At 48.9% G+C, this 229,005-nt stretch overlaps 1 long non-coding RNA gene across 2 annotated transcripts; it reads left to right on the top strand.

Annotated features, from left to right (window-relative positions):
• Nucleotides 1–64,848: 64,848 nt before the first annotated feature.
• LOC308566324 lies at nucleotides 64,849–184,580 on the top strand. Of its 2 annotated transcripts, XR_014000142.1 has the most exons (6): nucleotides 64,849–65,246; nucleotides 168,540–168,639; nucleotides 169,945–170,328; nucleotides 177,107–177,229; nucleotides 177,665–177,885; nucleotides 184,275–184,580. It is a non-coding gene; the product is annotated as an uncharacterized lncRNA (long non-coding RNA). The 2 variants fall into 2 exon arrangements; XR_014000143.1 differs by lacking the exon at nucleotides 177,107–177,229 and having other exon boundaries at nucleotides 184,275–184,579.
• The last annotated feature ends 44,425 nt before the right edge of the window (nucleotides 184,581–229,005 follow it).

The following is a 229,005-nucleotide window of genomic DNA, read 5'->3' as shown; positions in this document are numbered from 1 at the left end:
TGACTGTCTCTTGGGTTGTGCTGCATTTGCTGAAGGATATCCTTTAGTGATTCTTCCAGAGAAAGGGCCTGAAGAGTAAACTTGCTGTGTTCCTGTTAATCAGGTGTTGCTGCATTAATGCTACATAAACAATTAATCCATGGTCCTGAGGCTTATAATGGCAAACATTTGTTTTGCTGGCTTGTGGGTCTGTTGGCCGGCTGGCGTTTGGCCGCTCCTGGATAGGCTCAGCAGAGCTTGTCTTCAACTGTAAGTCAGATTTGGATCTGCCCTGTGCACCTCATTCTGGGAGCAGCAGCTCCCAGGACATACTCTTCTCATAGCAAGTCACCAGAGCTTGAGAGGCCAGGCCGGGCCAAACCTTGCAATGACATCTCAGGTTTTTGCTCACATATCATTGGCTAAGCCTAAAACCAATGGGGGGGGGGGGGGTATATTCCTTCTTCTCTGCTAAGGAGGCATTTAAGGTCCCATAGCCTAGGGAGGGAGTGAAAAACGGGAAACAATAATTCAATTTACCATGGCAGAACTGAATTCCGCCTCACAGTTAAATGATAGTTTGGTTGTGTACAGATTATTCTGCTCTGTTCTTTTCTCCCTCCCCCCTTCCTCCTTCCTCCCCTTTCCTCCTCCCTCCCCCTCCTCTCTCCTCCCCTCTCCCTTCGCCCTCTCTCTCCTTCCTCTCCCCTCCCTCTGCCTCTCCCCACCGCTCCCCCCACTCCCTCTCCCTCCCCTCCCCTTCCTTGCTCTTCATAAAGCCTATCCTCACTTATACCTGGAAGATTTTACTTGTGCTCTTTTTAGTACTTTTTACTTAAAATTTTTTAAATTTCTATTTTGATTCTTATAAAATTAATTTTGTTTACTTTTAAGTTCCTTTCCGTTTCCTCTAGAGTCTTTGGACAATTTGTTCTTCCATATAAGAGTTTGGCGCCTCTTCCCTGATGATCGTTTTCTTTAAGTATTCGTCCTTCTGTGGACGTGTCTTTCGGTTGTGTGTTGGAGGTTGTCTAAGTGCGTGTGTCCTTTCCTACAATCTAGTGATGGGGGTGTGGTGGGACAGGACAGCAGTCTCTGGATGTGGCTCTGTATCCATCTCATCTCATCTCTCATGGGGCCTTGTACGCTTCTGGTCCTCTGGGCACGCTTTTCTGGTTATCTGTCCCAGCTAGGGAGTGTTTTATTTTTATAAAACATACTTCTTTGTCATCTTTAGAGATCTGGGATGAGAGCAAAGGAAGGCACGGGTGTGCTGGCTGGTTTCTTCTCAGATCCCTTCCTACAGTCAGTTTGAAAAGGGAAGTGAGAGCCTAAGAACCCCGGAGAGGAGCAGGGAAGGGAGCCAGCTATGAAGATTCTCTCTGTGTGTCCCTTTCTGTATCACAGGCCTGGCTGAGGCTCCGGGGACCGTCACGGGGCAGGGGTGCAGATAGAGCCTGCTCTTCCCCTCCTCTGCCTCTCCTCGCCTCCCGCTCCCTGCGCTAGGGCAGCTTGGGAAGAAGCTAGCCACGGCTCGGGGCCCGCTCCCGGGGCCTTGCTGGCTGTAGGCACCCTCTGCATGGTTGGCACTCACGCGGTGGACCTCTTGGGAGGCACATTCGTGTGTTCCATGGAGGACCCAGCAGGCTCTCCCACTGCACATTTTCCCTGAAGTGGGAGAGCCCCTTGGGCCCAGGCTTTTCTTTTTAATATACCCTTTACTCCAGGAATGCCTTGCCAGCTGAAGATGCATTCATTCAGTTGTCAAACATCTGTTGAGTGCGCTAGGTACTCGGGCGAAAACCAGGTCATGGAAAGATAATTTGCAGAGGTCCTGCCTCGCTAGGGCTTTCCAGCCAATAGAGACCTTTTAGGGAAGGGTGATAGTGCCCTCGGAATATATGACAAATACACTGTCACTTCTGCTTGCTGAGGTGGAAAGGGATAGGCTGGTGGGGAAAAGTTTTATAGAGCATGAGTGTTAAGTGAGTCATGAAAGGTAAGTGGGCATTTTCTGAGCAGTGTAAAGGGGGAGAGGATTGGGGCAAGTGAGACTTGGAGATAGACAGTGGGTCCAGCCCCCCACTCCAGGCAGTGAGGCAGTGAGTCCCCAAGAGGTGAGAACTGGGGAGATGCAGTTGCCCTCATTTTGGGTTTCAAAGACCCATCCAGGTAACGCTGTGCATCAGGGAGAGGGAGCAAGAGAAAGAGGTGGCTGGTCTTTGTTAATAGGAAATCAGCTCGAGTCCAAACAAGAGAGTCTAGAAGTACTTGGCTGTCTGCTATCTTTGTCCTGGGAGGTCACACGTGTCCATTTATCAGCTGGGCCAACTCCAGGGCCTGTGGTGTGGCCTCCCAGGCTTCCTTCTCGGCGCTCCAAGGCCCCTGGCACTGAGCCTCAGAATTAAAATCTGGCTTGGCTAGGAGTGCTCTACGTTTTGGAAGTGGCATTATCCGGTACAGTTAACGCAAATTATAATTGGATTTCATTTCCAACAAGGCTCAGCTGAAAATCATGCTTCGCCTTCATACTGTTGTTCTGTGGAAGAGCTGTGACGAAGTGGCATTGTCGGGTTTTATTCTGGGTTGAAATGTCTCTTGCTGGATTTTGGCACAGAAACAATTGCTTCTGGAGTGCTTTAAAATTTCCTTTCAGCTGTTTTCTTACAATAGAAAAGTAGAAAAAAGTATTTTCCCTTTGCTGTATTTTACCCAACAAGGACTTAATTGGGTTTGTGTCATGAGCTTAAAGCTATTAGGTGTTGGAAGGGGGGGCGGTTTACAAAAGAAGTGAAAAAATGCTTCATTTATTTATAGGCCACTTTTCTAGGAGCCTCAATTATCTGGAACATGGCCAACAATAAGGTTGTAGTAAAAACAGCCACCAACCAAACTGCCAAAATGTTATCAGAAGTTCAAGTAACCAAGCTCTGTCTCATAACACACGTCTGTTCGATGCTCCTTCATAGTCAACTTACTCTGAATTTAGATAAAACAATCTCGGCCATGTGCTTTCCTTGACCCTCAGCAAATTAGAGGGATTGAAATGAGGAGCCTTCTAAAAGTAGGTGCCCGAAATCCAGAGTGACAGCTGGCAGGCTGACGGTAGGGTGGGAGACAGGAGAGCTACAGAAAGCAGGTGGGAGAGAAACCAGCGATTGAGCCTGAACAAGGGCAGGAGATAAAAGCGTAGCAAAGGATGGAGGGCACCCAGAGGACTTCAGACTTTGATCCATTTCATGACTGTGCAGTCCATTTGGAAAACTCCCTATCCTATATGATTAAAATAAAAGCAACTTTGAAATTTTGGATTAAAGGAATATTCACTTTTGTGAAACTCTTATCTTCCCCAAAGGCTACCACTGAGACACCTAGAGCCTGGTCGCGGAGGCAGCCCATCCAGGCAGCGGGCAAAGCCCAGGAGGGTCTGCCTCTGCCTGGTTCTCCGTGGGAGGTGAGCGCAATGCCCCTCATAGAGGAAGCATCAAAAATATATGTTAATTGATTTCTTTTAGTCTGCTTTCTCTCTGTTAGCCAGATACTGTCAGTGATTTTGATCTTTCTGCCTTGTAGCTCACTGATTCTTTTCTCTGTCTCCCCACCCCCTGTTCTGCTGTTGAGTCCATCCACGGAGGTTTTTCTTTCAGCTATTTTACTTTTCAGTTCTAAAATTTCCATTTGGTTCTTTTTAAGAAATCTCCTTTTTTTTTTTTTTTTTTTGCTGAGGCTTTCAATTTATTTGCTGAGAGTTTCTACTTTTTCATTGGTTTCACAGGCATTTATAATGCTTGTTGAAGCATCTTTATGATGTCTGCTTTAAAATCTTTGTCAGATTATTCTAACATCCCTGACGCCTCAGTGTTGGTGTTTACTCATATGCCCCTGCTGAGAAAGATGGGAGTGGCTCATTACTGCTCCTCATGTGGCCTCAGTAGACACCACTTAGGGGTGGGGGAAGCACTGGCCTCATTACTGCTGGGCTCTCCTGAAAATCCGGACTCCTTTGAGACTACCTCAGCAGGAAGGGAGAGGCCTTATCAATGCAGGGTTGGGGTGGAAATCCAGACTTCCCAGGTGGTCTCCAGGGACACGATCTGCGACAGGAAGTGCTTCTTACTGTGAGTGGGGATGGAAGTTCCAGCTCTCTACTCAGCCTTTTCTGATATCACCTTACATTACAGGTGGATGGGGCACCTCCTTACAGGCTGCTAAGTGTAGTAGCAGTCTAGGCTCTCCGTGTTCCCTTTGCTTGTGTAGGTAGGGTATTTTGTATGGTAGTTGGTTAGAGCAGGGTGGTCTAAAAGTTTTCTGTCTTTCTAGTCTGTTCTTTTCCTGTCCTCTGGCTGAACAGGGAAAGCTCATGTTGGGGTTATTTTGGCCTGTGCCCACTGGTGTTTCCAGTTTACTGGCTTCTTCAGCTGCAAGTCTGGGTTACATAAGGCAAAACATTAACTCAGAGAGCCTGGTCGGGTGGCTCAGCTGGTTGGAGCATCATCCTGTACCCCAAAAAAATGGTTGCAGGTTTGATTCCTGGTCAAGGCACATATCTGGGTTATTGGTTCCCTCCTGGGTTGAGGCATGTTCGGCAGGCAACTGATCAATGTTTCTCTTTCACATTGATGTTTCTCTCTCTCTCTAATCAATAAACATATCTTCTGGTGAGGATTAAAAACAATAATTAACTCAGAAAACTCATTGTTTTGTTACTTGGGTTCTGAGTTTCATGCATGTCTGCCTTCTCTCCACCTTTCAGAGCCCCTATCTACCTACCTACCTACCTACCTACCTACCTACCTACCTACCTGTCATCTACATCTATCTATCTATCTATCTATCCATCCATCCATCCATCATCTATCTATCTATCTATCTATCTATCTATCTATCTATCTATCTATCTCTATCTATCTATCTATCTATCTATCTATCTATCTATCTATCTATCATCTATCTATCTGGCTATCATCTATCTATTATACTTTATGCTCAGGGCTTTTAGTTGAACTTAGCAGGAGGAACAGGAAAAGTACATGTACTTTATCTTCCCATGAGCTGAAATTCTGGCGTTACAGTGTTAATTGTAAGAAACTTGCTCATTTTAACTAACTTGTGACAGATTCCAGCCTAGTGGATTGTTGATTTGTAAATGTGACCAAACTCCAAAACAATAAAGACATCACTGGAGAGGCCATGTTCTGTAGACCATGGACCAATTAAACGGTGTTTTATATTATACTGTGACTTGCTTCCGTGAGCAAACTTTGGAACAGAAACCCTCACCGTGGCATTCTTCTTGGAAATCCTTACTGAGAAACGCCCTGAGCTAGTGGGCTTAAGTAAGATTAGCATCTGAACACACTGCTTAACAAAAACTACTATTTCTACACAAACTGTGATTTATATCCGGAAATGTACTTTGACATTTCTTAAAGGAACACAACCAGCTAATTTATGGCAAACACATACTTGGCTGACTTGGTTTTTCAGACACACAAAAAAATCATTCCATGAAAATGGTGGGTCTGCCAGGTGTGAGAAGGATGGCAGTGCTGGAAGACAGAAAGGAAGTGGTCCCTGACCCAAGAATCCACTGTCCAGTGGGAGGGGGACATGCAAAGAAATTATTTCGGGGTGGGGGGTGCAGGTGCTATAACAGAGGGAAGAGAAAGCCCCAGAGGAACCGTGGTGGGAGGAGCTTCCTGGAGGAGAGTGATGGGCACAGATGTTGGAAAGCTGTAACTGAGCAGCCCACTTCTGAGCTGGGAGCCTGGAGGAAAGGATGAGTCAGAGGGAACAGCACATGCCGCAGTCAAGGAGGAGAACCCATTGCCGCTGAGAGAGAAGGCCAACAGAGAGCCATGTCAGGAGACAAGGTTGGAAATATGGGCAGGGACAGATTACAAAAGATCTGGATGCCATGCATTGCATAAAAAATTCTTCTTACAGAAAAACAATAGTTTTGAGGAAATATTGCTCTTCAGTCTTTGACTTGTAGCTTTGCAGTAGTTAAAAATACAGAAGCAAGACTAGAAAGATGAAAAAATGGGAAGCCCTGTTATATGTGGAAGAAATAGAGCTGAGCCAAAACAAGAGGAGAGTGGGCAGGTAGGAGGCGTGTGCACGTGTGATGTGAAAGGTTCAGTGGAAGAAGCATTTTTCTGATGTTGTTGGGTAGCTCTGAGCACAGTCAGACCCATTTCTCTTTGATACAGTGATGTTTTCAGAGCTGTGTACAGATGCCACAGGCTATTCAAGTGTGCAGATGTTATCAATGTTGTCAGCCACCTACTGGGCTAGTGTAGTTGTTTGAAAATTTAGGTACCTAGTGGGTAACTGGATGGGATGACCTCCTGGGTCCCTTTTGCCTCTGAGAGTCTATGGTTCTCTCTGAACCCCAAGTAAGTCTGATGTAGAGCGACATGCATTACTGGTAGGCCAGGTGAAAATCATGCTGGGATGAAAGCATGAAGCACGCTGGTCTATCAGGATCCACTCTGAGGGAAAGAGAAACGAAACGTCACAATTTTTATTACTTATGTTTCCTCCACATGCCTTCCTTCTTAAGCCCCCACCAGACTTCTCAGCCCTTCCAGACCGGTATGGCTCCTTTAGAGCTGCACTGGGAACCTGCTGTGGGTTTCCCTGGGTGAATTCTTCCACATGCACCTAGATTGGACCACATTCCCAGGCCTGCTTCAAAATCACACTCATGCCAAAGTGGGGTTATTCTGACCCAGGGCTATTCTAACCTATTGCAGACTCAGTATCTTCAGAGCTGGGAGGGAGCTTAGGCAGCCATGGGGGAGCTCAGAGGCAAAGACCCACACCTTGTGGGAAATGGTGTGCTCTTCTTCATGGACTGTTTTCACAAATACCAATTCTTCCTCTTCTGCTCTTCCCTTTATCTCCTACCCAGTCCTGGGACTGATTAATAATAAAAATAAAAAGGCATGATAGCCAATGTGTTCAATATTTACAGTGTTGGAAGCAATGTCAGTGTCGGAAGCATATTTAACCTCCTCGGCCACCCTAAAAGTAGGTTTTATTATTATTTCCATTTAAAAGTGGGGAAACTGAGGCCTGGAGTGACTAGGGGACTTGTCTAAGTTGGTAGACCTGGACCTCACTCCTGAGCCCAAGTTCAGAGTCTCTCTTGTGAAGCCTCGTTTGATTTCTTTAAAGTTTCAGTCATTTCACTCGGCAATCTCTTTGCTTTTGCACTTGACTTCCCACCAAGATGTGTGGGAACATTATGAGGCTGTGTCTGAAAAATGCTCCATCACAAGTATGAGGTTGAATGGACAGTCACACCTGTACACACCCATACAACCACCACAGAGATCAGGGCACAAAACATGATCAGCGACCAGCTCTCCCAACACCTTCGTCAGGCCTCAGGACCACTGCTCAGCCTTCCATCACCATAGTTCAGCTCTGCCTGTTCCTGAGCTCCTTATATGGACCAGTGGGCCCTCCTTTATGTCTGGTCACTTCCACTCAGCATCTGTAAGGTCATCTGGTGATGTGCTATTAAATTAGATCTCAAAAAGAAAGAGAGAGAGTGGAAAAAAAAAGAAAAAGAGAAAGGAAAAAAGAAAGGCCCTATTTGTAGTGTTCGCCAATTTCAGTGGCATAAATCCCCACACCATGGCAGATTTCAAGCCATCAATGGTTTAACAATCAGCTTGCAAAATTCGGGAATATTTCACAGTCAGTCCTTATGACCTGGTATGAGCCAGGCTCCTCGCCCCATGCCCCGCACCACTGGATTTATTCATTACATTGTGGTGTATAGTTGTATATCATTCACTCTCTGAATGTATATATGTTGGTTCTTTTTATTGTGGCCTTTTGGTAAAAATCACTGGTTTAAAACAAAACAAAAAAGCCTCTTTGCGGGTTTTTTACATAGCTCATGCTGCCAGGTGGTGAAGACCTGAGCTCCAGTCCTGCCTCTGGGGGAACCTCCCTGCCCCCATACCAGTCTGAGCTCTACTGCACCAGCCCCACAGACTTGTGAGTGCTCTCAGGACTCAAGAAATACTCAGTAAAGGTCCCCTCCACCCCTTCCTTTGTCACCCAGGGAGGCTGACTGTCCCTTGGTGACATCATGTGGCAATGTGGGGTCCTACGTCTGGGGTGTTTGCTCGGCATTCAGAGCACCGCTGGATCTTTTGGCTTATTTCTACTGGGTCTTGGATGAAGAGGAGGAGGAGGAGGAAGAAAATGAAAGGAGGGGAGGGGGAAAGAAATGAGGAGAGGGGCAAGAAGGAGAAGCAGGCCTGTCGGAGTTGTCTCCGGGGCCTGGGCTGTCTGCAAACAGACACCCGATGGGCCGGCTGCGATGGGCCCGGGAAGCCTGGTCACATGAAAATGACATTGCTTTGTTCCAGAGCACGGTCCTGCTTTACACCCAGGTGTCCTCTGGAGAGAGGCCCCATCTCCAGTGGATGTGAAAGGAAGCCCAGGAAAGACTGTCAAAACAATGACACAAATGTGACAGAGGATGTCACAGAGCGGCAGTGTGAACAGAGGTATTTTTTCAGGGTGAAGGGGAAGAGGGGGACTGACTGTGGAGGGGAAGCTGGTGTCAGCAGGGCAGAACTGTCTGGGGGCCTCAGCAGGCAGAGGGGCCGCTGTCACTGAGCTCACGGCCCACCAGGGCCCGTGTCCACCCGATGGTCCTCCTGAGGGAGGGCAGGAAGCCTCTTCCATGTGGTTGGCACAGCGTGCTTTCTGTCTGCCAGCTGTAAACACATGGATGGTGGCCAAGTGAAGCAGTGCCCCTCCCTGCCTGCGAGCTCAGTCCTGTCCCTCCAACAGCCGGCGTGATGTGCACAGCGTCTGTTTCCAAATCCGTCCCTGTTTTCTTTGGATCCCCCTCCGGCAGCCCGATTCCAGGGACTTGGGGCCTCCCAGTGAAAGCTGCTGGTTTCTGTGACCTTTCGAACCAACTTGCTGTGTTCCCAGGGCGAGAAGACCCCTGTTCGGGTCCCCAGCTGGAGCCCCCTGCTTGGCCATCCTCTGTGGTTCAGGCCCCTGGCACTCGGGATTCTGACCCTCGTCCCGAGTGTGGAGGTGGGAGAGCGGCCCGAGTGGGATTTGAACCTGGGGGTCTGGCCCCAAAGTCACCCTCTCCACAACCTGGATGCCACGGGAAGGCACCCTGGGGCGATGGCGTTCCCATTGGCCCCCGTGGGCATGGGTGAGGGGTGCTAGGGAGCCGTCCTGCCCAGAGGAGCACGCACGTGAGGGTCTTCTATTCAGGGCATCACATGTGGATTTAATCTTTGTTTTACAGCTAGTGTCCAGTTGCTTCCCTTTCCTAACGGCCATAGCCAGGGCTGTGCAAACATGTGGGATCCTTGGTGTCCTCCATGTCTTCGCTTCCTCGCGAAGCGTATCTAAAAGCGGGGGTGCTGGGTCACCCGGTACAGCTTTCAGTGTCATACCTGGGCCACGTTGCTCCGGGCGAGGGTTTGGCGGTTCTATTTCCCTCGCTCAGAGCCTTTTCCATTTTCTTCAGAGGCTCTTGCTGAGTTAAGGTCAAGGCTGGTGTTGTTTTGATCTTTGGTTAATGCTAACAGAGTACTCAGTGTGTATGTGTGTGTGTGTGTGTGTGTGTGTGTCTGTGCATGTGCTGGGAGGGAGAAACCATCTTCTATTAAGAAAGAGTCTTCAGAGCCGTCCCTTCTGTCATCCTGATCTGTTGTTTCAGGCCCTTAGCACACAGGCAGTGCACCGAAAATGAACCAACCAGAAGGGAAAAAAGCATATTGTCTGAGAGAGAGAGGCTCTGAGAGGTTTTCGTTTTCTAGTCAAAATGTTTTTACAAAAATGGGAGGGGAGGGGAATCTCCTCCTTAACCAGGGTGTGAGCCCAGCTGCCTTGGATGCCAGGCACCTCGGCATGGACGGTGCCTGTCGGTTCACTTTGAAGTGGGAAAATTCGGAAGAGTGTTCCACTGGGAGACCAAAGCCCAAAGCTGGCCATGTGTCACTTGGCCGGGATGGGGGGTGGGGTGGGGGGTGGCTTCTGCTCCAGCTGTGGGCCTTCGCGCACATGCCTCTCAGCTGTCACGAGTCATGGCGAGGCTGCCCTGAGCCCGCCCTCCCAGATGTGCTGGATTTACCCCAGGGCTCCGGGCCTGCTCCGGGCCTGGCAGACCGTGCAAATGGGTGGGACAGAGCAGCGCAGCCTGGCTGTACAGACAGATGCTGACAGCCAGGTGCTATTACCCAGGGCCCCGGGGAGAGGCGGCAATGGCTTTCACCTGACCACCTTCAGACTCTGCCCTCCCCTTACCCCATCACCCGAGAGGATGCCTACCCTCTTCCTTTCGCTCCTGCCTTCTTGTTTCCCAGGAATGGTGACGTCAGGAGTGCCCTCAGGGGTGCCCTCGGGAGGGTGGTCAGGGACAGAGGGCCAGGGTGAGCCCCCCTGCTGCTGTGGCCTGCGTGCTCTCACGTGTGTTTTATGCACAAAGAGCTTTCATGGTGCCCTGTTTTTTTTTCTTTTAAAATCATTGTTATGGTAACTCATGTTTACTTGGAGGAAGTGAGATAAGAAAAAGAGAAAAGTGTAAAGAGAATGTAACAGTTTTAATCTCTAACTATTAACATCCGTTATGGGCTGAATTGTGTCCCCTACACCCCCAGTTCATATGTTGAAGTCCTAACCCCCAAGTATTGGATCTTACTTGGAGTCAGGTCTTTAAGAGGGGATTAAATTGCCCGGCCTCGTGTGATTCAGCCGTTGAGTGTCGACCTAGGATCTAGGAGGTTGGGGCTCGATTCCAGTCAGGGCACATGCCTGGGTTGCGGGCTCGATCCCCAGTCGGGGGCGTGCAGGAGGCAGCCGATCAATGACTCTCTCATCATTGATGTTTCTGTCTCTCGCTCTCCCTCTCCTTTCCTCTCTCTGAAATCAATAAAGATATATTTTTTTTTTTTTAAAAAGAGGGTATTAAATTAACACGAGGCTGTTAGGGTGGGCCATGATTTAGTCTGACTGGTGTCCTTATAAGAAGAAGGTATCCCCCAAATCACACAAAGAGGGCATGGCACTCACTTTGGGGCACAGGCCCTCCCCAGGACCCTCCAGCCCGCTCAGGAAACCGTTGAGCAGCTGGGGCCAAGGAATTTGCTCTGTGAGGCCACATGTTCCTCCTGGATCCTGGGCTCACCCCCAGGCATCAGCTTCACACTCAGAGGTGAAGGCAGAGACGTCTGTTCCCTCTGCTCTCTGCTAAGTCACCTGAAGCAGGGACAGGGAATGACCCTGTCACATGGCCTGGGAGAGGACACCTCAGAGAGGAAGAGCCTGTTAACAGCTCAGAAAATCTCACCGTATCTACTCAAAGGGAGGCTGAAGATTTTTCTCTTTTAATACAACATAGTAAATTTTAGACTTTGTTGTTGTTTCTAATTTGGGTCCTTTAGATGGCAGAAAATTCCAAAACATATCAGTAAAAATAAACTCGCTTTTCAATGCTTTCGGGGTTTCTTGGAAATGATCAGATGTCAAGAAACTTAGTTACGTTATTTTACTTAAATATTTTTTCAACTTTTACAATTGTCTGCTAGCCTAAGGTTTTCATAACTTTTAGGGTGCATAAACACCTATTTCTGAAACCACTGTATTGTACACTTTCACTTCCCACAGACATCAGCTCGGTGACAAGAAACCGTCTGAACAGTGCGCAAAACTGAGGTTCTCGGAAACACGCCTGGAACCTGCTGTTCTGCGTGTGTCTGCTCCTCTGGTCCTTCTGCAGTCCTGTCCCATGCTGCGCACCCTGCAATATCCTGCCCCCTTTCAAGGACCAGCTCCAGTGTTGTCTCCCCAGCTTCGCCTGGGGCACCCCCACCCTGGGCCGGAGAAGCTGTTCTCTCACCTGCGTTCCTCCCTCCTTGGAGCATCTCTCACTGTGGTGGAGATCGGGTCCCTGCGTGCTTCCCTTCTCTGTGCTGTTGGAATCTAGGGTTTACACAACTCTTAGACTTATTGCCTAAATGGTTAGACCTGCAGAATCTGGAAATCTCCCCTAACCTTACCGGTTCACCTGCTGAAAAGGTGTCAACCCTGTGAACACTGTAGATCCTGTAGGCCTGGGCATCTGGACTTGCGCTGGTCTCCTGTCTGTTCTGACTTGGTCACAACTGAGAACAGTGGCGGATGCAGCCTCAGTTTCCCCACTGGGAGCTGCTTCATTCCCAGGTCCTACTGATTTCTCCACCTCCGGGGCTAATCCAGTGCCAGACACATAATGTTATAGGTTGAATTCTGTTCTTCCCTAATTCCTATGTTGAAGTCTTCACCCCGAGTACCTCAGAATGTGACCTTATTTAGAAGCAATAGTTGCAAATGTCGCTAGTTAAGAAGAGCTCATCCTGGCAGTGGGTTGGGCCCCTAACCCAGTATGACTAGTGTCTTTATAAAAAGGGGACTCAGGCATGTGCACAAGGGGAATGGATGTGAAGATGAAGGCAGACTGTGGAGATGCCCAAACAAGCAAAGGCACTGAAGATGCCAGCAAATCCCCGAAGCAGGCCCGGGACAGACCCTCCCCTTGGCCTCAGCAGGAACCACCCTGCCTCACCTGATCTGGGATTTTCAGCCTCCAGAGCTGGGAGAGCAGAGCTTTTGTCATTTAAGCCATCCGGTTTGTGGAAATTTGTTAGGACAGATTCCTAGTAGCCTCACACAAGAGATGATCTGGAAGTGTTTATCCCAAACAGTGGGTACCTTGGAGGAGGGATGCCCAGTTCACCCTTTCATGTCCACAACCACCTCATATTTGAAGGCACAGTCCTGGGCTGTCCGAGGATTTTTGCAGATGCCCATCCTGTCACTTCTTGAGGCCACACAATGGAGCATTTGTTTTAACAGCAGTCTTTTCTCTTCTGGTTTCTTTCCTTCTGCTTTTGTTTCTTTGCGTGCCCCTTGTTTTTTCCTGGCGAACAGACTGCCTGTTATGATGATGGGAAGCCTGTGCTTTGGTCTGAGCTCCTGGTACCCACTGTCAGGAGGCCTCGCTGTCACCAGGTAGGAGCCATGGAGTGCGCTCGTGGGCCTGCTGTCCCCTCAGAGACGAAAGGGGAGATGTCCTTCTGACCTTATATTTTCAGCTTGCTCTGTGAGGCTGCGTCTCCACCGTAAAGCTCCAGTGACAGGTGGAGGGGAACACAGAGCCAGCCATGGATGTTCTCAACCGGATGAGTGTGTCCCTGCAAAATTTACACACTGCAGCCCTAACCCCCATGTGATGGTATTTGGAGGTGGGGCCACTGGGAGGTGATTAGCTTTAGATGAGGTGTTGGGAGTGGTGCCTCTTATAAGAGGAGGAGACCAGAGCTGGCTCTCTCCACGGTGTGAGATGTCGAGACAGAAGTGTTGCTTTTCTGCTCCAAAGGGCTGGCCTTCCCTGTACGGAGCAGACAGAGCTGCGGATGGCGGGTTTGGAACCTGGCCGCTCAGGATTCGCTCAGAACCAGAGCAGAAACAAGCCAACTGTGCCTGAAAGAGACAGGGTGTTCTCCTGCCTTATCGAATGGGTTTAAAAACCCAAATACATATGAATTCTTATTGGCCCATGGGATCGAGCCTTTGTGGAGCTGTTATATGCAAAGTCTGGAGGCAGCTGCCCGTTGGGTTCACTGGGCTGCTTAGAGCAGAAATGTCACGATGGGTGGAAGATCGGAGGCACACAGACGGGATTCCTCCCTCGTGGACAGACAGGTTTCAACTTTGTCTTCTGGATCCATGTAGCCTACAAGGTAGTTGAGCTTGGAAGTTATGTCACAACCCGTGTTTAAGGAGAGGTCGATGGGCGGGTGGCAGAGTGCACTGAGCCAAGGGTGGGAGAGAGAAAGGGGACAGGTGGGGAACAGAACCCAGGACTCAGGCAGAGGGTGGCTGGACCCACAGACCTGAGGAGCAGAGGGGGAGGGTCCCCACAGAGCATCAGCTTCCACAGGGATCACGTTAGCATCTGTCGAGTCTGATGCCTATGGGTGCGTTTTCTCCCATAGGTGCTGGTGTTTTAAAACCACCTCCTGCTTTTATAGGGAACAGAGGCAGATTCCATGCACCGCGACGGCCATTCTGTTTATACCCGCTTCGTGGAAAACAGCACCGAAGGCATTTTAAAGAAACCAAAAGGTCCCTTCCTACTTTTCAGTAATAACTTTTTCTTTGGAAAACGGAGGTACAATTGAATACTATTTTCTTAAAAGCCCCTGACAAAGCAGAGTTGCTCCCTGACTCCTGATCACTCCCTCCCCCCACCAGCATGGGATCCTCTGTTTGGCAGAGGGATCTGGGCTTTTTATTCCCACGTGCAAAGAGATGTAAATTTGGAGAGTAATCGGCCCTTCCTGAAGTTTCCATGGCCCACAGTTCACCATCTCTTCAAGTGAAATTCCAGTTCTCAGTGATTTGCAAAAGCACTTAAACCATTTATTTGTTCTGATCCTGAAATCAGACTTACTGGGTAAAGTGTCCCAAACCGTGAGAAGCCCAGGCTCAGTGACATGTTTAAAAGTTGCCGTAAATGCTGGCGGCTGGACGTGATGATAAATCTGGGCCGTTTCACATGGCCAGCTGGGTCAGTAATAAAAGACATGAACTTAAATATATGTCCTCTTGCTTTTCATGGCTATAAAGATCAATAAATTTTGTAAAACCTAAAGATAAAATGTGAGGCATTTTGAATTTTATGTGGACGATTTGCGTGGTGACAGGAACACGATGTGGCCCTTGGAGCACGCGGGAATTTCCAGTTGATGGCTTCTTGGCATAATATATACGCATTTGGGGGAAAATACTTCAAGATCAGCCAGCACATGGTTTCTGATAAGATGTGTAAGTCAGGAACTCGAAGTTGTTTTATAGGAAAAAGATGAGCCTGCGTAGTGCAGTTAGGATGCAGGCACGTTGCTTCTCCCTAGGGGGTCACAGGGATGGACGTGGCCCTGATGGGGAGCAATAACGTGCCTGTGGAGCGAGCCCTGGGCCGAGCTCTGTGCCAGAGCCCTGAGATTCAGGGCTCTCTCAGGACCCAGGCGGCTCTGTTTCTGTCTCAGCCTTAACTGCTTCAAGCTGCAGGCAGACAGGCAGCGAGGGGGAGAGGCCCAGTCCCCTGCCTGAAAGGAGGCACTGGGCCGTGTGCTGTCACTATGCCAGCAGGTGCCCCAACCTCCCCCAGGCCTGAAGCCCAGCTCTCTGACCAGGTTTGAGACCAGGGAGACCGATGGAGATATGAATGATAAATCACATCACAAAACGACTATCATTAATTTAAACATTTAAAAAGAGATAATATAGTCACACAGTTTAAGAATCACAACTATATATAAAGGTTTATCTCCCACTCATCCCATCTGCCCCATAACCACCTCCTGAACCAGGTAACTAGGTTTTATTGGTACCAGACTATCCCTCAGAGTTCCCTTATGCAAATGCAAATAAGCAAAAATACCTTCTGTTTTCCCTGTTTACACAAAAAGAAGCCTTCTGTTGTGTGCATTGCTTTTCCACTTACTGTGCCTTGGAGATCTTTTTGTATCACTGTACTAATGCTTCCTCTTCTTTGTCATGGCCGCATAGCTGACCGATGTCAGAGGTGATTGTGTTTGGTTCACCAGCCCCTGAGAAGGCCCTTGGCCTACTGCTGTAGTTTGCTATGACAAACCCTGCTAGGTACCCCGCCTTCCTCCCATTTCATACACACCCAGGCAGAGCTGTAGGACAGATTCTCAGAAGGGAAATTGCTGGGCGTAATTCTCCTAATTTTGGCCCATGTTGCCCAGTTGCCCTCCACGGTGTCCAGTCGGTTCCTGGGGCCTCTCATCCACAGTGAATGAGGTGCCTGCTTCCTCTGGCCTTTCCGACGCTATTGACATTTGGGGTTTCTGCAGTGGTGTGTGTGTGTGCTGATAAGTGTTTAACAACCATCTCTTGCCCTCAAAAGCAAAAAAAACCCAAAACAGCTCTGGTCTGTAGTGTCTGCTGATTTCCATGGTGTAAATACTTCCACTCGGGCTGGCTTGAAGCTACCAACATGATGCCCCTGAGAGTGGAGCTGGGAAGAATTAAGGACGGCACACCTTTGTGTGTGTTTCCAACACACGGACACGGGAGATATAAGCAGCAGGGGCAACGTGTGGCGTAATTAGGAAGTTCTAGGCTTTAGTTCTTTTGTTTTTATTATACTGTATTCACTATAAGTTTATATAATTAAACTTTTAGTAATGGCTGATTTTAACAATGGCTTGCTAAATTCCTGAAAATTTAATCATTGGTTCTTGTGAGCTGGCAAGAACCGACTCCAGCAAACTACTGGAGTGCTGCCAACTCGAAAGGTAGAAAATGCCATCTCTACTGTTTTAACTTGTATTATGGTGGTTTCGTGTTAAGGACCATTGCATTTTCTTTCCTGTGAAACCACTGTTCATGTTCTTTCTCTTATTGATTTCTAGGAGCTACACATTAAGGCGATGATCTCTGGTTACCGTTGTGAATTGCAGTGTTTAATCCTACTTTACTATTCATCATCTGTGCTGGCCCATTGCATTTTTAAATTTTTTTTTTTTTTTGCCATGAAAAAATTGTTGTTATTGCTCTTTTAAAATGTAGTGGAATTTTTTTCCATCTTTTACAGCTTCTGGATTTTGAATAATTAGGAAGTTATTATTCCTAATTATTCCTAGAAGCAACAGGATTATGTAATTAATATGTGTCTAATCCCAATCAAGCCTCACATATGTACATCAGTTTCTTATACTCTTAGCAATTTGTACAACTCCTGTATCCTCTCGGATTTTGTTACATTGGATTTCGCCTTTTTATTTTTTTATTTTTTTAAGTCAGGTCATTGTTTTAAAACCCTTTGCACTCTGTGATATCACAAAGAGGCACGATATGTTACAGATGAGCCTGGCACACTCGGCTGAAAGGAGAGCCCATAGAGATCGTAAATATTTATCAGGTGTCATATCACTAGTTCATGGTGGTTAACCCACTACTTTGCTCTGACTAGCATTATTTCCTACATCGGGGGGGGGGTGCTTCACTTCTACTTGACTTCCCGTGTGGACATGGTGGCTTAGTCCTGCTCTCTCCATCCCACCCAGGGGACCCAGAGCTCCAAGGAGGACGCTGACACATGGTTTGTGTTTGAGAAGTGACTGGCTGCAAAGGTGAGGCCCTCCAGGTGGATCTTCACCTGCATCCCACCATCCCTGACAATACTGTCTGACTTACTCAGAGTCCACACCTTTCCGGGTCCCTTGAGAAGCTGCACGTGTGGTTTATGTGGTGTAGTCTTAGAACTCATCATATGGAAGGCTCTGCCTTAGTGTGTCTCAGAGCCACTGAACTACTCACATGAACTTTTATTTTTAGCATCTCAATTTTGGTCCCAACTTTAGAAATGAGAAAACTGAACCTCAGATATGATGAGTGATTTGTCCAAAATCCCCCGATGGCTACTCTAGCTTCTAGTGGTACATCTAGCAAAGGTTCTGTCTTCAGTAAAAGGAAGAGCACTTGAGATGTATGATTTTCCCAGCTCCATGGATTCCAGGGCCCATGTCACTGTCCAAAGACAGGCATGGCCCACGGGGTGGCTGCTGGTCAGTTTTCCTCCGGAGGCACTTTCCGTGGGATGGTCACAAAGGGCAGCGGCCATTCATGCCAACCCTGTCCCCTGGGTGGGAAGCCTCATTTTTGCAACCTTTGCCGTTAGAAAAGCATGTAATAGCAGCAACAACCCCGTACTGAGGGCGCATGGCATGCCACCAGCTCGTGTGCTGTGTGTAATCCTCACCCGACCCTGTTAGGTGTCAGTGTTGTTGCTGTCATTTTACAGAGAGGTAAACTGAGGCTCGGAGAGGCTACAGAACCAGTCCAAGGCTAGACAAAGGAAACGCTGAGCAGTGGAGAGACAGGTCTTCAGTGACCCCAACACTTTACCCACCGGATTCGGAATTTCCAAACATGCTTTCATTTCACATTCTTCAGACACAGAAATCCTCATTCGATGAGAGGCCACGTTCCTCTATGTTGTAGGACATGCCTTTGAGAATGAACCTCTGCTGAGGGAAGAGCCCTGCACCCTCCTTCTTGCCGGCCCTGTCCTCAGGCTCGCCACCCACTTTTGACCTGGGCGGCCTTGAAGCTGCCCGGGTGCGGGAAGGAAGGCTAGGGAGCCTTGTTCACTCTTGCTGCCATAATTCATTTTATTTAGGAAAGCGTTGTGTCTTTTGAGGGAGAACTGTAAGCTCTAGAAGGAGGGGACCTCAAAGGGAACTCGTGTGTGCTCCAGGCTTCCACCAGGTGACCCCCAGCTTCCTGGCCCAGCAGACTCACAGCCCCTGGGCTCATGGGACGGGACACTGGCTGGAGGCCATGTCTGAGCGGAATGGCCTGGGCTGGATGGCGCTTCTCTCCAGCCAGTGGGGCAGTGAGCCCACTTCTGACACGGTGGCTTGGCTGTGGTTAGACTTTGGCACCCACAGCAGGGAGCTGAGGCTGGAGTCACAGCCAGGCATAGTCTGGGAGGCTGGCTTCACTGCTACCTGCAGCATGTTCTCAGGAGAAAGGGCCCTGCTCAGGAAATGTCCTGTCACCCAAAAGGAAACCTGATGTTTGAAAACTGACATAATTGGGCCCTGGCAGGTGTGGTCCTTGGTGTGGGCGTCGTCCTGTGCACCAAGAGGATACCTGTTCAATTCCCAGTCAGGGCACATGCCCTGGGCTTTGGGCTCAATCCTCAGTAGGGGTCATGCAGGAGGCAGCCAATCGATGTTTCTCTCACCGAGGTCTCTCTCTCTCCCTCTCCTCTCCTCTCCTCTCCTCTCTCCTTAATATCAATAAAAATATACTTTAAAAAATAGTAATAAATGACATAATTGGGAGACAGATAAAAATTAGAAGAGGGGAGGGCCTAACTGAAGAACCATGGTGTTCTCTCTTTGTTTAAAATACCATCTTCCTGCCTCTCTCTGGTTATAATAGATTACATGCTCATCCAAGGAAACTTTGAGAAGGAAATAAAAATCTCCCATCATTATCCCCAGAGGTTTGACTTCTATTTTTTAAGACTATATTCATTTTCTCTTGTAAATCGGGCCTCAGGTGCACAACACGTGTGACCCCTGACTCATGACACACTCGTCAAAAACGCTTCCGTTAGGGTCTTGACCGTGTCGTGTAAAAGCTCGGGGCCCAATCCTTTTTCTCACACAGACAATTCTTCACCCGCGTGGCTTCCTTGCTGGCTCGAGCTCATGCCACCCTCATGCCTTTGCAGCCTCTCGGGGTCTCGGTGGTGGGGTTTCATCACAAGCCCAGGCAGGTGTCCAGTCAGCTCGCCCTGAGGGTCTCCCACAAAGGAAAGGCTCCAGGGTCCACATGGCCTCCGTACATGGCTGGGGTCAAGCGTGCATGTTTCCATTTGAACCACCCCCATTTATGAAATTCATATGGCTTTGAAATTATTGGGTAGAAGCTTAAAAAGCTATTACTCACCCTCGTGGACTTGAACACCCGTCTCCAGAATTCACTTTTCTTTCTCTCTTGCCTCTTGTCATGGGTTTCATCCTTCGGTTGCTCTTCTATGGCCCTTCCTTATATTCCTGAATTTCTCTGAAGTTGCAGACCAGGATTTTGGATGTGTTCCCATCCCAGACTTCACCAGGGAGAGAGCTCAGGATCTCCCAAGAGCCAGTAGAGGTGGCTCATGGATGCGGGAGGAGAGCTTCCCCTTGTTCCCACTGCCCTTCCTCCTGGTTCCTCTGTCAGGTTTCCCAGCTCTCCTCTGCCCCAGGCCCCGGGCCTCTCCTTCCACCCCGAGTGCTTGTAAGGACGTGCTGAGTTGTGGGCAAGTCACAAGCCTTCTCTGGTGAATGTCTTGCCTGATCGATGCCAGAAGACTCATGAGTATATGAATGATTTTTCGATGCTTGCTTGAGATTGATAGATAGCAGGCAAATAGTAAAAGTTTCACAGCATTTCTGCAAATACATGATTAAAAACAAAACAAAATAAAATCAACAAAAGCAAGGAAAATTCTCCAACAAACACCCAAAACACAACCCTTTTCTGCTGTGGCAGCATTTCTGCCGATCTCGCCGGGGCTTTGACCCTCTCCTTTTACTGTAGGTGCACGGGGCTCCATTTGCTTCTCTTCTTTTGTGGATGTGCCATTCTCACCTGAGACCAGACCAGAGCCCCCTTTACAGATGGGGCAGGGGCAGGCCAGGCACTTGGGCAAGAGCTGTGGGGATGGCGTTAATGCGTGGAAGGCAAGTTGTAAACTCAGAAAGTCTTTTGTGAAGGGATGTCCTTTAGGGAATGCATGTTAAAGCATGACAAGGCGTCACTACGCACCCATGGGAACTGCTAGAGTAGGAAACAGTGACATCTCTGAAGCTGGCAAGGATGTGGAGGAACAGGACCACCTCTGAAATGCTGAGTGAAAACAGACAACCCCCAGGGGTTACATTCTGTACAATTCCATGCATATGATCTTCCTGGAATGATGACGTTATAACATGGAGAACAGATTAATGGATACCTGGGTTACCCAGGCTGGGCCTGAGGGAGGTGGGTGTGGATAGAAAATGGCAATATGAGGGTCCTGTGGTCACCGAAATGTCTGTATCTTGACTGTTCTGAAGCCCACAGGCTGGTGGTACCAAAGTGCTACACTTTTGCAAGATGTTATCTCCGGGGAAAACTCGGTAAAGAGTATGTGGGGGCCTCTGCGTTATTTCTTCTAACTGTGTAGGAATCTATAATTACCCCAAATTTAAAAGTTTAATTTAAAAATACTGAAAAAAAAAACAACAAAAAACACAGGCGCCTGCCACAGCATTCCTCACCCCATAAGCCCATTTCATTTATTTTGGTTGGATTTTTTTTTATTGACTTCCTTGTTTTTTATATAATATGTTTTGACTGCTAATTGTCCATTTATTATTGAAGATAATTTTAGGTAGATCTATGCCTATGGATACGTTAGGGTAGTTATACTTTTAATTATTGGGTCAGAATATTAATTTAAAGCAGAACTGCTCTTGTTTGGAATGTTTCCTTCTGTTTCCGTGTTGTTTTCTCTGCATCTCTGGTGCCGTGTGTTTGTTCTGGAGTTTCCCGCACTGAGAGCATTTCCCAGTGTTGGGTAACCCCCGATGCACAATTACGTATAATTTGGGATGGCAAGTTCAATAATGAAAGCCCACCTGTCTGTGGGTGGGGAGAGGGCAGGGCTTACTGACGAGTGGGCTTCACCATAAGGTGAATGGTAGGGCGGTGGCCTTTCATTAGTGGGCCCTGAGTGTCATATGTGAAGGTTCTCCAGCCCGCCAGGGGTGGGGCTGGGGAGGGTGGCAGGGCACCTCTGCCTGCTTTGTGCCAGGTTAGAGTCAGGGGAAAAGGGCATCATTTTCACCTACATGTCTCCCACCTGATCCCCACTGAGCATTTGGTTCATGTGTCTGTTTTTTATCAGGGGTGGGGTGGGGGTGGCTCTGGGGGTAGAGGAAGGCATCTGTAGGGTCTGTAGCTCTATGCACAGACCATGTGCCAGGCCCTTCTTCTATGAGCCCCCCTCTTCCTCAGGGACCTGGAGCCCCTGGCAGAGCCCATGAGGAATCTGCCCCCTTCCTATTGGTGCCCTCTCTCTCTGCAGGCACACGGGCGACAACTTCCTCACTCTCGCTCCAGCAGGGTCCCTCCTCTCCTCTTTGCTATTTGTTTGTATGTTTTTCATCGTTTCATTTTATTTTTTAAATTTTTTAAAAATATGCTTTTTATTTATTTTTTAGAGAGAGAGGAAGGGGGAGGGAGAGAGAAACATCAACGAGAGAAAGAGAAACACTGATAGGCCGCCTCCTGCACCCCCCCCCCCCCACTGAGGACTGAGCTCTCAACCCTGGGGCATGGGCCCTGACGAGGAATCAAACCTCTCTGTGCATGAGAAGAAGCTCAACCACTGAGCCACACCGGCCAGGGCTGTAATTCATCATTTTAGTGGGGATCCAGGAAGCAGAGGTGGTAACTGTGAGCCTACAATTTTCACAGTGCACACCTCTCACATTCCCTGTATTCTCAGATGCCACTGCTCACGTCCTAACGGCATTGTCAGGGCACAGGGACCACCTCGAATGTTTGCATTATTATAAGATTCAGTCTAATGTGAAACAGCAAAACGTCTCTCTTGAGCTGGAGAAGACATTGTAACCCCAGCCCTTTCTCACGTCCAGCCTCCCTTCCTTGCAGGCTGGGGGGGGTTTGGGGGGGGGGAGCGAGCCCAGGAGAGAATTCAAGGAGATGAGATGCAGGGAGCTCTGCCCACGCCACCGTTCCCCTCGAGTTAATCATCCCTTCCTTTTCTCAGAAACAGCAACCACAACACTCTTAGGAATTGATTTCAAGTACAAAGAATTGGGACTGTGAACTGGGCCAAAGGCACATGCGCCGACATCCTAGCGGCAGGGAGAGGCGGGGGCGGGAGGCCTTTCTTGCCTTCAACCCTGGGACCCGGCAGTGTGACCGCACCCAGGGGACCGTGGGCAGCACCGTCTTTGGGTCCACCCGGCACAGTCCTAAGGCGGGATGTTGAACATGTGGAGCGACTGTTCCCATAGAAGCAGTGGAGTGGGGTTGTGGATGCCTTTTTAGGCTTTTGTTGTTGTTTGTTTGTTTTTACGAATTTCCACTTTTCACATGTATGTCATGAAATCCTTTGACCACAAAAGAGTAAGAGATGCAAACAAGACCTTCAAGTCTTGTCTCTCTTGCCCGAGTTTGGCTGTTGGGGCTCAGTTTTCTTGTCTGTGAGGTGGGGAGTAATGACAGTGACACCTAATGCAGGGGCCAGGTGACAGCTGAACACAGGCCGTGACGTGATCTGTGTGCCTGGGGACGTGGAAGGTGGCACTAAGTCCGCGGGACAACTGTATCTCGAAAGCTCTGTCTCACCTTCGAGGGGGGAGTGCGATACATTTCACATCTGCTTCACGAGGGGACAAACAGACCTGTTTCTAGGGTTGCTAGATTTAGTAAAAAACAGACAAATAGGGCACCCTGTTAAATTTGAATATCACATGAACAGTGAGTGATTTCTTGGTATCAGTATGCCCTGTACAATATCTGGCACATGCTCACACCAATCGTCATTATAGTTTGCCTGGAATTCTAATTTACCCGGGCCTCCTGTGTTCTACCTGGACGCCTCCGTTTCTGGGTGCCGGGCATTTGCTTGTCTCCGCCTCGCCATCGCCTTCCCTGCTGGTCACGGCTGTGTGAGGACCTGAGCTTATTCTCTGAAAGGGCCTAGCTGGACCCTCCCGGATCCATGAGTCTCCCGGTGGACCAAGGGCAAGGCCAGGCCAAGGTGGCCCCACCCCATGGGCCCTTTCTCAGACCCAGACACCCCTGTCAGTCTTGCTGTGGGTTCTTTCTTGGTTGCTGTTGGCCTTAGGCCTGGGATGCTTAAAAGGTGGGTTTGCCGAGAGGCGAGAAGACACAGTCTGGTCTTCAAGACAATGGAGGAGCTTGGGGTCTCCTGGGGCACCGTCAGCGCTCCTGCTTCAGAAAGCGGGAAGCCTGCGGCAAAGTCCAGACCCCTGACAAGGGGGAGTCAGGGCCCAGCTCCGGCCACCTCTCTTTCTCATCTCCCTTCCATTCTTCCTGCTCACAGCTGACAGTGCCATCCCGAGTCCCCCCTTCAGGGCAAGGAACGCAGTGGTGGCTCCAGGAGGCAGTGCGGCCAGAGTTACTGCCTCTTTCCAATCTTTCCAGTAGGTTCTGCTGTCCCCCACCCTCTTGGGCTCTGGCTGGTGCCTTTCCAGCATATTCCCACAGTCTGATCCTTTCATGGCCTGTTGCAGCAACATCCCCGAAATTCCCAAGGGGCCCGGCTGGCCAGTGTGTTTCCTTTTCTCAAGTGTACATGGGACTGGGAGCTGCGCATGGGGGCTGGCAGTGAGCGGAATTTCCTAGACGCTCAGCACCCCGTTCCTGGTGGGAGCCCCTCCTGATGAAGCCTGGATGGGGCCGTGCCCTGGGCCCGCCCTGCCCCCCCTCCTCCGAGGCCACTCAGGTGCACAGGGGTGTGGCGCTGCCCAGATTGGCTTGCCAGAGCCGGCTATACGATCTTCTGGAATTTTGTGAGCTGGTTATTAATCACAGTCGTTACTAAACATTACATCAACCTTCAGTGGAATAAATGATACCAAAAGCAAAGGCAAGGAGTGGTAATGAACTCTAAACTCATCGCTTCCTAATTGTTTTAGTGCGGAGCACTGTCCTCTGTGCCCTGCCGGCGACTCACGCCTGCTGATCGGTGGGGACAGTATACTGCACGTGTGGTGGGAATCAAGGCCTGGGTGGTGTCTGCAGGAGCATGGGAATCTCCGGTGCCCCTGAACTCAGGTTCCAGGAGGGCGAGGAGACAGTAAATGAACAATCGTGATATAATTTCAGACACAGTAAGAGATAATTTAAAAACTATATCTGGCAAGGGGCTGCACAGAGCCAGGTGGCCAGGCCAGCCAGGCCTCCCTGTGGTCACTGACTAGTCTTGTGGGTCTCCCACACTGTGTCCAGCACTGTGAGAGGCTGGTCCCTTGTGACTTGCTGTGTTGTCATCGGAGCTCCTCTCCTTGCCCCAGCCCCTCTTGTCTTCCTTCCTCTCCTGCTGGTCCCAGTTCCACATTTCCATCAGCCCTGGCCTGTCTCAAGCAGCTCTGCTCATGGCACTTTCCTGGGCGGGAAGCTCAATGTCCTTGCAGGGTCGCAGGTCCGGGGACTGCAGGTTCTGCAGAGGCGGTTCTGTGTGTGGCAGCTCCTGCAGCCCGCAGTGCCTGCCAGGGAGCATTTCTGGGGACCCTCCCTGGGGCTCAGGATACTCCCATGCTCCTCAGAGAATCACCATAATTTGCAATGGTTTTTTAAAAAGTCCAATAACAGAACTTTTAAAGGAAATACTGATTTATAATATTCCTTTATTCATTGGTGCCCAGAGATCTTAACAATGTTATAAAAAATAACATGTGATACATGGCACTGACAGATAAAAGGACAGTTTTGTGAGTTTACGGGGGAGGCTGCAGCACTCTTTCCCACCCTGTGAGACATTTCCCCCTCAAATGACTGAGGCCGTGGGCAGGATAGGTTTTATCGGGATGATTCTAAAATGCGAACAGGTGCTGTTAAGGACCTAAGTTGTAGTTGCCACGATGAAAGGGACACTTCCCCTGGTAGCCACTGTTTTCTGCATGGGGACAGATCCCGGCTCAGGATGGCTGTGATGGATTGTTTATGGGCCTAACTCAGGCCTGCCAAAGGCCTCCCCGGGACCATATAAATCACCTTACCTGGGCAGTGGCCCTTGGTTGCCAGGTGTCCCCTTCACAGCTGATTCCTGGACACCCTGCTGGCTCTATCTCAAGGTGTTCTCTCAAAAAACCCCACCTCCTCCCTCCCTCATCCCCACTCCCATCCCCCACCCTCTCTTCCCTACCCTCTCTCCCTTCCTTCCCTTCCCTCCTTCACAAACATCACCACCTCCACCCACCCCAGGCTCCTGCATCCCCAGTCAAGCTGCGGGCCTTCTGGTCCCTCTGCACCCCAGAGCTGTCAACAGGTCTTTACTGCAGAGGCGCCTGGGCCCAGCGGAGGCCGTGTGAGCTTCAGGAGGCTCCTGGGATTCATTTACACACATGTGCCACCCTGCCAGCCAGCCTGGTTCCTGGAGCTGGGGAGCTGCCTCCTGTCGTGGTGCCATTCACACCAAAGAGTTTCTCTAATAGTTATTTGCAGAAATTTGGGGGGGAGAGACGACAGATGAAGAAGAAAACATTGAACAAAGAAGAATTAAACCTCAGAGGTCTGTAGCCAAGGGAGGATCAACACTGGAGTTGCTTTTGGGGTGTGAGGGGGAAGGTTCAGGAGAAGGTGACTCAGGCGGGACCCACCCTATAGCTTTTGCCTGGTGGGCACAAGGCTAGGCCTGGGGGAGATCAGGACAACTCTGGGCACTGTTTACTGCCCAGGGTAGTGGAAGGTCTCCTAACCAGATGCCTGGTGTGTCCAAGGCCAAACCTAGCCAGGTGGTAGGTGTAGCCGCAGCAACAAGTAATGCACCCTCCAGAGCACTGGGGAAGGTGGAGGGGCTGGTGGGCCTCCTATTCATGGTCAGGTTCATGGGGCCACCCACTCCAGACTGGAAGCCTTCACAGCTGAGGGCACTTGGGACCAGGGCCTCTCCTCTGCCCACTGCACATTCTTAACAGGGTGGGTCCGAGAGGCAGCAAACTGGAGACTAGTCCACCTGTGGGATGCAGCTCTCAAACTCCCTGGCCCCCTCAGTGAAATCTCATAACTCTGGCTTGAGTGGATTGGGCCTCCGGGTTTGCCTAGACACACCGAGGCCTGGCCGGCCTGGCAGCCTTTTGGAGAGAGAGTGGGGGACTTCAGTGGGGCCCCCCAGCTGTTGTCATTGTGGTTATTGAGGGGCCACACCTCTTGATTTTGGAGATCTTGCAACAACAGAGTGGGGTGCAGCCCCCACCTAACCACTAACCAGTGCAGTCCCCCAGCCCCCACCTAACCAGTGCAGTCAGTTTTATAGAAATTAGAATCGGGGGGATTGGAAACTTTTGGAATAATACAAAGTTCCTCTATTTGAAATCAAAGTTTACACAATTTCGTAGTTCAGGGGGTGGAGGTGGGGTAGGGAGACTCGTGAGTGGACTGTTCCGGGTTCCAGTGACTGGGCAGGTGGACAGAGATGGCATCGTCCTCACTGTCTGGTGGGAACCACGCTGCCCACATGCTTCATAACTCTTGTGCTTTCATTGATTACTGAGCAGTCATTGTAACGTTTGCCATGTAAGAAGCTTTGAGGAAAATGGTATATTGTGAAGCTATGGAAACCAGGCCAATTTAGAAAGCAAGACGTTGCGGTAAAGCATCGTCCCACTGCTAGCTGTCTGGAGCTCCTCAGCCCCTGTCACCTGGGCAGAGGACAGAATGTGCCTCCCTCGCTCTGCTCCAAGTGGCTGAGTGCATGACCCTCCTCCAGGAGCCACACACTCACTCCACGGGGGAAGGGGTGCCTCGGACATCTCAGGCCACTCACGCTGCTCTAACCAAAGCCCCTGGACAGTTTCAACAGGAGGGCATTTATTTCTCACGGTGGTTTGTAGACGCCCACCTTAGTGCTGAGTCCTCACATGACACAGAGAGGGTCACCTCTGATCTCTTCCTTTACTTATGACTTATGAGGGCACTAATCCCATAATGTGGGCTCCATGCCCATGATCTCATCTAAACCTAATTTATTCCCAAAGGCCCCATCTCCCAGTACCACATTGGGGGTTAGAGCTTCAACATCTGAATTGGGGGGACAGATACAACATTCAGTCCTTAACATAGAAAAGGGCTCCTCAGAAAAATCCCCTCCACAGAGGCTGCTCTGGCCTGGGGCCCACCCCACCTGGCTCCCCATGAGACTGTGGGACAGGAAGGCAGTGCCTCCCCCACCCCCGGCATGGGCTCCCCCTGTGCAGCCCCTGGCTGGTGGCCTGCAGAAGTTCAGGGAGAAGAGACAGTCAGGGTCCGCGGGGGAGAGGAGGAGAAGTGTGGGAATGAGGCCCTGGAGGAACCTAAGCAGGCCCCTCAGCACTGGGATTGCCTGGGAAACTCAGGACAGCCCTGGCCATTCAACCACTGCCAGGACAGGGACCATCAGCTGGGAAAGTGGGACTTTTGTGTCCCTGTGGCCAGGGAAGTCTAAGAGCAAGATATGGATATTGAAGTGTTTGCAAAGTGGTGCATTAGTCTCTACCAGGGAGGGGCCCGCAGGCTGCAGACCCTGCTCCATCACTGTGATGGGGACACCATCTCTTGGAAAAAGGAGCTGGGGATGTTCCTGAGGCTACAGAATGCACAAGCACCCCCTTAGATGGGGAGTTAACGCAATTCCAGCACACCCACCCTCAGTCCCCCCTGGAGGCCCCACACCGTCCATAGACACGTGCTCAGCAGCAGCCCTGCCCGGTGCTGCCCTCTAGAGATTCGACTCAGGGCCAGGGGAGGGCTGAGTGTGCCAGCCGGGGACAGAGAGCACTCTGTTTACAGCACTCGGTGACTCCGACCAGTCCTCCCCAGGACGGAGGATGCTGCACACGGCCCAATCACGGCCCAACCTCTTTGAAAGTCATCTTGTAATTTTGCAGCTCAGGGCAATACGGAGAAATGATGCCTCAGCACAGGCCAGCCCCTCCCCAGTCGTGATGAGAGTTCCTGTTGCACGAGCATTTCAGACCAGAATGGGCTCCTGGTAAGTTGCCTTCTGTGTAGATGGTCCACGAAGTTCCCCTCCCTGGACAACAGACATTGCTAAGAGCTGCAATGTAAAAAGGTTACTTGTTGCTTTTTATTTTTTGCAGAAAATACGAAACAAGAGTAAGTCTGCACTAGCATGCTTTTACAGGCTTTAGCTCCGTCTGTGGGCAGTTTGCAAGCATCCCCCCACCTTCCCCTTCATTTATAAAGAAACCTCCTACATGGTGCTATTAAAATACAAACTTACTCATATGCTTAGTCAGTGTAGAGCGGCACTTCTTTCACATGTGCCCGATGAATGAGTTCTGAAGTAACAGGCTAGAAAATGAAACTGCTCAGAAAAAATATGAAAATGATTTGAAAAGGTGCCAGAAGATACTCTGAGTGTGTGGGTTGGGCGGGGGTGGGGATATCAGCTCATGGGAGTTCCAAGACCTCCAGCATGATGCAAATGAATTACCTGGAGAACTGATGTGGGAATAAATGACCCCGGTTTACAATGGGAGACTCACCCAGCAGGGACACCTGGGCTTCTCCTCCTCATGAACAGGCCACATACAAACACATGGACTCATGGCTGCCTTTTGACCATGTGAGTGTCATCAATGCCCTGGCCTTGGGTCCCTGCTCTGCTATTTATTAGCTATGTGACCTGGGACAAGTTGCTTAACCAGTCTGAGCCTCTGTTTCCTTGCCTGTAACATGCAGATAATAACAGCATTTACTCCATGGGGTACCCCACTGCTCATCCCTCAGAGCTCAAAATTTTGATTAATTGGTCTTCTTGCTTTAACAGTCTCCACCTCTGATCTGTGTGTGGCTGTCTTTGTCATTTCTATAGCTGTATAACTAGTTGTTTCAATTGTGTAATGAACACCCATGGATCCACCACTCGAAATGAAAGCTATGACTAGGACAGTAAACTAAATCTCGCCATATGGTCTCCAATATCTCATTCAACCCTCCTCACCACTCTTGAGGTTATCATCACCTTGAGTTCTGTATATTTCTTTATTTGGTTTTATGCTTCTGTATGTATTTCTAGAAAAAAAATTATATATATATATATATATATATATATATATATATATATACACACATTGTAATAATGATACACTACATGTAACTTTTGGGGACTTACTTTTTTCACTTACTGTTATATTGCTAGAATCCATCCAGTGTCACTATAATGCACTTGTTCTAAATGCCACATCACAGAGTTGAATATCCATAGTGAAGGCAGCCTCTGTCTCCCAAGGGGCACTGGGGAAGGGAAGGTCCAGAAGTGTGCCAGCTGGAGCAGGGCTATACAATTATACTCGTGCTTATCTGTGGTTATCCAAGGGTAAGAGTTCCTCTTGGCTGTGAATCTTGAAAGGAAATCATGACAGAGACCATAGGAAAGTACAACTTTAGAAGAAAATGTCAAACCCCTTTCTAAAGAATTTGCACCTATAATGCCATGTGATTCATCCCCTCCAGCACTTAATAGTGTTAGACATTTTGCTTTCTGCTAATCAAGTGGGTGTAAAATGCTGTCTCTTTGTGATCTTGATTTGCATCTTTCTTTGTGAATCTCTTCATAAATTAATTGGGCATATATGTTTCCTCTTCTGTGTAATACTTCTTGGTGTCTTTCCCTCATTATTACCCTGGGTTGTTTGTGCTTTTAAAAAATTGATTTGTAGAGATTTGTGTATATTACTGATACTAAAGCTTTGTGGTTCATGTTACAAATATCTATTCCAGTTTATAGCCTGTCTTTTCACTTTTTAAAGGCATCTCTTGGTGAACAAAAGTTCTTGATTTTGATATAGTTAAATTTATCATTTTACAATCAACTTTATGTGCTTGTCTAAGAAACTCTTTAACTATTAGAAAGTACAAAAGGTAGCCACCTGTATTATTGGTGAATTCTAAAGTTTGTTTCTGATATTTAACACCCTAACAATCTGGGGTTATTTTAGAGATATAGTTTGAAGGAAAAAGCCTTTTTTTCCCACATGGGTAGCTATGTTTTTCCAGCTCTGTTTATTGATCAGTCTTGCTCTCCTTACTGGGCTCCTTTATCTTCTGTGATCTACCAAAATTCTTTCTATGCATGAGTCTTCTTCTGGAACCTCATTCATATTCCGTGGTCAAGTTTTTTGGTCCATAAACCAATACTACAGTGTTTTAATTACTCTAGCTTCACAAAAATCCAGATTTCTGATAAGGTCAGTTCCCCTCACTTCTTTTGTGGAAATAGCCTGGCTAGTTTTGGTCCTTAACTCTTTCAAATAAGTTTAGAATTATCTTTTCAGGTTTTATTAAAGAAACATATTGGGGAAATTGATAGGAATTACACTCACTATATAGCTCGCATACAGTATTAAACCATATTATCCATGAACATGGTATATCTCTCCATTTATTTAGGTTTTCTTTAATATCTCTTAATAAAGTTTGGCACTTTTCCTTTTAGAAGTCTTGGATGCCTATTGATAGATTCATTCTCAGGAAATCTATCAATTCTCTGAAACTGTTAGTGTCTCTTTATACTTCCTAATTCTTGAATTCATATACATTTTATATCTTCACTAAAATTTATAATTTGTAAAAAAACAGCCATATCTTATGCAGATGGTAGCAGTTTTACTTCCTCCATAAGATTATTTTAAAGATGGATTGGAATTATTCAAACAAAGCAAATAACAATGGTTGACAGCTAGTAAGTGTTCAAAAAACATCTATGTTTACTGACATTATTGTTATTACTGATTAATGGAGAAATTTTAGAAATTGTCTTAACCAATTCCCACAAGTTAAGGAAAGAAATAGAATCTCTGAATAGTTTAACAGTTCAACAAGGATCCCACAATTGCTCAGCTCCAGGACTGGGCCAGGAAACCTGGGTCTCTGGGCTACAGTCCAGTGTCCTTCTCTTACTCCATTGCTTTGTGCCAGTGTGGCTCTGTTGGGCACACACCCCTGCAAGTGGGAGTGTTTCCATGAGTGAGCTTCCCAGCACATCCACAACAAACATTTATTAAATCAGCAGCATGAATTAAGCTCCTCCTATGTATTGGGCTTCCCACAATGCACACACTTGTAGCAGAGCAAACATGTCACACTGCCACTCAGATGTGCAGAAAATCATCATTTATTTCATTCTGAGAATTCTCTGTAGGGATCTCACCTTTTCCTGCTGAGGACAGTCAAGATGGAGGTGAACCTTAAACTGGCCTGCTGGAAGCAACGTGAACTCTCTTGGTTTACTTCACTTTCCTCTGGGTAAATACAAATTCAGATTTCCTCTCAAAAAGTCCTCCCATCCCCACGTCTCAGGTTGGCAGCTGAAAAAGCCAGAGAAGTCTGCAGATTCTCACACTGTGTGCTAGGGCCTCTGAACTAGTCCAGTCTTTGGGACATGGTGGGTGTTGATTGGGCTGGGGCAGAGGTGGTCCTGTCTTTAAACACCCGGTACTGCGCACTGCTGGGTCTGGAGTGCCCACTAGACCACCCCAAAGTCAAGAGAGAGGCTCAGTTTACAAAACTTTCTGGAAATGGAAAGGAAATATCTCACGTGTGCACTGGGAGCTCTGGCAGGAGACGTACCATAGCTGTGGAAATTGGGTTATTGCATGTAGCACATGCAGGTCATACAGCATGCCTTCTGTGTGTGTTTCAATTGTGCTCTTGGAAGTGAACACATAGAACTTAGTACATTTTCTTCCTGCCTGAAAACTAATGGCAATGTGATCTGGATTTCTTGAGCTCTAGCTAGATCCCAGGTGCTGTTCTCAGTCCTTTAAATATTTAATCACTTAATCCTCACAGCCATCAGTGAAGGGGGCACTGTTATCATCCCTGTCTTATATATGGGGACATTGGTGCATGGAGAAGTTACATAACTTGCCTGAAGTCACACAGATAACCCCAGAAGTTCTCTTAGATAACTAGCAACAGACTTCCTTTAACCAAATGTCCAACCAGGCGTTCAAGACAATTCTCACAGAATAGAGTTCACTGCATTTCGGAGCAGAGCAGTTGAGCTCAGGGTTCAACAGGCTGGGGCACCTGGCGTGGCCAAGGTCACCTGCACATCCCTTGTTTTTGCATCAAGCCACCCTTCCCCCTCCCCCCACCATTACACTGACCCAACAGATGTTGTCTGGCTTCTGGCAAAGCATCTTGTCTACCTACCAGGCTGTTATAATTGCAATAACTGTTTTAAAGTGACAGAATCCCTTTCCCAGGCAGATGCCTTCCTCCTGTTTCTGGAAAGTTTGATTCTTCAGAATGGTTTGTGTTTTAGTTTTCTTAATTCAGTTAACAGATTTGTATTTTCTTAATTCAGTTAATAGATTCTCTTCTGTCCATTTCTTTTAGGGACCTGCCTTTGACAATGGGAAGGATTCAGTGGGCATTCGAAGGTGCCACAAAGAGCCCGCCTGGTCTGTGTAACTGGCAGGAGTTCAGTTCAGTTTTGCTCACACTGAGGGCACATGCTGTGTTGAGACCCCACCTGTCCTGCCCTTGAGGAGGGAAGGATGGTCCATGTGGGCAGGTGGCAGAAGCAGGAGAGTTCTTTCTGTGTCTCTCAGTAGCACCATGTTTTATTTCTCATTCAAGAATTTGAAAATATTTTGTAGATGGTCAATAGTCAAGCTTTGTGATTGTTTCTTTAAAGGGTGATTTTGAAGGTGGAGGCCTGACAGCTTCATGTCCTCAGGGACCTGCTGAACAGTGGTTTGGGTGTGAGGGTGACATGACTTCAATATTTCTGGAGTATGTCTGCTGAATGGGAGGCACTGTGCCATGTGCCCATCACCTGAAATCCCTAAGGAGAAACAGAGCTGAGAAGAGGGGAGAGGAGGGGAGGGGAGAGGAAGGTGAAGGAGAGGAGAGAAGAGGAGGGGAGAGGAGGGGAGAGGAGGGGAGGGCAGAAGGCTGTAACACTGTGGTTTCCTTTTTGCAAGACAAAAACCTCCTGATTTAGATATCTGCCAACAAATTTAAAAAGTTAGAGGAAGCTGAATCTCAAACTAGATAACTGTCTGATAAGATAGAGGAAGACCTTCATTACCTCTCACAATACTTAATTTTTAACTTTGTATCATAGAAAATCTCAAACATACAAAAATAGAGGGACTACTATAATGAACTCCCATGTCCATCGGCTGGCTTCAACAAAGATCAACTTACAGTCAATTTTGTTACATCAGTAACCCCCTCTTACCACCCTCTGGATTTTAAAAAGAGCAAATCCCGAACATTGTACCATTTTATCTATAAATATTTCAGGATGCATCTCTAAAATAGAAGAACTCTGTTTTTCTTAAACATAATCACAATGATTATGATTTTAAGGAAAATCAACTCAGGAAGTTTAAAAAAGGAACTCCCAGCGTTCACACCTGCCTGTCCCCTTGGTTTGAAACGACTCGCTGTTGTTTACCTGCTTTGCCGTCTCCTGGAAGCTGATCCCGGAGAGTAAGGGGAGCCGTGCGGGGCTGAGCCACTCGGACTTCAGGCCCCGGGATTCTAGGAGTCACACCCACCCTCTGACCCGGAGTTCTGGGCGTGATTCTGTGAAAGCACCTGCCTCTCTCTAGATTTCTGTCCATCTGACTCTCTTTCACATGAACCATCTCTGTTCACGCTGCAGAAAACGCTCAAGAGCGATGAAGGCAGGACTGAGAGCAGAGCCACGGGCAGGGCGCTAACTTGAAGGGCAAGTGTCAGCCACACCAGGTCTTCGAAAGCGGGCACCAAGGGCTCCCAGACCAGCAGATGCGTCTGTCATCAGATCGCGTTAGCGGACTGCTCCCCAAGCAGGGGAGAGCAGTCTACAGCAATGCAGGGGGTAGCCGATATGAATTGCAAATAAGCTGCTATTCGATTAATTTATGACAGTCAGTAATTAGGAAGTTTGTTGTTGTCAGGCTCGAGCTTAGCTTAATAACCGGTTTGATTTTACATAAGGCAGTGCACCCTTCCTTCTAGGACGGCGGCAGTGCCTTAGGGTGGCAGTGCACCCTTCCTTCTAGGATAGTGACAGTGCTCTAGGGTGGCAGTGCACCCTTCCTTCTAGGACGACGGCAGTGCTCTAGGGTGGCAGTGCACCCTTCCTTCTAGGACAGTGACAGTGCTCTAGGGTGGCAGTGCACCCTTCCTTCTAAGACAGTGGCAGTGCTCTAGGGTGGCAGTGCACCCTTCCTTCTAGGACGACGGCAGTGCTCTAGGGTGGCAGTGCACCCTTCCTTCTAGGACAGTGACAGTGCTCTAGGGTGGCAGTGCACCCTTCCTTCTAAGACAGTGGCAGTGCTCTAGGGTGGCAGTGCACCCTTCCTTCTAGGACTGGTGGCAGTGCTCCCTTCCTTGTCCAGTGGTCACGGTGCCATAAACGCTGTGGGTCCTGGTGTGGGTCTTGGTGTGGAAGCGGAGGTGGCTCTTTGCCTACTGGGTCAGATAATTCTGAGTTTCTTCACCAGAGTTTACAGAGACTTTCAAAGCTGAACAAACCATCTCAGATGATCAGAAAGATGTGCTCTCGTAGTGTCACCCGAAGACTCGTCTTCCCTCAGTAGTGACATTAACACTCAAGTTTGCTGCTAGAGCAGGGCTCAGTCCATCATATTTTAATCAATGACATGAATGCTGTGCTCAACTTCAGATGTCTAATAAGAATGATTTTCTTTCCGAGGGCGTGTTACCAGTTTCATGAATACGCGCTCTGTGTTTCATTAGCTTTCTTCTAGCAAAACACGATTCTGACTCATTTCTGAAATATTTGCTCTCGCTTGCAAGTTGTTTCTCAGTTTTTACAAAAATTGTGTTTTCTACTTACCGGCATAAAAGTTTAACACCACACAAATCTAAAATGGGTATGCTGAGAAAACACACGGCACACCTATGGAGTGTGGGTTACAGCAGGGCACTGTTCTCTGGCCCATGGCCTTCATCAAGGTTAATCCAGCTCCAGGTCAAGGTTAGCCCAGCTCCAGGTGGAGGTTAATCCAGCCCAGGTCAAGGTTAATCCAGCTCCAGGTCAAGGTTAGGCCAGCTCCAGGTGGAGATTAATCCAGCTCCAGACCCAGCCCTGGGGGGGAAGGGGCAAGCCGAGGGCTGATGGCCATGTTCCCTAATATGAACATTCATCACCCTGTTCTCTCAGGTTTTAGGCCAATGTGGTTTAGAGAGCTTGCAGAGGACACTGAGGGAAGTGAAATGGGAAATGGGAACCATTCCGGGTAGATCTGCTTTATGAATCACATCAGAGAGCATGGAGCTCGGGCCTCCCAGCAGTTTAAACCTCACTCCCTTGTGCTGAACAGAGCAGCTCCGGCCCAGCCTATCCCACCCCAGGGGCCCAGGGGCATGCATTTTCTGGAATGAACAAGAAAAGATGTTCTCCACCATCCTAGCTATGAATGTCTTTCTTCCAAATGGAAGTATCTAGGTCTCTTGCTCTAATTATGGTAGAAATTGCCCAGCTCACCCTTAGAAGCCACCCCAGAGTCCACTCTGCACTGTGCCCACCATCCCCACACACATGCCCACGGCAGTGAAAACCTGCTGGGTCTCTGTCCAAAGTGATCATGTTTGCTGTAATGGCTTGTTTTTAAAGGAAGCTCAGACAGGCACTGTTCTGTGACTCTGCTCCGCCCAGTGCCACAGGGTGTAGTCGCTCCATGCCCCTGGAGGCCGCCTGCTTTGCAGAGTTCTCATCTTTGAGGTGGAGGCGCCAGACAGATTTCTTCTCCCTCTGCAGGTAGGGCTTTGACAAACCCATTCCAGTGCATGTCCAGAAAAGACCCCCAGGACTTTTGGAACTTTCTGGTCCACGGAGGCCACTTGAACAGGCCCTCTCAGGGTAAACGGAGCTGTTTTCAGTGGCTCTGTCCTCGCCTGCACAAGTTTCTGGTGGAGGCCTGTCTCCGAGGCTCAGACAGGAGGCAGGATCAGAAGGCCGAGTTACTGGATCATCTCCAGTTCCTCTCAGCCCACGAGAGTTATCCTTGTTTTTTCTTGGATCATCGTGAGAAACTGGATGTGACTGCTGGGGAGTGTCACTGGTTGGCCCTCCTGACAGAGTGGCACCTCAAGAGCTCAGAGAGAAGCGCCAAGGCTGGCAGGGCTGAGCACTGAGGACCGTTCGTGCCTTTGCTGAAACCAAGAATGAATTGCAGGTGCGGTGCTACCTTCAGAAGAAGTGCAGGTGCCCCAGAGATGAGCTCAGAAAAGAAAGACATGGACAGGAGCCCTTCCACCCTCTTTGTACCTGCTGGGGTGACAGGGCCCTGACTTGGGGAGTGCAGCCCCTGTCAGCCCACATTTTCAAGGGCGGGGGCTTGGGTTCCTCTTGGACGCAGGAGTCATAGCTAGGGTGAAGGCCACAGCCTAAACCAAGCAGTACAGCAGGGGAGACAGAGGGATGGGGGTGGGGGGGCTGGCTGCAGGAGCAGGATCTGAATTTGTCTCCGGGTCTTTTCAAGTGCACACCTCAGGCCAGTTAGGTGACTGGCTCCTGGCTCTCCATACCCAGGCCTGGAACCTCCCCACTGCCTCTCTGCAGGGCGAGGGCTGCTACAGCATTGAGAGCATCAGTCCTGGCTTTGGGGCCTGAAAGTCACGGCCCAGAAAGTATGAAGAAGCCAAGTTCATGGTCAGGCCATTTCAGTGACACTCCTTTTTAGGACATTTACTGCAGCAGACTTGTGTGCCAGGTGCTATGGTAGACATGATATGACAAATCATAGCTTCCCCTCCCCCAGGGATATAGTTCTAGCAGGAGCCACACATCAGCAGGTCAACTCTCACCAAGGCCAAACCAGATGCAGACCCTCCTGGACTTTTATATATGCCTTTAGAAAAGTGTCCCCTTTACAATAAATGCCCTTGAACAACCTTGGTCATTAATATGCTGGGTCCTGTAATAGGAATGAAATCTATCCTTTTATAAACTGCCTGACAAACCTTCCAGGACCCTGCTGCCTCCAGACCATCGAAGTCCAGTTTCGATGACGTCCTCTGACCCATGTCAGTGCAATGTTTCGAACGGCCTATTGCATTTTGCTTCTATTATTTTATAAAGAGCAGGAAACAGAATGAAAGTATTCTGTGCTTGTGATAAGAATCTTCAACTGTATTCTTTAAATAGAGGAGAGGCAAAGTTGAAAGATCCCTGGAAATACTGGGCTTTCATTCATCCGTGCAGGCGCTCGCTCGGCAAATATCAGCTGAGCACCAGCTGTGTACAAGCACCTCTTCCAGGCACAGATCCATCACAGTCTAGTGATGGAGAAAGAAATAAACATGGCACATAAAATGCAGGGTGTAGACTTGAAAGGGATAAAGGTAAAGCAGGGAAGGGGTGAAGAAGGGAGGTGGGGGTGCTAAAATTCAGAACGAGTGGCCAAGGAAGGCCTCACCCAGAGTAAGGTGACTTGTGAGTAAAACCCGAAGGAAGTGAGAGAAAATGATGTACTGAGATTACTGGGAGGAAGAGAGCTCAGAGCAGAGAGCAGCAGCTGCAAAGGCCCTGGGGCTGGTGCCGATGGTGGGTCGTGGTCTCCCCTGGTGCCTGGTCTGTGGGTCTGAGCCTGTGTTGGTCTAAGGGGAGCAAATGAGCACTTACAGCAGCTACTTGCACAGAAAAGTTGGGAAATGGGCTCCTCCTGCGAAGTGTGGGATGAACTTAACTCAGAGGGAATTCACAGGCCAAATGATCAGCCTGTGAAGGTTGGAAACCAGATGAAATGTGTTCACCAATGTAATGTGACTGAACTTGATTGCTCTCTCTTGGTGTTCTTGCTCACTACTTATTCCCAGGGCCTTGGGTGGTGCTGGGCTCCCACCTATTATTAAATAGAGGTTGCAGGAGCATGTGTGGGCGGCCCGTGTGGCAGTGGTCCTAGGCCTTAGATCAGTGCCTGCACAGTGTCAGTCACCTGGGGAGAGGCTCTGAGAGGACCTGAGCATGGGGACAACAGGGGGCATCACTGGCACAGGCACCCAGCAGATGCAGCCACCCCATCTTGGTAAATGAGTATGTCCAAGGCACTTTAAAAATAATTATTCAACCCTCTATCTCCTGAGCATACCCAGTAACACAAAGCCTGAGTTTCCAAACTTCCCAGGCAAACAGCTCTTCTTATTAGCACGTTAGAGAGAGGACTCGATCCCTTTGCTGCTGAAGTGCCCCGCTTTCAAGTTCAAACCCAACAGTGGTGGCGTGGCTGTTCCTCAAGCTGATCTGCGTGCAGCAACCACAAATGCCAGCCCCAGTGACGGTTTCTAATTGAATGTGACTTTCTTTGTTAATACCCGTCCTTGCCCCCAGCAGCAAACTGACAAGCAGGACTTGACTTTGAGAGCTGAAATGACGTCGCTGATCACCAACAGCTTGTATTAATTTTTCCGGATAATCTCATGGCACTTTTAATGAGATCAGTGGCAAACACGCCATTTCTGGGGCAAATTAATTTGTCCTTGCAAAACAGAGTGTCAGCGATTTTTATTTCCTTCGTTTCTAACGTACCACGGGTTGTGTTTTGAATGGCAGTTGATACAACCTAGTATTTTCAACTGCAGCACAGGAAGGGCAAGGTTTCTCCAAGAGCAATAAAATCAGCACGGCCCCAAGGAAAGGTCAGGTGGTCTATGTTTGGAACAGGGTCAGCTGACATTTCTCCCTTCGTCTCCATGTAGAGATGGGCTGTGACTTAGCAAAAGGCAGGAGAGATAAACAAGGCAGCCAGCTGACCACTCAGGCTGCAGGCCACTGGCCCCGAGAGTCGAGGTGGCACGGGAATGTGACCCTCCCTCCGCACTCAGCAAATAGCTGTCTCTGCACAGGCCCTGCGGCAAACTGCTCTTGGGCCACCTTGCATTGCTAGGGTCACGAAGGTGAAAACTGGAAATATTCTATCTAATGCTTCCATCTTTTCATTTCTAAGCTTTCGTTGCCCTTCCCCACCAAAAAAAAATCAAATCAAAATTTCCATCACAGCTGTAAGGCTTTTGGCCACAGTGTCAGTCACTATGGCAGTTTCCATGTTTCCTGCTGTCCGTTTATGCTCTCATCAAAGCTGAGGCTGAAGTTCAGAAGTGCACAGTTCATGGAATAACACAATTAACCGTCTCTTCCTTTATGCTAGACAGAGAGGAACTGGGTGCTGAATTTACTAACACAATTTTTAAGTTTTAGCACTCCTGATATTTTAAGTGGGGTGGTTCCTGCTGCTTAGGGTCCCTTCACAGAAGACAGAGGGATGCTGGGATCTTCGAGGAGCAGTGGGTGCTGGAGCTTATGAAGGCCTGCAGGGCAGAGTGGGGTCTTTCCACGGACACTGAGGTAAAGAGCAAGTGGGTTGGGAGGATTTCACTCCATTCCCTACTTCATTCCCATCAAGAAGCCAGCCAAAAACAAGAGCTCCTCTGTCCTGTTGGGGGATGACGCCACTGGTGTGGTTGGTGCTGGATTGGGACACACCTGCTAAAAAACAGCAAAGAACAGGGACCTGAAACACTATGTAAAAGGGGCCATGGACCGACTCACCTCCCTTTCTAACTATGGTTGGTAGCCTGGCTCGCCCCCGCCCCCCCGCCCCCAGTGTGACAGCTATGTGGTTAGTTCTAACTTGGAGTTAAAAGAAGCAAATCATATCTGGTAAGTTATTATGAAAAAGAGCTGCTTAGAATCCATCATAATTGAGCAAAAGCTGGGTATTGAGTACGTGTGTTCAGCACGGGGCTCGGACAGTAGAGCTCAATAGAGCTTTGTGGTCCCCAGGTGGGCGTGACTGTTGCCAGAGTCACAGGCTGCCTGTCCCATGCCGACGTCCCCGTGTACTTGGTACAGTCATCAGTCATTCTGGCTCCGCAAAACGTTTTCCAGTTCAAAACTCATCACACTCAAGACCAATGTGCGGGACGGTATTTGGGGTCATGAGTCTTATCCAGGAGCTTTGGTTAAAGTGATTTGGGGGTAAATATGGTTTCTCTCAGATATCCACAGGCCGTGTAGGTATATGTTCATACAATAAGTCTTTTATCTGGGCAGAAGTAAAGACAAACTTTACGAAGTTTCCGAATATCCATCCCGACAGCGCTGTCCGTCTCAGGCAGGCCAGGATTTAGACTCAGCCGGCGCTCAGCCCGACACAGTGGGACACAGCGCTTAGGCCACCTGCACTTGCCTCTGGCCGTGCCCACATCTTCACGATGTGGAAACTGTGGCCCGAGCCCTCCCTCGGGCAGCAGGCTTTTCTGCTTTAATGGGAACCTGCCAGGCTCACCGATGACAGCGTTTACAGCTCGGAATAAAAGTGATTTGTGGTGCCATAAATCGGACAGCATTTAATTTCACTTTTTACCCAAGGCTATCAGGTTACTCCACAATATCATTTCTCTTCATATTCAAAAGAAGGGTACATAAGCTGTTTCTCCTACTTAGTGGCTTGGCCGACCGCAATGCCAGCATCTGAAGTCCGTTCCCAGCGGGAGAATCTGTGCTTTGCCACATCCGTCTGCATCGGTCTCTGTGATGTTCTGTGACGTCCCGGCTCTGACTCGGATGTCACACGGTAAACATCACGGCTACACACACCGTAAACGTCTTTCATACTAGACTAAGGCCACACTTCTCTACTGGTGCACATGGAGTCATATCTGTGACCTAAAAGACACTGCTTTGAGATAATGACAGTGCTTAGAGGCAGAGAGTAAAGCTCGATATTGTACTACGTGACACTATTTAACATGTGCTTGAGTGTCTTCGTGGGCCGGCTAGGCTGAATTCTTTTCAGAATTTCCCCAGTTGCGCCCAAGCCAATCCTGTATCTTCACGCGCATATCAATGTAAATGTATTTAATGTAATAAATAGTGATAAACTTATAGGCATGTACAAATAAATATAACGATTATGAAATAGCTAACAAGTATACATATCTTGTATATTTATTGCAAATGTGAATTCATAATATACATAGTATAATGTTGTTGAATGAATGAATAGATGTCTTAAGTATTCACCATAATTCATCCACCTCACACAAGCATTCTCTCTTGGTATGTAATTAATACTTATGGCAAACTGACTTTTCTTTGGCCTCATAAAATGGCAATGCTGCTTTTTGATATTTTGACTATCTTAAAGTTAAAATAGAACAATATTATAATTTTGTAAATATTATAATTTCTTTTCCACCCAGAAAATTAGTACTGACTAAATTCCTGATTTCTATTTAAAAGTAAACAACAACAAAAACTTACTACCAATACTACCAAATTGATATTCCAATTATACTTAAACACCAAATTAATATTCGTGTTTAATGCTGTTAAAAATCAGTTTGAAACGAATGGCTAATTTAAATGTGAAAGGTAAAACAAGTAAACTTTTAGAAGAAAACAAGAGAATATCTTCATGATCTTGGCAAAGGCAAGGGTTTTTTTTAACGAGGACACCTAAAGCACCATAAAAGACAAAAATGGATAAGATAACATCATTGATGTAATTTTGCATACGGAAATGCATTTCCCTCACCGGGGTGAAAAAGAAGGTTGTGAGAATCACAAATAACTTCGGAGGGGGATATTTCCCTGATCTTGGAAAGACAGGCCTCCGACGAGAATGTCAGTTTGCAAACAGGTGAAAACTATCCGAGGGCAGAAACGTTCAGGAGCAGCAGCAGCAGCATCCACTACGGTGTCCAGGGCTTGTCTTGCGCCGGCCCTTTATGCACGGTGAGCATGCCACTGTGATGGCGACCCAAGGAAGTAGATGTGACGCTGAGCGAGGTCAAGTGACTAGCCCAAGGTCAGGTAGCCAGCAGGTACCTGGGCAATTTGAGCCCACCCCGGGCCATCGGGCGCGGTGCTGCTTCTTCCTGGGTGCAGGCCACACACTGCTCCCGAGCCGGGCCCAGAGCTGCCCAGCTCCGGCCACACGTCCTTCTGGCCCGGGCTCCTGTTTGGCCGCGCATGTTCTGTTCTGTGTCATTCAGAATATGGGGAGCCGTTTGATAGAAAAATCGCAACACTATTTTAAATTGTAAGGAAAGCAGATATTCAAAGAAACGGCGCTCTTGACTTTTCTTACTCCTAGATCAGGCTTTCGGTTTAAAGATCGTACGATGCACTTGGAAGGTAAAGAGCAAGGAGAACAGTTCCAAGGTAACTCAAGGTGGCAGCTGACTGCTGGGGGGCTAGAGAAAGGAGCCTCGGAACCTGCCTCCACTCAGTGTCCTTGACTCCCCTCCTCCGTAGCCTTCGCTGCGTCTCACGTCGCTGGCAGGGAACAGCTGTCAGGTTTACGAAGAGTGAGATAATCACACTCATTTTGGGGTCTCCAGCTCTGACCGCTCGGGTGCCGTCTAGCATGTTAATATCAATTTAAAAAACCCCACATCTGCCTGCGGAGGCCAGTGGTGCGAAAGGACGCGGTTGGCGCCTGTGCCTGGATATCAGAATGCATTTCAGACATTTGCTTTTTAAAAAAGTTACTCCAGTAGCTGAGACTCAAACAGAAACTCCAAGAATCGATGTTCAAACTTCCAGATTGAATGTATTACCCAAGTGATGTCAGGTATGAATAAAAATCTGTAGCATGGTTTTGAATAGATGCCTATGTGAGCTGGAGTGTGTGTGTGTGTGCCTGAACCTTGACAGTCTCAGGGGCCAAAGTAGAGCTCCGTGGCGCCACGGTTTCTCTTCGGACCCAGGTCTCAGATCAGGCACAGTGCCTCCCATTCCTTGCCCCTTTGGTCCCTGAATGGCCTTGGACCCTTGTTACCCAGGGAGTATGTAAAGAAATGCCGACTCCTGGGCTTCCCCTGGGCCTGCAGAATACAAATCTGCATTTCACTGGGATCCTCCTAAGATCTGAATGCCCCTGGGGCTTGAGATGCCGGAGAAGTGCTGTTCTAGGCCACAAATGAGGGTGACACTCTCCTTTTCTCTCTTTAGAGCACATTCCTGCGCGTCTTCAGATCCCTGCCTTGTGATTTTGCACTGAGCAAGGTCAGGGGCTGGGAATTTAAGGCTGATTGGTTTTCTCACGATTGCCTGGCGTCTGGGCTGCAGAGGGGTTCTGTGACCCGATGTGCCCTCTACCATCTTGTTCTCGGTGCCGTTTTCTGGAGACAGGCAGAGCCACAGACAGAACGACCCGTGCAGGTGGAGGGACGTGGGAAGCTTGCGGGTCTGGTGGGAGGCGGTGAGTCCATGCGCTGCAGAGTCCACGTGCTGTCGGAGGGATTCTCCCTGGGACCAGAGTCGCATCAGTCTGCTACGGGACAAGCAGGGTAATTTAGCCGAGTATTTGGAACTGAGGTACCAGCCTGCTTTCAATTCCAGTAGTTAGTTGCCCACCCTTGCAACCACTTTTTTGTTTATAAAAAAATAAAAACCCCAGCCCCCGCCCCTCAAAAAAGATTTAGATAAAAAATATTTTAAATTCCTGTCATGCCACATAGACTTTTAACACAAAATGATTTACGTGGAATTAAAGGTCTGTTTTTAAGGTCATTTACTTTCCTGGATTTATCCCACTAGTCCCAGCTGGTCCCCTTGAGTTTTTGTAAAATCCGATGTTTGTCACCTTTGTGTCAATCATTCTCAGACTCTCTGCCTCTCTCCTCTTCCCTCCCACCAGCCACACTGTTACAGGTGGGAGTGGGGTTCTTGGGGTACCTCTGGAATAAGAATTTCCAGAGGCCCCCAGGGGAGGTTGAGGTATTGTAGAAAGCTTTATCTCCATGGAATTACACCCCTGAGTTTCCAAGCTCCCATTTCCCTTTGCCCACCAAGGAAGGAGAGTAGCTGGGGCTTCCATAGGAATAAAATGAAAGCCAGTGCCCAGAGTTTCTGCTGCACGTCTGGGGTGAACCCATACAGCATCAGTCTGGCTTAATTTTTGTTTCCCACTGTGGCCACCAGCCTGTTGCATGTGAGGTCTGCAGGGCCACATGGCTATGGAAGAAACACGGGGGGATACAAGGAAGCCAAGAAAGCCAAGAGCCAAGAGAGAGAATTTCTTTGATTAGGGGATTATGCATTCCCAAATTGTCGTGGGCTTGCCATGGCCACGCCCATTCTGGCCAGTGATCTCTGTTCCCAGATGAGACTGTCAACACCTTCCTAGTCACTTCCACTTCACTGCACATCTATCATCCTCATAGTCACAACGTGGCTTTTAACTACAGAAACACGAGTTCATATCCCCCAAATGAGAGTGACGCTGAGATTGTAAAATGTGATCACAGTATGGGTCCCTGGGGTTGACACCATGGTCAGGCACCGCAGGCCTAGGAAAATGGTCATTTCTATGCTCAGCGCAGCTCTGTGAAGCTATAAGCATCACATGAAATGCTGTTATCTGGATGCTGGTAGCTTAGGCTGTAAAAACAAGGGGGACAGATATTATGTTTGTTGGGCCTTTTTGGTAGCAAGAATGAGAAACCTGAGGAAAAAAGGGAGGTTGCATGAGGAAGGGGGAGAATTTATAGGAAGATTCGGGAGTGTCGCACGGAATCAGGGAGATTTGAACAGTGAAGCCTGGGAAGGGGTGGGGGCAGGTCAGTCCCCTGCCAGCCCAGGTCCCAGGGGTATAGGGAGACCAGAAGACACACAGCAGATGGGGACACAGTCCTGTGGATGGTGACCGTGGTGGAAGTGTCATTTTCTGGATTTGCAGACATGCTCCAGGGTACCAAATTTCATCAATGCAAACTAAACCAGCGCAGTGGGAGGTGTGGTCACTGTGGGAATGTCTGCCCCTGAAGGACATAATAGGCTAAGTCACAGAAATGTTAGGAGGAGGAAATGGGTAACTGACCGGTGCTCGGCATGAGGAAAGAGACCCAGAGCCTGCCTGGGAGGCCAGCTCCCCCACAGACACTGTGTGCGTCGGGCAGTGTTGGGGACTCCGTGAGGGTTCCAGATCAGGGCAGACTCTGATCTGCTCTGTGTTCACCCTGACCTCACATAAAGTATGAGGTGAGTTCTGGTTGCCATATCACAGTCAACCCCAAAAGAGCTGGAAAGCCTGATGTGAGTGGGCAGGCAGTGGTCAGGATACAGCCAGGGGGACCTCTTGGCTCCCCCACCAGCCACCCAGGCAAGCTGAGCTCAGTTTCCTCACTCAGGAAGTGAGCAGCTGGCCTACATGTCATAAAACTCACAATCCTCTAGTTTTCCAGCAGAACTGAGATTTGACCATCTCAAATTAGTGGTGGGATTGAAACTGTCCTAAGTCATTGACACCACCTTTCCAAGTCATTTCAAGGGACATGTTTTGTACCCCGTTTTCCACGCAGTTCTGGATTTCACCTCACATATTGGAGCCGACACCTTTAGAAACCCATTGTTGAGTGCATTTGGGGTTATGAGTCTGGGGAAGGGTCTGGTGGATGGTGTTCAGACATGGAAGCTGGAAACGCCTGGGAATTCTCCTCCATCAGGCACCAGGACCATCCGGATGCCTTGGTATTGACCTCACCAGAGTGGCTCCGACAGGTGGAATCGGCTTGGAGTTTGGGGCCAACCATGGAGCTGGCTCTGGGTCTGATGTTCTGTGAAGACTCAAAATGTGACCTGATTTTTCTTTTTATCTTTATTTGATTAAAAAAATTTAATTGTGGTAAAATATACACGACATAAAACGTATCCTTATCCTATTAACCGTCTTTAAGAGTACAGTTAGGTGGCATTAAGCACATGCACGCAGTTCTGCAACCACCACCACCATCGTCACCCCCAGCACTTTCTCATCAGCTCAGACAGAAACCCTGTCGCCGTTAAACACCAGCTCCCAGCCCCTCCTCCCAGCCCCCGGCACCACCATCTACTTTTGGTCTCTGTGATTCTGATTCTCTAGGTACCTAAGGGGAATCATACAGTATTTGTCTTTTTGTAGACTGGCCTATTTCACTTAGAATAATGTCCCCCAGGCTCATCCATGTCTTAGCATGTGCCAGAATTTCCTTCCTTTTTAAGGCTGAATAGTACTCCATTGTGTGTATTTACCATTTTTTGTTTATCTGGTCGCTTGTCGCACACACTTGGGTTGCTTCTATCTTTTGACTACTGTAAAGAAAGCTGCTGTGGACGTGGGGTGCAAATATCTGTTTGAGCATCACATTTTCAATCCTTTTGGATAGATACCCAGATGTGGAAATGCTGGATCAGAAAGTTCTATTTTTGATTTTTTGAGGTAACTCTACACAGTTTTTCATAGGGGCTGCCACAGTTTACATTCCCACCAATAGTGCATGAGGATTGCAAAGTCTCCATGTCATCACACTTGCTGTTCTCTCTGCGTGTGTGTGTGTGTGTGTGTGTGTGTGACTTTTTAGCCGCATTGTTTTCTGGCGGTTCTCACAGGCCTCCCCTTGCCTCTCTCTAGCTGTGGGCCTGGCTGTGTTCCCGGGCGCAGCACCTTGGCCTGGGGAAGCGTGAGAACCCATGAGCGCCTTTTGAAGGAGGCCTTTGGCTTCTTCGGAGAGAGAACTTTGGTGCATGGGGAGCGTGGGAAGTTTTCCTTTGCTGGCTGAGGAATGAAGTCATGTAAACGGACCAACAGACCCGAGGAAAACCACAGTCCTGGCCAGTGGGTTCTGGCCATGGGTGAGTCCCAAGCGATGAGGTGGGAAATGTACCAAGATGGGACTCTGCCCATCGGCAGGAACGAGCAGCTATGTGACTGAAGAATTCCTTTTCTCTCACGGGCTATTAAGGCAGTTGGTAGAGAGACACTGGCTGGAGCAAGCCCAGCCTCCGGAGCATTTTGCCTTCCAGCGAACGGCCCATTTAAAAGATTATTTCTCACGCTAACTATTCCCCTCAGTAATGTTGTGAACTTCCCTTCTCCTCTGAGGCCAATAACAGAATCCAGTTATGTTTCTAGGCTGTTGCTACTTGGGATAAAATTCTCCCTAAGAAATACAGGAGATGTTGCCATGTCAAGAAGGGGAGTCCTGTTCTGTAGACCTACAGGGGCCTGTTATGAGGGAGTGAGGAATGCAGGCACCAAGGGCACAAACTGCTACCAGAAAAAATGCCAGAGGAAGTCCCCAGGCCCCATGGTGTAGAATTTCCTCTGAGGCTCTGCAAGGCCCCGGGGGACAACCATTCATTACTCAGTGCATGGAAGCAAATCATACAAAAAGCCTAGAGAGATTGTTCTTTGAATTTAAAACTGGCTTTAGAAAGTAGATTAAGAATATTGTCCTTGCCATATAAATCGCCTTGAAGAAATTGCGTTCCCACTGTATGGAAATGCTGCAATTCTGACCATAAACAGTTAGCGTGTCCCTCTTGCCCTTCCAGAGGTGGGGGGAGGATTAGGTGGAGCATGGAGCCCTCACTCAGCTGCCCTTTCTGCCATTCACCCATCCACTTGCTCACCCCTCCCCCACCCATGGCCACCTCACCAGCCAACCTATTCACTCTCTCTGTTTTGCAAAATCCTTTTGCCTGATCCTTCTAACACAAAAGTAGAATTGGGCCAACAACCACAGGTTGGCACAGGGCTTTTAAACAGACTTGCTTTGGACTAAAGCACCTTGTGAGTTGTACAGTTTGCCTCACCATTCAACTGTCTTCGATAATGAAATGGGCAGACTGACATAACAGTCTTGTCTTCTGAACAGCAAAGGACAATCTGTCACTGCCTCTAAAACAGCTGCAGTCATCGTTTCCACCACCCTTGAAGCCGGTTCTGAAACCAGCTCTTACTTCTGCATCAGCTCGTAAATGACTGGGGAAGTTGGTATGTTTGGGCTTTGGCTGTCACTGCTCATCTGACTTGTAGCTTCTGGCTGAACTCATCATAGTAATGTGTTATTTAGTTGAGCACAGTAATAAATAAAGCTTTTGTTTGATTTTAGAAGCAAAGATAAATGTTGGAAGCTACCACATACTGTTGGAAGCGACCACATACTCTTCTAACTTAATAAGGCCTCCAAGGAGGAATTTGCCTTCAGAAAATCACAGAGCTGAGCCTAGAAGTGCCAACGAAGTGAAATTACTGAGGCTCTAGTCACGGTTGGCTCATCTGATGCACTTGCTTATTTCTCCCTTGTCTTTACCAGTGTGCTTTGTTCAATATTTACTGAGGCCTCAGGTGTAAAATAGCTCAGTGAGGTGCCATTTCTGTCATTCTTTCATTCATTTATCTAGTGAGCACCCATCAGGTGCCACCTCTATGCCAAGCCTTCTACTATTCAGGAGTCAGGATTTCAGTGAGGATGGTGTGGGCTAAGACACACAATGGAACTTTGAGAATGGACACTAACTTGAATATTAACCCAAGAAAATTGTTTTTTGAAGGATGTATTAGTTATCTAAAACAGGTTTAAAACAATAGCTACTGAGGATCACAGTTTCTATGGGTCAAGAATCTGGGCATGGCTTAGCTGGAGATCTTTGCTCAAGCGCTTTCCTGAAACTGGAGTCAAGCTGTTGGCCAGGGCTGCGATCTCATCTGATGACTCAACTGGGGCTGGTGGTGTCTGCTTCCAAGTTTACACATGTAGCTGTTGGCAGGCCTTGGTCCCCTTCACATGGGCTCCCAATAGGGCTGCCTCGTGAGAAGGATGTGAGGACACTCAAGACAAAAGCTACTGTCTTTTTATAACTTAATCTCAAAAGTGACTTTCCTTCACTCTTGCCATTGTCTTGGTTCGAAGAGAGTCAGCAAGTCCAGCTCAGACTGAAGGAGAGGAATTACACAACAGTGTGAATACCAGGAGGTGGCTTCTGGCCTCAACAGTGCATTAATGTGCTGTTTAGTTGACCACAGTGATAAATAGAACTTTTGTTTACTTTTAAACCCAAAGATACTTGCTGGGAAGCTATTACATACTCTTCTCACTTAATAAGGCCTCCCAGGAGAAATGATGAGCCATGATAAGATGGGGGCCATCTCAGAGGCCGCCTTCCATAGGGGTGTTGTCAGTTAGGGACTGGGTTCAGCTACTGGTGACGCATCTGACCTAAGTGGTTGAAACATGTAAGTGCTTGCTTTTTTAACCTAATGAGAAGTCTGGGAGCAGATAGTTGCTAGCCTTTGCTTAGAGTCTGAGGGCTTTATGGTTCTTCTAGCCTTTTGCTTATGGCCCCAAGATAGCTCCTGGAACTCCTGCCATCCTGTCTGCATTCAAAGTGGCAGTAGAGTAAGTGGGGAATGGGGAAAAGAGCACCAGCTCACTGTCTGTCTCCTTCATTCAACAAGCTCAATTCATATTTCCAAGGTGTCCCTAGTCGCTATGGAGACAGGGAGATGTGACCACGTGCACCATTGTCTCAGAGTGCCCACTGCCTCTAGCTTCTTCTCACCTCTCGTGGCCACAGAGAGACCTGACTGCCTTCCTCTCTACCAACACACCTGCCCCTCAAGTCAGTCTTGCACCCCTCAAGGCAATCTTGCCTTTGTTAATTGTTGCTCTTGTGTTTTGTGTTTGTGTGACTGGGCGTGGGGATTTCAATACCCCTGCACCCTGCCCACTCTCAAACCAACAAGGAAGGCAGCCTCAGAGTTTTACTGCTATGAATGGGCCCACAGAAACCACAGGGGCAGGCTCCTAGGGACAGCTCAGGAATCCTAAGTCAAGTATTTGCAACAACTTTGGAAAGTTGAGTGTGTCCACTCAGCAGCTGTCTTCTGAGTGTCTGGAGTGTGCATGGCATTGCCTGGGGACACCGTGGCTCATAAGAAGCGAATACTGGACAACTTTGAGAGACTCAGTCTCACCTGCTTTGCCAGGGTCCTGAAGTCCTTCTGCCTTGCTCTGTCTTCCCTGTAATGACAAATTAGGAGTCCAGGTCCTAAAAAAGACTGTCTTGGTGCAGGTCCCTGCCTTGCCCCTCCTGTGCTGCCTTGGGTGAGTGCTGCACATCTCTGGGCCTCCACTTCCTCATTTATAAAGTGCCTGTCCTGTAAAGCTGTTGGTGGATTGCATGAGAAGAGCATGTGGCTGAGCACAGCTCCAGCAGCACAGGAGGAGCTGAGCACACACCAGCCACATGGATAACAGTGATGGTGATGACAGTGATGATAAAATGATGACAATCGTGATGATAATGATAAGTGTCCATTTTAGAGTTTGGCTAGAATCTCCTTACTTATGGGAATATGCTTATCTATATATATCTATATATATCTATATATCAATATCACTGCCTATTGTCTTTTCTTCCTAGCCATATTCCCAGGTGTGGGAGAGTTCACCACAGTCCTGACTGGCCCAGACTTCCATACAATTCTGCCGACGGGCAGTGCTTAACCTGGGAGCATATATGTGACCCAAAGTATTCTCTTAAAGTCAGACTGTCATTGCATTCCCCATAAATAACATGGTATCACTTGCACACAGGCCTGCCCACTGAAGATCCAGTTAACTCTTAACATGACCGACCTTTAGCATTAACAGGACTAACCTGAGTTCTGGGGCCTTGGAAGTTGGAAGAGCTAAAGAGTAAGACAACGGAAGAAGGGATTTGAAGACACATATGCTGAAGCACAATTTTGAAACCGGAAAGTTTATCTCCGGTCACTTGCACCTCCATTCCTTGGCCTAGTGTCCACCCTCACATGTCTCTTTGTCCTTTGCTGAGCCAAAGTCACCTCACCGTGAAGGGACAGCAAGCTGAGAGGTTGACCGATAGCCTGGGAAAGTGACTGCTTGGCGCGTGTATGTCCCCAGAGAAAATGCTCGTGAACGCAGTTCGAGTGCTAACTGTCAACGCTGAAGGGAGTTTGTAGAAAAAGTTATTTGATAAACTTATCGCATGTGCCAGGCACCCGCTCAGCACTGGGGACACAGGCGTGAACAGGTCCACAGAGCCTGCCCCATGTTGCTGCATTTCTACAGGAAAGATGTCTCACTCCAGAGAAGCCAAATTGCACCCCAGGGTGCTCGGCCGGGGCCCGCTGCAGGCCGATGCCTGTGCCGCTCATGGGCCTGCCCGCCGGCCCCGGTCCAGGCCCACAGGCGTGCTCGCTGCGTGTTCCAGGCAGGGTGTCATCGCTGGGCACCTGTCACCAAGATGTGACTGTGGGTTAGGACGCCTCTCTTCTCTCCTGGAAATTAAACTGAGCGGTCCACTCGCTCAGGATCCTGGGCGTGGTTTCCTTTTTCTTTATGTGTCTGGATTTCCGCCCCCTGGGGCCGCTGCAGCCTGGGCCTGCCCTCCAAGTTCAAAGCCAGTGTGTGAGCAGGAAAGAACTTCTGGATTGTGGGGCTGCTTAGCAGTCAGCACCCTGGCCCCTGGGCACAAGCAGCTGAACAAGGCTGGTCACGTCCTTCCCCCCATGACCGTCTTAGTTCTGTTCCTGGTCAGGAGCCCACAGTTGGGGGAACTCACCTTGGTGCAGTGAAGGCTGGTGTGCTGAGCCCATTGAGGACCATCCAATTTACCATGAACAGGCCTCCATTCTGCGCACTGGGAATTTTAATAACGGAGGAAATGCTTATGTTTTATGTTAAGTGAAATAAAGCAGGGTACAAAGTTATGTATACAGAACAAATACAGCTATGTAAACAGAGACGGGTGGGGAGGAGGGGTGGGGGAGGAAGGAAGGAAACACACTAAAATATTAGCAGTGCTTGGCTTCGAGAGGAGGGATTAATGGTCTCCACTCTCCTGCATTTTTCAGATCATCCCCAGGCAGTATCTGTAACTTTTATAACCATAAAATCATAAACTCTATTTGAAAACATACATGGCTTCAGATCTTCATACTTTCCTCCAGCCTTAAGAACAGCTGATGAAAGAACCCCGCTGCTCTGACCGGCGCTGCTCATTGAGTGACGCGTCTTCTCTCGCCCTTAACCAGGTGAATGTTGAACAGACACTGTCAGTGGGAGAACCGTAGATGGGATCGCCCACGAAATGAAAGCAATACAAAAACAATGTGAGAGCAAAATTAAAATTAAAAGTGAATGTCCCCTTAGGGACAGGTTAAGAAACAGTCATTTAGCAGATGCTCCCCAGCCCCAGCCCCTGGCAACCACTAAGCTGCTCGGCTCTGTGGACCCGCCTGCTCTGGACATTCTGTACCAATGGGCTCATACAACAGTGGTCTTTGTGACTGGCTCCTTTCACTTAGCATAACATTTTCAAGATTCATCCACATTGTAGCATGGATCATACTTCATTCCTTTTTATGGCTGAATAATGTTCCATTGCAAATATCAAATGATTTTTTTAGTTCACAGTTTCTTGGACAATTCAGGTTCAATAGACTCACTCAGCTTCTGGCCCATTGGCTCTAGTCAGTTCCACACCCACATGGCTACAATCATACCCAGAGTTCTTGACAAGACGTTGGTCTCAGACCTGCTTTATCTCTTCTTTTCTCGCCCTTCATCCCCCTCTCTCCTTTGACTGAACTGTAGCTACCTTAAGCCTTCTTGGGACACAGTGTGGGGAAGGCCTGCCTTTCCCTTCATGCCTTTCTGGGCCACTTCAGGCCTTGGTCACTCAAAGATCATCCCAGTCTCATTTCTTTCCATTTAGGATCTCTAAGCCCTTGACTTTTTTGACTTTGCAAGGCCCTGAATTTCTGAATTCTTTCTATTCCTTTCTATAATAACAGTGTCCTTGGCTCTCAAATATCATGGATTATGAAACAGCATAATTTTATACACCGCCAAGTTAAAAACAAAATACCCTCTGCCAATAAAATCATGACACACCATAGTGACAAAGGAGTTATAATGTAAAAAAACACAGTGCCCCTCACAGTCAATGGCATGCAGTGGTAACAGTAATAACCTGAAAGATTGACACTGACAGAGTCCTACTATGTGCCAGAAATTGGGGGTTATCCCTCAAGAGAAATTATTTATTATCTTACATTATTATGATGATTATTATTATCTTACACCATAGACGTGATAGAGGCAAAGGGAGGAGGCCAACCCCAGCAGTCAGACTATAATCCTTGCTCCAAAGACTGTGTATATGCTAAACATTAGTGCACTTGCCAGAGACAAACATTTGTGGTCACCAGTAGAAGTGTGCATGTGGACAGACAAGAATTTCCCTCTAGGACCTTCAGTCTAGGTGAGGGGTGTAGGGTAAAGGATTACCGTACAATCTGAAAGCAAGAAGGAGAGACGTGATGTCAGCTGGCAACCTCACTCTGGTGCACAGCCTGTCCCTTGCTGACAGTATCCTCGGTGTGTGTGACTGTGTCCCCCAGCCCCTGGTCCACAGGGAACACAGACCCTCTCTTTCCCAGTGTCATAGTCCAGATCCTATGGAAAGACATTGACAGCCCAGCCTGGCCCCATCCTATGGCAGATACTGCTAGTTGTCAACTGAGATCACTTCTCCCTCCTTGCTTAATTCAAAAACACATTATATTTCAGGTGGTAATGTGACGAGTGAAAAGGCTATGCTCCAAGACTGGCTTTCAGCTAGGAAAGGCCATGGGACTTAGTTTTGTTAGTGGAACTAGTAAGTAGAACTCTCAGCAAGACTCCATGACGGTGGGCGTGGGGTGGCGTCTTGCACTTTTTGGTCTCCCCTCACTTCCTCCTACCGCCAACACAGAGCATATGGATTTACTGTCTGGAGCCCCAGCAGCCACCTTCGATCATGAGGTCACTGTGAGGTTGGAAGCCATGGCCCAGGATGGTAGATCAGAAGACAGGGGCTCAAGCTTTCAGGGATACTTTGGGGCTGCCACATCAGCCCGTGTGACCTGTGCCACACGGCTTTTCCACGAGAGAGAAACAAAGTCCTAACTTAAGCCATTGTTACTATGCAGCCAGACAGGATCTTAGCTGTTGCACTTGCCCACTGTGTGACAGGTGGTTTAGGGTGGGAGGTCACCAGGATGATAGAACCTCTAGGACCACATAAAGGGGAAGGGGAGGGTCCACCAAGAAAGGGTGCTGTTAGACGGATGACAGCTTATCCACTACAAAGACTGCCATGCCACTTCCTGGGTGCATACGAAGGGCCCACTGACATCGTTATTTAACCCACATCAAAATGCTGGGATGAGACTTTCTTATGACCATAGTTATTTTCAACTTACAAATGAGGGGATGAAGGATCAGGAAGGTCACCTTCCCAAGGACACTCAGTTGGAAGCTGTGTTTCAATCTGGGTCTGTTTGATCAGAGACAAACCCCTAAATCCTACTCAGACCCCCAAAAGCTGTGCAAATGTGAAAGCTGGAGAGTGGCCCAATCTGATCTGTGGCTTTGTCTCATCACAAAAGTGAAAGAAGCGGTTCAGAGAAGGGAGTGGTACAGGGCGGGCAGGAGGTAGGAAGACACAGGCAGACCCTGCAAAGAGTGGCGCTCAATGGGGGAGGCAATGCCTATGAAGTTGAGGTGAGTGACACCGGGACCAGAGTGTGTCATTCATCGGTAACTCCCTCTGAAGACCTTAGTGGGGGTGGTCCCTATTAGAGCAGATATTTTACTCATAAGTTTTCATTAAAGCTGCTAGAGAGAAATGCCCTGCCTAAAGTTCATGTTTGATAACCCAACAGGAGGTGTGCTGGCTTTTTCAATACTGTTAGAGTTTTTAATGATGAGCTTTTCAAAAGGTAAAAACTCAGATGGCTTGGGGTGTTTTTGTTCATGTGAAATAAAGGGAAAATTACGAAGCTAGTACTGCTCATAAAAACATCCCTGGGCTCCAAACCCAGATGGCTTTTCAGGGGAGTAGGTTCTCTCTATCCCTTGGCAGTATGCATCAGACCAAAGAGTTATTTGGACATGACGGGTTTTGTTTGGTTTTGTTTTGCCACTTATCAAGCCTGAGAGCTTCCCAGTTACACGAAATCATGCAAAACAGTGAGGACTGTCTAGGCTGCTGTTTACAATGGAAAGAACCCATTCATGAGGTCTTCCTGTTAGCCAAGAAGGGAGAATTTAACTGCCTTGGATCTTAATAATAATTTTGCTTAATGTTTTTCTTGTTAATGTTTCAAAAGTTAAGTCTGTCTTCACCAAAGCAGAGACAGCTGATTCAAACAATAACCTCAGAACATCCTTAACGTGCTTGCCAGGACTGGAAGTACCGCGTCACATGGAATAAATACTTGCTCAGGATTATGCTCTCTCTACGGCAACCCCCTCACCCCAGGATGTAATGCCTTCATCTCAGTTCTGTTTCTCTTGGTTTTCCTCCAACCTCGCTGCCCAAGGGCACTGGGCTCCCTTCCCATCTTCATATGTTACCCCTCTCTCATTCAGACCAGACTTTTAATTCCATCTTTAGGACATGAACTCTAATACACTCAACCTCTTCACGTGGATGTCTGACAGGCACGTCCAGATTAAAGTGTCTGAAACAGAACCCATGATTTCACTGTGCCCCCAACTGCATCTGTCCTTCCTCAACCTTCCCATCTCAGTTAATGGCACCACTGAGGTGCTCAAACCAAAAATCTAAGGGCTCTATCCCCAACCCCAATTCATTCATCAACTTTACCTCCAAAACATTCCTCTAGTAGGCCCCCATGCCTCCATGTCTGCCACCATCACATTCCCAACAAGACTCACTGCACTTTCTGTTTCCACTTGGTCCCCACACAAGTGCTCTCCACTTAGCAAGAAGAGTTAGTCTTAGAAAATTCAAATCGGACCACGCCATTCTCCTGCTTTAAACCCTCTAGTGCTTACTCTGTACACTTGGCATAAAATCTGAGTTCCTTCCTTGCCACCCTCTCCAACTTTATCCAGTTTTCTCTCCCTGCTTTTTTACCAAGACTTCCATGCTACCCTCTTTCAGGTCCTGCCACATTCCTGGCTCCTTTCTGCCTTGGGGGCCTCAGCATTAGCTGATTCTTTGTCTCCCCTCAAGGCTACTGGCTGGCTCCTGACCATCACTCAGATCTCAGTTTAAATAGTAACCTCTCCGGAATGGCCTTTCTAGATGGCCTACTCAATCTCAAGTAGTTCTCTCTACCCCATGCTAACTTTTTGCACAATTCATATCACTAGTTTGCATTTTTCTTGGACACTTATTTTCTGTCTCATCCAACCAAAGGATAAGCATCCTAAGAATAGGGACCTTTTGTGTCCTTTCTTCTGAGATGTCCCCAGGCACCACATCAAGTGCTTGGCATCCGGCAAACATGCATTAAATATCTGTTGGAGGCTTGAGTTTCAGGCTTGTACTTTCCCCCATATAGTCTGATATCTTCTTTATTCTGCCCTGCTTTGTTAAGTCACATTTTATAATACTGCAGCTCATTCGTAAGCACTGGGGTTTTTAAATGATGCATATTTAGAATGTGATTCGCTCTAGCCTTTTGACTGTATCCTGTGAGTCAGACACTGTATTGGTGGCACAACTTTCAAATAATCAACCACACACATCTGGTATTTCACCAAGTCAAGGGCATTTATGAATAACAGCCTGCACTTAGAGATAGTCCTTGTTCTGGGCACTGTATATATTTGATTTTAATTTTCAAACAACCTTCTGAGATTAGAATTACTGTGGTCTCAATTTTGCAAACGGGCTGAGTGTATTAGTTTTCTAATGCTGTGTAAGAAAAGCCACAAACCAAGTGGCTTCAAACAACTCCCGTTTATCAGCTCACAGTCCTGTTGGTCGGAAGCCTGGGTGGCGTTCACCGAGGTCTCACCACTGAAACCAGGGTGTCGGCTGGGCTGGGCTCGCCTGTGGAGGCCGGGAAGGAAAGGCACTCCAAGCTCATCTGGGTTATCTGCAGAGTCCAGGTCCTGCTGGCTGGAGCTCTGAGGTCCTGTGTCCTTGCTGGCTCTCAGCCCTTGAGGACTGCCCTCCTGTCTGAGTCTCCAACTTCTACTTCCACTTGCATCCAAGGAAAAGCTTCTGCTTTTAAAGGGCTCACCCATGCCCTGGCCACTTTTCTCAGTGGTTAGAGCATCAGCCTGTGGACTGAAGGGTCTCGGGTTTGATTCCTGGTCAAGGGCATGTACCTCTGTTGCAGGTTTGATCCCTGGCCCGGGCCATGACTATTACGGGCGGCAACCAATTGATATGTCTCTCAGGTCATCGTTTCTCTTTCTCTCCCTCCCTTCCACTCTCTTTAAAAATCAATGGAAAAAATATGCTCTGTTGAGAATTGAAAAATAAAAAAAATAAAAGGCTCACTCATGTATTCCCTTCTCTTATGGTCCCTTGGCTTGGCTTCACCCACATCTGCAAAATCCCTTCCCAGGACACAGATTAGTGTTTGAGTAACTAGGAATCCACCTAATTGTCATCTACGCTCACAAGTTATCTTAATTAGAAAAACTTCTAGAGAGCCACACTGAGGGCTTGGTTTTGCTTGTTCTCTTGTTACCACTTGTCAGTGACAGGGATCCCATAGCAGCACAAATGCCAGTTGACATCTAAACCGGTGCTTTCGGGGGGCGGAAAATGAGGCGCCAGGGCTGACCTGGTGCAGCTGGACTGCGCTGCCAGCTGTGCTCTCCTCCGGTGGAGCTGCGGAAGCACATCTTATCCGGCGCAAATGAGTCAGGGGATGAAAATGCGATTTATTTGAGAGGGGGACAGCCAAGTGTCTGCACTTTGCCTTCTTGGGAAGGTCCCGTGCTCCCCAAGATGCAGACCAGGAGTCAGAGCCCAGCGCCCAGGGCCAGAGGAGTTCCTAGCTGGCATCTAGGATCAGCTTTCTGCTCTGCACTTGGAGAGCTGCTGCCTGCAAGGTTACGGGTTGGAGCCATCTGCTGTGACATCTTCAATTCTGAGGCTCCTTCAAGTTTTCATTCACCTGAGGAATAGCTGTAAACTTGAGAATTTGGAATCTTTTTGCACCTACTTCCTAATTTGTCAGATGTCACCATGCACCATGCATGGTGTGTGTCAATGCGAATGGTCAAGTTTCCAGCCAGAGCATTCCTCTGAGGTCATCTGGCCCAGGGATTCCAACCCTGACAAGCATAGGCACCCAAGGAGTCAGCAGTTAGCACAAATGGTCTTTGTGCAGGAAGGACCATTGGCAACTTAAACTGATTGGAGAGCCATCTGTAGCTCTCAACAGCCACTCAAAGGGGTCTTTGCACACCCAGAGCTAAGGACAGCTGATCTAACTTAACCCCTTTAAAATGTAGATATAAGTGCCTCTTTTTTTTTTAATATTCTCCCAAAGATATTTTTTTCCATTGCTTTTTAGAGAGCGTGGAAGGGGGAGAGAGAGAGAAAGACAGAGAGACAGAGAGAGAAACATAGATTGGTTGCCTCCCACACGTGCCCTGACTGGGGCCAGCGATCGAGCCTGCAACTGAGGTACATGCTCTTGACCAAAATTGAACCCGGGGCCCTTCAGTCCGTGGGCTGATGCTTTAACCACTGAGTCAAACCAGCTAAGGCTGTAAGTGCCTCCTTGAGGATCCCGAACAGGTAGCCAGTTAGCTCCTGTATGAAACTCAAGGAATAAGGACTGGGTGGGGGGAGGGTAGCGATAGAGGCGGTGTGGGCCGGAGCCAGCTTTCCTATTCTGAGAGCTGACTTTGTGCATCTCTTCCCATGATATTGTGCTCGTAGCTTGAAACTGGCAGTGGAGGGAGAGTTTACCTCCGAGAAGTCCGTAAGCACCACCAGTTGGGGTTTGTTTTACTCTCTTATATTTGGAGCACCGGTTGATAAACATTTACTGCCACACGGCTAGGTGGATACGTGGAAGGTGGAAGGGCATCAGGAAAGGCAGGGTTGCCAGCTCCCTGCGTGGGAATGTGGACATGCTGGCAGTGCCTGCGGGGGCTCAGAGGGATGGCCACTGATGACCGTGGGTGTCAGCCCCTGCGAATGGCCCTGGGGGCTGGGATGTGGAGTCTCTAAATGAGAGAGCACGGGGAAATCAGGGCTAGCAACCTTGGCTGATAGCCAAGAGGCAATGGGGAGGAGAGACACAGCGGTCAAAGGGCAGGAGGAGGAACATGACATATCATGCAGCTCACTCGAGCAGAATGACGCCTTGAGTGTTCCTTGAAGAAGGGAGTCACCATATGAGCCAGCAGTCCCACTGCCGGGTATCTGCCATGCAGAAATGAAAACCCGTGTCGATGCAAAACCTGCACACAAATGCTGCATCACAGCAGCTTTATTTGTCAAGAATGTCCCTGAGCAGGTGACTGGATAAACACCCTGTGGTACGTCCATACACTGGAACAGCACTTAGAAATGCAAAAGGAAAGCATACACACAACTTGGACGGACTTCAAGAGTGTGTGCGTGTGTGTGTGGTGTTGAAGGTGTTTGGAGCAGAGTGGGACTTCTGCACTCCCAGGCCTATCCCACAGAGAGTGCCAGGACGCTCTGCACCCAGCCATCAGCTGGTGGTCTTTCAGCTGGGTGCAAGGAGCGAGCATCTCACTGAGTCAGTTCAGTCCGTGGGGTCCAGCCCTGGAGGAAGGCACATGCCGTCTCATTGATGTTCTTAAACCAGCCATCCCCCCAGAATCTGGGTTTGACTCACCCTCCAACCTTTGCCACTGTCGAAGCTTCTCTCTCTCAGATTTTTCTCCTTTCTTACTAACACAGGCTTCTCCTTTCCTTCCCCAAATCCTGCCTTCATCATTCCTCTCCTGTGTCCCCATTACTTTGCTGAAAAATGCCACCTCCCCATCAAAGGGGGCTTCAGTTTTAGCTGTGGAGTTTTAAGGTTTTTCATAGGAATATTGTATTTGTGTAACACTTGTCACTGATTTTTTTAGAACCGAGGTTGCTTTTCTTTTATTAGGGGTAATGAGACGTGCAGTTCTCGTGGGTTGGCCCCTCTCCACTTGGCCAGCGTCCTGCACCTGCCGGGGGCTCTTCTCACTGAGGCCAGGCCCCCCCTCAGCAGTGGGCCTGGCCTCTCATCCTAGTTCACCAAGCGCTCTCTGGTCTCTCCTCATCATCAGTTTTTCCCTGGAGGCTAAGTCATTTCCATCAGTAAGTATACAGATGAGCTATCATTTCTCTCATCTTAACAAAAAGGAAATTTCCCTTGGCCCCACTGCCGCCTCCAGTTACAATCCCATTTCTAGAAAGCAGTGGCTCTTCTGTCTTCCTTCTCTCTCCTTTTTGTCTCCTGACTCCCTTCAGACCTTCACACCCCCTCTCCAAAAAGAGGAAGGAAGGAAGGGGGGAGGGAAGAGGGAAGAAAAAGATCCCCCCTTGACAAATCCAGCCCCCCCTCATGCGACCTCTCAGGGGTGACATGCAGGTATCGCTCCATCCTCTGGAGGCACCTCCTTTGCTTGCTTTCCAGGGGCTACACTCTCCTGGCTCTCTCCTCCCAAGGTGCTGGCCCTGCTCCCCAGGACCCCCACCATCCCTTCTCTGCTGGCTCCCCCTCACCCCGACCCCCTGAAGCTGCAGGACCCTGGGACTCCGTGCTCGCTTCCTTCGTCTACGCTCATTCCTCTGGTGACCTCGAGTCTCGTGGCTTCACCGATTATGTTCCACCTGGTGTCAGATGCTCTCAGTTACGAGCGTACCCCTGAATTCAAGCTCCACCAAGGACGAGAAAACACTGCCAGTTAAGCTCTTACTTCCCATCATTCCAGGTGCAAGTGTCCCTTTGTTCTCAGGGCCCCTGACACTCTGGGTGAATGCGGATGCTTCTCTGCCCCAGACTCCCTGGTGACAGAGAGCAGGTTGGTTCTTTGCCCTCTGTTCCTCCCTCCATCCCTTTATGACTCATCCTGTGGGTCCTCGTGTGGCCTTGGGGAGGTCTCACCTGGCACTGTGGCCAGCCCTGCGCACCACGGTCTATGGGAACTTACTCCCTGGGGTTGTGCAGCACAACCTGCACAACCATATATAGTTACCTGACTTCACCCATCCTTCTAAATTCCCTCCCCCCTCCCTCCCTCCTTCCTTCCTTTCTCTCTTTCTTTCTTTTTGCATTTCTATCATCTTTCTAGATCTTTGACGCCTGAAAGCCAGAGAGAGTCTCCTTAGCTCTCTGCCTTCTTCTCTGTCATCCCTGAGGCTAAGGCCCCTGAGCAGCACATCCTGCGGCTGGAAGAGGCCTTGCCCTGACTGCAGTAGGCTTGGGAGCCCACCCTAGAACCTAGGGGCAAGGGGTGGCATTTCCTTGTTTTGCTTTGCTCCATTAAAACTCTCCCTGAGTGTGGGGGTAGAGTCTATCCCAAACAAATGTCCTGGCTGCTCCCAAGGGGGAAGCAGGATGGCACGCATGTAGGGGCACCGTGGGGTCGGCTCCACAGGGCCACAGGTGGGAAGGGTGTTTGCAGGTAGAAGAGACCTGGGCCTGGGCCTAGGCCCATAGACAGAAGGTCAAGCATGTTGGCGGGAAAGGGCCTATATGTGATTAGGAGCAAAATCTTAGATAGAAGTGAGGTGAAAAGAGGGGAGGGGATGGATCTGACATATAGGGATGGACCCCATCCAGGGAGGGTGAGGGGGAGACCTGTTTGTTCCAATGAAGGAGGGACCACTAAGCGTGCTCCCCGATGCCCTCCTGTCCCAGGAGGAGGAGCACTGTCTCTGGGAGCACTGGTGTCTCTTGCAGCCACATGGTACCTTTGGGGACGTGCTAATGGGTAATTCTAATGGACTTTATGAGAATTGTTACCGTCCTAAAGGATAGGTCTCTTTAAGGCTAGAATTTTTATTTATTTCTCAAAGGAATAGAAAGTACCTCCAGGTCTGCAGTTTGGGAGGGCGCATTACAAAGTAAGGGGATGTATGTGCAAAGGTTTCAAAAAGTCCTTTGTGAGAATCCACGTGGCCTGGTGGTTAGGAATGTGGGCTCTCACACCAGGTGGCTTGAGACGCAGGCAGGCTCTGCAGCCTCAGGCAGGCTCCTGGCCCTCTCTGAGCCTCAGTTTCTTTGCTGGAAAGTGGAGATGATGTCACTATGTTCCTCACAAGGCCATTTGGAGGATCAGAGGTTGTAATACCTGTGCATGTTTAGGAGGCTGACTGGTACTTGTAAAACAGACTTAGTGTGACCCATCAGTATTTATAAGAGCCCTGTGGCATGAGAGGATGTGCTGTCTTCAGACTGTGCACTGTCTTTAAGAGTGAAACTTGTTTCTTTTCTTAATTCAATGAAACCTGCATTTTTACAGTGCTTTTTTCAATGGTGAAAAAGCCTGCAGATGTTTAAAAAGTGTTTCCACATTTAAAATGTCATCATTATTTCCTTTCTGGTGCAACATGTAAGAATGAGCCAGCTCAGAGCAGATGCACTCTAGAACATTCCATGTTAAGTCCTGGGGGTATTAACATATTGGGAACGGCCTCCTTCATCTTGTGCTAATGCCCTCGCCCACTTCTTGCCCCACATGAGAAGAGCTCTGGGTAGAGGCCCATCGGGATTCAGACACAGAGTCCGGTACGACACTGGGTAGGGAGGAGCCGGTTCCACTGACCGTCTGGTGCTGGCTCAAATTGCCACTTTGGGAGGAGGCCCAGTTTCATGCCTCAGGCCTTGCCCTGGAATGTTCCTGAAGACTCCTAAGAGCCTTGCTGTGGAGGAAACCACTGATAAAGTGACAACGCCTCTGGCTGGGTGTTTCCAGCAGGAGGTGTGGCTGCCCCTTGTAGCCTACATTTCCCAACTATCTCAAGTTTTCAAAATTCACTCCTAGTGGTTTTTAAAATTAATATCTGTCCAGTTCCTCCAGAGATTAATACATCGGCAATACAAGTCTTCATAAATAAAGGCTGACTTTCCATATACAGGGCTAAAGTAACACAGGTAACCCTCTTCAAGGCCCCTGCAGCGTCCTGGCTCCATGCCTGCCTCTCATGGCACTGCCGGACCCCACTGCCTGACTGTCCTTCAGGGGCTGCCCCACCCCCACTCCCACCCTTCCCTAAAGAAAACACACTGCAATGAATTGCACAACAAAGATATGTCCACATAACAGAAAATAGGCTTTCTACTCTCCTGGAGAAAAAAAAACAAAACAAAACCCAAACTGCAAAAAATAAGACTATTTGGCCTTTGATTGACACTCTACAACTTTCACAGGGAACTCAAAGCACGTGGTATTGTCCTACAGCAAATGCCCTGATGTTCCCTGTACAAGAACTGAGATATAAAACAATAAACAAGTATTTTTCCTGCAATGAGCCCAGCTGTAAGTGGAAATTGGGTCTGCTGACCGCTCTAGGGGAGGGCTGCTGCACACACACGCCACACGCATGTGCCTGGTCTCCTGTCCCCTCCACAATGTAACTTCCTTATCTGCTCTATGTGTTTGAAGGGTGTCAGTGTGGCCCACACAGCAGCAGGCGCTAAGTCCAGAGGTTCTGTGTGTGTCACCCTCCAGAAACCTTGGCTGGCCAGATGCAGCCACAGCTACCTTTCTGGCTTCTCAGAGAATGCTGAGCATCCCATGGATGCTCCTCATAATTTAAAAATGGGAGATGTGGTGGGAGGCTGCCCCACCTAAGATCCTTCCAAAGAAAACTGGGAGGCAGTGGCTACTCTCTGTTTGCACGTAAATACTCATCAACAATGTTTAAAAGTTCAGTTGTTATATCTTTTAATATTCAAATCTGGCATATTCTTGAAGTCGGCAAGATGGATAGAAAATATTTTGTAAGTCGCTTAGTCCTAAAAACAGAGTACCCCGCCCCTAATCAACAGCTGTCAACCCCAAGAAAGAAGATACCTAATAAGAATGCTGCTGGTGGCTAGCTGGGCTCAAATACAGAAGCAGCCTAGCAGCCATTTCTAAACTGGGGCCTCTCCCCCAAGCCACACTTCGGGGGGACGCCTGCACTGAACTGCCTGCCTGCGCTGTGTTTCTGTCCTCTGAGCCAGCTCTTACAAAGGCATCCTTGGAATCCGATTTCAACCAATAGGACTGAGGCTTTCCCCATCCAATTGGATCTGTGCAGTCATAGTCCCATCAGCATCGTCACTGATCAATTAGAGCTGCTATATTTTGACCAATCAGGACAGTGCTTTTTGGACCAATCAAACTTTGAGGCTTTGGGATCCTCATTTGCTCCAGGACAGGCTAATCAGGGACCAGAGGTGGGGACTTTTATCTATATAAGCCTGGTCAGCACCCTTACCGGGCTCACCAAGGGGGAAAGGCTGTGTTTGCCTCTAGTGGACCCAAGCATAGGAGGGCAGCCTGGCCTGAGGGCCACCTCCCCACAGGGCCACCTCACAGCTGTGCTGCTTCAAAATTGAGCTGTAAGGCTCTTGGGCTGTTCCCCAGCTGCGCTGTTTCACAGCTGAGATGTTTGCACCGAATAAACTTCCTTCTTCACTGCACCCCAAATTAAGAATTCCTATTGGTGTTGAATCGGCACCCTCAATCGAAGCAGCTTTGAAGAGATGACTTTTAGATTCCACGATTTATTGTGTCACGATTTATTATATGCAGCAGAAAACAGTAAACCCAACCTCCGTAGGAAGTAAGACACGACCTGACTCCTCTCCTTTCCCTGAGCTGCCTTGAGAACAAGTTTCATCCACGGGCTCTGTGATACGTTATAACGTGTCAGCGTGCGTTTGAAATTCAAATGCACATGAGATGCATGATGTTTGTTTTTTTTCAGTTGTTCTCAACGGTCCCAAATCAAGCCTTTCCCCCGGGGAGACGTGAGGTCATGGGTCCCTCTGGCAGGGCCAGGAAGGCTGTCCTTCCAGGAAGCGCTGCACAGACCCTGGGAACCCGCCAGCCAGCTCAGAAGAATGAAGAGAATGTCGGGAGAGGAAGTGGTGGCTGTGAGTCAGCATGAGTCATCTCGTCCCAATGAGAACGAAGAATGAAGACTGAGGTGTGCGCCTCTCCCCTTTTTTTTTTTTTTTTTGGTCTCTATCGTACGGACATCGTTGGGAAAATGCAGGGAAATAAGTGACTGCATGGTCGTTGCATTTTAAGTTTCAAACCGACAGTCCGGGCAGGCTGCCTGCAGATTGTCGCTGCACTGTTCCCGGGAAGGTGGAGCCCCCAGCTTCTCCCTGGTGAGTATGCTTCTGTCATTTTTTTATGAGCATTTCTGCAGTTTGCCCGGGAGTCTCGGCTGGGTCGGAGCTGTCGTGTTTGGAGTAGACGCTGTGCTTCATTCAGACTTGGAGGAGCCCTGGTTTGAGAGAAGCGGCTGCCTCTGTCCCCACCCCCATAGCTACTGTATTTTAGCCTGGTTGTCTGGGGAAGTTTCTGAGCTGGTGATCGTGCGAATGTAGATGCTTGTCGGGTAGCAGGTCGTCTAGGAAGAGCCGGGGGCGCTGGCCTGGAGGAGAAGCGGTTGGAGATGCCTGCGGGGGCCCGGGTGAAGCGCAGAGGTGGAGGTGGGGACCTGCGCTGGCCCAGGGGCTGAGCTCGGCTTCCGCTCTCAGAGCCGGAGGAAGCGGCCCGAGCGGGTTCGCGCCGCGTGGCCTGAGCCTGAGCCGCCCGCTTTCAGCGCAGGAACTGCACCGCAGAGGCAGAATTTCGGCTGCCATCTCTACAGGAGAATGAATGATTCTGGGGACTCGTATGTCTTTTCCTTTCCCTTCACACCGTACATCACCCGCTGCGGTGGAATCAGAAAGCAAAAACTGCTGGGGGCTGGAGCAGGGGTGAGGGCAGGGTCGCTGAGCCGGGGGCGGGGGGCCTGGGCTGACCTTGACGCGTGTTTCTCAGGCTGTTTCTATTCTGATCAGGCTTTAGCTTGACTGTCGCGTAAATTACGGGAAATGCATGTATTTTTAAACGTCGTTCCAGTTACTGTAAATGAAACGGTTAAAATGTCGTAAAGACTTTATGATAAACATTGTTTGAATTTGCTTAAAAAGCTGCACATCAGTGAGCAGAGTATGACAGAGCTTTTTCAGTACAGTCATTTGAGTGCGTGGGCTTTCTGGGTTAATAATGAGTCAGCACCCAACTTCTAAAATTGGAGCAGCTGAGGGAGGGTTCAGTCAACCCCCCTCCAGCACAGCACACTGACTGGCTGCCCCCTCTAGGACGATTTGTTAAAAAATCAAGTTTGGGCGCCTCCCCTGTTTGGGTGTCTCCCTCCCAGCTTTGGTCCCAGCTCGTCCGTGTGCTGCTGAGAGGCTCCTTTGCTAAAAGGTCCCCATGCCAGGACCAGCTTCTTTAGATGACGGTGCTGATTTTTAGGCTGAGTGTACAGTTTGTTAAATTTTAAAAAATGCAGAGTTTAGGACAGGCTGGGTTGGCTCAGGGCTAAAGCTGCATCTGGTGTCCTGTGATGTCACACTCACTGAGGGACCAAGTGGGAGAGGCGCTCAGGGCTTGAGCTTCAAGCTGGCACTCTGCATGTGCGTGTGGGGTGGGATGATTTTCCACTCGAAATCCAAGAGCAGGATTCCCTTCCTCAAACCTTACTCTTCTTATCTGTAAAGTGTGAGAATTGTTAAGAAAATTTAAAATAAAATAAGAGCCCAGAAGGTGTGGCTCAGCTGGTTGAGTGACGGTCCATATACCAGGAGGTCGCTGGTTGATTCCAGGTCAGGGCACATGCCCGGGGTTGCAAACTCAAACCCCAGTAGAGGGCTTATAGGAGGCAGCCAATTGATATTTCTCTCTCTCATTGATGTTTCTCTCTCTTTCCCCCCTCTCTGAAATCAACAAATAATAAAAATTAAATATAAAATAACTGGGGTTGCAGACAGGCAACTCAAGGACCAAATGCATCTCCCCATTGAGTTCAGTTGGACCCGCCCAGGATTGGGATTTTGTGCTTGGATGGCTGTGGGTTGAGTCCCAAATCCCGCCTGCTTTGGAAGGCTGCAGGGAGGACTCAGAGTATTGGCATCTGCCAAGTGCTTGCCAGGGTCTGGACACAGAAGGGCCCTAGTGATGTTAGCTCTACCAGCTTGTTTGTACCTAGCCTCTGAAGGCCTTGGGTTTTTGGCGCCTGAGTTAGCACCAGGACTTTTCAAGCAGGATCTTGTCATCCCAATGTAGCCAGTGGCTGTGCCAAGGCTGAGTCACAGCCACATCAGTGTCAGCTTGGAGCCTCAGCAAGGCAGACCTCTTGGGTTTCTGAGGTGGGAGACCAGCTGGCCTCTCTCTCGGTAAGTAGTCCTCAAACGTACAGAGAAAGGTCCTTTTCATGCAGAGAAGGGCCTTCCTGAGATGGTGCCTCAGCACTTCCCACATGAACACTTCCTCTTGTCCCCATTTCAGAGATCACTGGGGGTTGGGTGTATGTTGATCCCCAGGTCCTGTATCTTCCAGTTCCTCCAGATAAGTGCTGTTGGGTAGTGGCTGGAGGCGGCTATTTTATCCTAGACACAGAGTGGCTTCTTTCTTGTAGAATTTGGGCAGTTGTATGGAGGCTGGGAGTTGACTCACCTCTTACCCATGAGAAAGAAGCTTATGGTGAACTGATATTATCACTTTTGTAATCAGGAGAAAGAAATTATTCAAAAGGCCAGAGAGAGACCGTGATCATGTCTGGAAATAGAGCACTTATTAGTATAATCTGCTTTGTCATTTTCCAGCTGATTCTGAATGTGGATGGGGCAATGAGGGAAGGGGGAAGCATTCTGTGAGAGAAACTGAGCAGATACTAACAGCACAACTCTGCCAAAAGAAAATGCTGACGGTTCGATGACATTTGGGAGTTTCCCAGGGCCCTGTTGTCAGGTGCCCTCAGCCTGGGGACCGGCTTATGGCTTGCTGAATCTGTCTTCACTCTCCCCTCGCCAGCACCTGACTTCCTGCTGGCAGGTTTCCGTGGTACCGGACAGGTGTCTCCACCACTGGCTTCCAGGTGGTGAGCTCACCCCCATGTTGAGCCAGTTACTTCTTGGTGTGGTGGAATGTGAATGGTGATAGCACCTGCCTCGTGGGTTCCTGTAAAGATCAAGGATGATTGCTTAGCACATGAGTTACAGGGGGCTCAATAACTGAGAGAGTACACATTCACTGACTCAGAAATGTAACACATACCTTTGTACCTCTACCTGGGCTCTGCCGGCATCCATAGGAATTAGTTCTCATGCCCCTGACATGAGAGCCCTTCAGGTTATCAGTTCCATGGTGTGTGTTGTCTTTACAAGCGAGTTATTGATAGGTTAATGGGAAATGCTCCTTGGCTCTCTCCAGGAAAACCTGGGGCTCTAGATGTCAGGGTAGTCATCACCATCACATCATCATCACAGTTACCATCACCTTCACCAGCATCACCACCACCACCACCAGCACCAGCACCATCATCACCATCATTATCATTATTACCACCACCATCATCATCGTCACCACCATCATCATCTCCATCACCATCATTGTCAACATCACCATTATATCATCATCACCACCATCATCATTATTACCACCACCATCATTGCTATCATCACCGTCACCATCATTGCTATCATCACCGTCACCATCATTGCTATCATCACCGTCACCGTTATCATTTTCACCATCACCATTATATCACCATCACCAGCATTATCATTATTACCATCACCATTATCATCAACACCATCACTGTCATCAGCAACATCCTTACAATAAGAACAGCTCTCATTTTATTGGGCCCAACTGCATGATAGTAACTTTCTGTGACTACCTTTACCTCCCAACACACACACACACACACACACACACACACACACACACACACACACACACACACATCCTGGTCGAGAAGAAGGATGGCTGGTTACTCAACTCACTTGAAGTCCAGGACTCCCAGGCAAGTGTATCAGGCAGAGCAACTTCTTCAAAGATGCATCAGTGGTGGGGACGGGAGACTCACCCTCAGCACAAGGAGAGTCAGGAGAAGCAGGGAACCAGGAGAGTTCTGCGTGTGATTCAGTAGACTGAGGCTACAGACCATAAAATCCAGGACCACCAGCCTCAGGATGGCCCCCAGGGTGGAAGCAGTGGATTCTGTACTTACATTTCCTGTCTAAAGCCAGCTACAGTCAACTTCTGGTTATTTGAAAATCATCACAGTTCATGGAGCTGACTCATATTGAAAATCTTAAGTAAGACACACTTAAAACTAAAACCACAGTGCAAATAACATGGCCTTCTCTTGCCTATCCCAAAGACAGTTCATGATCATGCAGTGTCCTGGAGCCAAATCATCACACTCATTCTGCCCAGTTGCCCTCCCTGGTGTTGCCTTGGCAAAGGAAGGCATCCAGTGCTTTATAGACTTTGGGTTTGGAGGACCAAGCCTTGGTTGTATGTGTCAGTCAGTCACTTGTAACTGGTGTTCATATGTGGGGAGTTTTCCCTGTGCCACAATCCAGAGGATTCTCTGCCCACAGCGCTGAGGGTGGGCAGTGGCGTGCTCAGCCCAGGGCTGCGGGTAGGATCCGACTCCTCGTAGTTGCAGGCGAGTTCTGGTTAGACCGCAGAGCTCAGAAAAGGGAAGTCAACCCAGGTCAGAAGGCAGTTGGGTGCCCAGGATGGAGGAGCTGGCAGCAGGCTTGGCTTGTCTCAGAGGATTCCTCTGGTTTCTTTTTTTAATCCTTACTCAAGGATATACTTTTATTGAGTTTTAGAGAAAGAGGAAGGGAGAGAGAAAGAGAAAAAAAGTGAGAGAGAGAGAGAAATATTGATGTGAGAGAGAGATATCAATCGGTTGCCTCCCGTACATGCCCCAACTGGGGATCAAACCCGCAACCTAGGTATGTGACCTGGCCAGGAATCCAACCCGAAACCTTTTGGTGCATGAAAATGACACTTCGACCAACTGAGCTACTGGCCAGGCCTGATTTTTTTTTGTAATGGGTTTTATTACATCTTGTATCATTGGGAAAGTTAATGACTATGGCAATTCTCATCCATTTCCTGTTCTCTATTGCTTTCAGGATTGATCACCCTGCAGGTGAGGGCTTCTGCTACAGACTTCTAGCCCTTTACTCTGCCACTCTATCTTTTAAAAAATTTTTCATACTTAAAATATAGGAATTTTTGCCCTGACCGATGTTGCTTAGTGGTTAGAGCATAGGCCAGTGCACTAAAGGGTCTCAGGTTCAATTCCTGGCCCTGGGCAGGGTGCATGCGGGAGGCAAGCAGTCAATGTATGTGTTTCTCTCTCTCTCTTTCTCCCTCTCTCCCTTCCACTCTCTCTAACTATCAACGGAAAAAATATCCTCAGGTGAAGATTAACAACAACAAAACTAAATATATAAATAAAATATTGGAATTTTTAATGAGGGCAGGAATGTATCATTTTAGCTGTTCTCAGTGGACAGATTACTTATGAGTGTTGAGAGGGATGCAACCATAATTTGGCTAGATATAAATAAAAGCTTTACAAAATAGCAGTGGCTCCAACCAGTCTCTGGCTTACTTTCTTTTAGACCAAAAAAGATACTTTCATTTAGGCAGGCTGTCCAGGGGGAAAGTCAACAGGAGGCCTGTTCATCCATGTTCCTGCTCTGCCATCTTAGCATTGGCTTCCTTCCTCAAAGTTGTCTTATGGTTTCAAGAATGCTGCTGGAGCTCCAGCCATCACCACTGCATTCCATACAAGAGGAAGGAGTGAACAGGGGTCGGGGTAGGGGGGCATTAGAAAGGTTAAGTATTCTAGATGTCAAGGAGCTTTCTTAGAATCCCCAACTAAGTCTTTGAGGCTCCATTTTCATTGACTGCTTTATCTGTAAGGGAGCCTGAGAAATGTCATTTCTTAACTGGGCATATTGCTGCCCCTCACAACACAGAGGTTGTTAACACAGGAAGCAGAGGAAAAGATATAGGATGGGCAACAAGCAGTCCCCATGACAGAGTGCTCCTGAAGACAACTAGATTCTCAACCCTGTTAATGGACCCAGGGACCAGTCACTTGGCCTCTCTGTGATCAGGGTCTACTCTGTGAAATAACCACATGGCTCTTACCAGAAGTGTTAGGAAGGGTGTAGAAACTGTACCCCTGGCTTCAAGGCCTTTGAACAACCTGGAGGAGGGCATTCAAAGGTATAGAAATCATTGTTTGATTTTTGTGTTATGTCTAAATAGGATTTCTTTTCATTCATGCCTTTTGCAAATATTTATCATATGGCCAATAAAGTAATGATTATTCTAACAGCTCTTTATTTATTGAGTGCTTACTTGGTGCCAGACACTGTTCTGGGTGCTATGCAAATATGACCTCACTTAGTGCTCACAGAATTGTGTGTGGCAATTAACACTGTCATTCCCATCATCCGGACACAGAGGGACTAAGGGAGACTCTGAGGGCCACACTGTTAGTAAGTGGAGGAGCTCGGCGTGGAACGCAACATCTGGTTCTTTGCCCCAGGGATGTGGGGGTGGCCTGGCAGACAAGGTCCCTCCTAGCTATGTCTTTCTGGTGAAACAGATGTAAACTCAATACTGTCAGGCTGTTTTAAGAGCCCCAGGAGATGGCCATGGGGAGGTGGGGCTGCTTCACCCCCTCAGCACCTCCAGCCTTGAGGAACCACATTGTAGCATCAAGTCCCAGCCAAGCACTCTCCCCCAGAGGACACACCAGGAATCTCAGCTACGTCCGGGCTCAGGCCTTGCCCCTGCTCGCAGCCAGCTCCCCTAGAGCCCCCTTGCTCAAGTCAGCACCACACCCTTCCAGTCCAGTGCGGCCAGGAAACTGGCCAGGCCTGGCTTCAAAGGCGAGGTGACGGCGCAGCAAAGGGCAGAGTGGCTGAAGTAGAAGGGGCTCGGGTTCAGGGACATGGTTTATTCCTATAATTCAACCTGATCAAAGGCCAGAGAAGGTGAAGTTGCACAACCTCTGCTCTACGCCACCTCATTACCTGGTGGCGCAATTAGGGCCATGAGGATGCATGAGGACAGGATGGGTATGTCTGCTGTTATTCCACGTGGGACTGAGTCCCCTCCTGTGCTTTCCTTGCTCTGTGCCATCTCAGGGCCTTGCTTCCCTCCTCCATCTTCCAGCTCCTTTACAGATAAGGTGGCTAATGGGTAGTTGGGGGTTCTAGGAAAGCTCCTTAAAGGAGTCTGACATCTAAGAGGCATAACCTTTTGCCTCCCGCGTCCCTCCTTCCTCCTGAGTGGAATGCAGAGGTGATGGCTGGAGCTCCAAAAGCCATATTGAAACCATAAGGCGACTTGGAGGAAGGAAGCCAGTGGTAAGGACATCAGAGGGGGAAGGCGGTCACAGGCCAGGGGAGGTCAGGGGTTGGCCTGGACATGTGGCTGTTTTTGGAGTGGGTTTACCTGCATGATGCAGAGGGAGGAGGGGAAAATCACAGCTGAGATTCAGCTTGGAGGTCAATTAAGAGGGCGTGTTGGGGCGTCAGGAGCCTCTGTGTGGAGCTGCCTTTCCGGTCTCAGGGATGCACAGCGACTTCCATGGCCCCTAGGTGCTTTTGCCTTCATGCCTTCGTGGTCCCTTCCTCATGAAAAAACATATTATGATTGTCTTAGTATAAAAAAGAATGTTATCCAGCCCTGGCCGGTGTGGTCCAAGGGTCATGGGTTCAATTCCTGATCAAGGGCACGTACCTGGGTTACTGGTTTGATCCTTGGCCCTAGTTGGGGCTATTGCAGGAGGCAACCAATCGATGTGTCTCTCTCACATCAACGTTTCTCTCTCCACCCCCCCCTCCACTTTCTGAAAAGCAATGGAAAAAATATCCTCTGGTGAGGATTGAAAAAAAGAATGCCATCCAGACCAGATTCACTATTATGTATTCATTTCATTATATTCAGTGTTTTCTTCTGATTTTAAAATAAACCTAAACATTGTATTTTAAGAGTATTATGGGCCCCAGGCATTGTCCCCCTTTGCCCAATGCAGAGGTCAGCCCTGGGAAGGCTAGAGCAACCACAGAAGGGCCTTGTCACAGAAACAGGCTGGTCCCTGGAGGGACAGTCTCTCGCCTGCGGGCCCAGGACTTTGCTCCAGGCCATGCCCCCAGGAGCACTGCTATCTGCTCCAGTTCTGTGGACCAGCCGATGGTGGGAGGCCAGGACAGTGTCCTAGCTATAAAATAGGAACACAGGAGTAATTACCACAGAGGGTTGTTTTGAGGATGAAGGGAGTTACTGTATAAAAAATTCTTAGAAAAGTGTCACACATCATAGGTATTCAATAGTATTAGCAGTTAGTACAGAACTGGTGCCTTTCTGCCATTTACTCCTGACTGCAGTAGACTTTCTCAGGGCTCAGATCTCCACCCCTCAGTGGCCCATTCCTTCCAGCTTTGGCCTCCCAGGAATTCCACTGTCCTGCCTCCAAGGTTCATTTCCTGTAGATCTGGGGCAGTGTTAGCTGTAAAGCCTGGATAGCTGGGAAAAGAGGTTCAGTTGTCCATTCATTCATTCATTCATTCATTCATTCTTCAAATGTTTATGGAGACCTATGGAGGCAGCTAAGAAATGTGATTGTGAGGAAGCTGCTGGAGGAGGGATGCAGACAGTGCCAGGGAGGGGCCTCTCATGACTAGGGTGGGCTCAAGCTTCCTCTGATGAGAAGACATTTGAGTGGAGACCTGACAGGAGCAGGTTTATGCATTTGGTTTGCTCTCCTGGATGGGTAGATAGGACGGCTAGCGTGCAGTCCTGTGTCCCCTCGCTATTTGTGTGTCACAAGTAAGTCACTGAGCCTCTCTGACCCTCTGTGTGTGGGCTAGGCGACCTTTAATGGCAGGTGCCCAACAACCCAGACTGGGTTGGAAGGCACTGCTTTCCACAGCAGTCCCTCTATTTGAGCCCCCAGGGGCTGTCTAATCTACATTTAACCCCTTCTTTCCTTCCAGAGGCAGCACAGCAAAACCCCCGCTGAGATGCTCCATAAATAATCCCGCCTGCTTCCTGGCATTTGCACATGCTGGACCTCACTCTGCTCCCCACAGCTACTTAGTCACAGCCATGATAATTATTGTAGTCATAATTCAACACATCCAGTAACATTCACTGAGCAATTATTCTGTCCCCGACCTCTGAATTACAACACCAGCCTGGGCTTCATCCACAGCGGGGCCCTTCCAACTGTGTGGCGTCACCTCTTGTGTTTATGCTCTGCCATCTTCCCACGGTTCCTGAAAGAGGCAGTGAGGTGACCAACAGCCTTCACCCTGTGGCAACCTCTTTGGCACAAATGGCAGATTTCTGACATCCCCCTACACATGAGCAGTGGCCTCCCTTGTACTAAACACTAGGCTGAGGTTTTGGCCAACACACCCATCTCTGGACCCGCGTTGCACTCCCAGTCCTGCTGATTTCCCTGCCTCTTTGTGTGGGGACATGTGCAAGGCCACATCTCCCTCACTTTACATTGGAGGGGCTGATTTTTTGCTTGTTTTTTATTTTTTTAACCTAGGTAGAGCTTTACATGATTTTTAGTTTCATCTTCTAGATTTGGCCCATGTATTCTCTAACATAACAAGTAAAGTGTCACAACATCTGCAAGTCGGAGAGGTATCCCTTTGACACCTTTACCTAAGACCCGTGGATCAGTGCAGATTGCAAGCAGAGACCTTTGGTCCCCCCCAGCGATCGTCTCCAAGGTTGCCAGCGTCTAACGTGTTGGGACAGCTCCCTATGTCAGAACAGCTCACCTTGCTGCGAGGTTTCCCTGAGGTGGATGAAAGGGCAATGAAACGTGTCATGCAATCAAATGTGTGCTGTGGTCCCCTAGACAAAGGGGGCGGAAAGGAGTCAGACTCAGCCAGACTTCCGATGGGTGGCCATCCTGCCTCTCTCCCTGTCCTCATATTCCGAGAGCTTCTGGCAGACTAGCCCACTGTTGGACAGCTAAGAATTAGGTACTAGCAGCAGGTTACCATAAACATCCAGAGCATCCGAAGGCTCTGCTGTCCACGATTGCTGTTTTAGTTGTTTACACACAGTCACATCCTTGAGTTTGTGGGCTGGGAGCATTTCATTCGCTTCAGATATGCTTTCAAGCTGGTACCACTGAGCTGGCCTGATATACTCGTGGCTGTCTCTGTGCGGCGGTTCCCTTTGAAGTCCCTAGAAGTGCCTGTGAGACGCAGAATGAGTGCAGACTGCCACCCAGCCGCTGAGAGGTGACTGACAACCAGGAGGCTCCCAATCACTGTCTCCCTCTCCAGAGCGAGTGTCACCTTCTCTGTGTTTGCAGTTGAGTCCATCATAGGGGGCACTTGGCAGAACACTCGAGAGGGACCAGTGGCTGCCTCCCCAGTCCTTACGCCACCTCTAAAGTTGTGCAGTCCCCTCTCAGCTTGTCCCTACCTCCACCTGCCCTCTGGTTGCCGAAATTATTAGAATCTTCCAACTCCAACTTTTACTATTCTCTGTGAAAATGGATAGTCATGGGCTTCTTACTAAAATGGAAATTGTCCTCCATATTGCAGACAATGGAGAGTTTCAGAATTATCTGAGAAACCAATTAAAAATGTGATTGCAGTTACTAACGTGATCAACCCAGGTTGCAGATAAGCAGATTGAGGCTCTGGAGAGCTGGAAGGTGCACAGTGTAAGGCAGAGCTAGAATTCCCGCCCTCATCCCAAACACCGCAATCTGCAAGGGAAGGTGGCCCAACTTCCAGCCTCACTGGATTGTATTTTCCAAGACCTCATGTAGAGTAAAGCCTTCAGGATCATCGAGTCTATGGTCTCCAAAGGAAGACAGCCTTTCCTGCAGCCCCTCTGAAGCAGCTCTTCTGTGGCCTTGGAACCTCGCCGGGAGCTCTGTGGCCATGGGCACCTCGAGGTGGTCACCTGGGAGGGGTGCTTGTCTCAGGTGGTGCTGACCTCAGTCAATACTTTTGAGGCAAGCCTCCGGATCGTCTCTTTGAATCTGAAAATATGGTGAATAGGGAATAGAATTTCCAGCTTCCACAGATTTATTTTGAATAAGATTTAAAAATGAAACTATATGCAAAGGTATCCAGTGAGAAGCACGCTCACTGTTGCCATTGCCCACCCAGCTCCCACCGACCACCCTCCAGAGCCCTTCATTTTTTAGGTACCTGCCCAGAGTTTCCTTATGCAAATATAAGCAAGTAGTTAAATGAAGCTTCATCTTTTCTTTCCTGTTTCCCACAAAAAACTATCACAATTGGTTTTGCTGTTCTGGAGGGAACTGACTTGGTTGTTCCAAGCACAGCAGCCCTGCCCTTGGGGCTGCAGACCTCAGGAACCTCAACCGATGGTCGCTGGTGCCACCTCAACGCCAGCAGGAATCCCCAACTTGGGGTGCAGTGAAGAAGGAAATTTTATTTAGGACAAAACAGCTCAGTTGTGATACAGCATGGCTGTGAAAACGGCTTGGCTATGAGGCAGCTGGGGTCCAGGCCCCTCTCTGGCTAGGCAGCTCTGCTCCACGACGGTTGGTTCTGCTCTGCTCTGGTCTGGTCTACTCTGGTCTGTGCCAGTCTGCTCTGGTCTGCGCTGGTCTGTTCCACTCTGTTCGGCATTTCAGCTCATCCAGGGAAATGCAACCTTCGGTCTTTGGTGGAAAGGAGAAGTGCACTCCTCCACCTAGGGGGAGCTGGCTTATATAGGCAGACGGCCCTGCCCCTGGTCCCTGATTGGCCCATCCTCATGCAAATGAGAACACCTGATCCTGAAGTAAGGTTTAAAAGGCTACCTCCTGATTGGTCAGAAATAAGCTGCTATGATTGGTCAGTGAAAAAGCTGATGGATGTAGCTGCATAGCTCCTATTGGATGGAGAAAGCCTCAGTCCTATTGGCTGAAATAGGATTCCAGGAACTCCTTTATAAGAGCTGGCTCACATGTCAGTAATACAGTGCAGGCAGTTAGTTTGGTGCAGGCTTCAAGTGTAGTTTGCCTGAGAGGTTTCTATGTAGAAATGGCTGCTAGGCTCTGTTGTGTGTTTTTTTAAATTTGAGGCTAGTTAACCACTAGGAGCCATTTTTAGTAAGTATCTTCTTTCTCAGGGTCCACAGGGTTCAAGTGGGTCTCCCCTCTCCCACATCCTGGGGAAGGGGATTTGTGCTCATCCACTCATCCAGGGGACAGGTGGACAGGCCCTTGGGTGCAGGGAAAGCACATTGTGGGCTCTCTGCCCCAGTGAAGCCCCAGGGGGCCAGGGCTTAGTTGCTATCACCAGTGTCAGACGATTCTCAGACATGATCCCTAGGGCTGGACTTCATTCCCAGGTGACAATCTGGAAAGCGGCCAAGGGCCAGAAAGGTGAGTGGTGACTTGGACTGCTGTATTTCATGAGGGTCCCGGACCTCCCATGTCAATTTGATGCCAAGTTGTATTTACAGACAGAGTAACGAGGAAATGGAGATTGGATGTTCACAGAATTAATCTCAGAGTTCTTTTAAGTTAAATAGGCCTCACTGGTGCAGGGGGTGCTCTTCTGTGGCAGGAGATGCCACCAGCACCTTCTTTGGGCCTGGCACTCCTCTAAGGGTCTCACAGATTTGAGCTCACCCAACACCCTAAATGAGGGTCCCCATTTTTCAGAAGCAAGCCTGAGGTCACATAGCCAACATGTGGGGATCCAGAGTTCCAGGCCAAACAGTTCCATGGCCACAGCAACTCAGCGGACAGCTGTCCTCACAGCCTGGGCCTGTGAGGCTTCCTGGATTTTATCTCTGAGCCCTGGGGGCTGAGAGGACAGGGGCAGCCTGGTGGCCCAAGGTGGCTGGATACCTCTGCTGAGGCATCCAGCTCCTTTCCCAGGCCAGGTGGCCAGGAGCCTTCCCAATGAGAGTGTTTTCATCAGCAGCAGGTTTTGAGCTGTCTGGAATTCCACACGTTTAACAACCTTTAATTTGACTCTCTCTGGCATAGACATTGACACTGATGGGGAAGGAAGCAAGCAGCCCATGTTTATTAAGAAGGCAACTTATTTCAGGGGAATGAGTTTGCGGGACAGGCCGGCAGAGGAAATGACAGGAGAGTGTGTAGGAGTCCAGACTTTGTGAGTCATCATTTAGGCCTCTGCCTGTGTAATGGGGTGAATTGCATCTCCCCAAAATTTATATGTTGAAGTCCTGCCCCTGCCAACACAGAATGAGACCTTATTTGGAAATAGTGTCATGGTGGATGTAATTAGTTAAGAGGAGGTTGCAGTATGACTGGGGTCCTTCAAGAAGGGGACATTTGGACACAGTCACACAGACACAGGGGAACACCATATGAGGACTAGAGTGAGGCTGCCCCAGCCAAGGAACCACCAGAAGCCAGGGTAGAGGCCGGGAACATTTGTGAGGGTGCCCCCTGCCCCCCCACCTCCCACCCCCAGCCCGGCTCAGCGTAGACTATCCACTCAGCAGACCTCTGCTGCCCACGGAGGAGCGATCAACCTGTATGCAGAAAAGCATTTTTTATTTAAGTGACTAAAGTGCTCTCACTTTAACTTTCCCTGAACTGCAGAAACAAAGAGGTTCAAAACAAAATTTGGTCTTTACATTTGCTTTGGGGAAAGAAAAAAAAAAAAAAAGAAAAGAAAGGGAAATAACCTGCTTGGTCTTTGCTGTGACAGGATCCCGCTCCGCGTGTGGCCCAGTGCAGGCCTTCGGGGCTTACCCTGGGGTGGGTGGCTGAGCCACGGCCCCACGTGGGGAGCGCCATCTAACCTCACCCCGAGAACCTCACGAGGTCAGGACTTTCACCACGGCGCCGTGCTGCTCCCCTCCGCCGGCGGGCGCCCCGTGTGCAGTCACAGAGCCCCGCAGGGGCTCCGCCACGTGGCCAGCGGGTCACATTCTCTGCAGGGACTTTTCGCAGAGTTTCCTAGTTATTGAACAAGGGTGACTTCAAGCCCAACGCACACACAGGGTCAACTAGCACTTGAGAAAAACAGGAACTGTTAATTCACGAGAACTTAGAGAAAAAAGGACTTTAAAGAACTGAGAAGTTGCCACATTATAGTGAAAGAAGGTCAGGTTTGGGAAATGACAAAAACGAGCAATTTTTACCTTGAGAACCGGTGGAGTCAGTGGAGTCGGTTACACAAGATGTAACCACACACAAACACAGGCATTTCTTATAACACGGGCATTTACAGTCAAGAAGCCATTCTCAGAGTATTTCATGGAAAGTTATTTTAGTAACAAGGGTCGCCTTCGGCAGTGACTTCGTCAGAGAGTGAAACCTGACTTCAAAGTCAGGAGAAGAGGAGCCCAGCCTCAGCACAGAGTGACAGCAAGTGGGGCCCAGGGGCTCGGCCTCACATGGGTGCCCGGGTATGGCCAGGACAGAGGACACCCTTGGGGCTGGGCAGGGGACACATCCGCCAGTGAGGACCCCTGGTTGCCACAGTTTGCTGCTACAGCTGCCAGCTTTTAAATGTTTAAATAATTTCCTGATTGTAAAATTCAGGGCATTGTTTGAAACAAGGCAAAAACTGCATGTAAAAAATATTATGTCTTTGAATGTGAATGCCTTGTTCCCTTACGGTAATATCTGAAAAAATTATGAGTGAGCCAGGTAGAAGGTGTCCTAAGGGTGGAGGTGCTGGGTGAAGGACCAGGACAGAGAAAGATGCGGTGTGGGGGCATCTCGATACCATGGGGTGGGGGTACCTTAGGAGAAAAGTCTAGAAAAAACATGATGCCCATATTCCTGCTGCTACTGCATCTGCAGTTCCATTTAGGCTCATTTCCTTCCAGGCCTGTATTTATTTAATAACTGCTTAAGTAATAACATAAATACTCTTTAAACTTCAGGAGAGTACCATTCATTGGAACCCTTTGCTCATTTCTTGAGGTCACCTACCTTTGTAGTCACAGCTGTCTCTCTTCAGAAGGGCCCTGCCTTGAGGGTGTGTTTAAAGCTTGCCCTCCCTGCTGAAGAGATTTATGACATAAATCTGATAAAATTGTAGCTGTGCGCTGAAAAAATACTAAAGGATTAAACCCAGCTTTCGGAAACATTGATTTTAAAAACAAATATATAAAGTAGCAGACCATTCCAGGGGAAGCTGGTTTAAAGGAGGGTCGTGGCCTGTTCACTGCTCTTTTATAAAGTTCCTGCCCGTGTTCTTCACCCGCTTCCTTCCTTCCTTTTTTTTTTTTCTGGTTGTGGTTCTATAAGAGCTCTTCTAATATTCTGAGTTTAAATGTTTGATAGAAATGCTGCAAATATTTTCTCTGTCAGCTTAATTTTTACTTTTGTTTTTACTGTCTTATTTTACAGAAATACTTTTTTTTTTTTCTTTTTTTTTCAGGAAAGTCAGCTGACAGTTTTATTGTTTGGGGTGGGAGGGAGGGAGGCTCAGGGGGTCTTGGTGGGGGGATGCTCAAGAGGTCTTGGTGGTAACACTCAGAAGCTCTTGGTGGGGACTCAGGAGCTCTTGGTGGGGTGCACGGGAAGTCTTAGGGGGGATGCTCAGGAGGTCTTGGTGAGGGGATGCTCAGGAGGTCTTGGTGGTGACACTCAGGAGCTCTTGGTGGGGACTCAGAAACTCTTAGTGGGGTGCACAGGAAGTCTTGGTGGGGTGGGTGAGCTTCCTCTCCACCGTCAGGGCTTCCAGCTGCGCAGGGTGGCACTGGCCCTGCGGATGGCGGCCCTGTGCAGGGTCACACTGGCCCTGTAGATGGTGGCCCTGCACAGATCCCCCCGGTACTTGTTCTTGCGGATCACACGCTGGATGCTGCTCAGGGTGGCCCGAGCGTCCTGTTGATGGTGGTCCTCACGTAGGAGGTGGCTGGCTTTCACTGGCCAGGTCTCCACTTCATGACGACCACCATACCTTTGCCGTTGGCCACGGGCTCCAGGCCCACGGCCTAGCGGTGAATCAGCCGGTTACAGCGGAAGGCGTTGCGGGCCTTCGGTTACTGGCTCGGTGCTCGTCCGCTTGCTCCTCGTGGTCAGGGGCCTGGAGCAGTTTTGCAGCGTCCGTTCCAGGTGGGCGCACGTGGGGGCAGCTCCTTGAGCTGTGGCACCAAGACCGAAAGAGAGCCAGAGAATACGAAATTTTTACGCAGTCCGATCTGTTATTATTTTCCTGACGCCAGCTTTTTGGCTTGCTTAGAAAGTATACCCCCACTCCTAGATTACAAAAATATTCTCACGTGTTTTTCCTCCTAGTATCTTCTGATTTTATTTTTGAGGTTTAGAATACAAATTCCACAGGAATTTATTTTTATGGAATTTAGTTTATGATTTGAAGGGGGGGAATCTAATTTTTCTCTAAATGCACAGCAGTCCACCTTTTCCTTCTGAAAATATATTTTAATTTTATAAGTTTTGTGTTGGAGTTGGAAGGGGTGAAGTGGGAAATTTTGGTTGGAATGTGGAGTGAGCACCTTGACTCACATCTGTCTTTCAGATGCCCTGTGACTTCAGGGCTGAGGGATGGCGGGGAGCTCAGAGCTTTTAGATGATAGGAGATGGAAACAGGAAGGGGTCAGGTGGACAGTGGGCACAGTGGAGGGACGGCAGAGCTGGGCAGAGAAGGTGTCAGTGCAGCACTGAGGCGGAGCTCAGAACAGGGAATCCAGCAGGCGGCCGGCTGACGGGAAGGCAGTGCCACCCTGCACGTGGGCCAGGTCCACCAGCTGGGAAGGCCCGGGCACTGGGAGAGTCAGGCTCGAATGGATATCTGCCTATGGAGAAACTTGGACCTGATGTGTGAAAAGTAGACATGTGACCCAGGTAGAAAAAACAGATCAATTTCAAAAAAAAAAAAAATTTCAAGAGCAGGAATAACACAACCTACAAGAAGGAGCCCGACTCCGCCAAAGCCTGGAGGTGGAGTCAAGCTTGGAGGTGGTGGCTTAGAGGCCCCATCAACTCAGCTAAGGGCTTGGGAGTGGGAAAATTCGGGGAGGGCCCCCAGAGGACCATCCTAAGAGTCCCTTTCAAAGAAGGCTTTCCAGGGAAGACTTTAGGGAAAGACCCTGAAGGCCCCAGCACTCTTCCCTCTGGGCCCGTGGCGGATGTCTGCTGGCCAGCCCCGTGGTGTCTAACCTGTGCAGGTGCTCGGGGCCCGGTGCTCAGCAGGCCTGCACATGCTTCAACGCTCCGCTGTCGCCACACTGAAATTCCTAAAGCTTCATTTTGCATTGGGCCCACGTGTTCTGCGGCTGGGCCTCGTTCTCAGGAACGGCTCCAGCACGTTTCCCGGGAGCCCAGACGTTGTTTACAGTCCCGGAGCACAGGGTTCCAGGGGGCCCTTCCTTAGGCTGCGCCAGGAGGAGATGAAATGTTGCCTTCGTCACTTGGACTGTCCCCCACCACTTCATGGTTATGAAATGTAACTGAAAAGCAGCTTAGAGAAATGAAGGTCAGGGAGAGAATTTGTGGTGAAATTGTCCCAGTAGAGACCTCCAGCCACATGGCTCACTGTACTTGGCCCTGTACTCTGTACTAGAAGGACCTGCAGAGACAGGAGGCTGCCAGCAGGAGGCCTGGGCGCGCTATGGAACTGATGGTTAGACACGCTCTTGTCCTACATGGTCCCCAGAACTGAGAGTCAGGCGGCTGAAGGACTAGGGGGAGACTTCTCTGCCACAATATAAGATACACTGCATTGTGGGGACGGGGGGACTGTTGGACAACCTTTCCAATTTATCTCCCATCCCTGGGGCCCTAGGGGTTGGGGGAATGGTGTGATCCAGGTCCTTCTTTCACTACCCCACTGTGTCCTGCCACTCTTCGGTTCTCCCTGTGCAGGCGGATTGCATGGCCTCAGGATCCAGGGACTGAGAGCACCAGTCAGAGAGTGTTCCCATCACCGCCTGTCCTGTAGGCTCAGGCGCCCAGCGTAGAGGAAAGCACTGTCTGGTTATCAGGAAACCATCGTGGGTCATGATGCCAACCCATGTTCCCACCCAACGGCTTCTGAATCCATGGCTCTCTGGTGAGTTCTCCTTCTGGATTTCACCGATCAGGTTCCAGCCAAGGAGAGCCCACTGAGATCAGGTTGCGGAACCCTTGCTGCAGGGTCCCTGGGCTGTCGTAGCTAAGCAACACGATGGCTTATAAAATGGAACACCTAGAGCATGCAGCTGCAGGTGCCTCTCTGCTATTTTATGCTCAGGCCACCTGCAGGTCAGTTGTTCATAATGTGTCAATGCCCGTAAAGATAGTACTGGAGGGGAGGGGGACCAGGTGAGCGGTGTAAATCATAGTAACTGCTATGCCTCAGTCTAGTCAAACATAGAATGGGAACGTCCAGGATGATACAAGAGAAACTTTTTTTTTTTTTACTGCAGGACTTCTCAGGGCCTTTGGCCATGCTTCATAAATACCCGAAATGTGTTTTGTGAATATCCTAAATGGCATAAAGTAGGCAGTCTATGCTAAAAGTAGATGGTGGTTGAATCTTCTCAGCTGTTTCTTTTCTTGGAGAATTTCATAGGACCTGAGTTCCTAGGAATGCAATTTGGGACAAAACATATGATGAATATTACAAAAGATTAGAAGGAATATGTTAAAATTGGCTGAAAGATAAGTGACATTTTGGATTGTAATTTAAAAATGAGAAAAGATCCCCACATGGGAGGAGAGGAATGGTCAGAGGGAGAGCCCAGGGACACGTGTGCATCTTGGGCTGGCCGGTGGGGGTGTGATCTGTGAGAGCCTTGATGGCAGACCCCAGTGTTGGGCCCTTCACCTGCAGGCAGCATGTTTCTGTGTCTGTGTGTGAGTCTGTGAGTCTTTGTGTGAGTCTTTGTGTGTGTGTGTCTGTGTGTTGCTTAGAGCTTTGAGCAGAGGATAGAATGGTGAACTGCAGCTTTAGAAGACAGCTTTGTCGGGAGAATTGACGTGAAGACACCCTGGAGTCTTGTACCCTCCTGGAAGGCACCCTCAGCATCACAGAAGCTTGGTATGGCCAGGCAGCGATGGGCTGGGCTGCGGTGGGCAGTGGAACGGGCACACAAGGGCGACTAGCAGGACAGAAGTGGCAGTGTGGAGGACTGGGTGCATCATGAGGCTGCAGGCCGCCCATGTCACCAGTGACATTTAGAGAACTCAGAACAGATGGCAGCACCTGGGCCAGCTGTACAGACGGGTCAGGAGAATGACCGTGACCGTGTGAGGGGTGGGCACGGAGTGGAAGTAGTTTCTCTCGCCCAAGCATTAAGAATATTACAGAGGGGTTCCCCCTCTTTCCCTCAAGTGTGTGTTGGCTGAGCAACCACCAAAACCAAATGGGGACACCTGTGTGCCAGGAGCACATTGTGGCGGTGCACCCGGCCGGCTGCTCCAGCCAGTTGTCAGTGTGCAGACTGCGTCCTGTCCAGGAGAAGGGGCACAGGCGGGTCTTCCCGCTGCGACGGGCAGCTCACCACTGCCGGTCGAGAGCTACAGTCATTTACTATGCAGTTAATAAGGCTTATTCCCACAGGAGCTCGCCCTTTACAACAAGCGAGTTCCTTGCCATTTGGAACCGGCAAAACCCACTGCTCCCTGCCCTGCCGTCTCACAACCTTGCACACTGATGTTGTTAATAAAAGACGGAGATGATAATTCTAACAGGCCCTGTGGTTTGGAAGTCACAGAGTTTGGGGCTTAATACTCACCTTGAGGAGCGTTTCTTAGACTAAGGGTTTATGCTTGGACCTAATGCAGCAACTCCAGACCACCGCCCAGAGGAATCCAGTCAGCCTCTGTCCTCTGTACACCCCCTTCTCGTGGCTTCATCCCATGCACACGTGTATGTGTGTTTACATTCACATGTGACCATGCTCTCATGCACCCTCAGATGCAGACGTGCAGGCACTTGAGACCTTAATACCCCCCTCCAGGCATATAACCCGGACTGACTGATGGAGGTGTTTAGTGCGTAGAAAGGCAGTCATCTTACATTATAAAGAACACCAGCCCTGTTCACTGTGGGTCAGTGGTTAGAGCGTCAGCCCGCGCACTGAAGGGTCGTGGGTTTGATTCCCGGTCAAGGACACCTACCTTGGTTGCAGGTTCCATCCCCCACCCCGGTCCAGGTGCATGAGGGTGGCAACCAATGTGTCTTTCTCACATAAATATCCTTGGGTGAGTATTAACAAAAATAAAACCAGGGTATAGTACAAAAAATATTTCTGCCGTGCAATGAGGAAGTCATGAGATCTGAATGAAGTGCAAAACCACAGATATTTCAATAAGCACTGTGGGCACGGATGCGGACGCAGCAACGAATCAGAAGGAATCCTGGTGGAAACGGCTCACCGCCCGGGAAGGGTGGTGCGGGCGGGAAGGTGGAGGGAGGGCCCCGGGGTGGACTGGGGCCCCTGAGCTCCAGCTCAGGCAGCCACAGGACCGACCCTGGACGGATGGTGCTTGCAAAGGAGGCTGCACTTGGAGAGGGGGGTGGGTTTGGGGTGGGGAGGTGGGGATACAGGCTGTCCGGGTATGGGGTCAGCAGGTGCAAAGGCGTGGAGATGAGGAGCCCAGGGTGTGTGCACGGGGGTGGGGGGTGTCCTTAGGTTGGTGCATGAGTGCACCGAAGTGGAGGTGCAGAACTCAGCAGGAAAAGTGACTTTGTTCTGCTCAGGCCTCTGTGACATAAATATGCCCCTCACAGCAAGGCTGTTAGGACACATATTTCTGCTCAAAAGGCAGCTGAAGTTCCTTTGGGGGATTACACTTGGAGCCAGTGCAGAAGCCACAGCGAGAAGAACCCTCCTGTACCCGCTGTGACCCTGCCCAGGCCCCATCTGGCTCTCGTCACCTGGCGGTTTCTAAAATCTCTTACCCTGAATTTGTCATTGTATGAAGCATCCATAGAACACTCTGTGGGCCTGAAAAGCTGTTCTAAAAGAAGAGCTTGAACACTGAACCTGGAGCAGCAAAAAGGGTGAATTCCAAACCACAGGCTTGTTCGAATCATCCATGGTGCCCCTTATTAACAGCTTCCAGGTGCAAAGCTGTGAGCCTCCAGGACAGGCAGGCTAGTGAGTAGTGGATTCTGCTGGTTCCAAACATATATAAAAACAAAAACCAAAAAACACACACCCACAAACGAACAAACAAAAACCTTATTTTAAAGAGCCAGATCCATTTGGAATATTCTTATTGATCACATATTTGAGCATTAATATGGCTCTGAACTTTGTACCTGGGTCTTTCTTTTTGTGATGCTGGGCATTTTTTCCCACCACCATAGACTTGTCACAGGGTCAACATGGATTCAGTGACTTCTCTGTACAACTGTCCTTAGCTAACTCTGTGGGGAGGGTGTGCTTCTGAGATGTCATGAAGTCTTGGCTGTATACATTTCCATTATTATTTTGGATTCCACTGGAAGGACATTACCAAGTTTTGTGAAATCAAAGCTCTCATTTCGGCTGAGACCATACGGGTTGAGGGTCCTCTGAGTGCCAATGGGCTGAGGCTGCTTCCATCATATCTGATGGCCCAGGAGAGAGAAAACCTGGACTCCTTGCAACTCAATGTAACCAAGTAGAAAAAACAAAGTGGTTTTGAAATGCACACCAATTTGCTGGGTCTGCCATAATAAAATACCATAGGCTGGGCAGTTGAAACAACAATAATGTATTTGCTCCCAGTTTTGGAGGCTGGGAGTCCAAGATCAGGGCGTCAGTAGGTTTGCTTGCTTCTGCAGCCTCTCTCCTCGGCTTGGAGACAATTGCTTTCTCCTTGTGTCGCACATGGTCTTCCTTCTGTGTCCTAATCTCTCCTTGTAAGGATACCAGTCATAGTGGGTTAGGGCCCCACCCATGTGTCCTCATTTTAACTACCTCTTAAAGACCCCATTTCCAAATATAGTCCCGTTCTGAGGTCCTGAGGTCCTAGGACGTCAATGTATAAATTTTACGGGAACACAATTTGTTTTTAGTAAGCATTTACAAGACTCACTTCCATGTATTTGTCTCACCTGTGGATGGATCATATAGCAAGTGGCTACATGAAATCATGCTCATTATAGAGACAAAACATGTCCGTCTCTGCATTCTTCATTGCTGACTTCTGAGCTCTCAGTCTGGCAGCTCTGAATTCAGAATTGTTTTGGCCACAGTGTCACCTCCCTCTCTGGTTTCAAACAGTACACTTTCATTGCTATAGATTTTCACCCATGGCCAAGTGCAAGTGGGTGAGCTGATTCTCCTGCTTGTGAGAACTAGCTCAGGGGCTCCTAGTTTATTCCTCTAACACGGGGCCACGTCACCTGCCGAGTGGCCGGACCTGTGTGGTCCTTCTGACGGAGGCAGCCATGGGCCCAGCCAGGCCGTTGCCCAGTTTCAGCTGCCCTCGCTGAGACTCAGCCCATTCTCACAGATGTGCTTCCTGCTCCGGGGGCAGCTCCCCGGGCGTCTCAGGAAAGCTTCCATCTGACCCACCTTCCACGGGTTTTTTCCATGCACCGTTGTACATGATCAAGTTCAAACTGTAGATGCTCATATTCCATAGGGTTAGCTATCTTTGGTGGTGCTTTTGGCCTGCACTCTGCTCGGTTTTGTGATTTTTGTTTATTTTACTCAGCAATTTTTGACAATTTCTCCCACGTGTTGTACTCAATGTAGGAACTGATTGACGTGAGGACTACCTGAATGGACAACTTGGGTCTCTCCCAGACTTTTCTTCTGTCTTGTGCTCAGTACAGTGCACTTGGCCCTTCCTTGGAAAGCACCCGAGTCCCACAGAACAGGGTTGGAATTTCCAGCCCCCTGTTCAGCAGTCACGCAAGTTAGGATACTTCAGCTTGCGTATCGTCTGCAAGGTGAGGTAAATGGTGACACCTGTTTCAGAGGCAGCGGCCAGTGTTAAATGTAAAACTCTTCATGCCGACTTTGGCACCGAGTAGGTGCACGGAAAATGCCAGCTCCGTCATTATTTTTACTCTTTGCACCTGCTGCGGCATCTCACAAAGCTGTTGTTTCTTTCCCAGACTCAGCTCCAGGGTTAGAGAAGCCCCGGTGATCATCCTGTACAACCTCTCTGTACATCTGGGCTCCGCTCTGTCTCCTCCAGTGGCCAGACGCCAGGCCATCTCCTGATGGCTGGACAGTCCTGGTTTTCATTGGAACAGACTGTTTACTGGAAATCTCCTAATTTTTGGCCCACATTCTGATCCTTGGTACAGAGCAGTTCAAGGTGGCTGTTCTCATGTCCCTCCCAAAATGGTCCCAGGAGCAAAGCTCCTTTGACTGTTTCACACGTAACAAACACATGCCCTCACTCCGCCCTGAATATTCTCAGCTACTTCCATCCTTCTAAACCTGTGGATCTCAGAAAAAAAATAAGATGCTTCAGGTGAGGTCTGGCCAACTCAGGGCAGACAGGCCCCACCACCCACCTTACAGGACCCTATCAGGCACCTTGGAGCCCTTTGCTTAGCTGGTGGACATGTTACACTTTTGTTCGTATTGCATTTGTTATTAATGAAATTGTGTACGGTCTTTTTCTCTTTAATTTCTGCTACAAAAGACTAGTCTTCTATACTCTAAACTTATGGAAGTAGGGTTTTTTGCACCCAAAAGTACATAACCTAATACTACCCTTATTCAACTCTATTTTGGAATATTTTAGCCATTACCCAACCCATCAAAGTTTTCTGGTATTATTTGTGAATCAGGGAATCCCTTCAGGGCATGGGTCACCAGCAAATATGACAAACCCGCTGACTATAGTGTTGCCATATCCCTGAAGAGGAGTAGACAGGACAGGGCTAAGGAGGGAAGCCTGGAGCATGACTGTGGGGAGACAGCCCTCTAGGCAACATTGCTAAAATTCTTGGGTCAGTCAACCAACTAAACTTGCAAAATTACTAAACTTGTTACTGGACATATCGGTCCATCTTGATTTCTAGGGTTTCCTTGCTGCATGCCTTGCTGAAGTCTAGAATAGGCTACTCCCCGTATTTCCCTGACCTACCCATCTCGAGCCTGTGCCACAAGAAAATGAAATCAGCTGGGCGTCACCTGGTCCTAGTAATCCAGTTGGCTCCTGAGATGCATCACTTCCTTTCTAAGGTCTTCTAAAGCATTATTTCGGGTGTTTTAGAATCTTGTCAAGGGCAAACATAAGGTTCAGTGTTTATGGAGTCACCTTCTTGCCTTCTGTGGCCACCAGAATCACCCATTTTTTATTAACAAGTGAAAGGCCCAGCCTGGCCCTGGCCAGTGTTGCTCGGTTGGTTGAAAATCGTCCCCATGCACCAAGAGGTCATAGGTTTGATTTCCAGTCAGGACATATGTGCAGGTTGCGGGCTCGATCCCCAGTAGGAGGCATGCAGGAGGCAGCCAATCAATGGCTCTCGCTCATCGGTGTTTCTCTCTCTCCCTGTCCCTTTCTCTCTCTTTCTCTCAAATCAGTAAAAACATACTAAAAAAAGAGAAAGGCCTGGCCTGGTGGCTCTGAGGTTCATCTCCGGGCTGATGGGTTGCAGGTCACTGAGGTGGGGCCCAGCTCCCGTCATCCATCTCCACCCTCACCCTGGGCCTCAGTTGCCTCACATGCTGTTCATTGTCCTTGTGGTGGGTAATTTTAATGTGTCAAGTCGGCCTGGCCACAGTAGCCACATATTTGGCCAAACACTATTCTAGATATTTCTGTCAAGTTAATTTTTATGTGAGACTAACATTTAAATCTGTAGGCATTGAGTAAAGCAGATTGCCCTTCCCAATGGGTAGGCCTCATTTAACCAGTGGAAGGCTGAACAAGAAGACTGAGGTCCCTCAAAGAAGAGGGAATTCTGCCAACAGACTGCGTTTAGGCTCAAAATACAACTCTTCCCTGGGTCTCAAGCCTGCCGGCCTACCCTCCAGAGTTTGCACTTATCAAGTCTCCACAATTGCATAAATCAATCAATTCCTTAAAGATAAACCTTTCCCTCCCCCCCCCCCCCCATATGCACATCCTATTGGTTCTGTTTCTCTGGAGAACTCTGACCATTACGGTCCTCTGCCTGGTATGGACATTACTTAGAAAAGATAGATGGAATAGACTTGGAGAAGTCCTGCTTCCTCTCACAATCCAAGCTCTTCTGTTTCTGGTAGCCCAGTGAGATGAGTGCCTTCCTGAGAGTGCTCCACCAGGGGTCTGTCGAGGTCCAGTTACAAACACAAATTGAGCACTTACTAGGTGTGGGGACTGGCTCCCTATGCACCATCTCTCCATGCTTCATCCATACTTTCCCCATTGGGCTCTAACGTGGCTATGACAGTCTGCGTAAGTACTGGGCTCATATCTCCTGTAGAAGAGACCAAATGGGAGACCCCCAGCCCTCTTGAGCCATCCTTTCCCAGGGACTCAGACTATACTTTTTGGAGCCTTCTGCCTGAAGGCAGCGAGGAGGGGAGTTACAAGCCCAGGTCTGGGATCAGAGAGCCCTTGGTCTCAATCTAAAATCTGCCACTTGGTTGCCATTTGATCTTGGGCAATTTTTAACTTTCCTGCATCTCAATTTTCTCATGTGTGAAGGGGCTTTTGAGGGTGCTCACCTCCTAGGCTTGTTGTGAGGATTCCATGAGAAGATGTTACGACAGCCCTGGCTGGTGTGGCTCAGTTGGTTGGGCATCCTCCCGTACACCAAAATGTTGCTGGTTCAAATCCAGTCAGGGCACATGCCAGGGTTGAGGGCTGGATCCCTGGTAGGGGGCATACAGGAGGCAACTGATTGATGTATTGTTCTCACATTGATGTTTCTCTCTCTCTTAAAAAAAAAAAAAAATCTTTAAAAAAACAAGAGGGTATACAACAAACACAGCCTGAGCCAGGCTCAGGAAGGTTAGCTCAGTCCCATCGGGCACAGTTCTCCTAGGGCCTCTGGGCTGTCTTTAGTGTTGTCCATAGCATTCTTTCTTCTTTTTTGCACACACACGGTAGATTGTAATTACCCAGCCTTTTTGAAGTTACATATGGCTATGAGACTTGCTTTGGGAAAAAAAAAAAAAAGAAGAAAGAAGAAAGAAGAAAGAAGAAAGAAAGAAGGAAAGAAAGAAAGAAAGAAAGAAAGAAAGAAAGAAAGAAAGAAAGAAAGAAAGAAAGAGAAAAGAAAGGAAAAGAAAAGAAAAGAAAAGAAAAGAAAAGAAAAGAAAAGAAAAGAAAAGAAAAGAAAAGAAAAGAAAAGAAAAATGAGAGCATTGTATATGCAGTGTGAGTGAGAAATAGTTATTTATTGGGATAAGTTGCTGATACAAGGGAGGTGGTATTTGTTACACAGCAAAGCCTTGCCTGTCTTGACTGATACATTCCTTAATCTTGAAGATCTAAAATCATGCAGCCAATATCATCATTAGATTGGTAGTATGTATAGATAGCATTTATTTATATGAATCTATTTGCATACATGTACATACCAAATATATAGATGTATAAAAATACATGTATACTCCTTAAGACTTATTTGAGGGCAATTTTTTTATTTTTTTATTTTTATTTTTAATTTTTATTTTTTTAAAATATATCTTTATTGATTTCAGAGAGGAAAGAGAGGGAGAGAGAGGGAGAGAAACATCAACGACGAGAGAGTCATTGATCGGCTGTAGCCCGCAACCCGGGCATGTGCCCTGACCGGGAATTGAACCCTGATCACCTGGATCCTAGGTAGACACCCAACCCCTGAGCCATGCCCGGCCAGGCAAGGACAATTTTTTTAAATGCTCCAGTTTAACTTCCTATTAGGAATTTGGGGGCAGGTAGTGAAATTGTCTACTCATGTGGACTGTAATTGGAAAATGGCCACAGAAACTGGGGCTGAATGCCCTGTCCCAGGCTTGACCCTGAGATGGGTTTCAAGCCCTTCCTCCCCCTTGTGCACTGAGAAGTAAAAAAATATTGACTGCAGTCTCCTCCCTGCAGCCTCGCCTCTGTTTACCTCCCCCAGCACATGGTTCTTCAGGCCCATCCTGACTCACTGTGTCTCCCTTCCTCTTCACCTGACTTGGGGGCCTGGGCCTCTCTCCTTTTCCTTAGGCTGCTGGCAGTTGAGCTTTCTTTTGTTTGCTCCAACTTTTATTTCTTCCTCCCCTTTAAAACCTACCACAGTTGCCCCAGACATCTTCAGAATCCACCTTGGAAGGAATCAGGAGGGAATTTTACACAGCTCAATTTAACCAGTGACAGAATATCCACAAGAATCAGTCATTTCTTGGCTTCACCTGAGCTCACCCAGATGACTGATCGGATGGGCTAATAGGATTCCCTATCAAGGTGTTTCCTACCTTGAGAACAGGTTGTTGGCCAGGCTTGGTCAGGGTAGTGGGGAGCAGGGGGTACTGTTTGGGCGTCCTACACACTTACAGAGGGTGGGTCCCAGGATGGCCCGGGGTATCCAATGAAAGCCCACTTGCTCTCCGTTGGGGGGATTCTGAGATTAGAATAACTGATAGTCCATCACTTTGACCAGCAGTTTGCATCATTTTGTGCACATCTACTTGAAGACCATTGATGTTCCCATGTGGATACAAGGGCCCTTCTCCCTTCCCTCTAAGCCCATAGCTATGGAGACACCATCTCAAAGCTCCTCAGAAAAGAAGGAAGGGAAGGGAGAAGACAGGGGTCCCCTGCAGAGTGGGAAGGAGACCCCAATTCCCATGTTGCATGCAAGGGTTCTCTGCAGGCCAGGACACTAGAGACCTGGACCCAGATTCACTCCCCCCACTCCCCAGACATCAGCTACTTTATTGACTGAGCTGTTGGGTGGAACACATGGTTTTGGTATGTAGAAACAATGAGATCCCCGATCTCACAACCCAGAACTAACCAGATGTGTCCCCACAGACCAGGGAGTGCTGACAACCACAGCCTACGTGTGCGTGGCAGAGCGAGAAATCTGTTCTGGAGTAAATGTTGTTTGGAAGTTGGGCAGAATTTGTACACCTGGTAGTTTTGTTCCCCCAAAGATGTAATAGTGCACATGGGTCAAAAACAAATGTCTCAGTTCTGGCTTTTTCAGAACCTCGGGCAAGCTACCTAACCTCTCCAGAGCCTTGGTTTTATCACCTACAGTGGAGACAGAACCCATCTCTTGGTTCGAACCTGACAACGGGCTGGCACTCAGGCCAGTGCCTGGCAGGAATTAGCGCTGGGCCGGAGCATTTCTGCTGTGCGGCCTCAGGTGTCCTCCACCGGGCTTTGTCGTGCCCATGACCTTTCACTGGGGCTGAAACAGCCTCTGAGTGTGCCTGGAGTCCCTCTAAGGAAATGCGGGCTTCATCTGTCACCTAAGATCGCCTTGCAGTGAAGGCAGGAGGGCCATTCTCTGCACCGGTCAGGGTCAGCTTTAAGTGGAGTGACAAGTCACTAGAGAGCTTCTTACCCCTCAGGACTTTCTGAGAGGCGTCTGTGCTTCTGTAGTTTTTATTTTATAAAACTTCCCTCCGACAGCTTAAGTCACAATTCTTTTAAGACCTTCTTATAAGTGACCTAGCTTTTGTTTGCACTCAGGACAATTTAGGGTCATCAGTGACTTTGTGGCAGCTGTGAGCTCACAGGAACCCCACAAATGCACCTTGAAAATGAAACCTTGCTTAGTGGGACCAAGAAGGAAGGTCTTTGAGGGAGATAGAAATGAGGATTGTGCAAATGGCTCCTCCTGTGTCCCTGAGGATGGAAACCCTTGGCATCTTTCAGGAAAACCTTCAAAATCTTTCAGCTAGATAATGTGAATCTCATAAATGAATGATAATGCTTACAGCTTAAAGAATTATTCAGATCTAAACTCATATTAAAACATCCCTGAATAATTTATCTAACATAAGAGTAAAGGAAGGCTAGCTTTTGGGACCCCTCCACCCCTCCAGCTTTTACTAACACGGCTACTGAGCGGGGATGTTTTGTTGGAGTAGATGTTACCTCAAATCACACGAGCTAAGTTGCAAATGAATGACACGTAATACAGATCAAAATGACTGCACTTCCCGGTTTCTAGAATGTGACTGGAATGTGAACCAGACATTTGTTTTCTCAAACCCCAGGAGGCCCTGAAGGGCCCGAAGTTCTGGCCGCCCTCCTTGGGGCCTGTTTCCCCTGGGACCCGGCTGAAGGAGCCAGAACCCCCCATCTGCCTCCTTCCCCCCCCCCCCCCCATTTCTGTAATTGCTGGCTCGCTGCTCAAGGCCCCTGTGGTGTCAGAAGTTTGGTGTTAGCCTCAGGCTTCGCTCCTGACACTGCTGCTAATTCAGTCCTTGGTGTTGGCCTTTGCCTTCTGGGAGAAGGTTGTTTCAAGGCCGCACCTGGGCATCTTAAAGTAAATGGGATGCACACGCCCGCGGGCCTCGTGCCCACGAACGGCGGGCAGAGTGGCTCTGGGAGGCTCGGTGGGGGTGGTGTGGGCAAGGAAAACAATTTGCATAATGTGTTTGCTGCCTGGTGAAACTGAAACCCGGGGCTGCGGGTGGGGCTGGTTTCCTAACGTCAGCAGTCGCCCACGGACGGACGCCCCCACGGACACGTGGTGCCCTCACCGCCCACGGGGCAGGGGGCACGGCCAGCACAGGGGCCGGGGCCGGGCCCAGGTGTGAGCCAGAACCAACCGCAGGAGCTCAGGCTGTGGCTCCCTGGTCTCACCCTGGGATGAAGCACACGGCGACCTTTGTCCCTGAAGCACCTTGGAGCCCGGCTCAGTGCATCTCACCTTGTGTGACAGGGCAGGTCAGAAAGTGGGGGAGATCATTGTGAAAGAGTTGCCTTTTCTGTTTCCCTCGAGACTCGGTTCTGAGTCAGCCTGAGTGCCACAGAGCCTGACTCCCGAGGGTCAGCGTGCTCAGGGCCCACGTTTACTGGGAAGGCCCAGGCCTGGGGTTGTGGGCCAGCACCTCCCCCTGCTGGATCTGTACCCTGCGGTGCTGCAAGACCTTCTGATTGGTAGGAATTTGAGGATTCCATGACCTTGAGGTTTCCTTCATGTGTGGCCAGCTGAAGTCTCTGAGTGGCAAGGTGATTTCAGGGGATAATACCAATATGTTTTTGATACAGATTTTCCACTGTAAAATAGATGTATCCCTGCAGAGGTGGAAATATAGACGCCTTTGATGGCCATGTTTCTTTCTGCTCTGTCTTCAGCCAGCAGCTGGCCTGCTCCTGGCTGGCAGACAGAGGGAATGTTCTGGGAGCGGTCCCCACCCTGGCAATCTCAGATCCATGATGCTCTCAGAGACCCCTGATGTCCTCAAGGACTCTGAACTCCACCTGCACGCCAGCCATTGCAGATAACCAAATAACTACCAACGCTGGCATCGTGTATTCTGTCATATAGGGACTTTTTTAATGCAAACAATAGAAATTCTTTTACATGTATTTTTTAAATTAGCAGACAATAAAAATATAATGACTATCATAATGTGTGTGGAGGGGGGGTTACTCAGTCTCAGAAGATGAGTGTCACAGCCCTGAGACCTGAGACCAGCCTTGTCACTGGGCAGCAGAAAGGAGGTGGCAGTGAGCTGCCAGGAAGGGTACTATCCAGGAATTGTCGGTTATAAACTTTAGTCACTGTTCCATTTGGCCCCAAGATAAACTACTTTTCATTCCATCATAATGAGTACAACTTTCACCATCCACTTCTTATTTAATAGTATTTATTTTATGGAGCATTGAAAAGAAGATAATTTGCACATGTGTAATTCTGTTCTGCATTTGTGAGCTGTTTACACTGGAAAGCTACGGATGAGGCCAACATCTTAGTTAACTTAAAATTTTTAACTGGTCTGTATTACTTTTCTTGTTACATTTTGGAACAAGGAGGAAAACCAGTTTTAAAATTAGAATTAGGTTATGATGTGTGTTTATTTCCACAAGCATTACCTGGATGATTGCTATGACCCAGGCACCATGATGCCCTAAAGAGTAGAGCCCTTCACAGTTTGGAAGGGCAGGCAGTTGTCAAAGATGTGATATCAACACTCCTGTTTCCTGAGGGTCAGCTGTGCGCCAGGCTCTGGCCCAGTTCATCATGTGGGCGATCTGATCCCGTTTCATCCTTACACACCCATGAGTGAGGTCCTCTTACCATCCCTAGTTTACAGATGAGGAAAATGAGGCCCAGAGAGGTTAAGTAATTTGTCCAAGGTCACACAGCCAGTAGGTGGCAGGGCCTGGATTTGAAGCCAGAGTGTTGGATCCCAGAGTGCATATGTCACTAAGTCACGCTGTGAACGAAGCATGGGGGAGCACAGAGAAGAACAGGGAGGGCCCTGGCTGCAGGTGTCTTGGGGTGTTCAATGAGGATCTCATGTTTAGCTCAGCCAGGGAGGATTGGGTGCCAGTGTTGGATAAACACATACAGTGGCTGCTTCTAATGACAGTAGAAGAATATAAAACAGGGCCCTTTTTCACACCTAAAGATACACCACGTTTTCATGGACCATGGTCCTTTTTCATCTTCTAATCTCACTCCAGTGTTGTGTGGTTAAGGTGAGGATGGCATCCCTGCCCCACACAGTAACAGGCCACTTCTCATACACGTGACTCAGGACATAAAGTGAGTAATGACACTAAAAAGAACATTTCATCAAGATATGCTGGTGGGGATTTCACTGACAGGTACTAGAAAGGAAAAAATATATTCTGGAACTCTCTGACTTAGGTTGCCTTCACCTGAAAGATGCAGAGACCAGCTATGGAGAAGCCAGACACCCCTCCTGCCCTTTGGTTGCTTTTAGTTAGAAAACTTGTATTTGTTCGCAGGCCCTCCTGCAAGGCCTACCAATGCCTAGCCTTGCACTAGATCCTATGGCATTGTACCTTATTATGGGCCCAATTGTGTCCCACCCCAAATTCATATGCCGAAGCCCTAACCCCTGTAAAGCAGTCCCCCATTGTCTGCAGGGGAACCTTTCCAAGCCACCCAGCAGATGCCTGAAACCACGAATAATACTGGATCCTATACATACTATGTTTTTTTCCTATACATACCCACCTTTTTACTTCAAGGAAGCACATTGTGGCTTCTCTTTGGCACACTAGAATTGCCAGCATCACTACACTTGCACTGCGAGGACATTATTAAGTGAGATAAGGTGACTTGAACACGAGCACTGCATTAGCATGGTGACTCCTAAGTGACTAACAGGCAGGGAGCACAGATAGTGTGGAGACACTGTACAAAGGGATGACTCATGTTCCAGGTGGGACGGAGCAGGTCCTCAGAGATTTCATCACACTACTCAGAATGGTGCACGATTTAAAACTGATGAGTTGTTTATTTCTGGAACTTTCCATTTAATATTTTTGAACCTCGGTTGACCATGGGTAACCGAAACCACGGAAAGCAAAACCACATACAAAAGGGGACTCCTATACCTTAGAATGTGACTGTATTTGGCGAGAGGGTCTTTAAAGAAGTAATTAAGTTAAGATGAGGTCATTTAAGTGGGCACTAATCCGATGTGACTGGTGTCCTTATGAGAAGAGAAGATTAGGACGCAGAGGCCCATGGAGGGAAGACCGTGTGAGGACACAGAGAGAATATGGCCATCTATAAGCCAAGCAGAAAGGCCTCAGAAGAAACCAAACTTACCAAACCCGGATCCCAGACTTCTAGACTCCAGAATTGTGGGGAAGTAAATTTTTGTTGTTTAAGACACCCACTATGTGGTACTTTGTTATGGCAGCCTTTATAAACAAATAGAAATGCCCAATGAAACAAGGACAGATGGATGGGAGGAAGAAAACGTTGCAGAGGTAAAGTAGGAGCAAATCATTGGGGTCTTTCTCAACCTGGGCAGAGAATTTAAATTCAATGTTGGAGGCAGGAGGGAGCACTGGGAGTCTCAGAGCAGGGGATTCCATAGCCAAAGCCACCCTGTAGGAAGACTGACGTGGTAGACTCTGTAGCTCTGAGCCAGCCAGAGGACCTGGACTGAGAACCATAAGAAGGCTTGACCATAGGGGCCAGGGGATAAACTAAGGGGCACTGGTGAAATGCAGGGGGTCCTGTCCTTCCCTTTGTATCAGTAGTCTCTCCTGGGGGCAGGGGAAGATGAAGACCTCTGATGCACCAGAAGATTGGAATTCTCCCTGGAAACAAGCCCACAAAGGCTGTGATCCGATAGGACAGAGACCAGTTCCCCTCACCTGTCCCACTCGGTCATATTCCACAGCAAAGAATATTGAGCCCAAAGGGAAAGAAAATTCCTGGTTTAAAGAGAACTGGTATTTTATAAAGCAGCTGGAGAAGAATAATGCTGAAAATAGAAGTCTAGTGATGATGTCATTCCTTAGTCTTCTCTGTTTCAGAAAACCATTCATCTGGCTTTCTAATATTTTCTGTATGTTTTCACTGCCACTTTATTTCCTTTATAACTGTTGTACAGTTGTGAAGGTGTCTCTGAGGGACCCACTGGGAGCCTGGGGTGCCCTTTCGGGGAGCAGGGTCTCTCTCATGCTGTGACTCAGAGGCACTAAGAGAACTGCTCCCCGTTGGATTTTATTGGATCTTCTGGTGCACAGTTCTGTGTCTTTAGCTAAGTGGGACGACTGTTGGGTAACACCAGGTACGTTTATGAAGGAAGAAGAGTCCACACTGTGCTCCTTCTCCTTTAGGGGTGGGTAGTATGTAATCGCAGGGGCATTTCTGATTTAATTAAGAGTCTTTTGGTTAAAAGTCACAGAAAACCCAACTCAGAGTGGTTTAAGCAAAATCCAGAGCTTACCATCTCATATTGGTAAGCAATCTCAGAATGGGGTTGGCATAAATTCTACTCAAGTGGAGTCAAGACGTTTGTCTTTCTCTGCTCCTCATGGCTCAGTTTCTCATGTGCTAACTCCCTTCTCAAGCAGACTCAAGTTTCATGGTCTTAATGGGGCTGGCTACCATTAGTCCTTCTAGGTCCAAATCCATCAGAAAAGAGCGTTGTCCCAGTGTTAACTGCAAAAGCGCTGAGATGCTCTCTGATTGGACCAGCTGAGGTCATGAGTGTTTCCCTGAGACACTCACAATGGAAGGTGACAGTGATGTGCCAATTGATTGACCTGCCTTACTTACCCTCTCTTGGGGGTAGGTAGGGTTATGGGACACAGGGGAAGCAAACCACAGATGACCACTAGGTTTTACTTGGTGACTTGGGTGACTCACTAAATTTAAGCTTATTGGTGTGCAAAGGAGCCATTTCTGGACTTCCAAATAGCCACCACTTTATCACTTGTCACAGTAGCTCTCCCCTTGTAGGCTGGCTGCGAGCTCAGTGGCTTACCAGGTTACCACTTCCATAATTCCCAAACCCAGTGTGAAGCTGGTGGCGGGACAGTTCCTACTCACAGACTGTCTGCCCTTGTTGTTTCTCCACCACCCTCCCTGCACCCCCAGCCCCTGGTGCCAGGCATTCAGCTCCTTCCTTACAGGCCCAAAGAGCTGTCTTTGTGTTTGTGGAGGACTTTCTCACGTCATGCATCCACATTTCCTGTCGGTGAAGGAGAGAGAGGAGTTTTGTCTTTCTGCCTTTTTCTGTGTGTCATTTAGCTAAGATCAATGAATTGCTTCCCAAATATTTTCCAATGCTGATGAAATGTTTTGTCTGCTCTTATGCTCAAGAAGCAAGTCCTTCCTCGGCAGAAGGTCCCACCTAAAGGTCATCCTCTTTGCCAGTCAAGAATGCCAGAGGCATGTTCTCTCCAGTAAGAGCCTCCTTTCCCAGATTTGACCACTAAGAGGGGTCATCAAGGCCACTTGGCAAAACAGCAGCACATTTCTTTGTCTTCCATGTTCGAGGCATAGCCAGTGAGTCCTCCGTGGTGACAACCAGTGAGCAATAAATGTTCCCATATGATGTGGTGAACTTTGTCGTTTATTGTGACTGTCCAGTCCACTTTCAGTCCCTCACTGAACTTTCAGCCATTCATAAATACTCTTGTTTGTGCCAGAGCATTTGCAGTCTGTTTCTGATTAGTTAAACTGGTCTTGATCAGTGCTAAGTTCAGCCTTGATGTATGTGTCCTCTATCTGCAGACATGCTCCTTGTTACCCCATACAACAGGGGGCCTCTTCTTATTTAGCTCTCACTGTCACATGAACAAGGTCACTAGTATCAGGAATAGCTAGGCAAGGCCATACGTGCTAATGTCACCAGAGAACCAGACACGGGAGGTAAATAATAATGAAATTCCTGACTACTAGGGCATAGAAGAAACTCTTAGGAACATGACATTAACACTATTCATAATAAATGAGACTTGGCAGAGTTTAGGATAAGAGAATTTTTATAAAGTGTTCCATGAAGCTAGGCTTTTAATGAGCACACATCCACAAAGATAGACTGTGCACCCCAGGCCTTTCTCAAGAGAAAATATGGCCATCGGGTTTTAAGTTCTACAGCCATTCACCTCTGTTCCCTCAATCCCATTGGCCTTGAGCCCCGTGAAGGAAGTGGACAGGGAAGGAGGCTGGAGAATATGGGGTCAGATTCGGAAGAAGGGCGGGGTTTACAGAAGTCACCGGTATTCAGCGGTGACCTCAGCTGGAAGGACCTGAGCTGGGGCCTGTGGCTATGAGGAGAAATACAGGTGTCTCAGCCCTTTGTCCTCAGAGTTTGGGAACCTCAGCAGATGGCCTTCACCTCGATCACACTCCCTCACCCTTCTCTAACACAACAGAGCTCAGCAGCAAATGTTATTCGAGACATTTGTATTTTCATTGCCTTCGTGGGTATGTCTAGAAAATGCAAAATCCTACTGATAAAATGTGGACTTTTCCTGGGTAGAAAAGAACACCGTGATACAGATGTGCTGAAAACAAACCCACTTAAAACACGCTTAAATAGCATGTACTTTTGATAAGATAATTAATTCTACCTATTGCCTCTTAACCTCTGTTACCAGAGACATTTGAAGACCTGAAGTAGGTTCCATTTTAAAAATCAGAATTAAGGAGCACTTGACAAGACCTTCTGAGTGTATTGAAAGGCTGTCTAGTGTATGCTTTTGTTTTCTTTTCCCCCATTTATACAGACTTTTGTTCTGCTCTTAGATAAAACACTAATAAACAGGAAGTTGAAAAAAATGTGGTGCAATTGTTCTGCATGTTGTTTTTCTTGTCAGGCTTTACGGGCCACCCTGCACCGTTCCATTCAAAGCAGTCCCTGTAGGGGGTGGTGTTAATAAAGAAATGAAGAGGCCGAGCCTGCTGTGCGGCGCTTGCCTCCGGAGGCCTCAGGCGGCACCCGTGGGCTGCTCAAACACTCCAATACTTTTTATTTGTCCTGAACCAAGCTGTAGAATTTTAAGGGGGTGAAAATCAGGCCATTCCTATGGCAGACGTATTTTCTTCTTTGCTCCACACGAGACTGTGTGTGTGTGTGTGTGTGTGTGTGTGTGTGTGTGTGTGTGTGTGTGTGTGTGAAAGAACCAGGGGCAGACAATTTAATCAAACTGTGCAAACCTCTGTTTATCTTCAGGGCACTTAATTAGTTAGAGCCCTGATCTGTTGCCATTTGAACAAGTTGTTAAGAAAACCTAAATCTGATTCTCTTTTCTTAAAAGAATGACTTTCATAATGACAGCAGCTGTTACTCAGTTTCATGATCCAGGCAAGATAGCGGGCAAGAATAGCTGCTCCTAAAAGTCCCCTCTTTCTCCCCCCCCCCAGCGCTGAACCCCCAGCAAGGCCTGGCCTGTGTGAGCTGGGTTCTGGAGCTCCAGCAGCCAGAAAGGGGGTGCGCTGGGATTGCAGACTCCTGAGGAGCTCTCGTCAGGCTCAGTGTGATGCCCCCTCAGTGTGGTGGTGGTTCTGACCCTGTACTCGGAGGGTTGTTATACCCTCCAAAGCCCCCACCTCTGTGTGAGGCCTCACACAACCAGGCCTGGAGTCTTTGACCCTCAGCTTTTGCCTCTTGCCCCCCACTAGGGCGCCACCTCTTTGGGTTTCCCATAGAAAGGGTCCCAGGCAGGAAACTAGGGTACACAGTAGCAGAAAGGAGGAGCAGAGGGAATAGAAGGGCCAGGGAGGAAGCAGGGCCAGGCTCTGCCTGGAGTGTGCACAAGGTCCCTGACAGGGAGGTGGGGGGCAGAGAGAGCCACCGGCCCCCAGAAGCACAGTTTCCCCTCTGCCGGTGTGTAACCCTTACCCACTGGGATCGTCTAACTCCCAGCCTCCTCTCCCATCGAGCCCGGGCCTCTGGCTGACATCTGCACAAGCCCAACAGCAGTGCCTGTTCCAGGCAGTTCCCCTGTCTTTTGGTTTGTGTTTAGTACTAAGTGAAGCTCAGGGTTGAAAGCCAGGAGGTAGAGATGCAGTGGCTACGCGAGCGTGAGCCTGAGCAGAAGTAACAGGCAAGTGCTGTTGCCGACGTGTGGACCTTGCTCCAGGGGTCTGGGCTTGAGCTCTGATGCCATTTTTTTAAAAAGTTGTTGTCATTAATGTCAAAAGTGAGAGAGAGTGAATCAGTCTTCCTCTGCGCCCAGAGGAGAGCAGAGCCCTTGGCATACGGGGATCTCGGGATTAGCCACCCCTGGCCTTTTGTGGGCTCAGCCCTGTTTGGGAAGATCCAGGTTATGTCAGGTGTGTAGGCTCACACCCGGGTTCCCGACGGAGACGCCAGAGGGGACAGGTTTGCATGCTGAGCTCCCTGCTGAAAGGACCTTTCATGGCAGAGCTGAAAACAAGTCTGAGTCTTAAAGGACTGACCGGCCTGCCTTTGGGGTGCAGCAGTCCTCATTCCCAGAGACAGCTGGCTTCACTAACACATCGCACGCTCTAGGCTTGAGTACATAGACGTTCGGCATTCTCATTGCTATTTTTAACGTTTTATTTTCTGTTCAGAGTCAAGAAGTGTATCCTCCTAGCTTGGCCCCTGTCAGTAAGTGCCATGTCCCAGCAATGAGGTATCTAAATTCTTCCTAAGCTAGAGGCCTGCCAGGTCTGTGAACAGATTGTGATGAAACCCCCAAAGTGAAGCCAGGTTTAAACATTCTGCAGAAAGCATTGGGCTACTTTTGTCTCTTTGGGTTCAGTTTTCATGAATTATTAAGTCTTTTCTTAGATGACTGAGCTCCGTGGTTACAGAGCAGATAAGTCACTTTGCTCTTGAACGCTGAGCATTTTCACTGATCTCAGTCTTACTCATTAGAAAATATTGTGCTCGCCCACAGATGCCAGGGCTCTGGAGCACCACCCTTAGCCTGCTCCCACAACCTTCTAGACGCGCGTCCCTACTGTGGCTTTCACAGTCGAATGGGAGCTGCATCTTCGGTCAGTGATTATTTTTGGAACATTTCACCCCCACTCAAGTCACAGTGTTTGGTGGGGAGGGGTGTGTGAAATAAGATGCCCACCCTAGGGTCCTTGAAGGTCACACACCGCTAGATTCTGCCATCGGGACTTAACAGTGTGGGCAGTGTTACCAAGAAATACAAAATGACTAAACACCATTCGCAACGGCCCTGTTGTGAAATTGCTGGGATTTCTGTTCGTGCACCCAGCCTGATCAGCATGTTGTGTTTTTGACTTTTACATTTTTGGAGGGATTGAAAACTAATTCTATCTGCTGCAGTTTGAATTTTCTCTGAAGGCTGTTTTATCAGCTTTAGACCCATGTTGATAATGCTTTCATTTTAAACACAGCCCTTTTCTCTCTGTTAAGGATCACTCCTGGCTTGGTATGTGGTCTAGTGACTTAGTGATTTCAGGATCCTATGGGGCAAGAGGGCTTGGATGCAGAGCCTGGGCCCCGGGTGGCTGGGCTCCCCGCTCATCCCCATCGTTGGGCCTTACAGGGTTGCTGGATTCTGTCTGAAAGGAAGAAATAGTAGGGACCTCGGTGGTGTAATTTAAGAGCTTTAGTGCTTGGTTGTTGGTTCAGGAAATCCATTCTCTTCCATAAAAATGTATATCCTCACTAACCTCTCCCTCCAGATAACTAAGAGAGCCCACAATTAATTGTGCCCAATCAAGAATTTGCTTTTCTAGATTTTTCCCATTTTCCTAGGAAGTCTATTAATAAATCTTCTTGGTTATTGTAATACATTTATATATAATATATTTACATGTAGTATATTTTATATAGCTAATATATATACACATATACATATATATATATACATACATAAACTATCTGAGGCACTTTTTAAAATAAAAAAGAGAGAGAAAAATAATATTAGTTGATTAATTTTCATTTCTTTTCAATGTCAAAAAGGCATTGTATAATAACCCAAATAGGAGAGGGTTCAGAAATTAAAACAAGCTGACATTTGCCCAGTTCTGAATTAAAATGCAGCATTTGGCTTTCATTTTTTTCTTCTCTGTTCAGCCTTAATTGTTTGTGCACAACACCAGCCTTTTTCAGATCTAAGGCAAAAGTTACTTAGAATTATATTTCAAATTAGAACTGTCATATGGCCACCCACATACTTTGTTGTTATTATGATATAGTAAATAATGCTCTTTAATCAATAACTCACATTCTGGGTCAGTGATTTTTATATTCATATGCACTTATATTTCATGATACTAGTATTTTGTATTTGCTTATCTGTTAAATTAGTATTTTGTTTGCTTGCCTATGTTATTAATTTTTCTGTGGTGCTGCAGCTCACCTTGTAGCACACAAGTCAAGAAAATTAGCAAGATGCACATAGCTCCTTACTGTACAAAAGACATACTAGCTTTATCAACAATGTTTGGTATGAACAGCTGAATTTTAAAACGAAATTTTGCCTTTTTTGATCAACAAAGGAAACTTTTTCTTTTTCTCTCTTCCCTCTCTTTTTTGTTGGTTCCTTTTTATTTTTTAAACACTAAATAATCAACTTTAGTTGCCCTGCCCTCAGGGGAATTACTCACTGTATTTTCTGCTTACGGTCACGGTCACCGGGGACTACTGTGGGGTCCACCGTGAGTTTCCTGTTGTTTCGGGTAACTTTACTCAGTGGTGAGAAAGTGTGCTGCATGCTCAGAAGGTATGACATAGCAGGCTGGTTTATTTTACTTCTGAAATGACTTAAGATGTCAGGTTTTAAAGTATATTTTACCAAACCAGAACAACAAGTCCCTGAGGTTTCTCATATACTTTATGGGCAGTTACATATTTGGACTCAACTTCCACTTTTCAAATCTGTGAAAGAATTGCTCAGGCCAACTCTGTTTTTGTAGAACTTACGTGGAGCAGGACAGAAAAGGGGACACTATATCAAAGAAACTGTCATTCTGTCCAATCCTTATGATGCTGAGAATGTTCTGAATATTTTTTAAAAAGCAAAATTCCACTTATATGAGATATCTAGAGTAGTCAGATTCAAAGAGAAAGTGTGATAGAAGTTCCCAGGGGCTGGGGGTGGGAGGAACACAGAGTTAGTGTTTAATGGGGACAGACTTTCTGTTTGGGATAGTGAGAAAGTTCTGAGGAAGGATGGTGGTGATGGTTACCTGCTTAATGCCTTTGAATTATAGGCTTAAAAACGGTAAAAATGGTACATTTTATGTTATGCCTATTTTGCCTCAGTTAAAAAAACTAAAAAAACATGCATGAAATGGAAAGAGGGCATTTGAATTACTATGTGTAATAAAGTTAGATGCCAGATAGGATTTGTAAGGAATTATAGAAATTATAGTGTGTGCGTGTTGGGGGTGGGGCAGGGAGCCTGCATGGAGTTTAGATCTCTGTTGTCACAGGTCCCCGACCCGAGGCTGGGGGGGGCAGTACTGCCCTGAGTGATACTGAGCCTAAACCACAGGGGCCCAGGGCAGGGCTCTTAGATGACCCTTTGCTGCCTCCGCCAGCAGGTCATTCTTTCTCAATAAGAGAAACCGTGCCCTTGATTAGATTAGCTTCCAGATAAGGACCTGCACAAGGATATTTTAATCTTGAAGCCTTTGATCTAGATGGTTCCTGAGTTAGTCTCTGGGGAGGGTCCAAAGACTCAAGGCTGGTCCCCCTGAGCCCCGTAAGCTCAGAGTGCATTAGAAGGGAGGCTTTCCTTTCAGGGGGCAATAGAATTTGAAACCAAAGTGGCTCCCAGGAGCAGTCTGCAGCCGCCAGCTCTCTAAGTGGCAGCGGGAGGCTCTCCCAGCATGTGGCAAGGGGCCCTGCATGTGCTTCGCTGTGACAGGGGCTACTCATGCTTCCCAGCCTCGGTGTGTAGGTAGCTTACATCTGCTGTTCCCAGTGCCCCTTTTTACCACGGGAGTTCCTTGTGAGAATTATGAATGCGACGGCTTTTTATGTGTTTTAATTAGCTTGGATGCTCAACCCTCATGAAACAAATTTTAATAACCACTTCATGGCCTTGGACTATAATCTCTAGGCCTTTACTACGGTACGCCTGTGTTTTTTACTCTAGTATGTTTTCCTGTCATTAAACAAGTTCTTGAGCCACATTTGATATTTTTTAAAAATTCCACCTCATTGGAATGAACACTAATTATATTGAATTCCACACAAGCTCTTGTCCCACCCAGTGTACCTACTCTGAGCAGCAAACACCGCACCGTGCAGGGTTTTATTGCAACACACTGAGCCCAGTGTCAGCAGTAACCCTTCTGGGTGGAGCGCAGAAGAACGAAAGAATTGCATGAGCGAGGGGACCACATGCCGAACGCAAGGCAGGCATCTCAGTGAAACAAAAGCATGTCATACTTTTTCTTTCCAAATGATGCAGCACTGCACATGAAAAGCCTGCTTGCCTTTCACTTTCTGAAATCCGCTGTGTCGGGATAAGACGGACGCCCAACCCCACCACTGCCCAGGTAACCGCCATGCAGAATACAGCTCACCTGGCAGGCAGCCCCTCTGGTGGATTTACCCTGGGCTGTGGCACGCCAACCCCGGGGGAAGCCTGAAATATCACCCTCGATGTCAGGATGGTTGCAGGCCATTTCTGTGGTTAGTTTTGTAATGAACAACCTGGAAAAGTAGGCTTAAGTGTATTTCTCCTAATCTGATACACTTTCCTGACTCTGAGGTTCAGAAATGGGCCACCCACATTCAGTTGGGGACACTGAGATGGAGGTAAAAGAAAGGCAGAGAACCCGAGTGGCTGCAGGAAAGTCGCTGAGAAAGTCTATGGTGAGAAGCACAAGGCTGAGCTATGTGGAGCTTGGGGGGGGGGGGGGATGTCACTGTCCCATGTGTGAAGGTGACTGATACCCCGGAGGTAAAAGAAGGGTTTAGCGTGGTATAAAAGGTAACCAGAGTAATGGGGCGAAACCAAGGGAGGACGTCCTGGAATTTAATATTAGAAATAAACTTCCAAACAGGGGTGTGTTCATCAGAGTGTGAAATGGGCTTATCAGAAAAACAAACTGGAAGGCCAGTTTTAGTGGCATTGCGAAGAAGGTGACAATAAAAAGCTACTGAGCAGGAAGACCTAGCAAATGGGGTGTGCGTTGGTGGAGCATTGGGCCAGGCCCAGCTGCTGGCCTTAGGGACAGTGGTGGCTTTGTACAGGGCACCCTCCAAGCAGCTGACACCCCCAGATCAGCCCCTGGGCTGGGAGCTGCTGGATGCTTGGGTGTCCCCTCCACACCTCTGTTCCTGAGGTTAAGATCATGGCTTCCCAAACCCGGTGGCCAGTGTCTCCAAGAAAGCCTCTTTATCACTGTGTTCAGAGGTCACAGCTGGGAATTACATACATAGTCATAATGGGGGTACATTTTATTTTATTGCAATCTTTTAAGTTTCTAAGTAATTTACAGATTTCCAAATCATTGTAATTAATACCAAAACATTTTCCATGAAAACTATAGTCTATTACAAGTGCCTAGAATGCCCCAACCCCACTGCGCCGCCTCCCTGCGTCGCCCTCCGATTTGCTCTCCCCTGCAGGCAGAGAGATTGATTTCGCAGCAGGGTCCCAGTGTCATGTGCACAGTCTCCAGAGAATTCTTACTGGCTTCACGCACTGGCCTGCTTTTTTAAACAGTCCTGTCACAATGCCGGGCAGGCAAAGTACTATTTCTACAGCAAGGCAAGAGCGACTTTTCCCAATATGCAAGCATCGTGCTCCATAAAAATCTTGACAGTCTCTGACCAAAGCACCTTTCCCCTTTCATTTGTACAACTGCCTTTTTAAACCCCATGGAGTAAGTGTCTGAATGAAGACGGAAGCTGCGGCTTCCTCCAGGTTATCTCTGGATGCGGTCAGCCTCGAGTGATTTCCCTCTGTCCCGGCCTCCCTCCCTCCTTCATTCCTTCCTTCCTTCCCAAACTTCTCCTCTCCCCCTTGTTTGGTTTTCTGGGTCCTCAGGCCCTCTTTTCTTAGCATTTTTTAAAAAAGTCTATAAATTGTTTTTTTTTTTAAAAAGAAAGGTATTCTTATATACTTTTTCTAAAATAAATAGGCATGAATCCAACAGTGAAACCACCTCTTAATATATTAGTCTACAGGAAGAAACCAAGGCTCAGATATGCAGCAAATGACAGAAACCCAACTTTAATTTTCCACTTGTGACCGTCTGCTCTCCAGAGTGGGACTGCTGGCCAAGAAGGAGAAGACCCCGATTAGGGAGAAGCAGTCCCTGGTTCCCCCGGGAGACATCTTGTAAGCTGCCTGCTGCTGGGACAGGCCTGTCTGCAAACATCCTTCCCCTGCTGCACCCGGAAATTTGGCCGAAAGGAGGCCTGGAATCCCGCTGTTAGAGTTTCGTGAACATACACATGCCTCTTCCAGGACGCAGCCAGAACAGGAGGCCACCTGTTGCCTGGTAACAAGTCCGTCCTGCCAGGGAGAGGAACCAGGAGGCGCCTCTCAGACCACAGATGACTTTAGGACTTTATCTGGTGTGAGTGGTCACATCTAGAGGAGAACATCTCCCTCCCTCTCCACCAGCTTCCTGGTCATGGAGCCCCGCAGGGCCAGACAGTGGCCACCACTATGAAAGGCACAGGAAAGGGTTGGGGAGCCACGTGGAAAACCGAGGTGAGTCTGGGTTTGAGGACAGAGGTTGCTCTTCGCTGAACACTGGCAAGAAGCAAATACAGGTCATTGGTGCAACCACAATGTCACACTTCTAAGCAAATCCTCATGAAAGTGACAATGGTTTCCAAGTCACTTCTTGGAAATAAATTGTGGGTAAGGACCATCTGCTTGAGCCTGGAAACCCAGTTTCCTCCGGTTTGTGTCTTTAAATGCTTTGATGATGTGGTTTGCTTTTCTCTCCAAGAAAAAAAGAAAAAAGTAAATAAAGACTGACAAGTGAGCGAGCCCCACAGCCACGCTGTTCGAAGAGCCCACAGTCACCAGGGGCAGGAGGGTTGGCGAGGAAGATGGAAATTCAGAGGGGACGCGTTCCAAAGGCACCAGCCCGACACTGAGCTGAAGAGAGAATACACATTCCTTCTGAGGGACTGTCCACACAGATGTTTTCAAGGATGATTTTTACTTCGTCACCAAACCGAGCTGCTGCTGCCCATCGCCAAGTGAGATTGCCGCTGTCTCTGGAAGGATTAGGGCTCATTCCCTAGCAACAGGTAGCAGCAGAAAGAAAGCTTTGTAAGCAGGATCCCCGAACAAACACAGCGGGGACAGTGTCAACAGCGAAGGCGGCCGCTGAGGGAGGGACACGAGGCAGCGCGTGGCCTCGGGGGCTTCTTGTCTATACCTGTGGCCCAGACAGGTGGAAGGAGGTGCAGACCTTTTTGGAAGACCCTTTGGTTGGCTGGATTGGAAGGTTTCACATTTTATTTTGCAGGCTAGCATTGCCATTCTGGATTAGTTCCGCTGCAAGTGCTTACTGCTCTGCTGTAACTCTTTATTCTTTATTTGTCCTTTGCAAAACCAGTCCATGAAGCAAATCTGCTGACCAGCTGTCCCTGGGACCTTTGTGTGCTGGCTCAGAACCCCAGTCTGCTGCCCAAAGGCACTGGCAGAAGGCCGCCTCCGGTCTAGAAGCAGAGCTCCCTGTGCTGGGGGGGAGGGCGAACCCCTTCACTGCGCCCCTCCTTGGAGACCAGCTCCCCTGGTATTTCCTGGTCTTTGTAACTTCTCAAACAAATGCCACGGCTCAGGCAAGGGGAAGAGAGCTCTTAACAAACAAATCACATAAATTCTCAAAGCCCAGGTGCCTTTGAGTCATAAAATAAACCAAAGTTGCTATTGCCCACTAATAAGACAGTTGTGGAGCAGGTGATAGGTAGCAAGCATTATTGTCCTCTGGGGTCCCCAGGCCTCTGCACTGCCTGCTTTTCCAGCTGCTGTGTCGGGACCCCGTGAGGATCTCCCCTGGCCGGGCTCTCCTGGGGTTGAACGGTAACCTATAGGAACAGATTTTTATGCAGCTCTCTCTTTTTTTGTTTTTGAAACAAAATGATTAACAATGAAAGAGCTGGGTTTGGGGAGAAGCCCTTCTTAAAGCAAACTGTGGAAAGTAATTGATGAGTAACGCAATTTTCTACAGCATTTTTTCTGTAACCCTTTCAAAACTGTGCTGCTAACTTTGCATAACCCCTGCATTCATATGCTGGGGCTGGTCCCTCGACCTCTGCACCGTGAGTTACGGCGGACGGGTGGAAGGAGCAAGGTTCCTATTTGAAACGTACACGGTTGTCACATCACACCAGGGCCATTTCCCTTTCTGTTTGAGAGGCCGGTGCGGTCCCACGCAGGGGGTTCTGTGGTTCAGGGCGCTGTGGGCTGCAGAAGGCTGCTTTCCCGTGGGTCTGCCACGGCTTGTCTTCACCTTAATTTGTCTTAGAGCTTAATTTCCTTTTCCAACAAATTAAGCAAGACAGAGGGTGACATTTGGAAAAGAGTGAATGAGTGACTAATACATTCACCAGACATCACTCTTGTGATAGTTAAAATGTGGTGACGCGCTTACCCATCTCTTGATAAAATGTAAATCATTGATTCTTGGTTGCTAAACAAACTGACAGCGCTACTGAAGCAGGCTCCTGGTTGAAGACACCCGAGGGCAAATGTTTACCTGGGATTTTTTTTTTTTTGATTTTTTTTTTTTTTTACTGCTCCTTCGATATGACTTCTATCCAGACAGCTGACCTTGTGGTGAAAAGTTTGGTGTCACTCTGGGCTTTCCTTCTTGTCGGCAACGCTAAGTGTTAAGCGAGGGAAAGTCCGTCCTGTCAGAATGTTCTTTCCAAGTGGCCTGAAGGTCCGGACCCGCCTCTGTTTCAGGAAACCTCATGCTTTTTTATCAATAACGCCCCCCCCGGGGGGGCTCTGTCCACTGTGGTTCACCTGCCTCGGTCACCCGCCTGGGACCTGGTGTGAAAGTGGCCTCCACTCCACTCGTCACCCACGGCCCCACTTTCCTTTAGTCAGTCGTAGGTAAGGAAGTGAGACGACATGGAGAGGGCTTGTGTTCAGTAAATAAGAGTTAAATCTTTTCAGATTTCTAGGCTGGGAAGCAACCAAACAAGATGTGCTCACAGAAGTGGTTACATCTAAACCAAGTATAGACTGGAGATAAATCTGACAACCTCTGACATCTGTAAATGTCAAATCCACCCGCACATCACAGATGACACTGGACCTAATCGAACTCCCTTTAAAATACACTTCATGTAAATACATTTTTGTGAAACCACAAGCTGTTTCTCTCAGTTTTGTTTTCAGCTGGCTTTGATGAAAAGATTGGCATTCTGCAGCTAATTAAACAGCTTTCAAGCCAACATCAATGAAAGGCTTTAGACTCAGTAATATACTACACTCCTCATGGTCCAATATCCCCAGTGCTTTTAACTGTGCCCACATACCCAGGCAGAGGAGAATTAGTTAGCTCCTACCCGAGTTTATAACCTAAATCAGAGGTCCAGTGTCTGAGCTCTGTCAGCTCACCACATCTCTGTCATCGGACTCATGCTAACAAATGCAATTCGTGTTCCTGTATTCACTTAGACATACTAGTATTCAATATATTACCAATCTCCTATACTTGTTACATATTTCCTTGTGTAACTAGAAAGCTGTTGGCTTTTTCTCTGTGGGAAACAGAAAATAAAATGCAAAAGACCCTTGTTTCCAGGTCAAGAACTAGGAGTTTCTGGGCTTCTCTCACCCTTGTCTGTCTTATTTTTATTTTTACAGTTGTAGTTATTTCTAGATTCTGGAAGTTATTACTTGCTTTTTTAAAAAAAAGTTTATCTTTCTAACTTTACAGTTAAACCTGCCCCACCCCTTAAAGCCAGATTGCTCTAACAAAACTGTCATTATTTCATACAGGATAATTGGCTTCAAGTAAAAAGGTACATCTGGTAAATGAGAGGAAAACTCAATTTCATTCACACTGAGGAATGCCTCTAAATAGAACAGTGTTATTTTAAAACCTTGGTGTTAACAAGTGCATTTTGTGAAAAAAAGGAAGCACAAGTTGGCTGGTTGCATGTGAAGCAATTGTGCCAGAAACATTAGTATTTAACATGGAAGGGTTCACATTTTGATTTCTGTATTTGTAAGACAAGTGTCATTTTCTTCAGTGCTCTGACTATTTCTTCAATGAAAGTTTTGTGCGGTGCTGCCCTGCTCTTAAGAAATTCCCGGGTTACAGATACAATTCAGGGTGAACTTGAATTTGTTCCGTGACCGTGGCCTTTTTTTTTTTTTTTATTGTGGTAAACAGAGTTAGAATGACAACGGTTCTGAGGAAAGTGCTTCAAGACCTTGTCATGTTTCACTCTTTCCAGATGACTAAAGTCCGCATCATTTCCCAAGCCTTCTGTCGGGCAGAGGGGAGCTGTGTGGTTGAAAGGGTGGCAAGTGCCAGTGGAGGTCAGGTCCTGAGCGCGCTCCATGGTGCCAGGCGGGCTGGGTCGGGGCCGGGGCAGGCGTGCAGGCGAACCGCTCCCTCAGAACATGCCTCGGGGGGACAAATCCAGGTGACAGCCAGGTCCTCTTACGCCCTGGCATCTTGAACTGTAGTGTTCATGCAAGGCTTTTTTAGTTTGTTTGTTCTCACAGGTCAGGCTTCTTGCTTTAAAGTATCAGAATAGCTGCATACTGCAGAGAGGCTTGGAGCATAAAGTCATGAAGAGTGAATTCTGAGTCCCAGGCTTCAGGTCTGGTGGTCAGCAGTCTGACACCCCACCTTGGATGGAAGTTGTTGTTACACTGACACTGTCATCGGTTCCAGTTCACCAAGAGCAAGGCTACCTCCCTGAGAAGGTTCTGCACTGACCACACATGTGCCTAGTCTTCTCTGGGATTTCAAATTCCTCAGGCTGAGCTCCCTGTCCATGAGCATGTATTTGCAGTGTTTCTCCCTGAATTTTGTTCCTGGTTTTTTGGCTGTTTTCACTGCTTCTTTGCTGGTCTGTGTTTTAGGAAGAAATCCACTTTCAAGAGCAGTGACTTCTTCTCTGGGGTGTGTTTCCTTTCTTTGCTACTTTAAGATTTTTAAAATGTGAACAGATTATGAGAATACATATTGGTGCCAAAAAAAAAAAAAATGTGGAGGGGAAAGAATTAACTAATTTTCAGATTGTTTGAGATCAGGGAAATACTGGGCTGAATCTACTGATGTTTTTCAAATTGTTCCTCAATTTAGCCAAAGCACTGTGTAGCATTTCTTTTTCACAGACCCGTGGAAAACAGCTTGGCTTTTCTAAATGTAGAGAGCAGGGACTAATGCTCTAAGTGCCGCATGAAAAATCTAGAAATGTCTGCAGGCTGTTGTGAATAATTTTCTCTCTTTATGGAGAGTTGTTTGGGCTTTTTAGAAACTCATTAATTTGATTGTATGAGCCTGCGTGTTATCAGGAAAAGACGCTTTAGAAAATGGTTTCAGAATGTGTCATTTTCTCCTTGGTTTAATCTGAGATATAGTGTGTGGGCATGATGGTATTTTAAAAGGCTAAAAGTGGTATACATCTTGCTGTGCCTTCAAATATGAGGTGGGATTGCAAAAAGAAGGGTTTTCTTCAGCCTTCTGTCTGAAATCCTGCCTTTCCCCCGAGGAGTCATTCGGGCATTTTTAGCGAGGATTCTTTCATTCTTTTTTCATTTTCAATTTGTTGTTGTAATTAAGCAGAAACCAATTTTTAAAAGTCCTGTCAGCTTTCTATCATTTTGATCTTCATATTAAATGTTTCATAAAATAAAACCCCGTGTTTTCATTTTAACTAGTTTCATTATTTTTTTGATGAAATGATTTGCGGTGTAAGACTGCCATTTGGTTTCAATATTAATATATAAGATGAACTACGTGGGTGTCATTTATTTTCAGTAGTAAATAACTGCTTAACCGATTATTTTACCTTAGCATAATTCAATTGACTCCTTTAGAATTTTGCTCTGCAGGGTTCAAACAATATTTGATGTGTGTGTGTGTGTAAAATAAAAATTACACTGTCATTCAAAACAAGTTTCATGGTGTCCTGGTGATCAGAATCCAGGGAATATAATGTAGTTGGTTTCAAAATCCAATCAGTAGGTTAATCATTAATTATTCTTTTTTTCCAAGAAAGTCTAATTAGGTTGTTTCAGAATTTCAATTTACTACAATTGAAATTTACTAGAATTCTTTTAAAAAATTATTTCTTATGTGTGTGTCATTTTGAACTTAAAAAGGGGTTAATTTAGCAAGAACAGGCACCTTTTCTGTTTGTATTGTGGCTTCTTCAACTTCTCATAAACTGTATTTGGTAGCTAAAATGTTGAAAGCAGTTTGGGAACAAAATGTCTGCTTAACCCATGACAAAATTGGCCACAATTTGCCGATTGGGCTGATAACAAAAGCCAGCAACACAAAATAGGTAGAAAAACAGTTTGTTCGGTGATGTGAGACCACTGGAGGTCTCTTTGCATGTTATTTTTTCAATTCTGGTGTTTATGTTATGCTGGAAGTACACGGAGGGAAGTTTTGCTCACCCGTAGGTTCTGATTAACCATTTCATCTTGTGGATTTCTTTGAACAGTTCAGAAAGCAAGCTCCTCACCTGGCATTTGACATACGTTTGGGTTAAAACCCAGTTTTGCTCCTACAGCCCATGTTTCATGCAGGCTTCCACCTGGTCAATGTCTCCCAGCTCATAATTTGATCTTTTAAAGCAGCACTTAAATTCCATTTTTTTCCAAGTGTTCCACATTGAATTATAAGGCTGCTGGTACATGTTTGCAAGTGTAAAACAAAAATTATAGTTTGCAGTTTAAAAAATTTTTTTCTACCTGAGCACACAGTTGACAAAAAATTTAATAACTAAAAGTACACACTGGCTCTCCTATCACCCTCACAGACTGTAAACAAATATTAAGGTTTTTACATGAGACAATACAAGTTTTCAAATGACAGGAGATAACAGCATCCTCTCCCTGCTGTTTTGACTTCTGCCTTGAGTATGTGTGAGATGGTCTTTTTTGTGTGTGTTTTGGTTTGGGGGGAGGTTTTTTTTTTTTTTTTGTCTTAAAAATGAGATACTCCTGAGCAATAATTAGGATGAGGTTTATGTTTTTACTTATTTAATCTTTGTTTTCACAAATAAATACAAATAACTCAAAATGAAACCTGATGGCTTTGGTGATAATAAAATAGCAGCCACGGGGAAATTTTCTTCATTTTAGTGTTCTTTCACAACCCACATTCAGTTTCGTTAGGAAAATTATTAACCTTTCAACACGATGCTTCAACATGGGTTCACCATCCACTCCTGAGTATGAGTTGCAGGTTTTGGTTCTATTTTGAGATTCTGGTGTGCAGTTTTTTCTTTGTCTTTTCTTTCTCTCTTTCTTTCTTCCTTGCTTAAGGCCTTGGCTTTCTTTGACAGCGATGATGCCTGCGGAGTGTGCGATGGGGAGGACTCCTCCTCCTGTCCCTGGTGGGAAAGAGGAAATGCCCTTAGCCTCCCAGTTTTCCTCATTCCAGCTCTTGGGTGGATATGAATTATTTTTAAAATCCAGCTGAGCCACATTGCAGAGAGGGCAGATGGCTCTGAGTTCTGCACCTGACTTGGCTCCTTGTCCTTAAAGCAAAGCCAGTGAGGGCTTGTTGTCCTGAAGGGCCGCAGGGCCAGGGGCCTGGCTGTGGGGCCAGGATGCAGTGTCTCCCTACTGCCTGCTGTTAGGGTTGCACTTCTGGAAGGGGCGAGGGGGAGAGGATCGGGGCCCTAGTATAACTCCTGTGTCTTCAACCTGAACCACACAGGACGACAGAACATGGGGCGGGAGAGGCAGGTGCGTGGGATGGTCCCCGATGGCAGTTTCCATTTTAGGCACCTTCTTTCCACATCTGTCTGGGACAGTCACGCCTGCGGGGAGGCCCGGATCGAGACTCGGTCCCGCCATGCACACGGCCCTGCGTCTGCTGTCTGCTAAGGCTGCTTCCTGACCCACGGTCCCCTGCCTTGCTCTGTCCCGCCGTCTGTAAGTCCCCACCGGTTCCCACCCCCCCCCCAGAGCTGGGAACACAGGTCTGTCTGCAGCAAATGTGTGCAGTCCCAGTTCTGCCACGGGCAGTGCTGCAGCCTCGGCTGCTGTTTATTTCTCCCTCTCCTGCTCCTCCCTCCTCCTCCTACTTCCTGTATGAGGTTAGTTTTTTTTTTTAAATGATAAACAACCTATTTTTTTTTACTTTGTTTTGGCCTGATGGTATGCTGCCTCCTACCTGTCCGGCCCGTGGTGAGCATTTTGCTCTGCTCCCACCTGGGCAGGGTCAGGTGTTGGGTCAGCCGTCATTGTCCCCCTCCCCTCTCAGGGTGGCCGGTCAAGGCAGTGAGCACATTTTCTATTCTTGTTTGAGAGAAATGCCAGGAGGCCTCAGGGCTCCAGTCGTCCCCTCAGGCAGATTGGCCTGAGAGCAGGGAAGGAGGGCCCAGGGAGTGTGAGGCTCGGCCAGCAGAGGGTGTGACGGCCAGGGAGAGTCCCCTGGACGGCAGAGCACCCCACAGTGCCCGGCCTGCTGTGCAGAGGAGCAGCACCCGGAAAATGAAATAGGGATGAATCAGGCCGACACTTCTCCCCAGGTCCCCCAGAACTTGTTGACCATCTGCATGACTTCTGGGCTGCTTGCTCTTTCCCCCCACTGTGGGGGTCTCAGGAGAGTGCCCTTGGTGAGGAGCATGGGCACTAAAAGGAGATCATCAGTACACAGCCGCCCTGCAGTCATTCACAATCACGAGGGACCAAGCCCATGGCTGGTGCACAGGAGCGTCATGGGGGCCATTACCAGTCACCAGTGTAACCCTGGGCATGAGTCTAAGTCACCAGGGGGCTGTGAAAACAGGTGGCTCTGCTCCTTACCCCCAGAGTTTCCAATTTAGAGGGTGTGGCCAGGGCCTAGGAATTTGCATTTCTAACAAAGTGCGGGTTATGTAACGTGCTGGTCCAGAGCCCAAGGCGGGGAACCATGCTGAGGGTCATGACTACAGGTGATTGGGCGCCTGGGAGGCTCACGGAGCTGGCTGACTGGCTGCATATTCCTCCAATGCTGAGGTCCCTTCATGTGTCTAAGTACCACCTTGGACATAAAACCCACCCTTCGGAGGCCCTTTGCATCTGTAGGTAACTGCACCGCAAAGTTACCTGTCACAGTGTCAGCCGGACTATGGATTTGCTAAAATGTTTTTCTGGTTCAGTTCTTTGAAAAGTGGGCTTTATCTTATGGATACAGAAGGTGGCCAAGGGTGGGAGCATGACTGGGCCTGTGTGTCACCAACCATTGTCTTTATTTCCATCTTTGCTACAAATGGAAGGAGGGACCTCTTTGTACCAGAGATGGGCAAACTTCCAAGGTCTTCACTGAGTAGGGGCTGGAACCAACTCTGAGCGCCCCTTCGTCCCCACAGGTGGCCCAGCATCACCATCAGGGGCTGGATTGGAACTGGGACTGCTCACTGCCCGTCCGTTGGACTCCCTGGCACCTGGGTGAGAGAGAGGACCCTAACAGCTGGATCTGAGGGCACCAGGGATGCTGAGCTGAGCGCCTCAGGAGCAGTGTCTGCGGCAGGATGTACTCAAGAACTGGCCGGGGAGGGGGGGACTGCATTGTTCTGGGGCAGCCCTGGGACCGGCTCACAACCTGCCCACGGGGCTGTTGAGGGACACAGAGTCTTTCTGAACCATGCGTAGGTCTGTAGTGATGCATGGAACACTTTGCAGAAACTGCTTCTCAGGGGAGGTCCCCTCAGGAAAGCCTCTAAGTGTGCTTAGCCCTAGAGGCTTCAGCTCTAGAAATGGGGCCCCTTCAGAAACGAGAAGAGAGCCCTGGAGTGTGGGCTCCTCTCTCCCTGCCCGGCATCTCCACCAGCACAGCGGCCTCATATTTACACAAGGCCCGTGTCACTTCTCCCAAGAATTCATCTGTGACGAACAATAAAATGAGTGGCCCTCCAGGTTTTAACTGTGTGAGGAGTGAAAACAGTGCACTCCCGGGAACAGGTGTTTTGTACACCCATCCTCCTGGGAAATCATTTTTTAAATTTTTTTTAATTGATTTTTAGAGAGAGAGAGAGAAACATCAATCGGCTACCTCCCACATGCCCCTTACTGGGGTTCAGACCCACAACCTAGGCATGTGCCCTGACCTGGAATCAAACCCACAACTTTTCAATGTATGGTATGACGCCCAACCAACTGAGCCACACTGGCCAGGGCTGGGAAGTCCTTTTAAAATCTCAAAAAGTAGGCTTCCAACAGGGTCAGAACCCAGCCCGAGTCACCCCTGTCAGGATGAGCGCTGGCTGGCCCTTTTCCAGGTGCTGGAGCAGACCTGGTGCACAGGCTGGGGGGCGTGTGGGTGGCCTCTCAGCAGGAGATGAGGGCGCTACTGTGGATGCTACACCAAAGTGAGGTTTGTGGCCTTCCTGTCCCCCTGCCTGTGATATTGCCTGGCAGTAGAGGCATGGATTGCACTGAGCAGTAAAATGCCCTGACTGGGAACCATTGGTCTGAGGGTGGGCATCTGAGTAGCTGTTTCTCTCCCCTTCCCCGTGTCCTGTGCCAGGAGCTATCCTCTGATGGCCGTCAGCTCAGAGATGGCATGACTTGGGAATTCACTCCGGGAAGATCCAGAGGGTCCCCGGGCTACATCTGAGGTTCCTGGTGAGGTACCTCACAGGGTGATGTGTGTGACCCTGAGATCATCCCTCAGATCCAAGGGACGGCAATGCTGTGTATCCACAGTGGGGTGACCTAACTGAGGCCCCTTGAATACTAGAGAGGGAAGGAACAGCATAACTCAGCCAAGCTGGAGTACAGAGTAAGGGAGTAACGTGAGCAGGAGCCCCTCCAGGACTGCCCCAACCCAGGGGAGACGCTACTAGTCTCCCTACTCCCGGTGTACACTGGCCTATGGGACACACACGTGTGATGGGCTCTGAATTAGGGGCAAGCCCTTTAAAGTGTGTAAATGGGCTGCCTTGGGTTTCTTTGATGATAACTAGACAGGTAGGCCAACATGGAATCCTGAGGGATTGACTCACCCAAGCCAAAGCTGCCAGGAAACCTAAAGCTAGCTCAGGCCTTGCAGTGGAAGCTGCTATTCAGAATCTAGGACTGGGTGGGAGGGATCCGGGTCTCCACCCCAGCAGTGTCCCTTCCAGTGTGACCTGGGGAATGTGGCTGGCTTCCTTCCCCTGTGTGCCTGCTAAATGAAGGTTGGCCAGATTATCCTCAAGGCCCTGCTACCTCTCACTCTGTGGTTTTGGTCATCTTGTCCACATGGCCAGATGTTCTGTACTGAAGCCCGGCTGCTGCCCTTGGTCTTTCATCTCACTCGCAAGTGGGGGAACTGGAGAGGAGCACAGGTTATTAAGCTTCCTCTCTTTCAATGGTGAAGCTAAAGGAACCAGGCTTCCCCTTCCTCCCATGCTGGCCACCCATGCATTGCTTAGTTCCTGTTTCTCTTTGCCCACCCAGAAGACTCTGCAGATGAAATCTTGGGCCCACATTCGGGATCGTGAAATGCAAGCACACACCAGGAAACGGGGCCATCGCCTCTTGGAAAGCCCGATGTTTCACTGCCACTAGCTAATGAAGCCTTTGAGGAAAAATAATAAAGGCTGCAGGCATTTGTGAATGGGCTAGCTCCTGTGCGCAAGACATTGGGGCAAAGATATTGGGGGGAAACAATAGAGAGTTTGAAGAAATAAATACAGACTGTCACAACTGCCCGTGGGTGTCAAGACAGCAAGGACTATGTGTGTAAGGCAAGCTTTGCTCTCTGCAGTCTGCAGCGCCAGGAGAGCCCTTAGAAGGGCCAGGCAGGGCTGCCCTCAGCAGAAATCCTGAAGGCTGGTGTTTAAGAAAGGACTGTACTCCAGGAACGTTTGGGATGCACACAATACCCTAACTTAAATGGCTTTCTTTACCTCCTAACTTCTCAGGGTCTTTGTATGGTATTGTGCGCATGCAGGACTCTCTTGGGAAAGGTGGAGCTCTCCTGAAATCATGCTCCCCTCGGTTTTCAGAGAGTTTTGTGCCAGTAACAAGTCAGGAAATGGAGAGGGGCTGGGTAGCTGGTTTTCCTGGTGAAGTCAGGGCTGCATCTGGGCAGATTGCTTGTGGAGGGGACAGTCTGGCCCCCAAGAAAGTTCTAAGTAGTCAAGGGCAGCAGCTGGTCCCTGCTCTGACCATCAGGAGTGGCTGGACAGAGAACATGGCAAGAACAGCAGACAGGCTTGGAGCTGACCTCCCCCCATGGCATGTCTTCCTCCCCGAATGCCTCTGAGGAACAGACAGAAGCGCAAAGCTGGCTTGTCGGGTCACCGCGTGGACTTCGGGGCAATGACACTATCTGTATTTCAGTCACCCACCCTCTGTCTGTCTCTGGAAGTATCCTTCCACTTGTTTGGGGAAATTAGCTTCCGCAAGTGAGGTGCTTTGGGGGGCCAAATCATGTTGATCTTAAATGGCAAAGCAGAATTGACTAGAACCACAGTCCCTGGAGCTATTCTCAGGCTGCGCTGTCCTTGGGGCCTTTACTTGGTCAGGAGCCTTCTCCCACCTCACGGGGGCCGCTGGGGACAAGCTTGTCTGCTATGGTGCTTTCATGCATGTGCACCTGGGAGGCCAACTCGACTGGGATGGGGAGAGGAGAGAGGACTGGAAAGTCAGCGCCATACTCCTTGTTTGTCCTCATGGGGTAGCAATTCCACAGTTACCTCTTTTAACTCTCTTTGACCTGGGAGGAGGCTCAGGGCATCATCTGGGCAAACAGGTTGCCCTGAAAGTTCTGTGTGACTCTCCAGGGACACAGGGAGAAGAGCCTCAGTTGCCCCAAGCTAGACCTTGGCCCAAAGTCTGACCTCAACTTGTCAGTAAATAAGCAGTGGGCTTCTGGGAACTTCTGCCTTTTCAGTCTCTTCTGAATTATTTTTAAACGGTGCCCCACCCCCCATCACTACCCGCAATTTTTGTAGATTATCAGTATTTGAATAGATGCTGATAAATCTGACCCCCCAGCTTACTGTGGCATTTACGATCTGTCTTTCTCTTTTTGGTTTCCACGTACTGGAGTGACTGTCAGAGCGGTTGACAGTGACCTGTGTTTTTCATGCATGTTTTTGTTTCAGAATAACTGGGAGATGAAACAGGAAGCTCTATGACACACTTGATCGAAAATGACACAGACAAAAAAATATCAGGACTCAGCCCCCTTCCAGCACCTCTGCCTGTTGCCTGCTGCCTGCTGCCCCCCGGGAGGGATACAGGTGGCAGGTTTGCCCGGGGACCTGACTCTGATGCCCGTGGACTTTAAGGGCCTCTGCGTTTGCTGCTGATGTGTCTGCAATCTTACGGCCTTGGTCTAGTCTGTGTGGTGTCCTAGTTATCTGGCCATCTCTGTGTCTTAATCCCTTTTTTTCCATTAAAAGCAAAATTTTAAAAAGATGCATTGTTTGCTTATTAGCTATATTTAAACACTAATTCAAAGGGTACCAAATTGTGTGAGAGATTAATTTCTGTAGGACCACAGGTAAACCCTGCCGCAACCACATCGATCATGATGCCATCTTTAGAAGCGTGAACTTGATTCTCTTATTACTCAGCCTTGTTTGCCCAACCGCTTCCCCTGCCTCTCTAGAAGGCCTCTCTTGAGTCAGTACTGGCATGCTGGCATTTGATAAAAACACTGGAAGATGTTTGGAAGCGGGTGCCCTCTGATATTGGCCTGCCAACGGTGACCTCACAATCGTCACCAACCTTGAACTTCCTCCTGGAGACCTCTGCCTTCTCAGCTGCCTCCCCTCCTCCCTCCACATATCTGTCACCCATTGGCCTCTTCACTCCACACAGATTTCTACCCTGTGGCACTACTGTGTGCCATGATCTGAACACAGAGCAGAGGATGGGACCCACTCTGCCCCGGCCTCCCAACTCCCCTAGACTACCTGTGAGTGAGTGGACATTGCTGAGGCTAGTTCATGAAGTGCAGGGGGCTGTGCAGCCATCACAGATGGACAGCAGGCTCATTTCATTTAGTCCTGGCTTCTTAAATATGAGTCCCTGAAACTGGCAACTAAGCGTTCCTCTCTTCCCCAACCAGGACAGCCAAGGAGGCCATTAGAAGTTTCTCCCAACACTTCTGTCTTCACTTTTACACTTAGCAGACATCCAAGAACAATGTAAAATGACCAGCTGTACTGCTTACATTTCTCAGAATTAATTTATCAGTAGACAGTGATTAACATTTCAACCCCCCCCCCCCCCATGTGCATGGCATAGTATGTTTTGCCACTCATATCCAGGCCTCGGCCCAGATGTCCCCTTCCCAGATGACCACCAGGTCCAGGCAGGGACCTGCCCTTTTATTTCTCTCTACCCCAGGACTCTATTTCATTTTCTTCATAGAACTTACCGCTATCAACAATTATCCTGATTGTTCATGTGTTAATTAGCTGTCTGCCTCTCACCCGCCCCAATTTCAGCTCTGTAAAGGCAGTCTGTCCCCAGCACCTGGCAGTCTGTTCATTAATCAGGGGTTGACCAGATCTGTTATCTTATTGCTTCTCACTGTGATATTGACCAACCCAGGGTTCTCACCACTGTTTGGTGGGTGGGGAAGCTGCATCCATGGACCTCTATGAGGTAGCTTGGTAAACACAGCAGCCGGGTTGAGAAGCCAGGCTTTCTGCCGGAACCACCCAGCAGAAAAGGCTGATCGTGAACCACACTCTCCGCCAGTAATCAGACTCATCTGAGCCAGGCTTTGCCTTGCTCATAAAGATCTTCAAGTCAAATTTTATTTACTTGCATTCCTGGAAGATTAAAGGCAGCTATGTGCTGGAGGGACATGTCCTTGGAGGCGTCTGGAGTGCGGGCTCTCATCCTTGCTCTGCCAGCTCTTGCCCCTGGCGAGCCATCTGACTTCTCTGGATGCTGCTTCCCTCAGCAGAGCACTAGGGGACCAGGGGACATGGTTCCACAGATCCCACCCTGCCCAGATGTTCTTTTATTTTCCCCCGTCTGCTGGTTCTACTCCTGGTTTTAGAAGAAGAAGAGAGAGCGCAGAGGGCGTTGAGGATACCAAGATGAAGCCCTTGAGGATGCACAGAGCCCAGGCCCAGCCGCGGGTTTGCGGACATGGCCGTGGGTGCCTACACAGACCAAAGGCAGCCCCTCTGGACATGCCCCTGCCCTGGAACAAGGGGATCCTGGGCACTCCTCAGCTGTGCTTTCGAGCATTCCGGAGACTAACCCTCTAAGGTATTTATAACCAGGAGGAGATGGGAGTCATAGACTCAGGGAGAAGCAGACACAGCTCATATAGGATTTGAAGATCTTTAGCTCACAGGGGTAACAACAGAAGAGATTTGACCACACAATTCTAGATGATTCTGAACCTTGGCCAGACATTTGAATTACCTAGGATTTGTAAAAATCCAAGTGGCCAGGCTCCCCCAGAACCAATCACATCAGAATTTGGGATGGAGACCAGACATCAGTATTTTTAAAACTCCCCAGGTAATTCCATCACGTAGCCAAGATGACAACTGTTGGCTGGGGCTGTTGCCACTAGGCACACGTGTCCACTGAAAACTTATAATGTGGTTGGTATGACCAAGGAACTGAAGGTTTATTGTAATTACTTTAAATATAATTATACACACGTGGCTGTGGCTTCCACGGTAGGGATGCAAACAGAAAGTTCTCCTAGACAGCTGGGTCCAGGGGGACTCTGAGCCTGCACCTGCCCAGTGAAACCACACTGGTCCCAAAGGGAGTTTAAGGTAAAACATGTATTTTTCATCTACGTTTTGAGCCAAGGCTTGTGCAGCAGCAGGGGAGATGTGCTTTCAAAGAGCTACCAGTAGGATGGAAAGAAGTCATCCCCTGGAAAAGTCTAAGGCCCTGACCCTGGTCATCTGACTTTCACTCCAGCCTAGCACTCGATCTGCATCTCTGAAGACCCGAGCTGGGAAGGGAGCTCTCTGAGTGATCACTGATTTACTGTAATCCCGGGATTCAGGACAGTGGGAAGCAGGCCCTCCAGGAAGAACCCTTGGAGCAGGGGTTTGGAGCCAGAGGGGCCAGACCTCCTACGTGGGCTCTTGAGGTCGCTCAGCAAGCTTAACCAGTTTGGGGTTAAAGCTAGAGAAACAGAAGCCAGAGCTGAATCATTTTCTGCTTTTCGCTCACAGACTGTCAGATTTTTTTTCTTTTTTCAGAGGGAAAGCACCTTACGACAAAGAATAATACTAGTTTGAATTTCAGAGCTTTCCCTTTTTCAAAGCACTTTGCCCCCTCTGACTTATTTTGCCCTCACAACAAGGCCAGAACTAAGCGGGGAAGGGCTTTTTAGTGCCTGGCAGCCAGAGAAAGAGCTTACTATTGTGGAAAGATCCCAAGGAGAGGTGAGGCCTGGCGCTGTGCTGTGTGGCCGCACTGAGCACGCACCGCGTAACCAGGACTGCCTGCACCAGACTGTGTGCTCCTGTTGTTAAAGGGGACTGGGGACTTCCCGCCTGTCCTCCTCGTCTCATCCCAGCTCGCTCTGTGAGCGATTGTCCCAGGCCATTTTTTCCTCAGAGGTGTGTGATTTGCAAATTTGATAAACACGCTTTCCGTGTCTATTTCCTCTAATTTATTTTCAACATGGTGTGTGGACGGGGCATGGGACAGGGCCCTGTAGCTCTCCATGGGAACATTCAAAGGACACAACAGGTGCACCCCAGCCACAGACCGACACTGTCTCCTTGGGGACCTCACCCTTCTCTAGGTATGGAGTTGCCGAGAATCATCTGAAAGCAGACCTGCCAGTGGGGAAAAACACCAGGTCGTCTGGCCATCTGAGAGCTAGCTCATGGGTGGCCTGCCCGGCTGGCCGTCTGCACAGTGGCACTGGGCACGGGGGCAGCGGGGCTGGTACCTGCACGAGCTGCCCTCTTTAGGGTGGCCATCCTACGGCCTGTGGATTGTCCTGGTCACACACACCATCAACCCCCACCCTGTGTATACCTGGGACACAACGAGAGGCTTTCAGATGCTTACTGAAAGCAAGACACACTTTCTGGGGCATTCCCCTAATCGCCGGTTCTGGTGAAGCTCGTCAAAACAGGAAATGAGGTTAGCATGGAATGACTTTCTCTCAGAGAACTCGCGTGGCCTCTGAGAGACCACCACTTTCCTCCCCACGCTGCAAGCCTGGCGGATGCCTCGTCTGGTTTGCCCGGAAGCCGGAGTGAACGCTGCTCTCTCGGCCTCGGCCTTCCAGACCCTCTCCCTTTCACTCCAGTATCTTGAAGTCGTTTGCTCTCAACTCAGATCCACACGTACTTCAAGCACCACAGAAGTGTGGGCGAGGGAGGGCTCCATGCACATTCCCAGGCCGAGGGGGGTCACACATGAGCTCCCCTTGGCTTCAGGTAGATCCCTCCTCACGCTGCTTGGTCCACGTATCACCTCTGCCTCAGAGATGCCAGTAAGAGGAAGCAACTCCAGGGCGTTGGAAACAGTGGGAACAGTCCATCTCCGTCCCCCTGATCAATGTCTGACCAGAGTGCAACCTAATGACACACCATCCTGGCTTCATTCACAGGGCTCCCCACGTGGGGTTCTCCGAGTTAGCATTTCACGGTCTAGGCCACCGGCAGCACGCTCTGTGCTGAGCTTCGACTGTCTAGATTTAAACGTGCTTTGGAATCACACTTGCTTCTGTCCAAGGGGAGAGGGAGTCAACCTGGGGAACATGTAGCCTTGGCTTCCAGGTGCCTCCAAAAACGAGATGCGGGTTTCTGCGTGGAGGGGGCCTGTGCATGACGCTCTCACTTCTGTAATCACAGGTCTGCTTCTCTTTTTACGTGACTTGGCAGGACCTCAAAAGCCAGCCTGAGTCCCATGCCTTTCACCTGGTGTCCCCGACTCCTCTCCAGAGGTGCACAGGTGCCACGTTCTCAGCGGGGGCTGCCTGAGCAGATGGATTCGCACTGTTAGAATAATCTCGACTGCCACCCGGGGCTCTGATTGCTCCGGACATGACCTCTGGGGAGGTCAGTACATTATTTCCAGTCCTCACAACAGGTCCCAGAAGTGAGGTCATCATCCTGTCATTTCAGTTAAGAAAACGGAGTTTCAGTTCGATCCAGATCGCAGAGCTGGCAACGTGGTGGTGCCTTCAGATTTAAATCCCGAGTGGCCCAGCGTCCCCCGGCTCCCCATCTTGCTGCCACTTTGTGTTTTATAAAGACGCCAAAGCCAGTGCTTTTTCCCCTTCAAATGGGCTGTGAATGGTAAAAGCAGTCAGGAGGAAGACACCAGAGCACAGCTGAAAACAGGAGGCAACCAGAGGTCAAATGACCCTGTGGCGTCCTGGGTTCCCCTCCTGCTGCTGCAGGTGTGGCTGCCCCAGAGCCTCTTCAGCCCGACGCTACAGCCAGGCTGGCCCTGCCCCCGCCAGAGGCATGGGACGGTCCCGTGAGAAGGCCGGGCTGAGGACAGACTTGGTTCTCCGCAAACTGCCTGCTCCTCCTCAAAGTGCCCTCGGAGGGTCAGAAAGGCAGAGGCCCTGGAATCTGCATTCAACAAGACGCAGGCTAGCAAAGCTGCTGGCTCCCTCTGGGCCTGAGTCGGAGCTCTGTGCTCACACCTTTACCTCCAAAACCCCACGTGTGTCCACCTCTCGCCAGTGGGAGTAGGTGTTGGTAAAGTGGATCTGGTCTTTATTCTTCTGGAGAGCTGGTCAGGAGGTAGGGGGGGCGCTCAGGGCTCCTCCAGCCCCCGGGCTGCAGAGGATCAGCGAGACGGGAGGGGCAGAGCTAGGAAGCCATGAAGACAGTCACCCCAGTAGAAACTCTCATTTGAGCAGGAAAAGCAAAGATGAGGGAAATAGATCAGCCCAGGCTATGAGTGTTCCGCGCCCAGCTCTCACCAGTTCTTATTCTGTTATTTTATCTTCTGAGCCTCTGGAGGCTGCAGAACTCGACTCTAAAGGCTGTCCCTGGTTGTCCCTGGCTTGCTCGGGATGGTCCCATTATGACTGTTAGGAATCAGTTAATGCCCGTGAATTCCTTCTAGCTCTGCCTTTCCCTCTCAGACATATCCTCGTTTGGACAATTAATTATATGATCACCCTGTTTTTCAGTCACCTTATATCTGCTTTTGTAGTTTCCCAAACACTAACCTCAGGCCCCTGTCATCTTTAGGATGGAAGGGCAGGTCACCGGCAGCTCAGGCAGGGCCACCCCAGAGCAGCAGAGCCAGCATCGGGGGAGTGAGAATACATGCAATGCACATGGGCGCGTGTGTGTGTGTGCACATGTGTGGTCATGCGAGCATCATGGGGTTGCATGTGTGCTTGCGGATGTGTATCTGTATGGTGTGTGGTGTGTAGAGTGTGGGTGGATGTGAACGTGGGGTCTATGGTGCATGTGTAATGTGGTGTGTATGCTGCATGTAGTGTGTCCATGGATGGTGTGTATGTGACTGGGTGTGGGTATGGCATGTGGCATGCGTGTGGGGTGGGTGTAGGTAAACGTAGCTCACAGTGGCCAGAGCCCCACTTCCTCTGACTGACAGTGTGACTGAGGGCCTGATCTGGAATCCTCAGGGCCAGACATGGTTATAGGAGAACTGATTTATTTTAATGTAAATATTTTGATATTTTTCTTTTCCTCAACTTAGAACCTTGCTGGTAAACAGGGTACCTACGGTAAATGAACTGTGTTTCTGAGAATTGACTTTTAAGGAAATAGGAAAAAAACCTCACAATTTTATTAGCTAATTGTCAGTGTTGCGCATGATTGAGCAGCTTTTAACTCTGCTTCTGCAGACACTTGGCCACCAAAAAATTTCTTTATTTTATTAAAAACAAATTTTAAAATGTGCAAATACACCATTCAAAACTAGGAAAACTTACAAAGACAAGGAGAGGGAGGAAAGTCATTCTGTAGGAGGTTTCTGAGACTAGGAAAACAGTGAACCCAAACTCCAGTTTGTCCTTTCTAATTAGAGACTCCCATAGGCCATTTCCCTCTGTTCCTCCACCTCCCTCGTTATCGCCTCTGGATATTGTTATGGAAGTAAGGAGGGTGCCTGAAGTCCTGGCCACAGACACATTTGTCACATCCCAGGGGCTACCTTCCCTTCTCCAGGCAGGTGGCTGACAGAACCGTCTGTGTTTGCAAACACTGTCCCTGCCAACGGGTTGTGCAAGACTGTTTTTATGATAAGTGAGAACAGTGACAGGGAACCGAACCAGGAAGACCTGGATCCCAGCGAGAGCTTTTCACCTGAAAGTGTCACCCACCCGCCGCCCTGTCATTTCCTGAACTGTTACGTGAAGGTGTGACTTTCTGGCCCTCAAGCCTCATGGAAGGGTTGTCAAAACCCAAGATCCAAAACTTGCTTCAAAATGGAGAGGGGAAAAAAGACGTCTCCATGCCAACGCGTGATGGCATCTCGTTGACAGGGTAGCAGATGGTGGCGAGGCCTTCAGGGTCCCTAAGGCTGAGGGCAACCAGCCTCAGAACACAATCTCTGTCCCTGCTATTTGTGCCGACCATGCTTTGTTCGGGCGGATGCTGCGGGACTCTTTCAAAGAATGCTCCCATTGGAAGGTAAACTGAGGACACTGAGAACAAGCATTTCAAATCTTCTTAAGACATAGAGCAGTGTTGACAGGACTTCTAAGAAAATGCCTCCCTGCCTCCTCAGAGGGAAAAAGAAGAAAAGAGGGAAAAGGGGCAGATGAAACCGATTGCCCCACCTGTTCTAAAGGTGGGATGGAAACCGGCCACAGGCGTGATCACAGCGACTCGCGGGAAGCCGATGTCTAACCCGCTCCCCCTCACCCGTCTGTCTCCCCTTCCTTCTCTCTCAGAATAAATTAAAGACCTGGCTAAAGTCCACGTTGTGTGGGTGGTATCTTTATCTGATCAACCTATACTCCGATCGTATCTCCTCTTTGCTGGTAGAGCAGCCCCTTCCTGTTCTCCGGGCACATTACTTCTCTAAAGGCTGCGAACACACACATAGGCGTCTGCGCTGCAGAAAAGCGTGACTCAAGGTCTCCGATTCTCTGCCTTCCCCGGAGGCCTGGTTCTGGAAGGCCGAGCTGGTGTTACAGCAAACTGCTCCACACATTCCACCAGCTCTGCAAACAGCCTCTCTCCCAAAGCAAACAAGGTGAGACATCAGGTAAATACCGAAAGGGGGGACATTTCATTCATTTCCTAGTTGACAGGAGCATCTGTCAGCACAGAGTTTGTTGAGGCTGGTGAGTCTGAGGATTCGTTTGTAAGGCTGTGTCAATAAAAGATTTTTTTTTAGCAATTCAGTTGCTTGTGGTTAATGCTTTTTTTTTTTTCTTTCCTTGATTCATTCCAAGCTATTTAAATTGGAAATTAAACTGGAAAATCATGTGCTGTTTTGAGATGCACTTTAATCTCGAGAGAGTCGCTTTGTGGTGGCTGTGCTGTGTCGCTGGTCTCATCGGTTGCCTGGGTCTGGTCTCCACAAGGCCTGTCGTCTCCAGGCTCCTCGGTGATGACTAGGCGGACGGTTCTCCCTCCAGATGATGGAATCGGGTTTCTAAGGCAAAGACTACAGGGCTAGTGTTGCTGAATACAGTCCTGTGTGCTGTTTTGAAAGTTCTTCGCAAAATTGCGTAAATACTTGTAAGTTACGCGTGACTTACCTGTGCCCGTGACTGTGCCCAGTTATGGCAAGGGTAGATTGGAAAGCACCCTATCTGTTGGTAACCGAATCCTCCCCAGTAATTCATCACCACACTACTGGTCACATCTGAAACTCCTTCAGCTCTCCTCTGTTGCGGGAGGGCTCCTCTAAGGTAGCAAGTTGGGGGGCTGTTTCTTTGAGTCTAACATTGCATTTCTTGTATTTCAAACCTGGAGCTGACTTCAGATCAGGTACAGCCCCCTGGCTTAAAAGACAAAACAAGCAAACACATGAGCTCTGGGAGCTGGAGACCCTCTCAAAGAGCAAGTTGTGAAATTGTAGGGTTCACTTTAGGCAGGAGGTTTGGATCCCGCTTCTAAGAGCAACATGTTGGGGTGTCATTTAGATCCTCCAATGCCTGTGTAAATAGAAGGATTTTTAGTTTGATTTATGCCAGAGTTTGTGACTTTGACATAAAATACAATCTCTGACCCCTCCCCCCCTAAATTCAAGGAGAAATGCATCTTTCCATCGAATTGAGGCAGAGTCTAATATTTATTGAAAATAATAGCATTATCCCCATTTGAAGACAGAAATGAAGACAGACTGAGCAAGCGACTCGCCCAGAATGACCCATTTAGGAAGAGGCAAAGCTGGTAATCCAAGTGAGTTTGCTTAACCAAATTGTTTAAAAGGCGAACTTAGTTAGTGAAACAACGCTATGTCTGGTTGGCATCACTGTCCCCAATTTATCACCAGCCCACCCGAGGCAGTTAGACATCCCTGTCATTCCAACCCTGCCGGCTCCTGTGCTGAGGGGAGATGCGCCTTCGTCACGAGCTCCGTTGCAACTTTGGGGACAGGACGAGTGCTTCTCACGTGGCCTTGTGGAGGAGCCTCCTCTGGAATGGCTCTTCTCTCCAGCTTCATCAGGGAAAGGAGGTGCGAGGCCTTGCTTTTTTAAGTCACCAGCCATCCACTCCAAGATGTTGTCACCTCGATGCCCCGACGGCAAACGCTCAGCATGGAGCCTGGGATTTTCACGGGAACTCAGACTCCCTGTGAGACACAGTGGCCAGACATTCCTCATTCAGCACTGGGGCCTGTGAGGGTGGACACAGACCTTCTGGCAGAGCACTGCCGTCCTGGTGTCACCATCACCACCTGTCTCACAGGCTGTTCCTTCCAACCCTTCTTTGACCGAGCTCAGGAAGGTGAACATCAAACACAGGACCTGCTCTGCACACTCACCCCAAATTGGGAACTTGGTCACTGTGGGCTAACGATGTATTTTGAAAAGAGGGAGGGAGAATCCTTCTTTTCCTGAAAGTCCCCATCTATTGTGGAGTGAGCGTCGTAAATCTGAGTGTCATAAATTACCTCCTGCTGCAGCGTTGGCTTCAGGTTTCAACGCCACGAAATCACACGGCATCCAGCGCAGGTCTGATTGACGAGGCCGCTCTGCCAGCTTCGGTGGGGCGGGCGCTCCCTACTGCCTTCCTTTTCTTGCCTGTGGCTTAGCAGCCACTTCAGCAAATTTCCCCGTGAAATATACAAGGCAACTGAGTACAATAAAAACTGAAGGATGTGGCAGGTAAATACCCGGTGTCTGCAGGCTGCTCAGCTGTGCCCAGAGCCCCGCACGTCCCGTCGTGAACTCCGGCGTAAAAGTCCTGCACACCTTGCCATCCATCCTTGGTCTGTGGGCGACACTTACAGGACCACCTGCTTCCCAGCAGTCATGCGCCTCATCCATGGCTCTGTGTGAGATGACCAAGGCCCCACTTGGCCTTTGTGGACCTGCTGGAGGTCACACACAAGTGACCCAAATTAGCACCTAACACCCATCCAGGAAGGAAGGGGGCTTTGTCTCGCCCAGATACTACCTGCCTCCCAAATATGATTAGGGGTTTCTTGAATAATTCCTGAATAAGAGTCATGTTTGTTAAGCACTCACTCAGTGCTGGGCACATGTAACAAGAAATGCCAAATCCTTTGTGAGGTGGCAGAGGGCCCTGCACACATGTTCTCTAGTCCCTGTGCACGCAACCCTGTCCAGCCAGTGATATCTCCATGTCTCTCGCACATAATCAAGTGAGGCCAAGCATTGGAGCTGGAATCTCAGCCCTGCTCTGACACCAAATTCAATATTCTTAATCAGTAAAACTTCTCTCCCACCCCATTCCTGTTCCTACTCTCATCCACTTCATTTACACGCACACACACACACGCACACACACACATGCATGCAGACACACACACATGCACACACACACCCCAGGCTCCCTTTCCACTCTTGAACCTTGTGTGGGCCACTAGTATCAACCACCCACCACAGCACAAGCTGCATTGGTTCAGATTACAGGCATTTAGAATCTAAATTTCCGATGGTATTGAGGCTTGACAGAGTCAGTGTTTTAAGTGAGACTCAATTTTCTTTTAAAACTGCAATCAGCAAACTTTTCTTTGAAAGGGCCAGACCGTAAACATTTTAGGTTTCTCGGGCCATATGGCCTCTGTCTCAACTATCTCACTCCATTGCTATGGCACAGAAGCAGCCACAGGCAATCTGGAAGGGAATGAGCATGATTGTGTTCCAATAAAACTTTATTTGCAAAGACAGGCAGTGGGCCAGATTTGGCCCACGGAATGCAGTTTGAGACCTCGTAGTGTTAAACCCAAGCCATCATTAAACGTGTTATCAACAGCCTAGGATTTCAGGCACTGGGTCTGTCTAACTCATCAGAGGCAAGACTAGGTGCTTTTGAGGTCAAGCCAACAGGTCTCAATATGTGGTCCACAGGGGGATAGCACCAGGCATTTTGCCAGAAAAGATTTTTCTGGACTAGTCACTTTAGGGAAAGTGGGTTAGATATTCTTTGGGAAGACTGCTCTAGGCCTCAGCTCTAAAAGTTTGTCATACTGTCTGAGTCTTTATCTATTCCCCAATTGTTCCCACCTGAGGGTTCTTGCCTCAGTTGCTTCCACCCACACAACAGCCCATATCATTCTCAGAGCCACACTGCAGTCCAGTCAGGGACTTAGGGGGCCCTGCCTCTCAGGAACCCGTGTGAATGTGCTCAGCCTGGAACACATGGGAAAGGAAAGACAGGGCTGGGATGAGGCCTGCTGCATCTCTCCCTTTGTTTCTACACACTGCTGCTTGGAGGTCTTTCAGAATGTCCCAGTACCTCGTGTGCTCCTGAACTCCTGGTTTGAGAGCCTGTTTAGAAGAGCCTCCTCCCACAAGAACATGGGCCCAGAGCTTCATGAAGCTTGAGGCAGGAGCAGCTGGCGACTTAGGGCCTTGGATGGGAGCACAGGTGGGGGACATTCACGCTGGAAGGTCATCATCTCCTGAGACCTTGGTGAGAAGGCAGTACTTGGAGGCACAGAGTCACTGGGATAGTGGAAAAGCCACAGTGACCCTGACCCTAACCCTGACCCTAACCCTAACCCTAAACGTAACTCTAACCCTAAGCCTAACCCTAACCCCTAACCCTAACACTAACCCTAACCCTAACACTAACCCTAGCCCTAAACCTAACCCTAACCTTAGCCCTAGCCCTAACCCTAACGATAACCCTAACCCTAGCACTAGCTCTAACTCTAACCTTAATCCTAACCCTAACTCTAACTCTAGCCCTAACCCTAGCCATAACACTAACCCTAACCCTAGCCATAATCCAAACCCTAACCCTAGCCCTGGCCTTGGCCCTGGCCCTTGCCCTAGCCCTAACTCTAACCCTAATCCTAGCCTTACTTCAAACACCTAGCCTTAGCCCTAGCCATAACCCTAACCCTTGCACAAAGTCTTTGTGCAAGACTTTGAGGAGCCATGGTTCATTGCTAGTGAGATGGAGATGTCAATGCCTGTCGGCCAGGGTTGGGCCATGGGCTGGTGGAGGTGCGCAGGAGAGCTTTGCAGAGGAGGCTGAGGTCCCACCTGGAGGAAGAGCTCGGGGGTCATTCTGACTTTTCTGGGTCCTTCTAAGGAGAGAGGTGTGTGGCACAGTTTGGGGTTTGACTGACAGGACACCCTTCTTTAAACATATGCTTTAGCCCCCAGCACTCAGTCCATCCTAAGCTCTACCTAGGCGGCAAGGACCTCCAGCAATGGGTGGCCGCCCCTGGCCTGGACAGACCAGGCTGCGAGGGTCAGGGACCCTGAGCCTGACTAATCATGGTGCAGTGTTTTACAGGGAGGCCGTGCATTCTTTCACTGAAAGTTACTTTAAAAAAAGACAAAGGGCATTAGGGAAAATGACGTGAGGCCTTTGGGCCCAGACCACTTCCATTTCAGCGAGACAGGCGAGTCTGTGAAAACCTGGTCAGATTTGTTGAGTTGTGGTCATTGCCCTGTTTTGTTCTTTTTATTTTTTTCCATTTTTGTGGCCTTCTGAGCTTCCTAGTAGTGATTACTAAGAAAACTCCTAAACCGAACCAAAACAACAATGACAAAGCAAAACCAGAGCAGATCTCCCCCAGCACAATGCAGCCCTCCTCCCCTCCCCTCGCCTCCCTCCCCTCCTCTGGACTGCGGCTTGACCGGCTGTTTGGGTTTCCTTTCCTCTCTCACTTCCCGAGTCCCACTGAGAATTCCTCCTTCTAGTCCAGGGACCCAAAGCCCCCCCTGGAGAGGGGACACACATGGGTCTTGGGCCGAACATTCCAGGGAGAGACCCCCTCCTCCCTCTGGGTCCCCCGGCTCTGCCACCCCAGGGTAAAGGACACTTGCAGACTGAGGCCTCGCCCATCCCCCTCCGCAGGTGCCTGGTCCTGAGGCCAGGCTTTAGTGAAGCCCTCCCTGATGTCTCCCTCACCCAGGGACCCTCAGGCTTTGAGATGAGGCCCTTGTGACCCCTCTTTTACCAGGAATTGGCCCACAGGGGCACTACCCCATCAGTGGGGTCTTGTATCCGGCCCAGAGAGCGTAGCCCTGTTTCCTCCTGAGATGTGAGAAATTGGTTTTCATTCTTCCAGCTCCACAGTCTCGCCTCCCAGTTCCAACTTGCCAACAGGCCCGGAGATGCCCCCAGGCCTGTGTCTGACCCGGGCAGGTAGGGTGAGTGGCCTCTCCCACAGCAAGCCAGGCAGGACAGCCAGGCCAGTGAGAGCAGGACAAGTGTGAGTTCACATCCAGGGCTTGGCCCCGACCGGCTGTGTGATGCGAAACAACTTGCTGGACCTCTGATGTCCCCACTTGTAAAATGGGGGTGAGAGGACCCTGCCTGTGAGGTGTTATAAGGGGACATGAAGTCAGGGCCATACGAGGTTGGTGCCCCAGGAGGGGGTTCCTGGGGAGAGGCTGCTGCTGGCCATCCCTGGAGGCTGCACAGATCAGAGGGAGTCACAACACCCACTTGAAAGGGACCTTGACTCATTCTGTGGTGATGTAAGTGCCGCTCAGGAAGCACTTTGAGAGAGCACTGGGCTCCCACCTCCCCTTGGCCCCTGCCCTCCACGCCTGTCTGGCTGGCTGAGGGGGCTGTGCCCAGCAGCTAGCTCTCCCTTTGGCATCAGCTGGTGCCCGTCAGCAGCGTGGGCAGCAGGACACAGGCATGTGGCTGTGAATCCATGAAGGCCAAGGGGTCGGGGGCCACCGGCTCATGGACAGACCTCCCAGCAGCCTGGGTTCCAATCTCACTTCACCCCTCCGGCCAAGGGCTTGGCTCTCTGGGCCTCGTTTTTTCATCTGTAACTGGCACTTGACAGGCCCTGTGTCATTTAATCCTCACAAGCGGCTCTACAGGAAAGCACTAAACTTCTCACCATTTAAGGATGGGGAAACTGAGGTTCCCAGAGGCTGTAAAATGCCAAGGCACAAGGAGGTAAGCCCGGGAGCTGTGCTCAGAGCCTACCTCTTAGCTGCTGGCACCCAGGAGCTGGCACGCAGTAGGGCTCAGAGGTTCCTAAAGGAGTGGGCATGTCTTGAGTGTGGAGGGAAAGAGAAGTGAGGCACCCTCAGCCCTGCTGCTCCCCTGGAGGCAGGGAATAATGCTGAGTGTGGAGGAACTTGGGGCTCGTGGTGGGGCCACTTTGGTTCCCCTGGGGTGCCCACGAACCCCATACCAGCTGCTCTGGGAGCCTTCCTGGCTGTGACCACTGCACCTACCTTCTTGGGCCCTGCAACCCCCAGTCTCCCACTGAATGCTCCCAGCTCCCAGGGCAGTGGCAGCAAGGCATGCAGAGGCCCTGAGGAGAACTGGGGGTGACCCATTAGGAAGCAGGCGCCAATGGGGAGCAGAGACTGAGTGGGGTGAGGGAAGCAGGCGAAGAGGCTGCCCAGCCGTTAGTCTCGATCTGTCCCACACTCTTCTGTCCATGGCCAGGAACTGGCAACGTGAGGTTCTCAAGGAGGGGCGGGGAGAGGGTTGAGGGATGCAGGAAAGAGAGTGAGTTGCTGTGATGGCATAAAACTGCTGAGCTGGCTACATGTCTTGAGAGAAGCAGACCCTCCTCTCTCCCTTGCCTCTGGGCCTCAGGAAGGGGAGAGGACTCTGGAAGCTTAGCTAGACCCTCGTTGGGAAATCAGGGCCCGAGCTAGTTCCTCATTCAGGAGCACAGCCTCATTCCCAAGGCTGCTGAAAGCCCCGAGTTGCCCAACCGGGTAAGGGAGCCTGGTCTGTGGGTCCTGCACCCCCTCGCAGCCCCGTGCTGGCCGTGGGGCCTGCCTGTGGGCCTCCAGGGCAGGACAGTGATCCACGCCCTGGGCCTGGGAGCCCACATGTCCAGAAGGAAGCTGCCACTGACGGGAGAGAAACATCTGTTCCCCATTCGTCATTGTCAAGCTCTTGATGTCTTTTGGGACCGCTTTTGAAGGACAGTTTTACTGTCGTCACCAGAAAAGCAAAAGGAAGCAAGCAATGCAGGCCCCTTGATTTCGGGACTTTTTCTGTGTCACTTTTTCAGTAAATAGGAGCTGTGACCAAATTACCCTCTCCCACAGTGAGTCGCTAAAGCGTCCCCCCTCCCCCTCTTCACACTGGGCTGTGATGAGAAAAGTTGAGTTGAATACATTTGGGCCCCCTGGCTGGAAGCGAAAGGGCCAGCAGGAAGGGTTTCATTGTCACCTGGGCTTCTCTGTGCACCTTTTGAAGGATACCTATGACCTGGTCCTAAGTCCCTGAGGCTCTGTGGTCACCACCCCTCCAAGAGCAGCACTGTGGTTTACTTTCCAGGCCTTTCGCAGGTCCTCCTCTGATCCGGAAGTTTCCAATAACAAGCTTGTTCCTACAATCTGTGAGCCAGTTCAGACTCGCAGGAACCAGGTCAGCCACGGGAGCTCTGACAGCTTTCCCACCCTGCCCTGGCCGGCACGTGCTAGCGCCTGCCCTGCACACCCTCGGCTGCCAGGGCTCCAGCTACTGCATGGAGAGGCTGCAAGCTGGCACCAGACTCAGAGCGGCCACAGGATGCCCCCTCCCACCTGCTGGGGGCTGAGGGCCAGGAGAGGGCCACAGCCTGTAGGACTCCACTGAGCCCTGGAGAACCGTCCTATGCAGGGAAGTGTCAGGGCAGGGCAACCAAGGGGAGCTTCCTTAGCAGGAGGCAGATCTGGGGTCTCTGGGTAAGAACAGTCAGCCTCTGGTCCTTCCCCTACCCCCACCCCCACCTTCCTGCTTTTCTCATGCAAACTGTTCCAGTTTCCTGCAGCTGTTGTAACATCCTTGGTGGCTTAAAACAACACAAGTGTGTTCTCTGACAGCTCTGGAGGCCAGAGCCCAATCAGCTTCACCGAGCTAAAGTGAAGGTGGTGTTCTGTTTGGAGGCCTTGGTGGAGGTCTTGGTGGAGGCCTCGACTGCTCCAGCTTCCAGAGGAGCCTGCATCCTGAGTGCTGCTTGGAGATGTCTAGTGACAAAGGTGCAAGGAAACCTTGTCAGGACAGCCGCAGTGTCCCCTGGGCCACCGGCACTGTTCCATCCCTGCAGCACCCAGTTTCCTCTGGGGCGGTGCTTCCTTCCATTGTGGGACATCTGGGGAGGGCTGGGTTCCGTGCCTCACTGGAGCTGGAGGGTCCAGTTCCTTTCCTTCTTGGTACAGCCAGGGGTGGACGCATCACAGAGGTCGGTGATCGAGATGCCGGTGCCTGAGATTTGGGTGCTTGGCAGTGACCCTGACCACAAGACTCCTGCTTCATGCCCATTTTACCGGCCCTGGTTCCTGTCAATGAGAGGTGTACCTGGGGTGCACCGGGGAGGGAGGGTGATGATGGTAGATGGAGTTGGTGTCACCTGCTTCCGCCCTGGTTCTTTATTGTACAAGAACAGGCTCTTCCAGGACATAAGATGACGGCAGCATTATCTCTAGAGCCCTAATAGGGTTCGGGGGTCACAGTACATGGCACCTGGGCACATCGACTATTTAAGCTGAAGAGATTTGGGAAAGTGGCAGAAAGTGGAAGATGCCCTGACCTTACCCCTAGCTTTTCTTCCCTGAAACAGGTCATCAGCCCTCAGGTGAGAGGTGGCCCCCTTACATCGGGAGGAAAGAAGCATCCTTGTCTCCAAGACAGAGGGACACCAGGAAGACTCCTACACACAGGCCTCACCAAGTTGCTCCCAGTTCACTTTCTGCACCTATCACCTTCCTCCTCGGCTGTGCACTCCCCGAAGCCCAGCTTCAGGTTCTCGGGGTCTTCATTTCCAAGTGAAGGCTCTACTGTTTTGCTCTTCTTCATCTGTTGCTGTCAGTTTAATTTTCAGACCCAGCCAAAGACCCCAAGGTGGTAGAGGGAAAACTTTGTGTCCCCTGCATTTGCTCACAAAATGTTCCCTTGCTCAGTGATGTGCAGACGTTTAGGTCACAAGGCAGGGCGTGAGGTTCAGCTGTGGCAGTGGAGCTACCCCCACCCCAACAGAGCTGGCAGGGGGGTTGTTTCTGTTTCATCTGTGAAGCACCTCAACACGCAATGCATGGGCATTTGTTGAATGAATGAGTGAGTGAAGGAATGAGTGAGTGAAGGAATGAGTGAGTGAGTGAGTGAAGGAATGAGTGAGTGAATGAGTGAGTGAGTGAGTGAAGGAATGAGTGAGTGAATGAGTGAGTGAGAGAAGGAATGAATGAGTGAGTGAAGGAATGAGTGAGTAAGTGAGTGAAGGAATGAGTGAGTGAATGAGTGAGTGAGTGAAGGAATGAGTGAGTGAATGAGTGAGTGAGAGAAGGAATGAATGAGTGAGTGAAGGAATGAATGAGTGAGTGAAGGAATGAATGAGTGAAAGAATGAATGAGTGAGTGAGTGAGTGAGTGAAGGAATGAGTGAGTAAACGAATGAGTGTGTGAAGGAATGAGTGAGTGAATGAGTGAGTGAGTGAAGGAATGAATGAGTGAGTGAAGGAATGAGTGAGTGAATGAGTGAGTAAGTGAAGGAATGAGTGAGTGAGTGAGTGAGTGAGTGAGTGAGTGAGTGAGTGAATGAATGAGTGAATGCTGCGGTCCAGACCATCCTCCTGCTGGTGGACAGCCATGTCCCTCCAGGAAGCCTTTCCTGCAGAAGGTTCTAGAACAGGAGGCAGCTGCCATGGTGGGAGGGAGAGCCTCTAACCTACAACTCCTGACCTACTGGCTCAGTGACCAAAGCCAGGTTTAACTGGAACTGAGAGACGTCCTGCAATGTGGGACTTGCAGGGCTAACACTGGGACAGTCCCAGCTGACTGGGAGGCTTGGTCACTCAGGTTCCAAACTGTCTCTAGAATTCTCTGGCAATGAAAGAACGTCAGCCCCTGGAACCACCGAGAGGCCCCTCTCGTCTACCGGTTGTGCTTGAGGGTGAGGGCTTGCAGGAGGGAGGGAAGGACCTCCCACCTCTGCCTCCTGGAGCAAAAGTGTATGCTTTCCCAGGACCGTGGACTCTGAAGTGGAAGATGAATCCTTAAACACCTTTAGGATTTCATGAAAGCAATAAGATTTTATTTTAACAATAAATTTTAAGATTTGACAAAATACAGACAAATTTCTCAAAACTGGTACCAAGTTAGTATAGAAAATAGTCTTTCTCTAGAGGTGAAACAATGGAATTCACTTGAACTTCCAAGGGGCTCAGTTAGTTGGAGCATGTCCCTGTGCACAAAGGGTCGCTGGTTAGATTCCAGCCACGGCACGTACCTAGGTTGCAGGTTCCATCCCCGGTTGGGGCGAGTAGAGGAAGCAACCAGTTGATGCTCTCTCACATTGATGTTTCTCTCTCTCTCCCCCTCCCCTCTAAAATCAATAAACATATGCTCAGGTGAAGATAAAAAATAAAAAAAAGAGAGAACAGGTTATATTAAGCTAGCACAGCGGAGTGAAGCTACTGTAACCTGTGTTACTACCAGGGCGCACCTCAGTGCACAGAAAGCCCAGAATTCTAGACCTGGAGTCCTCAAGATCTCAGGCCATTGTGTTCCTTCCCCTTCTCTCTTCTCACAGGCTGCTCCCCTCATGGTCCCTCAGAAGTGCGAAAATTATAACTTTCATCTTTTTTGTTTATATCTTAGCTCATCTTGCACTCAAGGCCCCTTTCCTATTGGTAGCAACAAGGTGTTTCATTCTACAAACTGAGATTTCTCAGTTTCTACTGTTTTAAAACTTAAGTGCAGTGAGGGCTAAGCTTCTGAGGCTGCCCATTTCCCATCCCCTCTCTCTTTTCCAAGGTGCAGTCCAGGTGCTAGAAGTGGATCTGTGTGCCCCGTGGCCGCCAGAGGGGAGGGTCTAGCATGGCCTCCAGAGAGGAGGTCTAGCCTGGCCTTCAGAGAGGAGGGTCTAGCCTGGCCTTCAGAGAGGAGGGTCTAGCCTGGCCTTCAGAGAGGAGGGTCTAGCCTCACAAGGAAGCAGAGCTCCTCACTCCTGGTTGTCAGGTGTTGGCCTCTGACTTCACTGTGTCCTCCTGCCTTGGAATCTATGTCTAGGGTAACTGTCATCTGTCTCACCTCAGACACAGCACTAAGGTCTACTGTGACTTGTGTTTAACCTCAGATTGGCTGAGAAGTAATCAGTTGTATAATTATACCACAATTTGTTTATCCATTCACTTGTTGATGGCCATCTGAGCTATTTCCAATTTTGAAATATTAATAAAGCTGTGAAGAACATGTACAAGTCATTTTGTAGGCTAATATTTTTTCCTCTTGGGAAAATACCTAGCAGAAATATTGTAAGTGTGTTTAATTTATAAGTAGTTGCCAAACTGTTCTCTAAAGTGATTATATGTTCCTGCCAGCAAAGTGTGAGAGTCCCAGTTGCTTCAGATCATCACCAACATTTGGTGTGGTCAGTCTTTCCTGTGAGCATCCCAGTGCACGAGAGATAGAATCTCATGTGGTTTTAACGTGCATTTCCTTAATTACTAATTACATTGAGCACCTTTGCACGTGCTTACTGGCCATTTGTAAAGTATCCATTTTAATTCTTTACCTATTTTTAATATTGGGTTGTATATCTCTTATGATGGATTTATAGGAATCCTTTATATGTTCTGGACCCAAGTCCTTTGCCAGCTACATGTATTTAGAATATCTTGCCCGGCCAGGCGTGGCTCAGGGGTTGAGCGTCGACCTAGGATCCAGGCGATCAGGGTTCGATTCCCGGTCAGGGCACATGCCCGGGTTGCGGGCTCAATCAATGACTCATCATTGATGTTTCTCTCTCTCTCTCTCCCTCTCCTTTCCTCTCTCTGAAATCAATAAAAGATATTAAAAAAAAAAAATAGAATATCTTCACCCAGTCTGTGACTTGTGTCTTTCACTTTCATTTTCTTTTCTTTCAAAGACTTTGATGAAGACCAATTTATCAATTTTTTAAAATTTTATTATGATTAGTGCCTTTTGTGTCCTAAGAAATCTTTGCTCACCCCAAGATTGCAAAGATCTTCCACAGTTTTAGGCTTTTACTTTTAAGTCTCTAATTGATAAGCCTAAGAGTGTGTTACCTAACTTTTATTTGAAGATTTTCTAAAAATTTTGTTGTTAATTTCTAATACCTATTAGTCAGAGAATACACTCTGTCTGATATCATATAGACAACAAGAAAAGCAATTGACAGTTGCATTTTAAAGAAATTATAGGACAGAAAGAGTAGTCTTTTATTTTACCCACGTACTTACCATTTCTGGTATCTTCTTTCCATGTTGAAGACCTAAGGCGTTATTTCTCTTCAATCTAAATAACTCTCTTGCACATTTCCTGATAAAAAATTCTCTCAGCTTCATTTAACTGAAAATGTCTACATTACTTTTTAGAAGGATATATTTTAGGAGGCAGGATTTCAGCATTTATCACTTCATTATCATATCATTCCATAATCTATGTCCTCACTCTTCTTATAAAACTTCAGGTGTGATTCACATCATTGGTCCCTTGTATCTGTGACATATGTTTTCTCTGACTTATCAAGATTTTTCTCTTTCTCTTTGTTTTTCATCAGTTTAACTATAAACTGCATGTGTCTGTCTGCATATGTGTATGTGTATGTTTATCTTCCTTGAAACTTGAGATTTTTGGGTTTATAAGTTAGTTTTTTATCAAATTTTGGACATTTTCAGCCATAATCTTTCAAATATTTTTTAAAAATTGTTTTAATTCTCACCAAAGGCTATTTTTTCCATTGCTTTTCAGAGAGAGTGGAAGGGAGAGAGAGAGACATTCATGTGAAAGAGACACATCGATTGGTTGCTTCCCACACACTCCCTGGCTGGGATCAAGGATCAAGCCTGCAACCGAGGTACATGCCCTTGGCCAGAATCAAACCCAGGGCCCTTCAGTCCATGGACCAGTGCTCTAACCACTGAGCAAAACCAGCTAGGGCCTTTCAAATATTTTTTATGCCCATTTTCTGTCTTGTTCTTCTGAAATTCCAATTACACATACATTAGACTATTTGATATTATACCAAGTGTCACTGAAGCTCTTTCATCTTTAAGTCTCTTCCGCTCTGTGTTCTTAAGATTGAATAACCTATATTGACCTGTCTTCTAGTTCACTGACCCTTTCTTCTGTTGCATCTGACCTTACGTTAGGCCTATCCACTGCATTTTTTATTTCTGAGTCTTGTCGGTTTCAGTACTTCTATTTGATTCTTTTTAGTTGTTTAAGTAGCTTTGCTGAGATTCCCCATCTGATCATTATGGCAATATTTTCCTTTAAGTCCTTAAACATATTTATAATAACTACTACAAAGTTCTTTTTTTTTTTTAATGTATCTTTACTGATTTCAGAGAGAGGAAGGGAGAGAAGGAGAGAGAGAGATAGAAACACAAATGATGAGCAAGTCATTGATCGGCTGCCTCTTGCAAGCCCCACACTGGAAATCGAGCCCACAACCTGGGCATGTGCCCTGACTTGGAATTGAACCTCAATCTCCCGGATCCTAGGTCGGTGGTCAACCACTGAGCCATGCTCAGCAGGGCTAAAGTTCTTTTTTTAACTATAAAGTTCTTCTCTGCTAATTCTAATATCTGAGTTAGTGTTGAATGACTTTTTCCCCTTGAGTATGTATGGGCCACATTTTTCTATTTCTTTGCAAGTCTACAGTTTTTATTGTATAGTGGGTTTTGTGGGCAATGGGTTTAAATATTTTGTATTCTGTTGTCTCCCTTTGACTATAGCAGGCAGTTAGTTATGGCATATTACCTTGAAGTTGTACAAGCTTGGTTTTATGCTCTTTAGGATGAGTCTGTTTAGATGTTTCCTTAGTCTGAGGGAAAATCTTTAGTCCTGGGATATAGTCTTTGCTCCTAGATATGATACCACCACCTCTATCCCTCCCCCACCCTAGGATTTCAGTGGAATGTCCAAGGTGTTCACCAAATCTTTCTTGGAAAAATGGGTAGGATTCAAACTCCAAACTCTGTCTCCCATTACGTGGGCAGCAGTTGAACTCTATGCTCAGCCTTTTCAACTTGTAGCCCCTTTTAGGGTTTACCCCCTTAATTTCCAGCCACTCTGATAGCCCTGAACTCTGTCCTCTGACACCACCGCCAGAATTTCTTAAGCTAAATATCATGCAATGCCAGAACCTTGGAGACCACCAGATTCAGTAAATCTCAATTCAAGACCTCTGGGTCCCAAAAAGATTAATGAAGCTACTACAGGATTGAAGGGCAATTTTTAATGTTATCAAGACATTTCCAAGTATAAAATATACAGTTACCCATAACTGAAACCTTAAATTCCATTGCTTTGGGTTGGAATTACATGATATTTTTCATGGAGACATTCATTGGTTTTCCCTTGCTGATCAGGACCACTGCTTTATAGTTAAGTATGTTTTTGGCCAACTCACACTGGCAAAATGCATTATTATTGATAAGTGAAGTGTGGCTTTTAAGACATAGGAACCTTGGGGAGAAAGATAATCAGGGGAATTGTTGGTGGCCCTGGGCACTTTGAGCAGTGATGGGTATTTCTTGCTGATGAACTTAGACTTTATTATTGGATTTGTCCATATCGCTTTGTTGGCCATAGCTTTAACCACTTTATGGAGGCCCCAGAAAATGAAAGCATTGCTAAAGTCACACAGACTTGCTCTCACTGTGGTTACAGAGATGAGAACCCAAGGTTAGAATTTGTCCTGAATGCAGGTGCATGTGAAGTGGGAAGGAGTAACTCTGAAATCTACCATGGTTTGGAGAGAAAAACAGGACAGGGTAGACTTAGAGAAGAGTGTTTAGAGAGCCTCCCTGGATGAATGTTATTACTGGGGGACAGTCACGCTCCTTGAAGTGCCTGTGATTCCCGATGCATTAACTTTCCCAGGCAAGAAAATAACAAAATCCAGTGAGTGATTTTAATTAAGTGCAGACCCATTGTATCTCGTCTGGTTTTCTTTTGTTTGTCTACAACAGTCATTTCTTGTATTTGGATGCTGGATTTGGACTCATGTTTGTGCATTTGTGTCAACCCATCTACCCAGTTCCCAAAGGCACTTCCTTCTTTTATGATCATGTGCAAGTTAACTGAAGTCAGGTAAAAGCACGGATTGCTTTTCTTTTATATTTTCTCCAACATTCAGGCAAATGTTAATATTCCCTAGTATTTATTTTCTGTAGTAAAACAGGTTTATTTTACCACTTTTCCCCCCCCCAAAAAAAGTCAGGGTCTCCATTTGAGGCAGCAATCATGAAACCATGGATACTTAAATGCTTCAAAAGGACTTCCACCAACTTTTCATCACCTCCACCTGGAGATACCTGGGATGAACATAGCATCACTGTTGTGTGTGTGAGTGTGTCAGTTACCACGCATGGCTTCTGCTTCCTCTGGGAAGACGGCTAAGCAGGGTCAGGTAAGGCCAGGACACACTTGCCTGGTATTCCCAGGGGGGTTGTCTCCAGGATCCAGGCCTCGGTTCAGATTTGCTCAGACCATCTCAGAGGCCTGGAGTTAGGACGACCAGATCCTCTGGGAGGCAAGGAAGCTGTTGCACAGGTAAGAGAAGCCAGTCAGCCCTTGGGGAGTGGAGAGGCCTCTCACCTTCAGGACAAATATAGGCTTTTACCCCCTTCTACTCAGGAACAAAGCCTTTCCCACCTGTTTTCCATCCAGCCCCGTAGCAGAGGGAAGACCCAATGACCCCACATCCTGGTAGTGCAGCCAGGACTAGTGCTCCAGAAATGGTGCTGTGAATGGTGCTGTGCCAGAATGCAGCAAGGGGAACAGCTTCACAGAGACTGGCTGCAGAAGGAGACAGCAGGGAAGGCTTCCCAGAGGAGGGGCCTAAGGCCCAGGAAAGGGGGAAAGCGGGGCCAGAGTCAACCATCTTTGATTCAAGGTCCAGTACACAGAGCTGGGAGCAGACAGGACAGAGTGCCCTCTAGTTGTGCAATGCTAATCCTGAGGGCGGGGCCAGGCCAAGATAAAGGTGGAGCACCACCTCAGAAGACAGGGTGTGAATGAATGTGGTCCTGTTGCAGGCCCTGCAGCACTGAGCAAAGATGGATGTTTCCAGCTGAAGCTCTAGATCCCATCACTCTGGGTGACCCTCTCTCCTGCCGCTTCGCATTCTCCTGAAGCTTGAACGGAGAGAACCTTGTGTTTTGTCCCTGCTTTGTCCTTTGTCATCATTTGTGACAGTTGAAGGAATTTTATGTGTGGGGACCATGGGACTCCTAAGACTTCAGATGTGTCCATTTGGATAGGTGGATTGTATTTTCTCTACTGTCATCTGAACCCTTCAAATAAAAGAATTTGAGACTCTGAATGCTTTGGACTCTGAAGCCAGACACCTCATTTAATTCCAGGGCCAACATGTATTAGCTGTGTGACCTTGGGCAAATCACTTAGCCTCTCTGGGTATCAATTTCTTCACCTGTAAAATAAGCTGTAATGGCACCTATTTCATGGTGTTGTTATTAAGACTATATCAGCTATTATATATGAAATTCTTAAACCGTTCCTGGCACATAGAAACTACTATATAAGTGTGAACATCATTGTTTTTATAACTAGTATTTTTATTCCTTTCTTTTTGTTCACTGCACATCTCTAATTTCTAAAAAAGATCCCAATTCTTTATTATTAAGGTGAAAGGAAAGCCTAGATTCACCTCCTGCCTCCCAGCCCTGACCTGCACACACCCCACCCCCTGGCTTTTCTTGCTGGAGCTGAAGACACGCAATTCTTGTCACTGTTCGTAGGGAGAGTGTTGGGCTCTCCAGAGGTACCTATAAGGCCAGCGACTTTCAATCTTCTTCAAAAAATATATTTTTTGCTGATCTGACAAAAAGGTGTAATATTGATTCATTCACACCAGACTGCTATTGTTGTGTTGGCTGTTGTCTTTTTTTTTTTTTTTTTTTTTACTATCTAAGGGAAAAGAGGTCAGTGCCCTTGATTTGTCAGGTATTGTGTGTTTTAAAAATCCTTGCGGCACACCTGTTGAAAATGGCTATACTAGACTGAGGTTTGGGCCCCTGTATTATCTTTCAACTTACACAGTATCTGCATCCTTTTTTACTATCATTTTTACCAACAGAAGCCTTTTGTCATAATCATTTTTTTTGAAAATTAATATATATACATCGTAAAAAACATCAAGTACAAAAAGCTGCCCAACTCTTCCTGTCTGAAGGCCAGTTTCCTTCCCTTGAGGTAATATCACTGTGTGGGTTCCAGCCTGGTTCTAGAAGAGTGTTCCTTTCTAAAGCCTGCCCGACCATTGCCGCAGCTGTGTGCAGAGTCTGGGTGCACAGGCCTGGAAGGAAATGGCCTCTGGGCTAACACTGCCCCAGCCCTGGCTAACCCCTCTCCTCCTACAGCCCTGGCTAACCTGTCCCCTCCCACAGCCCTGGCTAACCTGCCCCCTCCTAGAGCCCTGGCTAACCTGCCCCCTCCCAGAGCCCTGGCTAACCTGTCCCCTCCCACAGCCCTGGCTAACCTGTCCCCTCTCACAGCCCTGGCTAACCTGTCCCCTCTCACAGCCCTGGCTAACCTGTCCCCTCTCACAGCCCTGGCTAACCTGTCCCCTCTCACAGCCCTGGCTAACCTGTCCCCTCCCACAGCCCTGGCTAACCTGCCCCCTCCTAGAGCCCTGGCTAATCTGTCCCCTCCCACAGCCCTGGCTAACCTGTCCCCTCCCACAGCCTTGGCTAACCTGTCCCCTCCCACAGCCCTGGCTAACCTGTCCCCTCCCACAGCCCTGGCTAATCTGTCCCCTCCCACAGCCCTGGCTAACCTGTCCCCTCTCACAGCCTTGGCTAACCTGTCCCCTCCCACAGCCCTGGCTAACCTGTCCCCTCTCACAGCCCTGGCTAATCTGCCCCCTCCTAGAGCCCTGGCTAACCTGTCCCCTCTCACAGCCTTGGCTAACCTGTCCCCTCCCACAGCCCTGGCTAACCTGTCCCCTCCCACAGCCCTGGCTCACCTGTCCCCTCCCACAGCCCTGGCTAACCTGTCCCCTCCCACAGCCCTGGCTCACCTGTCCCCTCCCACAGCCCTGGCTAACCTGTCCCCTCTGACAGCCCTGGCTCACCTGTCCCCTCTGACAGCCCTGGCTCACCTGTCCCCTCCCACAGCCCTGGCTAACCTGTCCCCTCCCACAGCCCTGGCTCACCTGTCCCCTCCCACAGCCAGCCCCTCTGCCCGGACCTGCAGGTCAGAGAGGCTGCAGATGCAACCCCCAGTGCAGGAAACTGCAGAGGACGGCCTGGTCCCCAGCGCACTGTGACTCCAGCATAGGCAGGGCTCCCAGCTTCTGACCGTCCCGCAACAGGCTTCCCACACTGCAGCTGCACGCTTCCCGGGGTCTGCGCCCCTCCCGCCAGCGCCGTGCACGCAGCCTCCGCTGAGCAGGCCGGCCAGGTGCCTGCCCCGGCTCCGGCTCCGAGGCGGTGGCCCAGCCCGCGCGGCGCGCCTCTCCTCAGGCAGCCCAGGCGGTGTGCGCGGGCACATTTTCTGCTGCGTGTTTTCCTCTCTCTGGTAGCTCATAAAATCCCCCCGCCTGCGCCCAGCTTCTTGGTCTTTAATCTTCAACCTCTGCTGGCGCTGTCCCTCTGTCTTTTTAATTATGCCTCTTCTTTTATAGAAGTTTCCTATTGAATTTTTATGACAATAGAGAGACGTGGATAGGCTCCAACAAAAATGAAATCTTTATGGAAAAGTCGTTTCTCTTCTGGAGCCTCCGCGGGTAGAGATAGAGAGAGAGGGGCCGGTGGGGGCGGGGGCGGGGGCGGCCCGCTCTGCTTGGCGGGAGCCCAGCGGGCTGAGTGGCAGCACCGAGCCGGCTATTATCTCAGCCTGGGGACCGCTGCGGGAGTGGCGTGCGGCTCAGCCAGGGGGAGCGGGAGACCTGCGAGGTGAAAGAGGGGAAGTAAACCTTCACCAGGTCCAATGGCTCTGCCTTGATGTCAGCTGAATGAGCACCGCTCCCTAACCCCCGCGATCCAGCCCCCTGACTGCATGGGCATGAGGGGGGCACGCTCAGTTACCCCTCACTCAGCACCTCTGCCCTGGCCTGAGAGCCTGGCATGAGGGGGGCACGCTCAGTTACCCCTCACTCAGCACCTCTGCCCTGGCCTGAGAGCCTCTGTCCTCAGGCCTAGCATCGCACTTGACCGTTTCCATGGTTCTTTGGTCGAGTCCACAAAGCGTGGGCTAGGGATGACCTGGCATCTGCAGAGGGTTCTCCAGGGGTCAGGGCCCCTCTGCAAGGGTGAGACTTGGACCAGGATGGGAAGAAACAATTATTCATTTACAAATAGATATCAGGAACCACACCCACACTATGTGCCAGGCCAGACCTGGGCACCAGGGATTTTGAAGCCATGATCCCTTGTCTGATGATCTTGAAGGAGGAACCAGGCAAAAATCAAGTAAACATGTAAATGTATGTGATTTCAGATTGTGGCGAGTGCTGTGGGACAGACAGCGAGCAAAGAGAGTGGTGCCGAGTGGAGGAAGGGCCTCTGCTTTAGTCAATGGTCCGGGAGGGCTGCCTGCTAAGGCGGCAAGAAAGATGAGTGGGAAGGTGGAGAGCCAGCCTGCTCAGGTCAGGGGAGAGCATTCCAGCAGAGGAACCAGCAAATGCAAAGGCCCTGAGGCAGAGGGCACTCATGGAACCGCTGGGGTAGTGTAAGCCTTGGGAAAGAGAGGGAAATGAGGTTGGATTATCTCCGGAGTTTTGTGAAATGCCTTATTAAGAGTTATTGTAAGTGCAATGTGAGCCACGGAAGGATTTTGGGGGGTGGAGGTTTGGTGAGAACTGATTTTCATTCTAAAGATACCAGTTTGACTGCTGGGTAGAGAATGGACTGTAGAATTGTATTAAAACCAAGATGCCACATTTTGGGAGCCTCGGGAAGGCAGCGCAATACTCCTATTCTTGAGAGGGGAGGGGAGTTACTGTCTTTAGGTTGTTGGGACCTAGAGCTGTTTCCATAAGTTGCAAGGCCTCATACAGAACTTGTCCCCAGCATAACTATTGAGCACAGCTGAGAAGTCACAAAGACAACAGAGCGTTGTAGATTTGTCAAGGAATGAAGTCTCCTGCATGAGTATGCCGACTGTCTACTCGGCAGGAAAGAGAGTCAGAAACTGTCTACTTGTGAAGAAGGACATGAGCAGATTTTAGCACCTATTATGTGACAGTCTCTGTGCCCCATGTCAGGTCTTACAACTGCCACCACCACCCTGAAAAGTCTTGTTAAATATGAGACCCAAGACCAGAGATGTTAAGTAACTTGCCCAAGGTCACACAGTTACTAAGAGGCCGACCGAGGTTTGAACTCAAGTCTGCCTGACTCTGGTGCCCTTGCTTTTGTCACTCACCACTGTGGCCTTGGACAACACCCATGTGCTGAGGGGTCAGTGGTTCTCCTTCCATAAAAGCTGTCTTATTTCCTTAGAGAGGCTGAGGACAGCTGGGGGCGAGGCTTGACATGTAAACAAAACATTAGCTCCAAGTGTAAGAAGAAAACTGCAAGACCACAGCTAGTGATTTCGATGAACTGAGGATAAGAGTAAGAAAAATGAAAGATCCTATTTGGCCTTCATGTGGTCCTCTCCACACTCCCCGCTGCTCCATGCAGCCCCGTGGTTCTGACCTGCATCGCTTTCCTTCTGCCTGAAAAACTTCCCCAAACATTTCCTGCAGGGCAGCTCTCCTGGCAATGAATTCTCTCTGTTTTTGTCTATCTGAGAAAATCTGTATTTCTCCTTCACCTTTTTTCAACTACACTTTTTATTTTGAAATAATTGTAAGTTCATATGTGTCTCAAGAAATAAATCAGAGAAATCCCGCATGCCCTTGACTCAGTTTCCCCCAAAAGTAACATCTTACAAAACTCACTGTGGGGGGGGGGGGTGTACATATGTGCGTATTCAGTTCCATGCAACTTTACCCCACATGTAGGTTCATGTATTTATCACCACAGTGGAGATACGTTTATTTCCACAAGGACCTCACGTTGCCCTTTTATAATCACACTTCCCTCAGCGCCCTTCTTCACTGCTTTCCTTCACCCCTGGCAGCAAATAGACTATTCTCTGTCTCCGTAATTTTGTCATTTTGGGAATATTATGTAAATGGGATCTGGTATGCATGCCTTTTCCTGCTCAGCATAATTCCTGAGATTGGTCAATGCTTTGTGTGCACGCACCACCCCGCTTCACTGCTGGGTGGCTGTCGGTGGCGCGGAGGTAGGTGTGAGTGAGCCCCGTTTTGTTTGTGTGAGCACTTGTCACCGAAGGACATCTGGGCTGTTTCCAGCTTTTGGAGGAGAGATCAGGGAGAAAATGGTCCAAGGGAGGTTGGCAAAGGAGCCCCCACCAAAATAAAAAGAGACAGAGCACGCTTGTGTGAACCGTGTAAGGCAGAGCTCGAAACGTCGCCCCAAGACTATGCCTAATCCCCAGAACTTTTGACTATGTTGGCCTGCTATGCTCATGGATATGTTACCTGATGTGGCAGAAAGAACTTGGTAGATTTAATTAGGTTATTAATTAGTTGACTTAATATAAGGAGAGGATCCTGTATTATTTGAGTGGGCCTGAGGTAATCCCTTGTGTCCTTGAAGGCTGAGGGGGAGGTCAGAGAGACTCGCTGGAAGGGTAAGAAGGATTTGATGTACCACTGCTGTCTTTGAAGAAAGGGCCACAAGCCAAAGGAACCTGGGAGGCCTCTGGAAGCTAAGAATGACCCCTGGCTGACAGCCAGCAAGCAGACGGGGACTGCAGTCCCCCATCACAGGGAACAGCATTCTGCCAATAACTTTATCGAGCCTGGAAGTGGATCCTTCCCCCAGAGCCTCCAGATAAAAGCCTGGGTTAGCTGACACGTTGGGTTCAGCACACCTGGACTTCTGACCTTCAGAACTGTGAGATAATAAACGGGTGTTGTTTTAAGCTGCTAAAGTTGTGCTAAATTGTTATGCAGCATTAGAAAATGAATGCAGTGATAAACCACAAGCGTTTTCCATGCCGGTGAACTGATTTCACATGTTCTAGCGCCTGCAGAGTATTCTCTTAGTGTATGTCCTATCCTCTGGTGAGTGTCCTTTAGTGATGGACACTAAATCATCGCTGAGTTTAATGGGTACATTTGCAGGTGGGGCTCCCACCCCAAGCCCTCATATACCTCACTCATTTACTGGGGCAAAGGGTTCTAAGAAACACCCCCCTCCACCCCCATTTGTGAGCCACAGCGAGCGCAGACTAGACTCAATATTTCCGTTCTATGCTGGGTCCTGCTGACACCGAGCTCTGCCTTAAAACAACAGCTCTACACACCCTCCCTCACTTAAGTAGATACACTTTTTACAGACAGATCCTCCAAACTTCCCCTTATGGTCAAATGGAGTAGCAGGGACTAGATTTATTCTCTCACACGAACCAAACCAAAAAATGGCAAAAAATATATATGAATCCATAAAAATCATCTGGAAATACTCAGTGAGTTTAGAAAGGGTGCAGGATGTAAGATCAATATAAGACTATTAGTCACCTGCATTTCTGTGTACTAGCAATGAACACTCATCAATTAAACTAAAAATACCATGCATAGTAACTGAAAAAAATAAGAAATACTTAGAAATAAATCTGACAAAGGATGTGAAAGCCTGTCTTTGGAAAACTATAAAGTGTTGCCGAGAGGAATTAAGTAAAACCTAAATAAATAGAAAGGTGTGCCATGTCCTGGGTCCGAAGACACTATTGTTACGGTGGTGATCTTCTCCAAGTTGACAAATAGAGTCAACACAGTCCTAGTCAAAAATCCCCTACGCCTTTTGTTTGTGTAGAAATTGATAAACTGGTCCTAAATTCCAAACGCAAACACAGTTGACCTGAGATAGCCAAACGGCTTAGAAAAGGAAGAGATAACTGGGGGGACAAGCATTACTTGACTTCAGATCTTATTATAAAGTTATAAAATAAAGCAGTGGGGTATTGGCTTACAGATGGACAAATAGATCAATAAAACAAAATGTATGTATTTCAGAAACAGACCTACATAGGGATAACTGACTTTTAACAAAGATACAGAGACAGGTCAGTAGAAGGCTCTTTGGGCAAGGGGTGCTGGAACAGTTGACTATCCACCTGCATGAAAAGTTGGGCTTTGATAAATGCCATATATAAGAATCAACTCAAAATGATTCACAGGCCCAATTTTAAAACCTGCAACAATATAAATTCTACAAGAAAATGTAGAAGAAAATCCTAGGCAGCAGGGGATGTCAGAGAGTCCCTGAAACTCTGGGTTAGGCGAAGCCTTTTTAGACATGACCACGAGTGCTCGGCGTGTAAAACAGCTGATAACTTGGACTCCGTAAAACTGAAGACCTGCTCTGCGAAGGGGAAAGAAAGGTAAGTCGAAGACGAGGAGAACATATTTGCAAATCACAGACCGGGTAATGGACTTGAAACCAGAATGCGTTGTGTGTGTGTGTTTTTTTTAATTCTCAAAATGAACAATAAAATGAACAGCCCAGTTTCATCAGTGGGAGGAGACTTGAGCGCATACTTCACCAATGAAGATGTATGAATGGCAAATGAGCACAAAATCATTAGTGATTAGGGAAATGCAAATTTAAACAGTGAGATACCACAACGCACCTATTAACATGTTTAAAATTAGAAGCGCTGACAGTACTGAAATGTGGAGGAACTGGAAACTTACACACTGCTGGTGGAAATGTCACATGACGCATCCACTTTGGAAAACAAGACGGGCGATTTCTTACAAGTGAAACATACCCTTCCCATGTGACCTGGCCATTCCACGCTTAGCTACCTACCCAAGAGAAAGGAAAGGACGTGTCCGCGCAAAGGCGCTCGCGTGAATGGTAACAGCAGCTTTCTTTTTAATGCTCAAAACTAGAGACGATCCAAACGCATAGCAAGGAACAAATGGAAAACCAACAGCGAGGGGCACATCCACCCTGCGAACCCCACTGAGCAGTAAGAAGGAGGGATGGGTGGACTTGAACATGATTGTGCCCAGTGGAAAAAGTCAGAGGAAGAAGATGCACGCCGTGTGATTCTGTTGACACAGAACTTTAGAAAATTCAAACGAATCGATAGTGGCAGAAGAATAGTGTGGGAATTTATAGTTACATGCATATATCAGGAAAAGAGAAAGATCTCAAATCGGTCATTCAAGTTCTCATCTTAGGAAATTTTTAAATGTCGGAAAATTTAAGAGGTGGGGGATTCTGGGATGAAAAGCCAAACATGACGAAAGAATCTAACTGAATTTCAAATGCATGAAGTAACCTGTGAATGGGGGGGGGGGTAAAAGGCGCCCACCTAAGTAACACCAGAAATGAGTGGAGACTAGAAGACCCGCAGCAGAGGGATTGTGCACAGCGCTGCATTCGGGCTGATAAAGTTGTTTCCTGTGGGAGTGGGAGTTGATTCTGTAGCCACTCATCATGAATTCTGGAATTGAAAAGCTATACAAATGGACGGCTGATGGCGGGAGCCAAGCTTGTCATCGCTGGAGCGGGAGGTTACACGGAGGAAGGAGAGAAGGCTGGAATGACCCCTGTGGTGATAGATTAGTATTGAGACATCAGCAGAGACTCATGTTTAGCTTAATATAGTGACAGACGATGCACACAAAATATTTGTAGATATGAGTTGGTATAAACGCATGTATTTCCTTGCTCGGTCAGCTGAGAGCACCTAAAAGAAATGACAGCCCCGGAGCAATGAGCACACCTAGTACTCAGATCTCAGTTCTAATACCATCGTCCTACAACAGGAACGGGGTTTCCTGGAGAGGTGGCTGCCTCTGGCACGGGCGTGGAACAGGCAAGGTGAGCCTGGGGCACCACACGGTGCCAGAAAGTAAGGGTGTGCTCAGAAAAGCAAACGACAGCGCAGGAAGGTACTGCTGAGTGTCACAGGAACGTGCAGCCATTTGAAAGAGCTCTCAGTGGCCAAAATGGAAATAATTTGAGCAATGAAGTAAAAGTATTAGATTATGACTAATGCAAGGATAAAATAACTTGTGCATGATTCCAGGCTGATATCTATGAACATAATGAGGTTCTGTACTGATAAGAGGAGCACTGAATGGGAGAGAGCAGATAAATCTGCTCTGCCACACAATTCAAATAACTGATATAGCTACTCTCGCCCCCGGGAGGGAAGCCTAACTCCCACTCCTTAAGCGTGGGCCCTGCGTGACTTCCTTCCAGGGAATGCAGAATGGAAAGGGAGGAAAGGGAACTTTAGATGGGGAGACCCAGCCAACACCACCTCAGCCGTAGGACCAAGGTCACCATCAAGAGTGAGGAGTCCTGGTGATAGAATGTGATGAGAGTGGAACTTTACTTCTGTGGTCTTCCTCCCAAAACCCACAATCCCAACCTAATCATCATAAAAACATCAGAAAAATCCCAATTCAGAGACATTCTACAAAATACCTGACCGGTCCTCCTGAAAACTGTCAAGGTCATCGAAAACTAGGAAAGTCTGAGAAACTGTCACAGCCAAGAGGAGCTTAAGGAGACACGGCCACTTCATGCCATACGGTGTCCTGGATGGGGTTCTGGACAGAAGAATATGGGTAAAAACTAAGGAGATCTGAGTAAAGTGCAGAATTTACTCAATAAAATAATACTGCATTAATATCGGTCTTTAATTGTGGCAAGCGTACCACACTGGTGTAAAATATTAACTGTAAGGGAAGCTGGGTGTGAGGTAGGTGGGAGGTCTTTGGACTTTCTCAACTTTTCCGGGAGTTGAAAATTATTCTAAAATAAATAGTTTATTTTTAACAATAAAGGCAATTCCCTTCCCCTTTCTCTTTCTCACTGTTCTCGTCTCCCTCTTTCCCTTCCTCTAAGAACAGCAGTGACACCACACATGCATCCAGCCCCTTGTCATGTCCAGCTCTTCCCCTGCATCACTCCACAGGAGCCCCGAAGCCACCGTGCTGTGTGCAGTCTGCTCCGATTTACAGATGGCCACGCAGGGCAGAGTAGTGAAGTGGCCTGACTCAGGGAGCTGAGCGTGAGCAGTGACTCCCGGACTGCCCTGGGCTCCCCTGGCCCCACCCCGTCGCCCTGCCCTGCTCCACTTTCCACAGACCACGTGGGGCCCAGTGGGAGTTGCACACGTGGATACCCCAGTTTGACTTGCCTTCACTTCCCTGATCTCTCTGTGCCAAACACCTCATTTGGTCAACCTCAAAACTATCATGGAAGGAAGTTATCGTTGTTCCCAATTTGCAGATGAAAACACTGAGGCTAAAGAATGATTACGGCAAAATCACTGCCCTTTTTCCCGATGCCCTGTCCACACTGACCCTGGCTCTGACGGTGCCCACCTGCCCAAGGACCCAGGGAGAAGCTGCTCATGGGCACCCATCACCAGGCACATCTTGATGTGGCCTCCCGAGCAGACAGATGTCACTGTTCTGCATGGGAATGTGCCAGAGGGAGCTTATCAAATCCCAAAGGAGAAATTATACCCTCTGGAGAAAATACCTGCCGTGAGAAGACCATAGTATAATATCCGTTACCCATCCTTCTGAACCACAGCTGCATCCCACACCTGCCCGGAAAGCTTGGGGGAGGGAGGGGCCAAAAGCACTTCTGCTGAGTGGGATGAACGCCCTTAGTGCCGGGAGGGTTGGAACTTGGAAGAGGTTGAGATCTTTGAGAGCTGAGGAACCTCTGAGTCCCCCTTTAGCTCCTGGCCTCCGACCACAGCCTTTCTCTTGATATAAAACCTGTGCTCAGACGGAAAAGGTGCCAAGGCTGCCTCGCTCTACGTTCCCTTGGGGGTTGGAAACAGACCTGCCTCTGGGATGTGCAGGACTTTAAATGGAAGTCACTCCCTGTCAGTCACATCCCTGAATTTTCAAGATGGAGTGGGCCAGCATCTCTGTAACTCAGCTTTCAGAACAGAGCCTGCGTGACCCGGTGTGCTGGGGCACGTCCCTCTTTCAGCTGCTCACGTGGAGCCCTGGGGAGACGGTGGGACAAAGATGCCTGGAAGGGAGTTAAGGTTATACTGAAATATCCCAAGGGCTGGTCCAGGGAACCTTCCCGAACAAGTGTATGACTGTCAGCCCTCACCCCACACCAGCCACGCAGATGACATTTCACCTGCGTGATGAATGGCCTCCCTTCAAACCGGAGCATCACAGGCCCTCTTCTGCCACTTTACCAGCCATGTGACCTTGGACGAGTCATGTAACTTCTCTTATTAAAAAGAAATGGACGGAACACTTTCTAAAGAATCTTCCAGCTCTACAAGTCTACAGGTTCTTTTGTCTCCGAGTTAACGGGAAAGGACTGCCCTGAACACCCTTCCAAAGGTGGTGTGAGTTAGGAGATACCCACATCTCTCAATGAGCCGACTAAATTCTGAAGTGGGAAGGATTTGGGACCAAAACAGATAATGAGAGTGAATGAACAGAAGAGATCCAGTTGAATCAACCTTCAACAGTCTTACTGAGTATCTTCTATGTGGAAGTCACTAAACTGTGACGGGGGAAAGATAAAAGCATGATTCTCTCTCTAAAAACCCTACATCCTAATTGTTGCATTAAGTAATGCTTGGTAGAAGAAAAACTACCCAGCACCGTGTGAATGGTAGAACCATGTGGGGGACAGTGGGGCTAAAAGAGGGACACTAGGAGATGAATGAGCGCAAGAGATGGGTTTCAGGTAAAGAGCAGCAGACGCAGGAGGCATTCGAGCTCCCCGTCTGGTGCTGTGGCCCCGTTTGAGGGTCCACCTCAGGACTCCAGAATTTAGCCCGTCACCACCCTGCTCCAAGTGCCACCTCTGGAGGAGTGCCAGGATTCTGGGGACGGCGGCATGTTCTGTGAGGGCTTCCCTGGTCTGAGAGGATTTTGGTGTCGCTGGGCCGCGGTCTGAGAGGACTTTGGTGTCGCTGGGCCGCAGAGACACTGAGAGACGGGAATGGCTTTCCACCGGTGCTCCGTGACCCTTGCTCCTTTCCCTGGACGAGCTGGCACTTGCAGCTGGTGACCGTTATTGTAACTTCAATCCTTCGTGGGGTAAATGGGAAGTTAGCAAGAGGCTAGGTCTCCAGGCCAATGGGGCAGAGATTCCCCCGCATAATTCCCAGAGGGTCCCACGTGCGCCCAGAAGAGGAAGCGGAGGTTGTCATGCTTTGGAGGTATTTTTGGAGAATGGAGCAAAATACCACTTCTGCTGAGAAGCAAGTAGGTTAGGATTTCGAGAAGGAAGAGGGCCGCTTTCTTCTTGCTAAAGGGATGGTCTGGAACAGAGAATCAAGGGACTATGCTTGCAATTGCCCAGTTTTACTTTCTGTTTGAATCGCAGAACATCTATCTGTCTGTAGAGCAGAGCTAGAAGGGGCTTCGACGTTGGTTTTAAAGGAAAACTGACCACAGACACCAGTGTCCCTCGTCCTGGCCTTCTCAGCACCTGTATGTGTTTGCTAGGGCTATACAGTACCCCAAACTGGGCTACTGGATTGGCCCCCAGCTCTGGGGGCTGGAAGTCTGAGATCGAGGTGAAGCAGAATGGGTTGCTTCTGAGGCCCGGAGGGAGAATCCTTCATGCCTGGCTCTGAGCTCATGAGGGTTCGCTGGCATCCTTGCTGTTCCTTGGCTTGTGGATACATTGCCTCGATCTCTGCCTCCATGTCTACATGGCCTTCTCCCTGTGTCCAAATGCCCCCTTTTTGTAAGGACACAGTCATGTTGGATTAGAGGCCCACTCTATTCTGGTATCACCTTAAGCTAATTAATTACATTTCCACCGGCACTATTTTCAATAAGGTCGCATCCTGTGGTCCTGGGGCTAGGGCTTCAGCATATGAATTCTGAGGGGACACAGCTCAACAGATAACAGCATCCTTTCTACACAGAAACCCGAGTTTGAGGGTCCATCAAGTCAGGGGCCAGGAAAGAGATTAAGTGCACTGGGTCCCTCACTGTGTGACACAGCCCTGGCCAAGCTCTGCAGGGACCCACCCCTGAGGTGCACCTGTCCCAGCTAATGGGCTGATCTCTAAACCAGCCGTATCCCCCCCTGGGCAAGATGTGGCCTGGATGTGCTCAGCTTCCTCCACTGTGAAATGAGGGTGATGCCCCACCCTGCCCCACCCAGCTAAGGGGACAAAGGGACTGTCATTCTGCTTGCTGATGCTCTGTGCAGTCTCATCTCCTCAACATCCTAAGTGCCTACTGTCAGGGACAGTGTCTGATGACTAAAACACGCTGGCCTTCCCGGGGCCCCCTCTGCGTACCCCAGAGGCTCCGCTAGGCCTCCCTGGCAGCCTGCCGGGGCCTGCCTGCCCGTCTAGCTGCTCGAAACAGGGGCTGAAACCCACCAGGGCCGAATTTCAGACTCCAGGCCTGCTCTCCCCGCTTGTGAGCTTCGAGGGGAGCAGCCTTTCAGGCTGGGTCCAGGCCAGGTGTGCTGGCCTACAGGAGGAGGGGCCGCCAGCAAGCACCTGTGGCTTAGGTTTCTCCCTGGCAAGCCCCTCTCTTTCCACTGGCTTTTTCCATGGTGCCTCAGGCCTGCAAGATTGACAACTCACTCCCGGTTGGAGCAGTGTGTAGGAAGTGGTCTTTTCAAACTTCCCCACGGCTCCGCCTGCCAAAAGCCGGCGAGTTGCTGTATTTACCCTGGCCGCCAGGCCTCTCCTGCTGCCCTGAGAAAACAGATTACTGTCCAGTGCAAAGTCCTTGCATGTTTCCTCTCTAGAGGTGGATCAGCTTTTAAAAGAAAGGTTTCCTGCCACCCATTACACCCTTTTGGTTTGTTTTATCTGTCTCCACCTGCAAAAGAGGGAATTAGGCTGCTGCCCAGAGCGGGCCAGCACAGGGCTGGGAGGAAAGCAAAGCTGGCGGGTGTGCGTGTGAACAACTCGCCGTCTCCGTCTCCGCCGCGCCACCGTGCGCCGGGGCCCAGGCCCAAACCCGGACGCGGCTCTGGTAACTTGATATGTTTTCTTTCTTTGCTGCCGTTTCTTTGCCAGATTTAACTATGCCCGGATCTGCGGTCTGTGTGTACAGCGCGTTCGGGGGAGGGGGCCTGCAAGGAGGGAGTGTCCACGGGGCTTTCTCTCTGTCTTCCTCTTGTTTTTCTTGCCTGGTTTGCTCACTATTCGCTGCCTGTAACTTAGCAGGACTGTCCTCATCTCCAGTCGTTAACCCTTTGAAGACAAGCACTGCCATGTGTCTCCCATAGCATTTGTCCCATATGTCCCCCCAGCGAGGCCCTGCAGAGTTAACAGCGAAGCCTCTGGAAATGAGAACTTCTCTAGGAACTTGTGCGGCAATTAACAGGGCCCCACTCAGAGGTGGAAAACCATCCCCTCGCTTGCAAACAAGAGCGAAGGCTCTCAGAGCCCCCAGTCACCATAGTGCCAGAGGCCCCTGCAGGCACCGCTTCCTAAAAAGCTTGTGTCCTGCACCTTCCAGCCATGTGACCGAGAAATAAGCTCAATGTTGCTGCTAGGCTCCGAGAGCAGGTGGGAGTCTGTTTTCCAGTGAAAACCTTGGATGCAAAGGTGGAAGAAGAGTCGCTCACTGCCAGCTCAGTGACCCTGCCTGGGTAAACAGAGGCCTGGTTCACTCTTCCGGACAAAGAAGGCAGGCTGAGAGCATATGCTGGTGTCTACTGGAAAGCCAGAGAGCACTCTTCCCATGGGCAGGATGGCCTCCCACAGGGGGCTGACATCACCTTTTAAGACCAGGGTCCTTGGGACCCGGGGCTGTGAATGAAGAGCCTCTGCTTTCAGTGTTCATGTCTTTCAGAAATCACAGGAATGCTGGAAAATACAGAACCACGGGGCTCCTCACTAGGGAAAGATGTCTTGGGTCATCTTGGGCTATATTTAGACTGGAAAATGTGCTGGCTCAGAGAAAGCTGATGGTGTGCCCTTCTCCAAACGGCACCCTGAGCTGGGAACCCAGCCTCTGCCTTCCTGTCCTCACACAGCTCTGCCACCCTCCTCCTCCAGGGAGCCTTCCCACAGGGCAGGACCCAGTTTCCCTTGCTGACAAACTTCACAAGTGCCTCCTCTTGTGCGGACCATGAGGATCCAAGGTGACACATGTGCAAGGCCTGGAGGCACTCAGAGGTGCGGGTCCACATGCCGTGGGAGCTCTGCTACCCTCTCCCACTCCCCTTCTTCTTCTCCAGTGCAGTGGTGGGGGCTGGGGACCGGCACAGCAGGCAGGGGGCACCGGGATCTCAGCCTGAAAAGCAGCCTCGGGGCCAGCTCACCTGCTGCGCTCTGGGGAGTCAGGTGACCGTAGGCCCCAGACGGCTACACAGTGGTGATGATTCGGCTGTCCCACATCAGCAGCGCCCTGGAACTTCCTTTTAGTAGCCATCAAACTGTCGGTAAGAACCTGGAAGTTCGTTGAGTCACTGTCACTTACGGATCTGCACGTGATTTCTCAGTAAGAATGATGGGCACCCGCCCCGTCGCCCATCCCGCCCAGGCCCTACTTCCCACTTTACTGGGGGCGGGGGGCAATGAGCTCTGCAAGCAAAGAGCTCTGCTGAAGACAGACGCCTACTGCCAGTGCCCTGGGGACAAAGGAGCAACTGGAGGGCAGTCATCCGCTCGCTGCCATGGTGCCTGCTGTGGGCCAGGCCGGATGCACCGTTTCCAGCCCTCATACCACTCTGACTCTGCTGAGCCCTTTTCCCATGAGGACACCAGGGGTCAGAAGCCTTGTCCACAGGCCCTCCCCTCACCCTCCTCACCCAGGTGGTTCCACCTGTGAAAGGCATCATGGGAACCCCCGGGTCTCCCAGCCATTGCCTCCCACTTGGCCCACATCCCAGCTTTCCACCACTCTGGACTCTACTCAGAAGCCAGTGGGATCTTTGGAAAATGTTCACTGAGCCATGTCTCTCCTCCTGGCTGGAACCCAACAGTGGCTTCCTCTTGCATTTAGTATAGAATTCAGCCTCTTCCCTGGGCTCAACCAGCACCTCCCCTGTGTCACAGCTGTGGTTCACCCACCTGCACTGCCCTGATCCACCCTCAAGGCCTTTGCATTTGCTGTTCTGTGACCCTGGTTTGGAGCTGGGACTCTGGTTGCATTCTGGTCTCCTTCTCAGGGAGCGTCATGCACTGCTCTGGCTCATGGTGAACTTTGCAGCCCACTCCCTACATCTGTTCCCTCCCTGTGACACTCTAGAAGCCACACTGTGAGGCCGGTCCTACCATCCCCAAGAACCCAGCCCCCCCAGCACCCTGTCACTCACTCCTCTGTCCCAGGTGTGCATCAGGGTCCCAAGACACAGGGCAGCGGCTTCCTTCTTGCACATGGGCCCCATGGCCAGACTCAGGGCTCTGTAACTGGGGCAAGACAGCTCCTCTTTCACGGAGCTGTAGGACATGTCCCAGAGACCTGTCCGAACAGGAAGCAGACCACTTTTGCCTGCTTTAGATGGCCTTTCTTCAACCAATGAGTCATCTCGGAAGAAAACCCTCATAATTAATGAAACTTGGCTGGGTTTGGCATTCAGTGCTGGCCCATGCACCCATTCATCTATTGCTTCAAAATCATTTGCTCCCAGTTATCAGGCCTACAAAGATGACTTTGAACCAGTCACACAAAAGCAGCCCCATGTTTGTTCCTCAAAAAAACTGACCCTTTCAAAGGGCTTCCTAGGTGGCCTGGAACAATAGCTACTTCGAGGGGCCTTTGAGGTAACAGCCGATCATTTGCACAGGATGGTATGTGGCTCCTCCAGAGGGCCTCTTCCATCAGAGGTCTAACAGCTTGGAGTGTGTCCCTACTTGTTTGAAACTGAACATTTGGAATGAAAGAGAAAGAGAGAAGACAAATATGAAGAAACATTAAGGAGATCACTGAGGCAGCCCGTCAACCATATTTCACCTTCCTAATTTCTCTTACAGCCCATGTCACACTGTGCTTGTCATCAATTTAACACGTTAACATTTTTTTAATTAAAATTCAGTATCATCGAACAGGTATAGAGCGGGAGCATTATATTCTTTGTTCTAAAATTCCCCATGTAATCAAGTTGCCACTCACAATTATTGTCGACCAGGCTGCTTATTAAAAAGTTGTTTTCAATGAACAAACATAGGTGCATTTTCACAGCGTGGGGTCCACAGGAATGAGAACCTTCCCACTCATGGCCCGGCCCCTGGAGGCTGGGGCAACATTGTCAGATGTCAATTTGGGCTATTTCTGAGGCCATGTGATTGCGATCCTTGTGTCCTGTGGTGTGCTTTATAGACTGATGCCACTTTGTAGAGATAAATTGTTAGATAAATGTTTATAGATGAAGGCACGTTCACAGTGTGCTGGAGCGAAGGCCAGGAGTCCTGAGAAGATGCAAGACGAGGCTTTAGAAGGGGACCAGGGTGCTAAGCTGTGGCGCCTGTTGCCTGGGACAGAGGCCTCTGCCTTGGGAGACAAGTATCCTACTAGTTAGACCCCAAGTCCCCAGTGAGAGGGAACCAAGCCAATGCAATCCCTCCCACTTCCAGCAGCACCAAAGGACCCACAGTGAGTTTTTCTGTTTTGTTTTCTTTTGTTTGGATTTTGTTTTGTTTTTGTTAATCCTCACATGAGAAAGACAGATCAACTGGTTGCCTCCTGCACGCGCCCCATCCTGGGGACAAGGAGGGAACCCGAAACCCAGGTACGTGCCCTTGACAGTGAATCAAACCCAGAACCCTTCAGTGCACTGGCTGACACTCTAACCACTGAGCCGCACCAGCCGGGGCTATTCTGTTTTTAATATCTGAGCCACCACATAAAAATTTAGTGCTTTTTGGCTCTTTTTATAATAACCAAAATATCTGGGCCCACGATGTCTGCACTCCCACCCCCAGCATCAATAGCTAAAGCTGCTTATTAGCCTCGCCCACTGCCCCCACTCCTTCCCTTTCTACTGGGTGCTGTGGGTGTCTGAGCTATGGCCCTGCCCACGGGATATTCAGACAGGAGGAAAAACTTTGTTCATTTAGAGAACCTCATTCCTTCCTGTTGGTGTGGCCTGGACAGAGCACCTAGAACCTCAGTCTTCTCATCTCTATAATGGGATGACAGTGTGGCCTCGTAGGGTGATGGCGAGTGGGCACAGGGCCTACAGAAACAGGCGCACAGTGGCTGCTGCCTCCAGTGGCCTGTGTGTCCTCAGGGGACACTGCTGTCCTTAGGCATCTCCTAAAGCCACAGAGCAGTCACAGGGGCTCTGTGCGCAAGCAGCCTGCACTCTGCCTTCCTCCTAAGCAGCTTGTTGGGGGAGTGGAGACAGAATTACTCAGAAACAAGTGATTCCCCAGCTGCGGTCCCCCCTCTGATAACAAAGGACTTGGCCCAGATTGGAGGCCAGGCGGGAGTTATGTGCTGCAGAAAGGCTGGTGGGACATCTTGAGTTTGTTTGTAACTAATCTCAAATAATGAAGATCTTTTTAACTCACAGCAAATCTGAGTCCCTCAGCAACATCTGTGGTAAAACACGAGGAGCATGTGTGGACGCTGAGTGTAAAGGGGGGTGTTGTCCCCACCAAATCCATAGTTACCCTCCAAGTTGTAATCTTATCATATTTAACTGGTTCCACATAAACAGATCTATGTATATTTTCAGTAGTTTCAGCTGAAACCTGTTAAGAACAGATGTGCAAATGGTTGCCCGGCACTGATCCGTTTAAATTTATTTTTCCACGAACAGTCTTTTCTCTCTGCCCTTCCTTGGAGGGGCAAGGAGGGAAAAGTGGAGCTGTCAGTAAAGTGCATATTACACGTTTCAGAGTTCTCGGCAGCCAGTGTCTGTCGCTGGTTTTCAAGCAGCGCTCTGGCCCTCGAGGCTGTGAGCGCGGGGCGTGCATCCGATGGGCAGTGTTTGCTCTGAGACGGTGTCGCTGGGAGGACCAGCTGTAGCCTCTCCCTGCCCCTGGGGAAGGCTCCAGCAAGTGTGCTATTTACCTCTCTGACATGTTCATTTTTTTCAGCTGGAAAAAAAGGGGGGGGGGGGTATAAAAGAACTCCCAAACTCAACAACAACAACAAAACAAACAATCTGATTTTAAAATGGGCAAAGGACTTAAAGAGACATTGCTCCAAATATTATATATATATATATATATATATATATATATATATATATATATATATATATATATATATATATTCTTAGTGATGCCGATCATCTTTATATGCCTGTTGGCCAAATGGCCAACAGGCATATAAAGATGATCGGCATATTAGGGAAATGCAGATCAAAACTACAGTGAGCTATCTCCTCCCACCCATTAGGATGGCTACTATAAAACAGAAAACAAATGTCAGGGTGGGGACATGGAGAAACTGGGACCTTCATGCACTGTTAATGGGAATGTAACATGGTGCGGCCGCTGTGGAAAACAGCACGGTAGTTCCTCAAAATGTTAAAAATAGACCTACCATATGATCCAGCAATTCCTCTTCTGGGTATATAGCCAACAGAATTAAAAGCAAGATCTCAAAGAGATATTTGCACACCCATTTTATAGCAGAATCATTCACAATAGCCAAAAGGCGGAAGCAACCCAAGTGTCCACCCACAACTGAATAGATAAATTGTGGTGCTCACATACAGTGAAATATTATTCAGCCTTAAAAAGGAAGGTGATTCTGGTACATGTGACAACATGGGCCTTGAGGACACCGTGCTAAGTGAAATAAAACGGGCACAAAGGGACAGCAATTGTGTAGTTCCACTTACATGAGGTCTCTAGAGTAGTCAAATTCATAGAAACAGAAGGGAGCGTGGCGGGTGCCAGGGGTTGGGGGCAGGTGAGAATGGGGAGTCAATGTTTAACAGGGACAGGGTTTCCACTTTGCAAGATGAAAAGAGTTCTGAGGACTCTGTTACACACAGTGTTCACGTGCTCAGCTCTCCCGAACTGTACACTTAGAATGATGAAGATGGTAATAATAAAAATGGGAGGAGTTCTCATCATGATGCGGATCTCACAGACGGGCGCAAGGACTTTGTGAGAGTGCGTGCTCACACTTGGCAAGACGCTGGCCTGATGGCTGCAGAGATGATAACCAGGAGGGGATGAGAGAAGGTGGGCTGCTTCCCCAGGTCTGAATTTCTGTTCTCCAGAACACTCCTCTCTCCAGGCCCCATTTCCCACTTGACAGAGTTCATAAGGCCACCCAGGTCTCTGTCAGCCTGCAACCAACTCTGGGAGTGGCCCCTCTGGGCATCTCGGGCCTCTGGAGTCCCTGACTGTCACATTGGCCTATGGTTTGGTGCAAGGTTCCACCTCAGTGGCCTCTGGGACATCTTCCTTCAGTCTGCAGGTGTCCATCCCACTGACCATGCCTGGCATTGGGAGCAGGGCAGAGGAGGGCTTGGGGGTCTTATGGTTAATGAGCCTCTGGGGTTCAGTGCCAGCTGGGAGAACCTGCACCACCTGACCATGAGGCCCAGGGCGAATCACTTTGCCCGTGTGTCACCAGTAAAAGAAGGGTGAAGGCAGACTTGGGCAGGCAGGTCTTTAGGGGACTCAGTCTTCCTGAATTGTGTCCAGCCTGGTGACCTCTACAGGACACAGCATTTGGGAAGCTGTACGTGCTTGTGTGGCTTAGTACCTAGCAGGACATTGGGGCTGAGAGTTACCACAAGCACCTTTGTGTTTTCAAGGAAGCTGGGTCCTTGGTTCAGTCTGGGCCCTGAGCACTGAGTGGCACCCAGGCGAGAGGCAGAGCTGGAAGAATGGCCTTTGCATGGCCGGCATCCAACAAGAGAGAACCCGACAAAGTGCTCCACCTCTGTCTTAAAGAGGAGGGAAGGACACAATCAAAGCTTTCATTAACACTTCAAAGAGGTTAAAGGAGCACATTTGGCTCCCAATTACTGCCCTCCTGGTCCCCCAGCGTCTGGGAGAGAATCCCATTATCCTAATCCAGGGGGAAGGGGCCCAGGGCTTCTCCTGCTGGCTGGGAATTGTGAGCAGGCTCCCTGCTCTGGGGGTCCATTTCTGGATCCCTGGCCCCACCGTGCTAGTGATTCACCGTTGTTTTGAAAACTGTCATCTTCTCCAAGCTTTTCATATCCCCTCCCTGTTTCTTTCACCTGATTATTTTCTTGCCTGTTATTTTTTTTTTTTTCTCAGAAGTTAACACTCAAAGGCCTTGATTTCTAGAACTGATCCTGGATTTTACAGAAACAAAAACCAGTAGGCCCAAAACTTGGCTTCTTTATTCCTTAACTCACTTGTGGCCACTGGTTTGGGGCAATACCTCTGAGCCCAGGCCAGAAACCTCCCAAATAGGGGTTAGGGGTGGGGTATATGTGCTGGAATCTTGCCCTAATCCAGGGGATCGGAGAGCTCAGCACGTGAGCCACATGCCCTCTGCCCAGGAGATTTTAGTCCAGCGCTGCCCTTCTGAATAAGGAGACCAGGTGAGATGGGTCAGACCCTCCCACTCTGTCTCCACCTTCTGACTGCTTCTAGGGTCCCTTCACCTACTGAGGTTGCTGCGCCCAATTCAGCAGTTTTTCAGACTCTACAATCACATACATCCAGCACTCTGCTTTCCAGATATTATCTTTATCAATACAGTGGGGCCTTCCTAAAACGACTGACAGCTCCATGACCTTTATTTTCAGCCACAAACAGAACGGGATTTAAAAGATCTGTGTGTGTGTGCACACGCGCGCGGGCTTGAGTGCCTGCCACCTAAAGCACGCACTCCTAATGAAAAACAGGATAAATTACAGAGAATGGCAACGTAATGATTACAAAAAGCTATATGAGGCATAACCTATTAGTGAGCTACATTTTGTTCAAAACCGAGACACTCGGGCAGAATAACACGCCTTTGTGCGGAAGGCGCTCAGCTGTAGCTCTGACTAATAATACAGCCGAGGATCTGTTCACATTTTCCCCCTTTGTGCCTATTTTCATAAGCTAATAACTCAAGCACGAAATTGTTTCAGGCTGAAAGTGCTGCTAAGAGCACAGTGCACTGTGGGGAACAACTTTTTGTTGTTGTTGTTACTTAATTTAGTTTGGCTGTTTTTAAGTTAAAAGAGTGGAAGTGTGGCTGCGAGCTTTCTCTAGCAACGTGGTTTTGTTAAGCCCAAGAAAGTTTGGGATTTTGTGACACAAAGCAAATTTCTAATGACTACAGATAGGGGGGTTTCTCTTTGTACAGGTGTATTTTCTGTTTGGTATAAGTGGGGACTGTTGGGGGGAGGGAGATGCCATGGAATCAGAACGGTATTAATGACATCAGCCGAGACTCACCTGCCTTCAACCAGAAAACTCCTATCCCACCCGCAAGTCCGCAGGCTGGCTGAGCAAGCAGCGGCCTGCACACTGGGGTGGGGCGGGGAGGGGCAATGGAAGGACAGAGCCAAGACAAATGACAGTAATGCCTCTGGTTCCTAGAAGACTCCGGTTCCCTGAGCATTTTCCTGTCCACAGAACCAGAGAAAGTCCAACCGGAGGAGACCAGATTTCATACATGTCTTTAAAATCTTTTTTCTTCTTTTGTTGGGGCAGGAAACTTTGAAAGATACAGAGGGATACAGAGTCTAATATAACAAAATCCTCAAGTCCATGTTCCAGAATTAGCAAGTGTTAATGTTTTGTAATGAGGACTCCAAAGTTTTTTAAAGTAAAATAACTGAAACATTATTAATAAGGTGTACCCTTTCCTTTATTTCATAGAACACGCAAAGTGAGGAGCAGGAGGAGGAGGACTTGGCTGAGGTGTGCCGGCCGCAGCATCCTTTGTGAACCGGCTCCTTACAAGAAGCCCATCAGGAAGGTAAGACGAGCATCGATGTCCCACTTCACAGATGAAGAGCTCAGGCCCCATGGATGGGTGTGAGGGCCTCTCTGCTCTGGGCGCTGGGCTGGGCTCAGGGGACAGAACAGAGACAAAACCCCAAGGAGCCAGGATCCCAGCCTGAGGGAAGGGTGCAGAGAGAGCCTGGGGCCAGGGTCCGCTTCCCCAGGAGCCTGATGCAAAGGCAACCAGCAAACACTTGGGGAGACGTTCACAGATATCTGTGTATTTCGTGGGGTAGGTTTTAATTAATAAGTCAACCATGGACCACTGCCAAAGGAAAATATCCTGCCACCCAGTGAGACGATGTGATGATTTTCATTTTTATTAATGGATGGCTTCATTTATAAATCTTCGGCAAATCTCTTTTCTCCCCAAATGGCAGCTGAACCTGTTGAGAGTTTTTAAGAAGTGACATTGGACAAAGGCTGCGAGCGGTCCTTGGGAGCTTCTCTAAGCTGCTCAGGACACAGCTTGGCGGCTGCGTCTGTGCAGTCACCTCGGGGTTGGGGTTGCGTCCTGTCCCATAGAGTCTGTCGCGCTGGGAGACATCAGGAGCTATGGGGTCCCCCGCGGGAATCTCAGCAGGCAGGCTCCCAATTACCTGGCTCTGCAGATTGACGCCCCTCCCCCACCCACCCCTCCCCCATTCCTCCCCCCTCCCCCCTCTCCAGGGCTTCCAGGACGACCGCTCTGTTTACGCACCAACTGTGGGTTCAAAATAACAATAACTGGCACGTGCTTCCCGCGTTGATTGATTTTAGCTCTAGAAATTTTTCGCTGGTCATTTCAGATGGATTTAAACTCCTCGGCATTATTTTTCGGAGAAGTAAAAGGCAGCAGAGAAGAGCTGGCAGCCTGAGGTCGTCAGGGTCCCGGGCTCGGGAGCGCGGACGGTGACCGCGCGGTGCGCCCACCCGCGAGCCTCGCTCGGGAGGAACCGCGCGCCCCCCCTGCGCGCGCCCCAGGGCGCTGGGGTTTCACAGCCGGACGCGTGCGCGCCGCTCCCCCGGGCTGGACACCGAAAATACTTTGGGGAAAAGCGCCTCCTCCTTCAGGGAGTCCTCTCCTCGGAGGCGCAGCGAGGAGAACTTCCAAAGACAGAAAAACCGCAGGGTTCCCGGCACCAGGGCCTGCCCTTGATCAGCTGAGCGCAGGTCCTTCCTGCCTGGGCCCTAAACTTGACGAGCAGAAATGCGCCCTGGGCCAGACACCCAGGGCCCTATTCAGTCTTTAAAAAACCGTCTGGAAGAGTTGAGTTCATTCTGTCTCTCTTTGGTTTAGTTGGGCACGACCGATGTCGCCTGTGAAGACACGTAAGTCAACAGACAAGCCAACCTAACAGGGCTGGGCAGCCTGGAACACACCATGCCTGAGGCCTCCAAGAAAACACCGGAAAGCTGGGCGCTCAGCTAGACCGACTCCAGATTGCTGGAAGTGGCCCGTGTGGCAGGGGGAAGCTGGCTGGAATGTCCCCGAAAAGAAGAAATCCAGCAGGGAGGAAATTAACACTGTGATTCCTTGAATGGGGTTTGGAAGGATTTGGTTAAGGACAGCCCCACCGCTCCTCAACACCCATCAGCAGTGTGCGCGAGGAGGGTTCCCGGTGCGCCACATCTTCACCCAGGCTTACTGTGGTCAATCTTTTTATTGCACTCATGCTAATAGGTGCGTAATAGTATCTCCTTGCGATCAATTTGCGTCTCCCGAATGACTAATGATGAGCATCTTTGCCTACACTCGCTTGTCATTCGTATGCCTTCTTGGGTGATATGTCTGTTTAAATGCTTTGCCAATTTTTAAATTATTTTTTTTTAATTTATTTTTCAATTACAGTTGGCATACAATATATATTAGTTTCAGGTGTACAGCAATAGAGATTAGACATTTATGTACCTTACAGGTAAGGTATCCCCCAGTAAATCTAGTAATCTCACACCATGCATAGTAATTACAATATTACGGACTATATTCCCTATAATGTACTTACATCCCTATGACTTTTTATAACTCATTTTGTTCTTCTTAATCCCTTTCTTTGCCCATATTTTAATTGGTTGTTTGATTTCTTATTGAACTTTGGGAGTTCTTTATATATTGTGGATACAGGTCCCTTATTATATATATGATTTACAAATGTTACTCCCAGTTTATAAATTAATGTTTTCATTTTCTAACTGCCTTTTTTTTTTTTTTTTGAAGGAGTCCAGTGTATCAGTTTTTTATGGATTATGCTTTGGGTGTTGCATCTAAGAAATTTCTGCCTCGCCTGAGGTCACAAAGATTTTCTTCTATTTTCTTTTAGAAGCTGTAGATACTGTAAATCTATGATAATCCATTTTGAGTTAATGTTTGTATATGGTATGAGGTGTGGATTGAAGTTCACTTTTTGCCTATGGATATGCCAGCGTTCCCTAAACATTTGTTGAAAAGACTATCATTTCTCCACTGCCTTGCTTAGCACCTTTGTCAGAAATCAGTTGTCCATACATGAGCGGGTCTGCTTTTGGACTCTCGATTCTGAAGGTCCCTTGACATTTGTGCTTATCTTTACTCCACTGCCCCAATGACCGTAACTTTATAATGTGTTGAAATCAAGCAATGTTGGTTCTCCAACTTTGTTCTTTTGCTAAGTTTTTCTGATTATTCTAAGTCCTTTGCAAATTCCATAGGAGTTTTAGGGTAAAAACCCTGCTGAGATGTTGATCAGGCTTGCGTGGACTCTATAGTTCAATCTGGTAAGAATTTACACCTTAACAATACTGAGCCTTCTGACCCGTGAACACAGTACCTATCTATTCCGGTTCTCTTTAATTTCTCTCAGCAGTGTTTCATAATTTTCAATGTCTAAATCTCATCCATCTTTTGTCAGTTTCCCCAAAATATTTCACATTTTTTGATACTATTGTAAATGGCATTTTAAAAATTTCAATTTCCAATTGTTCATTGCAAGTATACAGAAATACAGTTGAATTTTATACATTAATCTTGTTTCCTGAATCTTTCCTAAAGTCACTTTTTTAGCCCTAGTAGCTTTGGCTCTATAGGATTTTCTACATAGACTCTCATGTTATCTGAAAGTGGACAGCTGCACCTCTCCACTTATAAGCTGGGCCTCTTTTCTTTCTAGTTCTCACTGCATTGCACTGGATAGAATCTTCAATGTGCAATGGGACCTGGAGGTTTTATGATCCTAGGAGCAAAGTATGCGGTCTTCTGTCATTAAGAATGATGTTAGCTGTAGGTTTTTAGTAGATGCTCCCTCCAGGTTGAGAAACTTCCCATCATTTCTTAGTTTGCTGAGAGCTCTTATCAGAAATATTTGTTGGATATTATCAAATGATTTTTCTGCACCTGTTGAGGCCACAGTTGACCTGTGTCATCATTTTACAAGTTTGAATGAAGTGTGGAACACGTGCCTCTTTTTATATCCCTTTAACCTCTCTGTTTATAATAATTGTCTTAGATATTTCTTCTATATACATTTAGAATCACATTAAAGAGTGTTACAGTTTTCGCCTCAACCACATCATAATGTAGAAAACTCAGGAGGAAAAGGGAAGTCTATCATATTTACCAATATTTTTGCTATTGTCTTCTTTCTTCCTTCCTGATGCTCTAGTAGTCTTTCTTTTATTGTTTCCTTTCTGTTTAGAAAACTTCCTTTAACCATTTCCATATAGTATGTCAGCCAGTGACAAATACTCTTAGTTTTTCTTTTTCTGAGAATGCCTCGATTTTCCTTTCAGCATTTAAATATACTCTGGCGCTGCCCTGGCCGGTGTGGCTCAGTGGTTAGAGCGTTTGCCCTCACACTGAAGGGTCGAGGGTTCGATTCCCGGTCAAGGGCACATACCTGGGTTGCAGGTTCGATCCCCGGCCCGGGTTGAGGTACTTGCGGGAGGCAAACGATCAATGTGTCCAATGTCTCACATGGATGTTTCTCTGGCCTCTCCAGTTTCTAATGACAATGTGCTGTCATTCACACCCCTGCCCGCCATAGGTAAAGTATCATTTCTCTCTGTTTTCAATAGATGTTTTTTCTCTTTGTTTTTCAGAAGCTTGACTATGCTGTGTCTTGATATGCATTTCTTTGTGGTTATTCTGCGTGAGGTGAGGTTTGCTCAGCTTCTTAAATCTTCGAGTTTATGTTTTTTGCCAAATTTGGGACGTCGTAAGTCATTATTTAATGTCAGTACTTGTCTAGTTCTGCCCTCTTTCTTTCCCTCTCTTTCCTGAGCTCCAGTGTCACAGAAGTTAGGTCTTTCATCATAGCCTCCCCCGCTCCATCCCCGAGGCTCTGTGTCTGTTTTTTCCGCCGTTTTCTCCTCTCGGTGTCGTGTACATCGATGTTGAATACGGTCCTGTCTTGCAGCTCACTGCATCCCCTCTGCTCTGCTGGTCAGTGAGTCTCAGCCCCCTGCTCCGTGTCCTCAGACCCCAGCCTGGTGGGAGAAGTCAGAAGATGGGGAAGGAGTGAAATTGGTGGTGGGACGCCCAGCACTGTCCCCTCCACCTTATCGAGTCTGCCACCACAGGCCCTGGCTGAGCTGCCCCCGGGCACACTCTGGCTGTTTCTGTTTTATCTGCTTTATCTCTCGCTCTGCCCTGTCTCCCAGGGTGAGAGCGAGGCTGGAGGGGAGTTCCCAGCGGCCTGGCTGATCCCAACGCCCTTGCTTTTAGCCACCATGGTTTATTGTTTACGCAGTTCTGCGTAGAGGGAACGAGTGCCCTTTGGAGATAGGAGTTTGCAGAGATCAGAAGGGGGATCTAGAAAAAAAGCTAGAGGTGGTTTCCCCGGAACGGGTGGGGTGGCCCTGGACCTGCAGAGCTCTGAGACGAGCCTCCCTGGGTGGGAGGGAGAGAATGGTGGGCTTGATGGGAAGGAGCTGGGATTTGGGGATTAGAAAAACCTGAGTTCAAACCCAGACGCCACTCTAACCCTACAGGGGGAGCTTGGGGAGTTGTTGAAGCGCTCCAGCTTCCTCTCCACATCTGTGCAATGGGGTAGCAATGGTGGCTCCCTGGAAGGTTGCGGGTGGGTACACTGAGGTTATGCATGTGAAGCGCTCAGATGGAGCCCGGCTCACAGTTAAGTGTGCCACCCACGCAGGCTGTTGTTTCATTTGCTATTGTTCTGAAAATCAGCGGGCACTGCAGACCCAGCATCTTGACATGAGTAGAGGGACCACAGTGTGGCAGGCAGCCCAGTTTATCCAGAATGGGGAGGCCTGGCAGAGCCCAGGACCTCGCAAGAGGATGTTTGCAGGGACCTGGGCTTCCTCCTCTGGGGACTGAGCGACCTCTGGGGTGCCTTCCAACCTGGAGAGGTCACTCCAAGCCCCTGCTCCAGTAGCAGCAGTGGCTCCAGCCAGGGAGGGAGCAGTAGCTTCCAGCTGTCGTCCCTGGGAGTGTGCTTATCCGCCCAGACAGAAGTGGAGAATTGAGAAGGGAGGCAGGCGGGTTTTACAAACACTGGCCTGTGAGCTCCTGTGCGCTTGCCGTGGACACCAGGCCAAGGCCCCGGACGCTGGTTGTGGTGCACTGCACACTCGCTGCACCAATGAGATGGCTTTTGCAAACTTATTATAAACAGATTGCATTTCTTATCCTAATGTGGCTGTTGGCTACCTGCCCACAAATTTTAGCCTTCAGGAGAAAAACAATTGCTTGAGCTGGGTGTTCAGTACTTTTACTTTCCATACAAGACTCAGGACTCCTTCCAGTTTCCCTTCACCCCCAGTACACACACACACACACACACACACACACACTCGCCTTCATATGCATATGCCAGTGTGGGTCCACTGAGCCCCTTTCTGATGTTCTTTCCACCCACCTATGTATGTTGGGGTGCAGTACCTCCTACAAGACTGGCAATATTTTGGCTTTTCAGAAAATGTCCTGTGGGTGCCACCATACATTTCACATTTAACAAAGTCACCCTGGCTTCTGCTTCCAAACTCTCTTCCCCTCAGAAAAATACTTTAATAATCCCCCGACTTCCAGGCCCCCCCCGCCCCCATGTTTATAGTCCCTCCCTCTATGTATCTTTATCTGTTTCCCTCTCGCTCTCTCTCTCCTCCTTTCTTTTAGAAAGTCCTCCCCTTTTTGCCCTTAACCAGAAATGCCAGCAGCTGTGCTTCCTGCCCAGTGTGGGCCTACAGAATCCTTCCTCTGAGCCAGGGAGGTGGGCACAGAATGAATGCCCAGAGGGGCCCAACATCAAAAGCACGGAAACAGCTCTGCTTCCCTACCCACTGACAGGTTGGCCACATCTCCATCTCGCGGGGCACTCTCTTCCCAAGGAGCCAGCCCTCTTTGCCACGCTAGGCACCAGCTGCTTTGATCTCACGTGGCAGGGGGCCATTTTCTCTAGGTCTTTCCTTGGTAAAAAGTCCAATAAGCGGCGAGTTTTGCAAGGGGATTCAAGTCAGACCTCGGAGCAGATGTGCGCAGCTGCTGGGGAGGGCGGTGCCTTCACATGACTGGTGTCCATGTGTACAGGGTGCACACACATGCACATTCACATGTGTACAACTATAGCACATGTGCAGTCACACATGTGTACACACAGGCACACTCATACACATGTACAGCCACAGCATTTGTGCACACTCACACATGCACAATCAGTACAGCCTGTGTGCATGCCTTCACGCAGCACATAGACACGTGTGTCACCACAGCATGTACGCGTGCACATGCACACGCTCACACACAGGTAAGCTCATCCACAGAGGAGTTGCTTCAGGGCTCTCAATTAGCACTTTGTGGGCCCGTCTAAACATAGTCTCTGCCGGGCCATTTGTCAGAGCAGCCCGTCTGTGCCGTGTTCACACAGGCCAGGGCCACCCCTCTGCGGGAACGCACCTGCCAGCCAGCCTCTGGCGGGACCTAACGGAGGCCTAGGGGCCGGTACAGTCTCCGGTGCCTGCGCGCCCGGAACTCACCCCTAACATCCACAGGCGGTCGGATGGCTCTTGAGTGCCAAGATGACTATATTTGGTCATATAAAGGGCGGCAGACTGTGCCATAGTTTATTTAACTGGTTGCAGAACATTAGATATTTGTGTTGCATCCTGCCTTTGGCAAATACAAACGACGCCGCTTGAACATTTTTATATGTTTAGGCAAAGTCCCAGGTAAAGGGATAAAATGTGTTTGTGGTTTTGAGAGATGTTGACAAATTGCCCTCCATCAAAACGGTGCTCTTCTACAAACACCCAGGATGAATAAAAGATCCTGGTTCCAAACATCTTTTTGAACATGTCATGTGATCACAGTGGGACTGTCTGAAAGATGTGAAATGGACCCTGGTGTAAATTAAATTGCCTTTCTCTTTTCATGGATGGTGTGGAGCATTTCCTCAAATGCTCAGGCCCCTCATAATCTCATTCCTGTGTCTCCTGGTTCCCATCCTTTCCCATTTTCTAATGGTTGTTGGACTTTCATTGATTTCTAGGAGTCTTTATATATTAGGGCTATTTGCACTTTGTGGTTTTGATTAAAATAGTTTTTCTCAGTTTGACATTTGCATTTTGAGTTTTTTGATGGCCGGTTTGGTGTGCAGAGAAAGTGTGATTGTTATGTAGTCATTTCCAACAACTGTTTTCCCCTTTTGGTTTTATAGTTTGTGTTTATGCCAATAAAGGCATTCCTCCCTCTGAAATGAAAAAGGAATGATTATTCTCTTTTAGGACTTTCATGGTCTTATTTTTATATTTAAATATTTGAGCTATGTAGATTTTGTTCGGATATATAACTGGAGTATAGATTCACCTTTTATTTTCAGATGGCTGCCCCTCCTATTGTCCCAACACTATTTCCTGAATGACCCTCTCTCCCTGCTGATGTGAAATGCCACCTTGATCCCCTCACCGAAGCATGGCTGGAATGTGGCCTTCTCTGGGGTTTCCACTCAAGAGGAGCAGAAGTGCTTTTAAATGGGCCACGTATATGCATTGCTCAGGGCTTCAGACCAGGAGACATCCTCAAAGGCGTTCCTTTCTATCTATGGTTTAAAATATGGAGAAAATGTTCTTCATTTTTTAAATATAACCTTCCTGTTTCCTTAACCTCCCATTCCATCCCATTTTCAACCTTCTACCATCATCCCCACCTCCCCTTACAGGGAGACCTAGTGGTTTGAAGGTGAGCAGTTAAAAGTCCAGATGTCAGGGCTGTGAGGAAAGAAGCTAACTCGGAGTAGCTAAGAAAGACATTTACTGGCCAACACCTGCACCGGCCAAATCAGTGACACTCAAAGGGCTGGGTCTCAGTCACTCACCATTCTGCTCCACCTCCTTGCCTCCAGTGCTCCTAGTGGGGCCTCTGCTACAGGTGGCTGTGAGGTGGCTGCAAGCTCCTCAGCTCACAGCCTGCCCCCTCAGCAGCCCAGGTGACAGACAGCCACATAGGCTCACCTGCAATATTTTCCTCACAGGCACTTGACTGTGGTCCCCCTCAACGATGCTGAATCAGCTCCCACTTGGAAACCCGCCCCCTGCACTCAGACCTGATGCCTTCTTCCTTTGAGCCAGCTTTTAAGAGCTAGTCCACTGAGAAGGTAGTGAAATTTCACTGAGCTCTGGTGAAGCAACTTCTGAGTGTATTTGGTCTCTGCTACAGGGTGGCACAGAGCCGCAGGGTGGAAGGGCTCAGAAAGAAACCCAGTGTCCACTTTTCTGTGTAAGGTAGAATATCCCCAAGGATGGTGTTAACCCCCCTTCCAGCCCTGAGTCTGTTGATGGTTACACTGGCTACTCCACTTTGTCCCAGGATTGATCATTTTACTGGTTTTCATCCTAAAGAGAAAAAAAGAAAGAAATTATCAAATCCAGACTCATGCAGAGCCAGAGCCTCTCCATGGAGCCCCCAGAAGAGGGGGGTCCATGCCTGTATCCTAGGCCAAAATGCCCACCAGCAGTGGGGAGGGTCTCCCCAAGCGCCCAAGTGTGGCCTAAGTTCCTGAGGACTTAAGAGTCTCTATCTCTTTCCCTAGAAGATGCATCACGGAGCAGCCGGCGATGTGGTGTTCCAGAGGAAAACTCAGGACACACCCTGATGTGACATCCATGGAATATGTGCAGACAGATGTCACGGCCCCCACAAAAGCTTCTTCTCCTGCAAGACACACACCATCATCTTCTCCAACTGTTTCATGTGGTTTGAGGTTTCCAGCAATGAAACGTGCCAGGTCATACTCTCAGGACAACATACCAGGTATTTTTCTCTATTTCACTTGGTTAAGTCTCAGCATCATTTTTTTGCTTTTTTTTTTTTTTTTTTTTTTTGTCCTTATGGCTTTCGTTTTTCTTTAAAAAAAAAAAAAAAAAAAAATCACCCATAAGCTCATCACCTAGAGATAATCACTAGAAAGAAAAATTTTAAAATTAGCCTTTTTTCTGTATATGTGTGTATTTCCCTTTGCAATATTGGGATCATGATCTCTAGAGCAGTTTTCGTCAGGAAATAATCTTCTACACATGCTTAATGTCTGTGATGTTTCGTCTTATCCATGTATCATGATTTATTATTGGACATCCCTGAGGTCACCAGTGACCACCCTTCATGGCCACATTGGTCTTTTCTGAGGTATATTCTCTCTTTGTCCCTCACTGGGCTTAGTCCCTATTATATAAGCAGAATTTGGGGTTCCCCCATCACTTTTCTCACTTGGGATCTTTGTGCACTTGAGCCCCAGACGTTCAGGTGAACATAAGGAGACTGTGCCCAATCTTTCTGGGCCTCAGTTTGTTCTTGTCAAACTGGGCATAACAGTAGCACTTACTTCCTGGAGTTGTTATCAAGGAAATAGTGCATCGTTATGATTAATATCAGTATTATTATCTACCTATTGTTGGAACCCTTTCTGGTTGCAAGTGATAGAAACCCAACTCAAACTGGCTTAAACACAAAAAGAGAATCTATTGGCTCAGAGAATTTTCCCCGAGGGCTGGCTGCCAAGCAAAAGCCAAAAGTCAGTCTTTCAGGCACTGACGGGTTCAGAGCTCTGTCAGTGTCCCCAAGACTCAGGTCTCCATCTGGCTCCACTGCTGCTTCAAGTGGAAGCAAGATGATGGTGGCAGCACTCATCCCGTGCCCTCAGCCCCCCAGCCTGGCAGAACCGTGGTGAGGAGGCAGACCACAGAGCATGGCCTTGGCTCCCATCTCTGGGAACTGGCACCGGGCACAGGTAAGGGGGAGCCCCACTCTGAATTTGGGAGATTTTCTTTCCCTAAGAGAAGAGCTCATGAAGTGTGCTTCAGTGGTTGAGCATCGACCCATGTACCAAGAGGTCACCAGTTCGATTCCCGGTCAAGGGCACATGCCCAGGTTGCAGGCTCAGTCCCCAGTAGGGGGCGTGCAGGAGGCTGCCGACTGATGTTGATATTTCTCTCTCTCTCTCCCTCTCCCTTCCTCTCTCTTAAAAATCAGTAAAAACATATTTTTTTAAAAAAAGAGGAAAGCTCATAGCCTTTCTGACTGGAAGTGACGTCATTGATGCTCCTGGGCATGGCCTCCACTCTGCAGGTCTTTCCAGCAAGACAGACCCCAGCAGTGTGGAGATGGAGGAGCCGGAGCCTCATCCGCAGGTCCAGACAGTCCCGGCCTTGACTCTTATCTGACATCCGCTAGACGCCTTCCTGTGCTCCCCTCAGCAGGGTCCTGAAGGCTGGTAGTTAACTGTCTTTACCCTTTGACCCTACCTGGCCTCCTAGACGAGTTTCCCACACTTGGTGACAGGCCTTGGCGTCACCCTTCCACTCTGCCAAGCAGGCCTGCTGGATTGAATTTGATGTTTGTTTCTTTTTCTCTGAGATGGACACGTGCCCTGTCCTGATACAGGTCTGGTCACTCAGTGTGGTTGTGGGTTGTCACTTCTGTCACATTCGGTGCCAGAAACTATATTTTTAGTGGCCTAGAATCCACGGCTCCTTCCTTTTTGCAACTGGATGTCCCCTTACGGCATGGCCTCGACCATCATGCAGTCTTCACAGGATGGGAATCCGGGTGCTGTGCCCCTGCGTGGGAGTGGAAAGGTGGCCACACTGTTCCCCTGCCCAGAGCAGTCCCAAGCTGAGCTGAGTCCAGCAGCCTCAGAAGCAGTGAGGCAGTTTTCATTCCCCACCAGGGCACCTGACAGTCCAAGAACTCCTGCCTGGGGTCGAACCTGCTTCTCCAGCTCAGAATCCGGCTCGCCCATGGACTCCGCGAGCACCTCTGTAGCTTCCAGTGCACGCCCTCCCCTTTGGCCTGAGTCAGCAAGAGTCATTTCTTTCACTGTCCAGAGCCCTGGCTGATGTTCTTATGCTGTGCAGCAGCTTCTCTGGTTTTATAGATTTACTTGGGCTCCTTTCTTTCTCCCTCTGAAGTTTCCATTTAAATCTTTTCTGCTCACACTGGCAAGTCTCCTGCAGCATGTTCTTCTTGGATTTGGCTAGTACCTCCTCAAACTGCCAGGACCCCACTGTGCAGGGATGGATCAGGGCTATGGTCCAGGAGACACAGCGCTCCACGCTGACACCATCCACACGCCCAGATGCTCCCTCTCTGCACTTCTCTCCTCCTTTCTCTTCCGAAGCTACAAATCTCAAGTGAAAGAAGGCATGAAAGCACCACACATAACGCCAGTTCCTTCCACACACACACACACACGGAACTTCAAAGTGAATAGAAAATTATTGGATTTAGACTCATCACACCTGGAAGAAAACTTAGAACCCATCACAGGCCTTTGCTCAGTGCCATCGCCGATGACTGGTTGTGGCTGACTGGGCTTCCCACCTGGGAGCTGGGAGAGGTGCTGCGAGGTCCTCACAATGTGTGCACGGACGTGGGAGGGAGTCAGCAGCAGAGGAGCGGATTACTGCACTCCGGGGCCTGCTCCGTGTTAGCAAATGAGGAAACTGTCACACACCTATCAAGCTGTCTAAAGCTATTTAGAAACACAGGACAGATTTGGGGATAGAATCTACGTTGCTAGCATCTAAGTTGTCACGCCTTTCCTATCAATGACAGTGACTTCTCCTCCGTGCTGGAGTTCCTCCAAGTCCACCTGCTGATGGCAGGCAAGCTTCCCATCCCCATGCTGATTCTGTGCCCACCCACCTGTGTACATGACTGCAGGGCCTCAAAGGGCGATAACTGGTGCCTGGGGACCAGGGTAACACTCCCGGGGGGACATTCAGAATCAGTGCTGATGTCTCGGGGCGAGAGGTGGTGTGGAGCCCAGGAAAACATCCTGGGCGCACTGGCTTGGAGCTGGGGGTTCAGAAGGCACCCTGAGAGCTCCCTTGGGGTTTAGACTTTTCATTAGACTGCAGTTGAAAAACTCCAGAAACTGCTTTCTCAAATAGAATCCAAGGGGGGAGAAGACAAAGAGCAGGGGAACCTCCCCAAAATGCTAAACTCATCACACTTAAGATGGGAAGCTGGGTCCAAATCCAGGCCTGGCATGACTCCTTAGGGCCGCTGCGGGAAGATGGGGACCAAATGTCCTCACCCTTCCTGCAAAAACCAGCTCCTTATTTCCAAATCCATCCCATCAAGGGCAGAGCCTTCAGAAAAGCCGGAGTGCACACACACGCAGGATTAGAGGGGGAGCCGCTCACCTCACCAACGCGAGCACCCGGCAAAGCAGCTCGGGGGACGGGGTGGCTGCCAGCAAACACTCCGCAAGGCCAGCGCAGGTCCCCCATAAGGGACAGACGACTGCTGCTTTGGGGGAGGGAGTGCATGTGGATCGGGACCCATTTTCAAGAGCGTCCTCAGTGGCCTTAGCAGTGGGACAGCATCCTGTTTTATTAAAAGCCAGTTGCTGGCAGGAAAGCTGTCTGCCTGCTGTGCGGGCAGGGGCCCAACAGTGCTGCGGGCAATTCCAAGCCAGCACTTCGAGCTGACATCAAACCAGGAAAGAACACGGCTGCTTTTTAGCTGATGAAGCAGTACTTTTTCTTACTTTTCTTTCTTTCTTTTTTTTTTTTTTTAACAGTTCTCTTGCCTGGTTCCACTGTGGACATTTTGTGTGTGCGGGCATGCATGCGAAATTCTCTGCCGGCTGCCTCTGCGGTTAACAACCTCCGCTCCCCACCCCCTTCACCCCCTCCCCCGCCCCTGCTCCTTGGCCTCCCCAACCCTCAGGCCCCAGCCCAGTCCCCCCTCCCCCCACCCCCACCCCGCCCAGACAGGGGAGCAGAGGGAGCCCAGACTGTGGCCTGAGGTTATTTAATGGGTGGGGGTGGGGAGGGAAGAGAAATTGCTTTGTTTATCTTCTGAGTCTGGAAACTACAAAATTCATCTGTTTCCAAGGAAGCCTTCATTTGTCGGTTTCCAAAAATAAAAAAATTAAAAGGAGGTTCGCTTCAAAGAAACTAGGAGAAAGCTGTTGTCTTTGTGAGCAGATTGGTTTAGTATTGTTCTGTTTCGTTTTTTTTAGCATTAGGTTTGTTAAAGGTAGGCAAAGACTGGTACTTTTTTCCATGTGTGTATTACATTCTCCGTTCAACCTCTGTTGTCTTATCAGTGAAGGGGACAGATATTTTAAGAGATGGATAGGATAAGTTCTTGGCTCTGCTCCGTTCACACATGTCTATGGGAAATTGAGGTTTTGTGTAAACTTTTATAATCGCGTTTTCTGCCGAGGTTATAAGCTGACTTTGGGAGTCTTCCATTTATGTTGTAAATTAAAATCACTCAAATTGTCACACTTTCTGAAATTAAAAAAAAAAAAAAAAAAGTGTGCTTCAATACAGAATTTTTAAATAATTTTAAAAGCAGTCTTAATAGGCTGGTTGGCTGTACATGATTTCTCTGGGTTTTTTGAAAACTTGGAGTGAACAGGGCCCGTATCAAATACAGCATGTTAATTTATTGGCTGCTTTCTACCCCTGCACTCAAACAATAAACGTTTCATGGAGTGCCAGAAGAGGGTATATGTTTTGAAAAAAAATTTTTTTAATGGAATCAGTGGAGATAAAGGGATTTCAGAAAAACAAACAAACAAACAAAAATGTACTTGAACACATGTCATTTCCCATGCGAACATTCAATTTTATCATCAAGATATAAATATTTCATTTTAAAAGCATCTTATTTACCACATTATATGAATCATTGTACTCATCTAAACCTAAAATCAGGTAAATTAACGATTTTTGTTATGTACGTTAATGTTTTATGCATTCATTTTATAGTTTTTAAAATCTTGGGGAAAGGTAATACATGGCACTGAAAAAAGAGTGACATAAATCATGCTAAATCCAGTCTCTTTTTTCTTAAACTCTATGTCTTTAAGGTAAAAGATATTCAAACTATTGGATATTTTTTTCTCTCCACTCTCTGGTTACTTAAGAGAAACCAGAGGATTATCTTTATGGTGAGGGAAGGGCTATAGAAGGCAGTATTTTTTTTTTAAAGGAGTTTCAGGGTTCTATTAGTTGGCACAGTATTCTGCCCATTGTGTCTTTGCTGGTAAATTTAAAACATTAGCTGCAAGTTTTAATAGTGAACTTTCCCATGCGCCCCCTGGGCCTAAAAAGCCCATCCTGTATTGTTGGGCAAAGGCCCAAGATGAGAAACAAGTAAAACACAGAGATAGGCGGTCTTTCCTCCTGCAGCTAAACATCTGTAATTAAGAAAGCTCCAGAACGTCCATGGTAGGGAATCTATTTCTAAATAAATGTAGTCGTAGTGTTTTTGCACCAAAGGAAAACCTCTTCATTCCAGGTTCTGGGTGAGGGATGGGAAGAACTGAAGGAAACCCATTCTCTGTGTTACAGACAAGTATTTACATTGCTAATTAACTTTTGGTCCAAGAAAGAAGTGATAACCTGTTTGGGTTTTCAGAAGGAATCCAATATTCTGTTGATGAAACACAAACCAGGCGCAGAATTGGGACTGCAGTATTAAATAATGCAGTTGATTCCTTCCAAGAAAACAGAGGGTGGCTTTGGTCACACGAAGCACCACTGATAGTATTTTCTTCTGCTTTCTGGAAAATCAACCAGGAAAGAAACTGTTAGCATAGGTAGCTAGATATTAGTAAAGAAAGGGAGCAAAGGGAATCAGACATTATTAAGCCTAATAAACTAGGGAGCTGAATTGATCGGACAATAAGCCTGCTTCATGAGGAAGCTACAACTTCACACACTCCCCAGGGGACTGCTATACTCTTGCCCTCACCCCAGGGATGTAACCCCCAAAGCAGGCAGGAAGGATCATTACCAGGCATTCGGAGGGAGGGAGAGAACAATAAAGGGGAAATTCCTCTGCTGGGCGCATGCCGGGTAGAAGCCAAGGTGGTGCAGGTGCAGGTGTTTCCACTATGAGGCATGTGCAGTAGGAGCCAAGAGGACAACCATAAAGGCCTGTCCTTCTAGCTTGGGAAATGGATCAGATTGGATGAGGGACACAGAACCTCAGAAGATCTAGGAAATGGGTTGGGTAGAGGGAGGAACCAGCCCCAGCCCTCGAAGGATTGGGAGGTTGATTGCTTATTTTGAAAAAGTGCATGGTCCTTCCCAAGTCCGAGCCAATGTAATCAGCCTAACAAAGGCGACTTCTCTGTCTTTCTCACACACCCTGTTTGTTTTCATGTTCTCTCTCCTTAGCAGCCATGCGGCCCTAGCAGCCTCACAGCCGCCAAGTACAGGCTCAAGCCTGGGTACAGCAGCACAGGGCTGGCTGAAGTGCAGCCAGAAACAGAAGCTAAGCTAGCTGCATGGGGACAGAGGCTGAACTGGACTATGCTTTGACTTGGACTGGACAAATGGCACAGAATTTTTGGACACTGGCCTTTGTTCTGGGTTTGATGAAGACAAGGCTGGACTTTTTCCACAGCCAGATGGACAGAGGTGAGACACTGGCAACATGGGGGCAGCCTTCCATTTCAACCCCAATAAATCTTACCTCCTGTACATGGGTCCCTGGAATGCTTTCTGTGCGACTGTGTGAAAGAGGCCCGTTTCCACAGGTAACAAAACTATGTCTGAAACATTTAAAAAATACTCTGTCCTGGCCTCTGGTTCTGGAACTAGGTGCTGTGCACTCACTTTTCCCTATTTCATTTCTGGAAATACAACTCAATACCCTGGAAACTATCCAACAGACAATGATAAAAATAACTCTGAAAGTTGGGGGAAAGAAGGAAACTTGAGAAACAACAATTTGTTGAGTTTCCTGAGTTTTTTAAATTTCCCATGTACCCTGACCTAGGCACAAGAGAAAATTGCAACTTAGAAGCACCAAAAGGCACAGACCAAAAAACAAAAACAGAAAACCCCAAAGTCAAGAATATCCAGCTCTCTCTGGCCAAAGTCTGGGAAAGGGGAAGCCCAACATAGATAGAAGTTCCAGTCCCCACTTTACAGCCCAGGCAGTTGACAGCAGCAAAGCTGCGGCAGTTCTGACTCCTGGTGCAAACTGATATACCAGTGGGCCGTCTCATCTAATGCACCCACAGCCACAGCAGCAGCAAAGCCCTGTGTCTCCTTGGTCTCTGCCCAGTGGCATAAGGAGACCCAGGCCCACCAGCTTCTTTCCCACTCCCAAAGGTTGCTTAGATCCAGACTCTTCAAATATAGTAATCATTAACAAAACAACACAAAGTGATATATTTGAAAAAATTAAATCAAAATGGAACTCTAAAAATCATTCACATCACTCACAGTAAGTCAATAAAAAGGAAACAGAAGAATGATAAACAGAAGGAACAAACAGAAAACAAATAATAAAATGTCAGACTTATCCCTAATAAATCTATAATTACCTTAAATGTAAATGGTCTAAATACACCAATTAAAAGGCAGAGATTGGCAGAGTGGTTTAAAAAACATAACCCCAAACCCACTTCATATTCAATGACACAAGTAGGCTGAATGCAAAAGAAAGAAAAAAGATACCATGTAAGCATTAATCAAAAAGAAACTTGAGTGTCTATGTTAATATCAGATAAAGAAGAATTTGGAGCAAGAAAGTTACCACGGGCAAGGAGGGAACTTACATAATGACAAAAAGGATTAATCTACTAAAAAGAGCTACCTGTGAGCCAAAGAACGTTTCACAATATACAAAGCAAAAACTAAGGAGAAAGAATTAGCTAAATCCACAACTGGGATTGGGAGCTTAAATTTCCATCCTCACCAACTAGGGCTTCTAGAACTACTAAAGAGAAAATGAACAAAAGTAGAGAACTCAACACCACAACTGATAAGATCTAACTAATGTTTATAGAATGCTCTGACAACAGCAGGATATACATTCTTTTAAGGGCCCTTGCAACATTCACCAAGATAGACCCTATCTTTCATCACAAAACAAACCTTAACAAATCTGAAAGAACTGAAATCATATAGGGTATGTTGTCTGACCATAATGGAATAAAACTAGAAATCAAAACAAGAGATCAACAGGAAAATCTCCCAACACTTGAAAACTAAACAATAAACTTTTAAGTAATTCATGATTCAAAGAGGCAATCACAAAGAAAAAATTTTAAGTACATAGAACTAACAAAAATGAAAATAAACATATTAAAATGTGTGAGCCCAGCCGGGAGTGGCTCAGTGGTTGAGCATCAACCTAGGATCTAGGAGATCGCGGTTCAATTCCCGGTCGGGACATATGCTCGAGTTTGGGCTCTATTCCCAGTCGGGGGCATGCAGGAGGCAGCCAATCAATGATGACTCTCTCATCATTGATGTTTCTCTCTCTCTCCCTCTCCCTTCATCTCTCTGAAATCAATAAAGATACTTTTAAAAAATTAAATAATAAAATAAAAATGTGTGAGATACAGCTAAAGCAATGTTGAAAGGGAAAATTATGGCACTAATGCTTACATTAGCAAAGAGGAACGATCTCAAAAATACAAACAAAATACACTAAAACCAAATAGAAGAAATGAAATAATAAAGAATAGAAATCAATAAAATTGGAAGCTGGAAAACAATAGAAAAAATAACTGAAACAGAAACATTAGTAAAATTAATAACCTTTAGCGACACTGGCAAAGATTAAAAGAAGGAAGACACAAATCACCAATATCAGGAATGAAACAGGAGATACACATTGAAAAGAAAATAGGAAAGTACTACAAACAGGCCTGGCCAGGTAGCTCAGTTGGTTAGAGCCTTGTCCTGATATCACAAGGTTGGGGGTTTGATCCCCGGTCAGGGCAAGTAGTGAATGCATAAATAAGTAGTGAATCAACCAGTGAATACATAAATAAGTGGAACAACAAATCAATTTCTCTCTCTCCCTTTCCCTCCCTCTCTCTCTCTCTAAAATCAAAGAATAAAAATTTTTTTAAAGAAAAGATACTACAAACAACTTCAAGTTCATAAATTCAACATCTTAGAAGAAATTGGCCAATTCCTCAACACCACAAACTACCAAAACTCAGCCAAGTTTAGATAGAATTGAATTTCTATGACTATTAAAGAAATTGAGTTTGTAATTCAAATTTGCCCCCAAAAGAATCTTCAGGTCTAGTTGTTTTCACTAGAAAATTTTATCAAATAGTTAAAGAATAATTAATGCTAATGTGCACAATCTCTTCCAGAAAATAAGAGAGGAGAGACCACTTCCAAATTCTTTTTATGAGGCCATCATTACTCTGGTAACAAAACCAGCCAAAGACAGTACAAAAAAAGGCTACAGACCAGTATCTCTCATGAACCTAGATGCAGAAATCATCAACCAAATTTAACTAATCAAATCCAACAATGTATAAAAAAAATAAGCACAACCAAGAATAATTTATGCCAAGTATGCAAGACTGATTTAATATTTGAAAATCAATATAATCTACCATGTTAACAGGCTAAAGAAAAAATATCATACGATCATATCAGTTGATGAAGAAAAATAATCTGACAATGAAACAGCCATTAATGATGGGAAAAAATACTCTTAGCCCACTAGAAATAGAGGGGAAATGCCTCAGCCTCATAAAGATCGTCTGCTAAACCCTACATCACACATTGTATTTAATGATGGAAGACTGAATGCATTAGCTGTAGGTTCTGGAACAAGCAGGACATCTACTCTCACCACCCTTATTCAACACAGTACTGGAAGTTCCAGCCACTTCAATGTGGCAGGGAAAAGAAATAAAAATCATACAGATTGGAAAAAAAGAAATAAGACCACCTCTTGTTGCAGGAAACATGCTTGTTTACATAGAAATTCTCAAAGAATTTATGAAAAACACGTCTTACTTCCACTGGCTGCACTGATGGATTTGCTGTAATCAGCAGCAGCACAGGGGCTGGGGTGCCCCTTAGGCATGGCAGACCAGGTGGACACCCCAACCCACCGTTCCCAGCTGTGTGGCCCTGGGCACCCTCCCTGATCTCTCTGAAGTTTGGTCCCCTCATCTGAAATGGGGTCAATGATAGAACCCAGAGTCTATAGTTGCTGTGAGCATTAAATGACAGCAAGGGTGTAGTTAACTGATTACTGTGCTGTTGCGGGTCCTCGCTGCTGCTGTTGGACATGATAATGTGGTATCTGCTAGGCTGCCCCCAGGGACCATCACTGGAGCCAAGAGAACGGGAATTCCCCTGTGACTTCTCCTGCGACTTGTCAACTCATCCAACCATTCTGAGCTTCACTGCTTTCATTTTTAAGGTGGGGGGTCAGTAACCCCTCTCTCATGAGATTCTTGTTAAGACCATATGAAACAACACACAAAAGTCCTTTGAGCACTCTGAGAACAATAAGAAGAAGAAACAATAACAACTACAATTTACTGAGCACCTCCTACTGCCAGACTATGGCCTCATTTTTACCTACACCCTTTTGCTTAATCCTTATAGCCATGAGCTATTAGTCTCATTTATGTTGGTTGGGAAACTAAGGTCCCAAAAATAATTTGCCCAAAAACACAGCTTGTAAGCAATAGAATTCAGATTTGGACTCCCAGGATCTGGCTGGGCTCTCCTGCTTTCCAGAGAAAGTAAGTTAGCTTGGCATGGGCTTACTTCCACTGGCAAGGTGAGTATAGGTGTAACCTGGTGAGGGAGCCAGAAATCACCCTTGGCAGTGCCAACTGGCTCCAAATTAGCAGGCTGTCTGAGAAATAAAGGTTCCCCCTGGTAGGACACCAGGTGGGATGTTAATCAGAGAGTCATCCCTCTATTTCCTTGAAGGATCCAGAGATTGGGAGGAGGCACACCTCCGATGCAGGTCTAAAAATAACGTTTGTCACTTCTAATAAGGACTTGGCCTGGACTGGAGTCATTCCTCTAGGTGCAGAAAAGAAAAGTGTCATGGCCCAGCTGGCGTGGCTCAGCGGTTGAGCATCAACCTAGGATCCAGGAGATCCTGGTTCCATACCCGGGCAGGGTACATGCCCAGGTTGTGGGCTCGATCCCCAGTGGGGGCCATGCAGAAGGCAGCTGATCAATGACTCTCTCATCATTGATGTTTCTATCCCTCTCTCCCTCCCTCTCCCTGAAATCAATAAAGATATATTTTTTAAAAAAAAAAAAGCGTCATGAACTTAAAATAAGAGCGGGGTCAGAGGGCCAGCTGGGCTCACAGGTGCCAAGTTTCTCAGCTGGTGTTTCCTCGTAGTTCCTGCTTTGGACAGCAGGTCTCTGCCTCCTTTCTGGAGTTGAGAGGGGTGAAATGAATGTTACAAAAGCCCACATCCTTTGCTTCCTCTCTTCTCCATGGGTGTTCCTTTCGTCCGTAATCTGCACTCATCTTTACTGGCTCTTCATGCGTTGTCCTGAACTATACTAGTTACAGAAAATGAAACAGGCAACGTTTCCTCTGTCTCCCTAGGTCTGTACAATGGATCCATAAAGTTTTCTTTGAATATCCCTGCCCAGAATGCAACAAGGAAGGCATTTGGGCAATTCTCATGATCCCATGGGAAAAAGTGGGCTGTCCCCATGCTGGTTACTTCTATGAAAAGCTGTCTCCTTTGTGAAGGAGGGTGAACTGGAGTCTGAGATCTTACCAATTCTAAGAGTCTCTGATTTATTGCCTGTTTTATAGCCTGGCTATATTTGGGTCAATGAATTGTATTGGCGATGGAGTCATCACTGGTTCACTCAATGAATTCTTTCCATGCAAAAGTCATTGAGATGAGTTCTGATCCAGACAAGATCACATAAACGCGTTTCTCCCATCTCTCCTCCTGGCTAGATACAACAGTAAACTCTGGAAATAATCTCAGAGGTAACCAAAGGAAAACTCAGAAAGGAGGGAAGAGAAAGGGGACCTAGTCAGGGAACCTAGGACTGGAGGCACAACATAGCAGTAGGGTGTCTTCTACCCCACATCCAACAAGAGAAGGTGATCGAAGCCTGGCATTTCCTGCTGCCCAATGTGGCACCTGAAGGCAGCCAAAGTAGATTCATTCCTGCCCTTCTTGGTGAGCTTGAGGTTCTCCTCCCTCACTGACACACACCTGGGGGGACTGGGTGGCAGCAGCAAAGGGGATTATAGCAGAACCAGCCTGGGAAGAAGCACTCCTGGTCTCCACAGACCTGAGCTTCCCTCCCCGCATCCAGAGGGACCAGCAGGACCAGCTGAGGAATTTCCTTCAGCCCCTCGGGCAGCTCCCGAAAGGACCAGTGAGAGCCCCAGGAGACCTTACAACAAAGGGCCTGAAATCAAGTTGTCATTGGACCCACGACACACTAAATTAGGCCAGGACCTGCCTGCTAACCCTAAATAGGGTGGTAGCCTGCTTAAGAAATAAAGATAAAAATTGAAACAGCACCTCGAGTCTCCACATAAAATGCAAGATGATGCCCAGATACAATTTAAAAAATACACGCCATACCAAGAACCAGAAAAAGAGCTTCAATGGGAAAAGATAACCAGTTGACACCATACCGAGATAAATCTGATGGTTTGAAAAAGACTTTAAAGCAGCTGTCATAAAAATGCATCAGAAAGCAATTCAAATTCTCCTGCAACAAGTGAAAAAAATAGAAAAATCTCAGGAAAGAAATCGAAGTTGTAAGAAAAGAATCCAATGGAAATTCTAGAACTGAAAAGCACAGTAACAGAAAACAACCTCACTGGACAAGCTCAATAGTACAGTGGATATGATCGAAGCGAGAATCAGGGAAATTAAGGAACAGACAACAGGAATCAGGGAACCTGATTCACAAAGAGAACAGACAAAAAATTCTCTACTGTGAATGAGGACTTTGAATAACAAATTAGTGGCATTAACCACGCTGCAGATGGGTTATTTAATCAACTTAAGAGAACGAATAATTTCAAATAGCAACAAGTAATTGAAAAAAATAAAAAGTTTTAAATATATAATGGCATCAAAAATGCAGGGAATAAATGGGACACAGAAGATTTTCAGGGCAGTGAAAACACACTATATGATACTATAATGGTGGATATATGTCATTATACATTTGTCCAAACTCGTAGAATGGACAACACCAAAAGTGAGCTCTAATGTGACCATGGACTTTGGGAGACAATGAGGTGTCAGGGTAGATTCATCAGTTGCAACTAGTGTATTACTTTGGTGGGAGATGATCACTGAGGAGGCTGTGCATGTGGGGGGGCAGGGAGTACAAGGGAAATCTCTGTTCCTTCCACTCAATTTTGCTGTAAACCTATATCTGCTCTAAAAAATGTCTTTAAAAAATACAGAGAAATAAGTCCAATGAAATTTAATTGAAAACTGTAAGAGCGTTATTGAGAGAAATTCTCTCCAAATTGATCTATAGAACCACTGCAATGTGAGTACAAATTTCAGTAGGATTTTACTTTATTTTTAGAATAAAGTTTATTTTATAATGTATTTGGAAAATTAAAGGACCAAATCGATCTTGAGTAAGAATATCTGTCAAGACCTATTCTGAAGCTTTGATCAACAAGACAGTGTGAGATTTGTATAAACCCAGACAAACCGGCCAATGGAACAGAAAAGAGAGGCCTAGAAAAGAGGCTGCTTCATATTTAGTTACTTGGTTTGTGATAAGGACACTGCCATGCAGCAAGGACAAGATGTGTGGTCTTTTCATAAACTCTGCTGGGTCAATTGAATATTCACATTTTAAAAAAGAATCCTGACCTCACACCAGACACAAAAATCAAATAGGGTAGATAGTAAATGCTAATGTGAAAGGTAAAATAACAAAACTTCTAAATGACAGCCTAAGACAATAACTGCATGATCTTGGACATAAAAATTTTCCTCTCAACTACAGTACAAAAAGCACTAAGCCAAAAGGAAAAGATCAATAAATTGGACTTCACTAAAACTAAAAACTTTGTTCATCAAGACACCATTAAGAGAGCAGAAAGGTAAGCCACAGTCGGAGAAGGTATTTGCAAATCATAAACCTGATAAAAGACTCGTATCAAGAATATATAAAAAATGTTCATAAATCATTAATAACCCAATAAAAAAAATGAGCAAAAGACTTGACCAGGAGCTTCACAACAGAGGTGCTACAATTTACCAGTAAATGTGAGCAGGGGTGCAAAGTCAAGTCACAAGAAGACATGACTACACCCCAACCAAGCAGCTGACAACGAACAGACTAATCACCCCAAGTGCTGGAGAGAATGTGGGCAACTGCAAGTGCCACCCACTCACCGGTGGGCTGGAAACTGGTTCGATCACTCTGGAGAATTGCTTGGCAGGATTTCCTACAGCATATCCTGACTCAGCCATTCCACACCCGACTGAACCACACACACAGCTGCACTGGAGACCTGCATACAACCGCTTATAGCTGTCTAGCTACAGCAGCCAAAGACTGGAAGCAACCCAAATGCCCATCAACAGTGGCACGGACAAACACATTGTGGTGTACTCAATAGTGACACTGAACCATCTAACACAATACGTAGCAACACAGAACCCAAATCTTCATGTCCAGTGAAAGAAGCCAGACAGCCAAGGGGTACACTGGCCGGTTCTGTTTTCATGAAGTTCAAGAACAGACCAAGCTCATCAATGAGAACAGAAGTCAAGATGCAGTTATTTGGGGAATGTGACAGGAAGGAGGCACAAGGGGCTGCTGGGTAATGTCCTGTTTCCCGACCTGGTCAGTGATTTCATGAGTTTTTGTGAAAATCTGTCAAGCTCTCACGCTTCTCATTTGTGCATTTTTTCCCCTGTGTGTTTTACTTCAATAGTTTACTTAAAAGAACATGCTTGGGTTTGCAAAGTTGAAAACAACCACAAAATCCTCACTGCATCACAAAGAATATTTTATAGGATGTTCAGAACCATTAGACACCAAGATGTTCTCTCATTCTGAGCCAAAAAACAAACAAATTAATGGGAAAGGAAGTGGGTTCACAAATGGCTTACTTGTAGACAGTCTACACCGAGTGTCCTGATCCCTTCCATCCAAAGACAGGCCAGCCTTCCTTTCGGCAAGTGGCCCGCTCACCTGTCAGCCCATGGGCTTCATTGAGCCCTAGGAGTTTGGTCATTGAGCTCTGACTCGGGCCTCTCAGCCCTTGTACTTGTCCTCCCACCTGTTCATCCAAAGCCATGACCAGGGACAGGGGAGGCGGGGCACTGTCAGCCTTCCCTTGTCAGGATACAGGATACAGCTCACGGGTGACCTGTGTTTTCATTCCATGATGGTTCCCCCTGACATACAGAACTGGGTACAGGAGTCTTTGGGAACTTCCTCTCTCTCTCTGAAATATCTAGAGTTTTTGCTGAGATACCACAGATGCTATGAGGCCTCTGCTGAGCAACTTGGCAAGTCATCCTGGCCTTTTTAATGAGAAAAGGGCTCTAATTTGGAAGGTGTCTCTGGTGAAAGGAAGGACCCTTAAACCCAGAAATGCAGATTTATTCCGTTATGAGAGGCTTAGGGCTTTCCAGTCCCAAGTCCCACCAACCAGCAGGGTGGGAAGTGTTGGTATAACCAGCTGGACATTTTTACGGCCGTCTTTGTGCAGGCACCAAAAGGTATTTGCTCTCTCCCTAGTAGTTGCTGAAGTTATGTGAGGGCAGTAGGGCCTTCAGGAACCCCCAGCATAGCCCCTGGTTGCCGAGGAGGACACCGAGGCTGGGAGGGAAAGGATTTGCAAGTTGAGCAGTAAGAACACAGAGGCACCTGGCCGTGACCCACCCCTGGCTCTGAGGGCAGAGCAAGGTCTGTTGATCCAAAGTTAGCTGTCACCTCCTCCCCTTGGTGTCTCCTATCATCAACATCAGGTTCCACAGCCTCCCGAGGAGGGGTAGGGGCTGTCTGCACCTCCTGATGGGGCAAATGGCTGGCTCCAAGCCCCATCTGGGGTGGGCAGAGGAGAGACACAACTGTGTGGAAGGGCAAACCCAGAAAAACACATGTCCTTGCACCATAGGGAAGAGTAAGGACCTTGGCCTCTGGAAGTGCCCGGTAGAAGTCCCACCGGCACCTCTTAATTTCTCCGACCTCAGTTTCTGTGCCTGTGTGGAGCTGCTGTGAGCAGCAAATAGCAAGCAAAGTGCTCAGAACAGTGGATAGTCACTGCACGTGGTGAGGGCAGGTGACCACCCAAAAAGGTGAGGGCCATCTCCCAGTCCTTTAGGTGAGAAAAGGGGGCAGACAGCTCTTGGTACTTGCCCATGAGGCAGAGCCTGTCTATTGCCCAAGCTGACCACTACCTGGCCTCACTGAAGCCCTAGGCTCTGGGAAGGACCCCTAGGTGGTCAGAGACAGAAAGGAGAATCGGGCAAGTGGAGCCCTGGTTGGGAGTGCGAGAGGTGCTAAGGGCAAACCAATGTCACCCCCTTGACTGGTCAGCCTCTAGGTGACGATTTTGACTAGCACCTGGCTGGGGGTGGTTTGGGGGGACATCTTCTCTGTGGAAAGGGCAGGGGCAGCCTGAGATGCTCTGACAGCTGGAAGACTTTCCCTGGAAACCATTCACCTTGGGACCTGGCAGTTGATGGTGAAATGTCCACTGTTAGAGAGCCATTTCTTTGGCTTAAATTTGGATCTCCTTTAAAAGGCAGAGCCCTCGCTCATAGAGGAAAAGAATAACTTGCCTCAATTCCTCACTGTGTGAGTTGCATGCAAGCAGGTTTTAAAGAAGCTGGTGGTAGCTTTAAGGTTGCCCAGTGTCTGAAAGGAAATAGCAATGACAACACAAACTGGCAGAGACTACTCGGTTTTCTGGGCCGGCCCAATTTCAGATGTGCTGTGCTAGGTGGTTCCTCATTTGACACAACGCCTCCTCTCTGTGTCTCCTGTGAATTTCTGAACACCTCTGGGAAGCAAGGATCATCCCCATTTTACAGATGGAGAAACAGAGGCCACTCCTATTCCAGGGAGCACAGCAGCCAACGCTAGGAGATGGAAGCTCCAGGCCCAGAGGCACGGGGATGCCAGGAGAGGTGATCTGGAGGGAAGGGAGGGAAGGGGTCCCTGAAGGCCAAGGCCATGGATGTGAGAACGGTCTGCCCACCAAGAGAGCTGGGGGGGGGGGGCGGGGGTGAGCTGCATTCTGGCGGGCAACTTTAAATCTGGCTAGCTAATTCCGAGTCCCGTGTTAGTGAACAGGGGCTCCTGCCTCACAGCCTTGGCTTTGCCTCTCCCTCCACCTGGAGCGCTCGGCCAGATGCCATGGACATCTCAGCTCAGCAGTTACTCCCCAGAGAGGCCTCCAGCACCACAGTCACCCCTGTCATGCACCCTAATTTTCATCAGTGCTCCTGGTGAGCTCTGTCTGCAGTCTGCCTCCATCGCTAGCAGGCCAGTTCTTTCTTTGTCTGGATGTCACAGTATCTTAGCACCTGAAACAGTGCCTGGTGTGGGGCAGGTATTCAGAATGTGACTGATGAATGACTGATGAATGAATGAATGAATGAATGAATGAATGAATGAATGAATGAATGGGTAGACCATGAGTAAACGGAGCCGTTTCTCCTGTCAGGCCCCACACTGCTATCTTGGGAGGGTGGGAAGGGCACACACTGCTCAATTCCAGCCACTCGTCCTTAGTAACAGGTCACGTGGGCCCTACTACAAAGTATACCTAAAAGACAAATATGTGGCAAACACACTCCTGTGTGTGCACCAGAAGCTATCCTGGGATGACTTCATGCTGCGTCTTAACCAAGTGACATTTCAAGTTTGTGATTAGCCTTCACCTGCAATATTTCTGCTTTTGCTTCTAGGGTTTAGTGTGATTTTTTTTAAAAAGAAGAGACTAAAGGTAAGAGGGCAGCTCCTAACCTCTCCCAGTAGAGATGGCACCAGTGGTAACAGTTTCCGGAGCACTTGCCATGCGCTGAGCACCACGCCAGGAACCTGACACATGTTATCTCACGTAATCCTCACGACAACCCCCCCCAGAGAAGAGAAACCGAAGGCCTCAGGCAGCGGCCGCTCCTCCCTCACAGCCTCCTTTCCTTTCCAGTTGTTGGGGTGGCTCAGTATGGGCAGTCAGACTCCCCCAGGGCACCCGGGCAGCCCTTTGGCAATGTGCCAGGTCACCTCCTTTTGCTCTTCTCTGAGAAGTGAGGGTCATCCTGCAAAACGCGGGTCAGGGGCCTTCCAATGCTGGAAAATCTGCCTTGTTCCCCGGCAGCTTGGGAGTTAGCCCAGCCCGCGTGGGTCCCATTCTGGCTTGGTGTGCTCACCATGCCCCTGTGTCCCCACTTTGTCACATTCCCTCCCCCAGTGAGGCCTGCACTGGCTCATTAGAAAGTCATACATGGTAAACCCAGGTTTTCTCATGTTCTAAGTGTTTTTGTGGGTCTGCTGTTGCCAGACTCTATAAGGGGGCGTGAGGAACACACCAGTGACTCAGACTGACTTGGTCTCTGCCCAGGGGAAGACCCACAAGACAAAGAGGTAATGCAGTGGTGGGGGTGGGGGAGCACCTAACCCAGCCCCAGGGGGCAGGAGAAGCCCCCAGGCTGGGGTTGGAAAGATAAAGGAGCAGACAGCCTGTGGTGGTTCACTTTATGCTTCAACTTGACTGGGCTACTGGGCCCCCATCATTCTGGAGCATCTGTCAGGGTGTTTCCAAAAGAGATTAGATGTGACTCAGTGACTGAGGGAAGCACGCTACCCTGCCCAGTGTGGGTGGCATCATCCAACCAACCCCCATTGGGCACCCAACTAGAGCAAAAAGGCCACGAAGGATGAATCCACTCTCTCTGCTTTGGCCGAGACAGCCGTCTTCTCCTGCCCTCGGACGTGGCTCCTGGTTCTGGGCCTTTTGAACTCAGGTGGGACTTGACACCAACGGGCCTCTCAATTCTCAGTTCTGTGGACTCAGGCCGACTTTCACCACGGCCTTCCTGAGTCGCCAGTGGCAGACAGCAGGTCACGGGACTTCTCAGCCTCTCTGACCATGTGAGCCGTTTCCTAGAATAAAGCAGCTCATATATGCCCATATGTGTCCTGTTGGCTCTGTTCTTCTGGGAACTCTGACTAACACACAGGCCATGGTGGAGCAAAATGAGTCGAAGCTTCAGCAAAGGGCCGGAGCAAGTGAGGTCCTGGCTCCTGCAGGGATCTGAAGGAAATTCAGGGGCAGGGACCAAAGGAGTAGGGCAGAAGCTGTCCCAGAAGAGGCAGGCCTCATCCCAAACGCTGCTCCTGATCTGGGTTAGAGGTGTCCCTGGAAAGGCAGGCGAGCCAGGATGGACCATGAACCAATCTCAGCCCATCCTGTGTGTGGACTTCTCTCTTGGGTGGGGTGACAGAGGGCAGGGGACTCATGCTGGGTGGCCTCTTGCCCCTTTCAAATCTCTCCAGCCACCCATGGGGACCTGGGCAAATGTGCGTGCACAAACCTCTGTGCTGTGTTTATTTATAAGGCTGTTTCAGACGCTGGCCCATTTGGTGGCCAGACACTAAGCCTGCCCTTTCGTGTAGCTGACAGTGGGCCCATGGACTGTTCTGTGGCAGAGGCGTGGGGCTGCAGACAATGGAGGCTTTGATGCCAAGTCTGGGATTACAGGGAGGCTCTTTACCCAACTCATGCTCTTACCCAATAAGCCAGTGAGACACGGGATGTCTGGAGGTCAAATGCCCTGCTGTCTGTTCCCTCTTGTCTTTGATTGAGCTCATGGAGGCCACAGGCTCAGGCTGTCAACTTTGCATTTTCTCTGAAGCATTTTCCTGGCTCCTTTTGAGGCTCCAATGCCATGCCTACTTTAAAAATCATCTCTATCTCCCCTGGGGTGTGCATATGAATGAGAAAAGATAGAGAGGTTTTAATGTCCGGACACAAGTTCTCATTTAAGGGGAAGCTGCAACCATAACTGCTGAATAACGTAATCGGAGCTTCCAGGGCGCAGCTTTTCTCCCCAGAACAGGAGCCCTTGGTCTGCAGTGGGTGTGGGGAAGGGCAGAGCAGCTACACTCAGACAGTTTCCTGCCCACTGCAAGTTTCTCTCTAGTTTATCGTTCTGTTTAGAAGTCTGGGAAGACAGAAGGAAGTTGCAGAGATATCTCCAAACCCTGGGTTCTCTGGCCTGCTGACAAACTGTCAGCATCCATTGCCAACTGCACCCCTACCTGCTGGGGTGCAGACTCCTCCGGATGGAACAGGAACCTCCTCCAGGGGGGCTGTGCTCACTGACCTTGATTGGACAACCTCTGAATTCCCTCTTCCTTACTTGTCCCTGTGACAGGGTGGGAAATGGGAGCTGACAGAGGAGGGGAGAAGCTTGGTCCACTGCCAGGAGCCTCTGCAAGCACCCTCTTCCAAGCAAACGCTTTTTCTTTGGAAAGCTTCCATTTCAAGGGGGGGGAGGAGACCAGGAATTGCTCTGGACGGTGCCATGATACCAAAGCCAGAGCCTGGGGAGTACAGAACCCCAAACCCCACCCATAGAGGGGCCTGCAGGTGGGTGTGAATGAGGGGGGAGGGGAAGAGCAGGGTGTCAGGACCCAGCCCTCCTGGACGGCTTTCCTCGGTCACCCAGCTTGCACTCTCGCCCTTGCCTCATGTTGACCACACAGGGCCACGATGAGCTTAGCTGGACAGATGTCAGTAGGAAGGGAACAGACAAGGGGGCTGGTGACTGCATCAGGAATGGGCACTAGTGCGACTCTGAACTTCCTGGTAGGAAAGGAAAACAGAGGCAGCAGCTCCTATTGTCACTAAGAGAAAATACACCAATTCTTCAGGGAACTTCTTTTTTCCTGGCAACAATTCTTGGAAGAATTTATGTGACAGAACACCCCAGGGGAGCATGGCTGTGTTGGGAAGGAGGCCACCTGGCCTACAGGGCCTCGGAAATTCCAGTCATGCCCTCAGAAGGGGGCCAGCCAGGCCACCAAGCTGGTCCAGGGCTGGGGCTGGGGGGCTGGGGGGCTGGGGAGTGATCAGAGGATGTTCTCTGTAGGAGGAAGGGAGCTGGCGAGGTACCCCACACTCAGAGTGGAGGGGAGGGCTCCACTGTGACAGACCATGTACCTGTCACTTCACCATTTTCACATTTTGCCTCAGTGAGAGGGCCTAGGCCTGGGACAGATGGAAGGGGGAATTAGAAAGGTCAGAATAAGTGGTCAGCATTTCACCAAAGCCAAGAAAGCAGCCCTGGGGCCTCTTGGAGAAAAGAAGGAGCCTGGGGAGCTGGGGAGGCTTGAGGACTGAGCTCTTGGGCTTCTTTAAGCTCTGGATCTTACAGCTGGTTTGGGTCCTTAGAGCTGGTCAAGGTTGTGTCAACTGATGGTCCTTGGCACCAACTGAAATGCCAAAAGGAACCCCCCCCCTTTAGGGTGCGGTGAAGAAAACCTTTAGTGCAAACAGCTCCATGGTAGTGCCGCAGGGCTGTGCAAACCGCTGCTGAGGCGCAGCTCCGCTCGCCATGAGGCAGCCCCGGGGCCAGGCCCCTCGTCAGCTAGGCAGCCCCTCTCAGCAAGGGTCCCCCTCCATGACGCAGGCCTTCGCTCTGCGGGGGCAGAGCCAGGGCGGTGCTTCAGCTCCCGCCAGGGAGCCACAGTCCACAACCCTCAACCTGAGATGGAAAGAGCACTGCCCTCAGCCAGAGCACAGCTGGCTGAAGAGACAAAAGTCCCCGTCGCTGGTGTCTGTCTGGTCATAATAAGGCCACTCTCATTGGTCAGAATGGAGCTGCTCCGATTGGTGTTGGTTGAAATAGGGTTCCAGAAACTCCTTGGTAAGGGCCGGCTGGGCTGGCAGGAGTGGCACAGGCCGGCAGGCAGGGGTCGGGTGCGGGCTGGCCATGCACAGGATGCTGAGGACGTGCAGTTTGGTGGCAGGCCCCTGTGCCCAAATGGCTGCTGGGCTCTGTTTGCTTGTGTTTGAGCCCAGTTAGCCACCAGGAGCCCTTCTGACCTTCTTAGTTCTCGGGGTTCACAGCTGAAAAAGTGATGCTTGAGAGGAAGAAGGAAAGAGGGAGAGGAAGGGAGGGGAGGAAGAGGGGGTCATGAGAAGCAGGGAAGGGTAGAGGAAGGAAGGGGAGGGGAATGACGGTGGGGGAGGGGAATGACAGTGGGGGAGGGAGGTGATGGTGGGGGAGGGGGAAGGCAGTGGGGGAGGGGAATGACAGTGGGGGAGGGGAATGATGGTGGGGGAGGGGAATGATGGTGGGGGAGGGGGAAGGCAGTGGGGGAGGGGAATGACGGTGGGGGAGGGGGAAGGCAGTGGGGGAGGGGAATGACAGTGGGGGAGGGGAATGATGGTGGGGGAGGGGGAAGGCAGTGGGGGAGGGGAATGACAGTGGGGGAGGGGGAAGATGGTGGGGGGAATGACGGTGGGGGAGGGGAATGACGGTGGGGGAGGGGGAAGGCAGTGGGGGAGGGGAATGACGGTGGGGAGGGGAATGACGGTGGGGGAGGGGGAAGGCAGTGGGGGAGGGGAATGACTGTGGGGGAGGGGGAAGGCGGTGGGGGAGGGGAATGACTGTGGGGGAGGGGAATGATGGTGGGGAGGGGGAAGGCAGTGGGGGAGGGGAATGACAGTGGGGGAGGGGAATGACAGTGGGGGAGGGGGAAGATGGTGGGGGGGAATGACGGTGGGGGAGGGGAGGCAGAAAGAAATGAGATGCTGAAAGGGTAGAGAGCAGGACAGGAGGCAAATGAGACAGCGAAAGAGGCGAGGCCCAGGCTGTGATTGGGAATTCTCTGTTCTGCTGTCTGGCCAGAGCCATCTCATAGGCCCCATGAAACAAAAACTTTTCAATCAGGAGGGGTTGTGGAAAGCTGTCCCAGTGGGAAACCTCAGGCGCTGGCTCCCCTGGCCCTGTGGTCCCATTCGGCGCAGGCTGAGTCACCATGCTGACGGTGCGGGAAGGCAGAGCGGCTGGGAAAGGATCCAGGAAGGGGTCTGGGAAGGGCGTTCCTAGGGACACAGACTGCGCCCAGGAGACTCGTAAAAGCTTTGGGTGATTCTGGCCCTTCAAACCCCGACACCCCCTTAAACAGACCCACCAGTATATCGGAAGGAAGGAAGAGAAATAGCAGCAGAGGGAAGGGTTAAGTAAGTGGCTGGGAGATGGAGGGATGGGATTTATCAGGGGGAGGGGGCCTGCCCTAGTGAAGCTCCCTGGCTGGGAGGTCTGAGGACAGGCTGAGGCATCTGCGTGGCTTCTCAGAGTGCTCCCCCAGGACTCCCCAGGAGTCAACTCCCAGCAAGGGGGCAGGCAGCTTCCCCCACAGAGCCAACATGTACCCCAACTTGACTGACTGCACAACCCGGCCCCCCAGGATGGGAGACTCCTTTGACCTGGAAAGGCAAAGATGCTTCAGGGGACAGAAAGCATCTTAAAAGATGCTTGATTTGCCTCCTTTGAGATTTCAGGAAGATGCCCTACCCAAAAACCATACGAACTGTCGAGGCCATTGTAGACATTGAAAGCCTTGATACCTCGATCGCTGTTGGAGTGTGCTGTGAGATCTCACCCGTCTTTCCTGTTCTGCGGTTCCTTCCCCACTTCCGTACTGAATTTAGAGCAAATTTGGAAGTTGATATAAGTTTTGAAATATATGAACCACTGTTTATTATTTTAGTCAGAGTAAGAAATTAAATATTTACATTTGGATTCTTAAGGTTTTATAGAAAATTACAAGATTTCATCAGAAAAAAAAATTATATAGGTCTACTGGGCAACATTTTATACAAACTCCCAAATTTTCCCCCAAGTGCCCCTGGTTTGGGGTTTGCCGGTTGTGTTTGCAGCTGAGCATTGTCCTGAAGCAGCCGTGACTCAGCTGCTTCAGGATAAACTTGGCTGTGAGGTCTCCTCTTCAAAGATTCAGACCTCACCCTTCACACATGCCTTCAACGGCTGCGTCACCTCCGTCACATCTGCTCAGTGATGTCCCAATTCTACTGAGTCATGGGGGAACCACAGGCTGCAAATGGCCAAAGAACTCTCGGGTGCGGGGCTGAGCGTCACCTGCAGTGTGACTCAGGGGCCAGCAGATGCCATCATGGAAGAGCGGCCTGTCCCCAGGAAAACATGATGGCATGCTTATTTATGGTTTCAGTGGTATGCTGCTGGCCAGGTGTCAATTGTCATACTCTCCAAACAAGTTGGTCAAAATGGAAATTGTTGTTTCCTTGGGCAGGCCAAGGTCAAGGCTGGTCTGGAAAAGGCAGGAGCAGCTGCAGGCTCTCGGGCCCTCGGTCAGGGCCAGTGCGCTGTCGGGGGCCTCTTCTGCTCACAGAAGATGCTCCTCTGTATGGATACTGAGTGGCACCTCTGTGTGGATACCGAGTGGCACCCTGCTCAGGTTGGGGCTGCTCCTGCCCACCATAGTTTCTTCCGCCACAAGTGCCAGCTCACTTGCAATTGTGCGGAAAGGGAAGCCTCAGCCAGGAGACTAACCCTCTCAGGTCACCCCACACCCCTGCTCCAGACAGTCCTGCAGCTGCTTTGGAAATGGCACGCGGGGTGAGCGGGAGCCCGCCATCCAGGCCCACGGTATGGCAGAGCTGGGGCAGTGGGAACTGGAGAGTCTGGGAGGTCAGGGTGGTCCCAGCTCCAGGAAACTGTCCTTGCGTGTGTCATCATGAGCAGTTAGGGGAGGAAGAACGTTTGGCACAGCTTATCTTTCGAAAACACACAGAGGAGAGTGCCAGCTAATCACTGTGCTTGTGTGTCTGAGGTGGCACTCAGGGTTCCCACGGTCACCTTCCGAGAAGGAGGGGTCCTCTGCCTCTGGGGAGGGCTAGGGAGCTAGGTCCAGCCACTCAAGACAGATGAGTGGGCTTCTCTGGGTCTGAAACTGGTCTCAGGAGTGCCTGGTCAAAAGTGACCCCAGGGAGGGGAGGGGTGGCTGGTGGTCTCTGTCAGCCCCCAGAAGAGGCTCGGGGTGGGGGGCTGTCATCAAGGCTGGGGTTCCCACGAGGCTCTCCAGAGAGACTCTTTTACACTGAGTTTTGAAAGCCAAGTCCAAAGCTCCCATTGAATTATTTTTCTTCTGTCCTTGTTTCAAATTCTGGGTTCTCTACCTGGCCCTTCAGCAGCCCAGGGACTCAGCACCATTCTCTGGTGTCAAGCCTCTTGCCTCTGTCCTGCCTTGGCCTCCCTCCCTTGCACTGTCTCAACCTCTCAACACAGTTATGCCTTAGGTCTCCTCACCAAAGGGGAAGCTTGTCTTCTAGGGTTTTTTTTTTTGTGTGTGTGTGTGTGTTTTTGTAGTGTAAATAGTTTATTTGTTTATACATAATGAAAAGATCAGAAAAGGAACGTGAACTGCTTTTGTAAAATTTCTTATATTTTATAAAATTTCTAATAGTGCCAAGAAGCAGGCCCATTAAGAGACAAACAGAACAGAACATACCAACATTGCTGCCTATTTGTAGATTACTAAATAGGCAATTATTTTAACATATGCTCATCAGCATGAGCTCTGGAAAACAGCTGCTTCTGGTAAAGGCCCGACTATGTGTGTTGTATAGAAGGCAAGTCCTCAGTTATTGGGGTCGTGACCTCTGAGAATCCAATGAAAGTGACTCACCATTCCCTAAAAAATGCACAAAAATAAAACCATAAAGCAAATACACAATTTTAGGAACTGGTGGCGCCTTGAGTCTAGGTTAAGAGCCTGTGGCCAATGTACACTTAAGGATTCCCCACGTCCATGTGGAACTTTCCAGCAACAAACACGAAATGAGCCCTCAGACAAGTTCTACTCTTCTGGATTTTTCCCCCCATAAAATGCAAATATCCTAATTCCTCTAAAACTTAGCATTCATTTTCAGAAGTTTCAGACTCCTCCTGAAGCCCCTTCATGAAAATTCAACTCTGTTTTCTGATGACATTTAATTAACTGTGAGTGTAAGCACCCCCCTCCCTGATGTCATAGTTTGGGGTCTTCTCCCCTCTCTCCTCCTGCATTTCCTGCCCCATCCCCCACTGGAAATCCTTCCCCTCTTCTTGGGATTCCTCCCTCACTCTGTGGCTCCTCATTGTGACTCCCAGGGGTCAAGGCCACGGTTCCCAGTACCTCTTGCCGTGGCACCTGGAGATGTAGTCAACATTCTGCTTTTGAATGAGGCTCATGGAATAAGGGATTCTGGGTCTCTTTTTCCATACACTGGACACTTGGGTCTCCCCCACACACAGGTGAAAACAGGTTGAGCAAGACAAAACTTGGTTAGATCAAAGTTTGCTTATTGGATCAGAAACATAGCAGAACTGGGAGAAGGGCAATTGATAAATTCTGGAAACACCAAAAAGAGTGAGAAATGTTCATCTGTGAAGATAGTGGCTGAGACAGCATATATATAATATCAAGGAAACCGTGAAGGCTATCGGTAGCTCACTCTGGGGTTTGCTTACCGAAACTGAAAATACTGAAATTAAGGGGGCCTGCAAATAAGGAAAGAGACAGCATTTTCTATTGGCTTTAACACTAATTTGTGTAGTGGGTAAAGGAAACATATGGGCCTCATCATCCTGAGAGATTATGTAAGTCATTGACACAAATAGGTTCAAGAAAGTTTAGAAATTACTGAAGGAAATCGAAGAAGATCTGAATGAAAGGAAAGACATCCTGCATTCACCAGTAGGAATATTTAATATTGTTAAGATGTCAAGTCTACCCAAAGCAATCTGCAGATTTAGTAAAATGAAGAAATGAAAAAACCTATTCTCAAATTCAGGTGAAACTCAAATGCCCCCAAATACCCAAAACAATCTTGAAAAAGAAAAACAAAGTCACAGAACTTAACGCTTCTCGATTTCAAAACTCACTACCAACCCACAGTAATCCAAACAGTGCGACACTGGTATAAGAACAGACATAGGGATCAATGGAGTAGAAATGAGAGCCTAGAAATAATCTCATACGTCTATGGGGAATTGATTTAGACAAGGGTGCCAAGTCCTCAGTGGGAAAAGAACAGTCTCTTCAACAAGTGATGCTGGGACAACTGGAAAACCACATGCAAAAGAGTGACGTTGAACGTCTACCTCAAACCATATACAAATTAACTCAAAATGGATTAATGACCTGATTCAAAAGCTAAAGCCATGTAACTCTTTAGAAGAAAACATAGATGTAAATCTTCATGACCTCATATTTGACAGTAGATTCTCAGATTTGACATCCAAGGCATAAGCAAGAAAAAAAAAGATAAGTTGGACATCAAAATTAAGAACTTGTGCACCAAAGGATATTATAAAGAAAGGAAAGGGGAAAAAAAATCTATGGAATGGGAAAAAATATATGCAAACAGTATATCTGATAAGGATTTAATATCCATAATACATAAACTACTACTACAATTCAACAACAAAAAAGGCAAATGACTCAATTTTAAAATGGGCAAAAGATTTAAGTAGACATTTCTCTAAAGAAGATACACAACTGGCCAACAAACACATAAAAGGATGTTAAAATCATTAGTTGTTAGGGACATGCAAATCAAAACCACAATGACATGCCACTTTACACCCATTGGGATGGCAATAATAATCATTTAAGAATGGAAAATACAAGTGTTGGAGAAGAGGTGGCGAAATGAGAAGCCTTGATCAGTGCTGGGGAGGATGTAAAATGGTGCAGCTGCTGTGGAAAACAGTTTAGTGGTTCCTCAAAAAGCAAAACAGAATTACCATATGACTCAGCAATTCTACTCCTAGGTATAGACCCCAAAGAATTTGAATCAAGGACTCAAATAGATATTTGTGTGTCAGATGTCACGGCAGCATTATTCACAGTGGCTGAAAGATGGCAATAATTCAAGTGTTCATCAGCAGATGACCAAATAAACAAAATGCGACGAACCTATACAATGGGAAATCACTCAGCCTTCAAAAGGAGTGAAGCACTGACACATGCTGCAACACAGATGAACCTTGGAGACACTGTGCTCGTTGAAATGCGCCAGACATGCCCTGGCCCAGTAGCTCGGTCGGTTAGTGTCCTGATAGGGCAAGGTTGCAGGTTTGATCCCTGGTCAGGGCACATATAAGAATCAATCAATGATTCTTAAACAAGTGGAGCAACCACCTCTCTCTCTAAAAATCTATCAATACTTTTTGAATTAAAAAAAAGAAGAAATGAGTCAGACACAAAAGGACAGAGCTCATTGATGCCACTTAGATGAGGTCCCCAGAATAGAAGCGTTCACAGGGACAGAAAGCAGAATGGTGGTTACCGGGGGCCGGGGGGGGGATCATGTTTCATGGGCACAGAGTCTCTGTCTGAGGTGATGAAAAAGTTTTGGAAATAGAGGCACTGGTTGCACAAAACTGTAAATGTACTTAAGGCCACCGAGTAGGAAACTTTTTTATAGAAAGGTTTAGGGAGATGTGTAGCTCATACTGTCATTGTGAGTCATAGAGAGCATGGTGGGATGAACCGTGGCCTTTGTCCCTACAGCTTCCTTGCCCACTGGCATGAGTGACAGCATTCCCGACTAGAGGGCACGTCTCAGCCACAGAGGTGTCCTGGAATTCGTGTGCCTGGGCGAGGGCGAGCATTTGGTTCTGCGGGGACCTTTCCTCAAGGCCACTAGATGTGGTGACTGCAGACATTCCTCAGGCAAAACGTAACAGCCGGTGCATTTCTGGCAAATCCAGGGCCGCTGGCCACAGGTGCTTTGAGCATCAGAGGTCGCTCATGTATGGAAAGTCCTCCGGGCACAAAATAGTCCCCTTTTTTGAGGAATAGCAACAAAGGAAAGTACATTCTATTAATTTACTGGTAAAAAAGAAAACTTCTCTTACCCTCTCTCTCTCTCTCTCTCTCTCTCTCTCTCACACACACACACACACACACACACACACACACACACACCCCGGTTACAGGCATTGGCAATGGCTCTCCTCTCCGTCTGGCATGCTTGCAGGCCAGGACTTCCCATCTCGTTCCCCAATGGCATGCACAGCCAGGCCCCGTCGTGGGCCCCATGGATCCTAAGGCAGCTGGCCGTGGGCTAGGCGGCGTCCCCGGTGCTATCCGTTAGGATTCCATCACTGCAAGAAAGAGATTCAGCTGGCTCAGAGTGGGAGGTGGGAGGTAGGAGGTGGGAGGTGATGAGGGGCTCAGGGAACCTGGGAGGGGGGACCAGGGCTGCTCCGGAGGGCTCAGAAGGGAGAAAGCACAACCCTTCCTAATGGCAGAGACTGCCTGTCCCAGGTCCACTAGGACCTGCTGACCCTCTGTCCCTGCCTCACTCACTGTAGATGTCACACCCAGGGTGAGGGCCTCCAAGCCAGGGTAGGTCACATACCCCTCTGTAAGTGGCCCCGGCCCAGGAGAGAACAGATTTGCTTCCTAGACTCCCACTGTGAAGGGTGGCTCCAGAGATGAGTCCCCCACCTGCCCAAAACAAAGCGGGAGAAGCCATCCCCAAAAGGACACTGGGGACCAACAGGAAGCAGAATGGATGAGGGACAGCCAACACCCAGTAACATATTATATTAAATCATGCCCCTCCTGGAGAAATATCAGATCCCACAGGACTGAGAAACAAGGGCCGGGACCCATACAAGGCTCTATAAATATCCTCTCTCCAGGAATTTTCGGGTGTGTTTGTGCATCTGGCGTAGCTGGTGCCTGATGGAAAATTCATGGTTTTTTTGCTTTGGCAGAGCAGCCCAAGCTCCCTCTGGTTTCCCACAAAGATGACGACCTTGCTCTCAAAGCCTTGGGAGCAGGAGCAACAGCCGCAGGTCCTCCCAGCTGAGGCTCGGGCATGCAGGGGCGATGCTCCCGCAGGGTGAACACGGAGGGACCCTCGAGACAAGGCTGTGAAGCCTGATGATGTCACCTTCTTATCCGCATGCAGCTGATCAGGACATAAAACGACTCTTGTGACAACGCACCCGGCCCCTGGGCTCAGCACCCCGCGTATGGGTGCTGGTGCCAGGTCAGAGGCCGGCAGGAGGCCCAGAGCGGGGTCAGGGCCAGCTGGCAGAAGCGGCATTCCGGACTGGGGGCGGGGGGCAGGTCAGGGTCGGGCACGCTTACCCACAGCAGGGCTACAGGAGCAGGGGCAGAGGTCAGTGACACAGTGAGTCCCAGAGGAGGCCTCAGGCCAGGCGGTGATCAAGAGAGAGAAAGAAAGCAGCCGGCTCTGTGGCCAAGCCTATCACCCTCAGAAACATGCCAGCCCTCAGACAATCCCTGTTTAGTATGAGAAAGTGGGCACAGCACTCCCCTTCCCAAGGCGGGCAGTGAGTGGCAGAGCCAGGGCTTGAACCCGGGCCTCCTCAATCAGAGGAACCAGCAAAAAGGACTTGAATGGGGACAAGTGGAGATGTGGGATGGGGACAGGCCATCTAAGGATTTAGGAATTGAGGGCTGGGTGTGGCTCTGCAGGTGACACCAGCTTCAGCTGCCTGAGTCTCTCTCTTCCTTCCCATCCACTCCCTGCAGTGCCTGACACAGTAACTTTGAACTTCAACTTCATGTCAACGCCAGGTTTTCCTCTGTGAACTTTGCAGAGGTGACTGGAGCTCAAGGCCAGGTCACAGCTCACTGCGCACCTATCCAGCAGGAGGTGGCTCCCGCAGCACAGCCACAGTGCTGTCACCTAGGAGAGCTGGTGCACATGTGGGAGGCTTGGCCCCGAGTGCCTGGTGCTGGATGCCACCCGCAAGGCAGAGGGTCTGAGGAAGGTGCCCTGCGGCTGGTCCTGCTGCCCCTGCCACCCCCTGGGTCAGGGGTAAGACCGCCAGGCTTATTGTCTAGAGTGGCACATGCCACAATTTGCGGAGAACATTTACATGGTCCCTGGCCTGCCCTGGACTCATGTTTTCCTCCTTGTACCGATGTTCCCTTTCCCGTGATTATTTGAAATCATGAAAAGATGAGGCTGGACCAGAAGTCACCAACAGCTATTAAAGTTGAGTCTATATTTCCTCTCTTGCCCTCTCAGCCCACTATCTGAAATAAGAGCTTGCATTGGAACACAAACGTTGATACAGTAGTTGCTAACAGGAGTTCTGCACAGATCCTGACCTGGGACCATGCCAGCTTCCAAAAAAGGTTCAGTCACTGGTTCCATCTAACAGATGAGGCTCGGGAAGGGGAGGAGCCCGGCCCCGGGTCACTTGGCTGAGACAATAGTTCAGGGACATGAACCTGCAGTGTTGAACCCCAGCTCAAGCTCTAGTCCCTTGGACGCAATGCTACCACCTCCCCCCACCCCCACCCGTGACCCCCATGCTCTCGATAATTGGAAAGGACTTTTCAAGTAAGAAAAATCAATATTTCTGGGGATACGCTTAACCATAACACTCCACCCCAGCCCATAATATCTAAATTGTATCCTATTTTTCCCAAAGCTCCCAGAATTGCAACCCAGTGCTCTGTTGGCCTCAGATAAATGCATGTGGCAGCTCTGGCCTTCAGACAGCCTCCAAAGAGAGTTAGGATTAGCTCACATGGTTCTCAGTTGGGTAATTGGTTAACGAGTGTTTACACCAAATATTTATTCACTGTGTGTTTGCTGGGCAGTCCTATTTGGAGTGGGATGGGGAGAGGGAGAAACATTAAAACATAGAAAGTTAAGAAACCTAGGGCTACAATGTCGATTTCAAGATGAGGGAAGAAAGGTGATGTGGCGAAGCACTTTTGCTGTTGGCTGATGCCGGAACACCATTGCCCATGTTTAACTCCCTGGTTAACACTGGGAAAGTGCTTGTCTGCCCTCAGGGTTGAGGGCACTGCCTGAAACCTGGAGCTGCCTGGCTGTGGCCAATTTTTGGTTTTAACCACTAATTAAGTTAGCTCAGCTTGTTCAGAAGGGATCGCCTTCTTGACCAAGTGAAGCCAACTCCACACCTGCGGTAAAGAGCCATCCTGGCACGTCCGGACCCTTGTCTCTGCGCACATGTAGCTGGAGCCACACTCAGTCTTGGTGCTCAGCTCTTCTGAACAGGCCCAGCCTCTAACCAACTGAGCCCATACCAGGCCAGAGGGGTTAAAGTCTCCAAATGTTTGCACTACTAGCAAGATTAAATAATGATAATAATGAACCTAAAACAACCAGCCAACATCAAAAGACTCAGGTGTGAACTACGCGAATCATAGCAGCCAAGAGGAAACAGGCCTTTCCTTGAGAACCGGGGGAGGGAGTGGGTGGGGAATGCACACTGAGCCCTGAGTCTCAGGGGACAGACCCTGGTTCTTGTCGTCACATCTACTGTAATTTGGAATCTGGCAGTGACTTCAGGGGCTCCTCCGCATGTGGCTCAGAGGACTGAGGCTCAGGTCTCCCACGAGCACCTTGATGGTCCCCAGGCTTCCCTGAGTGGGGCTGGGGCATTGTCTTGCTGTTCTGTGGGGAGAGAGCCCAGCCTAACGACACTGGGCAGACAGTGGCAGGGCCCAGCCCAGGGGTAGCAGGAGGGACAGCCAGCAGGCCCGGAAGAACTGCCCCCGCACCGGCTCAGACAGGGGACTAAAGGCATTCTCCAGAGTTCCTTGTGTGTCCCATGTCCCGTCACTTCTGTTAAAACCCAAGCCTGGCTGCCGCCCTTCTCAGGCTGGAAGTAAAACCCGCTTCAGTCCTGAGGGCCCCTGGGCATACCTTTGCACACCTCCCTGGGCCTTGGGAAGGCCGCCCACCCGCCCCACCCTCACCTGCAGGGCCTTCCTGCCCCAAAGACCCCTGCCTGCTGGGGCCTTTATCACATGCCGCCCCAGGGACCTAGACTAGAGAGCTCACTTTTTCCCCTGTCTGGGTGCAGTTGGGATCATTTTTAATACATTTCTTTTTGCTCTTCATCAACTTCAAATGTATTAAGATGTCCTGAGGGCAAAAGAACCGATTTAGCTCTCTGATTACAAGGACTGCTCTGGGCCTAATGCCTCACTCATTTTGAAATACTGACATTAACAGGAAAATCACCCAAGCTCTCTCCTTACTTCCTGTGCTTAATTAAGTGGCTCGGCAGGTGACTCAACCCTTTTATTTTTCAGAATGACATCAGACTTATTTTCCATTTTAATAGCCTTGTTACTTCATTGATTTTTAAAAATCCAATTTTACTTTCTAGTGCAACTTTTGCCTGTATTTTTTTTTTTTTCCTTCACCGCAGGAAATGCTAACTCCCATAGTGGCTAAACTTCAACTGCTACAAATGCCTCTTTTTATTTTGTGCCCAGAGTCCAAAATTAGATTTTGAGGAAGGAATTAGAAGTGTAATCCATATTTGCTAATTACCGAAGCAATTTCACAAAGTGTTGGAGTTTTAATATAATTAATGACCTTGTACCATTCCTGAGCCCTGGGGGTGGCGCTGGGGTCCCTGAGAGAAACCGCATCTGGCTCTCAGCTCCCTCCTGCCCACAGGACTCCGTCCACGCTTGTTACCTGCCCCTGTCCATTCAAGGAGAGTGGGTCCAACCTCACAAGCTTGTTTCAAGTGTATTAACATTTGCCGGGCGGCTGTATGACATTTATTCATCTGTGAGGTAAATTCCATTGTTTGAGGGGAGACATGGGAAGTACTCATGTTAATATGACACAGTTTGGACTCAACAGCCTTGTGGGAAAGCAGATGCCAATGATTCACGCACGTGTCACATGTACTGTTTGTTTATCTTTTGTTGGGGTTTTGCTTGGCGCTTGGCTGAACTGGGTGAATTTCATTTTCTAGCCCGCCGAGGGGTTTTCCTCCATTGAATCTTCACGCTCTGCTCCAGTTTCCCAAGAGGATGGTCCTGGTGAGGACGGGGCGCCCATCCTGGGCCCTGTGGGTCCTGCACATTCCCCAGGGTTACACGGGGAGGGGAAGCGGCACAGACCTGCACAGACCCTCGGGCAGCGGCCCACCCTTCTTCCCCAGCAGCAGGGGGCCTGGGCGTGAGCAGGTGAATTCTGTGCTCCCCGAGCTCTTCCCAGGCTCAGCCACAACCAGAGAATCCCCCAGGGCAGGGCCACGAAGGGGCTTCGGCGATGCTTGTTTTTTAATCCAGCAGGAATCGAAGGTGTAATGCATACACTAGGCACTCATTTAACGTTATTTCTTCCTTCTGTAATATTTGCGTAGTAATCATCTGAGGAATTTATCCTGGGAGAAGACACTCTCTAAAGATAATATTCCCCATGAGCAAGATGTCACCCATCTGCTGCCTACTTTCTTGCTCTTAGAATGTCCTGCTTTGTCCAAAAAACTAGGAGGTTTGTTCTAAACTAACATCCCGTTTGAAGAAAAGCTGCATCATGATGAACTATGTCATGGCCGTCCCTTCAAAAAGTTCTCTCTAACCCCTTGACTGTGACCAAAAATTGTGCTAGGCCCCGGTGGGAACATACACAAGCTGTGTCCCTGCACTGAGCCGCTGACTGTCACCCAGAGGGACACAACAGGACCAGAATGACGGGCAGGGGTGGGACAGTGAGGGAGGCGCCAGTGTTGGTGAACGAGTTAGGCCACTGCTCACCCCTCCAGAGAAGGTCACCGGGATCACTGTGGGCTCTCGCAGCTTCTGCAGCCCACTCTAAGGCTTGCTTCTGCTCGTTCAGGTCCATGTCTGATGGTCTCCATGCTGCCTGGTCCTCACTCTCAGAGACAAGCCCAGCACCTCACTGATGTCTTGCAAAACTCAGTCTCAGAAGACATTTGTGTGCATAACAAGCTTTAACGAGTGGTGAGTGGGGTGCCTGGCTCGTAGGGAGTAGTCAATAAATATTTACAGGAGGAACTGATCGAAGACTCCAAACTGAATGTGAGCATAGGCGTCTTGTTCTGCAACATCTTCCACCCCCACCCTGCAGATCTTACTCTGGCCCCTTCGTATCATTTCAGCCTTCCTAAAGGTACAAGTGACCTGGGCCGACTCCTCAGAGGGTCAGTTAATGCTCCTCTCTTCCCAGGGTCTCAGTCATCCCAGAGCTCTGCCCTAAAGGTTCTGGGTGTATCTTGTGGGGTCCCCTCTTCCCTGATGCCCCAGTACCCCGTCACCAGGAGACGAGGAGATGGAGAAGTGGCTGGGTGGGAAAGAGGTGGGCTTCTCAGGCCAAAAGCTGCTCCCCGCTGTCCCACTGGCCCCGTTGCACGGTTTCTCCACTGGCCCTGATGTTCTGGCAGAAGGGGCTGACGCCTGGCCCGGTTCCCAGGACACCGGTAACTTGTTATCGGGAAGCCGCAGCCAGCCTCTGCTGCAGACTCTGCCCCATCTGGCCTCCCCGGGGCCTCTGTCTGCGGGCCATGCTGTCCTTTCTTTGCCCTCTGGATTTGTGCTTGCTACTCATTTTCTTGAAACTTTCTCAAAACCGAGCAACATAAGGTTTAGAGACCATTCATAAGTAGTAAAACTTAAAAAGAACAGCAAAGAATGGCTAGCATGAAAGTTGGGAGGGTGACTGCTCTGGTGGAGGGGGGAAGGAAGGCACCGGGGGGCCGTGGGACTCCTGGAAGCTGCTTTCCTGTTCACCCGGGGTGTGGACGCTCAGATACACGTATGCTTTTCTGTGCTGAGACTCTTTTCACAGCGCACGCGCTGTATTTCACAACAAAAGCCGCTTTGAAGAAGCGCTTTGCCAGGACCGCCCTCCGGGGCATCTCCCGGCCGCCAGCCAGGCCCAGTGTGCTTCGGGGGCGGACGCACACCACACGGCGGCTGCCTTCCCCAGCCTCATCCTGTCCTGGTCCCCATCACCCGAGGCCACTGTCACATGGCAACTTTCTAGACACCTCTGTCTTCTACCCTCCCCACCTGTTCAGCACAGCATGGAAACTATAAAAGAATGTATTCCTGGGAGCTCAGCTTCCAAGTTTGGAAGCCACCTCTGACCTGGACCTAGTTGCCCTTGCCCCCCCAACCTCTCAGGCCTTCCCTCCACCCCATCAGCTCTGGCTTCCTCAGCCCATCCACTCCACCATGCTCCCTGCGCAGTCCCACGCTGGCCTGTTGCCTGCACGTTGACTCCGTGACCTCTCCTTGACAGCCTGTGGAGTCTTTGCAAAGAGATCAATGCTGAGGATCTCTCTGTGGATGCGCGTCCAACCCTCGACTCCACCTCCAACAGGAGGCCCAGGCTTGGGGGAAAGACTTCCAGGCGGGCCCTTTGGACCCTGACCCTGCTATTGACCCCCTGACCAGACACCACCTTCCCTTTGAAGTGCTTGTCTGTGAGGTAGACACACTGAACCCAAAGTGCCGCGTAGGCCACCGGGAGAGGCACACAAATGTTTGCTTGTTGCAGCAAATGCTTATTCTGGTGCGAGGGCTGTCTACTGGATCAGCTCTCCTGTGTCTACAGGTCTGTGACAGGGATCCAAACTCAGGGAGGACAGGCAGGGGCCGTGGGTCATAGTTGCTGTCCCCATGTCCTATCCCTCCCTGCACAGGAGGTGGCACAGTGTAAACACTTAGCAGGGCCTGATGCACGTCCGGCCCGGGCCACTTCCTAGCTGTGTGCTCCCGGGCAAGCTGCTCAGCCTCTCTGAGCTTAGTGCCTTCAAGCTTCTGATGGAGGTGACAATCTCTGCTCCTCAGGGTTGATCGAGGCTTCACAGGGACATGGTGGCAATGCACTAGCTTGGGACCTGGCTCTTGCTTACCCTCCTGTGTGCTGTCCCTTCTCTGCCTGCCACCTTTCCTCCATGCTTCATGGAGCACAGGCCTCTGTAAAGGAACATACAACCCCAAAGAACAGCCAGAATGGTCCAGTGTCTCCCTGGTTCCCAGGAACCACATAATCCCTGGCCCAGGACCCATTCCAGCCTCCACTCAGTGGCCTTCATGGCCTCTCAGGTGACTCCCCAGCCCTCAGAGGCCTTGCCCCGAGGAAGCACTCTGCCCACATCCTGGCCTCATGCAAAGAGCCCTGACTGAGGTCTGAAATCACAACAGGTGACCGCCGGGGGGGTTTTATTTTGCAGAGGCAGAAGCAGACCAAAGAGGGCAGCGGATCTGCCCAGGGTTGCCCAGTTCATCAGCATCAAAACCCAGGATGGAATCCACAGAGCTCGGCCCCTGTCACACCGCACTGTCCTTTGCTTCTAAATACCATTAGAGTTGCTTTGTTATTTCCCTTGGGCTGCAGATTGAAGCAATAAAAGACAAGCCAGGTGCATCTTAGAACCTTAGTTAACGAACAAAATGACCATGGAGAGAGCCTGTTGGTGGGAAAGCAAAGGGGTCCTGTCACTGTGTTGGCGCGGGCTCATTCCGCTGGTCCCCACCAAGAAGGAGCCCTAGATTTCATTATTGGGTCGTGGTTTGGACAGCTTGGGAGGAGAACAGGTTTACTTTCCTGGAAGAGTCTTCAAGTAGACAGACAGGGCTCATGCAGGAATGACGTCCCAGTGAGGGCTCAGGGTGCGGGGGCAAGGCTGGGAGGCAGCGTCCTGTCAGCAGCCGGGAGGACCTCACTCCCGTGGCTCCAACCTTGGACTGGCCACCGGCCACCGTTGCGTCACTACCTCTGCCTTTGGGATCTGGCCTATCCTCCTGGACTCCAGGACTCATCTCCCAGAATGACCTTCACAGCCGCAGGCCACCCAGCCTTGCAGGCCACCCTGCGGGGAGGACAGCCACCTCCAGGGCAGCTGAAGACCAAGAGAATCCTGTGAGTTCACACTCCTCCCGGACACTGCCTGCCCTGGGCGGCGAGGGCACTGCATCCCCAGCACCCTGCACACGGCTGGTGCACAACAGGGCTCTTTTTCCTTGAGTGGCTGCTGAGCTCATGTGAGAGCTGGAAGGCGCCGTGGCTCCCTCGGACATTGTGAGGCCTAAGAGAGCAACACTGTGCCGTCTGAGGCCACGCAGCTCGTCAGGGGCTGTGCTGGTGTGTCTCAGGATGGACTCGCCATGAAGTCAACACATTTTTTGCTGAGTGGTCCACAATGTGCCAGGCGCTGTTGGAGCTGAGGTACAGTCAAGAAAAATTAATTACTAATTTGCCCTGTTAGAGAATTCAGTCTATCCCAGCAGACAGACATGGAACAATTAAGTACAAATTAAATGATTACACTGGTAAGAGAAAGTAAATTAAATGATTACATTGGAAAGAGAAAGCGTGCCCACGTCGGAAGAGGTTCTCCCAGGAGGTGGTGTTTAAGGATGAGTAATGTTGGCTCCTCGGGGAAGTGAGAAAATGGTGAAGAAATGGCTTTTGCAATGTCCCCGAGGAGGCCAGAACAAGGGAGAAGGGCCGAGCACTAAGAGGCGATGAAAAGTTCGGGGCTGGTCACCCAGGGCCTCTCAGGCCAGGAAGAAGTTCGGGTGTTGCCTGACATGTATTGGGACTCCCCTGAAGGGTCTGATGATGGGGTAACACGGCCTGACTTGCATTTTGAAAGAGCACTCGGCTACTGCACTGGCTGCCACGAGGGGAGAGTTGACAGATCAATAGGAGGTGCTTGCAGAGGCTTCTGGAATCTCTGGCCTCAGTTCCTCTGTGTGACAGGGACACTCACAGCACAGTTGTGGGGCTGTGTTTGCGAGGAGCCTGCACCCTGCCTGGTACCAAGAGACAACATTGCCAAGCTTTGCCCGCGAGACCCTCTGTTGCTTTAGTAGAAATGATTAAGATCAGCTTTTCCTTTTCATTTAAGATGGAGAAGAGTTCTTAATTTTCATGTGGTTGAGTCTACGACTCTTTTGTCACTTGGTTTGTGCTTTTTGTGTCTTGCTTAAGGAGTCCTTCCTTCCCCACCATGAGGTCATAAATATATTCCTCTTATAGTTGGAAAGTTATGTTTTTATATTTAGGCTTTTAATCCATCTGGAATGTGTGTCTGTGTGTGAAGCCAGCTCCCTACTGCTTGGCTGAGTAGCTTTGAGAAAATCAGGTCCCCAGTCCCCTCGTCCTTGCCTGAGAAATGAGAAGTTAGATTAGGTCATCCTGGAGGCTTCCTCCCAACCCACAGTGGAGAGCGGTCGGTTGTCCTGCTGCAGCCTGAGACCAGAGTGACACCCCAGTCAGCGCGAAGCAGGGTGATGGCGAAACAGGTCCACAGATTCCTCGAGGCAGGCTCCCCGAGGCCCGCTTCCTGGCCAGAACTTTGCTGTAAATGGTTCCTCTTGACCTTTGAGTTTTTACTCTGTCGCATATACCAGGCTAAGGATCAGAGGAGAAGCCTCAGCTACTAGAGTTTTTATTAAAACCCTATGTCCAGCTATCCTTGCCTTTTTGGAAATGCCAACCTGCAGGAGGTTCAAGTGTGTCCTTTAAACTCTTTCAAACTTGCCTCGAAGGCGGCTCCAAGAGGTGCCCGGCTTTGCAGGTCAGAAACTGCCTTCGTGGAAAGGGGCTCTGGAACGAGTGGCTGGTGACAACATGCACACAGATAAAAACCCAGTCTCCGTGCTCATCCTGGTTGTTATAACCAGACTGAGGGTGGGAGACCCTGTCAGGACAGCGGTCACCCCACGTCGAGGAGAGGGCCTGGTGAGAAGGAGCCGGGGTGGTACAGGTAAAAAAAAAGAAAAACCTCAGCCCACGCTCACTTAAGGGTAAAGGGGTTCACATGGTCATGATTTGGGGTGGGAAAGGGTGGCGTCTCATGGGACTCAGGGCCGAGAAGGAGCCTGGGAGGAAGCCTGGAAAGGAAAGCCTCTACCCGCTGGGCCCCAGGTCCTGCCAGGCTAGAGACCAGCTGGTCTCTCTGTCCCAGTGGAAAGTTCCTCTGGACGGGGAGTCTGATCGGCTGGAGGTCTGTAATGGTTCATTTGCTGTCAGCTGGCCGGGGCCACAGGGTGCCCAGATGTTTGGTCAGACATTATTCTGCACAGATGTGCCTGCACAGGTGTGTTTTGGATGAATTTAACATTTAAATGGATGGATTGATTAAAACATTGCTCTTCCTAATGCGGATGGGCCTCATCTAGTCAGATAAGGCCTGACTAAAGGGAAAAGCTGAACTTCTCTTGAGTAAGAGGGAGTTCCTCCTGCCAGACTGCCTTGAGCCAGGACCTTGGTCTTTTTGGCCTTCAGACTCAAGCAGAAGCCTCCGTGCTGCCTGGAACTTGAGCCTGCAGTGCTTGCACCGGGACTCACACCATCAACTCTTCTGGGTCTCAGACTTTTGGACTTGGACTGAAGCTTCACCTTCAGCTCTCCTGGGTCTCCAGCTTGCCAATTGCAGTCCTTGGGACTTCTCACTTTCCATCATCACGTGAGCCAATTCCTTATAATAAATCACTGTGTGTGTGCATGTGTGTGTATGTGTGTGTCCTATTGGCCTGTTTTTCTGGAGAAGCTGACAAAATTCAAGGTCCCATTGAACACATGTGGCTACCTGAGGCCCCCACCCCCACCCTCTGTGATGGAGAGGCAGTTCCCAGACAAGACAACATCATGAGCTGAGCAGACACCCAGAGGGTATACAATGGCCATTTCACACCAAAAGCAGCAGGAGATCCCCTCCTCTATATTCCAGAAGCATGTTGGCCACACATCCATATAACAATAAATGTGTGTGTGTGTGTCTCTGTGTGTGTGTCCAGTCTCTGCACTCCACAAGGCCAATAACTCAGCCCTTGGACAGTCCTTAAGTCTTTGTATGTCAAAACCTAGCCCAAGGCTGGCACGTGGATGATGCTGAAGTGTGGGTTTTGAATTGATCGGCACTGAGGTGGCAGTCAGCAGGCAGGTCTGGAAGATCCCCAGCCACCTTGACAAGTAGGGACAGAAAGGGCCTGCACTCCAGGTATTTTCCTCCCCCAGTACACACCTTCAGCCCTTGCTTTCACTGTGGGATCTCCAGGGATTCCAGGCAGGGTCAGGAGGGACCACTCATCCAGGCAGGGCAAGGCTTCAGGGCAGGCCTCCTCCAGCCCAGCATCCAGAGGGCATGCTGGTGCTATTTCCAGATGGTTTTAAAACTTGGAGAAACCAAAGGGCCACTCCAGGACTGAGGTGTTCTCTTTCATGCAAGACTGACCAGCAGGGTGAGTGACAAGGGCCAGCCCCAAGGCAGTGCTCATTAGCTGTAGGTGGACCCAGAGAGCTGCTTGCCTTGCACTGTCCCTGGATTGCAACATTCGTTCTGCTCCCTTGTTTTCAGAGCTCCATGATCAGAGCCCAGAACCTTCCTAACCACAGTGGGAGGAGGCATCAGCAGGAAACAGTGCAAGACATTTGGTGTTCTCTTGCCCTGCCTGCTCCTCTGAGGGCAGCAAAATGGCCCTGCCCAAGTCCCAGTTGTTATCAGTGGAAGTGGAGTTCTTGGGGTGCCACAGGGAAAAGGATTTCCTAAGGCCCCTGCAGGAGGATAGGGTTTTGTGGAAAGCTTTATTGATGATGTAAAATTAAGGGGGTTTCCCTCCAAGGTCCCATCTCTGTCCATCTGGCCATGGAAGAAGTCCCACCGTGTCTTCAGCAGGGCTAGGATTGAGGCCACTGCCAGAATCTCTGCTCCATATTAAAGTCCAGTCCAGTCTAGCCTTTGGCTAGCTTAGCTTGTGTTCCCAGCTGTAGTCCATTGCTTGTGGGGTACCCATGGCCATGGACCATGCAGCTGCTTAAGGCCACATAGCTATGGAGAGAGAACACAAAAGCGCAGGGGTGAGTGCAGGTCATGGAGCAAGAGAGAAAAAGGGGGAACAGGAAAACAAGAGAGTGGGAATTCTTTGGGGATTTTACTCTTCCAAGATTTCCAGTGCTTGCAGTGGCTGTACCCTCTTAGGCGATTATCTTTTCCCCAGGCTAGACTGACAGGCGGGCACCTTCCTTATGTTCCTCCAACTTAACTGCACATGCCCCCATTTCCCACTTTGTTCAATCCCTTCCCCCAGCGATCTGCAGGGAATGGACTGGACAGGCGGTTCCTTGGGGAGCATGAAGCTGTAGCTTCCTGGTGAAGCTGCCCTAATGACCATGCCTATAATGTCTGGCCTCCTCTTTGCTCTCTTCCTATGATTAATATTAGTAAACTAGCTAATGACAATGATAACACAGTGCGTTCATCCACATCAGGGCCTCCCCACCTTCTGTTTCCTCTTAGTAGAAGTCTGTCTCTTTCTCCATCAGTGTTTGTCCACCTTTAGTGAATGGATGAATTGTGTCAGCTGTGGTGTGGACCCTGGGGTACCAGGTCATGCATTTGCCATGTCGAATCTGATGGTTCCTGATGACCTTTGACTCCATCCTCTGGAGTCTCATAGCCATAGAACTTTAAAGCCATCTGGTGATGTCTGAGCTCCTCCCTTGACACAGGTATAAAGAGGAACCCACACAGGTCCAGCAGTGAGGGGGAAGGAGCTAGGGGTGTCCCCATACCTCTTTGCAATGGTATTTCTCCCAGCTCTGACCTGGATTCTTCTGGGGGCTTAGGAAGGCTTCTAAGAGGAGGGGCATCCATTTGCAGCCAAGGTCTTAATGGATATTGTGCAGGTCTGGCAGCTGCACCCACACCAACTTACAGAGCTCAACCTTGGGGTCCTTCGACTGTGAGTCATCCATTACAGATGAAAGACTGGCTAAGGGATCTTGCAACCTTAAGCCGAGTTAGGAGCTAAACCAAAGGAGAAATGAGGAAAAACAAGATGTTTAGGACAGGGGGGCAGGCTCATCTGATGCAGGGGAGCCTCTCTTCCCACCTTCCCAGCAAAGCCTCGCAGATGGCCTGTGCAGGGCCATCGGGCAGCCTGCCTTCTCTTGCTTTCCTGGCTCCACCCTGGGCTCCCCTAGTTAGTTGACTTGAGGGGATGGCCTTTATCAAATGGCTGTTTCATTTTTGATCTGTAATACTGGTCCATGAAAGTCATCACCTGCCAAGGGACACAGATACACACATGTACACACAAGCACACACATGATGGGTAGTGTGTGGTGAGGGGGCAGTTCATGCCAATGAAGAGAGTTCTGTCCACCGGTCAGAGAGCAAACCTAGTCCCGGACATGCTGTTCCCATCACAGAGAGACAATGCCCATGGCTAACACCCCACTACTGGGTCTGCCATTGAACCACAGGATTTTTTCCCAAGATGGTCACAGAAGGCATGGGTGCAGCGTATAGATTTCTTGTGAGCACCATGGAGCACGGAGAGCTCACAGCCTTTCTCAGCCAGGATGCCCAGTGGAGAAGCGCACCCAGTGGAGAGGGAAAAGCGCATCGCCAGGAGCCCAGTAAATCTCTCCGAGAGAAAAAAATAGCAGACCTCTTGACTTTTTCCCCAAACAGACAAATTGACTTGTCAGATGCAAGTTCAACTTGTGGACAACCCACTCACGAATGATAATCTCCATGGTAACTGCCGAGTCACGTGAGGACACAGAAGGTGTAGTGTCGGAGAGCTGCTTCCAGACACTTTCCTTCTGGTAGATTCTACGAAGTCGGCCTGGTTAACAGGAGCGGAACTGAGGCGTCAGTTCAAGTCATTGGCGGACATCCTTGAAAAAGAATGGAGGTATTTCAGCACCTTCCCATTCCTGTGCCTGGGCCGGGCCTGGGCCTGGGCCTGGGCCTGGGCCTGGGCCTGGGCCTGGGCCAGCGTGGGGGCACCGACGTGGCAGCTCCCGGCCCTCACTCCTATTTAGCCCAATTCCAAGCAGCGTTCTCAATGCAGCTCCCACTGGGGTTTTGTACAAAGAAAAACTATTCTCCTGAAACCTTTAAAATATCAAAGACTGCCCAGCCGAGCGTGGCTCAGCAGTTGAGCATCGACCTAGGATCTAAGAGATCGGGGTTCAATTCCCAGTCAGGGCTCACCCTGGTTGCAGGTTTGACCTCCAGTCGGGGGCGTGCAGGAGGCAGCGGATCAATGACCACTCTCGCATCATTGATGTTTCTATCTCTCTCTCTCCCTCTCCCTTCCTCTCTCTGAAATCAATGTTTACTTTTAAAAAATAAAATAAAATAATAAAATACCAAAGACTGTTGAGAGAGGGAGCCAGGAATTCATTTCAGAACAACTCCACATCCTTTTTTAAATTAGTATTATAAATTTCTACTTCTTTAATTCCAACTCCTTCTCCCTTCAAAATACAGGTATAATATATACAAAGCTCGCCAACCATGACATTTTGTTCCTATACAAGAAAAGGCTGTCCCCGTCCCAAGTGTCTCTCTTTCAGTCAGGCTTAATGTAGGTCAGGTGACTTGATGAGGGTGGAGAGTTTGTTCATTTTCATAGGTTCAAAGAAGAAGATACCTCTTGCCTTTGAACTCCTTCTGTGAGGTGACAAGGCTGCTGCCCCTGTGGGTCCCACCTGGTCATGCACAGCTGCTGGTGGCCCCTTTCCCAGGTCCTGGGAGCTGCCCCTTTACTGCCACATTGGTCTGCAGTGTCTGTGCACAGGACACTCCGCTCATCCAATTCTGCAGCATTTTGCATTGTCTGGCCCCACCGTCTCCCGGTTAATGATGTTTTTGGTCACAATGACTACAAGCATCTCTGGGGCCTCTTTGCCCTTCATTTGGGACAGACCAGTCCATCCATCCCTTGGGAACTGCCTCCTCCGAGCCTATTCCACAGGGTCAGTGTGCCCAGGGTGTGTTTTTATCCATGACTTCAGTCGTTGCTGCCTGACTAGACCACCCCAATTCTTAAACTCACTGTGTGTGAGTGTGTGTGAGCCGTGGAAACAAACAAAATTACTCCAGTGAGAACCAGCAAAGGTATTTATTAGGAGTTTGCTCTAGCAGGGGTGTCAGCCACCGTCACTTGTGTCAGCAGGCAGGGGTGTGGGAAGCATCACAGTGGCAAAGGGACAGCTGTAGCCTGGGGAAACTGTAAGTGGCCTCGCTAGAAGCTGGGCATCCTATGTGATTGGTTTGGGTGCATGTTTGGCTTTCTCTGGTTGGTCCTAGTTGGAGGTGGGGGTGAAAACAGGGCAGCTATCGGTTATTGATCAGGTCCTGGCAGTTGGTGGCTGAGCACTGTAGAGTCTGTGGTTGGGCCTCCTGATCTGGCTGCTGCAGACTGCGGTCCGGGTTCTATCTGTGTACACAACTGTCTTCTCCCAGAACATGCTTGAAATTAATAAATTGAAATAGTTGGGGTGGGGTAGGGGAAGGCAAGCATCTTTTTGTGCAAATAGCCATATGGAGATGGGAATTCAGCATGCTTTGAGAGAACAGGGTCCTAGGGTTCCACTTCAGTGGTTCCCTTGGCCCATCTGAAGTTTCCCCATGGGCTTGAGGATCTTTCTCAGGCACTGCTGGGAACTTGGGGTCATATGTTAGCCCAACTTTGAGGACCAGGTGGGCCAGAATGGGAATCATGGAATAGGCCCGATTAGCTTCCAGCTGTGTGCACCCCAGCTTCTCTTACCTCTCACCCCATCCCACCCCAGGGAGCTGTTTCTCCACCATCCCACCCACTCGGCCTCCTCCAGTGTCTCGTCCTCAGACTTACAGAGCTTTACCCAGGGGAGAGTTGTCAAGAGGCAGACAAGGTTAATCTGTTTTTAACAGGAGACAAAGCTCAAAGACAAGGGCTCAGTCCCGGGAGATAGCATGTCAGACACTAGCTGCAGGTGTTGGCTCCGAAATGCCGTCAGCCAGATGGTGGTCAACTCTGCCCACACGTCAGGCAGCGACACTGTTTCGAGACATGCTGCTTGTTTGGACACAGAGTTTCTGCCCCGTAACATGCCTTCCAGCAGGAAAGTGATTCTAGATCTTTCCAGAGGTCACAGACAAAGGCCTGGGGACCACATTTAGTCTGGATGTGTATTTTGCTTGGTACACATGAGTTTTAAGTCTTTTAATGACTTGTCAAGATTTAAAAATGAGGCGCTAGCCTTTCACATTTAAAAAAAAAAATGTTTTCCAACTTCTCTTGGAAAATGGAATTACGAGCAGCACCGGGTTGTCTCCCCACTGAGGCTGCTCAGAGAACAGTACCCTGTGGGGGGGGCATGAGTCCTTTCCCCTCAGACACGGTTGGTTGTCCCACGGTTTCCTTCTTCGTCGTCACAGACTAAATGTTTGGTTCCCCCAAATTTACATGTTGAAATCCTAACCCCCATGTGAGGCATCCGGAGGCGGGGCCTTTGAAGGTAAGTGATGAGGGTGGAGCTTCCATGAATGGGGTCAGTGCCCTTATTGGAGAGACCCCAGAGGGTCCTCTCGTCCCTCCTCCCACAAGAGGACACAGCAAGAAGATGGCAGCCTGCCACCCAGAAGATGATTCCTGTCAGAACCGTGCTGGCACCCTAATCTGCCAGCCCCCAAAACTGTGAGAAGCGAATTTATGTTGTTTGAAGCCAGCCTGTGTGTGGCACTTCGTTATAGCGGCCTGAACTGACTACTAGGGTCAACAGCATGACCCAGTGGGCACTTGGCACAGCTCATGGGTGTCTGGGAGGGGCCCCTTATCCCTTCCCCAGAAGTTGTCTCTGGTGCTGGAAGGTGGCTTTGGGGAGGATTCTGGGCACAGAATAGCCATGTGGTGGGCACAGGGTAACCACACACCTTTAACCTGGCCCCCTTTGGACTGAGGTGATGGCTACATATCCTCTCTCCTGCTCCCTTTTCCCTCTTCCCATGAGAAATGCCTCTTCTCACCTCAGAAGTAAAGAGGACTGCTGGGGACAGAAGAGGTCAGAGGCCGCACAGCCTGGAGTGAAAGTCTGAGAGGTTGGATATGAGGGCTCTAATGCCTGATATATGCCAGGCTGAGCAGGGGGCAGGATCTGAATCAGCTATGTGACTCCACCTGCACAGCCTCAGTTTCCTCATCTGTCAAATGGGACAAGATTCCAAGCCCCAAGTTTCTGAGGCTACATTGGGCCTGTGTAAAATGTGGCTATTAAGGACTATGGTTGGCTGTCAGTGGTATCCATCTGGTTATGCGGTGGCAATAAACAAACCCAAAAGTCAGTGCCTGCACCAGCCCAGGTTTCTCTCTTGCACCTGCTATATGTCCGTCTTAAAACAGTGAGGCTCTACTCAGTGTCACTCCCTCGATGCAGGGTGATGGAACTGTCCCTCGGGGTTGTCATCGGTGTCTGCGAGGGGAGGGGATGTGGTGTGTCAAGCCCTAGGCTCGAAGGCCTCTTCCCAGAGGAAATACCCACCACTTAAGCTCCCAGTTCATTGGCCCCAGGAAGTCACAAGTCGCTTCTAACTTCAGGAAATGGCCCCAAGTGTCACACCACACCCAGCTCCCCAGCTGTGACACCCTGTCCCACTGCTCACGTCCAAGAAGGCCTTCCAGAGGAGTTTGCTCTAAGAGAGAGAATACTTCTTTCTCAAATTTTAAGTCTAACAATGAAGAAATAATGCTACATCGCAATATAAAGACCCAAGACAAGATGCCTTCTTTGCTTGAGCGTATGAAACCAGCTCCTTCACACCCAGCCGAGCCTTCTCTTGGGCTTCCAGTCCGATGAGGGCTTGGGCATATTTAGTTTGCTGGCGCCACACCCACATGTATGGGTTTGATGCCAACAGCACCACCATGTTAAGTGGATGAGGCCAAGCTTGACCCAACTCACGGTTCTCCTTAAATTAAAATTAATTCTCAGGCTGACTCGAGATCGTTAAACATATACAGAGTGCTACTGGATATTTCCTTCAAGGTCTCGCTAAGTTTGCCTCTTTTCACTATGGTATAAGGATCTCCTCGGGGGTGATGTGTAGCTTCTTGGGGTGAGATAAGCCTCCACCACAGCCCTCGGTCTGCTCGCTACCTGGAGAGAGAGTGTGGTCCCTGCACGGCTGGGAAACCCACATGTGCTGATGGACAGAGGAGGCCTCTCTGATATCAGTCCTTCTGATGCAATGCAGCAGCGTCCTGAGCCCCCTCTGAGGTCCAGCTAAGAACACTGCCCCATAAAAACGGAGCAAAAACACCCCGATCCCCACTGTGCCCAGGCTATTGGGACATCCTTCTGTAAAAAGAAAGGGAAACTAATCTTGGAAATCTCTCCCAGGTGGTACAGGTCCTACCAGTACAAAATTTGTGTGTGACATACAAGAAGGCCAAAACTCAAAATGTCAGAGTTTAGAGTATGGAAAGGTTTATTGATCAAGAAGGGGCCAACCAAGAAGACGGGAGAGCTAGCAGTACCTCAAACCCATCTTAAAGTACAGAGTTCAGGCTTCATTTATGTCAAGGAAAGGGGAGGTGGCGGGGCAAGAGGGAATTGACTACCACGGACCTCTGGCACCAGCCTGGGTCTAAGGAAGAACCAGAAATCCCAGAATCTCTTTGTTCCCAGTCCTTTGACCCCAGCTGATCTGAGTCCGGTCTTGAGGCTCCTGCAAACCTTTGATAAACAATCATTATTTTTGTACACATTTCCCCCATCTCTAGGAGAGGCATCTTCAGGCAAGGCACTATTTTGTAAAAGCTCAAGCAGAATTCCTGTAGTGATTATTTTCCCCTAGATGATGTCTATGTGTGACAACACAGCAGGCTGGAAAAGAATGCAGCCAGAGAGGCCGAGCATTTCACTCTCTGGTTGCTGGGTGCTCATCCTGTCCGGGGCCCCGTTCTCAGCACTGCATGTGCATTGTTATTTAATCTCCACAACAGCCCTATTAGGTAGCCGCTGTTATTATTATTCCGGTTTCACAGATAAGGACTATCTATAGTAGTCTGAATCTCACAAAACACTGCCAAGAACTGCATGGGCTCCAAAATTAGCCCTGCTTTGGGCTTTATATGCGGTGAGACAGAGGGACCACCTCTCCCATGTCCCCCCCTCTTTCCCCGGGAGCAGTTACCACCTCCCCCTTTCTCCCAAGAGGAGTTGGAGTCCTCCCTGCCCCTTTAACCTGTGGCAGGCCCTGATGTGAGGACTGGACAGGGCCTCAGCAGAGATGCATGACTCTGCTACTCCTCCCCTCCGCCCATAAAATCTTTTAAAGAGACCAAAACTGCCCTGGCTGGTGTGGCTTAGTTAGTTGGAGCACCGTCCAGTACACTGAAAGGTCATGGGTTCCATCCGCAGTCTGGGTGCTTGTGGGAGGCAACCAATCGATGTTTGTCTCTCACATCAGTATTTCTCTCTGTCTCTTTCTCTCCTTTCCTCTCTCTCTCTCTCTAAATAAAATTAAAAAAATAAAATAAATTAAAATATAAAATAAAATAAATTTAAATTTAAAAATTAATTAATTTAATTAATTTAATTTAAAAATAAAATTTAAAAAGAGGCCAAAAGTGCACAGACCTAGTCATGGCAATGCTGAGATTCCAACCAAGCTGGCCAAGTTTTGAGCCACTAAACCGCACTGCCTCCTATTATAATACGATTATATTATAACCCAAATCTGCAAGACCACCCACTGCTTTTTTTATTGGATCCTTCCAATAAACTGGTCATGCTGGTAACACAATTCCCTAAGGAAATAGAAAATGACTATTCTAAAATAAATCTGAAGGACACACCCGCCACAAAGCGGTGGCGTTTTATGCAAAGACAACCAGGGCCTTCTCTCCAGCCTGTCTTCACTCAGGGCAGAGAACCCAGGACTCAGCCACCAAGGGCTGGGGAGAGTGGCTCCAGGCCAGGAGAGACAGGAGAAGCCAGCTGGCAGCAGCAGGCAAATAGGGCGACGAAAGAAAAGGGATTTAAGTGCTTATCCCAGAACTCCGACAGCACTGAAGGAAGCCAGGCCTTTGGCCCCAGTGACGGCCAAAAACCAGTAGGCAGGGCTGGAGGCCACACCAGGTGGGGGACTTATTTGCACAACACTTAACACCAGGTTGGGGTGCATCGACTGCCCCGCCTCCAAAGCCTGGGGTCCTGAAACACTCACTTCCCATCCTTGGGCGCTGTTTCTAAAGGAAGGACATGTATAGCTTTAGAAATACGGTCACGGAAAATGCTGGAACAAGGTGCTCCATTTAAGTACTTCAGGGTCCCCCTTGATGCTGGCGTTTCCCAGAAGCTGGCCTATGGGAAGCACCTTGTGGACTTTCTCTCCCAGGTAAATGAGGGCGATAACACCGGGACAGCGGAGATTATTATTGCAACATTTTATCACAGTCCCACGTTCCTTCTGAGAGCACCTTGGGAACATTTCCACCTGAGCCTCTCACTTAGTGTGACCAACACAGCTTGCCAGGCTGGCTACTGACCTTGCTTTGCAAGTGAGGGGCTCACTAAGAGATGAACCCCAGCCTGATGGAGCAGAGTTCACAGTGTCACAGGACCTGTGTCGCTCAGGCTGGCCCCAGCCACTTCTGCGAGGGTGGGGGGGCGGGGGGGTTATCCCCCATTCTGGAAGGAATTCCTTTGATTAGCGTTGCTGGGGGGTTGGGGGAGGGAAGCCAACAGCACATTGCCCTGGAAGGGGGGACAGAAATACAAGAGGAGACACTGAGCAAGAGGAGGGGGGTGGAACTTGATGTCCCTGCCCAGGCTCTGAGATGGGGAGACTTGGTGGAGTCTGGTCAGGACTGAAGTGAAACCCTGTTATCAGTTTAGCAAAAGACATTTGCAGGGTCCCAGAGGACTTCCAGAAGCTTCCCCCCCACAGCGGGCAGGTGCAGAGCCCCTCCACCCTCCCTGTCTCTCTATCTGGCGCACTCTCCAGTCATCAATTCTCTGTACCACCGGCCCCTCTCAGCACTGGACCCTGTAAGTGATTCCCAGGACTCTAAGAATGACCCCTTTCCCGCTTCAAAATCACTGCGAAGTACCTGTAAAATCATGCTCCACACAGTCAGGTCTGCTCAACACAAACTCGTGACAAGTGGGTCCAGGCAGGAACAGTTTGGGCAAGTTTTGATGATTTTATTTATTTTATATTGTATTTTTAAATATGTTTTTATTGATTTCAGAGAAAGGAAGGGAGAGGGAGAGAGATAGAAACATCAATGATGAGAGAGTCATTGTTTGGCTGCCTCCCGAATGCCCCCCACCAGGGATCAAGCCCGCAACCCAGGCATGTGGCCTGACCGGGAATCTAACTGTGACCTCCTGGTTCATAGGTTGAAGCTTAACTACTGAGCCACGACGGTGGGGCCTAGTTTTTACAATTTTAATAGGCTAAACATCAGATTAGGTTTTCTGAGGTAACCAAGCCTGACTGGGGATAGGGCATTAACAGGGCGGGCAGGGCCTAACCAGGGGAGAGGGAAT

This window comes from Miniopterus schreibersii (assembly GCF_964146895.1).
Source record: "Miniopterus schreibersii genome assembly, chromosome: 13".
Lineage (NCBI taxonomy): Eukaryota > Metazoa > Chordata > Mammalia > Chiroptera > Miniopteridae > Miniopterus > Miniopterus schreibersii.
This window is presented reverse-complemented; position numbering and strand designations above follow the sequence as displayed.